General features: G+C 38.2%; 40 protein-coding genes, 1 long non-coding RNA gene, 1 other non-coding gene and 4 pseudogenes across 70 annotated transcripts in view; 23 read left to right on the top strand and 23 right to left on the bottom strand.

Annotated features, from left to right (window-relative positions):
• Positions 1–2,659, bottom strand: part of LOC109946464 — a 3,481-nt gene extending 822 nt beyond the window's left edge. The window contains exons 1-2 of the long non-coding RNA XR_002269609.1: positions 2,301–2,659; positions 1–2,189 (exon numbers count right to left, since the gene is read on the bottom strand). The exon at positions 1–2,189 is cut by the window's left edge and continues 822 nt beyond it. This is a non-coding gene — a long non-coding RNA (uncharacterized LOC109946464). The remainder of the gene's footprint in view (positions 2,190–2,300) is intronic.
• On the top strand, positions 10,330–15,747 carry LOC18791869 (nicotinate-nucleotide pyrophosphorylase [carboxylating], chloroplastic). Of its 3 annotated transcripts, none has more exons than XM_020555752.1 (12): positions 10,330–10,418; positions 10,728–10,850; positions 11,668–11,810; positions 11,998–12,131; positions 12,213–12,276; positions 12,348–12,430; positions 13,125–13,208; positions 13,302–13,454; positions 13,821–13,997; positions 14,562–14,629; positions 15,196–15,325; positions 15,450–15,747. In XM_020555752.1, exons 2-11 carry the CDS (start codon positions 10,741–10,743, stop codon positions 15,290–15,292), a joined length of 1,113 nt encoding a protein of 370 aa, XP_020411341.1. In that variant the 5' UTR covers positions 10,330–10,418; positions 10,728–10,740; the 3' UTR covers positions 15,293–15,325; positions 15,450–15,747. The 3 variants fall into 3 exon arrangements, with proteins under 3 accessions (XP_020411341.1, XP_020411342.1, XP_007223335.1); XM_020555753.1 differs by lacking the exon at positions 10,330–10,418 and adding an exon at positions 10,501–10,600; XM_007223273.2 differs by lacking the exon at positions 10,330–10,418 and having other exon boundaries at positions 10,610–10,850; positions 15,459–15,747.
• Positions 30,457–38,577, top strand: LOC18793898 (putative 1-phosphatidylinositol-3-phosphate 5-kinase FAB1C). The gene is made up of 11 exons (XM_020555626.1): positions 30,457–32,252; positions 32,452–33,246; positions 33,327–33,480; positions 33,583–33,927; positions 34,089–34,847; positions 34,935–35,266; positions 35,348–35,474; positions 35,586–35,750; positions 35,891–37,420; positions 37,550–37,816; positions 37,984–38,577. Exons 1-11 carry the CDS (start codon positions 31,696–31,698, stop codon positions 38,236–38,238), a joined length of 5,286 nt encoding a protein of 1,761 aa, XP_020411215.1. The 5' UTR covers positions 30,457–31,695; the 3' UTR covers positions 38,239–38,577.
• On the bottom strand, positions 38,999–40,989 carry LOC18788497 (uncharacterized protein At1g66480). Its single transcript, XM_007227503.2, has 2 exons — positions 40,040–40,989; positions 38,999–39,400 (listed from the first exon to the last, which is right to left on the bottom strand). The coding sequence occupies exons 1-2, from the start codon at positions 40,694–40,696 to the stop codon at positions 39,341–39,343; spliced, it is 717 nt and encodes a 238-aa protein (XP_007227565.1). The 5' UTR covers positions 40,697–40,989; the 3' UTR covers positions 38,999–39,340.
• LOC18788243 (U-box domain-containing protein 11) lies at positions 42,217–45,366 on the bottom strand. Its single transcript, XM_007221911.2, has 4 exons — positions 44,539–45,366; positions 44,325–44,441; positions 43,776–44,156; positions 42,217–43,643 (listed from the first exon to the last, which is right to left on the bottom strand). The coding sequence occupies exons 1-4, from the start codon at positions 44,881–44,883 to the stop codon at positions 42,576–42,578; spliced, it is 1,911 nt and encodes a 636-aa protein (XP_007221973.1). The 5' UTR covers positions 44,884–45,366; the 3' UTR covers positions 42,217–42,575.
• Positions 55,022–56,879, bottom strand: LOC18793817 (annotated as a pseudogene).
• On the bottom strand, positions 61,759–65,974 carry LOC18788864 (uncharacterized lipoprotein syc1174_c). 5 transcript variants are annotated; one of them, XR_002269580.1, is made up of 11 exons: positions 65,692–65,974; positions 65,445–65,573; positions 65,248–65,364; positions 65,018–65,146; positions 64,404–64,583; positions 63,957–64,097; positions 63,496–63,678; positions 63,314–63,385; positions 62,765–62,930; positions 62,397–62,545; positions 61,759–62,152 (listed from the first exon to the last, which is right to left on the bottom strand). XR_002269580.1 is itself a non-coding variant. In XM_020554198.1 (10 exons), exons 1-9 carry the CDS (start codon positions 65,809–65,811, stop codon positions 62,766–62,768), a joined length of 1,236 nt encoding a protein of 411 aa, XP_020409787.1. In that variant the 5' UTR covers positions 65,812–65,974; the 3' UTR covers positions 62,150–62,545; position 62,765. The 5 variants fall into 5 exon arrangements, 4 of the variants coding, with proteins under 4 accessions (XP_020409787.1, XP_020409789.1, XP_020409788.1 ...); XM_020554198.1 differs by having other exon boundaries at positions 62,150–62,545; XM_020554200.1 differs by lacking the exon at positions 62,765–62,930 and having other exon boundaries at positions 62,150–62,396; positions 62,477–62,545.
• On the bottom strand, positions 68,495–71,978 carry LOC18789540 (multicopper oxidase LPR1). The gene is made up of 3 exons (XM_007222302.2): positions 71,537–71,978; positions 69,624–71,078; positions 68,495–68,959 (listed from the first exon to the last, which is right to left on the bottom strand). The coding sequence occupies exons 1-3, from the start codon at positions 71,762–71,764 to the stop codon at positions 68,906–68,908; spliced, it is 1,737 nt and encodes a 578-aa protein (XP_007222364.1). The 5' UTR covers positions 71,765–71,978; the 3' UTR covers positions 68,495–68,905.
• LOC18792360 (heavy metal-associated isoprenylated plant protein 37) lies at positions 75,971–78,221 on the bottom strand. The gene is made up of 3 exons (XM_007223026.2): positions 77,933–78,221; positions 77,724–77,799; positions 75,971–77,298 (listed from the first exon to the last, which is right to left on the bottom strand). The coding sequence occupies exons 1-3, from the start codon at positions 77,969–77,971 to the stop codon at positions 76,253–76,255; spliced, it is 1,161 nt and encodes a 386-aa protein (XP_007223088.1). The 5' UTR covers positions 77,972–78,221; the 3' UTR covers positions 75,971–76,252.
• Positions 83,500–85,283, bottom strand: LOC18788735 (heavy metal-associated isoprenylated plant protein 20). Its single transcript, XM_007225942.2, has 3 exons — positions 85,083–85,283; positions 84,834–84,909; positions 83,500–84,006 (listed from the first exon to the last, which is right to left on the bottom strand). The coding sequence occupies exons 1-3, from the start codon at positions 85,152–85,154 to the stop codon at positions 83,714–83,716; spliced, it is 441 nt and encodes a 146-aa protein (XP_007226004.1). The 5' UTR covers positions 85,155–85,283; the 3' UTR covers positions 83,500–83,713.
• LOC109946416 (putative fasciclin-like arabinogalactan protein 20) lies at positions 88,688–90,578 on the top strand. Its single transcript, XM_020554018.1, has one exon. It carries the CDS (start codon positions 89,221–89,223, stop codon positions 90,286–90,288), a length of 1,068 nt encoding a protein of 355 aa, XP_020409607.1. The 5' UTR covers positions 88,688–89,220; the 3' UTR covers positions 90,289–90,578.
• LOC109946415 (pentatricopeptide repeat-containing protein At1g71060, mitochondrial) lies at positions 90,666–92,696 on the bottom strand. The gene has a single exon (XM_020554016.1). The coding sequence runs from the start codon at positions 92,505–92,507 to the stop codon at positions 90,828–90,830; it is 1,680 nt and encodes a 559-aa protein (XP_020409605.1). The 5' UTR covers positions 92,508–92,696; the 3' UTR covers positions 90,666–90,827.
• On the bottom strand, positions 92,816–96,804 carry LOC18789622 (beta-glucuronosyltransferase GlcAT14A). Its single transcript, XM_007222902.2, has 4 exons — positions 95,613–96,804; positions 94,032–94,107; positions 93,810–93,925; positions 92,816–93,711 (listed from the first exon to the last, which is right to left on the bottom strand). Exons 1-4 carry the CDS (start codon positions 96,094–96,096, stop codon positions 93,197–93,199), a joined length of 1,191 nt encoding a protein of 396 aa, XP_007222964.1. The 5' UTR covers positions 96,097–96,804; the 3' UTR covers positions 92,816–93,196.
• LOC18793334 (ELL-associated factor 2) lies at positions 97,519–100,394 on the bottom strand. The gene is made up of 4 exons (XM_020554639.1): positions 100,069–100,394; positions 99,633–99,988; positions 99,409–99,451; positions 97,519–98,347 (listed from the first exon to the last, which is right to left on the bottom strand). The coding sequence occupies exons 1-4, from the start codon at positions 100,184–100,186 to the stop codon at positions 97,905–97,907; spliced, it is 960 nt and encodes a 319-aa protein (XP_020410228.1). The 5' UTR covers positions 100,187–100,394; the 3' UTR covers positions 97,519–97,904.
• On the top strand, positions 100,625–105,567 carry LOC18792493 (ABC transporter G family member 7). Of its 2 annotated transcripts, XM_007226928.2 has the most exons (12): positions 100,625–100,982; positions 101,093–101,283; positions 101,388–101,538; positions 101,711–101,843; positions 101,953–102,154; positions 102,254–102,530; positions 102,908–103,039; positions 103,355–103,575; positions 104,126–104,338; positions 104,448–104,532; positions 104,933–105,239; positions 105,311–105,567. In XM_007226928.2, the coding sequence occupies exons 1-12, from the start codon at positions 100,710–100,712 to the stop codon at positions 105,319–105,321; spliced, it is 2,196 nt and encodes a 731-aa protein (XP_007226990.1). In that variant the 5' UTR covers positions 100,625–100,709; the 3' UTR covers positions 105,322–105,567. The 2 variants fall into 2 exon arrangements, with proteins under 2 accessions (XP_007226990.1, XP_007226991.1); XM_007226929.2 differs by lacking the exons at positions 104,448–104,532; positions 104,933–105,239; positions 105,311–105,567 and having other exon boundaries at positions 103,355–103,605; positions 104,126–104,213.
• LOC18791590 lies at positions 108,195–108,960 on the top strand. The gene has a single exon (XM_020558341.1). The coding sequence runs from the start codon at positions 108,331–108,333 to the stop codon at positions 108,793–108,795; it is 465 nt and encodes a 154-aa protein (XP_020413930.1). The 5' UTR covers positions 108,195–108,330; the 3' UTR covers positions 108,796–108,960.
• TRNAL-UAA lies at positions 112,477–112,559 on the top strand. The gene has a single exon. It is a non-coding gene; the product is annotated as a tRNA-Leu (tRNA).
• On the top strand, positions 113,437–115,906 carry LOC18788337 (protein PIN-LIKES 2). Its single transcript, XM_020554430.1, has 2 exons — positions 113,437–113,792; positions 114,113–115,906. The coding sequence occupies exon 2, from the start codon at positions 114,146–114,148 to the stop codon at positions 115,493–115,495; it is 1,350 nt and encodes a 449-aa protein (XP_020410019.1). The 5' UTR covers positions 113,437–113,792; positions 114,113–114,145; the 3' UTR covers positions 115,496–115,906.
• Positions 117,643–120,759, top strand: LOC109949846 (probable ribose-5-phosphate isomerase 2). Of its 4 annotated transcripts, none has more exons than XM_020566595.1 (4): positions 117,643–119,622; positions 119,826–119,910; positions 120,020–120,156; positions 120,255–120,759. In XM_020566595.1, the coding sequence occupies exon 1, from the start codon at positions 118,172–118,174 to the stop codon at positions 118,949–118,951; it is 780 nt and encodes a 259-aa protein (XP_020422184.1). In that variant the 5' UTR covers positions 117,643–118,171; the 3' UTR covers positions 118,952–119,622; positions 119,826–119,910; positions 120,020–120,156; positions 120,255–120,759. The 4 variants fall into 4 exon arrangements, with proteins under 4 accessions (XP_020422184.1, XP_020422171.1, XP_020422181.1 ...); XM_020566582.1 differs by having other exon boundaries at positions 119,763–119,910; XM_020566592.1 differs by having other exon boundaries at positions 119,763–119,910; positions 120,009–120,156.
• Positions 124,987–129,285, top strand: LOC18793001. Its single transcript, XM_007221746.2, has 9 exons — positions 124,987–125,510; positions 125,901–126,088; positions 126,653–126,831; positions 127,214–127,498; positions 127,591–127,649; positions 127,754–127,790; positions 127,902–127,973; positions 128,094–128,415; positions 128,606–129,285. The coding sequence occupies exons 1-9, from the start codon at positions 125,378–125,380 to the stop codon at positions 129,035–129,037; spliced, it is 1,707 nt and encodes a 568-aa protein (XP_007221808.1). The 5' UTR covers positions 124,987–125,377; the 3' UTR covers positions 129,038–129,285.
• On the bottom strand, positions 129,624–131,387 carry LOC18789348 (putative fasciclin-like arabinogalactan protein 20). Its single transcript, XM_007226592.2, has one exon. It carries the CDS (start codon positions 131,083–131,085, stop codon positions 130,057–130,059), a length of 1,029 nt encoding a protein of 342 aa, XP_007226654.1. The 5' UTR covers positions 131,086–131,387; the 3' UTR covers positions 129,624–130,056.
• Positions 132,774–135,635, top strand: LOC18792122. 4 transcript variants are annotated; one of them, XM_020559956.1, is made up of 9 exons: positions 132,774–133,174; positions 133,640–133,673; positions 133,763–134,073; positions 134,226–134,297; positions 134,428–134,495; positions 134,604–134,754; positions 134,856–134,936; positions 135,040–135,129; positions 135,261–135,635. In XM_020559956.1, the coding sequence occupies exons 3-9, from the start codon at positions 133,813–133,815 to the stop codon at positions 135,348–135,350; spliced, it is 813 nt and encodes a 270-aa protein (XP_020415545.1). In that variant the 5' UTR covers positions 132,774–133,174; positions 133,640–133,673; positions 133,763–133,812; the 3' UTR covers positions 135,351–135,635. The 4 variants fall into 4 exon arrangements, with proteins under 4 accessions (XP_020415545.1, XP_007222878.1, XP_020415459.1 ...); XM_007222816.2 differs by lacking the exon at positions 133,640–133,673 and having other exon boundaries at positions 133,748–134,073; XM_020559870.1 differs by lacking the exon at positions 133,640–133,673 and having other exon boundaries at positions 132,775–133,174.
• On the bottom strand, positions 136,111–140,397 carry LOC18792157 (sulfhydryl oxidase 2). Of its 3 annotated transcripts, none has more exons than XR_002270749.1 (12): positions 139,830–140,397; positions 139,597–139,621; positions 139,421–139,513; positions 138,758–138,939; positions 138,491–138,560; positions 138,321–138,389; positions 138,126–138,199; positions 137,893–138,043; positions 137,648–137,688; positions 137,190–137,336; positions 136,594–137,115; positions 136,111–136,500 (listed from the first exon to the last, which is right to left on the bottom strand). XR_002270749.1 is itself a non-coding variant. In XM_020559814.1 (12 exons), exons 1-12 carry the CDS (start codon positions 140,048–140,050, stop codon positions 136,479–136,481), a joined length of 1,530 nt encoding a protein of 509 aa, XP_020415403.1. In that variant the 5' UTR covers positions 140,051–140,395; the 3' UTR covers positions 136,111–136,478. The 3 variants fall into 3 exon arrangements, 2 of the variants coding, with proteins under 2 accessions (XP_020415403.1, XP_007225749.1); XM_020559814.1 differs by having other exon boundaries at positions 136,681–137,115; positions 139,830–140,395; XM_007225687.2 differs by having other exon boundaries at positions 136,111–137,115.
• LOC18792264 (repressor of RNA polymerase III transcription MAF1 homolog) lies at positions 141,035–143,949 on the top strand. Of its 4 annotated transcripts, none has more exons than XM_007225725.2 (11): positions 141,035–141,158; positions 141,394–141,473; positions 141,564–141,634; positions 141,734–141,783; positions 142,045–142,118; positions 142,205–142,267; positions 142,636–142,723; positions 143,120–143,182; positions 143,256–143,335; positions 143,465–143,536; positions 143,650–143,949. In XM_007225725.2, the coding sequence occupies exons 2-11, from the start codon at positions 141,442–141,444 to the stop codon at positions 143,714–143,716; spliced, it is 660 nt and encodes a 219-aa protein (XP_007225787.1). In that variant the 5' UTR covers positions 141,035–141,158; positions 141,394–141,441; the 3' UTR covers positions 143,717–143,949. The 4 variants fall into 4 exon arrangements, with proteins under 4 accessions (XP_007225787.1, XP_020415708.1, XP_020415679.1 ...); XM_020560119.1 differs by having other exon boundaries at positions 141,058–141,173; positions 143,650–143,948; XM_020560090.1 differs by having other exon boundaries at positions 141,059–141,182; positions 143,650–143,948.
• On the bottom strand, positions 144,619–145,582 carry LOC18793618. The gene has a single exon (XM_007225842.2). The coding sequence runs from the start codon at positions 145,487–145,489 to the stop codon at positions 144,917–144,919; it is 573 nt and encodes a 190-aa protein (XP_007225904.1). The 5' UTR covers positions 145,490–145,582; the 3' UTR covers positions 144,619–144,916.
• LOC18792743 (GDSL esterase/lipase 6) lies at positions 146,976–148,582 on the bottom strand. The gene is made up of 4 exons (XM_020555249.1): positions 148,296–148,582; positions 148,022–148,167; positions 147,420–147,885; positions 146,976–147,326 (listed from the first exon to the last, which is right to left on the bottom strand). Exons 1-4 carry the CDS (start codon positions 148,567–148,569, stop codon positions 147,088–147,090), a joined length of 1,125 nt encoding a protein of 374 aa, XP_020410838.1. The 5' UTR covers positions 148,570–148,582; the 3' UTR covers positions 146,976–147,087.
• Positions 149,724–153,550, top strand: LOC18792569 (tetratricopeptide repeat protein 5). Its single transcript, XM_007226333.2, has 13 exons — positions 149,724–150,046; positions 150,403–150,512; positions 150,608–150,718; positions 150,817–150,874; positions 150,964–151,053; positions 151,382–151,476; positions 151,687–151,740; positions 151,827–151,964; positions 152,101–152,158; positions 152,282–152,396; positions 152,625–152,694; positions 152,862–152,933; positions 153,122–153,550. The coding sequence occupies exons 1-13, from the start codon at positions 149,878–149,880 to the stop codon at positions 153,236–153,238; spliced, it is 1,257 nt and encodes a 418-aa protein (XP_007226395.1). The 5' UTR covers positions 149,724–149,877; the 3' UTR covers positions 153,239–153,550.
• On the top strand, positions 154,121–155,705 carry LOC18792559 (annotated as a pseudogene).
• On the top strand, positions 159,224–160,799 carry LOC18793034 (probable S-adenosylmethionine-dependent methyltransferase At5g38780). The gene is made up of 3 exons (XM_007226149.2): positions 159,224–159,411; positions 159,487–160,149; positions 160,390–160,799. Exons 1-3 carry the CDS (start codon positions 159,352–159,354, stop codon positions 160,735–160,737), a joined length of 1,071 nt encoding a protein of 356 aa, XP_007226211.1. The 5' UTR covers positions 159,224–159,351; the 3' UTR covers positions 160,738–160,799.
• On the top strand, positions 160,963–162,592 carry LOC18793357 (annotated as a pseudogene).
• Positions 162,690–169,411, bottom strand: LOC18789216 (ALG-2 interacting protein X). Its single transcript, XM_007226952.2, has 8 exons — positions 168,523–169,411; positions 167,000–167,950; positions 166,749–166,838; positions 166,146–166,214; positions 165,674–165,814; positions 165,152–165,200; positions 163,801–163,904; positions 162,690–163,562 (listed from the first exon to the last, which is right to left on the bottom strand). The coding sequence occupies exons 1-8, from the start codon at positions 169,201–169,203 to the stop codon at positions 162,987–162,989; spliced, it is 2,661 nt and encodes an 886-aa protein (XP_007227014.1). The 5' UTR covers positions 169,204–169,411; the 3' UTR covers positions 162,690–162,986.
• Positions 169,636–172,032, top strand: LOC18789645 (protein FAM133A). 2 transcript variants are annotated; one of them, XM_020554145.1, is made up of 3 exons: positions 169,636–169,773; positions 170,141–170,221; positions 170,832–172,032. In XM_020554145.1, exon 3 carries the CDS (start codon positions 170,857–170,859, stop codon positions 171,859–171,861), a length of 1,005 nt encoding a protein of 334 aa, XP_020409734.1. In that variant the 5' UTR covers positions 169,636–169,773; positions 170,141–170,221; positions 170,832–170,856; the 3' UTR covers positions 171,862–172,032. The 2 variants fall into 2 exon arrangements, with proteins under 2 accessions (XP_020409734.1, XP_020409733.1); XM_020554144.1 differs by having other exon boundaries at positions 170,801–172,032.
• On the bottom strand, positions 172,283–174,947 carry LOC18789889 (fruit protein pKIWI502). The gene is made up of 5 exons (XM_007223138.2): positions 174,152–174,947; positions 173,952–174,051; positions 173,757–173,852; positions 173,578–173,658; positions 172,283–172,582 (listed from the first exon to the last, which is right to left on the bottom strand). Exons 1-5 carry the CDS (start codon positions 174,706–174,708, stop codon positions 172,520–172,522), a joined length of 897 nt encoding a protein of 298 aa, XP_007223200.1. The 5' UTR covers positions 174,709–174,947; the 3' UTR covers positions 172,283–172,519.
• Positions 175,283–179,367, bottom strand: LOC109946432 (ATP synthase subunit beta, mitochondrial). Its single transcript, XM_020554143.1, has 9 exons — positions 178,624–179,367; positions 177,986–178,061; positions 177,772–177,860; positions 177,522–177,639; positions 177,338–177,441; positions 177,070–177,228; positions 176,750–176,974; positions 176,355–176,666; positions 175,283–175,762 (listed from the first exon to the last, which is right to left on the bottom strand). Exons 1-9 carry the CDS (start codon positions 179,107–179,109, stop codon positions 175,649–175,651), a joined length of 1,683 nt encoding a protein of 560 aa, XP_020409732.1. The 5' UTR covers positions 179,110–179,367; the 3' UTR covers positions 175,283–175,648.
• On the top strand, positions 186,656–188,611 carry LOC18790593 (probable histone chaperone ASF1A). Its single transcript, XM_007223391.2, has 3 exons — positions 186,656–186,930; positions 187,676–187,791; positions 187,921–188,611. The coding sequence occupies exons 1-3, from the start codon at positions 186,822–186,824 to the stop codon at positions 188,311–188,313; spliced, it is 618 nt and encodes a 205-aa protein (XP_007223453.1). The 5' UTR covers positions 186,656–186,821; the 3' UTR covers positions 188,314–188,611.
• Positions 188,550–192,032, bottom strand: LOC18792153 (protein DETOXIFICATION 16). Of its 7 annotated transcripts, none has more exons than XR_002269576.1 (10): positions 191,948–192,007; positions 191,231–191,548; positions 190,530–191,074; positions 190,342–190,428; positions 190,115–190,171; positions 189,790–190,028; positions 189,565–189,678; positions 189,402–189,488; positions 189,224–189,283; positions 188,550–188,921 (listed from the first exon to the last, which is right to left on the bottom strand). XR_002269576.1 is itself a non-coding variant. In XM_020554139.1 (10 exons), exons 1-9 carry the CDS (start codon positions 192,005–192,007, stop codon positions 189,224–189,226), a joined length of 1,572 nt encoding a protein of 523 aa, XP_020409728.1. In that variant the 3' UTR covers positions 188,550–188,921; positions 189,207–189,223. The 7 variants fall into 7 exon arrangements, 5 of the variants coding, with proteins under 5 accessions (XP_020409728.1, XP_020409729.1, XP_020409730.1 ...); XM_020554139.1 differs by having other exon boundaries at positions 189,207–189,283; positions 189,560–189,678; XM_020554140.1 differs by having other exon boundaries at positions 189,560–189,678.
• On the top strand, positions 191,970–196,523 carry LOC18792648 (protein DETOXIFICATION 12). The gene is made up of 7 exons (XM_007225721.2): positions 191,970–192,367; positions 193,703–194,247; positions 194,371–194,457; positions 194,621–194,677; positions 195,197–195,435; positions 195,535–195,740; positions 196,056–196,523. The coding sequence occupies exons 1-7, from the start codon at positions 192,074–192,076 to the stop codon at positions 196,140–196,142; spliced, it is 1,515 nt and encodes a 504-aa protein (XP_007225783.2). The 5' UTR covers positions 191,970–192,073; the 3' UTR covers positions 196,143–196,523.
• LOC18791454 lies at positions 197,493–210,243 on the top strand (annotated as a pseudogene).
• LOC18792111 (protein DETOXIFICATION 14) lies at positions 226,653–229,459 on the top strand. The gene is made up of 7 exons (XM_020563031.1): positions 226,653–226,966; positions 227,316–227,860; positions 227,956–228,042; positions 228,127–228,183; positions 228,287–228,525; positions 228,624–228,829; positions 229,128–229,459. The coding sequence occupies exons 1-7, from the start codon at positions 226,727–226,729 to the stop codon at positions 229,176–229,178; spliced, it is 1,425 nt and encodes a 474-aa protein (XP_020418620.1). The 5' UTR covers positions 226,653–226,726; the 3' UTR covers positions 229,179–229,459.
• Positions 232,765–235,033, top strand: LOC18794040. Its single transcript, XM_020566648.1, has 4 exons — positions 232,765–232,993; positions 233,130–233,223; positions 233,663–233,872; positions 234,218–235,033. The coding sequence occupies exons 1-4, from the start codon at positions 232,919–232,921 to the stop codon at positions 234,931–234,933; spliced, it is 1,095 nt and encodes a 364-aa protein (XP_020422237.1). The 5' UTR covers positions 232,765–232,918; the 3' UTR covers positions 234,934–235,033.
• LOC109949857 (sec-independent protein translocase protein TATC, chloroplastic) lies at positions 235,046–237,488 on the bottom strand. Its single transcript, XM_020566653.1, has 4 exons — positions 237,095–237,488; positions 236,232–236,512; positions 235,644–235,934; positions 235,046–235,446 (listed from the first exon to the last, which is right to left on the bottom strand). The coding sequence occupies exons 1-4, from the start codon at positions 237,372–237,374 to the stop codon at positions 235,237–235,239; spliced, it is 1,062 nt and encodes a 353-aa protein (XP_020422242.1). The 5' UTR covers positions 237,375–237,488; the 3' UTR covers positions 235,046–235,236.
• On the top strand, positions 237,593–241,768 carry LOC18792667 (origin of replication complex subunit 4). Of its 2 annotated transcripts, none has more exons than XM_020566641.1 (16): positions 237,593–237,856; positions 237,998–238,088; positions 238,185–238,241; positions 238,351–238,398; positions 238,564–238,614; positions 238,704–238,747; positions 238,826–238,889; positions 239,578–239,622; positions 239,787–239,878; positions 239,986–240,067; positions 240,198–240,283; positions 240,388–240,497; positions 240,708–240,800; positions 240,873–240,937; positions 241,030–241,173; positions 241,533–241,768. In XM_020566641.1, exons 1-16 carry the CDS (start codon positions 237,747–237,749, stop codon positions 241,566–241,568), a joined length of 1,218 nt encoding a protein of 405 aa, XP_020422230.1. In that variant the 5' UTR covers positions 237,593–237,746; the 3' UTR covers positions 241,569–241,768. The 2 variants fall into 2 exon arrangements, with proteins under 2 accessions (XP_020422230.1, XP_020422222.1); XM_020566633.1 differs by having other exon boundaries at positions 239,536–239,622.
• LOC18788933 (palmitoyl-acyl carrier protein thioesterase, chloroplastic) lies at positions 243,977–246,281 on the top strand. Its single transcript, XM_020554516.1, has 6 exons — positions 243,977–244,615; positions 244,695–244,828; positions 244,944–245,057; positions 245,167–245,335; positions 245,445–245,513; positions 245,604–246,281. Exons 1-6 carry the CDS (start codon positions 244,247–244,249, stop codon positions 245,949–245,951), a joined length of 1,203 nt encoding a protein of 400 aa, XP_020410105.1. The 5' UTR covers positions 243,977–244,246; the 3' UTR covers positions 245,952–246,281.
• LOC18791823 (CDP-diacylglycerol--serine O-phosphatidyltransferase 1) lies at positions 246,395–254,296 on the bottom strand. Of its 2 annotated transcripts, XM_007222379.2 has the most exons (13): positions 253,445–254,296; positions 251,064–251,258; positions 250,340–250,405; positions 250,183–250,242; positions 249,688–249,778; positions 249,334–249,388; positions 249,018–249,097; positions 248,777–248,893; positions 248,607–248,691; positions 247,933–248,024; positions 247,302–247,555; positions 247,076–247,164; positions 246,395–246,914 (listed from the first exon to the last, which is right to left on the bottom strand). In XM_007222379.2, the coding sequence occupies exons 2-13, from the start codon at positions 251,225–251,227 to the stop codon at positions 246,787–246,789; spliced, it is 1,281 nt and encodes a 426-aa protein (XP_007222441.1). In that variant the 5' UTR covers positions 251,228–251,258; positions 253,445–254,296; the 3' UTR covers positions 246,395–246,786. The 2 variants fall into 2 exon arrangements, with proteins under 2 accessions (XP_007222441.1, XP_020410104.1); XM_020554515.1 differs by lacking the exon at positions 253,445–254,296 and having other exon boundaries at positions 251,064–253,140.
• Positions 257,280–265,633, bottom strand: LOC18789475 (DExH-box ATP-dependent RNA helicase DExH5, mitochondrial). 2 transcript variants are annotated; one of them, XM_020553599.1, is made up of 20 exons: positions 265,052–265,633; positions 264,441–264,601; positions 264,279–264,366; positions 263,765–264,010; positions 263,557–263,652; positions 263,052–263,240; positions 262,796–262,955; positions 262,590–262,720; positions 262,194–262,361; positions 262,083–262,111; positions 261,839–261,980; positions 261,365–261,559; positions 260,597–260,800; positions 260,327–260,396; positions 260,052–260,200; positions 259,535–259,840; positions 259,208–259,267; positions 258,966–259,118; positions 258,661–258,771; positions 257,280–258,458 (listed from the first exon to the last, which is right to left on the bottom strand). In XM_020553599.1, the coding sequence occupies exons 1-20, from the start codon at positions 265,466–265,468 to the stop codon at positions 257,991–257,993; spliced, it is 3,543 nt and encodes a 1,180-aa protein (XP_020409188.1). In that variant the 5' UTR covers positions 265,469–265,633; the 3' UTR covers positions 257,280–257,990. The 2 variants fall into 2 exon arrangements, with proteins under 2 accessions (XP_020409188.1, XP_007225431.2); XM_007225369.2 differs by having other exon boundaries at positions 261,839–262,111; positions 265,052–265,632.
• On the bottom strand, positions 267,151–270,262 carry LOC18789666 (fructose-bisphosphate aldolase 3, chloroplastic). Its single transcript, XM_007222950.2, has 6 exons — positions 269,808–270,262; positions 268,953–269,222; positions 268,737–268,846; positions 268,528–268,618; positions 268,019–268,288; positions 267,151–267,686 (listed from the first exon to the last, which is right to left on the bottom strand). Exons 1-6 carry the CDS (start codon positions 269,967–269,969, stop codon positions 267,408–267,410), a joined length of 1,182 nt encoding a protein of 393 aa, XP_007223012.1. The 5' UTR covers positions 269,970–270,262; the 3' UTR covers positions 267,151–267,407.

The raw sequence follows: 273,835 nt of genomic DNA, 5'->3' as shown, positions 1-273,835 counted from the left end.
ACACATAGGCTGGGAGAGCTCGATCAGATCAGATTGGGGTTGGGGTTGGGGTTGGGGTGTCAAATTCCATGCAAAGCCTTGTCAAGCGAGCAGTCCCTTAAGCATACACCTCACATTCATTGTCAGATCGACCTCGATCCGTCCATATATCCTTCGAATGAATTCTAAAAAAATTACGTATTATGTGGTTTTCCTACCTCCACTCATTCACTTCTCTCAGACTCTCACTCAACATGTGAGAGAGCATTGCCTACTGATACCCACGTTACAGTGTCTAAGTGCTCTTTAAAACGTACATTATTATAGGAGACAAGTATTCGTCCCAAAAAAAAAAAAAATTAAATTTAAAATCATAGGAGACACGTAGGGTCTAATTATACATATAGAAAGAGACTGAATTAACATTGTACGTAGATGAGAACAAAAACCACCTGAATTAAGCTACAAATGTTATAATAATCATATAATTTTATTTGCACTCTAATCTTATAATAATCTACCAAGCTGCCCATGTATAATGTTATATTGAGTTGAGTATATATAAATCCATGTCCTTATACAGCTACCTTGCGAGGACAAGGAAACTTTATCAAATAAACAACAGAAAGGAGATGCCTACGTAAGCACATCATGAGCAACAGCCTGCCCTTCGATCAGTCAAATATACGATCTTTTCTTTCAGAATTGTTCTCCCCAGGAATAATGCTAGGATCACCAACAAATCACACTAGGGTCACCAAATTGATGAAATCCACAACGGACCCAAATTTGAATATATAAAATATCAGTTATTCTCTCATTTGGATGTCCCACCATATTGTTATCGTGTAGATGACATTGTAAACAGGAAGAAAAACATAGAGGGGTAGTAGAAAATACATGGCGTTAACACGATAATAACATCCGGATGTCTGCATATGAGAATTTCTGTATAAAATATTATAATATGTTTATATAAACAAAATTTAGTGAATCTAGCACTACTTATTATCATGGATGGATTGCAAAAGTTTTTGTGGAATATAATTTAGGAAGAAATTGGGAAGAAAAGCTTATTATCCGTATCTAAAGTAATTAGCCTAGCAATCCTTAAATTTACAAAAGCTTCAAGGAATCGGGAAGAAAGTAGATGACACACAGCTTGTAAACCTTTATACTCTCTATAGTCTCTACTAGTACGTACCTACTAGCACCAGGCTCCAGGTCCAACCACACTTCTTGAGTAGTGTACATATATACTCCGAGAAATCTGGGAAAAGATTAGTCTAATATTATCATCTATCTAAGTCTTGATGCTATAATTAATATTTCTCCTCTAATAAGGAAATAATGGAATTCAGAAAGTAGATTAATTCCTGCTAATGTTAATTAATTAACTTAAGATGTGTGTTAGTGTTGTGTTTGGTGAGAATTTGAGATTAGGGAACCAATCTATTCCAACTCAAGCAGGAATTAATCCATATGATGGTTGATTATAGGGTAAATGTATATTACGACTAGGGTTATAAGTTTCCCACATCTTACATGAATCTAATTAATTTCTAGCCGTTTCAAGTGCACCTGAAAGTCACGTGCAAAGCTGCGAACCTACCAAACAGGCAACACATAAAATACACATTGACATGCATATTAATTCATGCATTTAATATAAAAATGATTAGCTATAGTTTGTTGTAGCACAGATTTCATGGAGTAATTGTGGAGCTAGCACATCATTCCAGGTATAATTCACAGATATTGGGAGGGAGGGTATGCATGGGAGAAAGCAAAACCAAATTAATTCTTTAATAATAAGCTGATCGATCGATACATAAAACAAATCTGGCTACTGATCGATAAAGAAAAGAAAGTGGTTGTTGGTCCCTGTTTTGTAAAGGAGGTTGAATTAATTAATTTTACAGTTAGGGTTTGTATATGATCATATGGTTGACCGTGAATCGTGATGATGATTCTGCTAGTCCTAGGTGTATGTATATGTGTGTGTGTGTGTGTGTGTGTGTAATAGGAACAAGGTCGAACAGACAACGAAACAAAGGATAACCCAAGAAAGGGCTGCTCGCATGACAAGGATAGCATGGATTCTACTCACCCGCCATATACATATATATATATATATAGCAGCAGTTAGCATATGTTGAGATTTCTATATGGCATGAAGTACTGCATGCACCTTGTATGTGTTAATCCATCTGGGAAAGGAACAAAGGATATATAACAGTCAGAGAGAGTTCAGAAGAAGTAAATTAATAAAGCAAATAAAACATAAAAGGATCTGACAAGGTTGGGAAGAAGTGGAATACCTGGATATGTATGTGTAATGATAAAAATTTAAAGAAGAAGAGCAGCAAAGTAATCCCTTTCTGGGCACAGAGAGAGAGAGAGAGAGAGAGAGAGAGAGAGAGAGAGAGAGAGAGAGAGAGAGAAAGCGCGCGTGTGAGAGTTCATTTTCATGGGGGCGCTGGTTTTGTCATAAGCTTGGAAAATGCTGAATTTATAGAGATGAAGGAGAATATATAAAAAAAGAAAATATCTGAGTTAGAGGGAGGGGTTGAAGTGAAGCATGTGAAAGTGGGAACATGTGTGCGTCAGCTACGTTTGACACGTGAGAGGAGGTTTGACTTTGACTCACGGGTAACACATTACACATGAGAAATTAGGGAGAGGAATTGTGTGCATCCCATGCCCATCCTCCTCCTCCTTAACAACTAGCTCATATTGTTTTGATTTGAGGGGTTATTTTTCCTTGTTTTCCGCATACCAATTTATCAATTTACCCTTTTGGTCAAATTGTTCAGATTGGTCAGAAGAAGTCGCTAGTCATTGCCGTCCTTGTAGGGTAAGAGAAGCAAACAGATGGGAGAGTAGAGTCAAGTAAGTAGATATGGAAAATATTGGAGGAGAGACGAGACGAGTATTGTTGAAGTTGAAGGGACAGAGAGGGAGAGAGAGAGAGAGAGAGAGGTTAATAGCAAAAATAAGAAAAATAAAAAATAAGTAAGTAGTGATGAGGAGGGAGGGAGGGAGGTTAGCTGCGCTCGTGTGATTGTGAAATGGTTGATAGAAATGAAATGAAAATGGAGGGATGTTCGTGTCCAACCTCAACCTCCCCACATGATTTCATCACATTCCTTATCTACCCATCCATTCCTTTCTTTTTCCCTTTTTTTCTTTTTTGGGTTTCCAATTTGAGCCATCTATATCTATATCTCGCCAGATTCTGTCAGTCCTCCTGATCACCAACACTTGCCAACCATCATTTTCGTAAGTACCTATACTAATTAATGTCATTTGTGCTCTGCTCAGGGACGGGTCTACCCTAAGTGTACGGTGTGGGCACGATGATTTTCTGAAGTCCTTACATAAACTTATCTTTCACAGAATTTTCCCCACAAAAATCAACAATTTATTTCTTCCCAAAAAAAAAAAAAACTGATTAATTCCTTGCTTAACCAGAGCAACTCATTTGTTCAAACGCAACTGTTCACCTCCTTTTAACAATAAAATAAACAACAACAACAAAAAGTTCAGAGATTTGTGGTCACTCACCGTTGGATGTAAATTCAACGGTTCACTCATTCTTGCACTCATTTTAAGAAACTTTTTTGAACCATTGGATTAATATCCAACGGTGGGTGACCACAATCTCTTGGACTTCTGTGGTCCAAAAGATCGGGACTGATATAATATAAAGGATTAATTACTGTTGTACCTCCTGAAGAATTTAAAATCAGTATAATCTGTTTTTTTTATTTAAATATAACTAATTTGAATTTTAAAGTTTTTAATATCTAAAATTTCTAAAATGTCCATGTCGTATTAGCACACTTAGGTCTCGTTTGGTTTACGGAAAGAATTTGAGGGCAAATTATTTCCCAAGAGATGAGAAATGGAAGATTCCTTTTTTACGTTTGGTAATGTTGGAAAAGTAACTGGGAGATATTACTTTATTTCATTTCCTATGTTTGTTTTGAGTAGGAATGGAAAACCAAGTTAGTATAAATTTTCAATTATACCCATATTAAATCAAATAAAAAAATGCATTTAATGATATATTGTAATTCTAAATTGTTAATAGGGACAAAATGGTAATGAAAAATATTTATTTAATATTGGCTCATTTTCCCAAACTTTCCCATGATGAGGGAAAACAAAACCTAAGTTGGGAGGATGACATCACTTTCCCCTCTACTTTCCCATGGACCAGGCAACGATTTCCCATGTCTGAACTTACCAAACATGAGAAAGCAATTGATTTCCCATCTCGAAGTCTCCTTTTTCAAGAACCAAACGAGGCCTTAACAGTTTTGTGGATGGAAATGGACGGAAGTGGTAAAGTGAGAAACTTCTAGCAATTTTAAGAGATTTTGGATGTTAATTGAGAAAATTTCAATTTTATGGGACAAAATAAGACCGAACGCCCGTTTCAAAGAGTAAAACAGTAAATAAGCCTAATATAAATGATTCATGAGGCATCTTCCAACAAAAATTTAATACATTACTTAAAAAATGGTGGCAATTCAAATAGATAACGAGATTGCAATAAACCGTCTAAAATCCTCTTGGAAAAGCTATACTGATTTTTTTTTCTGGCATCTTCCAACGAATGTGAATAAATTAATCATGGCAAGAAACAAATAATAGTAAATTTAACTTAATTCTTTGAAAGTCATTTTTCCTCAACTACAATCTTCTCTTTATTTTTGTTTGAATAAAATATTGTTTTTTCTAAATAAATCCTGATGATTAGGATCCAACTCAACAAGTTACCTAATCAAGCGCAAAATCGAATTTATTATACCTTTTGAGTTCCTAAAATACCCCCAACCAAGCCTTATTGCATTTTGTACATTAATGTAGGAACTAATATAGAAATAATTTTTAATTGGATTGTAACTAATGACACACTTGAATTTGGAAAGATTTCCAAATAGATGTTGGAATTAATTTGGAAATTTTTTTAAAATTTAACAATAAATTCATATTTAACATACCTATTCGGATTATTTAACCCCAAAAAAAAAGATTTATTTATTTATTTTGTATGCAGTAAGTGTATTATGATCTTATTTCTGTAGGTGTATTGCTATTGCTTGTATATGTAATTACTGCTTACGTCTATTACAACTTTCATGGTTGGCATTAGTATTGATTATAAGTCCATTACAAATTTATTTTTTTTGACATTGCTAATAATTTACATTCATTACTAATTAAGATGGTAAAAATTTACGTTTTAATGCCATATAGTTGGATGGCATTAATTGTAAAATAGTTAAAAATGATAGGATAAATAGTAGCTTATTTTAAATTTGGATTTTAATTGAAGATTATAAAATAGATGAGTTATTGTTTAGAATATATGAGTTACACGAGCCTTTCACCTAACATCTCAAAAAATAATAACGAGAATACTTTGCTGCTGGGTGGGTGAGGTCTCCTAAAACAAGAGGGTAAGCAGAGTTAAATAATGTGGGGGATCCATCTGGATCTCCTAAAGGGGAAAGGAAACGGCAGAGTTAAATAAACTTCCACCAACATAATTAACCAATTACCCAATCCACTAAGCACAGTTCCTAACTTCCTATATGGAGCCTACACTTAACTATTATTCTATCTTTTCGCTGACAATGGGGTCTATATTACTTACTTAATATAGCATTAAGGGTTTAGGGTTGGACCCACCGCTTATTATATTATATATATGATCCCAGCACTTATTTGCATCCAGAGGGACGCACATTTTTTATGCTTCAGGTAATATATATATCAGTCCCGATCTTTTGGATTACAGTTATTCAAGAGATTTGTGGCCACTCACCGTTAGATGTAAATTCAACGGTTCACTCACTCTTACACTCCTTTTAAGAAACTTTTTTGAACCATTGAATTAATATCCAACGATGAATGACCACAATCTCTTAAATTCCTGTGGTCCAAGAGATCGGGACTGATATATATATATAAATACGCTTCAGGTATTTTCACCCAAACCTTGCCTATACTACAAGTATAGGACCCCACACCTTAAATTAACTACACCAAATATACTTTGACCCAAACTTCACCTATACTATTATAGGTAGGTATACGGTATACGGTATACGGTATACGCCTCGCAACCTTACCTATAGGCTATAATTGACGAATACTCCAAATTTATAGTATTCAACATTAAATTGAAACCCAAAAACCTCTGCACTAAAGAAGCATGAATCAACATAATTTGGTATTAAAGAAGCATGTTTGATGTATTTACCTTTTCACTTTAATGGCATATCTTAACTCTTGCGGACATAAAATATGCTTACTTTGACACATAACTGGATTTGTAGAATGCAATCAACAATAGACAATTGGTGTCCTCCATTCATTATATTTGAATGAAAATAGACCTATTTCTAAGAAATTCTAACAAATTTCCACGGTTCAAGTGTAAATCCTCCCATACATCCACTATTTGCTTGAAATGTTGAAGCATCAATCAAGTTGGAGGAAGAGAGAATTTGGACTCACTCCCAATTATAGACTAGTGTTGCATATGATATGCATTTCTAACTCAAGTTATCTACGATTTATTTGTGACAGTTGAGATATGTATAGCAATTTGAACAGCACCCCCTCCCAAAAGAAGAAAAAAGTTTGAAAATCATCGAAGGATGGAAACTGAAACACCCCACCACCTGAACTCTGTTGATGGCTAGCTAGGCACTTTTTTGTTTTTGCGGGGAGGGGGAGTGGCAAAAAGTTGATAGCTAGGCTCACGCACGCATATATCGACAATTCAATGAACTGAACTTATTATATATATATATATATATATATAGAAGTGGGTGGGGATGTTAACATCAAGGTTAATAGGTTCGAATAAAAACTGCATATCATGCGCCTTCCACTGCAGAGAGCTTTAGTTTGTGCATCAGATTATAATTTTCATATTATTTTGATTTTTATGTTGGGTTTCATTTCATATGTAAGACACAGTCACACAGTGTCCTTGTTTTGTTTGGTGTAGAGAAACTTGCAAATGAAACAGTACCAACCCCACATGGAACACAACCCCCACCAACTACCATATATATATATATATATATATTGGCTTCGTGTTTGTTGGGTCTACATGTCTAACAGATTTTTCCTTACGTCTCTTTCTCATCACTCGTTTTAGTATTTCAAATCACAACCCTCAGTATGAACCTTTTCATCATCGCTATATGAAAACTATAACGATTAGTACCCAAAAATAAAAAAAAACGTAAAATCCAACGGATTCATGAATCGTTAGCTTGTTTTTTTGATTTTATATATTTATTTATTTATTTTTAAATTGATGACAACCAAATTCTCTTTAAAAAATCGTTAGCTAATAATAATATTTGTTAAAAGAAGGTTGAATGAGACAATGGTGGTAGACTACCGTCAACCTAGCTTTAAGTAAACGGGTCCATTGATTTTGGACCGTTCATTCATGGAATTCCCATAATGGAACCCGAGAAGGTGGGCTTAGTACTAGTTTAATGTTCACCAAAATCATTACACTCTGACTTTTAGCCCAATAATATTATTTGTCGCATTTGTCTTTTTTTCATAGATATCTTTATACTTGTACTCTAAATTGGGAGAAAATTATTAATTTATTCTGATAGTTTTATACGTGCAATTTCTTTGCTGATAGTTTCCTTTAAATTCAAGGCTTAGACTTAAAGAGTTGGTTGGTTGGTGAGCAAATGTTAACAAAGAAGAGGACAAATATAAATTATTATAATTATTGGGAGAAGAATATTGATATTTTAATGAGCGAGAGTGAGCAAATGTTAACAAATAAGTGAGAGTGAGCAAATGTTAACAAATTTCTTGATATTCCGTTCTGAAACATTCTCATTTTATCTCCTCATCTCAGATATTCAATACGGCCCATTTAACTTTCCAATATAATGGGCCCGACATAAATACTTCACAACTTTGGGCCCTATCCAGACAGAGATACAGTGATAACAATTTCTTTACGTTCTCTTTGCACTCTAGCCTGGCAACTTGCTTCTTCCTCTGTTTTCTTCATTTCGCTTAAAGTCAGAAAACACTTGGCAGCAATGATACTGTATCATATCATCATGCACACAGACAGAAGCTGAAACATTAAAAAGGTATATATGTCTATACATTTTGAGCAGGTGTACATGTGCTTCCAACAAATACAATTCTAAAACAGGTGGTATGTTTTCTACATTAAGATGAAATCAAACAGAAGGTGCTCGAAACTTGCCCTCCACTTTGAATCTGAATTCCAATAACCTCTCGGAAGTGGAAACTATACCTATGTTATACTTCCAACTCTGCACAGATAAAAATCACTAATTTCCCAGAAAGAAATTGAAAAGAATAAGGAAGAAAAGAAAAGTACTGCTTTTGGTTTTGCTGTGGACTTGTAGGGTTAATTATGGACATATGACATAATCTTCTTGATAAGATTGCTCCGTGTGCCGGTAGGGGCTGAGCTTGTTATGACATGGAGAAGGTCCCGAAGGAGGCACTGGCCCTCTTGGAAGCATGCCTTGAATCGATCTTTTAAATTCCACTTCCTTCAAAACTCTGCTGCAACTTCCCATTGATGCCATTCCCACCAAAAGCAGAACCAGAAGAATAACATAACCCCCTAACAATCTCGTTGGAGATGACATTATGGAAATGTGGTGATTTCTAATATCTGATATCTTCCTCTCAACTTTATAAGATGTCACAACTCTTTTTTAGTTATTCAAGATTAGAGATGCTATTTAGTTTATATAGGACTACAGGGATGAGATGAGAGGCTGGGGGAGAAGTTGAGTGCCGTACGTATTGGACTAAGACTGTTAGAATTTCTGACCCAAGAGATTAAAAAAACCAGAAGAGGACTGTTTGGATGTTTTTATTTTTGAGATTCAACGTACGCCAATGAACAAAGGGTGCTCTCGAGTGTAGAATTAGTATTGTGTTGTTTTTGAACGCCGTGAATGATTGTCAATAAGTTGAACGATGCAATAGCAGCCATTTTGGAAAACACAGTAGATAATAGATTAGATATATTCAAGTTCAAATTAATTGTGCATGCACCACTAACACCAAATATCATTTTATTCAAAGCAAAACTCATGCGCGACAGACGACCCTTTGCCACGCACAAACAAATGGGAAATGAAAGAGCCACAATAAAGATTAAAAAGATGCTCCCCAACTTATAATAGCATGATGAGAAGTCTTCGAAACATGTTTTGACTACCTATGCCTTGTACTTTGTGGATAGTAACCTATGCAAAACCAACTCTACATGGGCTTATATCATAACAGCTCCAACTAATATTTGTTTATGTGCCTAAAACCAGGGGCGGTTCTGTGTACAGAACAGGTGGGTGCCCGCCCATTCCAAATTTTTTTAAAACAAAAAATACCTACATATGTTAATAAGTCCAACCCAACTCTGTCTCTTTTCTTGGGTGGGCAATAACATCTTCGCATTCTCATTGTCAACAAAAAGTATTCTACTCATTATCTCATCTTCTATATATAATTATAGTTTTAATTTAAAATTGAGTATTTTAAGAATTAATTAGGGATAAATTATAATTTGGGAATTTTGTTAAAAATTAATTAAGGCTTTGATTTTAGGAATTTTGTTGAGATGTTTGATTTGTTGTTGATATTGTTAAGATGCTCTATGACAATTTGTTTGATTTTTTGTTGGTATTTTTGATTAAAATTCTTTCTACATAAAAAAATTGCTGGTATGTATAGAGATGCATTTTAGGGTAAGGCTCATTAAGTCCATGTGAATCTTTCTATGTTTATTAATGAAATTCACTCATACCATTGAGTTTAATATGTAAGTTTTCGCCATCCGGCCTTCAAATCATTGACCCGCCGCTGCCTAAAACTAAAGAGTCGAAAGGAAACAGTCATAAGTAGCATCTTGGTCTTCGTTGGGCTAGCATGTTGTTTTACCTCCTAAGTTGTTGGCTCATAAGAGAGATTCAAGGCAGAGTCCTATAGATTTAGTATAACTAGCAGTTTGGCGTGGTCTGGGCTGTATATGGTATGTAAAACGTGACAATTGTATGATGAAAACTACCAACAGCCTGCCTGGTGGCAGGGTTCCAAGAAAGTGCCTACAAACTATGTCATGATTTGGATGTTGTTTGATAAAAAAATTAGGTTATTTTATGCTAAACAATCTTCAAAATCCATCACGTGTTAAAAAAATATATATGAAAAATCGCCATCAGCCCATAAGCCATTGAAGTAGACCAGTATTAGAGAGATTTGAAGTAGACCAATATATATATATATATATATATATATATATGCCCTACAAGCTACAACTCTGACATTTTATCATTCTCAAACTGCTAGTGTTAAAAACTTCCTCGGGTCATATTTATTACTTGGTGAATAAGATCATCTTTGTTCTCCAGATTTGATTTATTTAAGCATAAAGTTTTTACCTTTTGTCTGAAATTCAATATAAAAGTTTGCACAACTGAAAAGCCTGCAATTTGACAATCCAAGGATGCCAAGTTGCTGACTTTTATACTTTATCTTATGACTATTTTCTGTTTTGTAAAACGAGGTTTTTTTTTTTGTCGTATTTTGTTTTTGAGTGGCTACTGAGAGTGTGTGTTTTGAGTTTTGGGCTTTGTGTTCTGTTCTGATAAGTTTTGCTTTAGTTTGAGTGATGTGTTCGTTTTAATTGATAGGAACTTTAAGGAGATGGGCTCTGCCTCTCTTTGTTTCTCTCTGCAAAACTCGTGCAACGCTTCCTCTGCAACCGGTATTCTCTACGACCCTCCCCTCGGCTTCCGCTTTCGATCGCGGATCAGGTAATACCCTACTCCATCCCCGCCGTACTTTCAATACTTTTTTTCTTTCCGTGTTATCATTTATCATGCGCAAAGTAAAGGTGTGTCTCATTCAATTTGTTGTATTCTTCGGATTTGTGACCTCTCTTTTTTTTTTTTTTTTGAACTGTTCGCTATAATTCATGGTGTACTATGGAATTATGCTGTACGCTGTTTAAACTTTTGCCTGGCACCATCCAATTTCAGGAAACTATCTGGGAATGGACCCAAGCAACTCATTTGCATCTTCATTTTTAGTTTTTCACACTATCTCAAATACCAAACAATACTTGTTTTTTAGTTTATTGGTTATAGAAAGAGTACTTAAGGTTGGCAGGTTTCGTTATTGCTCTGCCCATTGCAGTTCCTGGGAATTATATAGGTTGTGTGGTTTGTTCTTGTTAGCCTACTGCTTTTGGCAAGTTTTGCTGTAGTGATATCGACTACACAGTTACTTTATCTAATGGTTATTAGCATCATGACGAGACAAGTTAACTGTGATGATGTTGAGTAATGCACTCCCTCAAACTATTGTCAAGCTCAGGGACGAGGGAAAGGGTAACTTTGCTCATCACATTTTGTGATTTGATGAAGAAACTTTGTTAGTTGAATTTAAGGGGTCACCAATACTTAAGAGATTCAGACGTCTTAAATATGTTATAAACTTATATTTTCTTCCAACTCTTTTTATCCTTTTATTGTTCTTCTTTATTGCAGATTCAAGTTTTGTTTATGTTCATAGTTGATGGCATATTAGACAGCTGATGTGCAATCATTTGACTTGTCTGAACCCTTGCAGGAAGATTGTTAGAATGTCTGCAACTCAAACTGAAAATCCCAGAATATCATTTGAATCCTTGCCAATAAAGCCTCCTTCACATCCCACCTATGATTTGTGGGGTGTTATCAAGTCGGCACTTTCTGAAGATGCTGGGGATCGAGGTTTGCAGTATTTCTTGTTTCAAATGGTTCTTCTGTTTTTCCCAAAGCACCAATTTCAAGTGGTTTTAATATTGAGATCTGATTCCTCTATATTGTTTTTCATATGAAATGCTACTAAATCCAGGATATATGAATGGGCAGCTTCATGTTCAAAAAAATATTATTAATATTGTTGCTTCAATTGTAGGTGACGTGACATGTCTGGCGACCATTCCATCTGATATGGAAGTGGAAGCCCATTTTTTGGCAAAGGAGAATGGTATAATTGCTGGAATTGCACTTGCAGAGATGGTATTTCATGAAGTGGATCCTTCTCTGAAGGTATAAAGGACTGGACTTTGTGTGCTTGGAATGTTTTTGTTCTTCATGTCCAATCATTAGTGGTTTACAATTTCGATACAGGTTGAGTGGTCACAAAAGGATGGAGACTCTGTACATAAAGGCCTAGATTTTGGAAAAGTTTATGGTAAATCAGAATGTGTAGAAATTTTAGGAGTTTTTGAAAATTCCTTGAGAATTTAACAAATTGATATGCAGGACGAGCACACAGCATTGTTGTAGCTGAGAGGGTAGCACTGAATTTTATGCAGAGGATGAGTGGAGTAGCAACTTTAACTAAGGTATTCTTGTTTCCCTCTATGCCTTCTGTAAATAAAATCAATGAATAGGCTATCCTAAACTATAATCAAGAACATTAGAGAACATAATTGGGGGCATGCCGTTGCAATGCTGATCATGACGGTTTAAAAATCTGAAGAGATTGTTTATTGCATTTATATGTTTTGATTAAAATATTTAGCACAAACCAGTAGTTGTTTTAGTTCCTCTTCTTCTATGAAAGAAGAGATCTGGAATTTACTATGTAAGAGGGAAGGAATTCAGAGCGGACTTGGGCTTCCCTGTTATGAAGTTCTGAGTACCATTTGATCAGAAGGATTTAGGATAATTTGTCTTTATAAACCAAATACTTAGTCTTGTCTATGTTCTTAAAAGAGATTAACCTTGTTTTCCTTTTTGTCAGTTGTTGCTGATATATGTCTCAAACTTAAGACTATATTTTGATAATAACAGAACGCTCACAACTTTTACTAATAACACCATGACATATATTTAATGCTGTGTGCAGAGCCACACTGAGCATGATGCTTTGAGAGACTTTAAAATAATGAAATTAATGATAAAACTCAAAAGAGGGTGGTAGATGAGAGAAAAATAACTTGACTCGTGTTATGCCTATTGAATGTGTATAAATATTCCATATTTTTTGGCTGTGTAAAGAAGATATTTCCAATGTTTGTGTGTGTGTGTGTGCAGGCAATGGCAGATCTTGCAAGCCCTGCACGTATTTTAGAGACAAGAAAAACTGCTCCAGGTTTACGTTTGGTGGACAAGTGGGCGGTGTAGATCCTTGCTTCTACTACACTCCAACATGTTTTGGTTAGTGATATATATTAGTTTTTTCTCAATCTTAATGAAAACCTCTTGTCGTAGGTACTCATTGGTGGAGGTCGAAATCACAGAATGGGTTTATTTGATATGGTAATGATAAAAGATAATCATATATCAATAGCTGGAGGCATCACAAATGCCCTCAAATCTGTAGACCTGTATTTAGAGCAAAGGAATCTCCAGATGGAGGTTGAGGTAATTTTGCAACTTCTAAGATCTATATCACCTTGAAATCCTGTCAAACCTTTTTTTTTTCGCAATTCATCACATGATTCATGATAAAAACATCCTTAGTTAACTCTTAAGTTTTTACAAACATTCTATGTGATATAAGTTGATATGTCCTGCATTTAATTTGCAATCTGTTTCTGTTACAGAATGCTTAGCTTTCTCTCTCTCTCTCTCTCTCTCTCTCTCTCTCTCTCTCTCTCTCTCTCTCTCTCTCTCATGTTTGTGTGTGTTTATGTGGACATGTGCTTTGCTCACCAATAAAACAGATGGACGGGATAAGATTTTCTGGTGACTGAGATCATTAAACGGGTTTTTGGATTCAATTCCCAGGTTGAGACCCGGACAATTGAGGAGGTAGACAAGGTATTGGATTATGCATCTCAAACAGAGACTTCCTTGACCCGAATAATGTTGGATAATATGGTTGTACCACTACCTAATGGGGATGTTGATGTAACCATGCTTGAACAAGCTGTGAATTTGATTGGTCGAAGATTTGAAACTGAGGTACTTCAAGTTACTTATTCAGTTTTCTTATGGTTTCCGATTTGTTTTATCTGTAGACCTAAAAGGCGCTGTCACTAATGTTTGTTCACCTTTTAGACCTAAAAAATTGAAGTAGGTTAAAGTTCATTCAAATAATAATATGCTACAAAGCACCTGATTTGCTTTATACATTTGCCATGCCATAATTTCAGTGTGGTGACCCTCATTTTTGACACCATGTTTCCCAAAAATAAGGATTTAGATTTAGATGGTGATTGTTTGGATGTTTGCGTTTTGCCATAAATATCTTAAATTGTATCTTCACTCTTTTATGTTGAAGCCTCTTTCTTCAAATCTAGGTTAACCACTTTCTTGCCACCCTTCTTGTTTTTGGGAGATTCAAGTGCAGTCTTTCATGTTAGCAGATTTTTTTATTTATTTTTTATGAGCAAACGGGGACAAGCCCCACAAACAAGTTAGCAGATATTTTCAATGCTGCGTTAATATGGAAATAACTACTGACTGTATGGATTGGATTTTTTCGCTTTTATTTTTAATTTCTGACTAATCTGCTTACTGTGACAGGCATCCGGCAATGTTACTCTTGAAACAGTACACAAAATTGGACAAACGGGGGTCGACTATATTTCTAGGTAAATTTGCAGCTTCTAATCTCAATCAGTAAATCTACAAATTTTATGTGGGGAGGAGTTCTTTGGTGGCTTTGCATAACAGATGCCGTTTAATCTGCGATCTGGAGTTATTTTAAGTGGACAGATATCATATGCTGCCGTTGTCTTTTAGGCCATAATATGTTGTCGAGGTATTCCGAGATAGATAAACTTTTAACCTGTCATATTACCAGACAGTAAGAGTAGCAAACATACGTAGACTGTGGAGATGTACTACTTTTGAGTGGGGATGGACGACTCAAAGTTAGGATCTAGCAATTGTATAATTCCACTTTATGGATCCCCGCATCTCTTCTGTGTGACAAGATCCTCACATCGCTTTGGTGTGACATAAAAGGACAGCAGTTCACAATCTCATCAGTCGAGGTTGTGAGAAGTACATCTCAGTGCAATAGGTTGCGGGGGATAACGTAGTGAAAGATAGTTTACCGATAGTTAAGTCCTGTAACTGATTGGCTTGCATTCGCGAGCAATAGATAGTTGGAGTATTCCTGGAATGTTTACAAAGTGCTTTGTTATGTTTGCAGTGGTGCACTGACTCATTCAGTAAAGGCTCTAGACATCTCCCTCAAGATTGATACGGAGTTGGCTCTTCAAGTTGGAAGGCGCACTCAACGAGCATGACAGTCTTTCGTACCGTAATATTTGTTTCCGAAGGTAATATTGATGTTAAAGTTTCATGTTTATAATAAAATCTGATAGGGTTCTCGTCCTTGATAAAGATTGACCATGTCTCAATATTGCTATTTGAACCTAAACGTTTACGAGTTATTGTTATAAGCTTTTCTAGGTGGTGACTTTGAACTTTCAACAATTGGTGCAAAACCGGCAAAATGGATCTAAAGACAGCAAATGGAGGCATGCCTCTCTGCGGTTGACCTTGTGGTGCTGCACGGGCAACATTCTCTTTGAACAAATCTTCAAGATTTATTTATAGTATTCCGATTTGATATATTTTATATATCATTAAGGGTCTAATTTTATGTTATAAGTCAATGGTCATATAAGATGAACTTCTGACTTCCGTACTGAATAAAATCATTAAAATAAAAAATAAATAAAAATTCAGATTCTGCAAAGATTTCTGAAGCTCTTTTATTTTATTTTTTCATTTAAAAAAAGATGAGAAGAAGACACATCACACATGCATCCTTGAATTGGCATGCCACGTTTATAAACCTCTATGTGTACAACCTCTCTAATAAAAGTAGGCCCCATTATATTAGTGTGGGAATGTGGTATATAAATATAGTGTGCCTAGGATTACCCGTAATCCAATACCTAATTGCTATGTTGTAATGTAATGCATGATATTGTAAAAGCTTTTAGTATATTATACAACACCATACGAGTTTGAAAAACAACAAAATATAGCAACACCAAACTTACATTCAGATTAAGTAGTATATTGAGCTGCTGAAATGGTCTAAAATGAAATCTATATATGCTTTCCGGATCCCAATATTCACTAGGCTTGCTTGTTGCTTTCGACCACAAATGTGAGATTATTGTTGAAGATGGCTGACAATCTCAACTAGCGTACTTCAGAATTCACATGCAAGTAAAAGCTATTTTGCTTGAATTTATATATATATATATATATATTAAAAAAATTAAGTGGGGTGTTCAAAAGTTGAAAATCAAAGGCATGGGTACCCCTACTTTGGTGCATCTCCCATGTAGTCAATCACCACTACACTACCCCACATGATCATGGGATTATTATATTATGTTGGATTTTATGAGGTTTTGCTCCTTGAATTATTTGCATACTCTCAATTTAACTTTTTAATAATTTTTTCAGTAAATTAAGGACTCCAATTTTTTTAAAATCGTCAATTGAGGGCCTTATGTCAATTTTTTTTTAATTCCATCCAAACTTTGGTCCAAATTAAGGGTAAATTCGTAGTTTATAAATAAAATTAAAAATTAAAACCTCACTTACCTAAAATTAAACATTTAAAATTAAAAAAAGAAAGAGAAAATGGGATCATGGGATTATTATATTATGTTCCTTGCTTTCTTTTGTTTTGTATCATATTAATTCCTTCGCATGCGTTTTCGTGCTTCCGAAAAACTTTTTTTTTAAAAAATTTAAATTTATTTTAGAATTAAAAAAAAATAATGGGTAGTTGTGTTCCATAAAAATAGGATCCATTATCTTATTTTGATTAATGCTACACTTACCACTTTTTTATTCCACATTTCTATACCACATGATGTGGCATGTCCATATTATATGACACATCAATTAAATCAATGAAGTGCATTTTAATTAAGACAATTAGAAAAATAAATATTGGAATAAATCATAAAAGAAAAGAAAATATTAAATAATTATAATTGATGTGGCTGTCCACCTCAGCTGCCACATACGATGGTATAAGAATGTGATATACAAATGTGGTAAGAATAGCATTATTCTCTTATTTTTCTTCTTTTAATATGCTACTCTTACCACATTTGTATACCACATCCTTATACCATCTTATGTGGTAGCTGAGGTGGACAACTACATCAATTAAAATTATGTAATATTTTCTTTTCCTTTATGATTTATTCTAATATTTATTTTTCTAATGGTCTTAATTAAAATACACTTTATTGATTTAATTGATGTGGCATATAATATGGACATGCTACATCATGTGGTATTGAAATGTGGAATAAAAATGTGGTAAGTGTAACATTATTCTTAATTTTTTAATATGAAAAAGTGTGAATTTACCATCTTTTAATTAATAATTTCAATTCTTAATGTTTGCATTATCCGATGTCATTTTCTGGTATTTTAAATATTTTACTCTTTTCTGCTTTTTACACCGACTAAAATTGAAGAAGAAAAAAATTCGGATTAATTTAAAGTCAAAAACTGAGGTCCTTCCACCCAATTGCACTCAAATGGTTGCTACCCTTTCATGCCCTCTAAGCTACATCATAAACTTTCATGTTCTGCCTCTTATTTTACTTAGGGGCAACAAAAAATCAAATTATATGTTGTTTAAAAATAAAATAAAAAATAGATCCATAAGTTGAAAGTTATTGAAACACTGTAGTGCAGTCAACTACCGTCCCTAAAAAGCTGGGGTACTTCCGTCTTTCCTCCTATTGAGATTGTAATTAATGACTAAGCAATGTGATTAAGCTAATTGATGCAATTATTAGAAGCAAGCATATGTTATCATAAAGTTGAAATGGGGCATATGATAGGGCAACCAAGTCAGAAGTTTTTCTGCAATATTAAGCCTAATATAAAAGGACCACCACAGCCACAACCAAGGTCTAAAATATCGATGGTATGGAAATATCAGTAGTTTAAAAATATGGAAATTTCGATGGAAATATCGAGATATTATTGATAACGATAAAAATTAAATAAAAACCTGGAAATTTTAATTGAAACTTTGGAGAATTTTTATTCAGTTAATTATTTATTAGTTTATCACAAAAAATTGAAAAGAAATGCGTTGCATCAGGAGCGGAGGCAAGTAGGGACCAGTGCAGTCACTGGCCCCCACTCAACTTTTTTTCTTTCCTTTAAAATGTAATATGTATTGCTGTTATTGAATAATCTATATTAATTAGTGGGCCAGCAGCCAAATCCTGTTTTCCTTTCCACCAAGCTCCACTTTCCTTTCCTTTTTTCCAAAGGTTTATGGCTCTTATTATTATATATTTACCCTTTTTCAAAAATGTATAAAATCCTAACTGTTATAAATCTAGAGAGAAATTGTAGAGAGAATTGGGATAGAGAGAAAATATAGAAACTGAATTTTCATTCTCATTTATGTATCTAATACAATTAGAGGGAGATGCCATATTTATAGGCAAGTAGAGGTGGGCTCCACCATATATATTTACAACACTCCCCCTTGGAGACCACAAATGATATGGAATATGCCTCGTTAAAAACCTTGCCAGTAAAAACCCAGTGGGACAAAAACTGGTCAAAGGGAAAAAGAGTACATAATCATGTGTAACATAAAATTCTATGTATATTGACGCGCGTGCGACACTGCCTCGTTAAAACCTTGCCAGGAAAAACCCAGTGGGATAAAAACCTGGAAGAAAAAGAGTACAATGTTTGAAGATCTTTATTGATAGCACGCTCCCCCTGATGCTTGGCAAAATATCTTTAAGTCATACTGTTGATCACCTTTCTGAATATCGTAGTTGACACTGCTTCTGTGAGTCAATCTTGAGCGACACTGCCTCGTTAAAACCTTACCAGGAAAAACCCAGTGGGATAAAAACCTGGATGAAGGAAAAAGAGTACAGTGTATGGAGGTCTTTATTAAAACCACGCTCCCCCTGATGAATATCTCCCCCTGAAAACTTCATGACTAGCTTTTCCAGTATGCGACCATAGAAATTTTCAGAGTCCGCATATCTAATAACACTTGGGCTATTTGTAAGTTTACTAAAAAAAAAATATGCCCGTATATGGTGTTATGCTGAGATAGCATCAAATATGCCTCACATCATCCCAAAATGATGGTGATGGAGTTGAGCTCTATCTGGAAAATACGATGTACGGTCCAATATACTTCCGGAAAATCCTTAAAGTGTCCAACGGATAATCCTCATAAAAATGCTTCAATACTTTCTTAGTATAAGCAAGAATCTCGTTGGCATAATGCTCGATTTTTAAATCGAGACAAATATTTCGTGAATTCCGCAGAAGCTTTAATGTGTTGCAATCACATTATAATCAATGTACTCACTGAGGTAATTTATGCATATTAATATTGAGTACAAATTTTGTGCTTCAAGCACATGTCCTTTAGGGACTTGCTTTATGTAATGTCAATCCTCTCAACGGATTTTGTCTAAAAGGGATTAAACTTTATGACACATTATATAGCTTTTACCCAGCTATTTATACATCTTTAGGAAATCGCTTATGGCGATATGCTCCGTGCATTTAATAACCCTTAAAGATAATATGTTGGTCTCCATAATTGTGTAATAAGGGGGCACAATTGAATCTGTAAATATGGAGAAAACCCAACATTCCTTGTTTCTGCCAGAAACATTGTGTCATACAAAGTAGGTATATTCCCTTCTATTCCGAACACCCAAGTATAAATTTCAGTATTAACATCTTTTGGGGTTCGTACTGTGGGTTTGTTCTTTCACGTTCATTCTCATCTATAATGGAATTACCTCATTCCATTTTGGCCAATAATATTGTCGACATTTTAATAATTGAACGTGGTTCCAATCAACACAACTCCTTGATGATTTGAGTAGCTACTCCAAAACAAAAAATTGTCATTCATCAATTCATGATCAAAAATTGTCATTCATCAATTCATGATCCCATCATTCTCATTTGCATGCGCATGCATCAATTATAAGCATTTCTTTGCTTTTGGGTACCCAAGCCACTTCAGGGGGCTTTATTATGTGAGAATGTGGATTATAACCTCCAATGGAGCATTATTTTACATAGGGCGTGGAAAATCTCCATGTAGGGAGTTGGAACATTTAGAACCCATATATCTGTCATGCTGCAGGCATGCCACAGATTAATACATACATGTCAATTAATTTCTGGGACCTTAACCCATATTATGGGACTTTAACCCATATAATTTGCTACGCATTAGGCGTGTATAATATCAATATTGACATGTCAAAGGATTGTCCTTTCGGGACTTCAATCCACATCATTTGCTACGCAACAGACGTGCATCATATTGATCACTGCTATACCCATATTCTGTTCTTATGGGACATTAATCTGTGCAGTGTATTATCAATGTATCCAACTTGCAATCTGTAAAATTTGCATTAATAATTCGTGGATACATACAAGCCATTCTTTTGGAACAGACTTATCTCCCCATTTGGTTACCTTTCAAGATAAAATATCAAATAAGTATATAAGCATAAAATAACATAAATATTGCTTACATCCTTAGGTGGGATAAACTTTTCTCAAGTATCATTCAAGCTTGTATCGACCCAGTAAATATAATGTAGCGCTTGATGATCTAGTTATATCCTGCAAGAGCAAAGTCACAACTCTTTTCTCTATCAAAAAGACAGAAAGTTACAAAAAGAGAAAAAATGCAAAAAAAATGTGATATTGATTGCAAGAGAAGGTAAGCAATCAAGGAAGGAAGCTGGTGGGAGCAGACAACAAGCTCAGCAATCAAGGAAGGAAGCTGGTGGGAGCAAACAACCAGCTCTCATTTCTCCTAGTCTAGAAGAACTTCCGGAGATTAGAGCATAAGGTCACCTTCACAGTCCCCTGATGTGGCGGAAACGTGATCAGGGATAGTCTCGCTTCCTAAATGGATGATCAGAGATAGTCTTGCTTCTCGGGCATATTGAGTGCTCACTGATAAGAAAAATAAGTAGATATCGCATCACTAGATATGGAGAAAACTGGATGTCTTCTGCAAAGAAAATTTCGTTAGTAACACATTTATACACAAATAATAGGAAAAGGTAGAACCGGTGAATTTCAAATTAACCATAGGAAAATTGCGAGATTCTCGGGGTGCTTTTGAAAAAATAGCTCCGTGAAATCCGCAAAGCAAGATCGGCTTTTGACGAAAATAATACTTTGAAAACGCCGAAAGTGCCGACAAACATTAATGGAGGCCACGTGAAGTTTTGGAATCTGGAAAGAAAAAGAGAATATGGGGATCCGAAAAGATATTGGGATCCTGAAAAACTGTAGCCATATTTCCTCCTATAGATATTGCCTTTGCAAAACTTGATTGGAGCAACTGCGTTTCAACTTAACTTCCTTCATTTTCTGAAACTTTAGTTTTCTTAAGGCTTTCTTCGAAACCTTCTTAAAAATGGCTTCCTCTTCTTCCTGCCCAAATTATTTCAATTTAAATGATACTCCCACAACAACCAGTGACGTCAAAGTTTGGCGTCCATCCTTTGTATCCCAAAATCGTCATCTCACAGTTAATGATTCTGTGATGATGAATGATGCTACTGCTGTCATAGTAGCTAGGAATTTCATTACTCCAATGGATAAAATGATGTTAACAGGGAGGTCTGAGGAAGAGGCTATTGATGACTCAATGGCTTTTAGCATTCAGAGTGCTGTTTCTGTTTCTAACATGGCTGATCGCTTGCGTGCCAGAGCAAACGAGGTTGAGAAGTTAACAACCGAAAATTCGTCTCTCCAAAGAATGCTTCATGAGTCTCAACAGGAGGTTGAGAAACTTAAAGGAGAGAATAATGCCTTGTTGAAACTGGTGAGTTCGTACTCTGTTGATACACTGAGAAGGCTAGACATGCTGCAGGTCTCCAATGAAAGAATTTTGGGAGACCACGAGAGGCTCATGGCTAAGCTTAAGAGGCGTCGTCCTCTTCCTGCAGAGGCTTCCAGAACATAATGTAATTTTATAGATTTTACAGGGCCTGCACCTTCATTGCAGGTGGAAAAAATCTATCTGTTGTATGTTTCTGTTATAATAATTGTGCACATTCTTAAACTTGCACCTGTAGTTATTACGTCTTTTCAAAATGACGGTTTGGAACCTTGTGCCTTATAGGTTCAAATAACCACATCGACTCTCCCAAATTTCATATTTCAACGTATGGAACTTTTTGCCTGGGCTAAACACAAACTCAGAATTTATTCGCCCTTTTCAAGTGGACATGAAATATGAATTGAGTAAAGGCCACGCTAATATCTCATATATTTGGGTTCATGAGCTTCCGGCCCAGATATAACAAAATATGTGGGGAGCCTCAATTCATCATTCTCTTATGCCAAAGAAATATGTGGCGTACCACAATTTGCAATAATACCTCAAGGGTTGTCCATTTAATTGTTGGAACTTCAGGTTCTCAACACTTAGATTTTGAACCTCAAGCCAAAATCACATGTTCTCATGGTATGGACATTTTTACAATTTTCTGTACATATTTCTGGACTTCAAGCCCTTACGTAATTATCCATATCTTGAGGAACTTCTGGCATCTCATTTAATTGCTCATCCATGAGTTTAAGGAATTGCAGGTTCCTTTTTGAATAGTGATGGCTTACCCAAAATGGTTAATATTTATGTATACATCACTATTCATATATCCGGTACTATTCATCAAGTCATGAATACGTATCTATTCATGTGTACAGTACATTTGCCAGTACAGTTATCATCCATGTGTACGGCATTATGAACCAATACGGTACTGTTACATCATTAAGGAACCCCAGGTCCTTATTTACATGTCAGGGATCAAGGACCCTCAAGTCCAATCACATGTTTAAAAAATATAGTACCGGAGAGACTGTCAGCTCTCATATTAACATCATCATCAAAGATCTTCAAGTCCTGATGTAATTGTATGATGAGGATCAAGGAACTTCTGGTCCTGATCTGCATACTGTAAAAACTCATCATACAGCACAATTAATCCATAAAATAAATTACTGGTAAATAAATTACTGGTATGGACGATAAACCCGCACCATACTTTAAATAAATGTAAATGTGCGGTAAAGTAAATTCATAAATTAAATTGCTTGCTGTATGGACGTTAATCCCGCACCATACCTTAAATAAAATTAAATGTACGGTAAAGTAAATGTGCTTATATGGGCACTAATTCTGCTCCATACATTTAAATAAAAGTAAAGGCGTGGACGATAAACTCGCACCACCCTTTTAAATAAATACTGTCGTATGGGTAATAAACCTACACCATACAGTAAATAAAATAAATATGGGGTTAAAACCACCACCGAATAAAATAAGAAAAATGTTAGTATTAGTAACGGTCTCCCACTGATAATATGTTTAGTATTACCAAGGGTCCATTTTGTTAAAGGTTAGTAATAGAATGGCAGATAAATATAGTATATTATATATATATATATATATATACTTAGAGGAAATAGGAAATAATATAATAGGAAATAATGGGAAAGATACGGGAGCAGAGATCTTATCGCTTATTCTTTCGGTGGGTCGGTGGGTTTTGCTGTTTTTATTAAAAGATGCTTCAGCACTTTAGGGTCAGTGCCCTTGCTGAATGATCTTTTATTTTATTTTATTTTTTCTTTTGCTTTCATCATTGCTGCCTCCTTATTGCACGCCTTCAAAAGCAACTCAATGATCTCCAGCTGTGTATCAGGATCTTTCAACTTAACCAATACTTCTGAAACAGCACGGTGACATAATCCACAGCTATCCTCTCGGAGTTGTGAAGAAAATAAAGCAACTTGAAGACAAAGTGGAAGCACTTCTCACCACACCCTTAAACCCATCTCTCTCTGATTCCTTATCTTCCTTCTTCATCGTCAAACTTTCATCACTAATCACAGTTTCTCTCCCAATTTTCTCAACTGGGTCCTCTAAATTAACATGTTTCTGAACCTGAGTATCACCAGAAACCAACCCAGAAGCTGTCTGGATAAGATCATCAAAGGTCTGAAACAAACCCTCCATCTCAACCACATGAACAGCCTCTTTCCTCTGGTCCTGGCTCTGAAACAAAACCATAGTTTTCTTCACCTTCTGCAACACAGAGAAGAGCTCTTCAGGGACATTTTCGGGCTTCTCTTGCCTTGATATCTCCTCAAGCTTCTTTTCCTCCTCACTGTTGACTGTTTTGAGCACAGTTTGGGCTGCTTCAACCTCTTCAATGGAGGGTCTTGGCGGCAGGGACTTGTAGAGTTTCATTATTTCTTCTACTGTTTCTACACTGGCAGAGGATGGTGGAGGGTCTTCTTGCTTGGGCTTCACACCCATGGCTTTGGCGCTGTGGAGAGAGTTTGGAGAGTGCCAAGCAAGAAAAGGCTAGTTGGGAATTTTTGAATTTCTGTTTGATTTTGGTCTCTGGGTTTTATCAGAGAACTCAGCTGGTTAGAGCTTCGTGCTGATAACGTGTTATAAATCTAAAGAGAAATTGTAGAGAGAATTGGGATAGAGAGAAAATATAGAAACTGAATTTTCATTCTCATTTATGTATCTAATACAATTAGAGGGAGATGCCATATTTATAGGCAAGTAGAGGTGGGCTCCACCATATATATTTACAACACTAACCCATTTTTCTCCTTTCTTGGAGATACACAAACAGCAAAGCAGACTTTCTCAATGCACTGCTTGTGAGTTTTTCTCTCAAACTCCATATTAAACTATCAAGTTTTAATTAGGTTAATTTATTCAATTAAAGTTTTTTTAGTAGTTCTCTTTTTTATTTATTTATTTATTTTTAGTTCATAAAATTTTGATTTTCTTTTTCTTTTTATTGATTTTAATTGATCTTTCAATTTATGTATAAATGATTGCTTCGTTGCATATATTGAGAGAGACATTTCCAATAGTATAGATGACGAGGTTGTTATGCAACGATTTCAAAATATGAACACTCGTCAAGAACAATGATGATTGTAATGAATACACAATATAATTTTTGATGTTTTGGTATGTCTTGTGAGTTCAAATTTTTTATTGTTTATATTTTGTGAGAAGCCCCCACACACATGAAATTCTGGCTTCGCCACTGCGTTGCATGATGGGTTAACTTATTTAAGTTGATTATATAGAGAGCTGACGAACACTGTGAGTTTAGAAAATATATAATAATTAATGAAAGAAGATTAAACACACGATAATTATTTATATATAATAATTTACTACACTATTTTACTCTTTATACATTGTACTGTAAAATACATAAATGACTTAGTACCACACAAAGTTCTTATGATGTTCAATTTTATTTATTTTTTAATTTTTGGTGAGATGGGACCAAGAATGCCCGAACCAAAATTTTCACTATCTTCATCATCTCTATATGTAGAGTAAGTGTATTGTAAAGACTAGTCATCAAATGATAAACCCGTAAAATAGTTTTACATGTAATTGTTCAAAACAAAACAATATAAATTACATATTTTAGCATATTATCACAAAAACATAAGCAACATTGAGGTTAAGGCGTTGGAGGAGTGAAATGACAAGGGTTTGAATCCCCTTTGTAGGGCTCGTCAATGGGCCGGGCTAGCCTGGCCCAAATTTAATGGGCTTGGGTCAGGTAGAGTCGGGTTTTAAAGAGGAGAGAGAAAATATCGGGCCGGGCTGGACCAGATTTTTTTAGAAAATTCAAAACCCAAGCCCGACCCATGAGCTACTCTTGAGAAAGCCCATTGGGCGGGGCCGGGCCTAAACGGGCCCTACTTCATTCAAAAAAATCATAAACTTAATCATAAAGGCATTTTAGTCCAAATTTGAGATTAAACTACTTAATTCTAATATTTTCACTTCAAACCAAATTCATAAAACATCAAATAAAGTCACACAACTTATAAGATTTTCCACAAAAATAATAAAACCAAGTATTATTTTTGAGGTTATTACATAATTAGATCGTAATACGTTTTTAGAAATAATTTTTAAAAAATAATAAGTATCAAAAATTTTTTTTTTTAAAGGATGGCATGAATAAATATGCAAATATTTGGTGATGTGTTTAAGAAAAGCATGATTATATTTGGTGGTTTGATTATGTTTCGTGATATGATTATATTTGGTGATGTGATATGTTGTTCATCTTATTTATATATAGTCTTGATCTCTTGGACTACAGGGGGTCCAAGAAATTTGTGGTTACTCACCGTTTGATGTAAATTCAACGGTTCACTCACTCTTGCACTGTTTTTAAGAAACTTTTTTGAACCATTGGATTAATATCCAACGGTGGGTGACCACAATCTCTTGGACTCATGTGGTCCAAGAGATCGGGACGGTATTTATATATATATATAATTGTTGAATTAATAATTGACACAAATTAATGTGTTAATCATCCAATTATAAATTAGGAATGAATAAAGAAAAGTAAATGAAATGAAACAAATTATATATGTGATTTAAGTGATATAATCCTAAACCTAAACTCTTATTTATACATAATTATATATGTATGCGGGTCTAACGGGCCGGATTTTTGTGGGCGGGCTAGGTTGGGCCGGGCTTTCTTGGGCTTAATCGGGCCGGGCTTCAGACATCCAAGCCCAAGCCTAGCCCAGCTCAAGGCAGGCCGGGCCATCTCAAAGCCCATAACGGGCCGGGCCGGGCTTTTTTTGATGGGCCGGGTGAGCCCCTATTTACCCATGAGCCCGTGTGCCAAATGATGAGGCCTACCCCTTTGTGTGTGTGCTCTATATTTTTTTTTTATTACATCGATATTTTCGATATTACAGTGATATTTTGACAAAATATTGCTGAAGTATGAGCGAAATTATCGATATCGATATTTATACGATATGTGTATAGATACGTTCCGAAATATTCGTGATCCAAAAAAATAATAATATCCTTGATATTTCGTCGATATTATTAATATTTTAGACTATGGCCACATCACAGAGATTACATAAAAATAAATAAATTTTGCTGATTTTTGGTAAGCATTAATTATATGCTTAACATGCACGTCCATTCAAGTTGTGTATCCAGATCTGACCTACCAGCTCAGCTGCATGAATTAATACCGCTGCTGCGTCCATTCAATTCAAGTTAATAAGGGCATCAAACTCAGGTTAATACTGGCACGCAATTTCTATTCCATTGTGCCGATCAATTTGAGAGTCAAAATCAGTTCAACAATTAGAACACTTTTATCGTGCAAGGGACTTATAGTTAAAATGATTAAGCAGTTATTCATGCATATGAGGTCTCGTGTTCGAATTTTCTTTTTTCAATATTACTTGTATTAACAAACACAAAAATAGCACTTCTACAACAAAAATTTAAGTTTAAATTAATTTCATGCTAACCCAAAAGGATTAAATGAAGTTAGTAAATTTGACTGGTGGTTGTATTCTGTGTTTCTTTTTCAAAAAGCCACTAATCCAATCCAACCTTAACATCACCTTTATATCCACACACAACACAATTAGCAGTCAAAATTTCATAGAGATTGGAATTTTGTTCTTTGTCATTAGCTAGCAAAGTTCAAACGATGAATATACACATGCGAGCCCAAGATTCCAAAAGCATGATATTAGCACTTTTTAAGTCACTGTGTGATTGAGATATTTACCGACCGATTAGAGAGAAAATTGGGAGATGCGATCCCATAGGCTAGGCTATTAGTGGACTTTCATGTCCAGTCAATGTCTGGCCGATTATTTTAGAGTTAAGAGTAAATACCATATGTATAATTAATTCACACCCCTCTAATTTCATTGAAGTAATCATTTCTAAATAAGAAGCACACCAACTTTTCAAGGATAATAGTTCTGAAATACGCCACCATGCTTTAGATATTAAAAGATGTATCCTAGTGCTCTAATTACTTTTTGCTTAGGGGCTAATTTTGTTGTTAATTAAGGTGGGCGTGATGACATGTTAACATCACGCCTAAAAATAATGTTAACATCATGCCTAAATGCTGCTCTATTGGATCTCCCTATCCCTACACCCCAATATTCATGCCTCAAAATCAATGAATTGTAAATTAAACCAAGTTTATTGCACGCCCCAAATATTCATTTTTCTAATGCATTTATTTTAATAGGCTTATATTGACTTTGGAGGAGAGTACTAAAACACCAGAATAATTTGTATGAAACGGGGATAACACTGTTTTGCTATTTCCAATCAATCATAGAAGGCCATGTGAAAAAATTATCGTAAGTAATATACTGTGATTGATTGGAAATAAAAAAAATAATACTATTCCTGTTTCATATAAGTGTTTCTCCTAAAACACAACATGGAAAGAGAAGGGTTTTTGATCAAGTACAATGAAATGGGGGGTAGTGTGTGGGATTCTCTTTTTCGCTAGGCTTGTCTGTTAGGCAGAGGAGATGTATGTTGTGGGCCTTCGTTGCCGTAATTTGACATTTAGAAAAAGACTAAAGCAGGTTGGTTAACTTAATTGTATGGATATGGAATATGGAATATGGATTCTCCAAATACAAAAACAAAAAGTAATTATAATTAATCAATAAAAACATGTCCATCACATGGAGATGAGTCACGGATGATGATGATGATGATGATGATGAAGGAAAAGGGTGAAAATTTGGCTAGGGGCGGCTCTCCCCTGTACTCTTATCCGATCATCTCTGACTGTTTATGTGTAGGAATGATGTAACTTTAATGGCTGTGAGTATATAAGAAAATAAATTCCCCAAAAAGGGTGGGGAAGAAGAAGAACTATAATCTACTCAAAGAAAACGCCAAGAAGAAAATAGAAATAAAGCTCCATCTTTCGGTAGACCTTGGCAGCACAAACACCTTTGCAGATGTTGGCTTCCCACCAAACCAATGTTTACCAAATCCCCTCACCTGCTTGTCCATTGTAATTTGTAGAGGACATGCCAATTGGCATCTCACTTTTTATGTGCACAACATGGGTCGGGCCTTAGGTCTGTCTATAGATGGGTATAAACTTATTTGTAATTATATTAGCGGAGTATTTCACATTAGAAGGGGTTCTTCATAAAATTTGTTTTTTTTTTTTTTATAATTATCATACATGATATATTTTAAATTGGTTGAATACTAATTTCATAATCTACACTATTAAAGATTTAAAAATTAATAATTTATATTCAAACAGAAAAAATAAATAGAAAAAAAGAGAGTTCATAAAGCGCAATATTAAGGTGCCCAACTCATATGTGAACAAAATTGAAGAAAATAAAAAATTCACAAAGTTTTAAATGAAAGAGAAAGAGAAAGAGAAAGAAGAGGAAGAGAAGGTTAAAACTTTAGGAGTTTTTAGTGAAAATATCATAAACTAGCCTAGAAGATTTAAGGGAGATGAGTAGAAGAGAAATCAAGAAATTTTATGGTTAATTTGTAGACAAAAGAAACCTAATATATATATTTTAGGGTTAATATCTTAAAACTAATATAATATATTATAATATTATATATAATTTATAATATACAAATAGAAGAGATAAAAATGAAGTGGGGGTCTGGGACCACACTGGTCCCATACTGGCTCCGTTCATGAATCACGTAACCTTAATGAGTGCTGAATACACAAGTCCTGTTTGATGACTCGATTTATAATGAATTGTTTGAGAACTCGGTTAAATTGAATTATATCACGTCATGTCATTGTATATAAGTATTTTTTTAAAAATCACATTCACTTGTGGGTATCTAATCATTACCCTAGTATACGAATCACCCTAGTTTAATTTAGATCAAGTTTGTTTAAGTGACACTTGTTCAAGGCAAATTATGATCTCCAACACTAATAAGTCTTCTTCTTGTATGTATCTTTGTGTGAGTTCGTGTAATTGTTTTGTGCATTTGTTTACCATCATCATTACACTACACATTATTCATTTCGTATTCCCATCCTATTACACTTTGGTCTGGCATCCAAGATGCCGGGTCAACCAAAGAAAATGGACTTGGACAAAGTAAATAGCATTCGGGTCACAGCAAACCCGTGAAGCTTGACCCACCAACCCACCAAACCACCCAAAGGACCCATGGGTCACGGTGACTGGTAGTTCTTTCTAGATGCTGTCACGGAGCGTGTGATACACTCTTCATGAATAGGCGTTTTAAAAAGAAATAAAAGAAGTCGCCAAATGAAAGATATGCCCCTAATAATCCAACAAAATCCATTGAATTAATGCATGACCGAGTTTTGTAAGAAAAAAAAAAAGGTTTTGCCCAAAAAACGTTTATAAATCTGTATACACTGATGCTGACCAATCAACAGCGAGTGCTTTTTTGTAGTTGTTGTGTACAAAATCATATAAGAAAACTCAAATTGGAAAAAAATAAAAATAAAAATAAAAATAAAAATAAAAGAACTGAATTAAATAAGACCTTTAAGCCCTAATTAAGCATCACGCTGACCAATGACCGCCTTAAATGCCAGATTGAAAAATTAAAAAAACCCTTAATAAAAAAAATCTGTACTATTACGACGAATGAAGGATAATTAAAAAAATAAATATAATAAAGAAATAGATAGATAGAGATGAGATCACGAGAGCGAGAAAGTGCTTTTTGGAAAGCAATATTTTAGTAGTAGAGGCAGTTTGGGTTGGGGTGCGCAGGAAGGAGGAAAAGAAAAGAAAAGAAAAGAAAAGAGAGAAGAAGAAGAAGAAGAGAAACTAAAATAAAAGAAATGAAAATAAAGCGGCAAATATGGTAAAGAAGAGAACAAGTGTTGTTGATGCAGTTGTTGTTGCTGGTAGTGAAGAAAGGAGAGGAAGAAGAAGAAGAAGTGAGAGAGAGGCAAGTGCGTGTCTCGAGATGCGAGCAGACTCCGGCAGAAAGGGAACCTTCTCCGTACTTCTCCTTTTCCTCCTTTTGATTCTCATTCTTCCCAGCATTTAATTCCAATATCTCATCTCTCTCCTCTCCCGCTTCCTGTTTTTCTCCTCTACCATACTCGTTCTTCTTATTTTGCTTTGTTCTTCAGTCGTCATATCATATCATATAATATTATTCGCTTTCTCTTGTTCTATGCTGCCGTTTGCTTCCTCCTCTCTCGGATTTCTCATGGAATTAGGGTTTTTTATTCTGCTTGGGCTTGTACTTGAAGTTGCTCCGATTCAATCGCCCTGATATGCTCCAATCGATCACCGGATGCATTCTTGAAGACTCTGGGATTGGTTAGGGTTTCTTTGTTGTCAAGAGGGATTTTGCTTTTTATTTAAGTTTCTTTGGGCTGCTGCAGCTGCTTAACTTTTAAGCTCTTATTGGTGATATCTTTTTTGGTTGTAAATAGTGTTAGATTTCGTGTATCCTAAGCTGTCTGATTTCCTCCTGTGATATTATTTTGTGATTCTTGGAGGAGGATTTGCTTTCTGTTTTTGTTCCAATTTTTGAAGAAAAAAAAAAGGAAACAAGAAACAAGGGAAACGAAATCATAATCAAAGTCCATATAAAAAAACACATCTTTTTTCCAATTCGCCCACCGTTTTTATTGTGGGTCGTTTTTTTTTATTTTTTCATTATACGAAAATTTAGAACAGAAGAAAAAGAATTTAGATTTCTGGAGGAGGAAGGGCTGGTTCATTATTCTTGTTGAGTTCTGACCATTATATGGGAATACCTGATAGATCACTACTAGATCTAATAGAGAAAGTTAAGTCTTGGGTTTCTAGGAGAGCAAGGGAATCACGGTGTTTGTCCGGCGAGTTTGATATGCCTAGTAACGGTTGCAAGATGTGTTGTGATTGCAATACAAATACCACTGATATTGGTCATAGATACCACTGCCAAAGCTGTGGCCGATGGATTTGTGGAAAGTGTATTCAGGGCTCTGAATGGGGTGGCATCAAGAGCAATGATGAGGTTGGAGAGAGTATTACTAAGTTCTGCAAGTTTTGTTCTCAGGTTAGATTAAGGAGGGAAAGTGGAAGAAAGTATAGTGAGAAAGTGCATCCTTCTGCCTCTCCCCGAGAAAGCCCTGAACCACCATCCCCCTGTTTTAGTGGTGAAACAGTCAAGTGTTCTGTGGATAATGAATCCATTCACAGTGATCAGTTCTCAAAGTTTCTTGAAGCCCGGGATTGTGGGTATTCTCCTCATGCTGTGAGGAGTATGACTATGTTTAGTTCTCACCCATCTCCAATATCCGTTCGTCGCTCTTTTAGCAGGTATGCTTTCCTTCAGATTACATGTAGTGCATCAAGATGCTGCACTAAATGTTTTATGTAATTATGCTTTAATCTCTTTAACTGCTATAGTATTCAAAATTTGGACATAGCCTTTTCATTTTGGCTCTCTTTATGTCTCTCTCCAGCTCCCTCCCCAAGTGAATATGGTGCTTATCTAATTCTCTGCTTTCTAATGTAGGAGTGACGAAGAGGAGGCAGAGGAATCTGGAAAGAACTTTTTCAGCCCTTCAAGTGAATATTGTGATGACAATTTGGATATAGATTTAAGTAGTGTTAGTGCTAGAAATGAGTTTTACCGTTCAAGGTCACCGGGATCAAATCAGTTTGATTGCCCATCTAGAATTTATTATACTTCTAGTAGAGTTGGGCATTCTGTACAGCAGGGGCAGGAGGGAATCCCGTTGTCTCAGAATGACGGTCCCTTTGGTCAACAGACTACGGCTGTTTTAAAAAGGCCTGAGAAAGGGACTGAGGATCCAGATATTACTGATGATTGCTCTGATGACTTGTCAGTTTTCCGCAGCCAATATGAGAAATCACAGAGGCCACTGGATTTTGAAAACAATGGTCTCATCTGGTATCCCCCTCCGCCTGATGATGAGAATGATGAGGCAGAGAGTAATTTTTTTTCTTATGATGATGAAGATGATGATATTGGAGATTCAGGTGCAGTATTTTCATCAAGTAGTAGCCTTTCGAACATGTTTCCTGCAAAGGAGAAACTGAATGAGGGTAACAAGGAACCGCTTAGAGCTGTGGTACAGGGACATTTTAGAGCTCTTGTATCACAACTATTACAAGGTGAGGGTTTCGTGGGCAAAGAGGATGGAGATGAGGACTGGCTTGACATAGTTACAACAATAGCATGGCAAGCTGCAAGTTTTGTTAAACCGGACACTAGCAGAGGAGGCAGTATGGATCCTGGTGATTATGTGAAAGTTAAATGTGTTGCATCAGGAAGTCCAAGTGACAGGTATGATTTCCTTACATTTTGCAGATCTTTGTTTTAGTGGCTTAATTGTATCTTTAAGCTAAACATTTTGGATTTTGCAGTACCCTTGTAAAAGGAGTAGTTTGTACAAAGAATATAAAGCACAAGCGCATGACCTCGCAGTACAAAAATCCTAGATTACTTATTCTAGGAGGATCGCTTGAGTATCAGAAAGTTCCGAACCAGTTGGCGTCTTTTAATACATTACTACATCAGGTTTTGTTTTGTCTCTCTCTCTCTCTCCCTCTCCCTTTCTTTAAAGACAATTTCTTTTATCTTTAAAGTTCTGTAAATGAATTTTTGTCCTTTTTTTAACAGGAAAACGATCATCTTAGGATGATTATCTCAAAGATAGAGGCTCTCCGCCCCAATGTTCTACTGGTAGAAAAAAGTGTATCGTCGTATGCTCAAGACTATCTGCTAGAAAAGGAAATATCATTAGTCTTGAACGTTAAAAGGCCAGTACTAGAGCGTATAGCCCGGTGTACTGGCGCACTTATTACTCCATCAATTGACGATATCCCTAAAACTCGTTTGGGACATTGTGAATTGTTCCGGTTAGAAAAGATTTCTGAACAGCGTGAGCCAGCCAATCAGTTTAACAAGAAACCACAGAAAACCCTGATGTTTTTTGAAGGGTGTCCAAGGCGTCTTTGTTGCACAGTAATCTTCTCCATATACAACATTTGGTTTATTTCTTTTACAAATTGAGTATCTGCTGTTTTTTTTAATAATATTTTTATTTAATATACTCATAATCTGCATTCTGATATAGCATAAGGATTTAGTCTGGCTGTCCCTAATTTTGTCATTATCTGTTGTAGGTCCTGCTGAAGGGTGCATGTGTTGAAGAACTAAAGAAGATCAAAGATGTTGTCCAGTATGCAGTGTTTGCAGCTTATCATTTATCCCTTGAAACTTCTTTCCTTGCTGATGAGGGTGCTACTCTGCCCAAGACGACACTGAGACACTCAATTACTATACCAGATAGGACAACAGCTGATACAATTTCGGTAGTCCCTAATTCTTTTAGTTCAAGCAATTCCAAAGCTGTAGCTGTTGCTTCTGCTCAAGATGATGACATTTTGGGTCTGAAACCAGAAGTTGAAGGATTAGAATCTTTGTCTGAGCATCTTGATCCCGAGCACAATTTTCCTTTGTCTAATGGTTCTGTGGACTGTGTGGTTGGAAATACATTTTCTGATGCATATACTGATGATTTAGCATCTAATGTATTTTTGGACTCTTCTCCATCTCAATACAAGGATATAAAGGGGCTAACTGCCCATTCTTCTGTCACAAAAAATCTTTCCCAACCAGAGTTGCAAGAAACCTTGCCTCATAACTGGAGTCAACATGAGGATATTCATGAGTTGACAACCTCTGAAAGAATTGACCACAATGAAGTTTCAAGCGAGTATTTCTCTTCTGCTGACACTCATCAGAGCATATTGGTATCGTTTTCAAGCCATTGTGTACTGAAAGGAACTGTTTGTGAACGCTCCCGGCTTCTGCGGATAAAATTCTATGGCTGCTTTGATAAGCCACTTGGCAGATATCTTCGTGATGACTTATTTGATCAGGTAATTCATTGTTAGTTTACTTAATCCCTCCCTCCTTATTTTAGTTCTTATTATGGAATTATAGTTAATAAGTTTTATAATTGGCAGACATCTTTTTGTCGATCTTGTAAAGAGCCTGCTGAAGCCCATGTTCTATGTTATACCCATCAGCAAGGAAACCTTACCATTAATGTAAGACGCCTTCCTTCACTAAAGCTCCCTGGGGAGAGAGATGATAAAATATGGATGTGGCACCGTTGTCTAAGGTGTGCCCATATAGATGGGGTTCCACCAGCAACACGTAGAGTAGTCATGTCAGATGCTGCCTGGGGACTTTCTTTTGGAAAGTTCTTGGAATTGAGTTTTTCAAATCACGCAACTGCTAATCGTGTTGCTACTTGTGGCCATTCATTACAACGGGACTGTCTCCGTTATTATGGGTAAGTACTAATAGATTTGGATTGGTTAATTTTTCAAGTATTAAGTGATCTTATTTCAAATTGGCAACTCTTGTATAACAGGTTTGGGAGTATGGTTGCATTCTTCCGATATTCGCCCATTGATATTCTTTCTGTCCACTTGCCCCCTTCAGTGCTTGAATTCAATGGCCAAGTTCAGCCAGAGTGGATAAGAAAAGAGGCAACCGAGGTGCTTTTAAAAAATTTAATCTGATTTTTGAATAATTTCTCGACTGGTGCTGAATGCTGAACTAGTTTTGTAACTTTTGCAATTTTACGAGATCTCAATTCTTTTTTGCAGCTTATGGGAAAAATGGAAACCTTATATGCGGAGATATCTGATGTACTGGACTGCATGGAAGAGAAAAATAGATCTTTTGGACGTGAAATGTCAGGTGCAAGTGAATTACAGAACCACATCATGGAGCTGAAAGATCTGCTTAAAAAGGAAAGAAATGACTACATTGTAAGTACAAAATATAGTATCATTATGATGTTTTTGTGACTGATTGTTATCGCATGTTTCCTGGTATATAGTTCATATTTATGCATTGTGGACAATGAATCTGGCTTTTGCTAATCTAGTTTCCTTGGTTCTTTTAATAGGGTTTTCTGCAACCTGCATTTGTGGGGACTTCAGAACCAGGCCAAATGGCTGTAGTAGACATTCTGGAGCTAAATCGCTTGAGACGCTCTCTTTTAATTGGTTCTCATGTTTGGGATCGCCAGCTTTATTCACTGGACTCACTCCTCAGAAAAAATCCTGCTTCTATGGCCACAGAAGGGGGTGTATCTTTTGTCCGCCTGCAAGAGTTGATAAGTGACTCATCTAGTAAGGATGGCAGGTTTGATTATGGCCATGAAGATAATGTGTCTGAATCTTCAAAATTGCAAGTGCATCCTGGAAATAATTTATCGCCAGATAAAGAACCAAATATACCAACGCATGAACCTTCTGAAGACCCCATGTTAGTATCATGCCATTATAGCCGAGAGGATGAAATACATTCTGATAGGGAAATTGTTAATAAGACATCCTGTGAAAGCTCCCCCTCCCATAAATCTACTCTTTCTGAGAGAATAGATTCTGCATGGACTGGAACTGATCAACTTCTGGTGAAAGCTCTGCCTCTTTGTACATCTGCAGTTGGACTCCCAGCTGGTGCTGTCAAGCAGACAAGTCAAAATGACGATCCTCCTTTCAGGAGGTTAATGTCGTCAATGAGAGTTCATTCTTTTGATTCTGCAGTAAGAGTCGAAGAAAGGATCAGGAAGGGATTGCCCCCTTCTTCGTTGCATTTGTCGACACTTAGATCATTCCATGCTTCTGGAGATTATAAGAGTATGGTGAGAGATCCTGTGTCTAGTGTAAGAAGGTCTCATTCCCAGGCATTTCCACGAGAGGCACAGAAGTTGGATTCAATACTCAGTTTCACACCCTCATTTGTCTCCTCTGCATCTCAAATAGCTGATGGGGTCCGGTTGCTGCTTTCCCGGACAAGCAACAATGACATAGTTGTTGGTGTTTATGATAGTGAGCCCACTAGCATAATATCATATGCCCTTAGTTCCAAGGATTATGAGGATTGGGTTGCTGATAATTTGAATGATCATCAAGGAGGCTGGAGTAATCATGATAGCTATAAAGAAGATTCTGCACCTTCCATATTTTCACCCTGGCAGTCTTTTGGCTCTATGGACTTGGATTATATCCACTACGGAAGTTATGGATCTGAAGATGCTGCATCATCCATGGGTAACCTGTTTGCAGATGCCAAAAGATCTCCACATTTAAGGATTTCCTTTGGGGACGAGTCCTCAAATACTGTAGGCAAAGTGAAATTTTCTGTGACTTGTTATTTTGCAAAGCAGTTTGACTCTCTTAGGAAAAAGTGCTGTCCCAGTGAAGTAGATTTTGTACGATCTTTGAGCCGCTGCCAGAGGTGGAGTGCACAAGGGGGGAAGAGCAATGTATATTTTGCGAAATCTCTGGACGATAGATTCATCGTAAAACAAGTCACAAAGACAGAATTGGAATCCTTTCAGGAGTTCGCACCTGAGTATTTTAAATATTTGACAGACTCCCTTGGCTCTGGAAGTCCAACTTGTCTTGCCAAGGTTCTTGGTATATATCAGGTTAGGCCGCCTTTGATTATTTATTTATTCGTTTACTTTCTCTTTATTGGTATGTGCACCACACGGATTAGTACTAGTGGGTAATGGCTTAAATATTCTTGTGATCTTGTTACACTGGTTTGTTGGCAGGTCACTGTTAAACACCTGAAAGGTGGGAAGGAAACTAAAATGGATTTGATGGTGATGGAGAACCTGTTCTTTAAAAGAAATATTTCAAGGGTATATGATCTCAAGGGGTCTGCTCGATCCCGTTACAATTCTGATACAACAGGGGGAAACAAAGTACTGTTGGATATGAATTTGTTGGAATCATTACGTACAAAACCCATATTTCTTGGAAGCAAAGCAAAGAGAAGCCTGGAAAGAGCTATTTGGAATGATACATCATTTTTAGCGGTATGCCTTCGCCCTCTTCCTTTTTTTTTTGCATCTTCCATAGCTTCTCCTGTGCTTGTATGTGCACTTCCCCCATTTCATGGGATTGAACCATTTTGTTGACAGTATTGCCTCCAAACTATAAATGCTAACTAGTGTAGCTATTAACTTATGTCATGTTTCTCCAGTCTGTTGATGTAATGGACTACTCACTGCTGGTTGGGGTGGACGATGAGCGGAAGGAGCTGGTTTTGGGGATCATTGATTTTATGAGACAATATACGTGGGACAAACATTTGGAGACATGGGTGAAGGCATCTGGAATCCTGGGCGGTCCAAAGAATGCTGCTCCGACGATCATTTCTCCCAAGCAATACAAGAAAAGATTCCGGAAGGCAATGACCACCTATTTTCTTACTGTACCTGATCAATGGTCGTCATGAACAGCAGGCATCATTGCATATTCTTTCTTTTGTTCACAAAAGATGTGTTCACTAATAAGGAACAGGGGAATTGTTATTGCTGATAAACAGAGAGGAGGGAAATCCCTCCATTTTTTTCTTCCCCTTTCTTTTGTATACGGGGCAGAATTAACCCAAATGAGATTTGTTACCGCTGTAATTGGGAAGAGTTGGCAACTGTTATTTTGCATGTCAAGTTTACCACCAATGTAAAGGATAGCCATGTGACGTAGAAGTAGACAAATGTAAATCAAATTTTCATACATTGGATTTGTTGTCCACGTGCTTCATCAGTAAAATATCAAATTTTTATTAGTTTCATTACTATTCTCTCGCTGAATTCTCTGAGCACATCTATCTGGGAATATGCATCTTTACTTGGAGTACATGTATCTTTTTAAGTCACATGTGTCGAGTACTTTATCATTCGTCTTAGCTATGTATTATTGGGCTAATGCTGAATATAAACCCCTCTGGATAAGAAACTTTGAAATGTACTTTTGGTATAAAGAATTCTGAAAATCCCTGTCAAGTAACTTTCGTTTATATAAAATAAAATAAAAAAACTTTATACTTTTGGCTTCATATGTTTACTCGTTTCCCAATGTAAGTTTATTCACACCCAAATGATGGAAATATGAGTTAAATTCTTCTATGTTTTAAGTTTCCCCCTCCTTTTTCAAAGAAAATTTTCTATCTTAAAACTTTCTCAAAACTGTAGGTATGGTCCAGAGGCATCACATGATGAAGAAGAAGAAACAATTAAGAAGGTGAAAAAGTTTGACTACAAGTCATAATTATGCCGTATAATGTAATTACATCAGTTGCTGTAAGATAAATAATCCTCGATCACCACAAGTGTGTGGTTGATGGGATACTGCGCAGACTGAAGTAGAGAGTTTAGAGGAAAATTATGTTACTCGTCCAACCACACTCACAAAACAACGCTGCCTCTATCGCTTTGACTCTTTGAGTGTGTTGCCGTACACCGCAACAGCAGGTGGACACAAACAAGAACAACTCCAGTTCGAGTTTAGGGCCATTTACTACACTACACTGCCTACTGGCTACTGGCCGCTACTTGTTAAGAAGCCACAGCTACTTGTATCTCTCCTTCATTGTCTGGTCGGAAACTCACTCGTTTCTGCGAAGTCAATAAATAATATTTCTTTGATCATAATGAAAATAAACAAATAAACAAATAAATTGGTCTTCGAAATGCTACCAAAACATGTTAGAAGGAAACAGAGTGGTGGTAAGTGGTAACTACTAAGTGGTTGTTGTATGCAACTAATTAAGGCTGGTAGAGCAGGTGAAAATGTTGACTAGTTAAGTCTTTTTTTTTTTCCTTTTCAAAAGGCCCAAACTCTTAGAAGTTAGATCCTTTATTTGAACGTGTTTTTCTCGGTGCTAGGCATGTTTGGCTACCATTGTGACTTAATTGTAAGGAGGTAGACACGCTTCCTTGACTAATTCGTCTAACTCACGTTTGTAATTCATGTGTTCAGCTGCAATTTGTATATTAAGGTGAGTGCTAAGTAAAGGTATGATTTGGTTATACTTAAGTTCAGGGGAAGGCTGAGCTTGGCTTGAGCTCATATCAAAGTCAAGGAAGTCGAGCCCTGAAATCAGGACCCAAAATTGACGGTTTTAAATTACTTGTTAGTTTTGTTGGTCCAACAACAACATTTCTAAACGTCTCAAGCAAACAAAACAAACCAAAATGTCAAAACACCACTAAACATGGCAGAAAAACAGGATCCATGTCTCTGAGAAACCATACCTCACGCGATCTGATGCCTTGTGATCCAAGTAGTCTTCCATGAGCGCCATCCTTCCAATGCGTTTGCTGGTTCAAACCAAAACCTCCATTGCCATTGGTCTTCTCACTTGCCTTTTGCCCACCGCTGTTGTTGTTGACCAAGCAAAGATCCACAATCCTCTGAGCTGCCTCTGCCTCGTCTCTGCTCTGCTTCATCAATTTCTCAACTTGTACCTTTGGAAGCCTCATCCTCACACGCACCGCCCCATCAATCTCTCTTGCCTCCTCCTCGGGCACAATGCTGTTAGCTGATGCTGCAGACGATGATTTCATGACAGAAAGGTCTGAAACCGACCTCCGAGACAGCATGAGGCTCTCGAGCCTGTCTTTAGCGCTCATGTTTATCCCTGACCTCACCCTTCTTGGAACTCTCTCCTTTGGAAGCTCAACCTTTGGCAGCTCAACAAGGAAGTAAATCCCTCTTGGCTCAAGGTTTTGGTATGGCTCTAGAGGCTTTGCTCGAACCCCAAAATGCTTGACCTCCTCTGATTTTAGCAGAACATGACCTGGGTAGTTTTTTACTACCTCGCCAGCTTGCACTGGTGTCTTTAACTTGAACGTCTCCCCACTAATTTGCATCACCTTTGCACTCTTTTTACCTCCCAAACTGTTCCCCATTGGAGTAGGAGCTTCGCTAGCTCAGTGACCAGGAAAATAATAATCTTATTTGGTTTTGAAATTTTGAAGTGGCCCTTTTATTATACCTAAAGGGAGGCTAAGATCTCACATGGAATTTGGAAATGGTGCCATGGTGGGTATAAGAAAGAGACGTGGTTCTATGGGTAGTTGGATTTTGTTATAGTGGTCGTTGGTCAACAAAGAAGGCAAATTTTTTTGAAAAAACGACTTAGCTCATGAGCTTTGACATTATCATAAAGTACGTAGGCGTTCGCTTTCGATATTAATTTCTAATATAATATATACTTTGTGAATCCTTTACTTTTGAGTTTTGTGCTTTTTATATGCAATTTCAACGATCCTATCGCAAAAACCCGTGATGTGTGGAACAATGATCATATTTTGTGTGTAACAGTTCACGATAATCACGGGTCGGACTTGTTCAGATTTTCCTCTTTGGATTCTATTGATCATGTGAGAAATTTGACTATCAATTATTGTGTTAGGAAAAGATAATTTCAAGGGTAACCATGAAGACGTGGTTGATGAGATGTGACTCTATCTAACCGATCTAAGATTTCAAAATGTAGTAGGCTAGATTTATCGTAATTGTGGACTGCTAGATTTTTGAATTGGTTAAACTTTAAAAGACATATACTAACAATAAGAAAAGAAAAAAACTTCAAGCTGTAAGTCCATCTCTAACTCATGTTTCCGATGCCTAAACAAATAAAAATTAAATTATAGTAGCGATACCCTTTTAAGACTAGCTTTTAGTTTATTGTTTTGGAAATGATTAATTAGTGATTAAGCTCTAATGTACGGTAGTTAATTTGGCAGCATTGATGATGTGGACTAGTGGCTTAGTACTGAGTGACACAAACTAGTTAGTCCAAGTACTGGGTCCAAAATGATGGTCCGCTCATCAACTTGGAAGCGATTATTTCTCAACAACATTATCTTAGCACAACAATGAATGAAATTCCATTCACTCAGGAAGCTAACTTTCCTGCAGCTCTTATAAAAATATCTGACTCTGTTTCACGTGCAATATCCATCCGAATTGGAATTTAGAAATGTATACCCAAAAGTAACACGAAATTACTTGCATGAATGCATGGGAAACATGGGAAATTAAACTGCAGTTGACAAGTTGAAGCTAAGCATATGCATCAGCATTCACAAGGGTCCTATTCAAGTTATATTCATTGCTGAAGCTTGTGTGAAAACTTAAGCAATTTGAGGTGATGTCGATTGAGGTGATGTCGATGATCAATGACCTGGTCATAGTCCCACCTTAAAAGGATAATGGATAAGGATCACATTTGCTGTTCCATCTCCTCTTTGAAAATTACAGTTAAACCCTTTATCATTCGTTCTTGCTAATTCGACCTGTAAGTTTCCTGGGTTTTGGTTTGCGTTGGCGTCCCTATGCATTTTGAATCTTGAATGTCAGAAAATATTTAGGACGAAACTAAAAAAAAAAAATTCAAATCAAATTTTGGTTGACAATTTGGAAATTCAACAATCAATAAACAAGCTTGCCTCGTATTTAGAACTTAATAATATACAGTCCGTGACACAAATCCCTGGATTATTAGGAGGAAATAATTTTATGGCCACACAACAGACGCTTGAACATGAAAGCAAATCTTTCAGTAAGTAAAGAATGTTGCAACAAACAATGCATCAAATGAACATTTCGAACTCTTCAAGAAGGAAAACGAATATACAGAGCATTGAGATCGGCTTATTCGCCTCAAGCTCGTATTCTCAGTTTCACACCACAAAAGGAAAAGTGGAAGAACATTCATTGAGAGAGAAAAAATTGGAGGAATGAAACAAATAGGATAATATTCGCGCTGCTACAACTACAGTGTCATAGCTGCTGTAATTTTCGAAGATGCACCAACAATGAAGTAGCCTTCCGTTTGGCCCTCTCTGTGCCGCTCTTCGTGAGCTCTGTCAAGGGTACGATTGCACCAAGCCTACTTATACAGGCAAGGCTCTCGGTATCTCTCTTGCACAAGGCAAGTAAAATGGCAGTTGCATTCTCTTTGTTACGAGGCAGACCTCTTCGCAAAAGGTCTATCAGAACAGGTATGGTGCCAGCCTTCACTATAGTGACTTTGGCCTCTTGGTGGTTAGCAAGGACAGACATAATAGTCAGAGCTTCATCAACCATACAATTGCTTGAATCAGTAAGCATCTTCAGTAAGGGTTTGACAATCCCTGCCCGAACAGCCCTGCCTTTGTTACCTTGATAAATGCACAAATTGAACAGTGCTGTTGCAGCATCCTTCTTCCCTCTGGTGCTCCCATTCTGAAGCAACTCCACCAAAGCAGGAATTGCCCCGGACGCACCAATTATTATCTTGTTCTCATCGGCAAGTGACAAACTAAAAAGGGTTGCCGCTGCATTCTCTTTCACTTCCATGCTTCCGGCTCTGAGGACTTGGACAATTGAAGGAACAGCACCAGCAAGCATTATAAGCCCCTTGTTGTTCTCATATATTGAGAGGTTGAGAATGGAGGTTACCGCATTCTCTTGTGTTAATCCATCTTCTGTTGTGATGAGGTTGACCAGAACTGGTATGGCACCTGCTTCTGCTAATAATATTCTGTTATCCGTACTTCTTTTGGACAGCGATCTAATTTCTGTTGCAGCAGCTCTACGCTCCTCAGTTGATCCACTGGAGAGCTTGCGAACCAAGGCTTGAATGGTTGCTATGTCTCCACTAATGTCTCGGAAGGATCCATCACTCTTCTTGATCTTCCCGTTTCTAAACCCGGTGGGGTGCTCAATGTTGTTAGTACACCACCGAGCAATCAGGCTTCTCAAAACATAATTCGGAGTTAGTGTCAAATATAGGAGCTTTTGCTGAGTTTTGGGGCATGTTGTGTTCCCACAGTCAATCCATCTCTGTATGTAAGATCTCTCGTACGTCTACAGAATCAAAAATTGCAAAAACCGTTCGAGTTCTGGGCATTAAACTAATCGAAGGGCAAAGCTAGAATTTGGATGGAAGAAAAATATGAAGCCAAATAAAAATAGAAAAAGATGGCATTTCTAGCATACCTGACCCGTGGCCACAATAACAGGATCCCTCATTAATTCCAGAGATATTGGGCATATAAAATCATCAGGAATTGCAGTGGCATCAGGCTTCTTAATATCATCCTCCTGACCATCAACCTGGATTTCATTGGCCAAGCAGAGTGAAGGAGGCTCACAGGAGTTGCTCAAGCTTCGGGTTTTATGAATCGTCATCTCATCAGCAGATTCAGCACTAAAGCTTCTGGGAATATTGGCAATCGTCTTTGCACTGTTCTCTACGTAAACCCATTTGCCTGACTCTACCAGAGACTGGGAGAGGCCATGAAATGACATCTTTCTTGAATTCATACCAGACCCATATCTTTCTATGGCTCTTCTCAATTGGGCTCTAACCAACTCAACCTAACATTTGCCAAAAACACGATTTTTCACTTTTTTTTGTTTTAATTTAAAAAAAATAAAATGGAAGGAATGGCTAATGGCTTTTATTGAAGTTTAAACTGAAGTTCAATTATAGTAGTGACAGAGAAAACAGAGCCCAACAAACAATCCACACGGTTTAGTCGTTACCTGTTCTTCAACTTCCTCCGAGATATCGAACTGATCGTACGGTATGTCGGCCAACGCCTTCTCCAATTTCCACGTCACACATTGGAATTGGAAGCTTATCTTCTTGCTCGCCTCGTCCTTTAAAAAAGATGAAAATTTTCAATTCAAACAAAACAAAATTAAATCAACAAAATTGCGAAGAGAATTATCAAGGGGAAGTGAAAGAGAAATGTACATTGTGATTGACGGGGACGGAAGGGGTAGAATTGGAAGTAAAGTTGGTGGCGAGGAAAACGAGGCGCTTGGCGCCCTGGAGAGCCACCACCAGATCAGACGCCCAAGATTCTCTCGAACTGGAATTCGTGGAAGAAGTGGACGCATCCAACGGTCCAAATTCGCGGCCTTTAAACAGCCTTATCTCTTCAAACAAATGGGTGAGGAGGGCGATCCGGCGGACCAGATCGGTGCAGTCCTTCTTAAAGGAGCCGGCGCGGCAGCCTTTGCTGGCCACTACGACGTCGTTAAGTAATTGAAGCAGGTCCGATGTACGGTCCTCCCCGCCGGCTACCGCGCCGGCCATTGGGTCCTTTATTCAATCTGTCTGTGAATGGGAGGAGATTGTTGCTTGGTGTTACGTGTGAGCGTCTAAAAGCGGAAGAAGACGCAGAATGTAGGTGGGAGGGGAATGGCTGGCGGTCATGGGATTAAGGATTTAATGAAAGAATTTAGAGAGAGAGATTATGGGAGGGAAATGAGAGTGAGTGAAGAAAGCGAGAATCTCGGTGAGGAAAGATGTTAAATGGGAGGGCGAAGAAAAGAAAACAAGAGGATGGATGGAGGATACAGACAGACAGTTGGATTGGAATTTGGATGAAGGAAGCTCTGAAATTATTAGAATAATAATGATATTATTATTTAAAATGTTTTTATTTTTTATGTTTGGTATTTGGTTGCAAGGCTGTAATGTAATGTAATAGAGTCAGTAGAGGTTGGCCTTTTCTTTTTGTCCTAAGTTTTCTTTTTATTATTTCTCTACTGTAAATGGCAATAATAATAAAAAAAAAATGGTATTTTCCATGGGAATTGGACAACACTACAAATTGAAAGGAAATCATTTCTCTAAATTGTTCATTTACTAATTGGGATTTTTTAATTTAATTTTTCCATGTGTTTGTAATATTGTTTAATGTTTTTAGGGTTGGAAAAAAGTCAAATGCTAGTTGGCTTGACCTTGACAACATTGAATTGAGGTGTTGCCGGCTGATTTATAATTTATAATATTGATATTTAAAACAGATCATTGGTTCGGAAACGAATCTGAATTATATAAATAAACAAAAAGAAATATGTCACCAAAGGGAGTTTTTCTTTTTCTTTTTGGGTTTTTGAATCCCGTGTTTTAATGAGCGAATGACGTGCAGCCACATGAGAACAAGTTTCCTTCTTTCTAAAGGTTAATTTAAGCATAATTAAGGCCAATATTACAGTTTACCGCGACGAAAACAAAGCATATAAATAAATAAAACCAAAGAGAATAAATTTCTTCCACCAGTGTGAATGTGGGATCCACTTGTGCAAGAGGCACGTACGTACTCTAGGCTCTAGGTCTAGCTAGCTAGGGATGTGTATTTGTATGAATTTGGTGTTTCTTCACCCTAAAAATTACAAATCTCCGAATTAGCAGTTCTGGTTTGGTCATATGTATTTATTTTTTAGTTTTATTCATTTAATTTTATGATAATTCCAAGACTGGTTCAAACCATAAATTTGTTCAAATGTTGACATCTTGAGGTGGTTTCAACATCGGTTTGTTTGGTAGTGTGGACGGCCATTGGTGATATCATCATCATCATCATCTATCTCCCAGATAGATAAGGATTTGTTCTTGGTGTGGTAATCCACAACCACATTCCATTCAGCCGTAACAAAGGATCATTCAACCACGTCACAAATACAGACCAACAATGTTGAGATCAGATACTCTCTTCTGTCCATTTAACACTATACATTATACATAATATATATATATATACAGAGAGCTTCCATTGAGGGATCCCTCAAATAAGCTTATTTGAGGGACACCCCTTGTAGGCCCCACTCCGGATTGTATTTCACTAATCCAAACCGTCTATTTTGTAGATACTCATTCAAAGATCATCTCTACAAAAAATCACTTGAATCCGATATCATGTGACCACTCAATTGAGTTATTGAAATTTTAGTACTTTTCTTAAAGCACCGTGTTCATTGATTTTGTAAGACACAATTGGATGTCGAAACGGTTTCCGATTTGTCTAATTTTTTGTAAGGATGATCTATGAATGAATACCTAAAAAATAGATGGTTTCGATTATTGGGAAAAGAATTGTAGGGTACCCTAAAGGGCGTCCCTCAAATAAAATTATTTGAGGGATCCCTCAATAGAAGGGGACTGTATATATATATATATATATATATATACACACACATGCCAAGTGCTGCAGATATCGAAAAAGCAAAAAAACAAGTGAACATGGTAAAAAGATTTAACTGGCCACCTTTTTTCTGTTGGAGGAATGATCACAAAACTGAAGTGTATGATGGAAATATAAAGTGAGGCAGAGAGTGTTTCTAAAATAGAGAATTAGACAAACTGATTTTTATTAACTTCTTTGAGATATCACATCAACCTATATCATTGGCTATATATAATAACACTCAGACCCTTTCATATACAGACATAACTCTTAACTTCTAAAGAGATACAACTCTTCCTAAACATAACTTTTCATCAAGAGACACAACTCTACTTTAACAACTGATACAAATGTATTACGTTTAACACTCCCTCTTAATGCATTTGTCCTGCGACATTTAGCCTTTCTCTGAAATAGTAGAACTTCTCTCTGGGAAGTGCTTTTGTAAAAACATCTACAATCTGCTCATCAGTACCACAAAATTTCAGTTCAATCTCTCCGTCTTCAACCAATTTTCTGATAAAATGATGACGAAGTTCTATGTGCTTTGACCTGCTATGAAAGACTGGGTTTTTTGTCATGGCAATTGTGGACATGTTATCACAGTACAATTTTGTTGGAGTGTATTGTTCTTGACGAAGATCTGCTAATATTCTTCTAATCCAAACTGCTTCACATGCTGCACTTGTAGCTGAAATATACTCTGCTTCGGCTGTTGATAATGCCACTGTACTTTGCTTCTTCGACGACCATGATATAACTTTACTTCCCAAGAAAAACACATATCCAGAGGTGCTCTTTCTATCATCAATTGCACCTGCCCAATCACTATCTGTGTAGCCAACTAACTGTGCTTTCTTCTCTTGTGTGTATCTAATACCATATCCCTTGGTTCCTTGTATGTATCTGAGTATTCTTTTTACTGCAGCAAAATGGTGATTACTTGGATCACTCATGAATCTAGATACCACACTTACAGCATGAACAATATCAGGCCTTGTATTTGTAAGATAAATTAATGAACCAACCACACTTTTATATATGGATGCATCAAACTTAGGTGCTCCATTGTTACTTGTAAGCTTCAAATTAATTGCCATTGGAGTATCCATTGGCTTGCTCTTCAACATATTGAATTTTTTCAACAGATTTTCAGCATACTTCTCTTGAGAAATAAATATTCCCTCATCTGATTGTTGAACCTGTATACCAAGAAAATATCTCATAGTGCCTAAATCTGCCATCTCATATTCCTTCATCATGTTCTTCTTGAAAACTTCTGCCATCCTTGGATTTGTGCTTGTATAAATCAAATCATCAACATAAAGGCACAAAATCAGAAAATCATGTGTACCTTCTTTCTTGAGATAAAGTGATGGCTCACTTAAGCTTCTTGTAAATCCATTTTGCTGAAAATAGTGATCAAGTTTGTTGTTCCAGGCTCTTGGCGCTTGCTTTAAACCATATAAGGCTTTACGGAGGCGATAAACTTTATCTTCCCTCCCTTTCTCAACATAACCTTGAGGTTGCTCCACATAAACCTCTGCTTCAAGTTCTCCATTTAAAAATGCAGATTTGACATCCAATTGATAAACCTTTGTCTTGAGTTGTGTAGCCAAAGCCAAAACAGTTCTTATAGTCTCCATTCGAACTACCGGAGCAAACGTCTCATTAAAATCAATTCCTGGTTGTTGAGAATATCCTTTTGCAACCAAACGAGCCTTATGCTTTTGGATTGAGCCATCTTCATTAAACTTTGTCTTGTAGACCCATTTAAGTCCAATGATATCTTTTGATTTGGGTCGATCAACAAGTTCCCTTGTTCTATTTTTCTTGATAACTCTTATTTCCGCATCCATTGCATCTTGCCAAATATTTTCTTTTACAGCTTCCTCGAATTTTTGAGGCTCCAAAGCACTCAAAGCAAGATCACATGACTCATATATATCTGCCAATGAACGCGTTCTTGCGTTTAGTCTAGGAGTTGAATCTGGTGAACTAGGATCAGCTGTTCTTGCACTTGGAATTGGACTTTGAAGGAACTGAGTTTCTTCTGAATGTGATGAATCTGGTTCCTCAAAAAATCTTGGCACTTCAATATCATAATTCTCCCATTTCCAAGCTTTGAGTTCATCAAAAATAACATCTCTAGAAATTACCAAATTTTTAGTTCTTGGATCAATTAATCTGTAAGCTTTGGACTGATCACTATATCCCACAAAAATATATTTCTCACCTTTCTCATCAAATTTTTCTCTCTTTTGAGAAGGGATATGTGCATATGCAGTGCACCCAAAAATCTTGAAAAAATCTACCTTTGGTTTAAAACGATGTCATGCTTCAAAAGGAGTCTTATCTTTGACTGCTTTGGTTGGAGACCGATTAAGAATAAAAATTGCTGTATGAATTGCTTCAGCCCAAAATGTATTTGGCAGACTCTTTGCTTTCAACATGCTTCTTGCCATCTCGACAATGGTTCGATTTCTTCGTTCGGCAACATTTTGCTGTGGGGTGTACCTTGCTGTCAACTCTCTTTTAATACCATTGCTTTTGCAATATTCAGAAAATTCATTTGATGTAAACTCTCCACCACGATCTGTTCTTAACACCTTCAAATTGTGACCACTTTGATTTTCTCCAAAAGCTTTGAATTGCTTGAAAACAGAAAATGCTTCTGACTTTTGTTCTAAGAAATATACCCACATCATCCTTGAGAAATCATCTACGAATAGAATGAAGTACCTTTTGTTATTGAAGGATGGTGTACGAGTTGGTCCGTAAATATCTGCATGTACCAATTCAAGAGGGGCTTTTGCTCTTCAAGATGATTGTGAGAATGGTAATCGCTGGAATTTTCCAAAGATACAGCCCTCACATATTTCCTTTTCAAAGTGAATAGAGGGAAGTCCAACCACCATACTTTTCTGGTGTAACAGCTGCAAGCTTCTTTGATTCAAATGCCCATATCTTAAATGCCATAATAATGACCCATCAACTTTTTCTGCTTCTAAAGCCAAATTTTCCTTTGATGTCATCAGCAGCGGAAAAACTTTGTTTGCTGTCATTTTTATCTTTGCCACCAGAGTGTTATTCTTTTTATCAGAAATAACACAATAATCATCTTCAAATTTCACCAAGAATCCTCTTTGCAAAAGTTGTCCAACACTTAGTAAATTTTGAGCCAAATTAGGAACATACAGCACATCATAGACAAGTTTTGGAATACCTCCTTTTGTTTGCACAGAAATGATACCCTTGCCTTCCACGTTGTGTAGTTTTCCATCACCAAGCTTGACTTGTGAGTTCACTTTTTCTTCTAACTTGACAAAGCATTGCTTATTTCCTGTCATATGATTACTACATCCGTTATCCACGTACCAAACATCTTGGGAATCTTTATGAGAACTGAAACATGTATAAAATAATTGCTCTTGAGAGTCATTGTTCTCCGTAAAATTTGCTTTATTGTTTTTCTGATATCTGCAGTCTCTTTGTGAATGATTGGGTATCCTGCATCGGGTACATTTGTATCGGCAATCTGCACGTTTATGCCCATATTTGTTGCAAATATAGGGATGATCTTCCATTTTGATTTTTTGAATTGCTGCTTCCTTGTTGATTATTGGAACTGTTGCTTCCTTCTTGATGATTGGGACTGCTGCCTTGTTGTTGATTATTGAAACTATTGCCTCCTTTGTTGGAGTTTCTACGCCCAAAATTTTTGTTTCTCCCATTTTGAGATTTCTGGAATTGTCCTCCTTTTTGTTTGTCTTCTTTCTCTTTCGAATTCACCTTGGACTGGAAAGCTTGCTCCACAGATTGTTTTGTGGATCTGTTGATTCTTTTTTCATGTGCTTCCAATGAACCAATTAATTCATGTAAAGAAAGTGTAGATAAATCTTTTGATTCTTCTATTGCAGCAGCGACATGATCATATTTTGGCGGTAGACTTCGTAAAGTTTTCTCTACGATTTTCTTGTCTGGAATAGTGTCCCCATAACATTTGATTTGGTTCACAATCCCAGAAACCTTTGTGAAGAATACTTGAGTGGATTCACTGTCTTTCATAAGTAAGTTATCAAATTCCCGCCATAAGGATTGCAGTTTGATTGAGATAACTTTTTCTTAACCTTTGAACTCAATTTTGAGAATTTCCCAAGCCTGCTTTGATGTTGTTGCTGGAAGTAATCTTGGAAAAAGATTTTTGCTTACTCCTTGTTGAATTAGAAACAACGCCTTGGCATCTTTTTTCTTATTTTCCTTGTAAGTCTGCTGCTTTTCTTGTGTTTCCTTTCCTGCTTTTGATGTTTCTTGCTCCTCATACCCATCTTCAACAATATCCCAAAGATCCTGGGAGATGAACAGAGTCTTCATTTGAACACTCCAATACTCATAATTCTCACCATAAAAAATAGGCATTAGATTCTGGATATTCCCAATGGTAGAGGAATTTGAACTTGATGCCATTGCTAATCACAGCGGTAGCGATAAGATCAAATACTGCTCTGATACCAAATTTGTTGGAGGAATGATCACAAAACTGAAGTGTATGATGGAAATATAAAGTGTGGCAGAGAGTGTTTCTAAAATAGAGAATTAGACAAACTGATTTTTATTAACTTCTTTGAGATATCACAGCAGCCTATATCATTGGCTATATATAATAACACTTAGACCCTTTCATATACAGACATAACTCTTAACTTCTAAAGAGATACAACTCTTCCTAAACATAACTTTTCATCAAGAAACACAACTCTACTTTAACAACTGATACAAATGTATTACGTTTAACATTTTCTTGGTTAGTAAGTATATCACGATTCACGACTCACACTGCACTGCACACTGCACTGCATCTTCCCTTCTTTCTTTCTTTCTTGTATTGTAAGTTGTAAGTTGTAAGAAGAATTTTAAACACTTGGGCTCAACCTCTTCTAATGGTATAAGTCTGGGCCACCAAAGATAATATGATAGTAGACGACCCAGGCCAGGGTGAGCAATTGCAGGAGCCCATATTCATAATATTATATCTATTCACCAGCTCTGGCAGCAGCAAAATTATTTGGAAAACAAATGTTATCTTTTACATCATCAAAGATTCAAGTAAAGCAAGCAATCTCTGAAGAGATTGAGCCAAAAGAAAATGCACTATCTTCTTCTTTACTTACAAGTTACAAACACAAGCGAGAATCATCCGCAAGTTCGCGTCAACTCTGTGTTTTTAAGGAACAGCATCATCACCATTTCCATTTTGAGTTTGGAAATTGATAAGACCTATACAAATGATCGATCGAGTAAATTAACAGACATCCTTAAAAGGGAATCTTTGCTCACCCAACATTAACCTGAGATCGATTTGGAGGCTTAATTAACATGCACTCAACTCAGCCTATATATATGTATCAAAACTCAATGCACCAACTTCGAGTTTACAACGCACAATTGGTTTGCTTAACCCTAAACATAATTACTTTTTTTTAATTTAATTTGGTAGTTAACATTTCAATCACACAGCTGTTACTTTTTTTATACATTAATGTATTGATCATATACATAACTAATAATATAGAATCCAGGTGAACTCAACATGAATATATCAGAATATGGTTTTGTTGTGCTCAAGACTTCAATCAAGCAACCAAATGTCTCCAAGAATTTATTTTAAGTATGTATGAAATATGAAATATGAAATGTGTATTGAATCGATCGGCAATGCATGGAAGTTGGGTTCCTTTTCCAATTCCCACCATTACAGGTAAAACTTTTAATTAATTAATTAATTAATTAATGAAAATTCCATTTGACTTAAGAAGAACAGGTGAAGTAAAGAAGAAGGGCATGACAAGATTGTGCCTCAACAACATACAAGACTCCATAAATACAAGTATGGACTCTTTTACTATAATATTGATCTACTCTACACATAGGTAATTATGCTTAATGAGAGAGAGAGAGAGAGAGAGAGAGAGAGAGAGAGAGAGAGAGAGAGAGAGAGAGAGAATGCTCTATGAACGATTAATCATATAGATTTATGTATATATATTCATTTTTTAAACAATAAGCTGAATTTGTTATGTAATAATTCCAAGTATGAATGATGAGAGGATATCTTTGTATGTGTGTGTATATATATATATATATGATCCCATCAGAATATAGTATAATTTGTTAAATAATGTTTTAATTTTGTCCATATATGTATGTTTTTTAATTGAATAAATGTAGATCATTACATAGTATGGAAACTTCCACGAACATGAAGGGTCCTAAATCAGTGGATATATCATATATATGGAAAGGTAGCTATATATATGTATCTACACATGATGATCACATCACCCAACCCCACACATAGACCAGACTCTGCGCAGGTCCCCAACGCATATATATATATATATATATTCTGATCATCATCCATGACAACGTTGGGTTGGGGCACAATATCCATTTTGAAGATACCATGCAGTTTATATAAGAGTATTTTCATCTATTTATTGATGTGAATAGTATCAGTTTTTGCAAAAGGCAAATTGTGTTTTCATTCATTGCAATAGTAAAGGGCAATTACTATTTACTTTAAATTATTTTTATTTTTTATATTTGAACAATTATTTTTAATAAAATTTTCGATTGCGACGTATCAATATTTATTATAAAATTCACATATTATATTTCGAATAAAATTTTCGGCCACATGTATACATTTATTATAAAATTCACATTTCATATTTTATACAATATTTTCGGTTACCATGTATCAATATTTATTATAAATTCACATCTCAGATTTCGAATAGATTTTAAGTTGCTACAATTGCACAATGTGTTATCTTTATCTTCTAAATCCCTCTATAAAACCACAGCTCACGAAAATTTGAATTTTTTTTACAATTGGCCAACGTTTAAAAAAAAAATTCAAAATCGTGCGAACATGCCAGCCTGGCGTCAACGTTGATGTCACCAACCCTCAAGCATGAGAACGAGCTGAATTTGCCTTAGGCCTTGCCCGGGTTGGTGGTCCCTATGTCTTGCCCGGACTGATGGAGCGAGCTGAAAAAATTCTCGCGAACCTAGGTCCCCTCTTACCCGGGCTGGCCTTGCACGGTGAAAATGCTCTAATATTAATATTTTATCCCAAAATTTTACTTTTAATTTGAACATTTTAAAATTTGAGACGAATCCTATGAAATAATCAATGAAGCAGCAGGAGATTGGTTAGAATATTCTTCCAACAAATGGCTACCGATCATCGACCTCTCAGTGGCTAAAAGTTTCACCTCTGCATTATTTTGGAAAGACTTAATTCCAGACTCATTTATACATATCTCTAACCTAGTCGGAGACTTGGGCATAAATTACATATGGTACAATGTTATGTTAGTATACACCACAAAAATAAAACCAAAATGGAAAGACGATGAAGAAAATCGGAAGGACTGTTAGTTCTTCTTCCTCCCATCATGCATCATGCATCATTCATCATGCGTATTGAAATTGAATGGTAGATATGCATCAGGATCAGGCATGTCAAATGTGTTGTACTATATATGTACATTTCCCTCTCTAATCTAATTATTTAACATGTGATGATGATCGTGAAATATATTGCTAAAATATGAAACCTAATATGAGAATATTTGTTTGTGGGAATTTTCTGTGTATTTTTCTCCTTGTAGGAGGTCATATTTATAATACAACGGAGCTTTAATAGGCCGGTAAATAATAAATTTCTATTTCTATTTACAGTAGGAAATTATGAATTAAAGTAAATCAATTACAATTATAATAGGAATTCTTGTGTGAAAGGAAAGTAAGTCAATGATCTACAAGTCACGCCAACATCTATTACATGGCTAGATGGTTCGTACGATGGTCGGTACATAGCGTAATGAGCATGCAATGCAACCACCTACTAAACTTAAAGGACCACAACACAACAAGTTACAAGTATGTTCCTCTCAGCCAGCGCAGTACGAATCCAATAATCTCCCTCCCCTCTCGATTTGTCTCCTTTGAATGTTTGGTATTTTTTTTCCATTTGTTTTCCACCAGTTGAACTTGAAGATACATGCTTATCACATTTTAAATATTTTACCCTCAGCCAACGCCGTACGTATCCAATAATCTCTCTCCCCTCTCGATATGTCCTCCTTTGTTTGAATGTTTGGCATCAAATTACATCAATCTCTTTCTATGTGTTTTCCCTTCACATTCCATCTTAATTGGATCCTGGCAGAAAGTTGTACATCGATTTATGAATTACCAAAATACAATACAATATTATCAAGCTAGCTAGCTATACAACCTTACATAGCTAAATTGCACGAAACTGGGTACGTGTTTGGAAGCCTATCGGTTTGGAGGATAAACTAATCCAACGGCTTAAGTATCAATAAAGGGCTTTCCAACGAAAGAAACTGAAACCCAATTACAATCAAGAATAAATGAAATTAAAATCAGAAAATTATTCTCCATCCAGAATCCAGATGTTCACGTTCACAAACTTACATAGCTAATCAAATGCGTTTGTTAATTACAAACATGAGTCATGTCGATCGCTCTTTTCAGCTACTGCATTGTAACTTTTTCATCATCTCATCTCATGCTGACTTTCCATAAATGGGATCGATGCCTCTTGCATAGTTTTACCCTAAACAATTAGGTCCTACAAAATTGTAGGCCCTATCTATCTCCATCCAATTATAACTAATTTCATATGCCTTTCCATCTAAAATTAATGTTGGTGGAAATCTTCCACCTGGACGATGAATGTTCAATTATCTCAAGAGAGGAAAGATATTGGTGGACGGGGTAAATTCCGATGACATTTTAGACTCATAAGATTTTGCTCCTCCTTGAGATTTTCAGGTTCTGAATTAGACAAAGGAGCCGTCATTGTGAGGTCAAGGTTTAAATCAGGCAGCTGATGGCCACAAGATTCATCCTCCAAGCAACTTGTACCGTCCGATACTTGGTCACAATTATTGCCACCGGATCTTGCTGGCTGATCATTCGTTGGGGTTTTCAAACCTGCAGACAATTTTGCAGTGCTGCTAATGGCTTGTGAGTTTTTATGATGAGGGCGAGGGAGATTAAATGTGTTCGGTCGGTGGTTATTTGGATCTATTCCCATGCTTATAAGCTTTCTTCTCAAATGAGAGTTCCAATAGTTCTTCACTTCATTGTCTGTACGTCCCGGCAATCTCCCAGCAATCAACGACCACCTAGAAAACATAACTAACCAATTTAGGACCAATCAAAACTGTAATTACACCAAGTGCATTTCTTTTTTCTGCTTTATTTGAAATCAGTAAAGACAATCAATTTCTTACTTATTTGTGCATGCTGCAATTGCATAATTTATCATAATATAGAATTAGCTTAGCTAGGCATAATGTGAAGAAGCGAATGTATAGTAATTAAGTACCGGTTGCCTAGGAGTGCATGAAGTTTAACGATGAGATCTTCTTCATCTTCAGCAAAGTTGCCTCTTTTAAGGTCTGGCCGTAGATAGTTTATCCATCTCAGCCTACAGCTTTTACCGCAACGAAGTAGGCCTGATCCAAAATCGAAAAGAGAAAAAGGGAGACAATACCCCTGAATCAATTGTGGTTCTATTCTATATATAGCCTCTTATATTTGTTTGATTTCAGAAGAAGAAGAGGACCAAATTAGCAATGTTTGTTGGTTCAGGTAAATTATAGGAACAAGACCAACAACAGTTTTGTATCTTTCTTTTACTCCATTCTATCCATTGTGATAAATATATTGTCATTCATGAGAGTATAAGTTTTGGCTTATTAATCCATGCATATGTATAAATCAATAAGTATTTATGTACCTGCAGCCTGAGGAAGGGTACGCCAACAACCCTCGCCATGTTTGCGAATGTAATCGATGAGCTTGAGGTCTTCTTGCTTGGACCAAGCTCCTCTGTTTGTGTCTTGCTTATCGCAGCAGGGTTTCCTCATTGTATTGTAATTTCAGCTTTTGAAGAAATTAAGCTAGGAATGGTGAAACTAGTAGTGTTATATAATATTTCAGAGAGAGACAGAGAGCATAGGGCCAATTCCAACTGCAAGAAGGGTCGGATTGGATTGAGAGTGGAGGAGGAAATGGAAGGTATATAATATTTAGGTAGGTAGCTAGAGCTGCATGCAAAGGATGGCCGGAAAAGAAAGGTTGACTTGGACCGGTGGTTCGCCAATGTGTCACTGCGTGATCATACATACATTACAAATCTAAATATATATATATATATACACATATATACACACACTTGTCTCAACACGTTGTGTGGGGAGTGGACAACTTTAACTTTTTGGCAAATATTAAGTTTGTCTTGTAAATAATGTAGTGTTCTTTTTGGTAATTAGATAATACTTAATAATAATGTTCTTATGTGCCAAGAAAAGCCATAAGAAATATTAATTAATATTGAGCTGCAAAAACGATATTAATTATGAAACTCAAAACTGATATTGTAATGCAGATCATCAATTGTGTAGATGTGAAAGTGATTGAAGATAAAAGTAGATAAATAGGGAAGAAGATGGGCGAAGGAGGGAGGTTAGGCTACCATAAGAGCATTGTGACCACATGCTCACGTTGACTGATAGCTAGGGTTTCCGATTTGTGTCATCCTCGTCAATGTCAATGTCATCATCAAAAAGTGTAACAATATAAATCTGACAAATAACTACTCCACTCCTTGATCATTATCCATATGTGGTACCTATTTTACCTACTTGGCAAAGGGGCCTTGGCTACGTGCATCATTAGTTTGTCTTGTTTCATCCCTGCCCTTTAGGCATCTAGGTGTACCACTACTTACCAAACATAAAATCTAGGTCATCGACCAGTAAACTTTTTCTGTGCTTACATATGTACATAGCTCTTCTTCGATCGCTTAAGGTTGCCACATAACATGCACGCACCTGCCAGTCCGTCAGTCAGTCTATACGGATAAGGATTAAGAACCAATTAACCTGCTAATAAAGTACAGAGTAATTTATTTGCTGTCTCAAGTCTCTCAACTCATCTCAACTCATCGCAAGTCATCATATGTCTGTATTGATCTGATGTGATATATGTTTCGCCAGTGCAATCATGGATATTGGCTTCCTTCCCGATTATTGGTTGAGCCTCAACACCTCACCTCAACATATTCCATATTATTTAACGAAAGAAGATATGGCTGCTTCCTTGTCATCTTCAATCTCTCTTCATCAACTTCCCACCTCACCTACATATATTTATTCCAGTACTACTGCCCACCATTGTTGAGTAAGACGGGCTTCTTCGCTGTTTGTATATATTACTATTATTTTTATTTTTATTGAAAGCGATATCCAATAGAAGACACAGCTGAGGTTCCAGTTACCTTTTTGGTTTTTTATTGGTAACAATAGTATGAAAGAAAACTTAGAATTAAATTAATATATACTTAGTTATATACCCAATCTTAGACATAGTCTTATAAAAAAACCATATATCATTTAAAAATTATAAACACACTCAAAAATCGACAGCTATTGATTTTTTCAATTTAATAGCTATTTTTTAGTTTATTTGTGTGTGTAAAATACCTATATTGCCCTTATACTATGGATTTGAGAGAGAAAATTTGGATCTGTCAAAAAACCAAATCATATTCATTTTCTCCTTTCTAGCTGGTGCTTTCTCGGTGTTGGAGCAAGAAGAGCTTCCATTGAAGCTCAGTCTCAAGTCCAACTATATTCTTAATCTTTGATTTATAATTTTCAATATTTCACCTTCGATTTCTTGTTCTAAAATCGTGCTTCTATTCATATTATTTTTTTCCGGATTGTTTGGAACCTCGAACGAACCTCGATAAGATTCTCTTAGCTCTACTCCTCATCTTCGAGCTCAACTCATCTTTCGCCACGTTGTCGTCGTCATCATCATCATCATCATCGTTGTCGTTGTCGTTTAGTTTGGACTTGAGATTTTTTATCTTTTGCTTCAATTATGTGTTTCTCTTCGGATTTTAGTTGATTTTCCAAATGTATTTTAAGCTTTGATGATCAATTTATCTTTTGTTACTATTTCAATTATGGATCTATTTTTTGTTTAACAATGTACTTCTATGACAGAGTATTAACAATGTACTTCTATGACATAATGGTATTAACAATCTAGGCTCGGCTTGTTTTGAGTTGGTATGGTTTGTTCTTACTTCATCTTTTCTTTGGTAGACATGTATTAGAAATAACAACATAACAAGCATTAATCAACATGACAGTAAACTAGCAATATTATTACCCTAGACTGGAACATTACAAGGGTAAACATGATGTCATAGGAAACTAACAGTGTTATTACCCTATACTGGAACATTACGGTGGTAGATATGCATTGGAAATAGGATGTCATAAGAAACTAGCAGTGTTATTACCCTGGACTGAAACATTATAGGGGTAGACATGCATTAGAAATAGGATGTCATAGGAAACTAGCTGTGTTATTACCTTAAACTGGAACATTACAGGGGTAGATAATGCATCATAGGAAACTAGCAGTGTTATTACCCTAAACTGGAACATTACAGAGGTATACATGCATTAGAAATAGGATGTCATAAGAAACTAGCATTGTTAATACCCTAGACGAGAACATTACATGAGTAGACATGCATTAGAAATAGGATGTCATAGGAAACTAGTAGTGTTATTACCCTAAACTGAAACATTACAGGGGTAGATATGCATTAGAAATAGGATGTCATAGGAAATTAGTAGTTTTATTACCCTAGACTGGAACATTACAGTTATTAATCAACATGATAGTAAACTAGTAATGTTATTACCCTAGACTGGAACATTATAGCCATTAATCAACATGACAGTAAAGGTGTGGAACATTACAGTCATTAATCAACATGATGCGTTAATGAATTATTTGGGTTTTTTTTATAAAATTGGGTTAGGCTTGTTTTGGGTGCTTTTTAAGTTTTTTGTGTAGGGCTTCTTTTAAATTGATCAATGGCAGTCACGTAATTTATAGGAACTTCAACACCAATTTCTTATATAGTAAATGAGTTTTAAATGTGTTTCTAAAATACATTCCATGTGAAGTTTTTTTAATATAAAAATTTCAGCATTTATTTTGAGTATATTAGTGAACCTCCATGAATTAAGGATGAAAATTAAAAGCAACGTGAGGACTTTTGGGTTGGGGAAAGGTTGGTGGCGTCCTGCTTACTCGTCTTTTGGTATCCATCTCACTTGCATGTTTTCCTCAATAATTTCGCTAATCGAAGTTGAAACAAACCTGCATGTTCTTCTCTCTCGGTTTTTTTTTCCGTATTACATACGTACCTAACGCTTTGCAGTGAACCCAATTTTCTTTAATTTTACTTTTCAAACAAGTAATGTGGTTTCAAATTTGATTTATGCTTTGCTTCCTTTGCAGTTTAAATTTAATAGATTATTTTATATTGAAAAAAAACAGTAGATCTCAAAAAAAAGTTCCTACACGGAACGGAAATGAATAGATTAATTTTGTATTAGCTGTGATCCAAATAATAATTATTTACCGAATGGTTTGACAAATCTTTTTTGCAGATTTGATTCTGTCTGTGTAACATATTTGGTATTCTATCTATATATCATATATATATGGAGATTAATATTAGATCTTAATCTCGTTAGTAGTGTTTAGATCAATATTCCTTCACAAATACGTAATTGAGGAAAGTAATTACAACCACAGGTGTGTGGTGTGGAATATACGTCTTGTGTGTTAATATATATAAGGGAAGATTGGCACGTGCGATGGTGTTGTTCTTGTATATGTATAGTTGCGTACGTTATCAACAAGAACAGAACCAGTAGTTCCTCCCACATGCAGCAATGTGACTGCTTATCTATCTTACAAACAAACCATGTATTCAACAAGATGCATGCATATGCGTCTACATAGAAGAGAGAAGCACCTACTACTTTCTTTGCTCAAGGAGGGAGGGAGGGAGTGCCCACCTTTGTACGTTTCTCGCAATTAATATATATATATATATATATATATATATACGAGAAATATACGTACTAATTCTATATGCACAAATAATATTTGTAAAAAGGTTTTATATATATATATATATATTGGACGTTGGACTTCTGGATGAGCATGTGTCTCTCGTGCATGCAATGGTTCACGGAAGACAGATGGGTGAGGCCCCGGTCAACACAGAGAGAGAGAGAGAGAGAGAGAGAGAGAGGATTATGTCACATTGTCAACTAATATATTATAGCTTGGTTATTAGGACCGCCTGTAGCCTTATCTAGAATGGCACTAATTAAGTTTGTAATTACCCATCGTAAAAGTTAATGCATAGCTAGTGTTCTTTATCGAGCTTCAAGTTAAGAGTTAAAACTTTTTATTCTTCGCTTCTCCGGTAGAATTTAGCAAAGTAATTAATTATATGGTATCATAATATTTTTTTAATTAAATAAATACCAACAGAAAATAGTATGAACATGTGTCTCTCGTGCAAGAAATCGCCCCTAAAAGTCCAAAAGAAATATGGTTGGTATGACAATACAAATTACAATTACAGGCGAATTCTTAGATGAGATGATTTAGAAAGATTCAATCTGACTGGATTACTTTGATTGAACTGCTCGTACAATGATGGACCTGGAGGGGGAAAGGCTGCATATTCAAAATTGGAGATGAGATGAGTCTTTAGACAACTATTTGTTGACCTTAATTATTATTGTTATAGTATTAGTATCCTCATCCTCTTCTTCTCCATTTCCGTGTGTATCAACACAAAAGTAAAAGGGTGTATTTGTATCAACACAAAATTAAAAAATCTTTAATTTTTAAAATAAATTCAAGTGCTTTTCTAAGAAACGATTCTGAATAATTTTTCTGCCAAACACTGTCAGAAGAACTTTAGTTGTCAAAAAGAGCTTTTTAACCATTCCAGAAATACTCACAAACAAGCCATAATTCTCAAATTAGCACCTTTTTCTTCAACATCTGATTCTGTCTTTCAACTTTAGATTATTATATGTTCTTCATTTAATTAATTAATAATTACGGCCTTCCTCTAAATTGGATGACAAAACTCACACTTCAACATACCCTCAAAATAAATGTTTGCTGTCTGCCCTTTTGCACACAGAGGAAACTCAACACTGTCATAACACAACTCTTTTCCTCGACTCAGCAGATATTGACTCGGTCTGGGCGGCTTCTAGATTTGTAGCCACGTCCTTTGCTTTTCTGACACTCAAATTAAATTACCTTATATAATAATGGCACAACGAAAAAAGAACAGTATTCAACCTTTCTGTATTTATTCACTTCTGTTGTAGCAATTCTTTCTGTGTTCTCATGGGTAACCAAAGCTTAAATCCCTCACTACAAACATGAAGTATCAGATAAGAACAACAACAGTACAATACAAGGAATCTAACCGATGGCCATAATTCAAAATTCAAATATATTATAATATATCAGCATCACCATCATGTATGTATGTACTTTATTAATATAAAATGTACTGAAACCAAACTGAGACAAGCATTGACTTGTAGTTTTACGTTCCATCAAGATTTATCTTAGACCAGAATGCAAAGACGACAAAGCATTTAACCGACCTCACCTGTGAAGATTTCAAATAGTCAGCTGCTTAAAAGTCAATAGTAGATTAAACAAGTCACCAAGTTTCATCCACTACTTCACCTACTGAGATATCATCAACATCTTTTCAAGAACATTTGACTGGGTTGGATTACAGCATTGTCGAACCTCCTAAACCCAAAGCAATATAATTATCAAGTATAGATAAGCCATATTTTTCTATAAAACATGAAATATGTGCTGAACTTATTTCCACCAATACCACCAAAAGAATAATAATAAAAAAGAATAAAGATCTTGTAACTTGTGTGTCATGAATGAAAGAATGATGATATTTTGAATATTTAAAGCATTAAAAACTAGTTGAGAAAAAAGAAAATTCCACACTACTTTAATCAGCCAATTGCTGTGGTACTCTAATGGCATAACCATTAGAGGGCAACAGAGAAGTGTATCGAAGATTCTTAATTCTATTTCTTCGTAAAGAATGCGGATTTACTCCGGCCTTGTGAGCTGCAATAACACCAATTGCTTCCCAATAGTTTGAGACCTTGACCTGCATGAAAGGGTCCATTTAATTCAGAAGCCAAATGCATATGAGTCGAAGCAATGGCTTTTCCTAGTGGGTATGTTGAGAACCAATGAAAGAATTTATTCCTAGTGTTATTTTGATACTAATGATTATGGAGATGGGGAGCAGCTTCCACACTCATTGGCATACTGGAAGGTGAACTAGAGTGGGTTTTGGAAGTACTTGACTGATACTCTTTACCTAGGGTAAATTAGTTCAGGGACCCAATAATTACTAACAATACTAACAAGCTTCTAACAGTTCTAAAACAGAATAAATTCACTTAAAATTACGACAACAGCCATGAAAATGATTCCATTTCTGACGGGGACAAATCAGAAGGTATGTGTAAACATTTGGATACATACTGCTTCAACCCCAACTTTATCTGGTGTATCATCAAGGACTGTTTCATTTTCCTCCACAGCAATTATAAGTGGCTGTATCAAAATCGAAATTAGTATCAGGAACAAGTTATATGCCATCAGTCAAACCTGCTCTTTCCAAATTCAACCAAAAGGAAAAATTAGGATAGTTTCCAAGTTGGTACCTTGTTTCTTTTGCTTCGTGCAAAAGCAAGAACGCCGTCTCCTCCAAAAGCATCTACAGGAAGGATGACGCTATCAACATCACTTGCCAGTATGCAACCATTCTCAGACTCAGAGTTCTTGACCAAATACTGTGGTGCATTACTAAGCCCAGCAAGCACACATGGCAAGAATGTGTATCCCAACTGTTGCACATAGAAAGAGACAGAGCAATAAAAACATCAAGTAGCAGATATTTGGACATTGTAGTCTATTTGAAGAGGAAACGCCACGGATATTGATATTTTATCAGTTAGCTGCACCTTTTTTCCTAAAAACCCTTGTGCCACAGACGCCACACGTCATTTTCTAAAGAGCACTGACATTGTATTTTATCTTTTCTACTTTTTCCAATGATCCATCAGAATATTGTGTCCTAACTCTCAAAGGCAATAAGTTCTGTGTTATGTAAAAATTTACCAACCTCCTCAGCAGCTGATTTTGGGCATAAAGATGGGCTCAGGGGCAAAGGTGACAAGGCAGGAGCATGTGCACAAGGAATTTGGAATTCCTTCACCACTAGATGGCTTATAACTGCCTCAACCCCTGCCAATAGATCAATTCCCTGGAAGGTACAAGGTAGAATTAGATGTAAATGTCATAGAACTGATAAGAACCAAGAACTAAGAATAAACTTTAGTCTTTCTGCTGATGGTACTGTCTGAATCCAAGAGTATAATATCAAAGAAACCAAAACTTTCATATGTAGTCTTTTATATCACATTAAGAAGTACATACTAAATATCCATTTTAAAGCCAAGTGTTACACTAGCAATTGAAACTACATAGATGCATAGTAAAGTTGCAATTAAAATTGAACAATTCATGAAAGTTATCATTAAAAAAATCATATGTTAAAAGTTTAACGTACCATCCCTTTTCGATAATCATCTGTGTCTTGAACATCATCATCATCTGTGAAGCGGCCAACAACTGCAATAGCATTTACTTGAGAGCGTTTAAGTAAAGCCTGCACAGCCCTCAATAGTGAATCAGGGTGCTTAATCCTCCCAGTTGATTGCCCACTTTTTGGATCAATCCACTTCTCTACCTGTAAAATTTGTTCAATCCAATCTCATAAAATCACATTAGCAGGAAAGTTTCGAATCCACTTTTACATGGCCAAGGGGATTCAGAAGCATAAGATTGAGATGAAAAGGACAGGCTTAGCAGCAAAGAAAAGTGAAACAAAGTAGCAACTAAAGCTCTTTTCAATATTAAATGTCAAAAACACTTTGAATACAGAAATTTTGTTTCAACTACAAATTTTCAACGAGTTTTTGAATTGAAGGCTTTTCAAACCCCCGCTTCAAATTAGATTGAAAGGCAATGTGCCTGCCTGGTGATCAGTTTAGAATTGCTTGACCCATTGTCACATTGCGATAGAAAGTGTAAAATCATGCAATTAACCATCACACACACTTAACAACACGATAAATGCAATACAAACAATCAACTCCTACTTTGAACAGCTAAAAGTGAGACCTGTAAAGGGGTGTCAGTGACAACATATTCAACCACAGGCAAGCCAAGGGAAGCCCTTGCAGCATCGGCCACTTGTAAATGGCGAACTCGAAGCTCTTCTTCTATTCCAGAATCAAGAACCAAACCCACCTGCTTCATAATATCAATGTGAGCAACAATAAATAAATAAATAAACAAACCAACCCCCACCCCCCACCAACACCCCCGGAAAAAAAAAAAATTGAACGCACCCTGTTTTGGTGAACAGGCATGAGGCCCCATGAGCCTTCTGCAAAGCGGTCAAGAGCATAACCTTCAACGTATAAAGCATTAGGCATAGGCCAGTAGAGCATTGCTGCATTCAGCACCTGCTCAACAGTCAAAGTGTGAGTCAAGCTCGCAGGACTCCAAAAAGAAAGCAAAAGCAAAAACATTGAATTAGGCATACGTTGGGGTGTGTGATAAGGCAATCGACGACGGAGGAGAGAGTGCGAGCCACAGGCAAAGCGTCGCCGGCGTAGCCACCAATGGCGGCTCCTATCCCGGTTGGGACTATCATTACGCTCGTGTAGTCTCTCTTTAACACCGTATCCAAACAAAAAGAGCAACACTTAATTAATCCTATGATGTGCTTTGCTTTCTCACAACATAATCCGACGAAAACGAAGAGTGTTTAGTGATGGTTACTAACTGACCTTGAAGGAATGTTTGGGATTGAAGCATGAGATGCTTGGTGGAGTGGACGGTCTGGATTTGGTGATGCGTCGGTTTGGGGCGGCCAAAGAGGGGAATGGACGGTTCAGAATGACTGTCATCTCATCTCCTGCCGTCGACGGAACTCGGATGACCGTCTTATTATCCCATTACCGCTGTGCGGCTGTGCCTCACTGGCTGTGCGCCCCAATTTTATCCGCGGGCTCTAGAATTTTTTGACCCTGGTGCTTGGTCTTTTTTGTTTTCTTGGATTTTGCTAGTCGTTTAGAATTTACTGAGAACACTTTACTTTTTTATATCGAACAAATATATATGTCATATTATTTTTAAAATTATTTTAAAGCAAAAAACAATATAGTGCTCTAAGACTTTCAAATTTTACAAAATGTGTTATATTGTAAACATTTTTAGGTTTTTTTTAGGACTTTTTTTTATTGAGAGGGACGATAATATACTAAGGCTCTATTCGGATTGGATGAAATTTTTTCAATTAAAATGGACATTGATCCTATCCATTGTTTGGTGGGCTTATAATGTATCATGGACAAGATGTGGTTATTAGACACCAGTCCATAATAGCAAGGGCTCCAGAACCCATTGGTAGACATGGGTTTTGAAGCCAGTCGAGTCGTCTTGCGTAGGTATGTCAAAAATCCTCACGGGGGCGGGTACCCATCGGGCCCCAACCCTAACGAGAAGAGATTTAGAGGCCAAATGGGTATCGAATACGGAGATCTCCAAACTTGAAAAATCCTTTGGGTATGGGAAGGAGATGGTATTGGCGTCCCAATTCCCGAACCCGACCCGAAAATATATATGTTTATATTTAAATAAATAAATATAATATTTATGTTTAACCCTAAGTTATAACTTCCCTTCCCTAATTCTTCCTAATCTTCTCTGGAATTTCATATTGATGTGATTTTGAATAGTTGAGTTGAAGGGTTAATTTGGATGTGTTGAATGATAATTTAATATGAAACTTAATATTAAAATGTTTGATACCTATTTTCTATCCCAAAAAAAAAAATCGGGGATTCGAGCCGGGTATGGGGGATAGTCCCCCAATGGGAACGAGAACGGGGAATCCCCAAAACCTATTAAACGGGAATGAGTTAGGGGACGGGGGCGAAGATGGAGAGTGAGAACGGGGATGGTATTGTTATACCCGGCCCCTACCCAACCCGTTGCCATCTCTAGTCTTGCGAGCACGTCTTCTTCTTTTATTCGCTACTTACTCTGGTTTGGTTTGCTGCCCTCTCTCTCTCCCTCTCTCTCTCTCTCTCTCTCTCTCTCTCTCTCTCTCTCTCTCTCTCTCTCTCTCTGTGGTTTGGTTTGGTTTGCACGCAGATCATTGCATCTTCCAGTCGATCCGACCAAACTTGAGATCTGATTTGAAGGATGAGCCTTGAGATTCTTGCTGATCTGATCTGTTCTTGAGATCTTATGGGCCCTTGCGATTCTTGCTCATCTGATATGTTGCTCCTCGTCTTCGTCTTCCTCTTTCACATCCTTGTCCAGGTCTAGAAGGTCATTCTCCAGCTCGTTATTGAAATCACGCTTTGAGTTTGAGTTGTAGGGTTGGGGTTCGAGTTCAAGTTCGGGTTCGGGGCTATCCTTGTCTCTGTTCCATTCCCTCTTCTGGATTTCTTGGTCTATTAGGGACCGTAGGGAGCTCAGAGACGAAGATGGACAGCTCGATGGTGTACCGGCAAGAGAGCCGAAGATTTTGCTTACTTGACTCTGAAAGTGTTTTCCATGATTGGATTTTGAATTGTATGGGGGACTTGCAATTCTGCTGGTAGATTAGTCAAATTGCATTTTTGAGAATTGTATTCATTATTTTAATTATTTTGTATTTTTTTTTCCAGTCATATAATCTCAACTTGGTGTTTATTGCACCAAACAACTGCTTCAAATCTAGTTATATCCTAACCAGTCCAATGTAATATATCCAATCCAGTCCAGTCTAGCCTACCAAACGGGGCCTAAATTCATACACACTATACGGATGTTAGAACTTGAACTCAAAACCTTAACTAAATGAGTAATTGCTCCAAATCACTACACTAGTAGATCATTTGCAAAGATTTTCTTTTATTTTTCACCAACAAAGATTTTCGTTTACAGAGCATGTTGTCCAAAGTAAGAGAAAACTAGATGATACAAATAGCCCAACGTTCACGGAAAAAGCATGATAGTAGTGAGTCGCCAACACATGATTTATGATTGCGAGAAAAGAGCCTTACAAAAAGGGGGAAGAACAGAAAGTGTGAAGTTGCTAGATGTGGTGAAAATAATAACAATAATTATTATAATTGTTGACGCGAGAAAGTGGTTCGGCCTCTTTCCCGCTCAACTTAGTGATGTTGGGCCTTCGGTATGGTTTGGGGCCTTGGTAAAGCACGTGATCTGCAAGACAACAAACGCTCGGTAAGACCCTTGGGCATCGGTGTGGTACTGGCGGAAGGCTCTCTGATTCTTGAGTAAGTACTGATATAGTAAGCTTAAACTGACATATTAATAGGTAGTATGCCGTAAGTTCTGATTACCTCAGTTTGGAGATAGTGGTCATCTTTTATAGGCCTTGGGAGGTGTGCACATTGTTTATAATTTCGATGTGGGACTATAGACGTCGATTATGGGTCTACCACGTGTCCTGAAGAAGGGGGGTTGCCTTAATCGCTGAATCAGTAGGCAGGGTACCGAAGGCTACCATAGTCGAGCCCAATTTTGCCCATGTGTCTGGTCCTCATGGGCTGTTCATTTTGGTATAAACAATAATTATTCCCTTCGAACCAAAGTAACAAACTTCTGATCAATTTGCAAACTGTGATTACATCTTTGTTGACCAGACCTTATCTCAGGCACTAGGTAGACTACAATTTATAATTTTCTTTTTCTTTTTTGTGTGTGACAAAGGACAAAGACACCACCTTGCCTTGCAGCGGAAGTTGCTAATTATTCAAAAGCCTTCTATGATAAAGAACTACCTGTAATCACTGATTCTTCTACCCTACCAACATGATAAAAGACCCAATGTAATGGATTTTGGCCGGCCTTCTCAATGAGAAATACTTTCATATTCCCATTTCAATATCTCTCTCTATATCTCCCCACGTCTAAAAGATAACAGAAGGAGCAAGATAAAGAAAATGGAACAACAAAACGGGAATAGGAAAGTTTTTCTCCTTATCAACGGACGACTTTTAAGGGTCTCATCATCGCATTGTCCTCATGATCCAAGATCTGCACAACATAAAACATCAACGTTTTAAATCCATCATCTCAAACTATACCAAGATTGATAATTTCAGCATATACAATTACGACGACTAATAACATTGCTACAACAAATTAAATAGAAGCAAGCACTTTGGACTGGACCACTTCTCATGCCATACATCATAATACATGATTTGTGAGTCTAGAATCTCTTGGACTGGACTGCTCGGACTCAGACATTAGGCACGCTACCCAACAACGTAGACAAACAAAACTGTTAGCCTATTTGTTAATCTAGCGAAATTCTATAGTAAGTGTGTTATATATGGATCTTTCATATGAATCTTCATATTAGTCACATAATTATTTCATTAAACTTAAGTAAAGTTACTATTTCGATAAATCTTATAGTTAATATAAAAATGCACATATGTAGTCGATATAATATACCCCTAATATAGAACGACTTGTTAACCTATTTCTAGTATTTGGTATCCCCTGACCCTCCATCCAAGCCCAAAAACCTTATTCCAATTTGTCATATTAATTGTTATATGGCTCATATCGTGCAATTTTCTTTCTTATTTTTTCCTAAAAATGTAAAATATTTTATACAAATATAAACACTTAAACAAATAATTGTAACCAAATTATGTTGGCAAGTTATGCAGTGGGATGGTATACTTACGTGGCAGTGGTACACGTAACCAGGCTCCACTGTTGGATCAAATTCGTAGGATGCATTTGTATGTAGGTAAGCAAATCTCAAAAGAATCTTGGTCACTGACCCGGGTCTCATCTTGAATACGTTCTTCCACCCCTTCTCGTACGCTGGCACGTCTATCTTTTTGCCACGTGCATACTTGCTTATATTGCAGTTGACGGCGTCGTTTGTTTTGTTCATACAGTCTTTGAACTTCTCCACATCCACCAACTCCCTCTGTTCCAATACAACAAACAGTCCCAAGTGGATGTGTAAGGGATGATTGTCCTCCGTTAAATTGATCACGTTCCACACCTCGCTGGTCCCTGCTTTTGCGATCTCAGTCACCGGCGCCTCATATGGTTTCCCGTTCAAATAAAGATGTGTCGGCTCATCAATGTCGCTCGTGTACTCGTACATAGCGATATATCGGGTGCGCGACACACTGGATAAATCAGGGACAGGGTAGGAAATTAACCTCTTTGGAATCCGCGACGTGTCAACAGCTGAACGGCCAACGACGAGAAACTTCATGACCTTACTGTTCGCGTCGTTGACAGGGTCACCAGACGGGTAAGGATACGGTGCATCATTGGCTAGGATAGCATTATCGTTCTTTGACTTTGAAAAGTCAACCACCACGTCTGTGATCTCAGATGGCCCCAGTAAAATGTCATTGGTCTCAACCGGTTCCCCAATGTAAGCAGAATCAGACCCCACGTGGGTAAATCTCAAACCGTTGGTGAAGAAGAACCTGAAGAATCTCGCATTGCTAGCGTTGATAATTCGAAACCTGTATTTACGGCGTCGTACCGTAAGCCGGGGCCATGCCTTTCCATTCACAATAATTGCGTCACCAAAATATTCGGGCTGCCATTGTGGGTGTATGGAGGGATTGTTTCCCGTGGAATTCATGTATATGGAACCATCGGTGCGAAAGCTACGATCGAACACGATCAACGTACGATCGAATTCATCACGGGGCAGACCAAGTGGGCCCTCAACTTGAGGATGGCGAATAATGTAGGCCCCAATCAAGCCAGCGAGGAGGTTGACTCGAGTCAAGCCCATGGCATGATCATGGTACCATAGATTGCCAGGATGCTGCTGATTGCGGTAGTGATATTTACGGTTGGACCAAAGTGGGCCACGGGCTTCAAATCGAGCGGTAAACCATGCGTTTGCGTTTCCATCACTCGCCGGTTCATCGATGGCACCGTGAACGTGCACCACAGTAGGAACGCCCTTGTTAGTGGCAGCTCGGGCCGTTGGAATGGTCGGATCCCAAGGCAGAATGTGCTTTGAAGGGAGGCGATTCATCCACGTCACGTAGGTATCAATTCCGTGGAGGGCCTCAATTGTTGGACCAGGCACTGTTGCTGTTCTCCAACGTGCGCCGTAGGCGAACACTGGCGTTGGGGGAAGGTCTCTGTGGAATTTCTGCGAAGGGAGAGAGAGAGAGAAAATGACAACCTCTGATTACAAAGCAAAAATAAAAAAAAAACATGGGCAACGAATGGTTAAAAAATTAGATAAAATAAGGTAAAGAAGACCAAATTGTGACATTGGAATAAATGTTGCGGTCTGATTACTTAATAAAATAATTAATTCAGGGTTGCTTTACAACTGTGGATACGGAATTATGTCAGAGAAGTAGACTTTAAGATGCATGAAGCAACATAAGTGACTGAGTCTAATTGAATTAACCTCTGGGGGAAAAAAAACCTCATTCTAATTTTATTTTTTTGATAGGAAGATGAAGTCTAATGAAGCAGACATTAGCATCCGAGAAGTAAACACTAGGAAAAGCCAAATTAATAAGGAATTAAAATAGAATAATAGATAGTTAGAACAGGAGATAAAGGCGAATTGATGAGAATAATAGATGTTTTAATTACCCATTTAATCTTGTACATGCCAATCTGGAGTGACTTGGGTTTGGGGACACCATTGACAAGATGGAAGGCCTTGATTTTGGGCATATCAGGAAGCTCATCCACGAACATCTTCAACCTCGTCAGATTCACAAGCTTATCTTCTGCCCATGAACCATTTGGGAACCCCAGAACAACAGCTAATGATATTAGCAAGTAATTGCACACCAAAATTCTCTGCACACTCACCATCTCTCTCTCTCTCTCAAGTCTCTAGCTTGACTGCATGCAAAAACAAGCACTTGAAGCGAAGAGAGAGAAAGAGATTACTGTTTTGACAGGGAGGTCTTTTGAGTGGGTGTTTTGTGGAAGGGAAGAGGTTGAGAGAGTTTTTTCTTTCTTGTTTGGATGGGTGGGAATCGACGGAATATAATGGAGAAAAAAATTTGCATTGTTTGGATATATTTACAAGGAAAAAAAAAAGTGAAGCACCGAATAAAGCCTACACAGCATTTATTTTCCTTGTAGGTAGGTCCTCCCCTTGTCTGGATTTTGTGTTGTGTCCAAATCATGAAAATGAAATCAATGCAGGAGAGAAGACATGTAAACGTCTACTTTTATTTGACTTCAAAATTCTCTCACTGTCTATTCTTTAGAGAAGAAAATAATATTTACTTGAACGTTTGTATAATTTATCTTAAAATAGAATCATCCAAATAATATCTTCAACATCAGAACAATAATAATAACGATAATAATAATTGAACGTAATTAGAAAGATGGAAATGAGATTTTTAAGAGAATCTCGATTGAACGAAGAAAACTTTATTAAAAAAGTGATTAAAATGAAATGAAAATAGCATTGGGTGTCCATTTCCTTACAGTCCACTCCACACACACACTATATACGCACAAAGCGTAAGAGAAACATTGGTGTGAATAAACTGATCCTTCCTTTTCGGTATTTCAGGCCAAAATTGAAAAGGAGCACTACTGACATACACATGTTCACATTCAACTACAACGCGCTAGCACGAGGCAGGCGTAAGCATGACTATTTATGACCGTTTCTGATTTTTTCTTTTTTAATGTTGTGCGTTAATTTTGTTATTACATTGAATTGATGACGTTATTTTAGGAAGAAAATTCATGTTCAAAATCTTGTGTTACGATATGATGTGAGGGCTGGTTTTCTACAATATAAAGATTAATTTGCTAACAAACATATGGCAAATCAATACAAGAAAACAAAGTCTGTGTAGTCTAGTCCAGTAAAAAAAAGTATTAATTTACAAGCCAGTTATCACAAGTTGAATTCTTATAACACATTAACAATGTGTGTAAAAATATCCATCATCTTTCCTAGAACAATAAAGGAAAACAAACATATTGCAACTTCCCTGTGAAGCAGGAACCCTCTAATTAAGAATAATTTATCTTCGCAGACTTAGTAAAAAAACAACTACAAAGAAGAATTTATTTATGCTCAGGCGGGTGCCTCTTTGCAACCGCTGATTAAAAAGTCATTTGGCATCTTTTTGCTTTCTTTTGCTCTTTAGCTAAACTAGCCACTCCTTTGACCTGATTAAGAAATGATAGGAAATGTAAAAAGCAAAGAAACAACACAGATGGCCTGATATAACTAATCGATTACTGTTAAGTAATGTGTTTAGAGCATCTCCAATGAGGGTGTAAAGCCAAATGTATGCTAAATATACATATTTTGTCACTAAAATTATTCTGTAATGGGAATGTGTAAATAGTTGTAAAAATGCATAATAATCGTGGAGATGCAAAATTAAATGCACATGTGCATCTTTTTTTACATCATTTGTAGACGAGACCCATTAGAGAAAAAAGGACAAAAAAGGTTGGAATCCCTCTTCAACCATACAAAATTATGTTGATGGCCCCGCTTGACGTCAGCACACCAAGTGGTGCGCTGCAATCCCCAACAGCTCTATGATGAAAGGCTCAGATGGATTGGAATTCAAAATAGAAGGCCATATTTCATGCAATTTGCATTGCACTTTCAACGGTATGAAATATTAGAAAAAATACCTTAAAATGTTTAAAATAAATTATAAATTTATACATAGATATTTTTATGTTAGTTTGTAGGTAAAATCATATCTTCTCCAAATTTAAATTTTTTAGATCCATTTATTTGAAAAAATAAAATAAATCTAACACACACAAAATTAATTTTAAAAAGTTAAAACACAAAAATGAATTATCACGAACAAATCGAATATACATATTTGAATTTACATCGCTTCTCATTGGAGCAAAAAACACAAAACACATTTATACCCCCTCCCAGAAGATGTAAATAAGATGTAAAAGTGACTTTACACTCTAAAAAATATACCCTCATGCTCTTATAGACCCAAATCAATGCATTTGATTGGGCTGACCTTTTTTTTCTCCTTTTCTTTTTTCTGAAAGGATTAGGATGACCTGTTTTGCACACCTTATGTTATTAAGGATATTAATTAGGATTTTCCATATCCAACTGAAAGTTTGACATCGATCACATCAGAAGATTAAAAACTCAGAGATTTTTCTTGATTCTTTCTAGTACTAGTGGTGTTTGATTTTTCTGGCCTGATATTTGGCTTGTTGAGGGAGAGACCAATATGAGGCCACATAGTTCAGTTTCGTCTGCTTCACTTTCGGGGTAATAATATATGTACTTAACGAGCTTTATGTTATGTCCACAGAACAAAAACTCAAACTTTCGATCCTTCCAGTTCCAGCAAAAAGCTAGACGGTAGAAAACCATCACATCACCACATAAAGCTTTCCCACTTCTTCTTAATTTAGACAGTTGGACTTTCCACTTTCTCCAAGTGTTAGTGCAGAAGAAACTATCAAGGCAGGCTATAGGCTGCTTATGCATGCGGCAAGGCAACTCATAAAGCCCAATAAAGTACATGGTTTAGGAAATTAATTAGCGTGGGAATTAATACCGCTGACTGTGATGCAAATGTGCAGAAAAGGTAGACATGAAGGCTTTTAGTAAGACTGACTTTGTTGTGGTCCAGTCCAGAGACAAGTTGATCCCATGAGCTGCGGTTGTTTTTTCTGTATCTTCTGCTGTTTTCGTTCATTTTTTTACTTGCAAACAGAGCATTCTTCAGAATCATATACGCGGCTCATCATTACCTTCTATTTATATCACAAATTAATATCTGTTTTTGTGGGGAAGGAAGGATATGAGTGCTTGAATTGAATACAAGATTAATAAGCGATGACCCTAATGGATCTCCAGAGTGTAAAGCACTTCTGTCATGGGCCATGATGGGGCGAAGCATTATCAAATATCAACCAAGATGTAAGCTAATTAATAAATGATTAGCAGCTTTATGATTAACAGGGGAAGACAATGAAAACAAACACTACATTACATAATATATCAATCTGTCTTCAATTTCTCGGAAGAAAATAAAAAAAAAGAACTACCACTGCACTGGACCTTTGGTCTGGGCTTTATGTAGAAAAAAAGAGGCCAATCGGCTAACTAGGGTTTCAGGCCTAAGTTGAACAAGGACCTTTTGGCTATTTGCTCTGTGGCTGGTTTGGGGTGGGGGAGGGGTGTACCTTTGATTGCATCCCTGCTTCTAACCGACCCTCCAAATTCATGGGTTTGTCGTTAATTCATCTTAATGTATTTGCTTTCCGTTCTTTTTTCGTTCTTGGAACCGATAGCTATGATAGATAGTTGCAGAGCCTGTTGATATAGGCAATTGAATCTGCAGGAGATACTTTTTAAGCAAATGGTCCGAAAGTAGTGTCAATTTTAATCCTTGGGTTGTGGAAATGAGGCCTTTGTGGGCAGACAGAGTGCCTAAGTCAGTCCGCACATGCATCCACTTTAGCATCACTTACCCTATTCAGTGTCATAGGTCTTCCCATTTTGCAGCCTCGTTCTCACTTTTCCTCATTGACTTCTGTTGACCACTTCTCCAAAATTTTGCTTAAAAATACCTATAAACTTTCCCTTCACTTCCATGTTGCCAAAAAGTTGTATTATTTTGCATACATCCCAACCACAGCACAACAGCACCACACAATACGTATGATTAAACAAATTCACAAGCTGCAAGTTGGCACCACCAGCTACAAGGCTACAAGGCTTAAGCCTGAGTGTGTGGTCCTGTCGGTTGTCAACTTTGTACGCACACAAAAAGTAAAGACGCACGCGACATAAACGTGCAAATCTGCCTCATGTGCAAATACTATATTTACATTTGCAGAACTAGAAATAAATTGTCAACCTAGCTGTTCTGTTCCTAACTCTGCACAAATATCATCCTATCATGTCCCCAGAGCATGATGCGGTATCCAAAACAACGCTGTCTGCCATGGTGGTATAAATTAATGCAATTCCAAAATTGACATAGCACCAAAAGAACCAGACTACCATGATATAAAAAAGAAAAAGAAAATCAACCATTCTAAAGATTAATTATTTACTAGCATAGCATAGTTAGTCCTGAAACAAAGAAATAACTAAAATAAGAAAGGGAATATTATCTTCAACACTACTACACAGATACACAGATAAGTGATGAGATTCACTCGAACAAACACTTAAATCCTAATCCATATTTCCCTCCTCCTGACCACACTGCAGAACAGTCAACAAAAGCCACTAACTAACCCCACTAACAGAGAATTTCATCTGAAACAACATTCTCTTCTACATCTCTACAAACATAATAATTGAGAACAGCATTACATAATTGAGCAGCTGCTTGTGTTCTCATCATTGAACATATGGGCTGCAGTGTTGTTACCACTGTAATTAGGTTCAGCACTGTAAGGGTATGGGGCAGGGCTAGGGCTGTAATTATAGTAATAGCCAGTACTAGGAGGAACAAATGGGGACCTGTGATACATCATCTGGGGCTGCTGTTGCTGCATAGCTTGCCTCGCCTGCATGTTCATGTTCATGTTCATCATCTGGGATGGATGGCTGAAACCATTTGAGTTCATCAGCATAGATGCCGGATATTGCCCTGTAGAATAACCAGCACCATTTGGAAACTCTGCATTTGATGCCTGATGATGGCTGTACCCACTGTTTGCTGGAGCTTGAAACCCTCCCAGGCCATTGGAGTTGGGCCCCAAGGCAGCAGTAGCATTAGCACCATTTCCATGGAAACCAGCCAAATTCATCATGGTACTCAGGTCATTCATGTTCCCCCTTTTGCCTTCCCCTGCATTGATGTTTCCACCACCTAAATGTGCATTGCTCATCTTCAGAGCAGCCATTGTTTTTGGATCAATCCCACCTGGACTTGGCTTCATACCCATGTTCTGATTTGCGTGCCCCTGCTTTCCAGCATTTACATTGCCAACATTGTTGGCAGCTGCAGCATTAATGACTCCAGCACCTTTCTTTCCATTGTTTGCATCAATTGCTTGTTGCCTGAGCATACCCAACTGATTAACTTTCTCCCTGATTAGCCGAAACTCGTCCTCTTCGTCTTCTTCGTCATCATCAAAGTATTCATCATCTTCTTCAGAACTGAAGGAAGGAAACTTTTGCTGGTTTTTGAAAGCTTCAAGGTTCTTGATAATGCCCTGTCTTTGACCCTTGTTGTTCTTGTCATCTTTGATGCAGTTGTTCTTTTGCTTCTGGCTTTGATTGGATTTCTGGGACCAAAGCTCAGCATGTTTGCCAGCTCTGGTCAGTTTCTTGATCAAAGTGGCAGAATCGACATTTCCAGAAACCGTGACTTTCTGCTGATCAGCATCGATATTTACTTGGTAAACACCTGCAGAAAATGGGTGAACGTACTAAAAGGGTTAACTTTTAAGCGCCATGGGTGAGAAATTTCTGCAAAACTTGCAGTTACATGCCTCAAGGGTGAAAATACTGTCCTCACATGGAACTCTTAACTTGTGTAAAATTATTGTGCAAGGAATATGACTAATTTTCCCATATTGTATCTAAATTGTGATAGATAACAAGATAAAAAGTCTGATGTTCAAAAGGATGCTAAAAAAATGACGGAAATTTGAGAAACTCGGTGTTAATGCTAAAAAAAATGGTATGTTTTTACATGTAGCCTATTTTATCAAATTCTTACAATAATGGTTATACAGAGAAAAAGGGAGGAGAAGCAGAGTGGTAGTAAGTTATTCACCAATTAGAAGACAAGAACATAAACAAGTAGAAAGATGAGAAGAAAGTGAGCACCTTCAATTCTCTGAAGGAGTTTCTTCACTTTCTGCTTACACCCATCACAATGTATGTTCACTTTGAGAACACAAGTCTGTAGATGAAAATGGAAGGAAACAACAACAACAAAAACAAAAACAACAAATATTCTTCAGGAAAAGACCAACATCCAACTTTGCTGTCTGCATAAAAATAATGTAAACAAATAAAATAGAAGAGAAAAAGACCTGGATCTTGAGGAGCTTAAAGTCTTCTTCTTTAGTCATCTCTTCAAAGCAGTTTGGAGTGAAAGTTCTCTTTTTCTCTGCTATAAAAGAAGTGAAAGGATAATGCCCAGTTTAGCTGTTGGGAGGAGGGGGAAGAGTTGAGTTGTATACTTAACTATTTTTTGGGGTGTACAGTGTACTGAGTATGTGAGTTTTTCTACTTCTCGGATACTACTTGTAGAAGTAGATAGATGATGCTTCTCAATTTCTTTGTTTATAATTTTCTCTCTTTCTCTCTCCCTCTTCAGTTTCTCCTCAAAAGCAAACAAAGGAAAAGCACATGGGTCTTGTCACTTGAGGCTTGTGCTTCAATATGTATATTCTATTTGATTTAAGTAAAAAAGACAATGAGAGTACAAACCAAAGGGAAAAAGCAGAAGATACAAATTACAGTGACAGAGAGAAGAGGAGAAATGAAAGTCAGAGGAGTTAATTTATGAGAGAGAGAGAGATGGGTCCTCTGAGGGCATTCTGAATTCTGATATGATGTGATTTAACGTTAAATACTGGAGAGTAAAAACAATAAAGAAGAACAGGAACATGACCGTTGTGAATTATCTACATACTACAACAACACTACAGCTGTATTCTATTTTAATTGTTGGTTAAAGACGTAGCCCGACGGGCTTCTTTAAGAAAAAAACACACATTCACGTTTCAAAATTTGAAACCAAAAAAAAAAAAAAAAAAAAAACTTAATTTGGGCCTGCCGGCCCATTTTTCAGTATCTGACTGAAGAAACTGCAAAAAAAAAAAAACGTGAAAAATAATTAAAAAATAATATGGGACCAATAATTAAAATGAACGTTGGTCACATATCCCCGTGAGTGGTGGGGTCAGAGTTGCTGAACCGTGGGGTGCAAGACAAATAGGGTTTCAGTTACGAGGACAGTGGGTTTTCACTTTACCCCTCCTACATTTACCATTATTTCCAAAAGTTTCCCTCTCATTTTCTAATTTTGTGCTTTAACCCCATACATACAGGCCATGTAATTTTATACGGGGATTGCCTATACATATTAAAATATGAATGAAGTAAATTAATATTGGTTTGACTGGTAGTGTTGTGCCACAACAACCAAAGCACAATTTGATTCCGTGAAACAAGCAAACAAAACGAAGTGAAATAATGCAAGTCTGAAGGAAAAAACAAATGAAATAAACGAATGAGCTTTTGCGGTTTACACACAGAAAACGATACAACACAATTCGCTGGCTTCTCTAATTTATTATCTTGTTTTCTCAGCATGCTTAATATTCAAATCGTATGCGTTTAATATTTGTGTTCAAGTTTTTAATCATTATACTTTATGTTTTTAGGTTGAGATAAAATGCTGAGAGGTAGTGTACTTTGGATGGAAGGCATAGTCAAATCATAGTCCAATGGTGAACAGCGTGAGATAAAATATGCAGGTGGCAAAAAGAAAACCACTTTTCCAACAACAGAAGACCAACTTGACATTTTTTCTTAAAGGTGTACCAGTTTTCTGCGGCAGCCTAAAGTGTCACATGGACCTGCCTCCAATTGACATTCCAATCTGACTAATTTATTGCTACAATGACCAAAATAGCTTTCCAAGAAACAGAAAAATAAATTGCAACAAACGCATGTAAAAGACTGGTTAATAGTTACCAATGCAAATGCAATAAAACGCAATATATTATTAGCTGTGGTTATCTCGAAAAGATTACGAGTTTAAGTCATAGCATTTGTGCAGGATGTTTGAGTTTAATGAGAAAGATACGAAAAAAACACAAAAAGTAGCTGTGGGTGTGGGTGTGGCTACCATCCTAGGGTTCGTTGGATACTTTACTGTCCATTGAAGTGGTTGCTGGTTTGGTTACTCTCGTGATCAAGTAATCAAGTAATGGTTTAATATGAAGAAAACAACTGTTTTCCAAGTGGTTCAAAATTTAATTCACCAAAAGACTTTGTATAGCAGAAAAATTAAGATAAGAAATAAAAAGCAGATCGTTGGTTTATTATCTTCTGAAGTACTTTACCATAGTTGAGCTTGTATCTGGGGATTGAATTGAAATGGGAAAAACTAAGAAGACAGAGAAAGTTCATTTTTTCAAAACCCTTTTATGGTTCACAATTTCCAAACACGCTTGCTCTTATTTCAACCATTTGTAGCAATTTTCTATTCTGCCAAAGGGCTTATGAGGCCAAGAGGCAGCACGCAATCACACAAAGGTAAAAGTGAGAGCGCTAATCAGGTCAGGCCTAGCCTAGGAGATAAGGAGAGGGCCATCATTACTCGTTCCATAGCACCTGCATGCTATATATTCTTGTCCTTCCCAAAGCTCAAAATACCGCTCTTTCTTTTATTGCTTTACTTCTTGTTCACGATTCTGTATGATTCTCCAGTGCAATAATTCAGCCTTAACTGTATCTGGCTTGTTTGTTTGGCTAAGAGCCTGGAGTTTTAAACTTTCTTGTTGAGGTGGGGTTGGTATTCTCTGAGATCAGCACATCTCAGTAAATTGAAGGGTGATGAGTGGGCGGTTTGGGATCATGAGGATCTGGGATGGTTTAAGGTACAGGTCAGCAGAAAAAAAAGGCCCACAAATTTGGGATCCCATGCAATAAGAGTTATGATCCATCTAATCAAAATGTCATTGGAACCCGCAGTTAATCTGCTTTAGATTCTGCCTCTGTAGAAAGAGAGATTTCTGAACTGGACCAGGATTTTGACCCTATTGGTTCTTTCAAACCAGGCCTCCAAGTGAACCAGTTGATTGGTTGAGTAAGAGGTGGTCTTCTTCGTCTTAGATTTCAATGACTAGTTGACAACTATTTGTATAACCAACCCTACTTTGTTTTCCCATTTACTTCTTCTTTATACACTTTTAGGAGTTGTTGGAGACTGTGGCAAGCAATTTGTATTGGATGTTGATCAAGCTTTTGTCAAAACCACATATCCATATCCTCATGTGGAATGGAAGCAAAAAACAAAACAAATGGTGAGTGCCAGTGGTGAGCAAATTGAAAGCACGTGTGTGTAGGTGGGGGTGAACGTTAGGTGACTGCTTGTTGCTATCCATTTTTTCATGCATTTAAAAAACACACGTCCTCCAAATTAGCATATTTGTCCATCAAAATCCTGTTTTGGGCCTTTTGGGATGAGTGACAGTGAGCGTGTGTGGTTGATTGCTGTAGAAAAATAGCAAAAAGTCCAATTTAAAATTATGGGTTAAGAAAGAAGATGACACTGCCTGATAAGCAATTCAGATTTTGGGACCAAACTGGATTGGGCCTTTTCCACGAGCAGTAACTTTTCATTCTGGGCCTGCATTATTTTCAGAATATAATAACGTCTACTTTTTTCCAACAACCCAAATGAAATGAGCATCTTGCTTGCCCCATATTCTAATTCAGACTTCCAAAATCCAAAGACGAAACCGACCAACGCAAAATATATTCTGTTACATCCTTTTTCCACCGAAAATAGCATGCCAAAGAACACGCATCTTCATCACGTGCCCACCATAAACATAGTTTAAAGAAATTATTTTCATTTTTGGTTGGAAAACATAGTTTAAACTTTTAAAAGGGACTCATTGATGATCAATCAGTATGTATATGTCCCCCTCCTTTCTTCGCAAGACTTTGCTCATAAACCGACCAATGTGTTTCTAAGAAGCATTATTCCTTAACTCGTTGCTCCACTTCTATTAGAAAGTTTGATACCTACACATGATAATGGTACACTTTTTTGTACGATCACAAAAGCCGGGTGAGGAAAGTAAAGTCAATAAACAATATATGAAAGATGAAGACTTTTGTCAGTTTTTCGTTTCTTAAAAAATGATAAGATCATTTGCGCCAGAAGAAGTTGATCTTTATCATGTTGGACTTGGCTATGATGTTTGTTTATACCGGAAAGAAACGGCCTATAACCATCGAACACGTGGACAGGATCGATATTGATCACAGATCCTCTTCGGCATGCTTCCTACCGAGCCATCTATCTTGGCCCCTTTTACCATCGGACACGTGTCATGCTCACAATCCATGTCCACAGTCCCACATCGGAATTATGAGCACAGTGCACACCTCCCAAGGCCTATTTAAGAAGACCCCAATCCCCAAAAGGAGAGGATCAGAACCAACGGTACGCTATCGATTAATCTGTCAGTTAACATTACTAAAACCGTACTTACTAAAGCATCGGAGAGCCTTCGGCCGGTACCACACCGGTACCCCAAGGACTTACCGAACGTAACCTTTTGTAGGTATTCACCCTTCTGCAGTAGAACATCTACCAAAGACAGTCACCTACCGAAGGCCTAAAATCACTAAGTTGACGAAATACGTGCAGAACCACTTTTTCGCATCAACAATGTTTTCGTATTATTTTGGAAAACTCGTCATCTTCCAATAGTTTGAATTTGGGTTTGATAAACTGGAGATAGAATCTAAGTGGTGTCAATTCATTGGCTAAAACTGTCTTGTAATTAATTATATATAGTGTTGATTGATATGTCCTAAATCTGGTAATAAAATAATGTTCCAAATATATGGATATATGATCCAAAAATGGGCTACTGTTCCTCATCGTTAATTATGTATTTGAGATTCAGCTAAAGTTAACGATCGGGGGGTTGAATGAAAGTTACATGAGGCCTATCTATCTCTGTGAGACTGTGACTGTGAGTTATATGGTCATAGTAGCAGGTGGGGTGGTGAAAGTTACACGGAGCTTATCTTTTTAATTAATGTTAATATATTAGCAAGTGGCAACTCTTCAGACCAAAAGTTTAACCAAAAAAGACTTCAATAATTGTGCAAATTGAGGGGGCTTTGAATTTTCATGTCCACTTTCGGCCTTGTTACACATGGCAACTACCCAGATGATCCATGCAACACGCACTGCCAAGCCACTGAATAATTCAGCATTAATATATATATATATATATTTTTTTGTCTAATTATAACCAAATTGAAACAGAAGTTTGTTTTTGCATATGGACGGACGTGTTGGCAGTCTCTCAATTCGTACCTTCTCTCTCAAGTTCCCAACGAAGAGGACGATGGCCCTTTCCGTTCCTCTCATTTTGGACATATCTTTCCATTCATGGCATCATGCTAATGGAAGCAATGGAAGTGCATGGTTGATTGGTGCTGTGCTGGTGGGGTACAAATACAAAATCAATGTATCAAATAGTCAAATAAATAATAAACGAGTATCAAAGTCCCCTTATAAAATAATTCAAAAAAGGCTTGAGCTTTTGGAAGAAACTTCTCTTCAGAAACCCAACAAATTATTCGCCCACATAGCTAAGATCACACCGCCCATATCTAAGCGACAATGATTTGATTGTTTAATTGTTTTTTATCACAAAAATACATGGTAGTGCTCGATTGATTTGATTAAAATTTATATATAGTTGTGTATTATTTTAATTTGATGTCAGTACTGTGCTTCCTTGCCCTTTTAATCTTCCCAAAACATATCTAATCTAAAATCCAATAAAGGAAAGACAAAAAGAGATCCTAAAGTTCTAGCAAGCAGACAAGCTAATTACAACAACAGAAGATCATTTCATTAATAACAACCCTAATTAACATTAAGGAGGAAAGAAAGAGAACAACCTAAACACAAACTCAAAGTACAAAGTGGCAGGAGATCTATATCTTAATCCGCGGACAATCTAGTTAGCTAGTCAACTCCATCCCTTTTAATTAAGTACATAATTTCATTACTAACAAATACAAGCTTAATTAATTACATCATATCACATGATGGAACAAGCATTTGGGTTTTCATCGCTAAACATAGTGGTGTACTTGTCGTCTGGTGCACCTGGGCTAGGAAGTGCCTGAGCCACGTTCCTCACATAACCAGAGGGAGCCTTCTTGTCATAAGCTCCGGTCACATAAGGATAAGCCACCAAGTTGTAAGGGACATAGGGCCAAAGTTCCGCTTTCTTTCCTGTGCTCTTCACTTTCTTTAACACCTTGTTCGGTTCCACATACCCCGTCACCGTCACCCGGCTCTGCTTTCTGTTAACCTCAACTTGTTTAGCACCTGAATTAATTAAGTTGACAAGAATTAGTCTCGCTAATAGTTTAATTAACAGGGGTCCGTTGTCCCCTATGTAATAGTTACGAACTTATATTATACCATGATAAAAAAGGACATTACATTTGTTTCTGGTATTAGAAAATGTTGTGTGATTACATAAAATTCTGAAATTACGCTACCCTTTGTGAATAATTAAGTAAACAGAAAGTAATGTTGGTAACTGTGACCTTCAACAATAATTATATATTGGTAAGGGTCTATTTGGATTTTCAGATTTTTGCATTGCATTTATTATTGAGTCACAGCATATACTGTATGAGGCTCTAAAGATGTATGGTTTCAAACAGAAAAAGCTAACGATGCCAGATGTTTACTTGTACCACTACTTTTGCGTACTGGGCAGAAAGAGAAGAGAGTCAAAGTAATATCTCTGTTCCAGAGACTTTGTAGTTTCCCTTTACGAGGAAGCTCAGAAACTTTGTATCAAGTGTTGTTTTGTTTGCTCTCTGTCTCTCTAGATTTTCCCTGCTTTTCTAGTGGAGGAGGAGGAGGAGGAGACCAAAAGTAAAAAGTGTCGGTAAAACTTATTAATGAGTTGTCCTGTCCAGGCTGATGGGCTCTGATAACCATAACATGCATTTCTGCTTCAATTTTCTTTTTTTTCGACAAAAATGATGGATAATCGGCTTCCTAATATCATTTTAGCAGACTGACTTGGGGACCTAATCTTAGAGAAGTTATGTTGGATTATGAGCAAATGATATATATATATATATATATATAGAGAGAGAGAGAGAGAGAGAGAGAGAGAGAGAGCTTAAGCTTTGAACCTTTCATGTTAGAGACAGCATTTTTAACTTTCCTTTCACAGCCATCACAGTCCATTTTCACCTTGATTTCAACTGTCTGAACAAATTGAACAAGAACAGAAAGAGAAGTGAGTTACGTATTTATAGCCACTGAAGACAGACAGAACTAACTAAAGCCTTTAGTCTGAAGGAAGACAAAGCAACTAAAGCAGAAGAGCAAGAACCAAACATATAGACTTGGTTTTGGTTTTGAATCTTTCGATGATATACCTGCATTGGCTTTCGTTTCCTTCTTGGTTTGGAGATTGTGAAATAGTCTGAAAGAGCGTCCAGAGCACCCATAGTTGATCAGCGAAGGCAAAGCAGCAGTGAAGTTTCTTTGTGTTTTAGAATGAGAGAGAGAGAGAGAGAGAGAGAGAGAGAGAGAGAGAGAAGGAAAGAGAGTGTTTGCTGCAAGACAAAGACAGTATTTTGGGGTGACAACAGAGATATATATAAGTGTGGTGTGGCCTGGTCCTATGCCTACTGTTTATGAGATGTTAATTGTATATGGTGGGCATTACTTAAGAGAAATTAACTCTGGGTGCAAAGTCGTGTTTAAAATTTAATCTTGTATGCACCAGATAATGACGTGTGTCCCCAATTCATGCTAATCTCCAAGATATCATGCCCAGCAACTTGGCATTATTTTGTTGGCTTCTGCTTAGGGCCCAAAAATTAAACCAGTGATAAGAATTTTTTCCTGTTAAAAGGAAAAAAAAAAAATATATATATAAATCAGAAGGGAGTTTCCAGAAGCTGCTCTGGCCTCATTGGTTACGTGCGTTTGACAGCTTAGTGGGAAGCTGTCATCTTGCTGCTTTCTTGAGCCCAAAGAAAAGGGAACTGTTCTGTTCAATGGCCTACTATCAGTTTTTGCCACCTAAAAGAAAGTAAAGAAACAAATCATGCACAAATGTTGCCACACAAAAAAAGAATAAAAATAACTGTAGCAATCTTTTTTTAGTTATGTGTATGCCCAACATGCACCTTGGTTTACGCGCATCCAAATCATTAATTAAAATCAAGTAATATTAGTTTACTTAATTTTCTTGAAATCAAGGTCACATATATATATATATATATGATGCTTTCTTTATTTTATTTTTATTTTTCCCTCTGGTGATGAATATATTTAAATTTTTTTTCAGCAGCTTCCGGTGATGAACTTGTTTCAAATATTTGCTGTATGACGGTGATGGTTCTCACTTACACAGGTTTTGAAGGAATAAACAATTGAATGATACTGAGTCCATCTGTCTTGCATCATTTGCCAGGATGAAATGAAATGAAAGTGTTGCTCAGCCCACGTTTTTCCCAATTATACGCGGTACCACATTGTCTGAACTCAATCATGAGTTGAAATGTGAAAATGTCATAATTTCATTTAATACATCAACTAAACACACAAATATTTTCATTTCATGCGTGAATCACGAAAAATTATAGAATACTATAGTAATACAGTTACGCGATATATTTTATATACATATTCTAATATACGGGTGGACAATTGAGTTTTTTTTTTTCATTTTTAAGGAATAATATCAATAATATCCATTTATATTATTATAATACATATATAAAATATACTACGTGACTATATTATTGTAGTATTCTATAATGATTCGTGAATCACAAACCCATTGCAAGTCAATAAAGGAGGAGAAAACAGGGCACAATAAATATGTCATGCAAAAATCTGAAGTTTGTATGGTTCTTGAGGTTGAGAAGAAAACAATGGAATTTATGTTATGGGTCCAATTATTCAAGAGATTAGGTGAAACATCGCTAGAAGAAAGCTACTTTTTCGGTCTGAGCCCATATCAAGTTCTGGTCTACCTCTCCTTTAGCTAGCTATATAGCATCTACTCGGGGAATTTTTCTTGGTTTGCATGCCTTGACACATAGCTTGCTCTTGCTCCATAATTCATCTGTGATTTGCATGTCATTTTCTACAATTATGTTATGTAGTTCATGAGTGGCATGAGTCAACATGCATTGATAATTATTGGCACCCCACCAAGAATGGGCTTCTTCAAATTTCCAAAAGGAAATGTACTATTCCGGAAATATTTCATTCATCAGTTTGTCCTTTACTCCTCTTTTGAATTAGAACAACAAAGAATATAAATTTAATAGATACAAGCATGAGAACAAGTAAATTTGGAACGGCAGGAAAAAAGGTGTTCAATTATTATGTAGGAGGCTAGATGCTAGTTAGACTTAGCCTAAAGATCGTGATATTTTTCATATGATCATAGAGTCTTAAGTGAGGCGGTTCAACCACATCATTTGTGTGGATTATTGTAACAAGAGCTTTCTCGGCGTTGCACTGGTCCCACCCCAAATGTACAGGTCCTTCATCATTGTGAGAGTGATCAATGATGTGGTCGGACCTCCCCACCCGAGACTTCTTAGGATCATAACTTTGCATGTAGGGCTCCTCAAACCCTTAAATGAAGGACAACTAAAAGTCACCATATGTGTAAACGACGAGAAAGTCTAACCACAAGCTGCACCAACTTTACAGATTGTCTACACCCTGAAAAAAGATATTAATTTGAGCAAATTACCCCGCTGTTTGATTTGAAGCACCGGTCATCATCATCATGACAGCAACAAAACCAAGTACGTACTACTAATGAGTTGGCTTTCATGAATCTTTCAACAACTTGGCATCTTCCTAAATTTTTTTTTTTAAAAAAAAAAACCATCCAATCATTTCATTCCAGCATCTGTTTTCAGATTCTTGATTGATCAGCCTATGATTATATACATACGTATATGTATATATATATATATATATATATATATTTGCGTGCTGGTTTGTGTGCTTAATTGTATTGATGAAATATATATATATATATATATATATATATATATATATATATAGTTGAGTGCTGGTTTTAACAATCAACAGTTTGACTGGTCAAGAGCAAAATCGAAGTGAAGTATAGAAGGCCACATAATTTTGGAAATTTACTGGAAGGTCATGCAAATCGGAAGTGATGATATATGTGTAGGCGAGTTTGTTGGGGCTTTGGTAAACGTCGTTGTAGGCGCATCCATGTTAGTGTCACTAAAAATATATTCTTACAAGTAATGTGTTTAAAAAAAAATTGGGTTTTCAATAACTTTGATCTTTAATTCGTGTAAGAAACTTTACCTTGATCACCACTCGTTTTCATCTGATTCGATGTGATCATCACAAGTTCCACCTGATCTTAGCATGATACTAGGCTCACTAAAAAAGTCATACGCATATTTACATATACAATTAATGTAGTTTCAAAAGCCCCATTTAAAACGTTGAAAATTAAAATGATGTAATTTAAGATTGCGTTGAATTAGTCACCAAATAAGTACATGCATGTAACACATTTTTTTCTGGCCAGACATGCATGTAAGTTGTAACATATACACTACATTTCAATCCATTAAAAAAAAGAAAAAGGATACAGTACATGCATGACGTGGATTACTAACCGTGAGATGCACTGCAATTCTCATAATCAATTGAGAAAGAAAATTGCATGAATTAATTTATATAATTTAGTGGAAAATATCGCTACAAGAAACCCTACGTGGGGAAGTCAAAGCAAAGCATAGCGACTGCAATACTATAATTTGTTGCTTGTGCGACCTTCTAAAACAGCTCATTAACTACAATATGTAAACACTAATAACGTTGGCCAATTTACCATTCTCTTTTGAGTGGCCTCAAAGCAATTTGCATAATTCCATAAAGACAAAATTTTCCTTCAATTGCTCTTATTTGACTAGGTTTTTTTTTTTTTTTTTTTTTTTCTGAGGACAAGTGATAGTCTAAATTAGAGAGGAGGGGGTTTCACACATACACACAAAACTAAGATGACATAGAAATTCGAACTTGAGACCCCTAATCTGCAAGTCAATGCCATTTTTTACTGGGCTAACTAGTTGAATTGACTAAGCTTCTTTGTCACATATTCATTTGTGTTCAAGGCTTATGAGCCCAGCTCATCTTTGTTTGGATAGGCCGGAAAGGCTATTTAAGGTCGATCTGAATTAAAATCATCATGGGCCTTTGCCCTTTTTTTATTATGAGCCCAGCTCATCTTTTTGTTCTTCTTCTTATTACTTGGTGCCATCATGGGCCTTGGCGATCTGAATTAAACTAACTAACTCCTTAACTCCCTTAACTAACTTTTCAATTCCCTCCTACCAGAGCAAATCCCACACGTCCACGTGTCAAATCTTAACCCGCCAAAAACAACCTTCCCCTTACAAGTTCAGATACTCTCTGAATCTGCAACTACACCCAGACTCATTTGCAAAACCAAACCCCCCTCTCCGAACTCCAAGAAACGAAGAACAACCTCCAACAATGGCGGCAGCCAAACTCCTTCTCTCTCTCATTGTCCTCTCAGTTCTCTCTCTCTCCTCCGCCCTCCCCACGCAAACCCTCGTCCACGCCGCCGAAATCCTCTCAGATTTCGGCTACACCTCCATGGCTCTGACCCTCGACCTCGCCTCTCAAACCCTCCTCCTCTCCCAGTCTCCTTCTCTCACCATCTTCGCCCCCACAGACGCCGCCTTCTCTCACTCCGGTCAGCCACCGCTGAACCTCCTGCAATTCCACATCATCCCCCTTTATTTCTCTCTCCGATCCCTCAAGTCCCTGCCTTTCGGCGCCAAGATCTCAACTTTACTCTCTGACCACTCTCTCTCCGTCACCACTTTGGCCAACGACCCCAGAGTCTCACTCAACAACGTCCCCATCACTGTTTCCCCAATTTTCGATGATGGGTCGTTGATAATTTTCGGAATTGACAGGTTCTTGGACCCGCATTTCCGGATTTTGGGTCCTCTTCGGAGCTACACCCCCAAGAATCTTGGATGCTTGGCCCCGAAGAACCCGAACGAGGCGATGGGGGTAAGGGATCCGTTTAGTGAAGCTTCTAATGCGCTGAGGTCGAAAGGGTGCTCTGTTATGGCTTCGTTTCTCGAAATGCAATTTCATGGGTTTTTCTTCAAGTACCAGACCATGATGACTGTATTTGCTCCATTTGACCAAGTCTTGATGAACCGAGTTGGGAACTTGAGTGAGCAATCCTCCATCTTTCATCGCCATGTGGTGCCCTGCAGGCTTTTGTGGAGCGATTTGGTGAGTTTCAATGATGGGACGGTGTTGAGGACAAATCTGATGGGGTTTACAATCAATATCACTCGATCCCAAGACGTGTTGATGCTCAATGGTGTATCAGTCATTTTTCCGGAAGTGTATCACAATGGCTGGCTTGCGGTTCACGGAATCAGTGAGGTTCTTGAGGTGCCACATAGAACAGAGCAAACAGAGCAAGTGACTGTGGCTCCGTCTGAATTTGGTAACAGCTACCCTGAGGAAGGGAGTACCCTTAGTCACAACCACTTTTTTGTTGTAAGGCCTACATAACATAGCAATCTTGGTAGCCTTTTGCTCTCTGGTTATATCAATATCAGTAGCATGCAAGAATTGTCAATTTTGTTACGCATCTCTCTGAAGAACAAGTTCTGCATCTATGAGGAGTTATTGTAGAAAACTTGTTGCCATGATCCTTAAATTTGGTACATTAAACTAGTCAGAATTACAGGAGATATAAGAGGGCTGTATTCAGATTGCTTGGAATTCATGTATATTTGTGAATTCAATGAACTTCATTTTAGTTCATGTTTTAGACTCTTTGATTTTTGCACTTTTCTTTTCTGTTTTCTTTTTCATTTTATTCTTCAAGTAATGCGCAAGGGCCTTATCACCAGCAGAGGCTTTTCCCTACATTTTGTGCAACTGTATAAACAATTTGAACATTGACTTTAGTAAAAATAAGCTCTAAAATCCTCGGGTGGCAATAGTTATAACAAGTTGTAATTATAGTAATACATCAGCATAGCCGAGCCCTCAAGGCCTGCTGAGCTGTGCATAGAAGGCTTCCAAAAATCCTTGGACGTATCTCTTTAGCGCAAACCAACTAATGGAGTTTTTCTCAGTCTGTCAATCTTCAGACCAAAACTTATTACATCATCCTTTCTCCCCTCATCGAGAAGGGCTTGTTTCAAATTACTAAACATCTGCGCTGGAGGTCGAATGCCCACGTCCAACATCTCTTGAAAGTACTTGCAAGCGTCATCTAACTTATTCTCATGGCACAAGCTGTTGATCAATGTGGAGAACATGTGCATTCCCGGCAGGACGCCTTTAGTCTTCATCCGATCCCAAACCCGTAATGCCATATCCACTTGATCCTCGTTACAAAACATCCTCACTAGGATTTCATACGTACTTACTGTAGGCTCACAGCTAGGCTCCCTACTGATTTGCTGGAAAACGGAGTAAGCTTGTTCTGTTCTTCGAGCCTTTACCAAGTGATGTAAGATTATATCATAAGTTCGAGGATTGGGACCAATCCCACATTTCCTCATCTCCTCCACCACCCTAAACGCATCATGCATCCGCATTGACCAGCAGTAAGCCCCAACAAGAGCATTATATGTGGGTGCCTCCGGCTCGAAACCACTTGCTTTGTTTAGTTCAAAAAACTCAAGGGCTTCACTCAACCTCCTTTCAGAACCCAACCCATTAATCAAAATACAGAAAATATGAGGTGTAGCCTTGACATTCTTTGCTTCCATCTCACGAAACAAATCAATGGCTTCATCATACTTCCTAGCTTTACAATGCGCATTGATCAGAATACCACAAGTCACAACATCCGGGTCGAACCCCTCGTCCTTCATTTCTCTATAAACTTCATTCAACCTCAAAAAGTTCTGTTCTTGACCCCATCCTTCTAACAAAATAGTGTACGACTTAATATCGGGTTTAAACCTTGTGTGCTTCATTTTATCAAACACCTCCTGTGCTTTCTCAACCTGCCTCGACTTGCTTAAAGTATCAATCAGTCTATTGAAATCCGACCCTTCTACTTTCATTCCAAACTTCTCCATCTTTTCGAACGTCTCTATCGCTTCCTTAACCTTTTTGGCCCTCGAATATCTTCGCGAAATCAAAGCAAAAGTCTCCTTACTCAACAGCCCTTTACTCTTCATGTCATTCACCAATTCCCATATCATCTTGAACTGTTTGATCTTACCCAGAGCTTCAATCAAAGCATTGTAGCTCTCCATAGTATGCTTAAACCCTTTTTGCTTCTCTGCCCACCGGAAAAACGAGAGCGCAAGAACGCCGGCATTGCTGAGCTTTTTCAAGACCTCGACTACAAGTGCCGGCGACACCTCAACTGAAGCACCATCGAGAAAGCTATCGATGGGGGATTTAGAGTTGCTGGTGGATAGTATTCTACAGATTCTTTCAGCATCTTCGGTGATTTCGCGGTTATTTGCACCTGGGATTTTGTCACTGGCCTCATCAGGCACTTGGGTTTTTCCTAGGCCATCGTGAATTGCTCTATAAAAACCACCAGTGCGATTGCTGAGGAATCCAGATGGATTTTCAGTATGTAGTGTTCGATTACGAGTGAAGTTTGTGTATTTGATGCTTTGTAGTGAAGTCGTAAATGATCTGTGAGAACCAGTTTGACTGGTTGGCGTTGAACGAAGATTGGGGAACGGAAGGAAGGAATTGATGGGCTTTTTGGATGGTTTTGATACAAGATTGAAAAATCGAGAGAGACCCATTTGAGAGGCAAGGAGATTGGGTTCAACCGAAGGTGCGAATTCTGAAAACCGAGAAAGCTTTGGTTAAGGGTATTCGCATTTGGGGGTCTAACTTTGGCGGGATGTTGGATAGTTTATTTTTATTTTTATTTTCTTTGGACTGAAAAACTAGGTGAGTATGTTGGCGATTTCAAATGGTTAAGAACATTTACCCACCAATATCGCTTACATCTAAAAAGGAAAAAAAGGGTGAGTTAAATTGTTTTCCATGGCTTCTCTTTATTGGTAAAATTGGCAACGAAATTAGATCTAAAAAAACAAGAGAGACCTTCACTGTGAAAAAGATACAAGACGTTAGAATTTAAAGAATGAATTTTGGATCCAACATTCAAACAGTTCCTAATTTAATCGGAAGAAGAACATACAACAGCATGCAGTGGCAGCACAAAAGAGGGAGACCCTCTTACTATGCCATAGTACAGCCCAATATACCTCAAGCGAACTCACTATGTTTCTCCCTTCTACTCTGCCCCCGTTATAAACAATAGTCAAGCATGAGACTGGAGGAACCCCAAAAAAAGTGCGCTTCAGGGGGCCAAAAGAATGTATCTCTGCTGTTGGCAGTCTTCCAAACTAATCATCAAGTTTAGATCACAGGAAACCGCACCAAGTATCTGAACTGAAGATCCTTTTTTTCAATTCACACATCTTCATTGGCATTGATTTGATTGCGCAGTCCAGTCATCAAGAAGGTTAGTAATCGACTCTTCAAATTTCTTCGCTTGGGGCCCCGGCTTCAAGATATTGGCATCACCCCATTGAGAGCATGGATCCATCCACCAGCTTTTCCAGCCTGAGCACCATGCCCCTGGGGCAGCTCGACTTCGCCCACGCTTGAGGATCTTTTCATCAACCACGTCCAGCACAGGGTCATCTTTCTGGAATTGTCGGGCAAAAGCAGCTCCACCTTGAACCATTTGATCATAATCCGAGATATTGAGGAAGTGGGGTTCCATTTTGGGCGGAGTGTCCCAGATCATGTATCTTAAATCACTGTTCACAGTAGTGTTCTTAAACTCTGGTGAATTGCATATAACAGAATGAAAATATCCTTCCTGGGACAACATCACATTCGTAAAGTACATGAGCATGGTCCGGGGAAGGTTATCCCAACCAAGAATGCAAAATTCCAGAAAGGATCTGCTCAGGATGACCCATGGGGAACCTGCAAATGAAGAGAGAATTGTTTCTAATTAGCAGTTCCACATGTGGGAAGCATACCCAGAAGGGTAATCCTTATATAAGAAGTGTGTAAAAATTTGCCTGTGAATATTTTAAAAGCATCAGGAGTTTTCCGCTTCTCTGTAGCATGGAAAATTTGGCTCCTCCGGGCTAGGTATAACCCTGGATCAACTACAATTGGCTGGACCCTATGCAACCTACATAAAATAAAAATAAAAATAAAAATAAATATACGGGTTCAAGTTCAATTAGACATATGTGCCAGAGCACCACAGCTAAAATTAGCAAAAAGGGTTTGCCTACTCTTTCCATCCAAGGTCACTGGTGTGATCAATGAAATTGAGATCTCTTCTAACAGAGGAGAACACATGAGACAGGTCTGAAAGTACAAAACAGAAGCACAAATAAATAAGTTGGCACAAATTATCAAGGAAAACAGCAGAATGTAATTAGACTACATAGATGATGTTAGAAGAATCACAAAAAGAATTGAAACAAACGCCTGAGACATTTTAGGGCATTTCACCTTTACCTTAAAGAGAAATAAATAAAGCTATAACAGTAACGACAAATAGAATCAAGGAAAAAAGTGTGGCGGGTTACCAAAGTCAATGACTACATAACAAAAAAAGGGGCCATGAGATCCTCAATAAGCCTTGGGATAGAAGAACTTGCTCCAAACAAGGCAAATTGATTGATCACAAAGAAGAAGAAAAGAAAAGAAAAAAGGCAAATAGATCATCACATCCAAGGATGAAATACGTGAATTATTGTCTCCCTTGGACAGATAAGCTTCAAAGAATTGCCATAGGCCCATCACTTGCATTTGGATCAACAAAAAACTTCTGTACGTTGGGATATTCCAGTACTCAAAATTTATATATACACCAAGAAGGCATAAAAGCGGGAACCAAATTGGTCGCCTGAATCAGAGTTAAAATTCAGGTAAGTACAAAAGCTGCTTTTGAACGGGTAACAGACAAATAAAACATCCCAAGTGAAATTGACTAGATTTTAATGAAAATACTAATCCCAGCAGCTAAATATCTTCCTCTATCCTGATAAGTTTCTGCCAATTTTTTCTTAGGGATTTGGTTCCTGGGTAATTGCATATACGGACAAGCACTTAGAATCCCTTGGCCTATACAATCCAAAGCCTATATTGAACGCTAGGACTGTCAGAACCAAATCCAGCAACAAGAGTTATGTGTTATCCCATGCTAGAGGGTTGTGCCCCTTGCCACATGTAACAAGGGAGGATTCAGGGGAACCATCCAACTCTTAAAAGAATTTGATTCAAAAGTCAACTCCAGACCAAAATTACTAAAGCAATTAAGTTCAGCATAAGGAGCTGACATGACAACATTAAGTTCACTAGAACTGGAGTTACCAGGTCAGAGAAACAGCAGCCTAGGCCAATCTCATTTCACAAAACTTAACTACCCACACATCAAGTTCTTCTACAAATGTCACAACACATTCCCCATTGCACACAAAGATTAATTTCATTTGCTCCTATACATGAATCGGTGAGGACATTTAGAGAAGGGTAGTTAGAGGTAGGACTTCTCTTTATGGGAGATCTGTGGCTCCAAACTGGTCTATGGCAGCCTCGCTCTTGTATATAAATGGTTCTTGTATATAAATACTTTAAACTAATAATGAAGGAATGAAACGCACATAAATGCTTCCTTAGATACACACTTCCACTAACTCAAAGAGCCAGAATCTTTCAGTCAATTCAGACAAAATTCAATAAAATAAACGAAATCAAAACTCTTTTAGACCATATTTAATTTCCCAAACAGGTAAATAAATTAGCTTTGGCAAGGAGGGAAAACGAAATCAAAATAAAATAAAAAGAAATTGAAAAAATTGGCATACCGTCCTGAGTGATAAGTGGGTAATCCATAGCACTCAAAGTGACGAACCAATCCCATCCACTGTCAACCTTCAATAAAATCGCCGCAGCGCGCAACGTGGTGGCAATATTCGAAGAGCCCATGTAGGTGATTCGATCAGGCTTGCCCACCACATCCACATTCCCAAATGCTCGAATTGCTGGCACCGCCTTGATGGCCGAGGCAAGGCGGCGCCGCTCATCTTCAGATTCATCAGCCGAGAGATGCAACAAGTAGCGATTTCTCGGATGATAGACGGCGAGCAATAGCCGGAGGATCCGACCCCTATCGCCCCGGCCGCCCCATATGTAGTAAGCGAAAGCGGGCGGGTAGTGAGAGCCGTGCTGGACAATTGAAGGGAAGGGTTTGGGTGAGCTGAAGGCAGAGATGGAAGAGAGCAAGAGGAGGAGGAGAGAGAGGAATGTAGCCGAGAAGAGCGTTAGGAGCCATTTCTTCTCAGCTCCCATAATGGGTCGGTTTTGTTGGTTCTTCAGCTGCTTCTTGTTGGTGGAGTTGGGGCATATGCGTTGCTGAGTCAAATCAATGAAATTGGGGATGTCGGTATAGTGAAGTTTAGGTTTTCAGACAGGTTTAGGTAATGGGTCAGTGAGGATCTTGGTCTTTGTAGGTTTGAAGCTAAAGGGTGGTTGTTGTTTGAATGGCAAAGCAAATGAGCATGTGGGTGTTTAAAGATTGAGCCACAGAAGTAACTGTTTTCGTTATATGTTAGATCAAAAACTGTCAAATTTTGGCTCTCTCTCTCTCTCTAATAATTGCTTTCTCTGGCTCTGTAACAGTGCTAGGGTTAGGGTTTTCAGGTTAAGAATTGTTGTGATGAAGAAGAAAATGGAGTTCATCGATTTTCACTGTGGGAGTTTGATTTCTTTGATCTCATAATGATAAAAGTGTAAGTTACACACACACACTTTTAATTTAATTTAATTTTCTGGTGTGTTTAAAAACTTTCAAATAAATAAGAAAACCTCAACGCTCGTAAATACGCGTGAAAACACGTTCCATCTTCTCTGTTTCTTCTTCCTGGGGATTTGATTTGGCCCGTGTTTTGGGCGATTGGATTACGGCGCTAACGTTCTTTTGCTCTCGGGCTAGGAGAATAATATACGACAAGCAATTGCGTCCACCACTATCTGGGACTTGCTTGGGTTTGCCTTTTCGTTCATGGCATTTGCTAATTCCACTAACGAAAGCTGCTGCAAATAGCAAATTTTGTGGGTGGAAATGGAGATCTGCATCCCATTAATACAGGTGTCAATTGTGACGTCTGTGATGATGTAATGGCATTGGGTTTTTCAAGCCTTGGTAGATTCAAGATTGGTAGGCTTACGATGACCAAAGGGATAACTGTATTTATAAGCAATAATTAGGTGCACGTAATTATTGTTTATATATTAAATGACTGCTTGCTAGTCTCTTAATATGATATATAATTAAGGAATGTCACGAGCCATGCCCCATATTCCATACCATAAGTATTATTATTAGTATATTATATGAATCTCAAGTTTAAGATGCCGACGGCCCAGACCATGTGCCTACCCCAGCAAACCATTTGGCTATTGATTTGTTTAGCATCGCAGAGGTAGCAACTAGCAAAACTTGGTTCTTTTTAGGCTAAAAGCCACTTTTGATCCTTGTAGTTTGACACTTCAATCACTTTTAATCATATAGTTTCAATTCCGTCAATTTTGACCATGTAGTTTCGTATTTGTAGCAATTCAAGAATAAATTAGTATTCTTTTCAATTTCTTTGACAGTGCAAGGTGTAATTTCGTCAACTCAAAAATTGGGATTAGTGGTTGAATTTTGGGCCCTAATATGAAATGGGGAGAATTTCAAATAAGCTTTTACACTCAAGAGTTTTGGATTGACGAAATTGGACTTTGCATCGTTAAAGAAATTAACAAGAATACTAACATGTCCTTGAGTTGCTACAAATACAAAACTACAATGACAAAATTGACAGAATTAAACTACAAGGTCAAAAATGGTCGAAGTGCCAAACTACAAAGACCAAAAGTGACTTTTGGCCTTCTTTTTATTGTCAAAATTTTCAAGTGAAACGTTGTGACGCAAAAAGGGCAAGCTTATAACAAATTTAAGTGGCATCAAGCACGATCGTACAAAATAATAGGATGTATAAATAACAGGGTGTATATATTATCTTCTTTTCTTCTTCATGCCTCGGTTTACCACCGTAAACATCCGCTGGACTGTCTTGGACAACCTACGTGGAAGATCAAGGTTGCTCGATTTCTCAGATGGAGTTGACTGAATCATCATCACTGCCTTCATTATCGCTGCTGCTGCTGCTGCTACCACTGCCACTTCCACTGCTGCTGCTCCCACTTCCACTGCTACTACCGGAAGTAGAAGTCTGCTTTTCCCTCCCCTCTGCGTTCACCTGGGCTCGAAGGGCTTCTGCGGCATTTGGCCCCTTATCAACTTCATCACCACTATCATCCACATCAGCAATCTCATTATCACTTTCATTTTGATTTCGCATACTGATATCAAACCCAGCATTAGCTCCATCTTCCGCAGCATTCCCGTTTTCAGGCGATACACTGCCGAAAAGTTCTTCAATATCTATATCTTGATGTTCCTCGACCTCCTCATTCTTAGGGTCCGGTGAGGCAGCAGAGACATTCAGTTGATCAGATGAGTAATCAACCACACCTTTATTGGCACTCTTTGCACCTGTTTGTATAACAAATAAAGCATTAGGATATATGATAACCGGTCAAGCATAGAGGAATAAAGCATTAGTATTTGGACAAGACAGTGCATAGAGGAATAAAGCCATCTGCAAGATGGAAATCTTATCCTTAATTGTTTCCAATAGACTTCAAAAAGTCGAGAGGAAGGTCAAGTTAGCACAACAAAGTAGCAAGGTAGACAAGTGGCCACTGGTCCTTACATGAACATGAATCCCGCTACTCAACTGCTTCCTAGAGTCCACAACAAACTACCTACTTAATACTTCTGAAGTCATTCATGATTTTGATAAATAACTAGGCCCATGAACAGCTCTTGCAAGTTCTTAACATTTAGATGGGGGTTGCCATAGTACAAATTTAGTAATCACATACTAAGTAACAGATAAGATAGACCATTGGGGTCCCATTGAATTTGAATTGGGTTCAATTGTCACAAACATGTAGCATACGGTATTGCAACTGGGTGATGAAGCAGGCACCATGGTCTATAAGATGCAAACGACAGATCATTTCCACACAAAAAATTTGACAGGAAGGTACGCCCAGAATCAGGCAAAATGGACTCCTTATCCGCTAGGAAAGAATTAATTCAGTCGCGAAAAAAGACAGTTCAACAATAACTTCAAAATGTGGTTTCAATTTGACTAAGGATCACACACTTGCACCTTAAACCACTTCACAGTTAAACTGACACTTTCAAATGGTTTCAGAGCTTATGCATTCAAAATCTTCCAAGTCAGTTTCATTATACAAAAATGATAGAATTCGGTTTTGTTGGAGCAAATTCAGTACAATAGCAAATCTTGATCAATATATCATCAGAGAATGTAATTACCCCAAGATACACCATACTGTTCTCACTAGCACATAGAGCTTCATGCAGTGCATTGCAACTAAAAAACAAGCAATGTCTACTAATGAATCCAATTCGACTCCGATCCTCTTAAGAGATAAAGAAAACAGAAACTTTGAGAAGCAAAAGATTCAATGGATATGCTTACTTCAAAAACAACAACAAAACAAAGAAGCATATAAACAAACCTGGATTCCCAGGTATTCCAACATCTATTCGTTCCACCTCAACCTGTATTCACACAAGGCAAAAGCTTTAAACATCATGAGGAAAGAGAAAAGAAACCAGAGTTTTAAATTTCAGTTGCTTTAAATAGATTTAAGTTGTTTAATAGCTTTACATTGCAGAACTGCATTAAAACTCCCCAAGGACCAATGTTGAATCATCATAATTTCCATTAACAGAAACTCACCTGCACAGCAGGGAATGCAGTTCTACCAGGATGATGTATTGGCTTGGGGGCCTTGCTGACCGGAGACAGCTGCGGCTCCACGGCGGACCCCGATTGAGCGGCACCAGCCGCCGATTCACCGGGCTGACGATCATGCCGGAGCTGCTTCACGGCCCGGTGAAGCCTCTCCAACCGAAACGTCTGGCCGTCGAAGAACAATACGGCGTCGTTGTCCTTGTAGTCCTCGCTGCTTCCCTTGAAGGTCACATTCGGTTTCCCCAATTGGTTGTTCTGAAATTCCACCGTAACCCTATTTTCCTTCGTTTTCTTGAGCGTCCCCGGCTTCGTCTTGTCAATCGACGCCGGTTTAAATTCGTCTGCAATCAATTTCAAAATCGAAAAGAAAATTAGGGAGATTTTCTATGCAACCAAACAGGACGTTAGGGATGAAACTTACATCGCAGAGTGCAGTACTTGTTGGATGAGTCGTCTTTGAAGGAAGGGCCAAGGGTTAGGTTGTACCAGAGATCGGGCTGAGGACCGGTCTTGGGCTCTTCCTTGGAGTTATTCGCCATGGTTTCGAGAATGTTCAGGAGGCTCAAGCGAAGACGGAACGATGCAGGTGGGGTCCACGCCTTGCTAGCATGGCAAGATGATCTGAGCGTATAAAGCTTTTAGCTCAGAGGAACCAAAGCGGTCAGGCGAAGGAGAAGACGGATGACGACATGGTCTCAACGACAGCGGGATGTCTTTACTGAGAGGACTGATAAATCTGTTTCGATTCGCACCAACCCGATTCGGATGGGTTTGGATCGGATTTAAGAGAGCGAACCCGGGCCTTTTATAGGCCAGTAGTCAAAAAAAGCCCATTTTACCGGTTGGGCTATGTTGGGCCGCCTATACGAGAGCTAAATCCCCCTTATCCTCAAAAGGGACACGTGTCGCTCATGCGGAACTTTCTCTCTTAAAACGGCGTCGCTACATTCTTACTCCGAATTATCTCTTTACTGTAAGCTACTAGCTAGCTCAGAGCTCAGCAGTCAGGCCTCAAGCTCTCCGCCTGTGGCAAAAGAAAAGAAGTTAGTGGTTATCGCTGAAATGGTTCAATTAGGCGGGAAAAAAGTTGTCCAGATGGTGTTGGGCTTCGGAGGCAGCGGCGTGGGCCAGGCTCTAGCTGCCGTGGCTGCAGCGCTTCTGCTCCGTCTCTTATCCGGCCCAGGCCCAGCGCTCTCTCCGGAAACCGAGGCCGGCGACGATGATAATGACGCGACAGACGACAAAGGCGAAACTCCGATTTCCTGGAAATTGGTTCCGGTTACAATCCAGTGGCGCAACATCAACTGCTCTCTCTCTGACAAGTCCTCAACATCAGTAAGTTTTCATTTGTTCAATTTTCAAACGAAATTTCTCGTAACGTACGTTTGGTTGCAGAGAAAATTTTCAGGATCAAATGTTTAATTAAATTAATTTTGAATGCTTAGATACGGTTTCTGCTTAAGAACGTTAGCGGGGAAGCGAAACCAGGGAGACTGTTGGCAATTATGGGGCCGTCAGGGTCAGGAAAGACGACGCTGCTAAATGTACTTGCGGGTCAGCTAACTGCGTCACCTCGGTTACATTTATCAGGTCTATTGGAGGTCAATGGAAATTCTAGCCCTAACAAAGCCTATAAGTAAGCTTTTCGTTTATGTTTCAGAGCTTATTCTATGGTTCATCTAGAATTTCTTCTTATTCTATGGTTCTCATTTGTTTAATTTTTTCTTTTGGGGGGTTAAGGTTTGCTTATGTGAGACAGGAGGACCTGTTTTTCTCGCAGCTGACGGTGCGAGAGACGTTGTCTCTTGCTGCCGAGCTGCAGCTTCCGGAGATATCTTCCGCAGAAGCGAGACTCGAGTATGTGAACAGTCTGTTGTTCAAATTGGGATTGGTAAGATTGGCTAATGGCATTGATGAAGTTCAGTGTTGTTTCATCTACTGAGTTGGTAATTGATAATTTGTGAAGATGTCATACTTTTGGAAAATGATAGGATTGTGATTATGAGCTTATTTAGTTCGTTTTTAATTTTGGGGTTGCTGCTTTGTTTTCTTTGCTACAAAAGGTCAGTTGTGCTGATACGAATGTTGGTGATGCGAAAGTCCGAGGAGTTAGTGGGGGTGAAAAGAAACGCTTGTCTCTGGCATGCGAGCTGATTGCAAGCCCCTCTGTTATATTTGCTGACGAACCCACTACTGGTAAGCAATCCCCTGCATCTAATATGTACTGGTGGATGACTATTGTAGCAGGCATTTGTTTTTTTCTAACACCTTCTGTTTATCTAATATATACTTGTGATTCTTCTAGGGCTTGATGCTTTCCAGGCAGAGAAAGTAATGGAAACCCTTCGACAGCTTGCACAGGATGGACATACTGTAATTTGCTCCATACATCAGCCTAGAGGATCTGTGTATAGTAAATTTGATGACATCGTGTTGCTAACAGAGGGTGCACTTGTCTATGCTGGTCCTGCACATGATGAACCACTTGCATACTTTTCTAAATTCGGGTCCGTGACCATAACTTGTACCAAATGATGTCTCTACTTGTGCGAAGCTGCAGCTGTCAAGTTGTGAAATTATTGACTAATCAATGATTTATTCAACAGGTACCATTGCCCAGCTCATGAGAACCCTGCTGAGTTTTTAGCTGATCTTATTTCTATCGACTACAGTTCTGCTGAAAGTGTTTACTCTTCTCAGAAAAGAGTAGATGCTCTTGTTGAGTCATTTTCACAACAATCATCACTAGTTCTGTATGCAACTCCGATTACAAGAAGGGAAGTCTTTAACAACAGAACAAAGTTCAGCAAGAAAAGTAGAGTTCAGAAGAAGGGAGGTTGGTGGATGCAATTCCGGTTGCTCCTAAGGCGTGCATGGATGCAGGTAAGTTCTTTTACTTGCGAACTTAGTCTCATTAAAATGGAATGAAGGATAACTTATGCCTTATGTTCATGTGCATATTGATCTGACGAAAACAAGATTAGCTCAGTTTGAAAAATTGTGCAAGACATGAATTTCAATGGTGAAAATATATTAATTCATTTTGATTGAAAGATTGCTTTAGCTGCTTCCTTTTCCCATGTCATACAAAGCTTTATAACAATATAACTATCAACATAACTTCTTAAGTAACATCTGAGTAGTCAACAGTGAGGGTGATATGCGTGTATTTAGGTGGGTTTGGATGATGAATTGGATTGTTTTATGAATATTAACTCCAGTTAATTCTATCTGATCAACATCTCTGAACAAATGACTAGGCTTCCCGTGACGGATCAACAAATAAAGTTCGGGCAAGAATGTCAATTGCATCAGCTATAATATTTGGATCGGTTTTTTGGAGAATGGGAAGATCTCAGACATCGATACAAGACAGAATGGGATTGCTTCAGGTGTGAAAATACTTCTTTTTAAAGGACTTTGATTTTAGAGGTCTTTGCTTATTATATTTTTCTATCAATTTTGTGATTTGGAAAACCAAGCTATAAGCATTCTGGTATGGTTATTAAGTTCCTGATCAACTCCCATAGAGATACTCCTCATTTCATGCAATGATGATGCTTTCTACAAATTTGATTATATGACCTTTATGTGTGAAAGAAAGACAGTTTTTCAATAAGTTGAATATCAAAACATAATTATTGAATACTAGTCTCTAATATAAGTTTTTAAGTTTCTTGGTCCTATTTATGGATATTTCCTCTCAGGTTGCTGCGATAAACACAGCAATGGCTGCTCTCACAAAGACAGTGGGTGTGTTCCCGAAGGAGCGTGCAATAGTAAATAGAGAGCATGCAAAAGGGTCTTATACATTAGGACCCTATCTTCTTTCTAAGTTGTTGGCTGAGATTCCTGTTGGAGCAGCGTTTCCATTAATGTTTGGCGCCATTTTGTACCCCATGGCTCGTCTTCATCCTGCTTTATCCAGGTTTTGAAGTCATTGTTAAGAATGTTTAACGTGAGTTGATATTCTGAAACCTCCTAATTTTGTTGAAGCAATTGGAGAAAGTGAATTGTGTAAATAGCTGTATGAGATGCACTAACAGATCTGGTAACCACATAATCACACTTGTCAGCTCAATATATATGGGAGCTGCATAACTCCCTATAAAAGAGGCAATAATTTCCTCAATAGACCTGTGCAAACTAATATATGTCTATATATCGGATTTTAGACTGGACACTATGAATAAGCAGAGTGGTTTTTCTTTGCAAAAATCCAGACATATACGAGGGATGCAGGGAAAATACAAAAACCTTTAAAAAGAATCATCTGTCTCTAGCACTCTTCCTTTTAGTAAAGATCAGTATATGGGGAGTGGGAAAGGTGAAGATGGAATTGACTATTGTCTGTTCATACTTGTATAGCTGGTTCATTTCTTCGTTATATCATTTTGCAAACCTTATCATTTTTAACTCTTCACAAAGTGGGCTGGTTCAGATCACAAGGTTTACTTGCAATTTTTTTGGTCTTTCAGATTCGGGAAGTTTTGTGGTATTGTGACAGTGGAATCTTTTGCTGCATCTGCTATGGGTCTTACTGTTGGTGCTATGGTTCCAACCACTGAAGCAGCTATGGCAGTCGGACCCTCACTTATGACAGTTTTTATTGTATTTGGAGGCTATTATGTCAATGCAGAGAATACACCAATTATCTTTCGTTGGATTCCTCATATTTCTCTAATTAGATGGTAAGATCAAAGGTTACTTGCCAGTAAGAAACAAACATTTTGTTGATACTATACAATTAAGTATTGTTTTCGTTACCTTACGAATGTATATTGCCTTGTACACTTCCAGGGCTTTTCAGGGTCTTTGCATCAATGAGTTTAGGGGTCTTCAATTTGATCATCAGCATTCTTACGATATTCAAAATGGAGAACAGGTGGGTACAAGGAAACTTTCAAGAAACGGAATCAAAATAAATACTTCCTCTAACCATATCTAGCTCTAGGTGTCGGTATTTGGTGGTCAGTGTCATATCTCGTATGAATGTTGTTATACTACTCATTGCATGTTTCTAAAATAGAGGTAGAAACGATCCAATCAATTTTGTATATGATTTTCAATTTACCATTCCTTTTGTCCCTCCTAAGAGATTGTTTCTTAATTTATTCATTTCTAAACCTTCTACTTAAAAGAAACTAATTACAAGAACCAATTCTGGAAGAACCTATGAAATGGCCAAACAAGATACATGCATTTGACTCATAAGGTGGACAATTTTGTCCTCGAGGAAGTTTTATATCTAATACCTTCTACTCTGTTTCTTTCTTTTTCTGCAGGCACTTGAACGCATCTCCTTTGGGGGAAGCCACATTAGGGACACAATGATTGCTCAAAGTAGAATACTGTTGTTTTTGTATTGCACCACTTACCTTCTCCTTCAGAAAAACAAACCGAAATACCAGCAGCTGGAGGCCGCACCTCTTGACGAAATCCAACCAGCGGTGCAGCTCGAGCCTTTAAATACTGAACAAGATGAACAAAACCAGCCAAAGGAACTACCTGTAACACTCAATCAAGTTGAATTAAACCAGCCACTTGAATCATCTTCCCCAAGTGACCAAGCCCCCGAATTTGTCCTAGAAGGTTTGTAATTAATTGGGCATTAGTAGTGTTGTTATCACATGTGCCACTATTTATTGATTTGTTTCATACAGGTGCTAAGTAAAGGAGATATGTTAAGCAATAAAGAAGCCTCGTGCTGACCAAATGAGCCATTTCTATGCGACATGACTTAAAATCTCATGTAGAATGTACGTTTAATGGATGTTATGCTCTACCAGAGCGAAGATGATTTTCTTATATGGTTGGTCATAGTAAACAGGTCGATCCAGTTTGCAAAGACTGCGCGAAGTTTATTCTCATATAAACACTTTGAATACTAATATAGTAGTATGTTCATATTTACAGTTCTACTTTGAGCATCCATTGCTAATATAATTTGAAATCATAAATTCTTTTTACAAAAATTTATTGTAAACTATTCTAATATACGGGAAGGATCGAACTCGGGCACAAAGAGGTGAGCATATTGTTACAAGTCGGCATTTAAATTCAGAATTGACTTCGATGTAAATACATCATATAGTATGTGATATATGAAGGAATGGGGCCCAAAAAATGGTTACCCGTTTTTATAATTTGTTATATTATTGTTGTGTTCTTTTTTCCGATTGTAGAAGAAGAGCACATCAATGCAACCTAAAACGCGTAGGACAATTTTGTAATACTGTCACGTTTGCATCCATCTATCTCAGTTTATGTAGCTGATAAGATTTGCTGAGAAGATGTCTTTTTAGAGGTACCAAAATACCCTCATAAGATATAATAATAACTGATAAATATGGAAATGAGTTGGGCTGCTTCAAATTCAAACTATGCCTGAACTGAATGCGTCCAAAGAAAAGAGGAGAAACAATACCTGAATGATCAAACGGCTGTTGCTCACGCGGAAAAACAACTGTTTCCCCAGATTTACGAAATCTAATTAACAATAAGATTTGCCACCTCATCAGAGATGACTTCAAAAGGATGAAACTTCTTTTGGGGGTTCACTGTCCTGGCAGCTAGGTGCCAAACTCTTTTTTGTTCTAGGAATCCAACTCAAAAAAGTCACGCGCCAAAATGCCACATGTCATTCCTACGCGGTCTCTCTTCCAATTGGACACACAACCCCACCCCTATATATATGTACCATGTACGTACCTTGTTCGCAAACAAAAACAACACCACATCCTTAATCCGACATTTGAAGGCTTGCAAGCTTATAATTAATGTCTAGCACAGTGCTAATCTCTTCTCTTCACTCAGCTCTGCCACCACCAACACCGCCATGTTCCAATTCCGGCATTCATCGACCGCACCTGAAGACGGGGTTATTTGAGATGCAGAGGAGGAGGAGGAGGCATCCTTTGAAGATTTTCGCATCGTGCGGTCGTGATAACTACGATGGTAAACTTGTTGACGAAGACATGATTGTTCTTCGAATGCGAATTCACGACATGAAGATGGCAGCGGAGATGCAAGATGATGATCATAAACCCCCAGCAAATTGGATGCAATGGGAAAAGCGATATTATGATAATTACAATTCGGACATCTTTGAAGCCGTGGGGTTATTGCAAACCCATTTGATGAACACAAGGCCTTGCGTGGCTCTGGGAATGCTTGCTCTCATTACACTCAGCGTCCCAATTTCTACGGCTGCTTTGTTGGACATTTTCAAGGGGATCTTATTAGCTCATTAGCTTGTGTAATTATAGTGACAACTCTTGTATGTGTGACAAATTTTATCAATTCACATGCAATATAAACAAAATTTAATTTAATTATTATTTTTTTGGTCGAAAATTTAATTATTATTTGTTACATTTTGATATTTGGTCATTTACTTTGTCTTCAACGTGTTTTTCCAACTTAAGATTATGGAGGAGCTCCTCCTTAAAATTAATGGAGTTTTGACACTTGTCAAATTCTAGCAATATTGACAAAGTTTCAATAAAGAGCAAAAATGATATTAAAATAATTTGACACGTGTAAAAATCACATTGAATGCAAAAATGAGCTTCTTCTCAATTTTAAGGAGCCAAGCTTTTTCTTTCTAGATGAGCAAGGTTGGCTCCTTAAGATTAAGTAATGAAATTGAAAGCTTTCTCTCAATTATATATTATATATAATGGTTTTCTCTAATTAATCATTTAATTTATTTCACAATATTGACTTCTTTCTCTGTCACCGGTGAAGAGAGGAGGAGGAGGAGGAGGTTGGGAGATATGGATAGTTAACTCTCAAGGTCAACCGGAAGACCTTCGTTTTTATTCTTTTATAATTTGAAACTTAGTTAACTTATATAGCCTACATTATATACGATTTATAATTAGCATGAGTGTAATTATAGAGAAACTCGCATAATTTTCTAGAACATAGTTTGATTTTTGTAGTTGTTTCATACCAAAAAAATAATTAGCAGGAGTGTAATTATTGCTCCGGCCTTTGCGTCTTTCTTTTTCTAATCCCGTTCATGAGCAAGCAATCATCCTGTTAAAGATTAAAAAAATTAATATTATTATTTGGAATGCCAAATATAAAACTATATAAACGCCGTCCAAGTCAATCCAATGACCCACACGCAGCTAGCTGCTCCTCCCAAGGTCCCAAGAACCTCCCCCAATACTTTACATTTACTCCCCCTTCCATGTTTTTTTATTGAGGAAGGAAGGGTTCTGTGAAACTGGCTGCATGTTACGCAAACGTAACGACTCGTTCCCTTCCAATCCAAACATTTGAATTCATGATAAACTATGATGGCTGGCTTGATTGAATCAGAGCCCTCCGAATCTCCCAAGTGTTGTGTTTTGTGACACTGACAGGGCCTAACCTTCTCCGAATCTCCCACATAATTTACGCGTTAAAAAGTGCGAGTGCCTCTTAAAATAATATAAAAAACACGGTTTTAGCAGCCACAGTTTCTTTCTTTCTTTGCTATTAAGGCAAAGAGTGCCTCGTACGTACAATGCCTCTCCAGCACGTCGCATGTCACATGCCCCCACCACCCTTCATTTTTCCTAATCTACAAACTTTCTCAATTATTATTGTTAAGCCTATAAATACAAATGCCTAGCACCACCAAATACCACATTAAACTCAATATTTCCAAATCCAATATAGCTAATTAGCAATGGCATCAACTTCACTCCTTTCTTCTTCTTCTTCTTCCATTGTCTCGTTTAACCCATTTTCAGGCATAGATCGACATCAAAAGCGAGCTGCACGGTCTGCTACAAGGGTATTTGCGTCAAGCAGAAAAGAAGCGGATCATGAGCGGTACCGGCAAAACTTCTATAGGAGCAGGCTGGTGGATGAGAACATGATTGTTCTGAGGAAAAGGGTTCATGAGATGAAGATGGTGGAGAGGAACTACGAGCCTCCCTCTGACTGGCTCGACTGGGAGAAGCGCTATTACACCACCTACGATTCTTCTATATGCCAACTCATGGGTCTCTTGCAGTCTCAGTTGATGAACACCAGACCAAGCTTCGCTTTGGCAACCATGGCTTTGATCATCTTGAGCCTGCCCACCTCAACACTTTTGCTTTTCTTCCATTTACTTGATCTCACAAAGGGGGTCCTAACTCTTAACTAGCTTCCATAATTATATCCATGCGTAGAATTAATTATGTATTGCCTTTTTTCGAGTTGTTTTCTTCTTAAGCGCTCCTCCTGTATATACATATACATTCTTGAACAGTTGACCGAAACAGTGTGTCCATCCTTTTGCATCCAAGTTGGAATCAATCACCTTACAAGATGTTTACCTCTATAAAACAAACTAATCTATGACACGTTAAAATGTGAATTCGCTAGGATATCAAAGAATCACTCTCATCTCAACGCGTTGAGTTTTTTGCTCCAACACAACCCACTTCAGTTTTAGAGTTGCCCATTATAAAGTCATTAACAGTTGGAAAGTGCCCGTTACAGTTGAGCTATATTGGACCCTCTAAGTTGGGCTTAGCTGGAATTAGCTTTGTTATCATTATCAACCAGACTTGGTCCATTATTCCTGTGCCCCACTCGTTTTTTATTTATTATTTATAAAAAGGGCACATTTTGCAAATGATTGGGGAATTAACAAATGTGGATGCTTACAAGATCGACGGCCACTGCAACTCCACAACCTTAACTTATTTGTATCTTTTATTTATATTCAAATATTTAAGAAATTCCCAAAGGGTGTACCTGTGTTTCGCAAAACTGCACCAGTCTTTATAATATTATTAATTGACATAATTAAAAAGAAAAATACTTCTTTTATTTAGAGAGAGAGAGAGAGAGAGAGAGAGAGAGAGAATCGTATAAAAGAAAACTGAATTAACTAAATGCTTCCTAGACAAACCTAACAATTGTATGATTGCCGGAGTATTCCTTTGCTTAATTAGCATGTGTGCCAATGTTCAGTTAAATTAAGGAATCAATTTAGAGAGCAGATGATGCAGTTCCAATAATTATAACTAACCAAATTATCAATTGAAGGCACATGAGAAATAATATAATTTGGGGTTGACTTAATAAGAAGTAATTAACTGGTAACAAATTATTATCATTTTCTTTCAATGAATGCTCCAGCTGGGAATTAGTGAGTCTGTTATCTGTAAGCCGCAGGCAGTTGCAGCTCCTGATGATCTCTCAAAAACATGGCCTTTTCTGCATGAAGATCGAGCTACTGGAAAGAGTACAGATAAATAATAATGAGTCAGCAAACCATTACCATGAATATGAAGAGAAGATAACTACATATTACATGCAAGCTAAAGCTACATAGGTATATAATTAATCAAATATTTGACAGAAAGAACATGAAATAAGGGTTTAAGGAGCTCCCTTCAGTCCAAGACGTGACAGCAATAACCAACCTATCGGCTCCTGCTTCGTTGGATCAGAAACACACCACACCACTGTTTTCAGCGCACTTAAACTGTATGGCTTAGTTGATGAGTTCTTGAACCAACGAGTCAGCAGCTGAGTGTCGGCCTTCAAACTGCCTCGGACTGGACTGAAGAAGAGCTCCTTAATTCCATAATCGTTAACTAGCTCTCCATTTTTTGCTTTGCTGTTTTTTTTTTTCTTCTCCCTTTTCCAATAGTCTATATATATATATATATATATATATATATATATATATATATATAAGAGAAACATAAATAGATATCTTGAGCTTGAGCTAGCTAGCTGGCCCTTCACTGAAATGCAAAAGTAGTTTTGCATGCATGCTAGCTAGTTTAATAATGAATGAGCAGCACCATGGATGGAAAAGAAAGAAAGAGAGAAATAGAGGGCATAGCCAAGAAAAGGGGAAGTACGAGGAAGGAAGAGAAGGTTGAGGGGTATATATAGAAATATTTAGGTGAAAACGCCAACATGCAGATCTAAATGCAGGCTGGTATGGAGATTTAGGGCAGGCATCACATTCATATCCTGTTTGAAAATTTTCAAGGCCCTTTCAACTCAAACAGACATGTCTCCTAATTTCGTACCATCTATGCTGCCCTAATATATATCTTATCAGACAGCTGGATCACTCACCACAACATATTGTCTGACCAACTCTCACATATCTAGTGGCTCTAAAGCTGCCACCCCCATATACACACATGTAAAACTCAGATTCATATCCTACACAACACCACCGCCTATGTGTTGACGACATTTGAAATTTGACAAAATAAAATATATAAACTATAATGAATGGTTTCACGCATTAATACAGTGTGTACATATAACTCTTTACAACTGTTGGACTATATGTAATTAGTGATTAATAAGTTTCGAATAATATCATGTTAGTAGTAAAACGCATGTCGTCGTACTTTTGAAATCTTAACAGGATATTGTATCATTAATTCAAAAGCTTCTTACAATGAATTCTTAATTGTGTATGTTTAATTTTGAAAAGGGTTAATTGTTTTATTAGTCTCTAAATTTAGACTCGATTTGTATTTGAGTCCCTCAATTTCCAAAATCGTTTCTATGGTCCTTCAACTTTAGTTTCGTTAGGACAAATGAGCATACGGTCAATTTTGTTAACTTTTTTGTTAAATGCAGGGGTAAAATGGTATTTTTGTATTAAATTGATTAAAATATGAATAAAAAATTAAAATTAAACTCTCTCTCTCTCTCTCTCTCTATTCCGATTTGTACTCTCCTCAAACTTGAAATTTTTTTTTTTGGTTGGTTTTTTATTTGATTTTCTTTTATTGTCATTTTAAATATATGATTTTTCATTCTTCTTTTTTTTTTCAATATAAAAATACAATTTTGCTCATGCATTTAACAAAAAAAGTTAACAAAATTAATGATATGACCATTTGTTTTGACGAAAGTGAAGTTAAAAGGATCACGGAAAGAATTTTAAAAACTGAAGAACTCAAATACAAATCGAATCTAAATTTATGGACAAATAAAACGATTAATCCTATAAAAAAAGACTCAAAGCTGATGATGAATATGCCAACGTGGTAATAGTATATATGCCTTTTCGTACGTGCGTGTACTGTAGATGAAAATGATTGATTTCCTTGTGGTCTGAATGTCAATTCCCTGTGGCATAATGACAACCGTTAAAAGAGAGGGTCTGCTAAAAAAGGCTGGTTCTCTTGTAACTAAAAATGAAAAGGAATAGCTGGTTCTCTCTCCAATCCCAACCAATCTAGTTCCCTTCCAACCATCTCATTCCCTAGGGTTCCTCCCCTACATGAACAAAGTTTGGTTACAGAAAGGGGTTTGGTTTTGGGTCGTAAACAGAGAATATTGGGAAACAGCAACTGTTACGCAAGATATGGAAGCTTTCCCAAAAATGACGGTGTACTCTTTGGCAGATTGGGGAAGCTTGTTCTGTGGAGTTGTTGATGTTTTGATGACTTGTAGTGTCTGCCAGTACTAGTACCATTCTCTCAGTCTCACTCACGCCCTCTTACTGTGCTCTTCTTTATCAAATTATTATACAACAAAACTAAGAATCAGGGAATCTCATTTCATATATATGAGATAATAACACTACGTCTTGTCTTTTCACCTCTTCCTTTTCTTACTTTTATTCAGCCCTATTCTTTTCCATCCACCCTCACTTCTTTATCATAGACTTGACCCCAAAAATTAGGACTTCTTGTTACCAAAAAAAATTAGGACTTGTTCATCATAGTGCTATTATAATACTATTTCTCAGAGTGGAGCTAGAATTGTAAGATTTGGTTTGGGAGCGGAAATATAAAATACAAGTTGGTTTCGTACGTACTTATTGATACTCGAGTTGAAAAAGACAACAACGGCTGGTTTGCCCGAGAGGTTAAGGGGGAAGACTTAAGATCTTCTGCACATAAGTGCGCATGGGTTCGAACCCCATAGCCAGCAATAAACCTGTTTCTTTTTTGCTCTTTTATTCTGAATTTTTTTGTATATTGTTTTTTTCATCAGACCAAACGAACGATACAGCCCACAACAATAAGCCCAGAGGCTATGCCCAATTTGTGTAAACCCACGCACAAGAAAAATTCTCAATTCCCAACCCACTCTTCCGTTGATGAGGAGAAATTATAGAATAGGACTGTACCACCATGTCAGCTTGTGATACTCCTATTTAAAATTTGCCATATGTAATTTTTTAAAATAAGTAAAGCTTTTTTTTCCAACTAGACAAAAAACCCATTATTATCTTTTGAAATAAAATTAAGAAGATAAAAAATCAGGAAAGAGACATAACCACCCACCTCGACCAATTCTCTTACCGTGCGCAACCTCCCTTTGGCCACCGCCCCTCCCTCTCTTTCTCTTCCACTCTATCTCTTTCTCTCTCTCTCTCTTTGTGGCCTTCTCACGCAATTCAATAAATTAACCATAGCACAATCCTTGTTTCTCACTCTTTTGGTGGCTACCAAAGACCCATCTATATTTCTTCTTTTTGAAGGTCTGCTCATTTGTTGACAGATGCTATCAGATTTGAAAAAGGTTGAGGTGAGAGATGGGTGTTAATGGTAATTGAATAAAATTAGACCCATTTTCAAGGCTTATATTATCTTGCAGGTGGTATTCCATGGGTTCAAGACACCCTACAGTTTTAGAGAGACAGGTAGGAGAGGGAGGGGCGGCCGTGCTGGGTAAGGGGTTGGGTTGGGTGTGAGGTGGTTTCCGGTGTCTTCTTTGTCCTTTTCTGTCTTTTTTAATTTATTTTTTCTTTAGTTTTATTATGAATATAAAAAAGAAGTTTTAAATCCAGCTGTAAAAATTTATATTTTTTAATATAAAAAATGACACATGGCAAATTTTGAATAAAAGTATCACAAACTGACATGGCAAATTTTGATGAGAACCAAAAGACTCAGAACCACATATGCCACCTGGCTAAAAAGAAACAAATAAAAAAACCAACTTCTCTTCCTCTTTGACTTCACAAGATAAAACACGACCCGTTCCCATTGTTTCTTTTATTGTTCTGAAAAGGACCCTACTCTTTGTCGAGTATTTGGCTTAAAATTGTTTGCTAAGGCATTGTACTGGCGAGTCTTTATCCGGTAGCTTCAGCAGTAAATTCCAATTCCTGGCCCGTGAAGCTTTTCTTTGTCTTTCTTCAATCCTCTATCTGTAATTGTAAGTCTCACTCTCTCCGAGCACTGAAATTTTGTTGATATTTTTGTTTAATTTCAGTACTGAATCGCCCACTTTTCTTCTTGGGTGAGTTAAGGTTTGTGAAAATCCTGCAAACCCATGTTAAATCCTCATAGAATTTTTGTTGGGTTTGTGATATTATGTTAAACCCTCGTTGTATCTCATTGTTTTCTTTGAAGTTGTGCTGAATCCATCTTGTGCGCTCGCAAATTTATCTAGTCCGGTTTTAGATATTTGTCTTCTGGTACTATTTATGTTGAATGGTTGATTATTCATTTGAATTCTTGTTTGACTAATTGCAGAAAGAACTTCATCTTTGAGTAATTAAAGAAAAGATGTCTCGGTATCTTATGGAATTGTACCGAGATAATTTGGAGTATAGTGGGGATGTGATGAGTGCAATAGTACCTTTGATGAAACTTTTGTCACTCACGGTCATTGGACTGGTTCTTTCACACCCAAAATCTCAAATGATTCCAAGAGCTACTTTTAAGCTACTCAGCAAGCTTGTTTTTGCCTTGTTCTTGCCATGTCTAATCTTTACTGAACTAGGCGAATCCATTACACTCAAAAACTTTGTTCAGTGGTGGTTTATCCCAGTTAATGTGCTAGTGAGTACACTTATTGGTTGTTTGCTTGGGTACTTAGTGGTGATCATATGTCGTCCGCCCGCAGAGTTAAACAGATTTACCATTATCATGACTGCATTTGGGAATACTGGAAATCTCCCACTTGCCGTTGTTGGATCTGTCTGTCATACTCCGAAGAACCCATTTGGACCCCATTGTCACTCTAGAGGGGTGGCTTATGTTTCTTTCGCCCAATGGGTTGCTGTAATTCTTGTTTATACCCTTGTTTACCACATGATGGAACCCCCATTGGAGTATTATGAGATTGTTGAAGAAGGGGTTGAGATTGACGAAACACAAACTAACGATATGAGTAGGCCTCTACTTGTAGAAGCTGAATGGCCTGGTATTGAAGAAAAAGAAACTGAGCATTCCAAGACACCCTTTATTGCTAGAGTTTTCAAAAGCATCTCAAGTGTTTCGCAGAGCACTTTGCAAGATGCTGATCTCTCAGGAGAAGGTGGTGGAAACAGTCCCAGGTCGATTAGGTGTTTGGCTGAACCTAGGGTGGTCAGGAGGATGAGAATTGTTGCTGAACAAACTCCAATACGGCACATACTGCAACCCCCAACAATTGCTTCTCTATTTGCCATCATTATTGGGACAGTGCCTCTGTTAAAGGCTTTTTTCTTCGGAGATGATGCTCCACTATCCTTCCTCACAGACAGCTTAGAGATTTTAGCTGGTGCAATGGTGCCTTCTGTAATGCTTATTCTTGGGGGTATGCTTGCAGAGGGGCCAAATGATTCTACTCTAGGGCTCCGAACTACTATTGGTATAACTGTGGCAAGGCTTTTATTGCTTCCTATGTTGGGCATTGGTATTGTGGCGTTGGCTGATAAGCTCAATTTTCTGGTTGATGGCGATGCAATGTACAGGTTTGTGCTTTTGATGCAGTACACGACACCAAGCGCAATTTTATTGGGAGCAATTGCGAGCTTGAGGGGTTATGCAGTAAGCGAGGCCTCAGCACTTCTCTTCTGGCAGCATGTGTTTGCCCTCTTCTCCCTTTCTTTGTATATTGTTATCTACTTTAAATTAGTAACATATGTCTGAGATTTGGCTTAAATCTGGGATTTGTTTTTTTAAACGAACTACTCTGGAACTGGCGATGGAAGTGGATTGTGCTTTGTTCTTTCGCTTTCTCAAAAGTCAGTTATGCTTAATCGTCAAAAGTTTCTTCTAGATTACATGAGTGGAGCTTCTTTAAACAAAAATCAGAGCTGTGAACAAGAAGATTTGCACCATAAGTTGCAGAACTCTGTGTTATCGGTGTAAGATCATCACAAAAAGCAGATGCATCCTTAATTGTCTATATGCTACAGCATAATAGTGTTTGGGTGGTGCTACCAGAATATATTCTACTTGACATAACTTTCTTTGAACGTCTTTCGTAGCAAGTTTAGTTTCTAAACATAGTTGTTTGAACTTTTCATTTATTATTGAAACCCATTACTATTTCATTCAGATATTTTACATGGTAGGTATATTGGTAAGAAGCATCTCCACGGCGCCCTCAAAAAGATTGACCCATATTTGTGAAGATTATGTAGGATTTAGATGGCTTCACTTGCGAAGAACTTTCATGCCAAAAACAAATCTAACTCCTATCTTGGTGCACTTTGACTAGACCCAACTTTCTAACTGAGAATGGAACATTGAAGCAAAAGCCTTCATTTAAAGTCTAGGTTGAACCTTGACCATTGCTGAATTGCACATGAAGAACATGTTTTTGCATGGTCAATTCGAAATTTGTTACCAACTGTTACCTGAATAAAGGTGGAATATATCTTGTTTTGGAATGCATTCATAAGAAATGAAACATGGCCATTCAATTACAGACACAGATCGAGGAAAAACCTGATACTCCTGTCGGTTTCTTCTTTTTCCACATAAATAACCAAAAAGAGAGGGAGAAAAAAAACCTAATGGCCCAGAGACTGATGAACAAGGTCAGAGGTCGAAGCCAATACCAAGTAATTGAGTTCCCAAGAAGATACCCGGCCAATGCCTAGTGTCTTTTTCATGGACATCACACGTTATAATGTCATCATCAAAAACTGCAAGAAACATGCTTTCTTCTGCACTCTCCGTAGTTTCTTTCTAAGCTCCGAAAAAAGAAAACCAAACAAAATAAACTAAAATAAAATAACATATCACCGCTGCTTAATAATAAATAATAAAATGGTTTGAATAAACAAAACTCGGTTGAAAATATTTCAAAATTTGTATATTAGTTAAGTATAGAATTATTTATTAAATCCGGTGATTGGGTGCCAAAAGAAAGGAATCTGAGTGATGAGAATATTATGCGGAGAATTGTAATAAGATAAGAGCATGCGTTGTTTCCCACCATGCTTCTTTAAAATGAAAAAGAACACGTTAAAAAGTGTTAAACTGATTCCATTCATATATGATATATTTCTATTATTCTATATCAAAACGCTACACTCAAGTGAAGACCATTGATAATGGATGTCCTATTCCTAAAAAGTTCTCAACAAATAGACAATAGCATTCTAGATGGATGATATTAACCGTCTTTCTTATTCTTATAAAGGCTTGACACGTTTTTATTCAAACTCTGATTTCAACATCCAAAGAGTAGGGTTTGGTTTACGCAAAGGACCCATTAGTGTACTAATTTGGAACAATTGTTCTTTTAAGAAAGGCCTTGAGTTCGAGTATTAACATCCGTGTAGTGTGTGAGTTTTATTCGAACTTTGAAATCTCGTGTTGCATTGACGACAGACTAAATACTCTTGTTTCTACCAAAAAAAACAAAAAACAAAAAAAAACTCAATATATATATTTTTTCAATGAAACTAAATACTCAAAACTGTTATAAAAAAAAAATATATAGAAACCTCGAACATTATAAATATAAAAATTAGTGGGTAGTTACCATGATATTCTACTTGAGAGCAGTTCCACTCTAGCTGTAAAAAGCTTAGAAAAAGTCGTGAAATTGTTACTTCTGATTTTTCAAAATAAATCCAACAAAACACGGAAGAGCCTATTCGGACTTGGAACTGAAGTTAATGAATATATAATAGTTGATGAATTTGCAAAAATAAATAAAATTCCCTTTTATGTGTTTTAATTATGTTTTCACCAAAAAAGAAAAGAAAAGAAAAGACTAACATTTCAAATAAAGTAAAAAAATCAATTTTCAATATATAATAGTTTTTAAAAAAAAAAATGTATATTAGAGCTCCACAGGATAGGGTTGTATAATTCTATGCTGCCATATAGTGACATAGGTGATATTGAATATTTTCCCCACCACGAAATATGCCCAAATCTTCCCCAATTTCAATTTTCAATGCAACCTCAGAAATTCCCTTCTTTTTTAAACCAACCCTCCTATTTCCCAGTTCCCACCACCTTCATGAGTCGTGACCCTTCTCCCCTATAAATACATCTCCTTCCCCCAACTCGCCTCCTCACAAACCCTATCTCCTCTCTTTCTTTTCCCCCAATGCTGACCGCCACACATTTCTAGATAGATAGATAGATAGATAATCACTATACTCTTTCTTTTGTTTGGGCCTTCTTCTTCCTTCAAAACCCTGCTGTTTATTTTTGTCTGCCATGCTTGAATAACTCGAAAGGACACTATTTCAATTCATTCATTTTTTCTGGGTTTTGATTCTTTTTCATTTTTAGGCTAACCCAATTCTGGGTTTTGAATAGCATCCTTCTTGTTGCCCCCATTTTGTTATTGGGTCCATGGAAGCTGGGATTTTGGTGTCTTCCCCAACCTCTTCCTCGCCTCTATCTACTCCCATTCCCTCTGTGATTCTAACCCAGGACGAGTTGAAGAAAATCGCAGCCTACAAAGCCGTGGAGTATGTCGAGTCTGGCATGGTCCTCGGCCTTGGCACCGGCTCCACCGCTAAGCACGCCGTGGACCGAATCGGTGAGCTTTTGCACCAGGGAAAGCTCCAGAACATCGTCGGAATACCCACTTCTAAGAAGACCCATGAACAAGCTCTGTCCGTGGGAATTCCATTGTCGGACCTCGATTCGCACCCTGTTCTTGATCTCGCGATCGATGGCGCCGATGAGGTCGATCCCCAGCTCAATTTGGTCAAAGGCCGAGGTGGGTCGCTATTGAGGGAAAAGATGGTTGAAGGTGCTTGTAGGAAATTTGTGGTTATCGTTGATGAGTCCAAGCTTGTTAAGCATTTGGGGGGCAGTGGGCTCGCTATGCCGGTTGAGATTGTGCCTTTTTGCTGGAAATTCACGGCCAAAAGGCTGCAAGACTTGTTTGAGGACGCGGGTTGTGTTGGAAAGCTCAGGACTTTTGGTGAAAATGGTGAGCCTTTTGTGACAGACAATGGGAATTACATTGTGGACTTGTATTTCAAGAAAGATATTGGGGATTTGAAGGCAGCCAGTGACACAATTTTGCAGCTTGCTGGAGTTGTTGAGCATGGAATGTTCCTGGACATGGCGACCACTGTGATTGTCGCAAGCGAGCTTGGTATCACGGTGAAGAATAAGTAGTAGGTCATGAAATTTCGGAGCTAGTTCGAGATGGGCATCTAACTTATTACATGTAGGAGCAATTTATATGGACTTGGTTTCCAATCGAACTGTCGAAAACTGGGTCTTTATTGTAACGAGGGAAGTTTTTTCTTCTAGAATTAATTTATACTATTTTTTGGGAGGGTCTCCTAACATTTTGATATTTGCTTTGATCCATTGAGCAAGAAGTATTACGAAGTTTGGATTTTTGGGTAGCTGAATGACTGGCAGTTTATGTTTGATGATGGCTGTCATGTTGCTTTGATATAAACTCGACCGCATTAGTAATGGAATGTTCTCACTTTTTACAAATAGACATCCATGAATTTGAATGGAATGGTTCAGATTTTCAATTGCAGTTACACACTGTGTAGTTACTATCATTGAATTGCATAATCTTTGTATTCTCATCAGGACTATTTTTCACCTTGTAAATGAACTCAAGATCAGAAAAGGGTACCTAGAGTTATAATTTTTTCCATTGAAATTGTGCAGTAATTCTTAGCCCCCAGATAAGTGATTTGGTCGTTACAAAGGTGTTCTTTTCAGTGCGGAGAACCCATGGACGGGGAGATGTTCTCATTGATATGCAGCTTTGTGAAATGGATGCAAATACTATTTAGGAGATGACTATCAACGTGGGAGTTGAGGTAATTGTTGTGTTCACTTGTTCCAAATATTTTTGTTACAACTTTAGCATTTGTTTGGTTTCTCGCCAAATGATTTTGGATTTTCTTATGTGCTCATTAGTATCAAACACACCTCTGACCGATACTCTGATATAGCATAGACCAGAACAATACGACGAATGAAAATCTTGATCAAGGAATATGCATTGAACCTCAAATGGCAGGGGACACGGTGAAAGAGGAAAGAAACATTTCTTTCTAGATTATGGTTGGCAAATCTGAAGAGATTGTTTGTTGCGCAGAAGCAGGGTAGGATTTTTTTAATTCACTCTTCAGTTTCCTTGTTCTTTCTTGGGTTTGTAGTGAAACAGTTTCGCAGTGACTCTATGAAAGTATTCATTGATCAGTTGCACAACAGTGTCCAGGGTGTTGATGGGCAATACTTGCAAGTGAAAATATAACAAGGAAATTCTACAGAGTCCCGAGCTTTATCCTGGTTTTTACTATGAGAATTGACAGCGGCAACCCCATGATGCTATGGAAGTTATTGGCCAGGTACTATCTGACTTGTTTTCACTTGTCCTAACCACTGCCATATTGACATTTTATGGCGCATTTTGTACTTCGCTTGATGTCTGCATTCTGGTATGCAGACAAATTCACCCAAGATATGCTCATAATGTTCCTCTCCCTTGGAATGGTGGGGAGGGAGCATTTGATTCTTCCCATGGTAGTTAATGTCAAGATGTCATCTTCATTGCTTTCTAACTTTTAACACGACTCGACTTTGGGATTCTTTCGAGGAGCCTGTCTGCAAAGTAAACAAGATCTCTGGTATATGCTCATTCTTAGTTTGTAGACAGCTTTGCTCACGTTCATTCTTGTCTCATAGGCCGTACTTTTTAGAGGTTTGGTTATCGTCAGATTAATCTGTTAAGCAATGCTTTCCCCACAAAACAAAATGAACACAACTGGAAATGGTTTTGAGATTAGGAAATGGACAATTGTCAATTCATTTGTGTTGTGTCATTCTTGACCTATGCCTGATTGCAGATACCCTCAGTTTGCTGGTTGAGGGTGCCTGCAAGAAGGTTGTAGTCGATTTGTTGTGTTTGGCTGAGACCATACTTTCAAGTAATCAATATATTTTGCAGCTCCCATTGCAAGTTTGTAAAATGCACAGAGAGAGAGAGAGAGAGAGAGAGAGAGAGAGAGAGAGAGAGAGAGAGAGAGAGAGAGACGTAATGTGATGTTATTCTCATTTAATGTCTCTGTCTGAACATATTTGACAAGGGGAGTTGAACATGATCCCTATTTTGGATGAAGTTGACCTTAGTCAGCTGCCTAGGTTCATGCCTCCTGAATGATTGCCCCATTTTCTGCATAAACAAAATACGTGTATGGCTGTTTTACCGGTTCAAGTTGACGTTGTGAATGCATGGAGATCATTGCCATTCTCTTCTGCACTTGTTTGTTTGATGTAAAAATTTGTATATTATTATTGTGTGACGGATGTTTGCTTGCTCCCAACTTCCCATGATCTCAATAGTTTTTGGGCTGCCTTAATTATGCAGCATCGTCTTCTATGCATGGCCTTGTATTTGGGCTTTGATGACAATGAAGATTCTGAGCCAAACCCATATTCTGAACTCAAATGAGAATCTAGAATCGGAATTGGGTCCAAATTCTAATCCACAGATGGCATAGACGGCAAGGGAGCAGGCCCATTTTTGCAACGTCCATAAGGCACGATGGGAAAATGTTCTGATTGGGCCAGAAGTTGTTTTTTCTCATTCTTTTTAACGGTGAAAAGCAGATATGGATTGATAGATTAGTTGAATAAAATCGACAAAGAAGGATGGATAGATAGGTAATTCGTAATTGGTAGGCAGGATGCACCAATTATTGTCATTTCCTTCGCATCAAAAAAGTGAAAGCTGATGATTTCAAGCACGAAAGAGAGAGAGAGAGGAAAGTATCTTTCTATGTTTGTTTCTCATGTAATCCACCAGCCTGGCGTTTTCCACTACTAACTAAATTTCTAGCTCAGGCCTATCACGACACACAAGACAAAATGATAAAAGTCCGCATTTTGGGCATGTCCTTTTCATAGTTGCGCATTAAGATATCGAGATCGAATTGATTGTTATTATGTTATTTATGTGAGGAGGAGGAGGAGGAGGAGGATCCAACTGTTTTTTCCGGATTATTATTACCCCTACCAATAATACCATTTTTTAAAGTTTAAAAAAAAAGTACCCAAAATTATGACGGCAAATACGATAAAAAAGAGACACTTATTGCATATCTATAATTTGTTTTTTGGTCACAAAATGTGTAGCGTAAGAAATGTTAGGTGTCACTCTAGTTAGACTTAGATCTAAAAACCAACACATCCACCTTCACCGTGAGTTATATGTACGGACAAAATCAATTCGCTTCCTTTATGTAACATTCAAGAAATGCATTATTTTCTTCTTCTTTTTTTACTTCTAGGTTTGGTGGGGATGGAGGGAGAAGCTTAGTGAGGTTAGACTGTAGTGTAGTAGATAGATCCCACCATTGATTGATCACATGCATGCACACCTTTTCAGCCACCACTGATGACTGATCTGATCTGATCTGGTCCCCCATCATCCCTCCCAATCCAATCACCTTTTAATTCCCAGAATGCGTTCACAAATGCAAATGCATGCAGCTGTGAAGATTATTCTGCAAAATATAACAAACAAGTTATTTTCCAGAAGTGAAGATACAATATGACATTGGCGTTGCGTACCAGTTAACTTACATTATATTTGAGACATACATACATTATACATACGTGCTTTGTCTTGTGATTTGGTCATAATCCGATTGGCCTTCACAAATATATTAAGATGGTGTATGAATTTGGATGTTTTATTTAGACAAGCTACTTTTGATGTAGACTTCAAAACCACTCCATTTAAAACGGTTAAGCCAATTAAGCTATTTTTTTACACAACCAACCACAGCCATTAACATAAGGTTTGGATTCGCTTCGTTTAGTTGGAGGTTGGACTTGGATTCAGACATTGTCTGTATGTCTCTCTCCCTTGTCCTAATTTAACTTTCCATCTAATGCTTACTCAATTAAGTACAGGATTTGGATCCGTGAATAACCAGTTTTGTCTTTTGATACAAGCTAATTGAGGAGGATGAATTCGAACATAAGCTATTAGGTGCATAAACATATACTCTCAACTACTTGAGCTATAATCTCTTGTTTTTATTTTTTTGTTATACAAGCGATATTGAAGGGAGAAATCAAATCTAGAACGTCAATTATATAGATAAATACTCTTAATCACTTGAAGTACAACCATAATCTCCTTATTGTTCAGATATAATGCTCACCCAAACTTAATTTTTTAACACGTTAATATAATATTGAACATTTCTTATTATTTATAAAACTAAATAATCATGTCAAGGACTTCTGTATTGGATCATGTGCCTCAATTTCATTAATACCGTTAAGAAGCGGTACCAAATTTAAAAATATTTATTTATATGCGCGTGAATTTTTTAATTAAATTATATTTCTGTGATTTATTTTTTCAATTTGACAAAAGAATTGTACTGTTATCCTGGACAACCTTTGGCAAGTGATTCGCAAGACTCTAACAAAAACTTGAATTTTCCTAACATAGGAAAAGGACTAAAGAGAAGTCTGTCATTTGAATAGCCGTCTAGTTAGTCTTAATTATTGTCGTTTTTGTATGGAAATTACGAACATCTATTATCCGGAATTGAAATGACATTATTGGAGATTATTTATTTTTGTCAAAATTATAGGAATGACATTAATTAATTTACATATAGGTAAAGAAAGTTGGCATGTCATTCATTTGACGCCACATTATTGGCATCAATCAATCAAGAAAGCAAACAGATCTTCATTTCTTTTGGTAAGAAATGCATGATGATTTTTAGTTGTCAAAATCTGCTTTTAACCTTTTTGTTTTTGTTTTAAACTTTTCTTATAAAAAAGGTGATAGTATATTAAATTTACATATACATTATATGAATGCTATAACTCAAATTCATGATTTTTACTGAAAGAACAATTACTCCAAACCACTAAACTAATAAATCATCTGCGCTATAAGCCATTTTAAAAGCAGTAAATATATTCATTTTACCCAAAAAAAGAAGAGCAAATATATTGTAGAGAGATGACGTCAGGTGTTTCACACGGCAATAAGCGCCCTGCTTTTGACGTTGTGGGTCGCTGCCAAATTCCGTGTTAGTGTCGGCTGGGTCCCACGTGTCCTTCTCTAATCGCGGTCTACGCCCCTAAATTACCTCGAACAGCCCACCCAATTAGCATGTTGCCCCCCCTAAATTACCTGTTGAGCACCGCGATTTCGTGAATCAATTGGGTTTTATTTTTGGAAAATGCTAGGGAGACCAACTTTAGATACCAACTTGTGTACCAACTCTCTAATAGAGTGTGAGACCCATTGTATTGGTGGGCTCCACCTCTATTAGAGAGTTGGTACACAAGTTGGTATCTAAAGTTGGTCTCCCTAGCATCACCCTTTATTTTTTCTTAATCTTTTTACTTAATTTCTTCATTGGATCAATTTTGGTATACTTTTGGTGCCTGCCCTTCTTTTTCTGAATATTATATGAATGTAAACATTTTTATATTTATGGAAATTTTTTGCATGAGGAAGCGGATGCGTTTTATATGCCATGGATCTCGTAGATTAGATGGAAAAACAGATTGAAAAGCTTTTGTTGAGTCGCAATCTTTGACTGATCTTAATTCAGAAATAATATTAATACAAAAATATGACGTTTGTGGTGCACCTAAACCAAACGCACTAGCTCAAATCAAAATAACGAAATCCCGTTAACAGAAGGATAATATAATAATTCAAGATTTAAAATATATATTTAATTTTTAACATTAAATACTTATTGAAGAATTTTTTCATATAATTCAGATAAGTATAAAAATGCAATGTCAACATGCCGTTCCGTTCCAATCCATTCCGTCCCTCCAAAGATACTTCCGTTTTGTTCTCATTCACTATAAATCCGAAACAGATTCCATTCAGTGCCTTCATATTAAAAGTACTTTCCAATTAAGTTTATAATTGAAGTTTATATGGATTACCCACAAAGAAGGCAGAGAATGTAAAGCATTTATATCATTGACAATGGCAACTTGGTGAGGACCAGAGGTCCAATGGGACACAATATGAAAATGGAAAATGTGAGCAGCCCCCACAAAATAAAAAACAAAAAGCGTTAAAGGTAAACCGAATAAAATAAAGAAAAAGAAGAAGAAAAGCAGAAAGGACAAATAAAGAAAAGTGGTATAAATTATTAAGTAAGGGGAGCAAACAAACAGTCGTGGGTTTTATGGAACTGTGTTGGTTTGCTTAATGCACTCATATTTCAACAAGGAGAGAGAAGCAGAGTGAGGGAGCTGAGGCTTTGGCTTTAGCTTTGAGGCGCTAAGCAATCCTTTATTCATTTCACACCCGCCTTTTTCTTACCCCACCTCCCCACCCCCATGTGACTTCGGAGACTCCATTTTTGCCTTCTTATAAATCCCTTGCCACCAAGAATGTGACCAGATTAGAACACTGACACACAACTCACTCATTTCACCATTTTAATTATACTTCTTTTTCAAGATTTGGGTTTTGTACCTAAACCAAATCTTGGAAATGGGCTTGATTCGTATCTGGCTTCTGTCCTGAGATTTCTGTGAACAGAGAGTGGAAAGACTCTGCAAATGACGCGCTTGCTGGTTGCCACCTCTCTTTGCTTCTTCTTCTTCTTTCTGGTTTTGGGTTCTGGGAGCTGTGTTTCAGCTCTAACTCGAAATGGACTCCGACCCACCAGAGATACTCTCAAATTTAGTCTAGGTGCGTTTCTTAATTCGATTGTTTAAATGGGTTTTATCTTGTATGCTTCTTTGGTTGCTGAGGAGGAGGCTTTAGGAGGAGAAGAAATGGAAAATGAGATTTTTGGAGTCATTGTTGTTTTTGGGCTTCAAGACAACGTAGCAATACATAACCTTTATCCCAATTCATTGCCAGTTTTTCATTTCATCTTTATTCTTATTTTGATGAAAGATCGAATCTTTTTTCCACTATTACTCAGCAAACAAACAAGCCAAATGCTTTTCTGTTCCAAACCAATAACATTTCTTTTACTTTCAAAATTACTTTGAGAGTTTTCAAGTCTGAATGGCTCAGCAGCTGAAATTTTGCCGCTTTCTAACCTTATAACATTGCTTCTTGTTGTTTTTTCAGTGGATGAAAATCTAGGGTCGTGGAGAAATGGAATCTCAGAAGAGACTGCACAATCCCCAGGGCCTGCAAGCGATGCACCTCAAGGCACGCTTGTTTTGGCGGCTAAAAGGACCAACAGGCCAGATATTCTTAGCCGGTTTAAGCGTTATCGCGGAGGCTGGGACATTGCTAATCGGCACTACTGGGCAGTAAGTCTTGGTTCCTTCTTGTCATTTAATTCGTTGATTGTGATTTATGAAATGTGTGCATACTTGCAGTCAATCTAGCTTGAGTATTGGTTTAGGCTGTAGAATTTGATTGTTATAGCATAATTCGTGGCCCTTTTGTTAACTTATTGGATATGATATCATATAAAAATATGATGCTTGTTTGTTTGTGGTGAAAAGTGTGAAGATTTTAAATGATCAAGAAATAGTGAGATCTATCTTTCATTGGCTGAAATTATTATTATTATTATTTTCTGTGGTGAGAAACGGCATAACTTGGCGCAAGGAATTTGCTCGTTCCGAGCGAGGTTCGACGTATCTAACAGGAGGCAGACCACTATAAGTCAATTTTGTTATGTGATGATACATCAAAATTTCCCATAAAGCTTAATTTTTTCTCTGTACCTACTCGTTCTGTTCGGCCTCCTTGAACTGCTGTCAGAGAAATATTTAGTAATAATAATAATAGGAATTCTGATGCTCATATTATTACTTGTACATTAAGTTTCTCATGTATTCCTTAGTAATATGATCTCTTTTCTGCAGTCGGTTGGATTTACAGGTGCCGCTGGTTTCATTATTTCTGTCCTATGGTTTGTTGCTTTTGGCATGGTTCTTGTGGTTCATCATTGCTGTGGATGGAGAATAAACATTAAAGAGGAAGAATCACACCGCTCACAGAGGATATGCCTGATTCTGCTTCTAGTCTTCACATGTGCTGCTGCGTAATGCTCTGAACTTCATATGAATATATATGGATATTGTTCTAAACTAACTAATATTATTAGCTTTGGTGTTGAATTTATGTTTCTTTTGCCCATTTTCCTGCCCTTCTTCTCCGCATACAATTATTTTCGGTTCATATTTAGAGTTGCACACCCAAAAAAAAAAATCGTTCGGGAAATTCATCTTTTCGGCCTAAGATTGTATATAGTAACATTTTTTTTATTTCTTTTTGGTGTGGGGAAGTTTTCAACATATACTTAGTAAGGTCCACATGTGATGGTATTGGCCATCTGTTGTGCTAGGAAGGCAGTTTTGTTACCTTATGCATCTCTCAAGTGTCCCTTTTCTAACATGATATGCTATATCTTCTCAATCACACAGGATTGGATGTGTTCTTCTTTCTGTTGGGCAAGATGAATTTCATGACGAAGCGATGCGCACTCTAAATTATGTTGTAAACCAGTCCGACTACACTGTACAGACTCTGAGAAATGTCACAGAGTATCTGTCCCTTGCAAAGGCTATTAGTGTGGCCCAGATTTTCTTACCTTCTGATGTCATGGATGGTATTGACAAGCTGAATTTAGATCTGAACACTGCAGCAAATACACTGACAGAGAAGACAAGTGAAAATTCTGTTAAAGTAAAAAGAGTCTTCAGTGCTGTGTATGTCTTCTTAAACTTCCGTAGTACTATCTAATCAAGGGGTTATACTGAAACCCCGTGTTTTTAATGTACTAACAAGTTTAATGTTGCAGGCGTTCAGCTTTAATCACCGTGGCAGCAGTGATGCTTCTCCTAGCTGTGATTGGTCTTTGTATGTATCACCATAAACAATTTGATGAATGAAATCTATTATTTGGTCTTCTTGTATTTTGCACTTTTTGTCTCTTTGTAACTCATTAATGTATCTTGTTGCAGTTCTGTCCATCCTTGGGAACCAACATGCGATCCACATGTAGGTTGTCCTTGTATTTGTCAATTTTTTTACATTTGTATTAATTCTTCTACTCTTCACATTATGGAGGGGTTTCATATCTCCGTCTGACAAAGCCGTCATATTTTTCAGATTTATTGTTAGTGGATGGTTACTCGTAGCAATTACATTCATTCTTTCTGGAGTCTTTGTGATCCTTAACAAGTAAGAATATGTTATCTTCGATAGAAATGTTTATATTTATGTTCTTTTTACTTGATCCAGCAGGGATTATGCTAATGCCCTCACCTGAAATATTTTTCGTTTTTATCTTTTGTGTTTCAGTACTGTGTCTGACACCTGCATGGCCATGGAAGAGTGGGTAGAACATCCTCATGCTGAAACAGCACTTAGCAACATCCTTCCATGTGTTGACCAGAGAACCACAAATAAGACACTTAGCCAGAGTAAACAAGTTATCAACGACATTGTAAATGTTGTCAACCAGTTCATCTATACATATGCCAATACGTATCCATCCCATGCCGATCCTTATTATTACAATCAGTCCGGGCCTCTGATGCCACCTCTCTGTTACCCATATGATTCTCAGTTGAGAGATAGTCAGTGTGGGGATCAAGAGGTGTCTATTTCAAATGCGTCTTTGGTAAGAATCATTGACTTTGACTATTTTAGTCATTTGGATAATTTGGTTTCTTTATATATGTTGCTGGAAGCTGCTTGATTTGCGTAACATGCATTGAGGGGATGAAAATACAACATCCTGAAATTACGAGATAAGGCAGTATGTATGATGGCTTGCTTAAACAAATATTTGGTTCGTTGGAATTCTTCAGGTTTGGCAGAACTATACATGTGAAGTCTCGGTATCTGGGATGTGCACCACAGTTGGAAGGATAAGCCCAGACATCTACACTCAGCTGGTTGCAGCAGTTAATGAGAGCTATGCACTTCAGCACTATACTCCACCCTTATTGAGCCTCCAGGATTGTAATTTTGTTCGAGACACATTTCGAACAATCACGTCAAGTTATTGCCCTCCATTGGACCATTATCTGAAAATTGTGAATGCAGGGTTGGCCCTGATATCAGTTGGAGTCTTGCTCTGTCTTGTTCTCTGGGTACTCTATGCAAACCGCCCCGGAAGAAGGGAGCTAGTGTTTGTGAAACTATCCTTACCGATAAAAGGCAGGAGAAAAAAGAGCAGTTCCAACAATAATACCAATAATAGCAGCAGCATTGATGTATCGTCATCAAATGAAGTCTAGGTCTTAAGAGTAGAAAACAGTTATACAACTAGGATTTACTATTGTCATTATCTTTTAGAGTGAATATTAAAAAGAAAAATCGAGTGGGGCGAAGCTCCATTCCGAGTTGGGGGCTAATACCCCGTTCTTGTACTGTATCGGGTTTCTTATGTATAGTTAAAGGAATCTAAATATTGTTGATGTTTGTAATGCCTTTGGTTCTGAGAAGTATTTTGAGGAAGTATTTTGATCCAGTTTAGTGCTTGAAACCAATGCTGCTCACATCCCTTGATTATTATGCAGTGATCAAAGAAGACGATCATTATGCTTTAATTATGGCTAAAATTGATCCCACTTATGCTGAAATGGTGCCTGCTTGGACAAGACAATGTCTGGATTAGAAGTTTATGGTTGCGGTGTTTGGTTAGTGCCTGAGACTTATCTGTCAAGATGTTTTGCAAAATTAAAGAAGCTCTGAGAAAGAAATGCTGTCTGAAGTAGTTTTGGGTCCATAAACAGTTGAAATCATGAGACATATTGCATCACAAGGATGACTTTTTGGCCCAAAAGAAATGACGCAAAATGATGCTTTAGCACTTCACTTGGCTTCCAGATTACAGAAAGTCATTCCATTTAGTAAAAGATACAACAAAGACCCGTCTGATCCAAGCAACTTAGGGCTTATCCAGTGGCGTGAGCAGAGCAGACAACTAATGCGTCCAAGATTCAAAATACACAAAGCTTTAATTTTTAAATCCAGAACAAGCACACTACAGAACAAGTACTCTTCTTCTTTGTAAAATTCTGAAGGCTTTAATTCTTCACTGAATGCCTATCTCTAAATTTCTGAATCACAATCAGATACACAGGAAAAGAGACGGCCTATCCACAAAATCAAACTTCAAAAAGAACCAACTTTCCATCTTATTACAAGAAAAGCTATTGACAAAAGAAAATTCTTCAGAAAACAGACACTTGTTTGTAAGAAACAACACTTTCTGAAGATCTTCATCTTCACCAGAGCAAATTGTCAAAGTCTCTTAAAACTCAGTATTATCAAAAGGCACCTCATCGTTGGTTCCACTCTCAGGTGAAGACTCATCTGCAACTTCTGGCATCTCTAGCATTACAAGACTCTCGCGGAGACCATGAACAACCAAGGAGTCGCTGTAGTACATGTTCGCAAAGAAAACCGGAACTCCATTAAGCAACAACACGTCACCAGACCTGGAGATGGTGATAGTAAACCCCTCCATATACGTCGGCAAAACAGTCCCTTCGTTGAAACGCACCAAATCGCTCCACAAAAGCCGGCAGGGAACGACATGTCGGAGAAAGATGGAAGGGTATTGCAGAGGGTTCTCAATTGCTTGGTCAAGAGGAGCAAAGACAGTCATCGAATTCGGGTTCTTGAACCCCACAAGCTGTAAATCAAGAAACGAGGCCATGACATTGTACCCATTTGACCTCAGAACCGCACTCGCTCCTTCAAACCAAGAAGCACCCGGAAACCCAATTGTGGTTGTAACGTTCGCTGACGATGACGATGTCGAAGACTCACATACAGGATCTGGAACGGGGCTCCGAATTGGGATGGGAAGCTGAAAATTGGCGTCGAAAAATTTATCAACTCCGAAAATGATCAAAAACCCATCATCGTAAAGGGGCGCTGCGGATGTAATCTTGACGTTGTTGAGTGAAATTGGGGCGCCGGAGGACGGTGTGGTGACGATGAGAGAGTGCCCAGATAGCAAAGTTGGGATCTTGGTGCCGGCGGGGAGGGCTTTGAGGGTCTGGAGGGGCAGAGGGAGAGGGCAGAAGTGGATTTGGAGCAGAGAGAGGGAGGGCTGACCCGATCGGGTGAAGGCGGTGTCTGGTGGAGCGAAGATGGTGAGAGAAGGGGACTGTGGGACGAGGGACTGAGAGACGAGCTCGAGAGTCAGAGCCATAGAGACGAAGCCTGAATCCGAGAGGATTTCGGCGGCGTCGAGGACGGCTTGGTTGGGGAGGGAAGAGGAGAGAGAGAGGAGTGAAAGGAGGATGAGGGAGACGAGCAGCAGTGCGGCCATTGATAGATGGTATGGAGAGCTTCAAGAATAAAAGGAGGTCTTTTTCTTTGAGTGAGTGATTCTGTTGGTTGCAGAGTGCGAGTGAGAGAGTGAAAGAGGCACTGGATGTAAATTTAGAGAGGGCTGGGTTTCGTTTTAGCGGGAAATAGTAGACAGGTGGCGGTACGTGGTTTGTTGATGTTCAGGTGTTCGTTACAACGAGTCGGTTAGGCGGTTGGATTTGAAACGACGAGAAGGACCGTCGTTTGTAGAAATAGAATTACAGTTTTACACACTCGTTTTCATCTAGTTGATTCTGGAAGATAAATTAACATCCATCCCAAGATAAAATCCAAGTAATTAAATTGAAAAGCTTACATGGCTTCCATGAATCATGATCACCAATTAAAATATAAGAAAGTGAAAAATCAGCTCACCTACTCAACTCCATTATAGAAGAACATGCACCAATTGTATATTAGACGTACGTCAATTTTCTACAAAAATAAATTAAGAACTAATTACTTCCACTAGTCAAAATCAATCCACATAATCATTGCTAATTTTATAAGCATGCTCTTGTAGTCGTACGTCCTGCAAATCCTAAACATGTTTGTTGATCAACCACACCTTACCTGCTTAAACTATACCTAGAAAAAGATAAAAGTATGAGGTAATATTAGAGTATTCGTCTTAAGTTCGTATTAATTTTGGTTTAGGTCACGAAAAAGAGAAAAAAGATTTGATTTGGTGATGCAACAGTTCAGGACTTACATGTGGGTGGCCCACATCCAACTTATGGACAAAACCCATATGTTAAATTAGCAATCAATAATCAACATAAAGTTGGGATAAACCATCTGGCTAGTATGCATGAAGATGTGTCGTTTGGAAGTGATTTTTGATAGACTATAATCGTTTATGGAGAGAAGTATCTTCTATGTAGTTATTTATATAATCACTTTTAGTGATTTTAAGTGATTTTAGAGTGAAGCATAAATCACTTAAAAGTAATTATTTAAAGAAATAATTCTTCACAAAAGTAATTATTGACCTCTCTAAAATCACTCCCAAACTTTTATATATGTATATATTTAACTAATCACTTTTGAGGTTGCATGTTTAGAGTTTCTCCTACCTCCTACCTCCATGCATCATGCATGGAAAAGGGAAAGATAATGAGAACCATATTAGTTATTTTAAAAAATGGGATCATTTCATACTTAATTTGATCAATCAAAGAGATTATGAAATTAATTTGATCATTGTCAACCAAACACGACAACTATGGGAACTTACTAGAGCTCCTCCCAAGAGGGTCAACCAAACACGTGGCAAACAAATAAAGCTTCTCAAAGAGCCAACGTTTGCTCAATAAGTCAAATGTCTTCAAATTCGGAGATCAACGTCAAAAGCCAGGAAGGTAGCTAGAAATAATCTTTGACTTTCTTTGCCTACATGATCTCTTCCCCACTCATTTTATTGTGAAAATAATCGGTCACACAAAATTAATATGACTTCATATTTGTTCCAAGTTTTCGCATGATTTAGGTTTAATGCAATCTTAATCACGGTTAAGACTTACTTAATTAAGGGTTGAGATGGGTTAATTTCATTAAACTCGTATTGTGGGTTTGTGACCTCATGTCATGAGCAGCAAAAAATAATGATGGTGTGCTGCCAGAGAGACGGGAAAATGAAATTCCCGTGGAAGTTAAGTTGAGGCATCTAAACGAAAATAACGGTAAAGTAAAAGGAATCGTGGAAGTCGCAGAGGCTTGAGCTTCCCGTTAGAATCTCTCTCTCTCTCTAAGCTAACAATTAATCCATATAAATAGAAGAGACGAACATAAACATATTGCAGAGAGAGAGACCAACATAAACATATTGCAGAGAGAGAGAGAGAGAGAGAGAGAGAGATGTGTTTATTTTATGCCACAAACTTAGAACATACATGTAATTAACTGTATTTAGATGAAATTGTGGCTTGTGAATTGAGTTCCCACAAACAAGTCACTCAATCCCTTTGCTTAATTCCAAAACAGAGAGATTTCTCAGAGAGACAAACAGAGCTTTCTTCTCAGCTTCAAGAATATAATAACCTCTTCTTGTAAGTCTCTTCTCCATTTCCTTTTCTCATATTCTTCCTTCTTTTCTTGATGCATGCTTTGCTTTCAACCCTTTTAGGCCTTGGTTTGAAAAAAGGTATCTTTTTTTTGGCTTCAGAGAGAGCAGTCTCTTTTCATCTTTCCCTCTCTGTTTCCTTTTCTGGGTACTTTCTTCTTCTTGCTTTTCTATGTCATGGCATGTTTCCTTGTGAGTTTTTTTTCCTGTTGCTGTGTGATGATTGAGATTTCTGTAGTTATGTGTTGGAAGTTCCTTTAAAGCCTCTTTAATTTGTCGTTTCATAAAGGAACCTCCACTTTCCTAAATGATCCATTTTGACTGAGTTTTTAATATTTCCATGCAACCTTGTGTGCTTGTGTTGATTTCCATTCCATGCCTTTTCTTCTCAGTTTTCCCTTCCTCTATCAAAGGGTAATCCACTTTCCTAAATCACCCATTTATTTTTCAGGTCTCTAGTTTTTCATGTTTTCAACAATTGAGTGGTGAGAGTTGTTGAATTATATTTCCTATATTCAAATATGTAGCTCAACAATTTGTTGTGTATTAACTACAACAGGTTATTGTTTTCCAGGGGGTTTCTATCAAACACTGTGAACTCCTTTGGTTGTAGAGATTTTGAGGATGGGGGAACACTTTGTATTGTTGGTGGATCGATTAATCACCGAATCCACGTTAGAAGCTGCAATTGAGAGCAGGAACCGGTCGATGCAAGCCACATCCTCAGCAATCGACAAAGCGAAAATTGATGGCTGTTGCCAGAAAATAATAGATGTTAAGGATATATCACCCTTAACTGGGAAGCTAGTAGAATGCAGAATATGCCAAGACGAGGATCAAGATTCAAACATGGAGACACCCTGCTCTTGCTGTGGCAGCTTAAAGGTTAGTTTTCAAATGTTTATGGCTGTTTGTACATCTAATTTTGGTTCTAAGCTTGATGACTTTTAGAAATTAGAAAAACAATTTTTAAAAAAATTAATGACTTTGCTGTGTTTCATGGCCTAAAAATGAAAATTTGGTTCTTGATGTTGCAGTATGCGCACCGCAGATGTGTACAGAGGTGGTGCAATGAGAAAGGTGACACAGTGTGTGAGATATGCCACCAGGTGGGTTCATTAATCTGGTTTTCTAATTCCATTTTCCTTCCAAATTAGTAATTTTATTTGACCATCTGGAAAAATAACCTTGCATCAGACTTATTAGCCTTCACTGACATTACGTTCTTTTAACTTTCAGCAATTCAAACCTGGTTATACAGCTCCTCCTCCACTGTTTCAATTCGGGCGTATACCTATGAACTTCAGGTAAATAAATTATATAATAATCTCTGTGCAGTAGGGCTCATAAGCAGCTTTCTTTGTGATTAAATTTCTGGTTTTACCAAACCTTGTTTCAAAAATCTATAATGACAGGGGAAACTGGGAGATTTCGCAAAGGGACAGCCCGCGCATTATAGCAATGGTTTCGACTGACCGTGCTTTCCTGAATACTAATCCTGACTACGATGAGTATTCAGCTTCTACTGCAAGAAATGTGTTATGCTGTCGTTCACTCGCTTTCATCGTAATCTCTCTCTCTCACTCCCCCTCAGAAATTCTAAATGTTCTTGTCTTGGAGATCATATCTGAACAAATTTATTAAGGTTGTTCGTTTCTTGTGTGCAGTTCATGGTCCTGCTGATTCTACGGCATACGCTTCCTCTCATAATCAATGGAAACAAAGAATACTCTTTCCCACTCGTTATGGTAAACCTTTTCATGGCTTAGTTTCTACTCTGTAATTCTTCTCATCAAGACCTTATCAGTAAGGTGAAGCTGCAACATCTGAATCTTGTGTGTTTGTGTGTAGTTGTTGCTTTTACGAACTCTTGGGATTGTGCTGCCAATATATGTAATTGTGAGGGCAGTAACTGCTATTCAGCGCCGCCGAGGCCATCAAGTAAGTATGCATGTTTCCTTAATCCCTTCCTAAATAAGTATGTGTTTAATGATCATATTGATTCTCATCTGATCTTTTAAGTCTGATGCTGAGCTAATTCATCTCTCTCACTCTCTGCATATGTTAAATAGGAACTTTCCACTTCCTCTGATGAAGAAACAGAACCTTCAATCCTTCAGCCTGAGCTTGAGCCCCAACCCCATGTCATTCGCGTTCACTAAATTCAACAATGGAAGTTTGGTCTCATCAGCTCTTTGTTGGTATAGTGGAAACTCTTGTAAAATTGTGAGTTTCCATATTGTGGGCGTGTCTCGTCATCGTATGTACAGTTAGGGAAGTATCCTACAGTATATATACATACATAGAGAAATTATACTGAGAAAAATACCCAGTCAAGCAACCAGAGCTGACACAAATGTATGCCAAAATGTAGATAATACTACTCAATCCTCAATTAAGTCCCAAACTACGAGCATTCAGTATATAAAAGGTTGATAATTGCATCATTTAATGAGTCGATATGCCTAAACCGGCTACGATGTGAGTTGCTTACTTCAATTGTAATTTTAAACTACTCTAATTGCTTACTTCAATTGTAATTTTAAACTACTCTAATGGGGGCACAGGTTTGAATTCGCGAGTAAAGGGCGGGCACATTGCCTTGACCAACTGTCTAACCCACGTAAACTTACTTTACGTCCATTATTTTCAAATGAATCCATTTCTCACATCTAGAAAAGAGAAAATTAAACTTCAGTATACGTTTCTATTATTTCAGCATAAATTGACTGATGAAAAGAGAGATCCATCTTATGTGTTATGCATTCATGGAATTTCTGCTCATAATTTCGCATACTTTTAATCTTGTTCGTAACACTTCCGTTTGAATGGAGAGAGTCTCACTACGATACAGTTTAGTATACGTTTGGTGCACACATTCAAAAAGAGCTTTTGCAACAAATCATTGGCACGAAGTAACACTCATATGCGTACATTTCATCTTCATCATTTAGAAATTCGAGTATGTTGGATATAAAAGGAATTGAAGAGCAATAATGTATAGTCTATCAAGACAATGGTTTCCCCAATCTTTTGACTAGATCCATGCAGAAAACAGATAAAAACAAAGCCGCATAGGATCTAGAACGATCTCTTCCAAAATTTTAAGATTGTATAAATCTGTACAGTCCTCATTATATGTAGAAAGAAGAAAAGCTATCAAATAGAGTACAGATGAGGACCTCGGCAGGCCATCTTGTACAAGTCGGTATCTGCTTTCCTACTAGGAGCCTGACTTCCGTCTGCTGCGCACCTTATTGTCTGTGCGCAGGTTTGCCCTTGCAACAAAACTAGCTCCAGCTTCTCCTTGGCCTGAAATTTGGTGGAAGAAAAACAAATAAGAAAATCGAAAAACCTCCAGACAATCTCTCACTCTCCCTTTTTCTTTGATTTTTCTTTTTTTACCCTTTCTCCCACTGAGTTCTGGTTCTTTTATCCCTTTTTGAAAGAGTTTATCAAATGTTCTTTAAAGAGCGAAGGTGGTGGAAATACTTCCGACTCTTTTGCTGCGAACGCCAGTAGCAAGCAAGCGCTCCGAATGCACAACTAGCAACAGCAACAGCCAATGCAGCCCCCAGAGGCACCACAATCGCATTTGTTGAGGGCACCAAATCTTCAAGAACCCTGTTTGTCCCGTCATTCCCATTAATACCCTTGTCTTTGTAAAGAGAAACAAGCGTTTTCCCATAATATTCTTTCAGAAATTTGAACACCTCATCCTGGTCCCATTCAATTCCGTCATTTTTCTGGCTACGAGAGAGGTAACAAGATGGGCAGAACTGCCTAAGAGGCCAAATCATTTTTGGGAATTTGGGATCAGCAGTTCCTAAAGAGGCTTCCTCTTTAATCAATCTCTCATTGACTTTATTGTGAGCACTCCACAGCCAAAGGGCAAAGTCGCGGGACTTGTTGAAAGGAGTAGAAACACTGAAATTTAAGTTATTGAGTTAGATAAAAGAAATTTTAAACTTTAAAAATGCATTATTTCCAGTTGACGTTACCTTGAACACATATCGTAAAAATGTCGGCGACATTCTTCACAGATGAAGAAGTTATGCACAAAATCACATATTGTGGTGAACGCAAAATTGCTCTCTCCATCCTCAATTCTAACTGAAAGTGAATGTAGAAGAACCCATAATCCGCAGCTGCACCCAAAAAATAAAGGAGGGAAAAAGAAAAACAACTCAAATGCATGTCACCAACCGAATTCTGAAATGATGCTTTTGTAATATACATGTTATTGGAACGACATTAGTTTAACAAATATTTAATGAATTAACTTTAAAAGGTCAAGTATGTTTCCTGGATCATATTCACGGTCTCACAACCTAATAGTCAGATGCACAAACTGACCATAAAAAATTAAAAAATTCTAATATATTTAGGGGCATACAAAAGAACAACCTAGATATAACCACTTAACAGCTTTTTGGTAATATTGGTAATGAACCATTACCTAAAGCCCCTGGTATCATTTTTGCTGCCACGGCAAAACATCTGTGAAGAATACCCAAAGAAAGCAAAGAAAATAAGTAATCTATTCCATATCCATAAAAATAAGAACAGAATTATGAAAAAAAGAAAAAGAAAAAGAGAAAAGGAAACTATGGATAAGAAGTTACAAGAAACAAAGATTGAGAAGACAGGGTATTATTATTAACTGATCTTTTCCTGTCAAATACAGCATTTTTATGTACCTACCCAATATCCTCGAGGAACATCTCTACCACAAATCTGAAAATTCCCCAGAGCAGCCTGTGCATCTTGGTCTTCCTGTCTGTCAGCTGACCACATATCTAGTGGGCACAAGTCATCAAAATTCACTAGTACCTCTGCACTTCCCTTTCGGCACCTAATACAATTATCTAGAGTGAAATAATGAAACAAAAAATATTACAAAGGTAAAGAGGAATGAAATAATTGGACTTTTTTACCTCCTAGAAGGATGATGAGCCACCAAAAGTTGAAGAAATTTCACTAATGAAGCCCGTGTATTTGATTTGATCATCTGGAAGAACATGCATACACAAGAATAGTGAAATCTGTAAATAATAAAGTGGACAAATGACCAAAAAAATAAACAACAAATCCTCACCAGATGGGTGGAAAGAGGGGGAAAAAAGGTATACCTTGTGTCCTAAGATTATTTCAAAAGCAGTTGATGTTGCTTCCTCAACGTCATAGACAGCCCGAGCAATCTTTCACAAGTCATGCATTGCAAAAGTTAATATTTTGAATTAAAGAAATCTACTGTAATTGTTAGAACTTAGAAGTAAGACAACTTTATAGCAATGCTAACCTGCCCAGGGTCCGACACATTTGACGAAAGATGCTCATTTTCAAATTTCTGATCATCCAAGGCGAATGAGCTGAAACCTTAAGGAGTGTTAGAAACGTGAAGCTCAAATGGACACTACAACTAATGAATTGAAATGCATGGCAAATTCAATGAAGTCGCACTGATTCTAATGAAGTGCTAAATATCGAGGACGATTTCTTTGGATAAAATATGCATTACTAAACAAGAATTTCGGTCAAATTGATAATGGATGTAAATACATCATACCTGCCTGTTTGCTTGTTGATCCAACTAAGCAATCGATCAGCTGTGCGGCCATCATCAATGACACGTATATCACTTTTGGTTTGTGTAGGTTCCCAACCGGCAGATGCAAATTTAGATGGAGGTCCCCAAAAGAGCATAGGATAATGACCCACAGAAAAGTTATCACAGAGTTTGGTATTTATCTGTACTGCCAAACAAGTTAAAAAGGTAGGGTCTAAGGACCAAGCAATGTATCTTGATAATTTAATAACCAAACAGAAAAGAAGTAATATGCGAATTCAAAAGAGATGGCAAAATACCAGTCTCAAACATCAGAATAATTACACAAATGCAGACTAGAAAGTTAAATATGAATGAAGCTTTAGGTCATGCTATGGAAGATGAGCTATCTCTTTTAATGGTGTATTCACATTACTAGATGCTCTCTAAAGAACCTATTTATTTCTTTACTTCAACCTGGAACTCTTACAGATCATTCTATGAGCAAATAATTGCAATCCTATCCTCCCCAACCGCCCTACAGAAAGGCAACCCCAGCCTTCACTAAACACTGCTCAGAAAATAGGCCATCTTTTACAGCAAAAGAAATCAAGTAACCACACCACATGGGGAGAAGAACGTTGGAAAAGAAAACTTAAGAGACACAACACATGAGATATAAACCTTTGAGGCACAGTCCACCCTTGTCATTAATATGATCCCTGGATGCACAGCATCAGGCCCATTGAAAAGCCTCGCAACCTTTTCATATTGGGGCTGCAAATTGAAGTATAAACAATAAGACAAACAACATCCATCAGAAATTGTTAAACACAAAGGTGGGGTATTTTATAGCATACCTTATAGTTTCTGCAAGCCGGACACCTGTGAGGTCAAATAACAACAAAAGGATTAAACTTCTCATAACAACAGCTATAATAAGCGAGTAAAAAATAAAAATTTAGTGAAAAGAATAAGTGTCTAGTCTCTAATAGATCTAATCTCCAGTAACAGTGAAAAAATGAACACTTCAAACCAAAGAGAAAATCGAGCGTGGAAACGAATGGTTTATTGAAAATTCAGAATAGCTGACCAGTGAGCGAAGAATTCGACTACGGCAAAGGAGGCAGGGGTGTCTCTGAGGACTTCATCGAAATTCGTGGCATTCAATTCGACGGCGTAGTCGTGAACATCAGCGTTGTCTGTATTGACGGCACGGAGGATCGAGCGCGATCCCCACGAGGAAGAAGAAGCGGAGAGTGTGAAGGTCAACGAAAAGAGGCTCAGAATCAGAAGCCAAAGTGCACGAGACATGAGAAATTGGATCGACTATTAGCAGCCAAAAATGAAGAAATCAAAATAAAAACCGTTTAGAAAAAAAGAGCAAGGCTTTTGCGAGAGTTATGAGTTTTCTAGAAGAGATCTGCGGAGTGAGAAAGCGAGATTGTGTCTGTGTTAAAAAATTAGCTGAGGAGGAGGAGGAGGAGGTTCAAGGTTTAGTCATGTGCTGTGGTGGGCACTGGAAATGGGTGCGCTTTACGTATTCTTTGCTATTGCTACCACAGCTACGGGGCTCAGCGAATGCAAGTGCTCACGAGGGTTTTACTCAATTTTCAAGTTTTTGGATCATCCTGTTTCTTCCATTCCATGTTAGGTTGATTTTTAAGATTTTATTATTATTAAAAGAATTTTTTATTATTTATTTGGTAAAGATTATAAAAGAAATTTAAGGTGGCATAAATTAATATACGTTTTTTTTTTTATATTTCTTTATCAGCGAAGAGGTTAACCATATTTTGTCTTTTTATTCAGTCATTACGACCATTTCATTTCCTTTATTTGATACAAATGAGAATGAGAGTCGAACTTTGGTATTGGCCGAAATATTAAATACTAGATCAATCTTAATGAAAATTTATTTTCTAATTATATTTCAATATTATATTATCATATTTTACTTGTTACATTTTCTAACAAAGTTGGTGATGGTGTTAGTTCGTCGGAAGCCAACCTATTTGGAAGTTCCTATAAAAAATTTAAAAAAAACCTATTTGGAAGCTTTTGCTCCAATCAAAACAATAAGAACCAAAAAAAATGAAGTCCTTGGAGCTTGGAAAGGTTTAATTTGTAACATATAGGCCTTTTGGGTCCCAATAAAATTTGTAACATGGACGGTCAAGGCCATTGCCCTAGTTGACGAGATGGCCAAATGGGCCGGGCCTTCTTTTGTGGTCAATATCCGAACGATAAACACGTGGCCCTTGTCCAATAATTGACCCACACGTTGATATTGTGGTAGGCTTGACTTTGAGAGCTCTCTTTCACATTTGGGAATATTCGAATTTTGGGGCTGTCTGAAACCTCTGGATCCCGTTCTGACCCAACCCTAAATCGGCCAATTTGGATCCTTCCCCTAATTCTGGTAATTTCCTCTAAGGTGCTTCCGGTTCGTCATTTTGCTCCTCTTAATCTACTTTTTTTTTTGCTTATTTGTGGTATTTATAGCTTTATCCAATTCTCAGTAAATGCTTGCTTGTAGTTTCTGTGCTTAAGTATGCTTTTTTTTTTCCTTGTTGTTTTCATTTTCGTATTTGGATGTCTGCTTGTATGTGCTGTGAGTTCTTCGTATGTGATTGATGTATTTGTTTATTTTACAGGATCTCCAATTTTCTGTAATCATAGGGTGCCTTCGACATTCACTGAGTATGAAGTTCTTGGAATACACCCCGTTGGAACGGTAGATTTACTGTAACCCCCGCTTAATTTAGACCCATTTATTCTCTGCGTTTTTGTGAATATAATAACGTTTTGGGCTTTACGTTTGCAGATTAAATGATTTCTTTAGTCATTTGAATCTCGGAGGGCGAACCATTAATGGTTGTCTTGAAGCTTACTCTTGTAAGTACAAAATTATTCGGTTTCTTTTTTTCTTTTTCTGAAAATGTGTTTGTGGATTGTTGCAGAAGGATTTAGTTTCTGTTATGTTTTAATTACTAGGTAAACACACGGGATCGGATAAGAAATTGTCTCTCAGTTTGGAGAATGAGGTAAGATCAGGTTACATATAACAATTAATATGTTTTATTTTTCCTTTATTATCATTCTGTATACATTTGTTATTTTGTGTTTCCTTTCCTCTCAGTTTTTGCTCCAAATACAGAGACATGGATAATATGTATATGTATCATCTGTATGTTTGTGTATATCATTACGTGATCCTTGTTTTCTGCACATCTGTTTCTAAACAACAACCGAAGGTTTTCTTGTAAGACATCTTGATCTTGATTATTTTTATGTTTAAATATCAGATTCTTGATTATCTTGGGAAATCTTCGGACACTGACTCTTCCTCACCTGCTGAATTCCTGCTGACCAGATCCAGGTGACCAATGTTAACTAGATAGATCTGGAAAGTTGCAGGTTGTTTCTCATGGGTGTTTAATTTTTAATACTTTATGTTCATTCCAGCCGGAAGACATTGATTTACCTGGTTTTGACACTCTATCACTTGTATCCGGACTATGACTTCAGGTATCCCTGTATCTTGTACTGTATTAAACATCTTGTGTTTCATGGAGGCCTGAACAAGAGGATTATGGGTAATGCCACTGTCAGCTTATTGGGCGACGTGGCAACCCACTTTATAATCCTCTTCTGTTTGCATTGGGAGTGTTGTCAAGAGGTTTGACAGACAGTTTGAACTGTCGCTCTACATGGAGCTGAGAGTTCAAGTCTCTCCATTTCCCAAGTCTCAAATGTTGAACATTTATGTGGTGGATTTTGTTTTTGATTCTGCACCTTATCACTATGGATCGTATTGAACTCTGATGCATTTATGTGGATTTAAAAAAATAGTATCTTTGTATTGTGGTATTGCCTACATCTTTGCGGTTTTCCAGTGCAGTAAATGCTCACCAGTTCTTCACAGAGGAAAGCTGGGACAGTTTTAAGCAAATGTTCGATACCTATATGTTTGAAGCATCAAAGGTATTGCTGTGCTAACAATTGTGCTTACTTTGTTGTGTTAGTAATGAATGATAGAATACCATGTCACCTACTTGCATTTTCTCTTTTTGCACAAATGTAACTTTGTCTGACAGATGTGTCGATTGGTTCCTACTTGATAATAATTTGTGTTGATACTCTTTGATACCTTGACTTGTTTCGGACATTTCATGAATGCACAGTATTTCATTGTTTGTTGCATTAACTGAAGAGTTGGTTTCTAATTTCTCTCACTTTCGGTTCTATTGGTGACTAGATGCCGAGTCTTGTGCATTGTCATTTGTCATGACATTTAGTTTTTATAGAATACTGAAGGCTTTGTTATGCCGAAGACTTTGTTGATCATTTTCTCTGGTTTCTTGGGACCATTGAATTCAGGAATGGACAGAGACCAATGAGGGCAGTTCCTTGCTGGAAGCTTTGTACAAGGCTTTGGATGAGGTAAGCATATTTTCAAAAGAAGTTGGAATGCAAACTGTTCCAGGAGGCAATTGTCTGATGCATTGTACTGCAGGTCGTTAGATTAGCAGAATGTGAAGTTTACAGTTACATTCCCGACTCTGACGCTGATCCGTTTCTTGAGAGAGGAGCTGTGTGAGTTATCCTTTTGGTTGCTTGAGAAATTTACACATGCTGCACAGATCATGATGTTGATGTATCATCATCACTCTAACCTCTTACTCGTGTATGTTTCGTTGACATCGTTTCGTTTGTTTCCTTCAGATGGTCATTCAACTTCTTTTTCTATAATAGAAAACTTAAACGTGTTGTGAGTTTCCGTCTCAGTTGTGAAAGGTGGGTCAGTCATATTAAAATTTAACGGTCACAGTCATATTAAAATTTAACAATGTTCCTAAAAATTACCAATTGGCTAACGGATTTTATGTTTTATTCTTCGTTTTTGGCAGTAACTTGGTGGCTGATGGGCTGTGCTATGAGGAAGATGGAGAAATTTTTGATGGCATGGACATTTGAGCGCAATCTGCTGCTGGTCCGTTGGTTAATATGTCAAAGATACTTGACAACCTTTATGTAGTTATGTAAAAGCTCTAGGGCCCATACTCGGAGGCGTGAGAATTAGGTTTAGCTGTTTCTCGCCAACATGGATGTTGTAACTTGTATCGTATGTGCGTTAGACTAACGCTATATGTAAATCTGTGTCAAATTCAATAAATTGAATGTCAGGCTTGCGTGTACAATGCATATCAGACAACTCGTGCACACGATATTCCTTCTGTAAACCGGTTTATCTGTAATATAACTATGTTCGCTTAAATGCTCTAGTCAGAAACCAACTGCTATTTTTAAGTTGAGCAGCTCTCTAAAAGGAACAGCTTAACTTTTTTTTTTTATTTGGGATAAAAATGCGATAGAATTTTATTAGATCAATGAGAATAAAGAGCACAAAGGACACATACTATAAATGGATTCATCTCAATAACAATATGATATATATGGGTAAAACTTTTCCAACTCTGAAAAACTAAAAGAATTTGTAGATTATTATTCTCGAAAGTAACTTTTTTGTAACTTCCTTTAGTCGAAAAGAAATAGGTAACCTAAGTTGCCAGCAAAAACACTTCAGTTTTTGCAACGGGGCTGCTACTATGATGATCTCGTGGAACAACACACCATTTTGGATGAAACATAACGACAAAACATATGTTAACAAAACTCATAATCACAACATTGACAAGCTTAAGTTGCAACTAAATTTTTTTTAAAAGGGATAAGGTGGTGGATGAGAGACGAGTGGAATAGCACCAGTCTTCTTCACCTCATTTTTTATAATAAACTGGCATAGTTATCTTGTTAATCTGCTACTTTAATCACGATCTGGATTTGATATTTTGTTGACTAAAGTAAAAACTATAATGTGAAATGAAAGCAATCCATCTACGATCTGACTTTTATTTTCTCCACCAAACACGTGTAAATCTTTACAATAGTAATTATAGTAAATCGGTGATTAATTATCCACCAACCAAAGTCACATACTTAACTATATTCCATTTCCCCCAAATTACACCAAATCTATCTCTCCCGTTCACCCTTCTCTTTGGAAAAAATAACCTCAGAGCTACCACCACCATTACAGTTACAAGCCAAATTAATAAGATATTAATTCCCTGATCTAATTTTAAAAAAAGGAAAAAAGAAGAAGAAAAATCATAATTATCTTGAAGAAATCGGCTCTTCTTTGATGGTTTCCAATACAGGCTTCCTTGACCTACAGGCAGCTAACCTATACTGAAACTCTGCCACCTGCAACCCCTCAACTCCATCCAAACTCAACCTCAGTGGACCTCGATCACCTTTACCATCTTGATCTTGATCATCATGACTTTCTTCCCCGCTCTCCACTCCTACCATTTCTCCTCCTTCGCGGCCGTTTTCGGGCAAGATCCTGACCTTGCCGCCAGATATGCGCTTGGCCGCTGAGTTGGCCGCCATGAAGAACACTGCCATGTCTGCGGCCGTGACTATAGAGCTGAGCCTCCTCATCGGGAACATGAGGTAAACATTGCCAAACTCCAACTCCTCGTCGGCACCGAGAGCGGAGAATCTGCGGCCTATGTGGAGAGACTGTGAGTTTGCTAAGAAGGTGCCTGGACACTCGAGCATGAGCTCCGCCGCTTTGATCGGTTCCCGGAACTGTCGAACGGCGCTGTTTGGGAAGATCACTCTTGCTGATTTGGAGCTCTTGATCAGAGGCGTGGCCAAAGTGCATGAGATGTAGTTTCCCATTCTAGACTTGTGACGAATTAAAATTGGTTAGAAGGTTGGTTTGGTTGGTTTGGGAGGAAAAACGTTGGGAGGGGGGCTATATATAGGGAAAGAGGGAGTCAATCAAAGTCGGAATATTTCATATTATAAAATTAATAAAAATAAAAATAAAATCATGTGCTTTTAAAAATAGGAGTTGTGGAAGTTTGTGTGTGGGTGTAACTTGTTTGGTATTTTACCAAAAAAGTTCAAAATATAAAAAAGAGGAAAGAAAAATGCGCGTCTGGGAAAAGGAGGCGAAGGAGCATGTGTTTCAAACTTTGATGCCTCGTGCCTCTTCCTCCTTGTCATGCGAATTTTCGCTGTGAATGCGTGTGGGGCCCAAAAATTACCTTCCACACTTTGAGAGTTTCCAGCTGTTGGTGGTGACTCACTGCCCTCAATTGTTTACTAGAAGCTTGGAAATTTTCTAGCAATTCATTTAATTAATTATTTAATAATGTCTTTTCATGGGTTTACTTTGGGCCAGATCCAACTGGAGGTGTCAACACGCACCAAAAGTACACCTTAATCATAGGAAACATGAGGGTTTAATGGTTTGCCTACCCTTGTCCTTTGCAGTTTATTTTTTCTGATTGAAGAACTTGCGCTTTAATTTCTTCATCCCACTGTTCAAGTTTACTTCTTGCTGATGATTTTCAACCATGGATGAAATTTTTTATTCTTTTATTTTTAAATTGGTGTCTTTTGGTTCTAATTAGTTATTATTATTCTATAATCTTCAGAATTTTGTGGTGTTGACCGTTTTAAATTCGACAGTTTCACAGTTTAGATAGTTCAAGAATTTGGAGTTTGGTAGACTAGTTTTCACTCCACCATAATCTCTTGGGTTTGATTATAAAAACTGAAACGTAAACTTAAAACTTGAAATACATAGTAGTTTATACACGAACAAATTAGGTTGGAATGTCTGCCATTTCATATTGTTTGTCGGTGGGCTTTCACACAAGCCATGCCTAACAGTTGAGAATGTGTCTTTGTGATGAATGATATATCTATGTTGGATGGGATCGCACAGTATATAGGACTGCAGATGAAGACCACATATACGTTAACGAAACAAAGAATGCAAGGTGTCATTGTTTCTTTATCGACATCGGACAGCCTATCTAATCCTATCCCAAACAATAATTAAGCCGCGCCCACTCAGAGAGAGTTTTTTTTCCCCAATTTACTCATTTATGTTGGAGTTTCATTGGAATATATTTATATTCAATGAGTTAACGATATTTAACCAACAAAACATGTGGTGCCCTAGCTAGCCAGTACATACTTTAAATTGGTCGCATGTCCACATCAAATTTATCTTTAAATTTGATTGTTGTAATGTTGCTATGGGCTAGGCCAAAAGAATTTGACAATATATTTACAAAAACAAAAGTAATAAATACAATAAAAAATGGATATTGTTCTTGTTATTTTCTTTGATAAGACGTGGGATTATTCTCTTATTTCGTATACAATCTTAATATTGGATGTATTTAGAGGTGTTAAATGAGTCCGACTAAAAAAAAAAACTCCCAACAATAACATGTCATTTTACTCATCAAATGTTTTGGTCAAACATGAGGGAGGCTAATGTTGACTAGAGTCTTCAAATTAAGAGGTCTAATTCGAGATTTCTTGCCAGCCCACAAGGCCTTGGATAAGAGCTTGTAAGCACGCTCCGACGGATGGAAATAATCCCAGAACAGAAACTCATTGGGATTTGGACAAAGCCCGTAGCCCTCCTTGCCGCACTGTATCATTCCCCCTAGAGTACCTTCCCCGCAACATGCACTCGATACGTCCGAAAACCCTACACATATAATCATAATTAGGATGTTAATTAATCAATGTCGTCTTAGTTTAGTATACAGAGTGATTAATTGATTTAAAGAACATTCCATACGGTAACGTGTAGGAGTGGCTCGAAAGTGTTGAACAATGTCATAGACTGCACCATAAACACTGAGCACACCGCGGTGCTTAGAAGGCATATCGTTGACCAAGCTTTCTAGACCCTTGTTGAATTTGTTGACCATAGCATTCATCTTCCCGTAACATCGATCAATGGGTGTGCCTGGCAAGAGGGCCCTGGCTGGGACACACCCAACAGGTCCCAGTGAAAATACGGAGACTCGGCGAGCGCCGAGTTTGTAAATTTGGTCCAAGAATTTTGAGACTTGCGTTAGCATGGCTTGCACATAGGCGTCGGGGTCAAGTTTTGGAGGGTCAATTGGGATGAAGTAGCTGAAGATGTCGTTGGAACCAGACTCGAACAAGAAGATGGAGTTTTGGACTAGGGTTTTGTTAACCTGGTTTTGCTCCACCAGTGTTTGGAATTGTCGTAATTGTTCCTGGAGTGAGGTCACGCCCTAGCATCCACATATATATAGGCGTGATTACATAAGATGTTTATGTTGTCAAAATTGTGAATTAAAACAGTACTTTATTAGATATTGATGGATATTATTACTCCAAATTCCATGGAAAGAGTATGATTTTTATTACCAAATCGCGATTTGTTGCCTGCAAAACACCACTGCCAGCACTGGCAAAGTTAATGCCATTGGAGGGATAATCTTTGAGGCTTCCATTGAGAACTTCAATCCGTGCCTCAAGATATGGTTTTTGAAGATCAATGCCCATGAATTGTGCTGCACATATATACATACAAAATAATATAAAACCATTTTCAAATAATTTAAGAAAATAACTTGATTAATATATTTGATGATAAAAATTAGTAATAATATAACTTAATTATAGGTAAGGTAGGCCTCACAAATGAAGTCAGCAACAGTTCTGCCATTAGTGAACCTGCCAGTTGGGTAGTGGAAGAAGGTTGAGCCGTAGGGGGGAAAATCTGCTTGAGCGGTGCTGTTCTTGTTGAAGTGGTTGTTTCCGGCGTCGAAGATTGAGTCTCCGAAGATGAAGATCCCAGAAACAACGTTAACACTGGACGGAGAATGTTTTGCCGAGGAAACAGATAAGAATATAGATGCAAGAAAGAAAACTAGTCTAACCATCATGATCAAGACCACTTGCACTTTCTCCATGTGCTATATATATATATATACATATACAAAGAACATATGAATTAGAGAAGGGAAAGGGAAAGCTATGCAGGCCATGAAAGAGGCGAAAAAGAAAGAAAGGAAGGTGAAGAAGTGGAGACAAATTATGAAACAGAATGCACGAGCATGGTGCGGTGTGCATCAAGAGCCTCATTTTTCATCAGTATTATTCAGTACCTTTATCAGTAGGTAGGTAGCTAGCCGCCACAAAACAAAGCTGTTTTTGTTAGACATTCGTTTCTCATTGATTTATAATTAATTAATTATCAATTTATTTTGTTCATCATACAACATTAGTTGCTCCATTCATATAATTCTATTTTGGATGGAAGAAGATCAGCTTGATCCATCCCTTCAATATAATCTAAACAAATTATCCAATTACTGTGTGCCTCTCTCTCTCTCTCTCTCTCTCTCTGTCTCTCTGTGGATTGAGTTTTGTAGATGGGACTTCTTTCGTCCTTCCGCTTTCAAAGCAATATTGTTTTAGCAAAACAAATAAAATGTTGCATTTACTTCTGTTTAAATGGTTGAGATTTTGCAAAGGACCCATTAGTGTAGTGGTTCTGGGTTCGAGTCTTAACATCTGTGTTGTGTGTGTGAGTTTAATATGCTATTGCCCATTTCAATAGGAAAGGTCCTCCAAAAAAAAAAAAGTTGAGATTTTAGAAACAAACAACAAAGGAAAGAGAGAATCCGCTGTGGAATGCGAGTTGGCTAAGGCAATGAGTCCATCCCATTGTACTCAAGTTTTAGTTCCTTCCATATAAATTAGATTAATTTAGAGTAATTTACATTATCATTTTTATTAATAAAAAAATCTAAATTCTTGATGTAACTTCTATTTGTTGTCTCATTTTCTTATTTTATCAGTCATCTTTATTTTCTTAAACTTCAATTAAATTAGAGGGTAGCCCACTTAAGCTAATAGTGCAGCCCAACTCCACAGACAGGCCTATGGCCTTTGCCGGCCATTTCATTCGCGACACATTCTCTCGCGATACGCACGTTTGACAAAGGAGGCCCAAAGGAAACGACAAGCGTTTAACCGGTAAATATTGCACGTCGTTTGTAATATCCAGCAGGCAACAGATACAAACAGACAGTCATCATCGACCTGGGCTTTCTGTCCCACATCCACGAGAACAGTAGTCAACAATAGGCTCCACACTCCCTCCCTTGGGTCACCATTTTATCTTAAGCTACAATCTTTCGGGCAGGCCAAAACGACGCGTTCCGAACCCGTCTTCTTGCGTTCTCACAGTTGGCTCTGTTGTGCGTGCCTGAGCGATGAGCAGTCAAGCAGTGGAAGACGACGCTCTGGTCAAAGCCACCAGAGCTACCGAAGCGCTTTACCTAGTTCGAGACACTTACTTTCCGCCCAACCCAGATGACAAAATCGCCAAATTGAATGCCGAATCCGATCTCGCTCTCAGCCTCCTCGATTCCATTCCTCCTGGTAATATTTCCATGTGCCCATTTCATTTTACCTATTGTGAAAACCATTTGAAAAGCTGTCCTTTTTGTGTTTTCAAGCTTATTTGTGCCTTTATCTTTGATGGGTTTTTCCTTGATATGCTTGTCTGAACTTTGGAGGACCAAATTTGGGCTACATTGGTTGAAATAGAAGTGTTTTTCGTTTCAATGATAATGCCTATAAATCTGGGATACTGACAAAACTAGTTTATGGTTGGTCTTATTTGGTTCTTTGGTTGTTTAAATTGTTGCACCGCAAATTTCTTTGTTATTTGGTTATATTTGTAATGTTTGCGCATGTCATTCAGTTTAATTGTCAAACATTATGTCCTTTACCAGAGCAAAGGAAACTTCCAGCACAGCGTGCAAAATACGAATATCTGAGAGGAAAGATATTGGATGTCTTACCGGACTATAGAAAAGAAGCAGAGGATCATCTCTCAAAAGCTGTAAGCAACAATGCGTTGTATTTTCCAGTATTTCAGCATGTTTGTAATGCTCAAGCCGAAGTTCACTTCCTGAAATAGATTAATCAACGCTGCAGGTCAAGTTGAATCCATCTCTTGCAGATGCTTGGCTATGTTTAGCTAACTGCATTTGGAAGAAGGGAGATCTATATTCAGCCAAGAACTGCTTTACTCTTGCACTAAGCAAGGTTGTCATTGATTTGATTTCTGTGTTTTCATCACAGTGACCTCTCAATTCATTTTACTGTAAGTTTTATGATAGCCACTTATTTTCGGTCTTGTACAGGGTCCAAACAAACAGATACTTTGTCAACTGTCCATGCTCGAAAGGAAAATGGCTCAAGGCAACCTTTTGTTTCTCAACTCATTTTTCCTGTTGTCTTTCATGGCGTGTGCGTCATTGTGCTTATCTAAATCTCATCCCTGTCTCTAGGTACTGATAATCAGGCAGAACTTGTTGATGAAAGCATTCAACATGCCAAGGAAGCCATAACTTTGGATGTGAAGGATGGGAATTCTTGGTGTAAGATCTCATATTCGACCATCTCAAAAAGTTCTATATTCTTCAACTTTGAGTAAGATTTATACTGGATATATCGTATGGCACATTACGCTTAGTTTGCTTTGCCATTTACCTTGGATGCTTGCTAGTCTCCTTTTGGTTCGCTTAGTTTGACTGGTAGATGATATCATTTCTCTTTGGGTTGCATATTGATGTACATCAACATCTTGTACATGCATAATAAAAATATTTTGAAGTGATTAAATTAAGCCCTTGTTTGGCTTCTACGCTTATTGTTTGAGATTAGTGTTTATTCTTTCTACCTAACATTGTCTAACCCTATTGACAGATAATCTTGGAAATGCATGTCTTACAAGTTTCTTTGTAACTGGAGCTTGGGACCACGCCAAACTTCTGAAGTCTTTGAAGGCATACCAAAATGCTGTAAGTGTGTAAAGTAAGAACTTCCTTAGAGGTCTGTTTCCTGTTAATGAGTCATCTGCGCTAATGGGTCATCTGCATGGGAGTCAAATGTACCAACCTCAGTGAGTGTGGCCAAGAATCTTTCTTGGGTCATCAAATTGGGGTTGGAGAGAAGGCACCAGTCAGACCGGTAGTATGGAAGATGTTCTGATTTTTAATATTACATATCAGGAAAAGGATGAAAGAATGAAGTCCAATCCAGATCTATATTTTAACTCTGCCACTGTAAGTTTATTTTTCCTTTTGATTTATGTAATCACTCACAAGTTCCTCTATTCAAAACAAATATAACATTGAGTTTCTGATTTTAGGTAAACAAATATCTAGAAAACTATGAAAGGGCCCTTACTGGATTTGAAGCTGCCGCTTTAAAGGATCCTGGTCTCAGTGCTATGGAGGAGGTTCAAAAGATTGTTAACCTTCTTGACAAGTTAGATAATTTGTTAAGGGTAATGCATTTCTCGTTGCAAGTTTTGTATTTTGGGGTCTTCAATGCGTTTTCCTCCCTTTTTAAGTAGTTTACTGGTTGAAAGACACCATTCTACAACATGTACTTGTTCTTATGGATTCTGTTCTGTTTCACAGGGACATGCTAGATCTAAACGACTTGCATCTTTAGCATCATCTCTGACTGCTGTGAACTGTATGCTTCCTTAATCTTTCATGTTTGTAGTTTATGGTGATTTGTGAATTTCACTGAATCTGCCCCATTGTCCTTTTTTATCGTGGGGATATACTGATTTTCCTTGTTTGCATCTTCTATAAGTGAACTCCTCGTACAGAAGAGCTACTGTAGATCTTCTGTCAGAGGGTCTGAACAAAGCAGTAGCACTAATAGGAAAAGTGTTATTCTTCATTAAGCATGAGAATGTTGCTCCACTGTAAGTCCTCTGGAAGCACCTTGCATATCTGCTTAAATACCTAAATTTATCTCTTTCATTCTGTTGCTAATATGTAGAACTGTGATGCAGTGTAATTAAAGTGCTTGATAATATGAACTTGCTCTGTGTGTGTGAGAGATTGCCGGGTGCTGAGTGCATCTGTATTTTTAGGTTTTTAGCTTTGTTCTTGACCATTTTATCCTCTCTCTCTCTCTCTCTCATTTTTAGGTATTATTTGGCATGTGATGCAAATCAAATATGCTTCGTTGTGTCCGTTTATGGCATTCAGTATGATTTGGTAAGAGTTAGCAGCTTAAGAATTAAATGAGAAATAGAAAGTACATGGTACTTTCTTTACATTCCAAATATGGATTTGTGTCTGACCTTTTTATGTATCGAGCAAACATGCTTTGTCTTTCATCATTTTAAGTGATTTAAGAGTCAAATTGAACCTTGTTCTCACAGATCAAAGAAGGAGATCAGCTGACAATATTGGACCCTTTTCATCGGCATGTGAATTTTTCTTGGAAAGAAAAGGTTCTTAATTTAACTAATTTGGACATTCTTTCGTTTTTGTTTGATTAAAAGATTGAGTAATAAAATAGATGCTAATTTGAATGCAGTCTTATTTGTGGATTTTAAGATTGTTGATTTTCATTAACAACGGTATTAATTATTTACCCACGTACATAACCATTCTGTTCTTGTTCCGATGCTATTGTCAGTTGTACCAGTTCAAATCATTTCGTGTGGATTTCATAGAACAAATGCTTGTAAATGGAAAGGCTCTGACTCCTCACCAAGCAGTCCGTACCTCAATTTATGCACAACACAAACCATGATAATGGTCTCGAGTGAAGTTTTTGTGAGTTGAGTACTTCTGTTGAGGTTTTGTTTGCCTGCTCTTGATTTTTTTTGCTGTAATGTTTGTGAATAGATTAGGGGATGAAGAAGGTAAAGGTACATGGGTAAAAGTTGTTGCCCAAGTTGAGAGAATAGAAAAATAGTATATTTTGATGGGTTTTTCGGTCGGCCTTGCATTTGGATGGAGCTTGCTCATGTTTGGATTGCACGTGGAAGAGAATCTACATTCAAAATGCGTTTCTCAATTATTTATTTTTGTCAATTTGAGCATATCAAACAGTTGAACCGTCGATTTATCTCCCTACACGCTGTGACGTGTGAAACTAATCCCAATTCAGATCCAACTTAATGCCATTCCAGCCACGGTTCCGTAAATATTTTTTAAAAAATTTATCTCATCGCACAGAAAATTAAAAATAGAAAATTAAAGAAAATAATGATATCCATTTCATCTACTTTCTAATTTTGGAGGGTAGGGGTATTTTGCAATTCTATTTGGGGACATTTTAATCCTAACATATTTTTGGATGAGATTATCAATTTTGTGGGCTGATATTTGAAGGTGTAGAACAATTATATGCGCGCTCCAAAGAGTCCAAAAGTGCCAATGTCATTTGACTTTTACATTTTACTGTTCTCTTGCATGTGGTTTGTTTAGCAAGAAAATGATTGGAATTAAGAAAATGAGATCAATGGATGGGGTTACATGGGTTTGAACTTTGATGGAGGACTTCTCTCAAGTTGTGCTCAAGTAATTTTATTTTGCATGGTGATAATGACTAAGGTTATTCTTGTAAAGCCATTAGGTTTAGCTTAAACTATTTGACTTTTTTCTTGATCAAAACCAAATCAAACCAGCCATTACGGTCCAAATCAACTAACTGGTTTAATCAGTTTGGCATGATTGATGCCCAACCATTTTGATATTTGAGAATCTACATAAAAATGAAACAACCTGACTTTGTAACATACAAAATGCAGAGTCAACCTTAAGTATCAGGACATGGCGGACTCCGTTGCAATGAATGGTGGCGATGGCCTGAACAGCTACAAGCAGAATTCCAAGTTCCAGGTTTATATATGTCTCTCCCACTAAAACCAGGCTAGCTAACTGTTTATATTCCAAGAGACTCATATATTGTTTTTTATCCCTTGAAAAGTCGAGATGAAGTATGAATTTGTGATGATGAAAATATATAACTGACTTTGATGGTAGGGAGAGTGGTTTGATGAAGCAAAGGTCTTGTTGAGAAATAGCATCCGAGAAAAGCTCACAATTCATAAAAATTCCAATGCCACCACTATCACACCAGTATTTAAAATTGCAGACCTTGGATGTTCAGTTGGACCCAACACCTTTGCTTGTGTCCGTCCGGACCCTCATAGAAGCTGTGAAGCTTGAGTTCAAAGCTCAGGGCTTTGAAACCCAATTGCCAGAATTCCCAGTCTTCTTCAACGATCATGTTGCCAACGACTTCAACACTCTGTTTAAAGCCTTCCCAATTGACAGGACTTACATGGCAGCCGGAGTTCCGGGTTCTTTCCATGGCCGGCTATTTCCTAAGGCCTCAATGAACTTAATGCACTCCTCTTTTGCAGTTCAATGGCTCACTAGGGTTCCCCAAGAAGTCACTAAAGAAGTGTCTCCGGCTTGGAACAAGGGAAGAATTACGTACGCGAGGAATGAATCCAGTAAAGTTGAAGAGGCTTATGCTGCTCAGTTTGCGAGGGACATGAAGGCTTTCTTCACTGCAAGGTCAGCAGAACTGGCGGATGATGGGTTGCTGGCCATTCTCATGCCCTGCAGGCCAGAGCCAAGCCTCCCTTCAGAGTCAACGCTCATGAATATCTTGGAGTGTTTGGGAGATGCACTTGCAGATATGGTCAAAGAGGTAAAGGCCAGGCTCAAATTAAGTACTAATATCAATTTGCTACATAATTTGTTATTTTCCCGTTTCTGTACTTTTCTTTTTGATACAAGCAATCCGAACTTGGTGCAAGGAGATGGGCTCACTACCCTGACCAACTGGCTCAACCCACATCTACGACCATTTCTGTCTTTTACTTGTGCTTTTAGTTAATGGCCGTATATTTGGTAATTGATTGCAGAGCTTGTTAAGTGAGGCTGCTGTGGACTCGTTCAATCTACCCATTTACGTTCCAAGTGCTAGTGAAGTTGAAGGAGTGATACTGTTGGGTACGAAAAACAAAAACTTGGTTGTAGTATTGAGAGGCCGGAGGAAATGCGCTTCCCAGCAAAGCTTTCTAGTGCTGAGTAGGTTCGAGTTTCCTGCTTTCATGCAAGAGCTGCAATGGAAGACATCCTGTGCAAGCATTTCGGATCCGACCTCAATGTTGATGAACTTTTCAAGAGATATTCGGACAAGCTTGAAGAATTCTCCAAGTCACCTCGGTTTGCTCGCATTAAGAACTTGGCAAATTTGAATGTCCTTGTTAAGCGCAATTAGTCTGCTGTAAAAGTAATTTATTTTGTTTGTGATGATATTGTTTGTTGAATCTGAATATAAGCATAAGCTAAGATGCTTTGTCCTGTTTAAGGGGCTTACAAGTTGAGTAGTTAAAAGAAATTATTCTTCCATTCAAGGTTCTATATTCGATTTCTCTTTTAATATTACTTGTATCAAAATAAAATAAAAGTCCTGTCCTGTCCACCAAGTGAACTGATCAGCAGCTGTTAACACTGTGATATGTTACAGAGGAGGTAGGTGACATAGAACAAGACCCGTAAAATGTTGCATGCTTGTCTAAACAAACATTATTTACAACCCATAAAACAATTGAGGTTTAAGGACCAATAGGGCTGAGGTGGGTGGCATCTATTTTTTATTATTAATTATTGGGGCATCTAATCCCAAAATGTGATTGTTTAAGAGTGCTGTTGTAAAGGATCCACTTGTACACTAATTTTGAGTAATTAGGTAAAGTTTTGGGTTCGAGTCTTAGTATTTGTGTAGTGTGTGTGAGTTTAGTATATTATCGTACCTCTCAATAAAAAAGAGTGTTGCTATTTCTACTCTCTCGTCCTATTTTTTCACTCACCATGTAAATTTGAGAAAACACAATCCTTCCTTTCCACCCACCATTATTCCTAAAATAATCATTTCTTTTCACCCACCATTATTCCTAAAATACCCTTTAATTATTAATTCACTTAAACTCACTTTGCTAGTCTCTCCTAATTCCCACCTCTAAGAACTCAATTCTCTTTCCTCATCGACATTGCGCTAGTGTGGTTCTTTGCCTAGTATACCTCACTCACTGTCTAGACCTATCACAAGGCAAATGATAGATTCCTATTTTTCATATATAATCTACTCTATTTGCATTATTTTCATGTGAAATTGGTAAGTTTAATGTGTTTAGTGAAGATTTTATAGGCAACCATTCCTAGCAAGGATTTGGAGCTAAAACTATGATTTTGGAAGCTTAAGGGATCAAAATAGGTAGAATTATTAACTCAACGAAATCTCAAGAACTCACTTTGTCATTTCATAAAACACGTAGAGTGCATCTGTACATGTGTCAATTTATACCAACAATTGGTCTCAATGACCAACGCCAGAGAGTTTGAGTTAGAAAAGTTACCATTATTTTTTGGAGCTGAATTCGTATGTAGTTGTTGCCTGTGCAGCCGTCGAGATCAGATGTCAAAATCTATCGGTTTTTGCTGATGAGCAAGCAAAATGCATACATACATGGAGGTGGTGGTATTGACTTCTTTTATTCAATTTATTGGGTTGATTCAATGATAAAGGAAAATGGTCAGTATCTTTGTATTACAATGGGTTATGAAGAAGAATTCTTTGATGAATTTGTTGAAGCACACAAACCTTGCCTAAACTAAACGATCTCATGTATTTGCCTACTTTTGGTGCTTATGGTCTATCAAGCGTCGCTGACATACGGAGAAACTTGTAGATTATAATGGGCTGGAATTGAATTAATGTCACCTGGGCCTATCTAGTCTTGCCAAGATCCGCTTAAACCGTAGTCCTATTCTCCTATTTTTTTTTTCTACCCAAGCTCAATTTCCTAATTCCTTTTTTGAGTTGGAGTTAATTTTTTCCAAATAACAGCTGCACCTTTTCTCTTTTATCAAAGTGGGTTTTGACTTTCTCAATATTCCTATTATTCCTCTACTTCATAATTAGATAGTGTCTTTTCTTATTTTTGGAGGATTTCCTTGGCTTATAAATATAAAGCTTTAACCTAAGAGTCGGGACCATCTTTTCTACCATATACTTTTCACCATATTTCACTACACCCACAAATATATCAGAGAGCGAGCCAATTGTTTGCTGTTGCAGTGCTTTTGGAGCTTACGAAGGTGTTGCTATGGAGAATCTGAAGATCAAGCCCATCGGCCAAATTGGTTTCACGACAACAATTATTTTGTTTTTGTTTTCTTTTGTTATGAACTAATTTTCCTTATTAGGGCTACGATGTAGCCTAATCCTGAATACTTAATTTTTATGGTTATATTAATTTCTGATTATTATTCCATGTTGATTATTTGTTACTGTTCTTAATGCTTTAAATATTTAGCTAATATTTAATTGATGATCCAAACGGAGACTGAGAGGAGATGTTTGGTGTTTGCTTCTCATAAAAAATATAATGTCTTGAATGAGTGCTCGAGAGGGACTAACATGACTCATACAGTTTTCTTGCAGGTTCTTATAGAATTTAATGAGTTTTTGATTTTCTAAATCCGTTGCTCAAGAGAGAATGGATTGTTAATTAATAATACTTTTAGTTGAGCCCAAGAGAGGATATCAAATGAATTATGAGAAACCAATTGTCAACATGGATAGTAATGAGGGTTAATTGGCTATAAGAATTAAGTGGAATTGATTATGGTGAAATCAGATGCTCTAGTATCTAATCAACTTGATTTTCCACCGTTAATTAAATTACTATTTTTCATATTTGTTTTAGTTTAGTTTAATAAATCAATCATTTTCATTAATCAATTGTTCAAATAAATTTATAAATAAATCATAATTGGTACTTAAAAGGAAATTACACTTTTTGTGGGAACTACACTTCACTTGTCTCTATATTACTTGTGCGGATTGTGCCCTTGCAATAATTTCACAACAGCAAACCTCAATGTCGTTCCACCATCCCAATCAAAGGCTCCAATTCTCCAATTTAAAACTTGTTTGGAATTCTCAAATCCCATCATGATATGATCCATATGTGTAGGCTGCAATTGGAGACAATATATTGGTATTGTTTCCAATTAATTGCAACACTTGCACATAGAAAAGGAAAAGGACCAAATTCAGAGTTTAATAACAAGATGAAAATGAAAACCCAATTCTTGTGAGCATTGACAAGAAGAACTCATCGCACCTGCAACGGAAAATTAAAACTTAACATCGAAACCCCACCCTCGACACTCCCCATTCTTATGTTCCTTGAAATTCTTGAAATTTTCATTTGTTTTCATGATCTGGGAGGTGTGTTAAAGGAAAGATAGACAGAGGAACAAGCAACCCAGAAACCCAGAAAGTTTAAAGGAAGAAAGAACCATGTCTTTGGTGTTTGTTTGTGATGAGAAGATGAGAGCGAGGAAAGGGAGGAGAAGAGAGAGACAAGAAGAAAACGACACTGCTAAACCCAGTTTAGAAATATAAATATAAAAAATAATTAAAAGCTGACATGTCCGAGAAATGCAGGAAAATTTGAGGTTTTTTTTTCTAAGTCATTAGAACTCATTTTATAAAGAAGTAAATTTGTATTTAAAATTTTAAAGTGAGAAAATACAACCTTTCCTCAATTATATTAATCTTTCTTCACTGATTGGCTAGCACTTGGATGGACCACATGGCATGGTCGACCTCACATGCGTTCCAGGTGTCCTCTATGATGATAAGTGCGTTAGTTTCAAGTTCTAAATAAACACATAGTTTTGGATGTTTTCAAAAGCACTCAGTATGTGTAAGGAAGTTGTCTGAAAGTATAAACCAAAAAAGTTATAAGAAAGAGATTCAACGTCTACTGCTACCACATAACAGATCCCCATCACCATAACCATAGTCATACTGTAGAGAGCTAGAGAGAGATGGATGCAGTGAATGAAGGAACTGGACCACAAAGCTACACCCAGAACTCCTCCTATCAGGTTTTTTTCCTTTTCTTTTTTTATATTTTATTTTATTTTTCAAGATGTTAATCGATGTCCTGGTTTTTACAACAGAGGGGAGCTTTGGAAGCTGCTCAAGAAATTATCAAAGAGGAAATAGCTGAGAAGCTTGACATCAAACAACTAATTGCTTCCGATTCTTTAAACACATTTCGTATTGCAGACTTAGGCTGTGCTACTGGACCCAATACATTTCTTGCAGTGCAGACCATACTAGAAGCTGTTCAACCCAAATTAGGGTCACAAAATTCCCAAACATTCCCAGAATTTCAGGTGTTCTTCAGTGATCTAGTCTCCAATGATTTCAACACTCTGTTTAAATCACTCCCACCCCAAAGCCAAAGACCCTACTTTGCAGCTGGGGTGCCTGGTTCTTTTCACGGTCCCTTGTTTCCCAAGGCTTCCCTTCATTTTGTACACTCATCTTGTGCACTCAATTGGCTTTCACAAGTGCCGAAACCGGTCGCCGAAAGAACCTCCTCTGCATGGAATGCAGGGAAGATTCTCTACAGCAGCAGAGAAGTTACAGAGGCTTATTCTTGTCAATTTGCTAATGATATGGGGTTGTTTTTGCAAGCAAGAGCAAATGAACTTGTGGGTGGAGGGCTGATGGCACTAGTTATACCAGGTCTGCCTGTTGGAATTTTGTTCTCTGAAACCAGAAGTGCTTTGGAGTTTGAACTTTTGGGATCAACCCTGATGGGCATGGCCAACATGGTAATTAATCAGTTCATTGTTATTTTCTTTATTTAATACAAGTGATAATTTAATTACTCTAAATTAATTTAATTTAGAGAGAAGAAATTCGAACTTAGGTCTAAGAGGGCGTGGACTCATTGCCAAGATGAACTGACCTAACCAACATTTGCGTTCATGGTCATTTTCATAAAGACACAAAAGATGTATTTGTATTTTGAAATATTTGATTTCTAATTGGTGGCCGTGTACTGCATGCAGGGATTGGTGAGCAAGGAGAAAGTGGACTGTTTCAACTTGCCTGTATATTTTCCATCACTTGAAGAGTTGAAGGCAATCATAGAGAGAAACAGAGAGTATAAGATAGAGAAAATGGAGGCAATAAGCCACCCAAAGATGAAGACTGAGCCTAAACAGTGTATTTCAGGCATAAAGGCTGTGTTTGAGGGAATCATTGGGAAACATTTTGGAAGTAATGTCACTGAGGAACTGTTTGAGCAGTGCTCCATCAAAGCCGCAAAGCCTTCAGTTCTTCTTCTGGACACAGATATGCCGACACTTCATGTGCTTCTTGTAATTCTCAAGCGCAATGGGAATGGCAATGCCTAAGATTTGATGTTATTGGGTGTTTTCAGAAACAAATGAGTTCACCTTGTGTGGCTTAAGATTTTTGCTCTCTGGCACGGCCCACGGGCATTATACCAACAATAATCGAACCAGAACAATGTTTTTTTTGTTTGTTTAGGCCCCTAAAGACAGAAGAAACAAGATAGGCCCAAAGGACAAACGGGCACTTAAGTTTAGGCCCAACAACCTGAAGCCCAAATATAGAAACAAACACCGCAATCCAAATCAAAACTAAAAGTGCTCATGTAGAATTCTATAGTGAGGGACTCATCAGGTTTGCGATTATATATCGAAAGTAGCTTGACAAGCCTTGCAATGCATCTCTCTCATCTCTGCATGATTAATATATTTGTTTAGGTTTAATTTGCTACTGGTTAAACTTGATCTCGAGTTATAATCACATCAACCATGGAGAATATCCTCCTTCCTTTATCTATAATCGTTCCCACGTCATTCATCGTGGCTCTCATTTTTCATGCTTTCAAGTTCAAATTATCCAATGCTTCTTCCAAAGCCAATCTTCCTCCAGGAAGTTTTGGATGGCCAATTATCGGTGAAACCTTTGCCTTCCTTAACCAGACACAGGAAAAGTTTGCAGGGTACAGAATGTAAAAGCACCCTCCGAAACTCTTCAAAACCAACATATTGGGGGAGCCAACTGTGGTGTCTTGTGGCAATGCCGGTCACAAATTCATTTCTTCCAAAGAGGAAAAGCTGTTTCTGTCATGGAAACCACAGTCCATGCAGAAGCTCTTCCGCTCTTCCGCTCTTCCTATAAAAAAGTTGCTTCGGCGCCCACATCACGAGCAGAGGTTTTCTCAAAACTGAAGCTGTGGTTCGAAACGCAGTGAGTATGGATTGTATGGTTCAGGAACATTTGAAGCTTCACTGGGACGGCAAAAGCAGAGTTGAGGTGTATCACCTGGCTCAGCTACTTGTGATGACTCTATCATCTAGCTTCTTTACTGGACTCCAAGACAATCAAGAGCGCAGTGCAAAGCTTACCAGATTGACCAATGTCATCACTTCAGGGCCGCATACTACTCCTCTGAATGTATGCTGCTGAATAAGGAGAAGAAAGCAGCTATGTCCAGTGGTGCCAATGAGATCAAAATAAATGACATCATGTCTCATTTGCTGTTTAATCCGGATCCCACTGGGCGGTTCATGCCAGAGAATGAAGTTGCTGATAAAGTTATGGGCTTGATGATGGGTGGATTTCACTCGCCTTCCATGGCTACAAGTTTCCTTGTCAAATATCTTGGTGAAGGACCTGACATTTGTGACAAAGTCCAAACAGGTATTTATATTAGTTAATATTGATAACTTAAATTAATTCATTAATTACTAAAGATTTGGAATTAACCCTGCATATTGCAAGGTCAAAAGAATCTGGGTGAGCGTGGCACTTGAAGTGATGAGGCTAGTACCACCTCTCAAGGAACATTCAGAGAGGGTCATTACTGACTTCACCTATGAAGACTATACAATTCCACAAGGGTAGAAGGTGTATTGGTCCGCAAGCAGCACAAACAAAAACACCGAGAATTTCGGTGCACCGGAAGTGTTTGACACGAGCAGGTTTGAGAATGGAAAAGCTCCACAGGCTCACTCTAACTTCCCATTTGGCAGCGGTCCTCGAATTTGTCCTGGAAAAGAATACGCGAGACTCCAGCTTCTCTGTTTCTTGCATCGCCTCGTTACTAGGTACAAATTTCAAGTGTTGAATCCATGCGCCAAGATTGCAGGCGGCATGAACCCTGTACCAGAAGAAGGGTTTCACATTCGCCTCCAACCTTATATATGGCGTGGGGGTAATTGAGTCGTTTTCACAATAATCCCCTGCCTCCAACCTTGCATATTTTTAATACTAGAATATGATTTCATGTCATGCTTTCAGAAGTCCACAAAACTGAATGTATTTCTAGATAAAATGATAAAATCTGGCCATAATAGTTCAAATACCTGAATTCATTATTTCTATACGTCTACAACATGTATTTAAAAATGCTCAAGCTATACACTGAAAAATGTCTGAACGAGAGACATGCACTTCACATGAAGGCATCAAGCAAACCACCAGTCAGTCACCCCGAAATATTCCAGACTTATATAGACTATACAATCTCGGATGACTACATCTTCATTCTACCGGGAAATCATCCAAACGGCAAAATTAACAACACTTCATAAACAATCAGATTATATGGCGCATGGTACGGGCGCCTACACTATTGTTGCTTATAGTAGCCACCCTGTTGAGGAGGGCGGTATTGACCTGGAATGGTGTAAGGAGGTCGAGGATGAGATCCGGCTTGTTGTGCATGGGAATTGTAGTATGGACCTCGCCACCCTGGATAAGCAGGTTGACCATAGTCATGGTTTGCAGGTGGCTGTTGCTGGGCCTGTGGAGGTGGGTATGGACTACCGGCTTGAGGAGGTGGGTACGGACTACCAGCTTGAGAAGGTGCATATGGACTACCAGTTTGAGGTGGCAGAACATAAGGAGATGGCATCTGCTGCGTCGAGCTATAGGGGGGAGGGTGAGCATACCCAGCCATTGCTGGCTGCTCAGGAGGATGGTAGTATGGTGTTTGAGGACGAGGATCTGTTTGCTGTTGTGAAACAGGTCTCTGAGCTTGATGTCCGACAGAAGGATAGCTGTTGTTGTATGTGCCTGTGCTTTTAGCATCTTGGAAATTGAGGCCTGCCATTTGTTTGTGCACATCTTCAATCATTTCCTGGCACTGGATGTTTCTAGTCATCACAAAATCACTGCACTGCTGCTTTACATTCGTTATTGCATCCTGTTGAAAACAGAAAAATCAAATTAACCACCCACCAAAGCTTATGGTGCCTCAGATAATGAGACTCTTTTTGCACAACATCGGAACATGAAGTCAGAGAGACAATTCTCAAATACAATCATGTGAAGATGATAGCATGCTCTCACATAAGACACCAGAAGAGATCAAACCATAACTACAAAAATAGCGTGCTCGAATAGCTATAAAGTAAAGTGCACAGCACACTGTTGAAAATTACCTGGAGAGTAACATAAAACTTTAACCCCTCGTTTATGTTGTCCTTAATTTCACGGAACTTTGCTATGGCAGCTTGAATCTGCTTGTAACATTTCTCACGAGATGCTGTGACAAATTGAGAAGGAATCAAAAACAAAACAAGCATGAATAAGAACGCAATCCATTAAAATTAAATAAGTAAAACTTTAGGCCGTAACAAAGCTGGAGGACCTTCTTACAAACACATCCAAACATAGAGTAAAGAAAAAGACCCAACATAGAAGAACGCTTTTATAATGATAGATTTTGAGATATCAACATGGACAGCAGAACAGGTAAGAAGAACAGATGCAAATTTGAGAAACATCTTATAAGCATGTAAAACACCCATGTTGGACGTGACAAAGACATGAGTTCGTTTGAATACGCAACATTCCAGATTGTGAATAAATGATGCAACCTTCCAACAAAGTGAAGAGTAGGAAGCATTCCTGAGTTGCCATATATTCCTGTACTAGTTAATATGATAATCAGCTTAGGAAAATTAGAGACATTTAGTCATATACCCATTCTTAGCACTAAAGATATAGATAAACCCTACACCATTTAATTTATATAAACAAACCCAAAAAATGACAGCTGGCCCTATTGAATTTAATTTTAATTATTAAATTACTTTGATGCCCTATTGAGCGTTTTGGGTTTTTTATGAGATTTTCGGGTTGGGCTTGTTTTAAGAAATCAATGGCAGTTTTTTAATTTATAAGAAGTTAAAAGCCTCTTTGTTATGTTGTAAATGGGCTTTGGGTGAGTTTCTAAAGTCCATTTCATATGGGGTTTTTTTTAAAATAATTTGGGCCCCTATATTGGGTATAATAGTGAATCTCCCTAAGAATTATAAGAAAAATGATTGAGATCTCAATGCGGAGACTTTTGGATAGTCACTGTCTCCTCCCCTAAAGGAAAAGAAAGTTTCCAGGTTGAGAAATCAGTGAGAACCTTAACAGCTAGACAAGCACCCTCACCCAGCCCAAGCACATCATGGTCAATATGGGGTAGGCTAAATCTAGCATGTAAACAAACAAGAAGGCAGATAACCATAGTTCATCTAACATAGTCAAGAAACAGGACATCTGGTACTTGTGCTTGTCTCAAGCCTCAGGTGAAATGAACTAACTTTGTTGACCAGCAAACCTCATTGGAATTCATGTTATGATCATTCTTGTAAAATAAAAGTATCCAGACTTCCAGTTCAAAACTAGCTTTGATTGTACTAACATACTTGAATGACTCTCATTCAATAATGCATCAATGAACCTTAAAGCATATAAACCATAACAAACAAGTTTTTTTTAATTATTATTTAAGCCCACCTTTGTAATCTTCAAGGTTGAAGATGGCAGCAAACTCATCATTTTGGGCCTGCAGATGGCAACAATCATTTTGATCATGAGATGGGTATAGAGAACTAGATCCAGTTCCACTTATTTAGGAATATTATATAAGAAGATGAAGTTTGTCCCCTAATATTTAGAGACCCTACATATATCTGTAAAAGTCACACTCAAAGGAATACTATACATGTTTTTTCGAACTATAGAATGACTGACAGGTCACGGGTAATCAGAAGTTTCCATAGCACGTAGCTTAATCTGACACATCCATCTCAACTATCCAAAAAGATAGTGTGTGTGTGGGTGTGTGTGTCTTCTCTCATAAGACCTCCTCCAAGATGTTAAAAGGAATTGAACCTTGGACCAGCATATCATTTAAACCTTATCCCTCTCAACCACAATATAAAAAATTGCTCTTTTGAAAATTCAAAATAAGTAGAAAAAATGATATTGAAGAAACATGTAAATGAAAGTCCAACTAAGATTAAATAAGAAATAGACCTGGATTTGCAGCAATAATTGTTCTTGAGCCTCAATATTTTGGGCAATGTCTTCGCATATATGATCATATTTTGATATCTCCTTCCTGAACAGATCCTCATAGGAGCCAGTTGAGGTCATCAACTTAGGAAGTATATCATCCTGAGGACATATATAAATATAAGCCCAACAAAGCACTAAACTTAAGAACCAAGGCATCATAACGATTGAAAAAGCTCATCCATGAAGTGCTACAGTAGCAAAGAAACTTTTCCCAAAAAGTTGCATCCAAAATCAAAGTAAGAATAAATCTACCAATCAAGGAATTATTTATGATTTCAGGAAATCAATCCAGCTAGTTAATAACAGAATAAGGTAAGAAAAAGGGCATCTCAAGAAAAGAAAATTAAAACACAAAAAGAGGGGAGGAAAGAACAATAAAGGCATTAACAAGCAAAACGAATATAATCAACTAATCAACTAATCAATGCACCTTTCTTTTCATCTCTTTAAGCATGTCTTCAAGACCTGCTCGTTGAGCACCAAGAGTTTCCAATTGCCTCTGCATTGAGCACAAAAATTTAAAATGTAAAAGTATTCATTACATAACTAACAATGACCAAACCAACTAAGGTTGCACAAAATTAACCTATTTTCCAATACAATACAACAGGGTCAACTTCATATAAGGTTATATATACAAATAGATATATGGGACACCCATGAGCGCATACACAAACACATACACAGTTTAACAGATATTTAAACTAATAGTACATTATAACTATACTCTCGTTAGTATGAGATCAACCACTAAACTGTCATGAGGTTATAATCATTTTCTTTTAAACATTACAATGATTTGAAAGCAAGTATGAGGATGGAAAACAGTACCTTACAAAAATACTAGCACTTGCATCCACTAAATTATTACAAAAATTACCACAACTAGGCAAGTATCTAAAGAAAATAGGAATGGACCACCAGCAAGAAAAGAATGAGCATAACAGAAATATGTTAAAACATACAGGAATAACCATATAAGTCAACTCATGTAACCCTTATAGAGATGAACTACAAAAGGGGGAAGACTTACCAGGCTCTGCTTCAGGGCCCCCAAAATAGCATCTTCATTGGCATCCAAAGACATTATTGGCCTTGCCAGAGTTGGGAGGGCAGATTCAATCTGAGAGTAAAAACAACATAAAATAATTTACAAATACATGGCACTAACAGTAGATAAAAAAGTTCAATTCCACTGGAGAGAGAGAGAGAGAGAGAGAGAGAGAGAGAGAGAGAGAGGAAGAAGAAGAAGAAGTGATATATAAGAAAAAGAACGAGAATTACCGGACGACGATCAAGGATTGACATGAGAGCTGAATGCTCTCTGACTGAGCGCTCAATCCGAGCATCACTATCCGCAGCTTGCTTCAAGTTAGCTGCGAACCTGTTTAGCCTATCCTGTAAGTTCTTTGTAAGAGTGCTTGACTGAGGCCTCGTCCATCGGGCTCCAAATTGGCTTTTAAACTGAGCATCTTCTCTTGCCTCTTTCTGCAAGAGCTCCTCAATGTGTATCAGAATCTCCTGGTTCACCCTTCTCAAATCCCTAAGCTGCTGTAACTCAGCTTCCAAACCAGCAGGGCCCCCACTTATCTGCACTGCCTCCACATCTTCTTTAAGATCCGTAGGAAGAGTAAAATTCCCTTCCAATGCAAGAATAGACTCTGGAAGGTCCATTTCCTTGAGCCTCACTCTGGTCAGTTCACTCGCTTGTTGCAACTTTTCTGCTTGTGTTCTGATAATGTCATCAACCATTTCAGTGTATCTGGAAAGATTTTTAGCACTACTATCTGGAACAAGACTGGCAAACATCTTCTCCTTGCTCGCATCTAAGACCTCATTCATCGCCAAAGGCTTCACCATGGAAAATGCTGGAAGGGGTGGTAAGGAACTAGGGGAAGGAACCCTCATGAGGTAAACTCTATCATTCTCCTTCACAGCCCTCTCCAGATTACGGTTAAGATTGGCCTCTAACTTGCTAATTGCATCCAGAATCTGTGCAGCAGCCCCTTTTGTGGATTTCTTAGCCTCAGATAAAGCACTGATCCCACTCTTTAACCGTGCAATTTCTTCTGCAATCTCTTCTTTCTCATGCAGCTCTAGACCATACCTATAGCAAGCTTCTGCATAAAAGAGAGCTGCCTTTAACTGCATGTGTGAGATCCAGGCCCTGTCAAAATGCTGGTTTAAAGGCGGAACATTGCATGCCGCTAAAGCTTCCTCGTAATACAGCCCAACCTATAACCACATCCATGTCAAATCAATTAAGAGCAAACCAAGCGGATCATTAAAAATGATAGAAATATGAAACTTAATTTCTCTACCATCGTATGATTTAATCACGTTGGAGAGACCCAAAACATAGTAGTTCAGAAGAAACTAAAAGTTACAATTCCGAGAATATCAATGAAGTATATAGTCTTCAGTGCAACGTTGTCAATATGATATTTGCTAAAAATCAGCTAAAATCCACTACCTGCAAACAGAATACAGGAAGCAATCGGTTTTGCCATAGCCATAAGACCCATTTCATACCTGCTATTGTTTTAGTTAAAGTACACTTTTTTCTACAATAAATAACGTCTGTAATCCCCACTGCACACAACTTGTGAAATAAAAGAAAATTAACATTTCATAGCAGAATCGCCTACTCAAACAAACCCATATGCTGCAATTCAACCAATCACACAATACTTACCAACACACTTCTAAGTTCTTCCTAGTCTATCAAAACCCAATTCAATCGTTTTCACCAATCACTCGAAAACCCCACTTTGAAATCAATCAAATAGATACAATAGGACCCTCACCTGCCTCGAGATCTTCGCGCAAACACCCGGCGTGCTCCCTTTGGCTATGGTATTCTCAAAGACGCACTCCTGCGCCTGTGCCAGCATCAACCTCTCCAACATCCCAGCACACTCCACCGACAAATCGACCGTCGTCGAGCTCCCAATCGATGCCTTGGTCGCCGCATTGTCTCGCAAAAACGCGAACGCCCCGGCCGAGGCAATAAACGCGTGAGAAGCCAGCCGCCGACCGTCAACGGTGGCGCGATCGTAGGAAAGCCCAATCTGACTATACACAGCGCCCAAATTGAACAAAACGGCAGCCTTTTCCAAGTGGATGTTCTGCTGGGAAGCCTTTTGCTTGTTTTTGAAGGCGTCTTGCCAAACGAAAGTGATGGTATTGATATGATCCTTATCGGGTGAGATGGGGAAGCGGGTCTCGACGAGGCAGAGGGCTTTGTAGTAATTTTGGAGGAGGTCGCGGCGGGTCGTGAGTGATGGGTCGGGTTGGCGCTCGAGGTCGGAGCGGAGCTGTTTCACCGTTTGGAGATCGTCTTCGAGGTTCTGGGCTTCGCGTTCGGAGTAGTTGAAGGCGATGTAGTTGCGGAGTGGGCGGTAGAGATCGATTTGGGTCGTCTTCTTCTCGAAGATGGCGAGCATGACGTTTGTGGCGGTGCCTGATGTGGAGGCTGAAGACGCCATTATTGGGACTTCGGAGTTTGCTGAGATTTGATGAATTCAAGGAAAAAATAAATGAAAAAGATGAAGAAGAAGATGGTGAAGAATATAGACTTGGGAGTTTTAACGAGTGAAATTGACCAAGTCAGTCTGCCACTCTGCCTTGTGCGGGTTGTTTTTCTTTTCCTTCTCCACAAAGGAAACTTAAAAATGGAAATTTCTGTGATTTTGTTTGATTTCTACATTCGTTCTATAACGCCATTTTACTTTGGTAAAAAAAAAATTTTTATTTAAACAAACTTTTCTTTTTCTTTTTTCTGTAAAAAACATAAAGGGAAATTTGATTTACTAGCGGGGCATTATAGTCCTTTCATTTTACAAAATCAAAATTATATATTTGCAAAAAATTAAGAGTCGGTGTGCCGTGCGCGTCCCTGTATTTATACACCCCTCAAAGGCCCCAACGGCCAACGCGTAGACGTTTCTGGAAAGCCAAAAGTCAAGCCCTAGCTCTCTTCCAAGGCCACGAATTACGTCCTTCGATCTCTCTCTCTCTCTCTCTCTCTCTCTCTCTCTCTCTCTCTCATCTTGCAGGTAAGTTTCTTCTGCTAATCCTATGACCTCGTTCCAGTCACCAATTCATTGACAGTTTAGGGGTTTATAATTCTGTATTTTAGTGATAAGATCTGTTGTAAAATTTGGGGTTTTGATATCGTTAATCTGATCGTCTAATTAATTAAAATTACGGGATTATATGTATGTTCATTCTGGGGTTTGACTCGGTTACTGAGAAAAGAACTATAGTTGCCGAAAGTAAATTTCAATTCATTGTGATGCAAAGAAAGAAAATATATTTAGTGAAAAATGGATCTTCAGCTATATTCTGTCACTGTTTGATAATTTAAAGATTAAAGAATGGGTTTTTGATATCTGACAAAAAAATTACGTCATTACCTTGCAGGCAGTTTGGAAGTAGACCTGCAGCTGTGGGCTGTTGAGGCTGGACTTTGGTCTTTTGAGCTGTGGGTTTTCTCCGGATAAGGTAAGAAAGCCGAATTGAATTTCTGAACTACTGTTCCATTTATTTTCTAATGTGAGAAGTATCATTCTTTACGTGTGTATTATTCTTGGTGGAATGGATTTGCATTCTTTCGTTTTGATTGTAAACTTGTGTCAGTGCCATAACCTTTCAGTTGGTAACAATTGTTATTGTTAGGTATTTTGGTGGATACTGATTTGTAGATTAACCTAGGATAGGAATGATTCATAGTGGGTAATATACCAGGTTTTCTGGAGTAATTAGTCACTGTTCATATGTTGGTTGGATATTTGTTATTCTGAATTTTCTGTATGGCTTAAAAATGATGAATGTTAAGATGTGAGGAAGAAGGAGGGCATTTATGACTGAAGTGTGATGCCTGGTATTTTATAGGGAAAGAGAACATTATTTTTAAGGTTCTTTTCTGTTAGCTCATTTTGAATGACATTGAGTATCAAGCAATCACTCATTGATTTGGCATTAGTATTCATCTTCGTATATGGGATTCTAAAACAAGGTTGTGATTGTTATTGAACATACTCTATGGTTAAGGAACTAACATTTTTTTTTCTCTTCTGTGAGATGTACTTCCGGTCATCATACAAACATGCAGATATTGTGCTGGTTTTTATATCTAAATGGATACCAGGAGGTTCATGCAACTGGTTGAGGAGAAGAAGAAAAGAGCTTTGGAGAAGAAAGAAGCCCCTTTGAAATGGGAGCAGAAACTAGAAGCTGCTGCCAAGGCAAAAGCTGATGCTGAAGCCAAAGAGAGGAAGCTGAAATCTTCAAAGCATAAGAGAAGATCTGTGTCAGTTTCTGATAATGATAGTGACACTGACAGCAGTGATGGTAGAAGAAAGTCAAGTAAAAGAACTCACAAAAAGCACAAGAAGCACGCTCACTCAGATACAAGTGACAGTGAGAAGAGGAAGGAGAAGAAATCCAAGAGAAAGCCAAAGAGACATTCTTCAAGCTCAAGTGATGAAGGCAGTGATGAATATGAGAGTGATTACGAAGGAAATAGGAAGAGGAAGAAGCGAAACCACAAAAGGCACAGACATCATGATTCTAGATCAGACTCTGGTGCTTCCAATTCTTCCAGTGATGATGATATTGAGACAGTCAAGAGAAGTCATTCGAAGCACCACAGGCGCCATCAGAGGTCAGATTCAGATTCTTCTGGTTCTTACAGTGATGAGGATGAGAGAAGAATCCGAAGGGGTCATTCTAAGCACCACAAACGCCACCGACAGTTGAGATCCCTTTCTCCTGATTCTTCAAGTTATGAGGATGGTGATGTTAGAAGGAAAAGGCACGCAAAACACCGTAAACGTCATAGGCGATCAAGATCACCTAGTGTTGATTCTAGGTCAGCAGACTCTGATTCCCACTTACACGACAGAAGGAGCAGATCTTTAGGAAAGTCATCAGATGATAACCATGACGAAGCAGGTAAACAGTTGAGGCACAAGAGAAGTGGCCACCATTGCCATCATCACCACAAACATCGTTACCATCACTTAGATGAGGACAGAGATCCTGAGCCCAATGGAAAGCACATAGAAGATGCTAAAGGAAATGCAACTGATAACAACTACAATGATGCCCACGAGGATAAAATTAGTAGGCTTATCTTTTAAAATGCGGGTTAGCACTTCAGTGTATTGGTCTTGTTTACTTTGTTTCAATTCTTGATTGCAGAAAACTAAATTGTGTAACGTTGCCTGAATTTGTACCCTAACTTGTCACTTGAATTGAGATGCCTGTTCTTTCTTAACATATTCCAATAACGAGTTGGATTTTATTTGAAATTGTCACAGTGGAATTCTTTTTCCTCCGAAAGGAAATTTAGATCTTATTAAGTGTTTTAGAAATGTGACTACACCAAAGAAAACTTGTAGATTGACGTCTAGACATGTATCTAAATCGTCTATGTGACGTTACAGCCTTTAAAATCAGTTTACCGGACTTTCTGATATCAATACAAAAATTGGCTAATATCATTTAAAAGTTCAGAACAAGTTGACTTGCAAGTTCCTTCCATGTCGAAGCTAAAATTTTATAATTCTATCCTCTGGGAGCGATCATTAACAATTTTGACATACATAATTCTATCCTCTGGGAGCGATCATTAACAATTTTGACATACAAACTACAAAGATGCTTGCAAGTCAGAATCTCAAAATTGTATTTATTTTCTTTTTCCAAGCTTAGGATAATCTATCCTCAGCAGTGGGGAACAAATCAATACACTGTCCCTCAGTACTAATGATACAACAATCGATTTTGATGGTTTAGTCAGAAATTCTTCAGTATTTTTTCACTGGAGACTCCATCTGCTATAAGAATTGAGGTAACCTCCTGCAATGAGAAAACATTTCAAATTGTACGTCTGCTTTGAAACTTGATCGCGATAGAGATCAAAGTGACAATGCTGAAGCTAACACCAGAATTAAGTCTATAGCAGCATATGGAGAGTGGCTTAGCTTGCACTACTTGCTACATTGACAGACATGAGAACTAAATGAGGCATCAACTATTTTAAACAAAAGACACCTCACTCACTGGAGTTGGTCATCGCCCAAATTCCTTTTATCTACATTTCTCTTTACATGTATCACATAGTTCTATTTTTCTGACTAACAATGATTGTGTAATCCACTAAAGTAAGCAAATTCAGTTGGTTGACTGCTAAGGGTGGAACTGGTTTATATGAACAATCATGACCATATCAACCAATGCCAAAAGACAAACATCATATCTGTAACGAAAGCAAAAGACAGATACATTGGCGCAAGCTACTATGCAGATGCCAACGAAATGTGATAAAGTTTAAATGATAGCAGCAAGCCGTGTGAAATAAAGATATCATGGGAAACCACAAAAACTTGGACCATGATCATAAAACTTTAATTTCAAAATCAACAGATTCGTCTATTTACTGGTCCTTCTAAACATATAAGATAAGGAACAAGATAAAGCTTTAGGACAAACTGATCTTTGTACTTTTGTTTAACCAAATAAATGGTAATGCAATAAATTATTTACACCTAAGTTGTGGGACAAACTAGTAAACAAGACAATGGTAGCACATTGTCTGGCGCAGATCAGGACTGAGACTAGCTCCTTGTAAGATTTCAAAATTATATAGGTCACAGAACAATATCTATCTTTAAGTCCATGTATGAGTGTGAACATGACAAACACAAGACATTCAGTCGATTATAACTTTTTTTTATTACCAATGTAGCGGCCACAAGATAAAATGTGAACCCAGAGGATGATCAGAAAGATTCAAACAAACATGGAGACGCAAACCAAAAAATTTACAAATGCGAAATAGAACATTAAGGTACCTCAGTCATCTGCTTCTGCCCACATAAAACAGCACCTGTAGAAAGAGGGTTATAAATTTGCTTGGCTCTGGAAAAAGCAGCCTGAAAATGTAACCATAGAAAGCATTATTTGGGCAGTTCAAAGTGAGACGACTCAAAATAAGCTTACAACCCACTGAAGCGCATGAGCACAGGTCTACCTGCACATAACCACTTTGTCCCGTCCAACCATCATGCGGCTGTGATAATACTGGCACAATCTCAACACCTGAAGATTCCCAGTCCTTAAATCTATCCTATAAGATTTGGGAGGAACAAAAACCACAATCACGCAAAAGTCATAAATTGAAATTGAGCATATGAAAACAAATAAATAGAATTTCATGTCTAGAAACCTGATAAGCCATTCTGTCGAGGTTTCTAGCCCCATAGAAGAGCTTGACGTCAGATCTTGTATCGGCGCTAAACCCCGATTCAATCAGAGAACGGATTGGACTGCACATATTCAAGGGCTGTGGCATGTCAAATCGCTTGTAAATAAGCAAATAAATCCACCCTAATGCTCTAAAATCAAATAATGTTTTTTTCTTCTGACCTTATTCCAGATCCCGTGGCGAATATTAGAACCGTCGGGTATTTCTCGGGCGGGTCGATCCGATCGATCTCGAAGCCTTTCCCCATAGCCTGGCTTAGCTCCACGACGTCCCCTCTCTTGAGCCTGCACAGAAGCTCCGCTGTGGACCCCGCCACGCTCTTCACCAAGAACTCGAACACGCCCTTTGTCGCCGCCAACGAAGGCGGCGACGCGATGGCCAGAAACGAGGGTTTGGACTCGTCCGGGACGCGAAGCTGGAGATACTGGCCAGCGCGCGTGTGGGACGAAGCGAGGTCGGGCGCGTCGGACAGGTCGATGCGGACGTGGAAGAGCGACTCGGCCGCTGGTTCAATCTCGGAGAGTGGGGCTTGGGTCCAGAGCGCGGTGTCCTGGCGTACTGCGGCGGCGACACTGGCGAAGCGGTGGCGGCGTAGTTTTAGTTTTAGGTGGTTGGGGTTGAGGCGGCGTAAGATAGACATGGGAGGGAGGGGTGAGCTAAGGTGCGCATGGGAGTGGAGGAGGGGCACCGAAGCGGGTTGGAAGATTGTAAATGACATGGCTGTTGGGTTTGGGTTGGGAGGATTTTATGTTTGTGTCGGGGGGCTACGGTGGGAAAAGGCCGGCGCCAAAGCAGGTGATGACACAACAGACAGTCGAGAATCTCAAAGGTCAAGTGATGAACCCGTGGTTGGATCGGGTTGAGGTTAGACTTGGATAGTCGCGTGTCCACGTGGCACTGGTTTTGGGAGATCCTGGGCTTATGGAGGATAACTGATAAAGCAATTCGTTGTGACGTAGACACTGGACTAGACTATTTGATTTCAATTAAAACGGGCAAGAGTCATGAGCAGAGGATGCAGGGGATCCGGATCCATGATCTAGACCACCAAACGATCCAAGCCAAACCATCAAACGAACGAGGGCATCAATTGTTGGGCGTGTGGATGAAGACATTCAAGTTAAAAGACCGTTTAGCTGGGTTTGAGTCCACACAACCAAGAAATTGAACAAGGACAGGTCTGCAATGAATAACATAATCGAAGTCGAAATTATTTGCATATCGCAGCTAACCTAACCAGCCACTCTACAACTCCACGTAGTAAAACAAAACAAGGGATTATGCATATGAAGTACACAAGAAGCAAATTGGATAACAGCTAGGCTAGGCATAGCCCGCAACTCTCAAGTAATTCACATGAACAAGGGTTTAACTTAACATCAATCGCATCCAATTTTTCAAAATAGAAAAGGAAAAAAAAAATTTACAAGTCCTCTTTCTTTTTCCCCTTATTGAACAAGAAGAAAAAAGGGGTTAGGCCCATTGGCTCCATTTCTCTCACACTCTGCAATATGCTTAAATCTGAAATGGAAAATGCTCATACACTTTGTTTCTCAAAAATGAAAATCCTGTCCGCTAGCAATGCCAGCTGCATCTAAATTATTTGGGTTTTTCGCAATTATCAAGATAAAAGGAACAGGTGAGATGGGGGAAGAAGATTAGGCAGCAGACTCCTTGGCAATCTTCTCTGCCTTAGCAATGACCTCCTCGATACCTCCAACCATGTAGAACGATTGTTCTGAAAGGTCATCGTACTTTCCATCCAACACTCCCTGTCAAAATAAAATAACAAAAACATAGCATGAATCACGCTCACTAGTCCTTATATCATCAAGTCAAAAACAGCCAAATTTAAACATTGGTACTATTCATGCATGCAGAAAATAGATGGGTGTAACTTAAGGGGGTGACTCGGTGGTAAGTAACATTGTTAACTCATGGCCTTTATTCTTGTGGAGAACGAGAGAAATAAACTGAGATAGCATCAAGCATAGATTTAAATGATTAACAGATACCGAAAGGTCAACCAAAAACAAAAGTTGTCCTTATCCTGAATAAAATGATTATCAAAAGATAACAAAGATTAGAACAGACTTTGATGGACATAAAAAAAACCCCATCCTCTATCATCCTGAATTTGGCAAACCTTAATTCTCCTGTTAATACTTTAATGACTCCATCATTTCAAAACATACATAATTAATTGTTATAGTAAAATATCATGGAAAACAAGAACTATATAATTAATAGTTTCTCCAAGAGAGGAATTCCACCAGTAATTGGGAAAATAATAAACAAAACTTCAATATCAGAAATGAGGAAACATGCAGACAGAACAGAGAGGGTGAGAGGAGGCAGGGATACCTGGAAGCTGGTAATGCTTTCTTTCAACTCCACGTATTTTCCAGGGGCACCAGTGAAAACCTCTGCAACATGGAACGGCTGGCTCAAGAAACGTTGAATTTTACGGGCACGGGCGACTGTCAACTTATCGTCTTCACTAAGCTCATCCATCCCCAAAATAGCAATAATATCTTGCAAATTCTTGTAATCTTGAAGAACCTTCTGGACACCACGAGCAGTGTTGTAGTGTTCCTCACCCAAAATATGAGGGGAGAGCATACGAGATGTGGAATCAAGAGGATCGACGGCGGGATAGATACCAAGCTCAGAGATCTGTTCAATTCAAAATGTCAACAAGGTTACTGAAAATATAGCTTGGCAAGATAAACTGCAATTAATCCATGTAGATGTCAGACCTGTCGTGACAGCACAGTGGTGGCATCCAAATGAGCGAAGGTGGTGGCAGGAGCTGGATCTGTCAAGTCATCAGCAGGCACATAAATAGCTTGGACAGAAGTGATGGAACCCTTCTTAGTGGTAGTAATACGCTCTTGAAGACCTCCAAGATCAGTAGCTAAAGTAGGTTGGTATCCAACAGCAGATGGGATACGACCAAGCAAAGCAGACACCTCAGAGTTTGCCTGCAGGATGGGCCAGAAAGAAACATAGCGTCACTAACAATATTCAATGTCTGAGGACAAACAATCTTTAATAGTTCCTCAGCAACCACGCTTACTTGGGTAAAGCGGAAAATGTTGTCAATAAAGAGAAGCACATCTTGCCCTTCAGCATCACGGAAGTGTTCTGCCACAGTCAGCCCAGTCAAACCAACACGAGCACGAGCACCAGGGGGCTCATTCATTTGACCATACACTAGAGCACATTTGCTGTCAGCCTGATGAAAAAGAAAAGGAAGAAGAGCAAGTAAGCAATAACTTTCCAGAAAACGCAGACAGTGATGAATGTGTAGAGAGAGGGTGGCAAGTGAAATGCAGTGTCTTTACCTGCTTTTCACCTAGCTTAATGACACCACTCTCAATCATTTCCCTGTACAAGTCATTACCCTCACGAGTACGTTCTCCAACACCGGCAAACACGGAGAAACCACCTGATCAATGAAAAGAGATGTAAACAAACAATAACACGGACAAACCAGTGTACTAACATGTATATATTCAAAAAACTGACCATGAGCCTTTGCAACATTGTTGATAAGTTCCATAATAAGCACAGTTTTTCCTACACCAGCACCACCAAACAACCCAATCTTTCCTCCTCTTTGGTAGGGAGCAAGAAGGTCTACAACCTGTATATGAAGCCAGTAATTTAGTAAACTGAATCTAGAGCACATAACATCTACTTTAAAGGAAGGGAATACAGCAATTAGAGGATCAAATGCTATTACAAGTAAAGATAGTAGAGGTTAAAACCAAAATACCTTGATTCCAGTAACAAGGATCTGCTGTTCAGTTGCTTGCTCAACAAAGGCAGGAGCTTCTCTATGGATGGGCAGAAAGTGATCGGTTTCTGTTGGAGTATTCACAAAGAAATTGTCAGAAACTTGCGTGGCATGTATTTGACATGTTGCAGTAAACTATTCACACAACTACTTAACCAAGTGATTTGTTTTTAAAGGTTTCTAAATTTCTTACTCATATCGCCTCTCTCATCAATGGGCTCTCCGATGACATTCATGATTCGACCAAGGGTAGCCCTACCAACAGGCACCTAAAAAGGCAAATAAATACCAAAATATAAGTCAGAATTCAAGGAAAAACAAATTTGAAAACTGAAACTAAATTCAAAAAAATAAACACATCAATTACAACAAAAAAGAGTGCTGAATGATCTAGATTATAGACAAAAAAGGGAAATGCCAAAGAAAAGATCACAATTTGACCACATAAAATCCGAAGAAAATCTAGCCAATGAAGACATGTTTAAATTTAATAGCTAACGGTCAATGTATTACTTGAACCCTAAAAAGGGCCTAAAATATTAAAGCTTTGAACAGCAGAAGCCAGAAATGTAAATCACTCAGCAACGATTCTACTAAGAGAAAATGTACCAGAGAGAAAAACAATAATAACTTCCAGATCTGAAAACCCCAGCAACAATTCATAAATCAATCAAAACCCAACACATTCCCATTCATAAAAGCATCAAAGTCAACAGTTTCCCATCAAACATAACGAAACCCTAACATTTCTCATCAAATCTAGTGACAACCATGGCCTAGGAGGTAAAATCAGTAAGCGCGGACCGGGAAACAATCGTATATATAGCTTACAGTGATAGGAGAACCGGTGTTGAGCACGCGCTGTCCTCTGACAAGCCCTTCAGTACCATCCATAGCAATGGTCCTGACCATGTTCTCACCCAAGTGCTGAGCCACCTCAAGCACCAACCGGATCGAGTTGTCCAGCACTTCAAGTGCAGTCAAGATCGGGGGCAAGCCCTCCTCGAACCTCACATCGACAACGGCTCCGATCACCTGGCACACCTGCCCGATCGCGCCCTTCCCGGTGAATTCGTCGGTAATTTTTCCCTTCCCGGCGTCCTTACTTTTAGGGGATGATGACGCCGTCGTTGTCTCGGCAGCCGCGGCGGTGGCGTAATGGGCCACGCGGTTGAGGATGTAGCCGTAAGGAGAAGCGCATCGAGACGATGGCGATGGGGATGCGATTCTAGGGTTAGGGCTTGAGATCGGAGATTTAGAAGGTGCTCGGCGTACGGAGGACCGGGCGAGAGAAGATAAGAGCCTTCGCGAAGCCATTTTGCTAGGGCTTCAGGTAGACAATGGGAGAGTAAAGAAGAGACTAGGGTTTGTGAAGCCAGGTGCAAATGCTATATGTACAGCTACTGAGCCCCAAAATGGGAATATTCTATTTTCATTTTTTCCCTTTTTTTCATTTTTTCTATTTTCCTATGATTTCATTTTTCATTTTGACCTTTTCGGCATCTCCGTGAGGATGGGTGGTGGAGGTTATAAGGTCGTTGCCAAACACTCCCTATGTTTCACTTTATTCTCTTTGTTTTTATTTTATTTTATTTATTTCCTGATAACGCTCTTTAATTTGATTTGATGTCGTGAAATGTATGGTGTATGCCAGTAAAACGCTCCGTCTCCCGCATCGGCGCTATCATGTTCAGGTCGTTTTGCGTTTGGTCTAATAATCACACATTTTACTATTTGCAGCTTACTCGCATGACCCCCTCTCCTCGTGTGCTCATTCCACACTTCCACTAAACTAGGTAACAAACAACAAGAAAGTCAAAATGTTTTTAGACACCATTGTTGATTCAAGTTTGATAGTATTATTGATTAAAATGCGAAAATAAAAAATTTATATTGTTACCAAACTAAGGGGGTGTATTCAATTGGGATTTTAAAAGATTTTAACGAAGTTTAAAAGTGTATTTAATCACGATTTTATAGAAGTCTATACCATTTTTGGTGTATTCAATTTATACTTTTTAAACTCCATTCAAATTTAGATGTATTCAATCACGATTTTAAAAAACTTTATAAAAGTTTGAGTGTATTCAAAACCTTATTAATTTTTTAAAGGAAATACAAAAAATTGGTGAATTTCGTTTGATTATATACTATTTTAGGCCATAATAATGCTACTCTTATCATATTCTCATATCACCTTATGTAGCAGTTGAGATGAACATCCGTATCAATTAAAATTATTTGTGATTTTGTTCACCCATTTTGTGTTTGTTCCTGTGATGGAAGGGTAAAATTTATCATTGCCTTGAAAACCATTGACTGGTCAACAAGTCAACTTTCTTTAGTGTGCGAGCGTGCCACTGTTAGCAATAAAAATCCTAGCAGACTTCTTGAAAATAGATAACTTGCGCTCCAAGTTACTGATTTCTAAACAAACGATTGTGATTTTGGGTGAGGAATATCTCCCAAGTAAGTTCTTTTCCTGCTTCAGACTAGTGAGGATTTCATAATTTTTCACAGTACAAAGTTGGTAATTCTGGTCAGAATAGATAGTGAGAAAATGAACTGTTTTCAGGCGGAACTGACTTTTACAAAACTCTACAGTAAAAAAAAATCAACTCTAGAAAGACAAAAAGAAGGCTAGACTTCCATTTCTGTCTTGACAGAAGCTTCTGATTCCGGCTGGACTGGGTATGCCTGTGCTGGACTGGACTGTCAGCAACTTCAACTGTCGAGTTTCAGCTATAAATCGTACCAACGTTTGAGTTTGGCAGAGCTTCAATCTATTTCAAGCCCTGGAAGGCTCTTCGAATGGGCAAAATTGGAATCCTCTTCAGTCTGGAAAGGGCAAAAATGGCTGGACTTGATGATTACTGAGCTAGAACTGCACTGTAGTACCTGTTCTACTTGATCAAGGCTTTCCATAAATTTGTTGAGGTTTTCATATTTATAAAAACCCGAACTCTGCTTGATTTGGCTTGTGTTGAACCAAATTTGAAACGAGAGAAATCTCGCTTTGAATGACTATTTCTCTGAAACTGAACTGAAGTTAGAGATTCTGGATTATAGCTGACTTCTTTCTTGTGGCTCGATGAGCTTTAGGTTGCTTTAGTGTGTTTGAAGGTTCTCAAAGATCAGGTGATCATTTTGAGTTTTTGTTTTTTGACTGATTTTTGGTTGTTTGATTGATTGTGTGTGTGCTCTGTTCACCTTCTCTTACATTTATAAGAAATGTTTTGGAGTGGGGCTTATTACTTTTAATAATGGGCGGCAAAATTTTTTAAAAGATCTTTCATTTTAAAATGCAAAGAAAAAAAAAAGTTTTTATCAATTCTGGCAGATAAGCCCTCAATGGTCAGTTTTTAAGACAATCACTTCCCTGTTTTTTTTGAAAGAGAAACTAACCCCTCTTTAATTCCAACTGCCCTTTGTGAGAGCTCAAACTGTGATGGTTAGTTTGATTTTCCAGTTTTGAACAACTCCCTGTTTCCTGTTTATCTTTTTCTAGAAAAGATAACATGCGTATCCCTTGAAAGATGGTGCCTTCTTTGGAGTAGAAACAATATCTTTGAATATATATATATATATATATATACATATATATAAAGGGATTTGATCTTCTAGTGGCAGAGATTCAGAGATGTCCTATCTTTTCGCCTGCCTTTGTCAACTCTTTATCAACCCGGTTGAAATTGCTGACTTTTCAGAGTTCAGGCAGTCACATGGGTTTGCCTCCAATTTTGGGCCTTTTCTTCTCTTTTAATCATGCTAAGCCCAGTTTGAGTTTTGAAACTGTGGGATGATTTTCCTTTTTTCGAAGCTCAAATGACAGATTCTAGGCTGGTCCTTCTTGGATATGGGCTTTTGAATTCAATTTCAAATGCAAAGCCCAAATATGCTTGGGTCCTGAGATTGCTTCATTATTCTGGGTTTCCAATGTTGGGCTAAGTGTATAACTTTGGCCCATTTATCTAGGGATTGCTAGTAGTTGTCCAATTTTGCCATGGGCTTTTGATATTTAGACTGGGTGTGCCAAATTTAGGCCCAAACAGGTTTTATTTCCTTATTTATTTATTAATTAATGTGGTTGTCCACCTAAGCTGTTGTAGGGGCTTTTTTTTTCGCCAGCTACAAATGGGTCTGGGCTGCTATAAAGAGCTAAATGTGTGAAATTGTCCATTGAGTCTGAGTTCAATGATCAAACCCCAAGAGCGTTTCGAAAGGGTAGCTGAGCCTTAAGAAACACTTTGGTCTTCTTCACCAATGAAACCAGTAGTCGCTTACAAATAAATTCTTGGCTTTGCATGAGAAGCTTGTGGCATGAGAGCTGAGCATTCATGAGTTTAGCATGAGAGAGAGAAAGAGCTGTGATTTCCTATGAGAAACAGAGGTTTAAAGCAAGGAGGAATGGATTCTAAAGGGGTTCATTAAAAAAAAGAGAGAGAGAGAGGGAGAGAGAGAGAGAGAGAGAAAGAGAAAGAGAGAGAGAGAGGAGAAGTGGGTGGTTTGAGCAATTTTCCGACAGCTTGAAAAAAGCTTGGTCAGACTCTGTAATGGCTAGACATAGGAGAAAAAGAGAAGCAATAGAAGAACATGGCTTGAAATCGAAGGGTTCCAAGGATGATAGGTGAAGCTTGCTATCTCTGGATGTGTTTATCGGAAAGAGAGGAAGAAGATAAAATCATGGGTGACTTTAGTATATTTCCAGCAGCTTGACGAAAGCTTCGTCAGGCTCCTAGGTTGCTTGACATAAGAGAAAATGGGAAGAGATAGAGGAATATGGCTCGAAATTTAAGAGTGTTCCAGGGATGAGATGTGATGCTTACTCTCTCTGGATGTAGGTTTTAGGAGAGAGAGGAAGAAGATGGAAGAACAAAGCATGAAATTGAAGGGTTCCAGAGAGGATGCTTGCCTTTGATCAGTTGTTTTTGCTGGGTAGAAACTGGCTCCTTTCGTGGCTTTGTTTTCCAGCCAAGTATTGGGGCTTTTGCTGCTTCTTTTTCTAATTGTATGGGCCTTCTAAGATAAAATGTTGATTTATCAAATAAATAGGTTAACCTTATCAAGTGTTGGGCTATTTTGGTTGAAGTAATGGGCTATTTTCTCTTTTATACTCATCCACATGTTTGGGCATAAGAAATGAGCTTGAGTTCCAAGGCTCTCAAGCAACCCGGGACTTTCATTTCTCGGCCCATCAATGAGCCTCATGACAATTCATTACTGTTCATACAACAACTCACTCAAGCAAGCCCCGGGCATTTGAGTGGTTTGGGCCCACTTAAGCTTGTAGCGTGGTTGGATGTGAAATAATGATTTCCTGCTTGGCATGGCATGTCGCTTGGCGTGCTTTAATTTTATAGTCCTTGAAGAGGGACACGATGATTAGTTGGCATAGGCTTGTAAAGCCAGTGTATTTTATAATCTTTATCTCAATTCCTAGCATGACGGATTATTTATTTGGCATGGCACGTGGACTGTGACTTGTGTATGGCGAACTTTCGTGTGCTCCAAATTGGTATTTTCTTAATAAGGTGTCGTATTGGGCCGGGAATTTATTCGGGCCCAACCGTGGATTTTTTGGACCTCAACAGTTATCACACAATATGATATAAAAATGTGGTAAGAGTAGCATTACTCTTTAGGCCATGACAAATCTTTGCTTCTCCCCATAGATTTTGTATTCTCAATATATGATTTCACCACTTTTACTACCACCATCTTATCATGGCTATCATCACTGTTGTAGCCACCATCATTGCCGCCCCTGCCCCCACCAACATTGTCACCGCCCCCAGCACCACCCCTACTACAACCTCATCGTCACCACTACCGCCGCTACCACCACTACCACCCCCATTATCAGCCCCACCATCACCCTCACCATCACCACCACTGCCTCAACCACCAACATCATCAATATCACCGCCACCGCCACCGCCACCACCTATTCCACCACATGACTCCCATCGCCCCCACCACTACCACCCCCACCACCACCCATAAACCACCAACGCCACCACCACCACCATCATCACCCCCTAAACCCTTTGTTTTTTTGGGCTATAAATTCCATAAAACCCAATAAAACTCTAACAAACTCAATTAAAATATATACACGAAATAGTCAAAATCTATGTGGAGTTTGTAGAATTCGGTCAAACTCAATTAAACTCCATCAACGTTATAACTCTTTTAAATCAACATTGAATACATCCCCGTAAATGTAAGAGAATCTCGTAATTCTTATGTTATAATCACATTTTTTATTATCGACAAAAAAAATATTCCCTTGTTTATTAAAATAATCAAATAGATAAATCATTTGAATTGAATAAACAACGTAAATATTTGACGTTTGAACAAAATAAAAGCAAAAGATTTCGATATTGAATGTAATGATAGCCATGTAAAACATGAGATAATAACAAATTGTGTGCAAGGTTGTGTAGTCAGGCAGATTTTTTTTTCCATTGTTCAATACATTTTTTTGTCACTATGTTTTTCATGAACTTTCAATTTGGTTATTTATAATTTTTTTTTGCTAAATTGGTCATTATATTACTCAAAGTTTATAATTTATAGATTTGTTGTTATTTTTGTTAAGTTGGTAGGCTAAATACCTTTTTTGTCAGTGAGTTTTATATGAACTTTCAATTTGGTCATTGAAAAAAGAAGTTTAGTCAAACGTCATGCAAATGCTATGCTCTTACAACTTTGTTATGAACTTCTGTTCTTTATTTTTTGGTCAAATCCATGTAAAATAATTCATGGTGACAATTGATCTGTCGCTTTTCTTTTAAAATAGTTCTCCATAACAATTTTAAAAGTAAATTTCATAAATCAGATGATAAAGAAATCATATAAATATTATTCTTCTTGATTAGAGATAAAAAGAAATCACTAATTAACAACCCACAAAATATAATAAACTATATAAAAAATTACATTGTTAGAAGACTTACGAGGTTGATCGTCACAATTCAGTGAAACAAAGTTGAATTCATGTAGAGAATTAACTTTAGAGTTGGAGAGAAAAAAAAAATTTAAATGATTGATGCAAACGAAAACTTGAAATAGAATAGGTTTAATTTAGGCGGTGCCAAAGGTTGCCTACTTCAGCTTTTAGGTTAGTAATTATTTAAGTTATTAAAAAAAAAGAAAAAAGGAAAATTGAGAAGGATCGTATTTTAATAATACATTATATACAAAGGGTAATTAGTAATGAATGTAGAGTTATTTATGGAACTTCAAAAGGGTCAGCTGACCTTTGTGGGCCTTCATTGGCTCCGTTTAAGATACTAGATTAAATGTGACTGAAATAACTAGATGTAGTAAACATAATTTTTTGGTAAGTACCATGAGGTGTCCGGGTCAGCTTACACGCACCTCGACTAATCCCCACTTGCGGAACTAAGCATGCCGCTGGAACTGACGGACCCATGAATTTTTAACAGAGGTGCAATTTTGAAAGGCTAAAAACTCTTTGTGGATTGAACATCTAAGGTTTTTTTTACCTAGAATGATCTTAGGTCCCTTCATGCATTCATATCATACATGAAAAATTGTTTAATGTAAAAATATTGACTAAGTATGAAAAATGATTTTTCGGAATAATCATTTTCTCAATATAATTTTTGGTAGCTTTATTCCTTACACGTCAAATAAGAAAACTTGATTTTATAGGATTTTATTTTGAAATATATATTGACTTAATGAACAATCATTTTAAGCCTAAATCGTATTTTGCACTAAAACCGATTTTTCATATTTTGATTTTGTGGGAATTTGATTTTCTAGTATTTTTATTTGAATACAAATGGGAGGTACTTCCTTATTTACATTTTAAACTTAAGTAAATGGAGTAATATAAAAATAAATGAAAGTAAAAAGACAAAGACATTTACTTAAATGTTGAAAATGAAAATAAGATAATCTGTACACCACCACTAGCTGAGCAAAGAGGCAATTTAAAGCATTTACAATGATTTTTGCACCTTAATAGATCCGCCACTAGTTTCTGGCCATAATGTGTTGCAACTGCTGGGACTCAAACTGGGGAGCAAACCCAACTGAACCCTAGAGCCTTACCCAAATGGCTGACAAACCACTGGCCACTCTTGGTGGTTCACTTGAAACACATTTGAAATAATTGTATGTATTGAATCATTTGAAATCCATTTGTTTTATTCATTTCATTTCTAATCATATCTTAGCATACATGGATTTCAGTTGTCTCAAAACTGTCAAAAAAACACAATTTAGCCTTATAATAAGCTTAATCCTTAAATTTGAAGTCACTCTATCCTAATAGACCCTAATATTTCTCAGTGAGTCGAAATTCATTGAGCTACAATTCGTATGCAAGTTCATAGAGTTCATTTTTAATTGTTGTCCCTTAAATTAAAGTATAGTTTGGCGATCCTTTGATGTAAGTAGAATTGCTAGGTGTTTTGGGTTGCATGGACAATCATCAAAGACATATTGAGTTAAAAGTATAAACCTAGTTGGTTTGATAGTTAAATTGAAGCTAAACATCATTAACCCTGAAAATGTCTTGATGAGTAGTGTGCTACCGGTCAACAAACCATTTTGAGGTTGTGACTTGTTAGGCGGTCCACGTATCGACTGTAGGCCGAATAATTAGGTGCGAGCCCACTGGTAGGATTGGGCTTCATCATCAGATACCGGTCGGGTCTAAATTAACGGGTTGAAAGACTGCGGGCCGAACAACGAGGCCACATCCGAATTTCTATGGACGAAATATCAACAAAAGTTTAAAACTCCCGCCAAACTGCGTATTTTCCCTCCACACCAGCTATACATATTTACTCGAAAATGGGAATTGCAATTTCCACCCATTTCTTCTTACTTATATTCTCCTGCTTTCACCTCCAGCTTTACGTTCTGGGTCACCGGTCACGCCCAAAATCCGTTCTAGGGTTTTCTTGTTCGTGGAGGAAGGATATCCAATCCAGGGCTAGGATTGGTCTATTCGAGGAAGCACTAGAGTCTTATTTCGATCTGAGAATATGAGCGCCGTCAACCTTACAAACGTTGCCGTTCTGGACAACCCGGCCGCTTTCCTCAGCCCTTTTCAGTTCGAAATCTCATACGAGTGCTTGACTCCCCTCAAAGACGGTAATCTTATCAAACCCATGCTTCTTCAATTTAATTTTGTTTAGTCTGAATCAGATGGATTTTGGTTTGCTTGAGGTTAAGCTAGGGTACTTAAAATAAGTTGCTTCAACCGTTCAATTTGATTTATATCGGGATTTCTAAACTTCGGCTTTTTTATTTAACAAAAATAGGATTTAAAATTAGGGCTTTTCACATATAAGTCCTTGATAACTTACATTGTAGAGAAAAATGAAAACTTGGACCTGATTTTTTGAGGAGTTAAAAGTTAGGATGTTACATAAGGTGAACAAGATGCTACATAAATGGAAGACCCTCGTGGTTCCTATTGATTTCTTGATGGGGGTGCTTCAAAGCATAATAAAATAGAGGAAAACCCCCATTTCTAATCTTTAGGATAGTTTTATTGATGGCTTAACTAGTTTTTAGGCAAATTTTATACTTACAGAGCACGGTGTTGCATCCTATATTGGTAGGAATGTGTGGTTCTAAAGTGACGATTGAAAGAGGATAAATGTATGTTATTTGTTGTAACCCCACTGGCTGAGAACTTTATTGTGAGGTGGTTTTGTTTTTTCAAGTTAATGGCCAACTGCCACAGTTTGCTGGTTTATGAATTATATCCGCCTTATCTTAAATAACAGGGCCAGCATGTGTGCATAGGATGGTAGGAAACTTCCTGTGAAATTGGAGTAAATGAAACTGTGATCTCTTTGTTTGACATGTTATACTATTCAATTTATTACAGACTTGGAATGGAAGCTCATATATGTGGGATCTGCTGAAGATGAGACTTATGACCAACTATTGGAGAGTGTGCTTGTTGGTCCTGTCAATGTTGGAAACTACCGTTTTGTCTTTCAGGTAATTATACTGATTTCTTGTTCCGAGTTAAAGTTTGTTTTTTGGCTCCAATATTACATGGATGTGAAGCTAAATCCTTTCCTGTTTGTGTGTGTGTGTGTGTGTGTGTGTGTTTTGGTCTCCTGGCAGGCAGACCCTCCAGATCCGTCAAAAATACGCGAGGAAGATATCATTGGTGTCACTGTACTGCTATTGACATGTTCTTATCTGGGGCAGGAGTTTGTTAGAGTGGGGTACTATGTGAACAATGATTATGATGATGAACAGCTAAGGGAGGAACCTCCCTCTAAGGTGTTGGTTGATAGGGTTCAGAGAAACATTTTGGCTGACAAGCCTAGAGTCACAAAGTTCCCTATTAATTTTCATCCCGAGAACAATGAACATGAGGAGCAGGCCCCTCATTCCCCTGATCATGGAACTGAAACAAAGCAGCCCCCTCCTTCGCCTGATCGTGCAACTGAAGCAAACATTAAGGGAGAAGAACGACCCCTATCACCTGTATCATCTGTCCGTGTGCAGTAGTAAAATTTGAAGTAGCTGTATAACAACAAATTGTCATATATGTACTTTAAATTTTGGCATGGTGATAATTTCAGGTGACATAACTATATTAAATTTCAAAGACCCCCATTTTTGAATAGTTTTTGTAACATAGTCAGTCACTAGAGTGTTGATTGGAATGTTTTGTGTCATCCTTTTATTTTTGGGATGATAAGATGTGGTACATGGGGTTAACAATGTTTGTATACATTGTCTCATATTTGAAACTCTGGAACTTCATTATTCATAATCCTAGTGCACATCTGTCTTATGGAAATGATATAAACATGTATTGGGTGGCATGGAATGAGATGGAATAGAAAATGGAATGCAAATATTGGCAGTCCTGGAAACGTGTGCAGTGATATGTTTTGCTCTCTAACACTAGCCACCTAACCCACACAAGCTATACTCTGGTGGTAGACGTGCTTGCTGATAACTTCACGATCCTTTGAGAGAATCCTTGCAACCCTGAATAAGGGAATCCGGGTAGAAGTCACTTTGGTTGGAGCTCATCAATTGTAGGCCAATGGCAGAGTTCCACTCTATGCAGAACCGTTTTCCCAATGAACCGTGATTTACTGATCTTACTGAAGAAAGACAAGCACAAGCGGACTGAGCTGAGTAAACGCTAACAACCAACTATCAAAGTACCCAGATTCATGAAATAAAATGGCACTAGAGATTTCTATATTGCAAATCAATCTTGTTCATCTAGATGTCAAGTTATCAAAACACCAATATTTTCATTCTCTCTCACATATGTAAAACTTTGCTCTCATTCAAATGTAAGTTCTTTCTATTTTAACTGGTTTGTCATGACAATACCTTTCTATCATAAACAGAAAAGCAAAGAAAAAAGAAGTTGTTTTGACCTGTTTCATAAACAAACCTATGTTGCCTTGTCAATGACTAGGACTGTATTTTGAACTCTATTTGCAGCTTTCGTTGCCTGAAATGTGAAATGAAAAGAAATTAGATAAAAAGCTTGTATTAAACATAGACAAACTGTTTTAGCAAGGGAGAATAAAGACCGCCTTTAGGCAGGCAAAATGTTTTATCAAACTTACCTCCTCATACCAATCAGTGCACACATTTACCGCAACAAGGGCTGTAACTTGAACAAGAAGTCCACAAATGATTCCCATCCAAAGCCCCTATTCACACAAATCTAACCTTCAATGGCACACACAGAGAGAGAGAGAGAGAGAGAGAGAGAGAGACTCACCATACCTCCAATATGGAGGATGAAAGCAAACAGCACAGCAGTAGGAATTCCCACAACATAGTAAGCGCCAAGGTTTATAAGAACACAAAGATTTTGCCATCCACAGCCTCTGGCAGCTCCTAGATAGTCAATTATATTCTTTTTAGCAGCTAGAACTCAGAACTTAGAAAAGATAATAAAGTACTTAAAATGTGCAAGTTTCAACACTGGATTCAATAATATATTAGGACCTGAAAGCACACATTGAAATCCATCCAAGAAGTCAGATAGTGCAAGCAGTGGCATCATTTTAGCAACATATATGATCACTTCATTCTCGTTGCTGTAGAGCTTTCCCCAAACATAGCGTACCAAAACTGTAGCTGTTGCTATGGCAGCACCCTCTGATAAAGCCATTATGGTCATGACTCTTAGGGCTAATTGGGCACCTTGTGGTCGTCCGGCACCCAATTCATTTGACACTCTTGTGCTATTACGGTAACAGAGGATTGTTTTTAGGAGAAAAGAAAAGCAGCATTATCTTCAAGGAGATTGTTAACATATGACATTACTGACCTTATTGCACTGCCAAGGCCAACTGATATCATATAGACCATCCAACATGTGTTAAGGCTGCGAGCAGAATAAAAAATCATAAATAATTTGAACTTTCATACTAAAGGAACATATAAGGAATTCAACATATTTGCCACCAATATATATAAATTGATAAAATACTATTACGAAAATGTAAACTCAAGTTTCTTTCTCTATTATTCTTCTGTCAAGTTTGATAATGATACCTTATTGATAACACAGATGTTTCTAGTTTTGGGTTTGGTAGAAGACCAGATAAGAGAACAACCATTTCAAAGGACCAATATTCGAAGCTGCAATTCAGAAGTGTATGTAAGTTAGTAATTAAGGATAAAAAGAAACATATATAGTAACTAAGGATCGTTAAAGTTATGGAAAGAAGAAGAAAAATTGCCATATCATTATAGCTGATGGAATGGCAAGTTTGATAAAGCTGAAAATGTCATGCAATGCCTCTTCTGAAAATCCTGTCCAAGTGTTCTTGCAGGCCAACGAGAACTTCACATAACTTGCCAATAACAACACATTAACCCAATTCGAAATACTAATCGCCAACGCTGCACCTTTGTTTCCTAGTCCAAATTTAAAACAAAGTGCCCAACAAACCATAATGTGAAGAAAAGCTGTGATGCCAGAGCTTATCATCATTGGAAACACATTGTTCTGTGTCTGTAAAAATCTATTGAGGCATTGAAGGAGGCTAAAGGCAAAGAGGCTTGGAATCATCCACTGGTTGAAAGTTCCTGCTTCAGTCGATATCTCGTGGTCTTGGCCTAGAGCCATGAGAATGGTGCTTGTGTAAAACCAAATGAGCGCTAGGGGAATGCTTACTACCAATAATGTTAGCATTGCTCTTTGCATGTGAACTCCAAGCATGTTGTACTGTTTGGCTCCATAGGCTTGTCCACATAGTGTCTCTAATGCACTTCCCATTCCCAACTGTGATACATGTTTGATATTTTTAAGAGAAAGGAAACTCATCAATATAGAAAATACAAGGAAGTTTACTTAGGCTGATCACTTAAACAAGTGACCAACAAAGACAAAAAACAGGACAAAATTGAAACGAGTGATGTTGAAGAGAAACCCAGTTACCAAGACACTGAATCCTGTGACTGAAGCAAAGGAAGAGGCCATGGAAGCACTGGAAAGTGCCAACTCTCCAAGATGACCAACATACATGACTGATGTGACTTGTAAACTGTACTGCAACAAGCTAACTGCAATAAGAGGCCCGGCTAGCCACAGTTGCAATTTTGCTTCTTCAACAAAATCCCCTCTTCTAAATCCTTGTTGGGATATGGTTGCACCCTCTAATTCATGGCTTCTTTCTTGGTTTGGAATTAGAGGAGTCTTAACACTTGCGCTCACTTCTGCCATTCTGAGAAAAAATAGCATCTTTGCCACTTGAAACTGAATGATTGTTTATTGGTAATCACAGGACATTCCATCCAAAACAAAAAAAAAAAACCAAAGACAGAGACAGAGAGAAAGACAGGTCAAATAATAAAATGTATAGAATATAATAATAACGCTAGAACGTCCAAATGTGTCATTTTTTACTTGTTAACCAATCCATCATATTTAATAATTTTGTATGGCGAGCGATTAGTCCAAAATTCCTTTTAAAGCCCAACAAGTTATATGGTGGACTATGCCCAAAGCCCTTTCACCAATAGAAAATAAAATCTTCCTTTAAAAAAAAAATGAACCGATTTTTGAATTGAAAAAGAAAAAGATAAGATTTTTACATATTGCCTGTATATCATTACTCTACGCAAGCACAGCCATAAAAAATGCAAATTTTTTTACCTCTGCGTATATGCTATATAATGCTCGTGAAATGTCATTACTTTTGCTTTCTCTCTTCATATATTTTCCAAAGCTCCAAGTCAATAGGCTGTTCAGCTAGTGGGGAGGCGGCGACGATTGATTTCCATGGCTGACTCAAACATGGAAGAGAGCTTGTTATTGCCAAAATATAGAGAAGATGAACAACAAAGGAATAAAAGCAGTAGCGATTCAAGTGCTTCTACTCTAATGACATGGGGTTCTTTCTTTGAAGAAGTGAAGAGGCTGGGTTGCATAGCAGGGCCTATGGTTGCTGTGATTCTATCTCAGTACTTGTTGCAGGTCATTTCAATGATGATGGTTGGTCACCTGAGCGAGCTTGCTCTCTCTAGCACCGCCATAGCCATCTCCCTTTCTGGGGTCACCGGCTTTAGCCTTTTTGTAAGTTTTCCATCTTCTTGATTTTCTTTTTCTGCATTTAATTATATATATATATATATTTTGGAATTATGGTTTTTAAGGTCCAGTCCACCACAGCTCTTCTTGTTTGGTCTCTGTTTGTAGAAATGCTAATTAGACGGCATAAAAGTACTACCCTTTTTTTAGCTCTCATGACTGAAAATGGTTGCACTTGAATTTGTTCTAATCTTCAGCCAGTTGCATCTGGGTCGTTTTTTTATCATTTTTATTTAATCACTTCCTCTGGTCTTTTCCAATACATACGACACCCAAGACTGCTTCTTAGATTCTATAGGGAAGCGATTTTACTGAACTATAATATTAAAGACGTGCTAAAATGAATGACTCAATTCCACTGGACTGGAGATGGGGACCTGTGTGTCGTTTTTGGTTCTTTTCAGTATTTTAGCGTTTGGGGACACGGCTTTTGGCCCCTTGACCTGTGTGTCGTTTTAAGTTCTTTTCAGTGTTGTTTGTTTGCCCAAAGGTTTTATTTGATTAATTATATTATAAGAGGTTGATTAGGACTTTGCCACTATAATGGCACCCAATCACGGATTATAAAAGTAATGTGAGTTTCAGAGGGATAGATTCTTGACCCACCACCAGCAATATCGATATTGTATATAACTTAAACTCATGTTTAGCAGGTGTGAAGTTTTATACAAAAGGTCTCGATGTTATTAGGAGTGGAACCATTTATTATATGGGACTTTCTATTTTGTTAAGTTTCTGATGTGGGACTCGTGTATTCTTCAACACTCCTCCTCATGTGGGACCACTTTTTAGTGGGCCACGCGTGCAACCAATTCCACATCGGTTACTTTTTGTTTGTTTTTGTTTTTGTTTTTTATATATAAATAATTTGGGGTTTGTTTGATTTTGATTCAATTTGGGATTTTTGTTTGATTTGAGTTTGTTTGATTTGGTTTAATCGGGCCCAGTCAACCTACCCGCTCTGATATCATATTAAGATTTCAAAGGGACGGACCCTTGGCCCACCACTAGCAACCATCGATATTGGGGGAGGGGGATTTTCTCACACACACAATCATGTTGCTATGGGATTTGAAACTTAGACCCCTGTCTGCAAGTCAAGACTCTTTTCATTGTAGATGTAGTATTAATAGCGAAAGAATGACGAGTTTTAGTGTAGTAAAGCAAGATTGAAGCCAGTAGCCATGCATGGATACTGCTAAAAGAAAATAGAGCATGATTGTGAACAGACTATGGGGTTTACCAAATAGAATTTGTACTGGCTATATATAATCTATCTCCAATAACTAAGTACATTGTCTAACGTTGCTATTTGAACAGTTAGGAATGGCTAGTGCCCTGGAAACTTTATGTGGGCAAGCATATGGAGCAAAGCAATATCAGAAACTTGGACTTCAAACTTACACTGCTATATTTTCTCTCAACTTAGTTTGCCTACCTTTATCTTTGATATGGATATATATGGAGAAGATACTGATTTTCATAGGTCAAGACCCTGTAATTTCTCATGAAGCTGGCAAATTCACAACCTGGCTTCTTCCTGCTCTGTTTGCTTATGCCACTCTTCAACCACTCATTAGGTACTTTCAGACACAAAGCTTGATAATTCCCATGCTTATAAGCTCTTTCGCCATCCTATTGTTCCACATTCCTCTCTGTTGGATTCTAGTATTCAAGTCCGGATTGGATAACCTTGGAGGAGCATTAGCAATCAGTATTTCCTATTGGTTAAATGTGATTTTGCTGGGGTTATACATGAAGTTTTCCTCTGCCTGTTCAAAAACCCGAGCTCCAATTTCTAAGGAGATATTCCAAGGAATTGGAGAGTTCTTTCGCTTTGCTGTCCCTTCTGCAATAATGATATGGTAACCAGTTTATCTCCCAGTATTATTTCAAGAAGAGATTTCAATCTGCTCAGTTTCTTACAATATTTTATCTTAGAGTTCAAACGTCCTTTCTTGCTTACTTATTCTTGTTGATGGTTGTAGCCTTGAGTGGTGGTCATTTGAGCTGCTCATCTTACTGTCTGGCCTTTTACCAAATCCGGCTCTTGAAACTTCAGTTCTGTCTGTATGGTAAATATTCTGTTTGTGTTCCAGTTCAGAAACAGAGCAGATATTTTAACAATTATGTAGGAATGATAAAATCAATTTGTCAATTTGATCACCATGTAATACTAGCAAGGGATACACCAATTCCGTAAAAAATCTGATCATTCTAATTGATTGTTGTGGACAGTCTTCAGACGATTTCAACACTATATGCAATACCATATGGGTTTGGTGCTGCAGCAAGGTATGTTCAAACACTTATAGCATCAGATTGCATATTTGTATACTACTGATGTAGGACGCGTAGGAACTAAATTTATTAGTTTCCTAATGTATTTGTTTGTTTCCTAGATTCTCTAGTTTTCCAATTACTAGTAGGATTTCTACTTTTCCAGATTTCCATATTTCTAGTTTTAAGTTTCCAATTTTATTTGGGTTAGGATTTCTGTTTAAGCAAGAGATTTTTATCCTATTATTTCTAGGTTTTAGTTTGCTACAAATAACCCCATGTAGTTCTTTAAAATTCAGATTTGAATGTTGAGTAAACCTTTTCCTAGAACTCTCTGATTTTCTTCTCCTCAATCTCCAATATTCTTCTTTGTTCTACTGTTTCTGCCCCTTAATCTAATACCTACAAGCTGTACTAAATCAATTACTAATGTCAATGCAATCAACTACTAATATCAATGCAGTTAAATTTGCATAAACAGACATCTAACAAGTAATAAAGTATCTTCTTCTGTTTTTGTTGGGTGTTATACAGTACTAGAGTGTCAAATGAACTAGGAGCTGGTAATCCACAAGGTGCCCGTGTAGCTACTTGTGCTGCGATGTTTCTTGCAGTTACTGAGACGAGTATAATAACCACAACTCTCTTTGCCTGTCGGAATGTATTTGGTTACACCTTTAGCAATGAGAAAGAAGTCATCGATTACGTCACAACCATGGCTCCTCTAGTTTGCTTGTCTGTTATACTAGACAGCTTGCAAGGGGTCCTTTCAGGTTGGTTGCTCTATAGCAATAAGCAATTAACCATCTACCTAGAAACAATTTCTTTCATGTTTCAATCTAGTGTTATATTTTCTGTAAATTTTTAATCAGGTATTGCTAGAGGAACTGGGTGGCAGCATATAGGGGCTTACATAAACCTTGGAGCATTTTATCTTTGTGGAATTCCAGTTGCTGCCACAATGGCTTTCTGGGTACAGTTAAGAGGAAGGGGCCTTTGGATTGGAATACAAGTTGGTTCTTTTGTGCAAACCATACTGCTATCTTTTGTAACAAGTTGTACAAATTGGGAAAAGCAGGTCTGTTCCTCAACCTCTAGTCTCTTGATAACGTCGATCTTCTCCACCTTAATTTCCAAAATTCTCTGTTTGGTTGCCAAGAAGTTGGGAGTGAAGTTAAAGAATATTTTGTATCTTATGATTGCTATTCTAATCCATTTACATGAACTATATCCCAAAATGAGTTCTTTTTCTTCAGACTCCCCCCAACTGCATTGGTATTTCCTTGTTTCTTCTTGGCAATTAAAAAGAGAACCTATCCAAAAGACACATCATTTTTTTAAACATGGCCTCATTTTGCCTTGTTAAGTTGATCCTGGACTTTTGATGTTTCAGGCAAGTAAGGCAAGGGAGAGGATATTTGAGGGAAGGCCTCCAGAACTTAATGGATTGTGCGACAAGGCAGAAAGTAATGAGTTTTGATTAGCATAGTTCTTTCTGTCGTGGTATTAACAAGAAACTTACTTAAAGTAATGAGAGTATTAGCTTAAGCCATTTAGTCATGACTACGTGCAAGAGAGAGAGAGACAAGACGTCCTTGACTGCAACACAGTGCCCAGATAGCTTGCAGTCGCTGCACAATATGTGAAGTAGAATGTAGGTGGCAAGTCTAGGCTACTGAAATATTTGGCAAGAAAGAGCCATCTCCTTTGAAGCACAGAAAGTTCTCAATCATCAAATTTTATCATGATAAAATGTGGAAAGTTGACAGAAACTCTGTTGAGTTAGATTTTTCTGCAATTTATCCTTAATAAATGATATAATTCACATAAGCAATGCAAGCCAAAATTCACATTTGGTTTATTTTCCTTGGCAAGCAACAGCTAGAACAAATTGGGAAAATGAGGTATTTTCTAATTTTTAATCTCTCAATATAATTTTGATGTTCTGTACCTTAATTTCCAATCTCCTTTGGTTGCCAAGAAGCTGGTGTGTACATTTACTAAGACTATCCCAAGATGTGATAATTTTCTTCAAACTTCCCCTTTGGATTTGGTACTTCTTGCATCTTCTTATCAACTAGGCGGCACCCTAAAAAAGACAAAGGGTATAATATGATTCCGTCATTGGAACATTCGGCTGGACTGTGAAATTCAAGGCTGTAACTTGCAGTCAATCATAGACAGACACCACATTTCATCAAGGTTGTAACTTGCCTCTATGCTGGGTTTTCTACAGTTCAGGCAAGTAAAGCAAGGAAGAGGAAATTTGAGGGGACGACATCTGGTGGATAATGGATTGTGCAACAACAGTATCAGTTGTATCCATTCTTTTTTAGCTAAAAAATATGTTCAGTTGGATTTATTCTACAATTTATCCTTTAAATAAAATTCACATATCCAATGCAAGCCAGACATTTGGTTTATTTTCATTGTTTACACAAGACGGTGCTGGGGATTAAATCAATAATCTCACTTTGTAGTCTTGTTCTTAAAGGAACGCAAACACAAATATCAATGCATATGAACTAGTATGCATATAATTGGTTATGTTAATCTTGATCATTCAGCACCATTAGAATGAGTTTCTGATCGAGTTAAGCAATCATTTTCGATAAGAGATTGCTCTCCTATCTTTCTTGTACCCTGTAAAACAGAGCAATAGATTGCATGAACATTTGGCAAGTGTGTTTAATTTAATAATACATCAAACATAATGGAATTTTGGAGAATCTATGCTGCTACTACAACGTCCTAGACAGAGGGCATGGCCGAAGTGGACGCGAAGGTTCTAACATGGGGTTCTTTCTTCCAAGAAGTGAAGAGGTTGTGTAACATAGCAGGACCCATGATTGCTGTGATTCTATCTCAGAACTTGTTGCGGGTCAGTTCAATGATGATGGTTCGTCACCTGGGTGAGCTTGCTCTCTCTATCTCCTCCCTAGCCCTCCCCCTCTCTGGGGTCACCGGCTTTAGTCTTTTTGTAAGTCTTCACCCGCGTCCTCATCTTTTCCTTACATTCATTCTTTCTTCTTATATTATCTGTATTTTGGATTGGTTTTTTGATGTCCAACTGTTTGTTTATTCGTAGAAAGTTAGAAACTTAAGTACATTTTGTAACGTGCTAACAGCTAGGAATGGCTAGTACACCGGAAACTTTATGTGGGCAAGCATATGGAGCTGAGCGATATCAGAAACTTGGACTCCGTACCTACACTGCGATATTTTCTCTCACCTTAGTTTGTCTTCCTTTATCTTTGGTATGGATATATATGGAGAAGTTACTGATTCTCATTGGTCAAGACCCTGTGATTTCTCGTGAAGCTGGCAAATTCACAATCTGGCTTCTTCCAGCTCTGTTCAACTTCGCCGTCCTTCAACCACTCATTAGATACTTTCAGGCACAAAGTTTGATAATACCTATGCTCATAAGCTCTGTCACGACCCTTTTGTTCCATATTCCAATCTCTTGGGTTCTAGTCTTCAAGTCTGGGCTGGATCACCTTGGAGGGTCATTAGCAATCAGTATTTCCTATTAGCTGAATGTGATTTTACTTGGATTATACATGAAGTTTTCTTCTGCCTGTTCAAAAACCCGAGCTCCAATTTCTAAGGAGCTATTTCATGGAATGGGAGAGTTCTTTCACTTTGCAATCCCTTCTGCACTAATGCTTTGGTAGCTATTTTAGAAAAGTCTCCTTAATGCTTTCATAAAATATTCCATCTCCAATGTCCTTTCTTATTGATTCTTGTTGATGATTGTAGCCTTGAGTGGTGGTCATTTGAGCTGCTTATCTTGCTGTCTGGGCTTTTACCAAATCCAGCTCTTGAAACTTCAGTTCTGTCTGTATAGTAAGTTCTCTGTTTTTGTTCACCTTCAGATACCGAGGAAGATCTTCTAAAAACTAGTACACATTTTTGTTTATACCGGAAATAAACGGCCTATGATCACCGAACACGTGGACAGAATCGACGTTGATCACAGAGCCCCTTCGGCATGCTTCCTACCGAAGCCATCTATCTTGGCCCTTTTTACCATTGGACACGTGGCATGCTCCCAATCCATGCCCACAGTCCCACATCAGAAATATGAGCACAACGCACACCTCCCAAGGCCTATATAAGGAGACCCCTATCCCCAAAATGAGGGAATCAGAACTAACAGTACGCTATTGATTGATCTGTCAGTTATCTTTACTAAAATCGTACTTACTAAAGCATCGGAGAGCCTTTGGTCGGTACCACACCGGTACCCCAAGGACTTACCGAACGTGACCTTGTGTAGGTATTCTCCCTTCTGCAGTAGAACATCTACCGAGGACAATCACCTACCGAAGGACTAAAATCACTAAGTTGACGAAATACGTGCAAAACTATTTTTTCGTCCAAAACACATGGGGACCACTTCAGTACCCACGTTCTTATCGGAAGAAGGGGTACCGTTCGAAAGGCAAAGCGGAGCTAGCCCAGCACAACCTCCATGCACTCCCTTCGGGAACACCCCCGCAACCCAAACAACCGCTGAAGCCGAGCTGGCAGTCCAAATCGCGTCCCTACGGAAGGACATGGCGAGGCTTCAGGAGCACAACAACTTTCTTTCGTCCAAAGTGGACGAAACCCAGCAGCTGCTCCACCAGCAGCACACGCAGAACATCCAGACAACTCGCTCTTCTGAGAGCTTACAGACCCCCCATAGGAAGAAGAAACGCGAGAAGGTAGCGAAGGCAACGCCCGCACCTACCAAACAGTTGGTAGTTCCGGCACCCAGGGATCAGCCGCACATCCCCAAGAAGGTCTACTCCGATTGCCGACATCGGATTAACGACCGGGAACATCGGACTAACGATCGGGAGGAAGAGAGACAGAGGTCTCCGATCAGGATGAGCGCTCGACTAAGGGACTCACGGATGAAAGTCCTAGGGGACAAGTCGCCTATTCGGAAAGTCAGAGGGCTGGGCCCCGCAGAGGAGTCGGAATCCGAGTATATCCCGTCCGGGACGCAAACTTCCACCTGCCGTTCGGCAACACATTCGCGGAACTCGGAGTTTAATCCACTAGACCTACAAAGGCGATCGGAAGACTACGGTTCCGAGGAAATCCCTAGCCGAGACCCCGTTGTCCGACTTCTTTTTCAAAAAATCCAAAAAATGGAAAATGACAACGCCCGCTCCCAAGGACCGGAGTGGGGAAAGCTTCGGCCAGGACCGTTTACCAGGCGCATCCGAGACTCTCGGCAGGATCGGGAAGGGCAGCAACTGCGTATACCGTTCTATACAGGAACAGAAGACCCCTTAACACACCTCCACTCATTTCAGTCCGCCATTGGATGCAAGGGCCTGAGCGATGAAGGGCAGTGCCTGCTATTCCCGTCCTCCCTTACCGGGGCAGCCCTGAGCTGGTTCTACCGGTTAGAGCCAAAAACGGTAGACTCCTTCGACGAGTTGAAGCAGATTTTCCTCAACCACTTCATGATCCAAACGGACCGTCTTTACTCTGCCGATGATCTGTACACGATTCGGCAAAGAGAGGACGAACCATTGAGAGAATACGCGGCGCGCTTCGGTCACGAGTACTCAAGGTGTCCGGAAACAGACGATAGGGCAGCTTACGGCACCTTTAAGAGTGGCCTTCGGTCCTCGCATTTCCGATACCTAGTACACAGCAGCAACTGGCGCACGTACGACGAACTGATGAAGCAGGCGGCAATCCACGCCAAGGTCGAATATTTCAACTCGAAACCCGCGGCTTCGGCACCGCGAGGAGACGCCGAACCAAGTGCTTATCCGGCAAAAGCGACACCCTACGAGAGAATCGACACATACTCGGCAGGTCATAAGAGAAAAGACGACCCCGCCGATCGGAGAGAACACTCGAAGAAAGGGAAGGGGCGGTATGGTCGCAACGACAACCGAGCGCCACTGCCGAATCGTGACCACGGCAATGAAGTCTTCACCCTGTTGAACACTACCTACGAGGCCGTCCTGATGAACAAACAAGAAATAATACCGAAGCCGAATGCCCGAAGACCCAATCGGCAAGACAACCGGGATACCGGTAAATTCTGCCGATACCATCAGCACAACAGCCATAATACGGAAGACTGTATAAGCCTGAGAAAAATTGTCGAACGGTTGATCAGAGAGGGAAAGCTAGATCAGTACATCGCCCGGCAGCCAACGGCGCCGGTGCCGAATTCAATTCGGCAGATAAACATGATAAGCACTATTAGCGGTGGCCCCAGCATCGCAGGAATGAGCAACCGGTCAATGAAGCAATATGTGCGTGCCGCACAATTTCCTCAGGTATTCGGCATAGAGGTGAATCGGCACCAGGAAATCCCGAAAGTTCGTTGGGAACCAATCACATTCTGCGAAGAGGAGGAAGAGGGCATCCTTTATCCCCATGACGACCCAATGATCATCCGAGCAGAAATTGCCAACTATGATGTAGGAAGAGTGCTGATCGATACCGGGAGCTCGGTGAATGTGATTTTTTCCGAAGCTTTCCGAGAGATGGGAATAAAGGACTGCCAGGTGAACCGGCAGTTGACACCTTTGTTAAGTTTCTCCGGAGATCTGGTCCAACCGATCGGTAGTGTAAAACTACCCATTACCTTCGGCACCGCGCCAAGGAAAACGACGGTATACGATCAATTCCTCATCATTGACTGCCCGACGGCGTACAACGTCATAGTTGGACGGACGGCACTCACCAAGGTCAAGGCGCATCTTTCCCCCCCACATGCTACTGATGAAGTTCCCAACCCCCTACGGCACAGGGGCTGTCCGAGGAAATCAGTTAAGCGCGCGGACTTGCTACGCCACGGCACTCAAGTCAACCTCTGTCCAAATTCCCGACGAGACTATGTCTGTACAGGGGATACCGAACGATACGGGACCCGTTGACGACCCTAGGGATGAGTCCCCGACTCCTCACACATAACCTGCCGAAGAACTGGAAACGATAACCCTGAGCGACGAGCAGCCCGATCGTCGGGTTAAAATCGGCACCAGACTCACCCCTAACCTCCGAGCGCAGTTCATAGACTTCTTACGGCACCATTCGGAGGTGTTCGCGTGGTCTTACGAAGATATGCCCGGCATAGATCCTGAGATCATCAGCCATAAACTCAGCATTTCCCCCGCTTACAAACCTGTAAGACAGAAGCGTCGTTCGTATGATGCCGAACGATACGAAGCGATGCGCACAGAGGTTGACAAACTTCAAACCATCGGCTTCATCAGGGAGACTACGTATCCGGTATGGCTGGCAAACTCGGTGATGGTCCGGAAGGGTACAGGCGGGTGGCGAATGTGCCAAGACTATACCGATCTGAACAAGGCCTGCCCGAAGGACAGCTTCCCGTTGCCACGGATAGACCAGCTCGTGGACGCCACCGCCGGACACGAACTGCTCAGCTTCATGGACGCCTATTCGGGATACAATCAGATATTCATGCACCCCCGACAGCGAACACACCGCCTTCATAACGGACATGGGTTTGTACTGTTACAATGTCATGCCGTTCGGCCTAAAGAACGCGGGGGCAACATATCAAAGGCTCGTCAACAGAATTTTCGCCAAACACATCGGCAGCATCATGGAAGTTTACGTTGACGACATGCTAGTAAAAAGCAGAACTGCCGAAGAACACCTGCACAATTTATCAATCATGTTCGGCATACTGAAAGAGTACCGGATGAGGCTGAACTCGATGAAATGCGCCTTCGGTGTATCTTCCGGGAAATTCCTCAGGTTCATGATTAGTCACAGGGGTATCAAAGCGAATCCCGAAAAAATAAAGGCAATCACCGACATGGAAAGACCGCAGACGACGAAGGACATTCAAAGCCTTACCGGACGCGTCGCGGCCTTGACTCGCTTCATCTCAAAGGCTACCGACAAATGTGTGCCGTTCTTTAAAGCCTTGAAAGGGGGCAAACGGAATATCATATGGACTGTCGAGTGTGATAAAGCGTTTCAAGACTTAAAGGACTACATGGGCAGAGCACCCCTCCTGTCAAAACCACTACCTGGGGAGATTCTCTATCTATACCTTTCGGTATCTAGCACTGCTGTCAGTTCGGTATTGATCCGAAAGCCAGAGAGGGCAGAGCTACCGATTTTTTATATCAGCAAGGCACTCCAGAGCGCTGAACTTCGATATCCCCCATTAGAGCAACTTGCACTAGCCCTGATAGTCTCGGCACGAAGACTTCGGCCATACTTCTAAGCACACGGGATCAAAGTTCTGACTAACCAACCGCTTCGGCAGGTGCTCCAAAAACCAGAGACTTCTGGCCGATTGATCAAGTGGGCGATCGAACTCGGAGAGTTCGATATACAATTCATACCAAGACCCGCCGAGAAGGGTCAAGCCATTGCCGATTTCATCTCCGAGCTCACCCCATCAACAGCACAGCTGACACCCGAGCCGGTTACCGAAACCGGAACGCCAATGTAAGTAGACGCCGAACGGTTCGACACCTCAAATCCCGTATGGGTTCTGCACGTCGACGGCTCGGCAAACCAACAAGGGTGCGGAGCAGGCTTGGTACTGACAACACCAGAGGGACTCAAGATCGAGTACGCCCTCCGATTCAACTTTCGAACCTCCAACAATGAAGCAGAATATGAGGCTCTCTTGGCCGGCCTTCGGTTAGCCAAGAGCATGAATGCAAAACAAATAAGGATTCACAACGACTCCCAGCTCATTGTGAACCAGGTAACGGCAGACTTCGTGGCCAGAGACGCCTCCATGAACGCCTACCTTTCGTCCACCACCAGCTGCTCCAAAGCTTCCGAGCCTACGAGATCAAGCAGATCCCCAAAAGCGAAAATAGCCACGCCGATGTATTGGCACGGCTGGCTTCGGCAATCAATGATAAAGTCGGAAGAACGGTGCCGGTGGAGATTCTTGCTCGACCGAGCACGGTAACCTCTGAAACATGTACCGTACGGTACGAAGATACATGGATGTCTCCTATCTACTCGTACCTGACTAACGGCACCCTTCCAGAAGACAAAGCCCAGGCCCGAAAGCTTAGGTACCGATCGACAAGGTACACCGTCATCAACGACGTCCTTTACAAACGTGGCTACACAACTCCATATCTCAAATGCCTTACGGCAGAACAGGGGGACTACGTCCTTCGGGAGATCCATAATGGTGTGTGCGGCGACCATTCCGGGTCCCGGTCACTCGCCCACAAAACCTTTCGGCAGGGGTACTTTTGGCCGACCATGCACCAGGACGCTATCTCGCTAGTGAAAAAGTGTGATAAATGCCAGCGTTTCGGCAGCATACCGCACATCCCTGCCGAACCTCTGACACCGATTGTGAGTCCTTGGCCTTTCGCACAATGGGGACTGGACCTGATCGGTCCAATGCCGCAGGGCAAAGGCCAGGTGAAATACGCGGTGGTTGCCTTTGACTACTTCACCAAATGGGTAGAGGCCGAGCCTCTGGCAACCATAACGGCAGCAAGAGTGGAAGACTTCGTCTGGACTCACATTTGTTGCCGGTTCGGTATCCCGTATGCAATCATTACCGACAACGGCAGGCAGTTCGATTCGAAACTCTTCAGGCAATTTTGCACCCGCCTGAAAATCAACTTGTTTTTCGCGTCACCGGCTCATCCCCAGTCGAACGGTCAGGTGGAAGCAATAAACAAAATCATCAAGAAACTACTGAAACGGCAGCTGGACAAAGCCAAAGGAGCCTGGCCAGAAAAGCTTCCCGAAGCACTCTGGGCCATTTGGACATCCTACCGAACGTCCACAGGAGAGACCCCTTTCTCTTTGGCTTTCGGTTCGGAGGTCGTGGTGCCCGTGGAAATCGGAGAACCTTCCTACCGAACGAAAACCTTCGCGCCAAAGCCGAACGAAGAAGCACTTTCTCTGAGCCTCGATCTTCTTGAAGAACACCGGGCACATGCCAACCTTCGGAATGAAGCCTACAAGCAACGTGTCTCTCGGTATTACGACTCCAGGGTCAGACACCGCCCATTCCGAATCGGAGACTGGGTCATGCGGGAGGTATCCCTAGCAACTAAGGATGCCACGGAAGGAACCCTCGGACCTTCCTGGGAAGGACCCTATGAGATCATCGGTATCCTTCGATCGGGAACTTACCGCCTAAGAGACTCCAACGGCAAGACCCTCGGTCATCCTTGGAACGTGGAACATCTCAAATACTATTTCAAGTAATCTAGCCTACGGTATGACAAAGTTATAACCTAGCCTACGGCAGGACAAAGTTGTAACCGATTGAAATGTATATGCCCTTCGGCAGAAATTAATAGAAAGCCTTCGGCACTATTACTTCAGAACATCTTTTTAAATCTCAACTAGCCCACGGCAGCCAATAATGGCGACTTAACGTTCTACGGCATCTTATTAGCCTACGGCAATAAATGTTTTTCGAAATTCTTACCCTACAGATTCCATCGGAACTTGTCAATTTCGAAATCCCTTTAACGTTATACATCCTATACGGGGCCTTTCGGCAATAGAACGATCGGCAATTGAAAGAAAATCAGATTGTTCAAACAACAGTGGAGAAAAACATGCATTTAAATTAGAGATGCCCTCGGCATCAATGTGTTCGGTACATACAAATAAAAAAAAACTAATACAATTATTACAAATAACAAGGCAAGGCCCTCAGGCTTCATCCGCGGCAGCGGCCTCGGCAGATCCGGAGCCTTCGGCGACGTCCTCCCCCTCGTACTCTTCAATCATCTCCTCAGTTATCCCTTCCGGTAGAGGAGGAGGATCGGCAATGAAGTTCAGGTTCAGCTTCTGCCTATGGTTGTACCGTTTGAATCGGTACAACAGGTCCACCATCTCCTAGCCCACCTCCTTATCCAAAAGGACAGTGAACTCTTCAGATGCACGGTACCCCTGGATCGCCGATCGAACGGCAGCCTCGATCTCCGCAGCTTTGGCCCGTTCCGATTCCACCAAGGCCACCTGCACCGCAGCCTTCGTCCGTTCCGACTCCTCCAAAGCCGCCTGCACCGCGTCTTTGGAAGCCTCGGCATCCTTCGTTGCCTCCAGCGCCGCCTCCAGGAGACCCTTCATCTCCTCCACCTGCCGTACGGCAGATTCTTTCTCCTTTACCAGGAAGGCGTGCTCCTAGAGCGCTTTGCCGGCCTCGTACGCCTTCTTGGCGCGCTCAGCAGCAGTGATGGCCCGCTTGACGCAGAGCCACATGTCCATGGACGCCTGCAAAAAAAAAAGGGGTTCAGAAGCATACTCCACTTACAAAAATAAAACGACGAGGGAAGAGAAAAAAAATCTTACCGAGGCCTGAAGCCGGAAGGCGCGTCCGGCCTCCTCTCGAAGAAACTTCTTCGGCAGCTCGTCGATCTCCAGCAGCTCCATCTGAGAGCCGAGGATCATATGGTTGACGAAACTGCACCGTCTTCGCGGGGCAGGCGATCGTGACGGCTTCGGATGGACCGTCCTCGTCCTCCACCGCAAGGACGGCCCTGGGTGCCTCCGATTGCCGGGGGCGTTTGGGGATCGGCTCAGCCTCCAGGTCGACCGTCTCCGGCCGCTTACCGGCCGCCTTGGAGGTGGCGGCTTCGGCGTCCCGATGCCTCGGAGCGCCGACTTCATCAGCAGGGCACCTCGGAAGAGGCTCGGCATCAAGCTGCCGAAGACGCTTAGCGAGGGTCTGATCCTTCGGATCCGCCACTGCCTGCCGAACGGAAGCTGCCTCAGGCTGTTTCTTATTTTTCTTGCCCTCCAGGCCCATGATCAGGCGCCTCCTGGAGGACTCATTCATTTTCTTCGCCTCGACAGCCTTCCTTGCGTCCGTCACTGATCAAAAGAGTTTGGTCAGTCGGCAAGCCAAAGGCCATACAAAAAAAGAAGAGAAGGAACGATATACTTACTCTCGGCAGGGTTAACAAGGCTGGCTCTAATGAGGTTGCCGGTGAAGAGGAAGCGTGGATAAACTCGCTCGGCAGCGGGTACTCCCAACCTCACTCTGTCGAGCTGCCGGATCTCACTCGGCTTGGGGCTCGGCTGCTTGAGTTTGCCTGTCAAACGAAGAAAAATTAATAAAATACAACAAGGGAGAAAAGAAGCCAGCCTACCGATCGGTAGTTCGAAAACCTACCGGCAATCTGGAATGTCGTGGGGACCGGGAAGCTAGGGGGTGTTCCCGATGGCGATTCCCAATCACCGGAGAGCAGCACTCGCCGATTCCTCCACGACTTTCGAGAAGTCGGCACCGAGCTGATGAAATGCCCCCGCTCGGAAGCCTTCAGGCAGTTCGCCTGAACCCAGCCGCCGTGATCGGCGCTCTTGGACTTAGTGACGCTATACAAATACGAGAACTGCTCGTAGGAAGGCTCTCCCTCCTCGGCAATCCCGAACGCAGCGATCACCCCCATCAAGGCCACCCAGAAGTTGGGGTTGTACTGGCCTGGAGCGTACCCGATCTGGGCAAGGATCTTCTGCACTGCATGTTGCAACGGCAACCGAACCCCTTGCAGAAGAACGTCGGTGAAGAAGGTCACTTCACCGTTCGCTGGGTTATTGAGGGATTCGACGGGGCTCGGTATCCTCATCCTCACCGAGTCCGGAATGAGGTACTCGGCCCTAATCTTTTCCAACTCCCGTTCGGTGATCTTATTGGGCTCCAGGTAGTCGACCCCGAACAGAGTCTTCTGGGGCACACCCACCGTTACCCTAGGCGGCCCTCGGTGGACGATGGTTACCCTCGGCCGGAGGGACCGGCAGTGCCCCCACTACGACCGGAGGTGGAGGCCTCAGGCTGGTGCTCGAACGGCCCGACACGGGTACCGTCCTTGTACACCGCGGCCAAGGGTAGCGGTTGCCCCGTCATGAGCCCTTTGCCGATGCCATGGGTGGGAACAGAGTTCACCTCCTCACCGAATAACTCAGTATCGGTGTCTTCTCCACCCTCGGCGCCGAGGCTCACGGCCCCGCTGGACGTATCCCAGCCCGAGGACAATTCCCCATCGAAAGCGTTGGGCTCACTGCCGAACGGCGACTCGCTATCGGACATCTACAAAACAGAGAAAGGGATACTAAGGCCCGTGCCACACTATCCTACCGATACCTACATCGCTACCTATGGCCACTAGACTACCGAAGGAAAATCCTATTTTACGATCGGCTAGCCTACGCCATAAGGAGACATACAACCAAATAAAAAGAGAGTTGATGGTATCGAACTGTATCTTACCTTAAGTAGTATGGGACTATTGGATTGCCGTTCACTCTCTTCAGAAATCGCCTCGTGTGCCGAGAACCGCGCTAAAAATCGCCTGGATTGCCGTTCACCCACTTCGAAAATCGCCTACTCCGAGCTCTCGCGCTAACTCACAATTGCAAAGTGAGTCTTACGCCCGGAGCCATCTCTATTTATAGGGAGAGAGTGTAACGGTACGCCTCGAAAGACTAAACGGCTCATCAATGCGCCGTCAGAAGTGATTTCGCTGGCCACGCGTCACCTGATGAATGGCGCCGCAGACTGCACGCCAGGCACGGAAGACGAAGCGCCTCTCTGCCCCTAAAACCTCTCAGCATCAACGACCCTTCGAGTCCAAGGCCAATCTCCTTAGAACGAACCTACCGAACGGCAGGTTATCCTCCGAACCGCCATGGAGAACTAAATTCCCTTCCGAAGGACCTTCGGAAGAGAACTTGGGGGACTACTGTTTATACCAGAAATAAACGGCCTATGATCACCGAACATGTGGACAGGATCGACGTTGATCACAGAGCCCCTTTGGCATGCTTCCTACCGAAGCCATCTATCTTGGCCCTTTTTACCATTGGACACGTGGTATGCTCCCAATCCATGCCCACAGTCCCACATCGGAAATATGAGCACAGCGCACACCACCCAAGGCCTATATAAGGAGACTCCTATCACCAAAAGGAGGGAATCAGAACTAACGGTACGCTATCGATTGATCTGTCAGTTATCTTTACTAAAACCGTACTTACTAAAGCATCGGAGAGCCTTCGGCCGGTACCACACCGGTACCCCAAGGACTTACCGAACGTGACCTTGTGTAGGTATTCTCCCTTCTGCAGTAGAACATCTACCGAGGACAATCACCTACCGAAGGACTAAAATCACTAAGTTGACGAAATACGTGCAAAACTATTTTTTCGCATCAACAGCTAACAGCTAGGAATGGCTAGTACATTTTGTAGAAAGTTAGAAACTTAAGTACATTTTGTAACGTGCTAACAGCTAGGAATGGCTAGTACACCGGAGCTTTTACTTGGATTATACATGAAGTTTTCTTCTGCCTGTTCAAAAACCCGAGCTCCAATTTCTAAGGAGCTATTTCATGGAATGGGAGAGTTCTTTCACTTTGCAATCCCTTCTGCACTAATGCTTTGGTAGCTATTTTAGAAAAGTCTCCTTAATGCTTTCATAAAATATTCCATCTCCAATGTCCTTTCTTATTGATTCTTGTTGATGATTGTAGCCTTGAGTGGTGGTCATTTGAGCTGCTTATCTTGCTGTCTGGGCTTTTACCAAATCCAGCTCTTGAAACTTCAGTTCTGTCTGTATGGTAAGTTCTCTGTTTTTGTTCACCTTCAGATACCGAGGAAGATCTTCTAAAAAATAGTACACATTTTAAAACCAGTTTCTCAATTTGCAATTGGCCTCTTTGTAATACTAGTTACTGTTGGTGGACAGTCTCCAAACCATTTCAACACTATGCAATACCATACGGGTTTGGTGCTGCAGCAAGGTTTGTTCAAACACATATACCATCAGATTTCAGATTTGTATACTATAATACTAATAATGTCAAAGCAGTTAAATTTGCATAAATAATAAGTAGTAACTTGATCTTCTTTCTTTATTCTTGGGAAATGTATAGTACTAGAGTTGCAAATGAACTAGGAGTTGGTAACCCAGAAGGTGCTCGTTTAGCTACTCGCGCTGCAATGTTTCTAGCAGTCACAGAGACAAGTACAGAAACCACAACCCTCTATGCATGCCGGCATGTATTTGGTTACATTTTTAGCAATGAGAAAGACGTCATCGATTATGTCGTAACCATGGCTCCTCTAGTTTGCTACTAGACAACTTTCAAGGGGTCCTCACAGGTAAGTTAAATGCTCAATCTTTTCAATCTTGTGTTATATACTTTTGTCAACGGTAAAATCAGGTGTTGCTAGAGGAATTGGGTGGCAGCATATAGGGGCTTACATAAACCTTGGAGCATTTTATCTTTGTGGAATTCCAGTTGCTGCAATATTGGCTTTCTGGGTGCATTTTAGAGGAATGGGACTCTGGATTGGAATACAAGTTGGTTCTTTGGTGCAAACCATTTTGCTCTCTTTTGTAACAACTAGTACAAATTGGGAAAAGCAGGTCTACTTTCTAACTCTTAATCTCTTGATTTTCCTGATCTCTCTTATGATTACCATTCTAATCCTTTTTACTTAAACATGGCCTCATTCTACCTTGTTAAAAGGATGTTTATGTTGGGTTTTTGTTGTTCCAGGCAAGCAAGGCAAGGGAGAGGATATTTGAGGGGAAGGATTGTGCCATTAAAGCAGAGGCTGATTAGCTCAATATTTCCTTACCAGAAGTAGTTTGATCCACTGCTTTTAGCGCCGAAACATTTCGTGCCAAAAACTCTGCTCAGCTGGAATTACACATTCTCTCTGGTGGGGATTAAATCAATAATCTCATTTTGTACTCTTGTTCTTAAAAGGGGAAGAATTTGATTTTGGCACTGTTTCCCCTTTTTTGGCCAAGTAGGCCAAAAGAAGGATTTTTGGTCCTTCTTCTATTGAGATGCGTAGGTGTGCAGAGTGTGTGAGTGTGTTTGCACTCACTACTACAAAAAGTGAAAAAGACGACTAGAAAACAACGACGGTCTAAGTGAAAACCGTCGTGGTTTATAAAAAGACGACGGTTCTAAAAACACCGTCGTGTAATACAACTTTAGACAACTAAAAAATGGAGTTTCAAATGGCTGTTCAAAAACAACGACGTACATAATTAAACAACCGACGTCTATTTGAAACAGATTTCCGCAGTGTAAAATCAATGCCAACAAAGAACGGCAGAAGTTATGAATCGACCGACGTAGAAAGTAAAGACGACGATTTCAATAAAAACTGCCGTTTTTACTCATAAAATAACACAACGAGGTTTTCGTATAAGACGCCGTATAATTACAAACAAATCCACGGCTTTAAAATACAAAATATCGCCGTATTAAATTAATTTACAACGACGGAAAATATAAATATATCGACGTCATTCTCGTATAGTTCTACGACGTTATCTTTAAATCGTACAATAAAATTTATCGTCGTATTTATTCATTTTATACGTCGTACCTTTAATTTTAACGGTCGTCTTAATAAGAATTTTTGTTAACAATTTTTTTCTTTGATTTTCTTATCCTACGTCGGTAGATCTACTTAATGACAAGAATTGAAATAACCACGACGGTTTATATAGAACACCGCCGACATAATCAGATTTGTCTGAGATCCCAAGGATTACGAAATCTTACCAGATGGAACTCTGTTCCACATCATAATCTTAACAGATGACACAGATTTGCAAATATTGCGTCGTGTTAGTTTACAAATTCTAGAACATTAATTTCCCTCATTTTAAATTTCCTCGGGAAAGAAAAATCTATTTATCACGCTTTGAAATTGAAAACTAAAACTGAAAGAATACGGGAAAAAAAACTCTATTTATAATTTAAAATTAAAATCCACGTCGGTTGTAGTACACTTAACGACGTTTAACAAAATAATCTACGTCGGTAATTATAAATCTACCGCCATCTTAACTTAATATAGACGACGAGAAAAGACGACGGTAGAACAGAAAACCGCCGTTGTTTCAGTTTCTTTAACATATCTTTCTGCAGGACTTGTGTAGTTCAAAGCATTGACAATGTCTTCATCATATCTCCCAGAAACTACTGATTCAATTGCTCATGCTTTAGAGGCCATCTGAAGCCATTTCTATTCTTTATCGCATTCTTGAAACCCATCTTCTTCTTCTGAAGCTCTACGGATAAAGGAAGAGGCTATCACAAATCCGACGGATCTTCTTAGGCAAGAAAATCAAGCAGAGGATCAGGCACATCTGATCTTCAGATTTCCCTGAGAAGCGAACTTTCCTTCGACAGCGAGTGGAGGCCAGGCTTGCATCTCTTTTGATGGAAAGCAAGGAGTATTCAGAAGCACTAAGTGTCCTATCAGGCTTGATCAAGGAAGTGAGAAGGCTAGTTGACAAGCTTCTTCTTGTGGACATATATTTGATGCGAGTAAGCTCAATTTCTCTTTGAGAAAACATCCAAATTATTATCTTTGAGACATGAGAGACTGAGAGAGGAAGAACTTGGAACCTTAAATGTAAACCGAAAATGAATGAAAGCGACAAATTTATAGAATAAATTTTTAAAACCAACGGCGGTCCTTACAAACAAACCGCCGTTTAAATTGTAAAATCAACGTCGGTATGATCGACGTATATTACAGAAATCCACGTCGGTAAATTAATAAAAACGACGTGTTAAATAATATACCATGACGCGAGTTATTACTTATGTACTTTAATTTTTGAGTTTACTACGACGGTACCTACAAACTACTGTCGTATTTATTTACCACGTCCGAAGTTAAATGTACCGTCGTATTTTGTAATTTATACGTCGTAGTTATATGTAACCGCCATATTATTTTTTTGAAATGGTTTTATATGTAAGCAACTTTTCGTCTACTTGACTTACACATTTGTTGTTTTTATATTCTTATTTTATTTAAATCTGTCATCCAAAAAAGAAACTTTACATATTGCAGAATATTAATTTCCTTCGTTTTAAATTTCCTCCGGAAAAAAAACTCTATTTATAACGCACTGTAATTGAAAAATAAACTGAAAGGTCACGGGAAAAAAAATTCTATTCATAATTTAAAAATTAAAATCCACGTCGGTTATATTAAACCTAACGACGTTAAATGAAATGATTCCACGTCGAATGAAAAATATTGCGTCGTTTTAGTTAAAAACGACGTAGTTAAATGTAACCGCCGTATTATTTTTTTGAAATGGTTTTATATGTAAGCAACTTTTCGACTTACACATGCACTGTTTCCAAACCCGATTAAAAATTTCAATCTCCCAGAGAAACCTTTTCGTCTTTTTTCCTTGTCAGAGCATTGTCAGAGTTTCTCATCGTCTTCCTCTCGTCTTCTTCGTCGTCTCTGAACTTAAACATCGATCATCTTCCTCTTGCTTTCATTGCACGCAAAAGGTAAGCTTTCATTTTCACTATTTTGGTTACTGTTTTGCATGCTCATACGTTTTTTGTTTGAAAAATCTTTTTACCTTTTTTCTGGCCAAAATCATTTTACTTCTTTCCAAGTTTGATAAAATATACAGACAAAGAGGGAAAGTTTCCAACTTTGAAGACAACTACATCAACTAAATAAGACGACGGTAGACCACGACGGTTCGTCAGTTGTTCTAGCGTCGTCTGAAAATTGACAAAGTTGTTTTTAAAATAATAGTCTTTTTTTATATGCTTGTTTAATTGCAGGTTTGATTTCTCTGAACAATGGTTTTTGTTTTTCCCTTATTTGATAAAATATAAAGAAAAAGAAACTAGGGTTGGTATCTAATATAGACGACAAAATATCTTATTGTTTTACGTCGTGTGAATGTTAATACCACGACGGTGTATTACTATTGACGTCGTATGAACATAAATACCACGACGTTATATAAATAATAGTTTACCACGACGGTGTATTACTATTGACGTCGTGTGAACATATATACCACGACGTTATATAAATAATGGTTTTCAACATTTATTACGTCTGAGATTATTTCATTGCGTCGTCTAAAATCATATCATACGTCGTATTTTTTTAATACCGTCGTTTGTGTTCTTAATGTTTTCCTGAAATATTTTCACTTGCAGTTTTGTCTGTTAAAATGGTTTCTCAACAACAAACTAAGGATTCTGGCTCCAAGAAGCTTGGAATGGTAGCTCCTCAAGACAAGTCTTCGAAGGAGATGAAGTCTTCGAAGAAGATGAAGTTTGCTTCATCATCTGCTGAGACAGAACAAACCAGCCAGACAACAATCTCTGATGATTCAAAGACTGGTCGAGGTATGAGCACAATGCCTCGTGTTGTGAAGAGAAAGCTTCAGAAACTGAGGCCAATTGTTGAGTACAATAAAAGGGGGAAAGGTGTTGGCCAAGCACATATTGAGATGCAGTCGTATATTGGTGTGTTGGCACGCTCCAGGACCCCACTTGTGGACAAGAAATGGTCCCAAATCCCCAAGGATATAAAGGAGCAGATTTGGGAAGCAGTTGACATGGCTTTTGTCGTAGGCCAAGGGGGCAAGACCTCTGTTTTAGCTTCTGCTTCCAAGAAATGGAAGGATTTCAAGTCTACACTAACGAGGCATTATATCCTTCCATACACCAATGACAGGGAGAAATTAAGCCAACCCCCTGAAACATATAAATTCATAGAGAAAGCACAATGGGATGCCTTTGTAGCTTCAAGGCTATCCAAAGATTTTGAGTCTGTGCATTCTCAACATGCACAGATTAGGGAGAAACTCGAGTACAATCATCGATTGTCTCGAAAAGGATATGCTGGATTGGAGGATCAATTGGAGGAAACCATGCCTGGGGTAGAAATTGATCGATCTACCTTATGGAAGAGAGCTAGACAGGACAAACATGGTAACATCCCTGATCCAAAGGTGGCAGAGAAGGCAAAATTAATTGTAAGCCTACTCACTCTGTTTTAAATTTTTATTAAACTGTGAATTATTCTTATTACGTCGTATGTTATATTTTTCGTCGTGTGAATGATATTACCACGTCGAAAAGTTTTTAAAAACGTCGTTAAAGGTCTAAATAGGAATCACTACTATGTTTTCTGTAATTACAGCATAAGACGTCGGTGGTTCATTTTCGCGTCGTGTGAATGATATTACCACGTCGAAACTTTTTTAAAAATGTCGTTAACGGTCTAAATAGGAATCACTACTCTGTTATCTTTAATTATAGCATAAGACGTCGGTTGTTTATTCATTTCGTCGTTTTAAATAAATAACCACGTCGGTATAACTACCGTCGTGATAAGTTATAATAACGTCGGTTTATACGTTATTGCGTCGTGTGAAATTATATAATACGTCGTTTGTACATAAATAACCGTCGTGTGTTTTTTTGTTTATCTTTTTTTAGGATGAATTGCAGAAACAAGTCTCGGAAGGCAAAGTCAGAGTAGATGGCAGCAATGATGTGCTGACCATGGCTTTGGGCCCCGAGCATCCAGGCAGACTGAGGGGAGTTGGTGCTGGTGTTTCCCCAAGGCAATATTTCAATTTGCCCAAACCACAGAGGGTGAGCTTTGACGACCGTTTGAAGGACAGTTTAAGAGTTCTCCTTCAAGAAGAGACTAAAAAGATGGAGGCTAAGGCAAGGGAAGAGGCCTTAAGGATGGAGGCTAGGATAAAACAATTGGTAGAGGCTGAGAGGGAGCATTTCCTGAGTCAGCTTTCCCAATTAATTCCCAATTTTGATCCAAGCATGCTTAAACCAAGAATTAGCCAAAGCCCCAAAAATCCAATGTCTGACAAAGCTAGCTGCTCTGGAGGTGATGTGAGATCCCTATATTTGGAGGATGATACTGCCAAAATGGGGAAACATCAGCCAGATGAAGAGAAGGAAGAAGAAAAAAGAGATGAAGAGAAGGAAGAAGAAAAGGAGAAAGAAGATGAAGAAAAGCATGACGACAAGGTATGTTCACATAACTTTGCCTTTTTTATTTGTTTTTCAAAATTTCAGACGTCGATATTTTTATTTAATCCGTCGTTTGTTTAAAACTTAGACGGCGGACTTTTTTTAAGACGTAATAAAATATTTAAACGACGGTTTTTGCACCGTCGTTTAAATGGTTTCAGACGACGCTTTTTTAATAAAACCGTCGTCTTTATTGAATTACCACGACAGTTTTTTCACCGTCGTTTAAATACTTTTAAGACGACGTTTTATTACTTAAACCGTCGTCTTTATTGAATTACCACGTCATTTTTTTTATTTCTTTAAACAGGTTATTGAAGTTGGTGCTTATTCAAATATGGAGGCGCCATCTTCTTTAAAAACCCTTTGTCGTTTTGTGGAAACGACACTCCTGCCTGAGGATAAGACACTCCAATTTACAATTGATAAGGAGGTGTTTGGTGGTGAGCGCGATACCTTCCTCCTGCCTGAAGATATTACACAATTTGCAGGCATGGAAGAAATTGGAGCTACTGTATTGGCTGTATATATGAGGTTTGTACTTCTAAGATAATAACTCGTTGGTTTATATATTGCGTCGTCTTAACTAACTAACCACGTCGTCTTAACTAACTACCGTCGTGATAAATATATTATAACGTCCTTATCTATTTCAGTACGTCGTGTGAAATATTATAATACGTCGTTTTTTTATACATAACCGTCGTGTTTGTTTTTGCTGACTTGTTTATATTATTTTATGTATTTAGGTACTTACACGATGTTTTGAAACAAGCCAATATGTGCAGCATGGTTGGCTTTATTGACCCTGCTACAGTTAGTGCCAACTCTGGCACAATAACTGAAAGATCACGACTGGTAGCAGCTCGACTTCAGAAGACAGACGATGAACAGCTTTTCATGATGCCTTACAATCCAGGGTTAGTCTCCTTAGGATTTTGTTTTTATGATTTTCAATAAATGACAGCTTATAAACTAACCACGTCGGTGTTTTATTTTATTTAGTCGTTTGAAACTACTAACCACGTCGGTATTTATTTGTCGTCGTGATAAATATATAATGTCGTCGTTATCTACTTTATTTCGTCGTGTGAAATACTATAATACGTCGTTTTTGTAAATAACCGTCGTTTTTATATTAATTTTGTGCAGCCGTCATTGGATCTTGCTGATTGTAAGAGCAAAGAAGGAGACCGTCTATTTTCTGGATCCTCTGCCAGGTCATCGTGTGGTTGACGAAGAGGCGAAAAACATCGTGAACAGTGCTTTAAAAATATATAATACCCACATAGGCCGAGCAGGACGTAAAAATGTAATTTGGAAAACTCTCTCAGGCACACCAAAGCAACCCAGCAATGTCGAATGCGGGTATTATGTGATGCGCTTCATGAGGGACATCATCATGGATCCTTCCTTGGGGTTTGAGTATAAGGTAAGAAGAAATTACCTTCATACATTTCACGTCGTTTTTTGTATTATCAACGACGGTCATGTAAAATTAACGTCGTTGAATGGATATACTACGTCGGTTATGAAAAATATCGTCGTCTGTGATTGAATTTCTTTTTATTTATAAACCCTAATAGTCATTGTTTATGCAGTATGCCAAGGGAAACCAGGAAGCTTCATACCCCCAAGAAGCCATTGATGAAGTCCGGAATGAATGGGCAGAGTTTGTTTTCCAAATTATTAAACAGGGCAATTATTGAACACTTGATATTTATGTATAATGTACAAATTTTCTCTATAATATGTAATGTAAAAATTTGTTGAGGTTTTCTTAAATTAAAAAAAAAAAACAAACATACAAATTGCTTAACCGACGTGTAATACTTTTCCAACGACCTAATAAAGTCAAAAACCGTCGTATTTTGTTGTTTCGTGTTTTAAACAAATACGACGTAAAAAAATAGTTAGACGACGTTCTTTGAACAATTGAGTCGTTAATGGTTTACAATATCTTCAATTTCTTAAGGGTTCAGGGTATAATCGACGACGTTTATGTAACGACTGCGGTTAAGTCGTAAAATATATATTTTACGTCGTATAGTTAAATAGCCGCCATGGTTTCTCATTTTAACGACGTCATTTTAACGACTTAGTAGTCTATTACAATTTACAACGTCTACAATTTATTTAACACCGACGTGGTTTGTTGTATGGTAAGAATATTTTATTATTTTTATATCAAAATATTCAAAATAAATATAAAATAAATCAGAAAATTGAAAAGTCAACTCCTATGAAGTCATTGATATATTTTCTTCCACATAAACCTTGAAAAAATTCATTTTGAATAACAAAAATTTAAAATGACCATCCAAAACAAAATTGTTTTGATGAGTCATAAAATCACTTCTAGTTTTATGGTTTAGGGTTTATAGTCTAGGGTTTAGAGATTAGGGTTGTTATTTATTGGGGTTTATTTTTAAAGTATAATTTTTGGGTAGTCTAGGGTATATGTTAGGCTTTAAAACCATAAAACCTTTTATAAACTTAATTTTTTAAATTGTATAATTTAGTTTTATGGGTTTAGGGTATTAATTTTTAACGACGGTGGTTGCGTCGTGGAATACATATTTTACGTCGTACAGAAAAACATACGACATGGTTTACGCTTTAAACGACGTTATTTTAATATGTAAGTCGGTTTATATAATTTACAACGTCTTTAATTTCTTAACACCGACGTGGTTTTTCAGTCGTCGTTATATAAAAAATTCAAAATAAATTTAAAATTAATCCGAAAAATGAACGGCCTTACGTTCTTAATCCGAAAAATGAAGAATGAAGTTTCCGTCGTGGAATATTAAATTTACGTCGGTACGTGTAGAACTTTCACCTTGGTTTTTCTTTCGACGTTTTAAAACGCGCGAACTCTAAAAATTTTCGCGCGACCTAAATTTTTTTAGATTTGGCTCTTAGTCTTATACTTTGATCCCTGAAACCTAAAATTTCAGATTTCACGCGACATAACATTTCGCTCTCTCACTTCTGCTCTAATTAAAAGTTGCACTCTCCAGGCTCGTCGAATCTGTGAGCTCGTCCAACCTGTAAGTACAAACCCTATCTTCCCCTTGTAAATTCATTGAATGATATTAGGTTGTTTTGTTAAAGGGTTTTAGGTATATGCTTTGCGATCTGTTAATAATGTGCTTATAGGTATGGGTTCATGGATTTTCTGTTTAATGGGTTCATGACAAGATCAAATAAAGGTGTACTTTTGCTGGAAATCAACAATGAAGATGGGGATTCGAGTGATGATTCTAGTAACGATTCGAGTTATATTAGGTTGTTTTGTTAAAGGGTTTTATGTGTAGAAGGTGCAAAGTGCACCAATGCTTATAGGTATGGGTTCATGGATTTTCTGTTTAATGGGTTCATGGATTACATTATCTGTTATGTTGAATTGGGAATGGATTTAATTTTGTCGTATCTTTTAATCACCCTATGTTATGTTGAATTGGGAATGGATTTATTGTTTTCATGCTTGGTTTCATGTATATGTTGGTTTCTTGCTTGGTTTCATATATATGTTGTGTTCTTAATGGGTTTTGTGTTCTTGAAAATAAACTGAGACACGACGAATTTTAAGGCATACGACGACGATTACACGACGGTGTTTTTAAACTACCGTCGTTGTATTACTTATACACGACGGTTTTTTCATAAACCGTCGTTTGTATTACTTATAATAGACGACGTCTGTTGAAAATCCGTCGTCTATATATGCCAAATACGTCTGTTTTTGTTTAAAACCCGTCGTCTCTGTTGTGTATTACTTGCGATTAGATCATTGTATAATCTGCTATAGTGATGGTCATTGCCTGTATTTTCACTTTATTATAGATAATAGGTTATAGTGTCGGAGATGGATAAGTCATGGATGCACTCGGATAGAAGATCGAAGGCATATGAATTTGGGGTGGAAGCATTTTTGAACTTTGCTGTAGAAAATCTTCTAACTACAACACATATCCGTTGTCCATGTGTTAAATGTGTTAATTTGAAGTTGTTTGGGGTTGGAATTATAAGGGATCACTTATACTTTAATGGAATTGACCAAAGCTATAAGAATTGGACATTTCACGGAGAACCTTGGGAAGCAACTACTAATGCTAGTAGAAATGTTGAAGAAGATGATGGCCATAGTAGGTACAGTTTTGTGTCTGAAGAAATTGATATGGATGATAATGATTTTGGTGATTTTGGTTCGGATCCGTATGAGTTTGCCAATGTGATTGGGGATGGAGATCAACCAGTGTACCCTGGTTGTAGAAAGTACACGAAGTTATCGGCATTAGTGAAGTTGTATAATTTGAAGGCAAAACATGGGATGAGTGATGTCTGTTTTACAGAATTATTGATACTTCAAGGCGATTTGCTTCCAGAAGGAAATACAATACCAACCTCCATGTATGAGGCTAAAAAGACTTTGTGTGCATTGGGGCTGAGTTATGAGAAAATGCACGCATGCCCCAATGATTGCATCTTGTATAGGAAGGAGTATGAGGATTCAACTAATTGTCCTACTTGTGGTATCTCAAGGTGGAAGGAAGGCAAAGATTCAATCTTGAAAGAGGGTGTGCCAGCGAAGGTGGTGTGGTATTTTCCCCCAATTCCAAGGTTTAAAAGGATGTTTCAATCACATGAGACAGCTAAGAGTTTGACTTGGTGGCATGCTGCTAGAAAATCAATTGACGGTCAGATGTCTCATCCGGCGGATTCCCCGTCTTGAAAACTTCTTGATGATAAATAGCCTGAGTTTGGTAATGAGCCGAGAAACTTGAGATTGGCTCTTTCATCTGATGGATTCAATCCCCACAGTTCTCTAAGTAGCAGATATAGTTGTTGGCCGGTTATCTTAGTTACATATAATCTCCCTCCATGGCTGTGCATGAAACGAAAGTTCATGATGTTAACCTTATTGATTTCCGGTCCTAAACAACCCGGAAATGATATAGACGTCTACTTGGAGCCTTTGATTGATGATTTAAAATCCTTGTGGGTTGGGATTAGAGGAGTGTATGATGCACATAATGGAGAATACTTTACACTCAGAGCTGCATTAATGTGGACAATTAATGATTTCCCCGCCTATGGAAACTTATCTGGTTGTGTTGTTAAAGGATATAAAGCTTGTCCAATATGCGGCGATGATACACCTAGTCATAGGTTGAAAAATGGCCACAAAATTTGTTACATTGGGCATAGAAAATGGTTACCAATCAATCATCCATATAGGAGGCAACGTGCAGCTTTTAATGGGAAACCTGAATATGGCATACCTCCAGAGCCATTAACCGGAGAAGAAGTGCTGCATATGGTTGAAAATTGTGACAGAGTTTGTTGGAAGAAGAAATCAATATTCTTTGATCTCGAGTATTGGAAATACCTTCCTGTGAGGCATGCCCTAGATGTTATGCACATTGAGAAGAATGTTTGCGATAGTATCATTGGTACATTGCTGGAGATCCCTGGAAAAAATAAAGATGGGATTGCTGCTCGATTAGATTTATTGAACATGGGGGTCAAAACTGATTTGCAACCCGAGTATGGAGAAAGACGTACTCGTTTGCCTCCTGGGCCTTGGAATTTGTCAAGAGCAGAGAAGAGAGAGGTTTGCAATTCTTTCTATGGTATGAAGGTCCCTGAAGGTTATTCTTCAAATATTAAAAATCTTGTATCTGTACAAGATTCAAGACTTCTTGGCCTTAAATCACATGATTGTCATACCTTAATGCAACAATTGCTCCCTGTGGCAATTCGTTCTGTTTTGGAGAAGCCTGCAAGGTATGCAATAACTCGTTTGTGCTTCTTCTTCAATGCTATATGTGCAAAGACTGTTGATGTTTCCAAGCTAGATAAGTTGGAAGAAGATGTAGTAGTTACTCTGTGTTTGCTTGAGAAGTACTTTCCCCCTTCATTCTTTGATATCATGGTTCATCTAGTAGTACATCTTGTCAGAGAAGTTCGTCTATGTGGGCCAGTATATTTTAGGTGGATGTATCCGTTTGAAAGATATATGAAAGTGCTGAAGGGGTATGTTCAGAATCGTACTCGTCCCGAAGGTTGCATTGCTGAGCGGTATATAGCTAAAGAAGCGGTAAAGTGTTGTACTCAGCATTTATATGATGTTAGTACAGTTGGAGTGCCTTCAAGCCAAAAGATGGGACTTTCAAAGCCATTATCAGGTTGCACAGTGAGCGTAGTTGATCAGGACCTGTTGAATCAAGCACATCTATATGTCTTGGAGAATACGGAGGAAGTCCTACCTTATATCGAGTACGTATGAGCTTTATTCTTTAAGTTTCCATTTTAAATTATTTCTTATGTTTATCTTCTATATTTAGGACCGTAATGCTTGAATTTTTTGTGTCATGTAGGCAACATATGATTCACATCAAGACTGCTTATCCAAAATTTAGAAAGAGAACAAAGTGGCTGCAGGATAAGCACAATAGCACTTTCATTCAATGGCTACGCTTCAAGGTATATATTGTTGAATAACATATTTCTCTTTTAATTTTCTTCTTATTTATATGTTAGATTGAATTAAGATATGATTAATTTGCAGGTTCAAAGTGAACTTGAGGAAGACAATCATGGCGTATCAGAAAATTTAAGGTGGCTAGCAGCTGGTCCAAACATGTCAGTGCCATTATATAGGAGCTATCTTATTAAAGGTATTAAATTCAATATCAAGGCACAAGATGATGTGCGGACAACTCAAAATAGTGGAGTTTATTTACTTGCACATACCATGCAAGTTGCTAGTGCCAAGGATAAAAACCCAATTCTCTCAAATATGGGTTTCTATGGTGTCATTCAAGAAATTTGGGACCTTGACTACCAAAAGTTTACAATCCCAGTCTTTAGGTGTGATTGGATAGATAGTTCTGGTCTTGTAGTCGACGAACTTGGATTTACCCTTGTAGATTTGAGTAAAATTGGACATAGGAATGACCAATTTGTTTTGGCTTCTCAAGTCAAACAAATATTTTTTGTTGACGACCCGATGCATCGTGGTTGGTCGGTAGTGTTATCAATGCCTAATAGAGAATATAATGATGTTATTGGTGATGAAGTCTTAGGTGATGTGATAATTGAGTGTGAGCCATTGACTAGAGGGATGCCAAATGTTGACACATTTGATGAACTGGTAGGTGAGTTAGGCGGTCAAAATATTCGAGATGGGTGTGAAGATATATGGATTGAATGATGCTTATGTAATTGGCAGTGTATGACATTAATTTTGTAATATATTGTAATGTGATTTCTTCACTTTCTACGTTCAAATAAAACACGACGTTATTGTGAATCAGTTATTCAGCATATTTACCGACGTCTTAAAGCAACGTAACAATGAAGAACCACGACGCAATTGTGAAGCAATTATTCAGGATATCACGTCGGGGAAGGATTAAGAACCGCCATGTAATTCAAAATAACACGACTCCAATCCCATAATACCGACGTCTAAAAAACGAGATATATAATCTGAACGTTAAAAAATACGACGTCATCATACATTTTCCACGTCGCAAGTTCTTTTATAAACGAAGAGGAACGAAATGAATTCCGACGGAAATTCATTATAACCGCCGTCTAATAACAATTAAACGACGTTATTTGTAATACGGCTCTCATCATAATCAACGCCGTCTATATGTTCTGTAATACGGCTCTCATTTATTTGGAACCGACGTTGTTTAGAAGTTCAACGTCGTCTATATTATTAAGTGCGTCGTGAGTAATGATGATAGATATAAATACAACGTCGACTATATAAATGCCACCGACGTTGTTTCGCATTTCAACGTCAACTGTATAAATACATACGTCGTAAATAATGACACTGACAACTATTTCCACGTAATCTTTTTTAGAAAAATCGAAGTGGAAAATTTATTTCACGACGGTTGTTTGTAAATAAGAGACGTAGTATATTTCAATAACGTCGACGTAGTATATTTCAATAACGTCGTCTTCTCATGTATTTAAAGACGTCATATTTTTTCTTGTCGTGTAAATTATATTTAACGGCGTAAAATTTTAGTTGTCGTCGTTGTATGTATATCTTGCGGCCTTGTTCTTTTAACATGTGTCATATTTTTCCTTTTTAACGACGGTGATTTGTTTGAGTTGGTCGTCTATTCTCATCCTCGACTATTTTCTAGAACTTTAGCAGACTAAACACGTCTGTTTTTATTGTTTTCCGACGTTGTTTTATTTAACAACGTCTAATATTTATCGTCGTTGTTTGTTTCTGAAAATATGACGTATAAATTTTGTAATACGACTCTCATATATTTGTAACCGACGTTGTTTCGTTTTTCAACGTCTACTCAATAAATACATACGTCGTAAATAATGACACTGACAACTATTTCCACGTCATCTTTTATCGAAAAATCGAAGTGGAAAATTAATTTTACGACGGCTGTTTTTATATATGCGACGTAGTAGGTATCAATAACGTCGTCTTCTAATGTATTTAAAGACGTCAAATTTTTTATTGTCGTGAAAATGATATTTAACGGCGTCGTTTTTTTATTTCCGTCGTTGTATGTCTATCTTGCGGCCTTGTTCTCTTAATATGTGTCATATTTTTCCTTTTTAACGACGGTTTTTTTAGAGAGTTGGTCGTCTATTCTCATCCTCGACTGCTTTTTTAGATCTTTTTGCAGTACAAAGACGTCGTTTTGTATTTGTTGATGACGTTGTATATTTTAACAACGACGGTGATTTAGCGTCGTGGTATATGAGGGAAAAGATGACGGTGGATTCCACGACCATTGAAAAATCGAATACACGACGGTGATTTACCGTCGTCTTTTTGCTTTTTTGTAGTAGTGACTTTTGACTTCTAATCAAACGATTGATCGGCCAAGCAAAGAACCTCCTTTTGGCCTAGGTTCTTTCACTTCCTTGGGATCAAGGATGATTAAGTTTTGTCTGACTAGTTTTAGAATTTTGGTGATAAGGGCAATGAACGTAAATGCAAGAAAATAAATATGATAAAATATATTAAAGCAATGAATGATTGAATTAAACTTGAATTTAAAGATTAAATTCTAAGAAAGTAAGCTTACACTAGGAAAATAAAGAACTTGGATAATCTAAAGTGCTTGAAAGATAAAATCCTAGACTAAGGATTGAAAGGTGTAGGATAAAAAGATATGTTTTGTGTATTGAGTCGGAGCTCCTTTCCACTTCTTTTAAGGAGCTATTTATAGAGCTTTCTTCAGCTCATGGATTTAACCATTAAATGGCCTCAACTGGCTTTCATTGAAAATGCTTCCAAAATTAATGTCTTCCGGAGCTCTAGGCATTTAATGAGAATTCCCAACTACCACCAACCCATATGGTTGGTCAATAAAATGGAATTGGGATTGTGAAACTCTTCTCTTGACCTGGGATGCAATAAGTCCTGGTAAGTTGGCTACGAGCCTTCCCATCTTTGAATTCCACCGCTTGCAAAGAGACTTAAGCTGGAACTTCTGAACTTAGCTTCTTGAATTGGGTACGAGTCTTCCCATCTTTGAATTCCACCACTTGCAAGGAGACTTATGCTGGAACTTTTGAACTTAGCTTCTTGAATTGGGTTTAGACTTCTGATTGTATGATCCGATCTTTGGTGAGACATCGTGCACTTGGAGTTTCTAATTTGGTTGAGAATCCCATCAATGTTGGGGCGACATGAGAACCCGATGCTCTAGTCAAGAAATTACCATATCCTTTATAATAACCAAGCATCATAGCATTTTCATATATATATATATATATATATATATATATGTAGGCCATTTGTTGGAAATTTCATCCTTGACTTGGGGAGATATTCCCATCTTAAATAAATAATAATTTTTCTAATTAAATATGATTTAATTAGGGTAATCAGTTAACCTAGAGAATATTTATTTTTCATGTGTGGCTCATCTATTAGTTGTCGAAATATGTGTTCCCACATATATGTAGGCTATTTCTTGGCCTTTACTAATGTCCGAGCCATTATATATAAATGTAAATAATCATTTATCAACTTTGATTATTTGACAAAAGCTAAAACATAGCTGACCAAACAAAGTAGCTTTGTTGCTAATAGTTTAGCCATTTTTGGCTGTTAGTAATCTTTCATGATCACATACATCTATATATAGTAAAACATTCAAAATATCAGAAAATGTCTTTGGTTAATGTAAACATTAAGAATTGAAATTATTATTAAATGAGGATAATATGGTAAATTCACACTTTTTCATATTTAAAAAATTAAAATTAAAAGAAAAATCAGATAATGAGTTCTATTTTTATGGAACACAACTACTCATTATCTTTTTTAATTCTAAAATAAATTTTAAATTTTTTTTTATTTAAAAAAAGCCTCTGAGAAGCGCAATGGAAGTGCGTATGGAGAGACTAATATATATTATAATAATATCATAATTTGACGACATGTATGTTTACATGTTTAACCCTATGAGACCATTCAACAACAAAAAAAAAAAAAAAAAAAAACCCCATGAGACCGTGAGGCCTCATCCTTGCTACTACACTAGCCCACCTTTGAGTTTCACTTTGGACTCCACCCTTGAGCTTCATACTTGGGCTTATCAACCGGGCTTTTGGACTTCACCCACCTTGCACCACTTACAAGCCCACCATGAGCTCTTGCTCCGTTGGGTGGATTTATTTAGGCTCAAACAGGCACAAACCCAAACGTCATACATTTTACATACGAACTGATACATGCCAATGCCATGAGAAGAATGAGATTCTGATGGAATTAACAAATCATTCTCAAAACAAGTTTGTTCTCTCTCTCTCTCACATGTCCCTGCCCTGTCCCTGTGCAAAACAGAGCAAGATAATCAACCTTTTGCAAGCGTATTTACTAAAATACCACAAATAACGTAGAATCTGTTGCATACTATGTATGTACAAGTTCAACGTCCTAGAGAGAGGTCATGGCCGAAGAGGGCGTTGGGTTCTGACCATGTTGCCAAAATTTCCACGTGCCTCTTGAAAACTTCCAAATCTATAAAGGAAATTCATTAATGTAATAATAATAACAACAACAAAATATGCAATCATAGGAAAAGCCAAAACTTTTACGTCTCTTTCTTAATCCACACATACCATTGTCACAAAGGAGATGTATATATATGAGTGAGACGAGGTTGATAACAGTCTGAGATGGTAGATGGTAGATGGTAGATAGTAGATAGATAGAGAGAGAATGGACAAGAGTTTGTTAATAGAAGAGGGAGAGGACAGAGGACGTGTTGACAGATGCGGTTTGTTTGTTGCAGAAGTGAAAAGGTTGGGATACATAGCAGGGCCTATGGTGGCTGTGAATTTGTCTCAGTACTTCTTGCAAATCATTTCGATCATGATGGTGGGCCATCTGGGTCAGCTCTCTCTTTCCAGCACTGCGATTGCCATCTCTTTTTGTGCTGTCTCCGGCTTCAGTCTTCTTGTAAGTGCTTTCCCTGTTTCTGTTTCTGTTTGTTTTATTTTTTTAATAAATTTTGGGCAACCGAGGTTTATGATAAATAATATATAGATAAATCTCGTTTAAAATCCCAACCCCTCGTGTTAATGTATGCTTTTTTCATTTTCCTTTTTGTTTGTGTTAGTTGTTACTTGTTGTTCTTACCATAAGAGAGAACAGGCAATGTAGGATTAAGATGAGTGAACCAAATGTTGTAACTATTGAAAAGGATAAATTTCATCATTTGGAGTTTTGCCTTCAAGAAGAAAAGGATCAAATTGGGTACCAGTCCTTAAGAACTTAATGGGTTTTCTAATTTGTACATGTCAAACAGTTTGGAATGGCTTGTGCACTGGAAACTCTGTCAGGGCAAGCTTATGGAGCTCAGCAATATAAACAACTAGGACTTCAAATCAACACTGCTATTTTTTCTCTACTCCTAGTTTGTCTCCCTCTGTCTCTCGTGTGGATCTACATGGGAGAAATACTAATTTTCATGGGCCAAGACCCTCTAATTTCACTTGAAGCTGGTAAGTTTGCAAGGATGCTCTTACCTGCACTCTTTGCTTATGCAACTCTTCAGCCACTTTGTAAATATCTTCAGACACAAAGCTTGATCATTCCCTTGCTCGTATGCGGTTGTGCTTCTCTGTGCTTCCACATACCTTTTTGTTGGGCTATGGTATTTAAGTCTGGACTAGGACACCTTGGAGCAGCATTAGCCATTGGTATGTCGTATTGGTTAAATGTGATTCTACTCATACTATATGTGACGTACTCCACTGCCTGTGCACGTACCCGGGTTCCAATTTCTTTGGAGCTGTTTCAAGGAATTAGAGAATTCTTGCGTTTTGCAATTCCTTCTGCCGTAATGATTTGGTAACCTTCTTGTTGCTAGCTTTTAAAATCTTCTAGTTTTCTTTTCTAGCATTAGTACTAATAATGTGATTTCCCATCTGATGTGATGCTTATAGCCTTGAATGGTGGTCATTTGAGCTCCTTATCTTGCTGGCTGGTTTTCTACCAAATCCGGAGCTTGAAACTTCAGTTTTATCTATATGGTATGCTGCAATTTTAAGTGACCTCCATGACAACTAGCGAGTTATATTCTTCAAATCAATAAAATGTTTTACTTTTCTGAACAGCTTGTCAACCATCTCATCACTGTATACAATACCAGAAGGCCTTGGTGCAGCAGGAAGGTTCGTATCAAGGCACATATGAATATAACATAAAACTGATTTCTTATATGACGAATCTTCTTAGGTTTGTGTACTAATGATTTGTTTTCTAATTGGGTTTTAGCACTAGGGTTTCAAATGAATTAGGTGCTGGAAATCCCCAAGCAGCTCGATTAGCTGTTGCTGCTGTTATGTTTCTTACAGTCTCAGGGGTAGTTATTATAAGCTCAACCGTTTTCGCCAGCCGATCTGTTTTTGGTTACATTTTCAGCAAGGACAAGGAAGTTGTGGATTATGTCACTTCCATGGCTCCTCTGATTTGTCTATCAGTTATATCCGACAACTTACACGGGGTTCTTTCTGGTTATGATTCTATTCCCTCCACATTTATGTTCATGCATCTTCAATGCAGTAATTCTGTGAAACTCAAAGCCTTTTGTTTTATATATAATTCAAAACAGGTATTGCTAGGGGATGTGGATGGCAGGACTTGGGAGTGTATGTCAACCTCGGAGCATATTATCTAGTTGGGATTCCGGTTGCTGCCACATTGTGTTTCTGGTTAGACTTGAGAGGAAGGGGGCTTTGGATTGGGATACAAGTCGGTTCTTTTCTGCAAGCATTTCTTTACTCTGTGATAACAAGTTGTACAAATTGGGAAGAAAAGGTAAACTCTCCATCTTTTAGTATTTCAGGATGAAAATTTGAATCTGCGCTGCTCAGTTGTGGAGAAGCTAAAAGAGAAAGGAACTTAAAAAGACAGTATTGATATCGAATATTTCAGTTCAGAATTCACAAGCCTGTTAGTCAATCATTTCTTTAGCAGCTAACCAGAAATGCTATCTTTAGAAGGAGTCATTCCTTTAACAGCATGAACTGTGAAACCTTTTTGAGATTAGGCAGCAATTTATGTTATACTTTTTCTAATGAGACTTCTCTTTCTCTTGGGTGTCTTGATGTTGCAGGCAAGAAAGACAAGGGAGAGGATATTTGTGGAAAAATCTCCAGTAAGATAGCAGCCGTTCCATTCTTTTTGAAGCAATGTTCTCTGGTGCAATGCAATCATACAGATGGATCATTTGAAATGATGCTTTGGGTGATTTTTATAGGCTTATTATACCTCTAGGGTTTGTGCCTATCAAAATCAGAGAAGCATGCAAAATGTTACCAGTTTACGTGTAGGTATGATTGAAGCATGAAATATATTTTCCTGGCACCTCTATAGACATTTACCAACTCTGGAACTTTTACTTTTGATGATTTGATGACACTATGAAGAATGCTTCAAACATGGGAAGATGAGTAAAAACCTCTCAAGGACTTCGGAATAAATTTCAACATCAATCAAATGACCAAGTTTTGCAGAGTAAAAACCTCTCGAGGGGTAACTTGCATTGGCATGTCAATGACTTTTGATACCTTACAAATCCTCTGAGTTTGAATCACAAAATTACCTGTCTGGCAAACAACTTCCATTTGCTACTGTGAAGTGTCAATCACATGTTGATATCTTACATGTTAAAAATTGATTATGATATGTAAATATGGATTAGGCTAGTTGACTAGAGTAGTGTATTTGCTTCCTTACCCCAAAATTCAATCTCATTATTGACGGATAAGGAAGGCATATTTACTAAACCGCAATCGGATTAAGAGGAATTGAATTGAGGAGGAGTTGGATTGAGGAGAATTAGATTCTGGATTCCTATTGAAGTTGTTTACTAAACCATAAGGAATTGGGGTAAGAGTGGTACTAATTACTAAAGTGTTCTCGTTGTTGGGTGTAGGGGCCTTTTTCTTCTGGCAGCTACAAATGGGCTGGGCTTAGGAGGAATTGAATTGAGGAGGAGTTGGATTGAGGAGAATTAGATTCTGGATTCCTATTGAAGTTGTTTACTAAACCATAAGGAATTGAGGTAAGAGTGGTACTAATTACTAAAGTGTCCTCGTTGTTGGGTGTAGGGGCCTTTTTCTTCTGGCAGCTACAAATGGGCTGGGCTGCTGTAAGGAGTAAACTGAAGAAAATATCCCCTGTGTCTGAGTTCAAAGATCAGACCCCAAAATGTTTCGAAAGGATAGTAAAGCCTTAAGAAACACCTTGGTTACCTTCACCAACAAAAAATAATGGCTGCTTACAGATAAATTCTTAGTGCTTACATGTAAAATCTTAGCTTGGCATGAGAGGCTTGTGGTATGGGAGCAAAGTTGTCATGAGTTTAGCACTAAAGAGAAAGTTAAGTGTTCCTAGGGGAAAGATGAGGTATTAAGGTAAAAGAGAAAGGGTTTTGCAGAGAGGTTTGGTTGAGAATGAGGAAAATAGAGAAAAGGGTGGCTTGAGTGTTTTTTTCCGGCAGCTTGACAGAGACTCTGTCAAGTGTTATAACAGCTTGCCAAGAGGAAAAACTAAGGGAAAAGGATGGGCTGAGCACGAAATTACTGGGTTTTGGAAATAAAAGAGGAAGCTTGCTCTCTGATTGTGGTTGATGTTTGTTGGGCAGAAGAGGCCCTATTTATAGCCGCTGGAAGCCATTCTTTTTCCAAGAAACCCTAATGGCTTCTATCCCATTTTGCCAAGTCTTTCCCTTCCTTTCTCCCCTCATCCCTTCAATCATCCTATTTTGGTGAAATCTACTTTGCTCATTTGCACAAAATCAGGGATTTTGGGAGCTCAAAGCCCATTTCCCGCAGTTGCCCTAGTGAAAATTTCCTATTTTCAGCCATCCCATTTCCTCTCTTTTCTCCTGTCTTTCATGATCAGATCTGATAAAGGAAAGAAATAGGTATACTCGTATACATGTTGGTTCGAAGGGTGGCTCCCTACGCTCCAATATCTTTTGGTCCCTTGGATGTTTTGCTTGAAAACCTATTCTTTCCCTCCCAGTAGCTCTGCACACATGGCCTTTCAATCTTCACCCATGGCTTTGTTTTCTATCCAGCTGTTGGGGTTTTGCTGCCTCTTTGTCCTAATTGTATGGGCCTTCTAAGACAAAATACTGATCTATCAAATAAATGGGCTAACTTTATCAAGTGTTGGGCAATTTTTGTTTGGAGTGATAGGCTATTTTTTTCTCTCTTGTGCTCACCCACATGTTTGGGCCTATGAAATGGGCTTGAGTCTCGAGGCTCCCAAGCAACCCGGGACTTCCATTTCTCGGCCCATCAATGAGCCTCATGACAATTTATTACCATCCATACCACAACCCACTCAAGCAAGCCTCGAGTATTTGAGTGGCTTGAGGCCCACTTAAGCTTGTGGCGTGATTGAGTGCGGAATAATAATTCTTTGCTTGACATGGCATGTCGCGTGGCTTGCTTCAATTTTATCGCCCTTGAAGAGGGACACAGTGCTTAGTTTAGCATGAGCTTGTATTTTATAATATTATTTCAGTCATTGGCATGATAAATTATTTATTTAGCATAGCACGTGGACTATGACTTGTATATGACGAGCCTTCCTGTACTCCGATATGTGACTTTTCTTAATACAGTATCGTATTGAACCGAAAACTTATTCGGGCCCAACCATGGACTTTTTTGGGCCTCAACATTGGGTTAAAGTACATAACAAATTAGGAGTTTTTAAAATTATATGAGGATATAATAGGTAAAAAAGATGAATTCCTAATGGGTTAGGACTCGTTTGGGACTGCTTCTTTAGGAAGTACTTATGCTCATAAATGCTTCTAACAAAAGCACTTTTATTATAAAAATATTGAATTTTCTTAAAACATTTGGGGAAAAGCACTTGGGAGTGCTTCATGAAGAAGCACATAACAGGTGCTTATCAAGGAAGCACTTCTATGACCTAGAAGAGATTCTAAACTTTTCTGCCAAACGCTGTCAGAAGCGTTTTTAGTTATCAGAAAGCGTTTTTGGCTTTTCCAAAAGTAGTCCCAAACAGGCCCTTAGTTTTCTAGAAATTAGAATACCACCTCATACCTAAGAATTGAATTCTTCCAAAATCAGGAATTCAATTCCTAATTTTGTGTGGGCCCCACTTACTTTTTAATTCATTGATATGAAGTAAACACAAAAATCCTTCATAATTGGAATTCAATTCCTGATTCGAATTCCAATTTCTTATTAGTACACACATCATAGGGTTCATTTGGATGAGGGAAAATAACTCGGAAATTTAAGAGGAGAAATTGACAATTCTCTTGTTTGGCAATTTAAGCACGAAATTTATTAAATGACATGTGGAAAAAATTTATAGAAATTTGGGCATCAAATTCCCGAGTTTAATTCCCATCAAAATAGGCGTCATTTACAAAATTCAACATATATAAATTCAAATACTGAAATTTTCAATTGCTAGAAATTGAAATGATGAAAATCAAAATTCTGTTATTTTAGAATTCTATATAATTTTCAGTTCATTCATCTAAACGGAGGATTAGAATAATTTAGATTGTCATCTTGTTCAAAAAAGAAAAAGAAGAGAGAGAAAAACATGATGTATCAAGCGGCCCATTTACCAATAACGGCCCAGAGGTCATTTAGCCCAGATAAATGGTGACGTCATCTGCATAAGTTAAAGGAAACGGGCCGCGGGCCGTTATTCGGGTTCCGGGTTTTTTTTGATAAGTTAGCAACAACAACCAAAAAAAAAAAAACAAGTCGATGGCACTTGGCGGCGGGGAGCGACAAAGATTTTCCCCTTTACAAAACCCCAAACCCAAAAAGCCCTCAAAAACCTCTGGGAAGTGAGAACTCGCCGTTCAGCTCTGCAATTCATTCCTTCGAACACAGAGAGATGGGAAGAGCCGAGAGAGAGCAATTGAATCGAACTCTGAATCAGCACCTGAACACCATCCACGAGACCTTTCAGGTTTAAGCTCTCTCTCTTTACAACTCCCTGGAATTCTTTTTTGTTTTTTGTTTGAAAATATAGTCTTTTGCTTTTAGATTTTGGTGATGGTGATGATGGTGATGTGGGTTTTGTTTGTTTAAATCAATGAAAACAGTTGTTAGATCAAACTCCACCTTCTACACTTGAGAAGGTGAGCTGGGAGAAGGTCATGCAGATGGGTGACCAAGTCACCAAACAAGCTACCATTGGTATTTCTTTATCTTTTTTCGCCATCTTACCCTATCAATCTTCAATTTTGCTTTTTTACTGATATTAATTTTCTGTGGCCATTACGTATTATCTTAGTATGTTAATTTGGAATCTTGAGCTTGGAATGGCTAAATCTAGGAAAATTATTGAAGGAATTTTGATTTGAGCTTTTTGACTTATCTGGTTGTAGTGATAAACACAATCAGTGGCAGGTTTCTGGACTTTGGAAATACGTTTCTTCAACTGAACAATTTTTCCATATTAATAAAAGAAAATGATAAAAGTGGAGCAATGCAACTATCTAGTGCCTTGTTGGAGATCTGATTTTTATGGTTTTTGTCTATCTATGCTTCAATTTGCGATTTAGTTGCATAGTTCCTTCTCCCGTGTGGCATGGTGCCTCATGCTCAAGTGACTAACTGCGACTTCATAATGCAGCTGGAATGCTTTGGAACGGAGAAACACCAGAAGTTAGAGCCCTTGAAGAAAACATGGCTTCATACTTCAATATTCTACAAGGTTTTCTTCTGCTTTCTCATGGGAGTATAGTGGGTGCAGGGCCTACCCTGTCTTCTTGTGTCCATGCATCTGTAAAGCAAGTTGTTGACTCCAGTTTTAAGTTGTTGAAGGAATCTGTCTCGTTGTATGGTAATCTCTCTCTCTCTCTCTCTCTCTCTCTCTCTCTCTCTCTCTCGCTGGTTAAAGACAGAAGCAATTTGATTTGTATTCACCACAGACATATTTCTGCAGCATTTCTTTTTCTTTATCCCTTCATATCTCTATTTTCTTTTTAACCTGCACTCATGTACATGAACCTGAGGTCCTAGAGTTTGGTTTTGGGTATGAGACCGAAATTGGTAACTTTTAGGGTCTTAAGCTCTACCCGACCAGATGTTATAGTAGTTGGTAGTGTAGTCGTCTTCACTAAAATATTTAACAAATATGGAAACCTTGTCTTTTCGTTTTATCTTCACTTTGAATATACACCTGCAGGTGCACGGAATAAAGATGGGAAATTCTCAATGCCACAGTTGGCTGGTGCAGTATGGGAAGCGTGTTCTGCTCTAAAAAAGACACCTGCCACCAATGTCACTGCAATTGGGCGAGCAATGACACAGGTTGCAGTTTCCATGAAAGATGTTCTTCGTGAGATGAAGGAGCTTAAACCAGGTTCCTCTGACCTGACTGATGAAGCCTCTAATGAGTCTTCTATTGAAGCAGAGATTGAACCCCAGGATGATAAAATTTCAAGTGATGGTGATCTGGGCAATGATTTGTCACCTGAAGAGATGAGAGTTGCTCAGTTGGCAATTGCAGTTGTGTCTGAGACTCTTGTAGTGATAAAGGAACTAATTCGCACGATCACAAGTTTGCTTAAACGTGAAAATCCAAATGACAGCAGTAATCTTGTGGATTCCTTGGAGAAATTGTTGAGAATGTGTCAAGGAATCGGAATACAAATAGACGAGCTTGGAGCTTCTCTTTATCCCCCTCAAGAGGTTCCCACCATGAAGGCAGCATTAGGGAAAATCTCCAGCTTTGTCGATGATATGCAAGCTGAATTACAGAATCTTAAAGGAAATTTGGAAGCATTTTGTCAGGCGTGCACTTGTTTAAAGAGTTCTTTGGGACAGCTTGAATCTGCAGTAGGCTGCCCCGGTACTGTCGATTTAGAAACCAGAGTGCAGAAAATTGATTTGAACAATTAGTGGAGTGAGAGAGTGAAATTCATTTTGCAGAGCTTTGTATGTCGTAACGATTTCTTGTCAGTATAATATTATTTTATTTTATAGAATTTTAAAATTTAAATCAACCTAGTTGTGAACTGAATTAAAGGTTGTTTCTGTTATACGCTTGCAGTATAAACCTCTTGTACAGTAATATGGGGTTATTCACCCGCGTTCCATATGACAACACATTTATGTTACATCATGTTGCAAATGTACAAGATCCTTGCAAACTTGAGTACGCGTCATACTGCGAACAAATTTCATGCATCGAAGAAGCTGGGTTCATCGGCCAGTAAGCTTAACAACCCAGGCACCCCCAAAGTAAAGACCAAGGAGGGGTGCTGCTAGAAGAACCTGAGTGAGTGGATCGGTTGACGGTGTAACCACAGCAGCTGCCACAACAGCACCAACCACAACATACCTCCAAATTGACAGCATTTGATCTCCTGATACTAGACCAACTTGTCCCAGGAGAAATTGTATAACCGGAACCTGTAGAATAAGATGAAAGGTCATTTGTTAACAAAGTTTTCTGAGATATCCACGTCGACCTATGCACAGTTTTCTGAGAGAGGCATGTTTCTGGCTGAATGATAAATTGCTCACAAATATAAGTGCTGATTAGAATGAAGAAATGTCATCCCTAAAGACAGAATGAACTAAAGAGGAGAGAGTCATAGACTCAATACCTGGAAAGACAAGCCTGTGCTGAACATGAGCACAAGTACAAACTCAAAGTATTGATCAATTGACCACAACGATTCCACAACACCTTCCGCATATGTAACAAAAAAATTCAAGGCTGCTGGTGTCAAAACAAAATAGGAGAAGCTGATACCAGCGTAGAAAAGTACTGATGAGCCCAAAACAATTGGCCCCAGAAATTTTCGCTCTTCTCTTGTTAATCCTGGAAGAACAAAGGCTATAAGCTCATACAGAATGATGGGGCTCCCCAAGAGAAGGCCACAATATCCTGATACCTGCAGTGGACAATCAAAAGAATTGTCTTGTTAATTGATTTACTCCCGAAATAATAAAATGAAAACAGGGGAAACAAAAGAGGAGCAAAACAGATAATGTTATTCTCATTTCCCATTGAGATTATGATGGGAAGTATAAATCATAAAGTTCCTACAACACTCCATTGCACTTCAGCGCTAGCTAGCCAGACAAATTTGCACCCAACCAACAGTGGCTAACTTTCCAAAAACAAAACCTTACATGCGGCAATCATGTTAAATATATCATGGACAGGAGAGATATTCACTCAATCTAACCTTTAAGGTAGTAAAGAAAAACTCGCCAGGAGCTAGCTGCAGGAATTTTACACCTTGGTCTTTAACAGGAGCTTCGAGAAATATTATAAGTTCCTTTGAATATGCAAAGCATCCCAACATAGACACTCCAACTGCTAGAACTGATATAAAAATTCTCTGACGCAGCTCTTCCAGATGATCAAATATACTCATCTCTTTATCGTCCGGGAGGAGCTCTTGACTAGGATATAGAAAATTGTAAACAGCACTTCCATTCTCTTCTTTTGAGCCATCAACCACATCTATATTGTACAGCAAAAGGTGATGTCAACTTCAAACTAAAGACATTAACATCTACTTCCTGTACAAGCAAATTGTTTTAGAAAATGGGCCAAATTATACTATAAGAAGCCATGAGAAAATCAGCTTCTTCGCTGTATTTACTTTTTTTGTTCCCTTATGATTGACTTCATATTTATTCGACAACATCACCACTCAAACTTCACTATAGTATTTACAAAAGCACTTTCTTCCACTCAATTTCCAATTACTCCTTGAATCATGAAACAGCCAATTATGCTAATTAACTGGTATTACAAAGCTCCTGAGCCTGATTTTAAGGCATGTTTTGCTTCTAAATATACTCGAATTCTAAGAGTAGAAAAAGAAAAAAAAAAAAAAAAAAAAAAAAAAAAAAAAAAAAAAAAAAACCCCCTAAAAAAACCCTTAATTATTCTTAAATAGTAAGAAAAACCATGTTTATTTTTTACCTTTTTTCATATATATTGGGTTCTCAAAGTAGCAAGTTAGTGACCATGTTTTTCTGATTTATTTATATAATTTGTTGAATATAAAGCAACTAAACCATAAATTTTGGTTGTTACCAGTAGCAGGCCTATCCTCGACGGCGGAGCCAATCCCAGACCCAGCGCCAAACTCTTGCTGCTTCTCTCTCAAATCGTCATCAACAGCGAAGCAGACTACGTCGTTTCGTAAGCTCTTCCGGCTCCGCAAACCATTGAGCTCCAGTCTTGGCCTCCTCGAATGGTGGACTCGAACAGAACCCAGCTGGTTTCTCATTGGCCCAAGCCGCTGGAAGCAATTGTGGCTGCGACTCCGAATGAAGTTCAAGTTGGAAATGGAAGCACAGCTCGTGCTTCCCATCTCTCCTAGAATACCACTCCAATCCAAGTTCGCTTCTTCTTCTATGTCTTGTTTGTATTAGCTTTCGTTTTATATCAACATCTCAACAACCAATGAATATGAATGACTGGTGCTTCTTTCTTCAGCTCGGCGGACGATATTTTTAGATTTGCAGCCCATGGCGCATTGTAGCAGGATCTTAATAAGTTTTCTATTATGAGCCGATGACGTAGTGTACGAAGTAGAATGGGCTATAGAATGGGCCTATGGTTCACTTGGGCCTCCGGCCTTTGTTTGAGCCTTCGGCCTTTGGTACTACATATGTCGGCAACGCTTTTCCTTCCCGCCCTTTCTCCCATCTCATTTCTTCTCACTCTGAGTTTGCTTTGAGAAATGGCGCGAGAAAATCCTGCAGAGAAAGCCCTAGGTCTGCTCCGAAGCAGACTCTGTGACCCCAATTTTGCCTTCAAAGCTCTCTCTCACTCCGACGACTCAAACTACAGGTCTCCGATCCCTCTCTTTCTTTCGAAGCATACTCTGTCTGTGACCCTAATTTCATCTTCTTCTAGTTTTTTTTTTTTTTTTTAATTTTATAGAAGAATTAAGATTAAGGACTTTTATTTTTATTTTTATTATTGTTGCAGCAAGTTGAAATTCTTAGTTTCAAGTTCCATCACCGAAGCATGTAACAACTCCATTCTGCTTCTCGGTCCCCGTGGTTCGGGAAAAATCGCTGTATGCCCAAATTTTCAACCGCGGCTTTTCTTTTTCAATTTCTATTATAATTGTAATATTCTGTTAATCTTTTTATTTTATTTTATCGACTTCTAGGTGTTGGAGGTTGTGCTCAGTGATTTATTACAAGAATATCCTGATATGATTTCAGTGGTATGCTTATATATTTCACTTTTATACTCTCTATAATATCTTTGAATTTTTCAGTTCTTTTCTGTTTAATGTACATGTAATTTGATTTTCTATGTACATTGTTCTACAGATTAGGTTGAGTGGCCTGTTGCATGGCAGTGACAACTGCGCATTTAAGGTTGATGATCTAGCCTTCTTTTCCAAAGTAATAATGTTCTGGGTGTGGCGGTTTTGTATTAGTGATCGTACTATAAATGGTGATTTTAAACTGTGAAATCATTCAGGATATTCTAGACAATAATGTTATTTTCTTCTTTGTTTAAGATGGTTGTTGGTTATTCAGGAAATTGCTAGACAGCTATGCATGGAGCATCAGTTGGTTTTCTCAAGAATGGTAACGTGCATAATTTTTTCGGAAACTACTTTTGAAGAATTTTACTTCCAACAATTTATGGTTTCTTAATTTTGTGTTGACTTTTGTAGGCATCATTTGATGATAACTCCCAGTTTATGATAGCCATGTTAAGGTGTGTATAAAATTTTCTTGATGTGATTCTTGTCAAATGGTTTAGAAGTTCTGACAGATTTTTTTCTCTGATAATTAGGGAGTGTGGATTAGCACATAAAACAATTATTTTTGTTTTGGATGAGTTTGACTTGTTTGCTCTGGTAAGACCTCATCATCCTGTGCCCACTTGTTTTTTCATTGCTGAAGCCTTGCAGTTTGACATTCATTTTTGTATTTTTGGCCGCTTCATTTGATTAAAAGTGACAGTGGGCGATGTAAAAGCTTTCCTTTACAGGGCTAGTTTCTCAGAACTTTTATGCCTAGAAGTGCATCATCATGGTTGAAACTACTGAAGATGTGTGAAAAGCTATTAATGAACAAGTTTTGAAGATTCTGGTAGTCTTGTTGAAAACATTGTGTAGTTAACAGTTAGAAAAGCCTGGCACTGCAGAAACAGCAATACGAAAAGATGGAAATTTTAGATAACTTGTAAATCTCATTTAGGGTTGGAAAGTTACACTAGAAATTGCAGGTTAAGACGTGTCTGACTTACAAGCTAAACATATACATCTAAGGCGTAATAAGTGTATGACTTAATGAGGATCTTCTGGGACACCTACCAAAATATGTTATGATTCTAGCCTGATGTAAATTTTGACCCACGTTGCATCAATGCATACATTCATGATGTACAAATGCATTTTTAAGTCTAGACCATGCAAAAGAATTGAATTCGGGCTGTCATTATAGAATAAAAAGTAAAACACACTGACTGTGATGTTGTTCTTAATTTATGGTTCTTTATAGGGAAAACAGAAGTTACTTTATAGTTTGCTTGATGCAATGCAGTCAGTAACATCTCAAGCTGTCGTCATTGGTGTGAGCTGCCGACTGGTATGTTGCTTTTTAATTTCTGTGATCTTTAGCTATAAATGATAAAATTCTAAATGAGATGTGGAATGGTAGCCTTAGTCTGATTAATTGTTAATAAACTTGGACTCAGACCAACTAGTGATGAAAATGCTAATGTTAGTAGGAATATGGACTTTGTCATGCAGGATGCTGATATGCTTTTGGACAAAAGAGTAAGATCTCGTTTTTCACATAGAAAGCTTTTGTTTCTTCCTCCTGCTAACGAAGACATACAGCGGTAAAATTGCTAACTACTGCTCAGGTGTTTTTATTGTTTCTGCCCCAAATGTTGGCACTTCCAGTGTAGTAATTGCTTTTAATTTTCTTAATGTCCAAATGAGGAAGATTGTTGGAGCACATTTTATCATTGCCAACAGACTCAAGCTTTCCTCCAGACTATGCTGTTGCCTTCAACGCAAAACTTCAAGTATCCTTTCCTGACTATGTTTTTTGATGAGATAATATGGAAATATTGTCATTTAGAAATATGTATTTCATTTTAAAGTATTCTAGCAGATAAGATCGTTGAGATTGTAAAGTCCTTGACATTTTTGCAGAATATATTGGCAGATGAGAGATTTAAAGAGATTATTAGTACATATCTGAATTTTGATTCAACTGTCAAACATTTGTTGAGATATCTGTAAGTTGTACTTCTTGAATCTGAAAGAATTGAATGAAGGTCTTGCTTTTAATATCCATCATTCATCATATACTAAACATACTGGTCATGGACCATGACACTAGATTCCGTGCTGTTTCTTATATGGATTTGGAGTCTGGAATGCTGTCACTAGAAAACTTCAAAGCTGCACTTTCAAATATCCAGAGGCATCCAAAGTTGGAATGCATAAAAGGTCAGAGAATTTATATCTTGCTTCGTTGGACTTCATTATCTGCATTCTTTTCCTCCCATAGTTTTTGCCTGCCGAAAACTTGTGTATCTAACAATGACACGCAAAACAAAGCAATGATCTCTGGTTCCTGTCTTCTTCTTCTTCTTCTTCTCTCTTTTTCTTTTTCTTTTTCTTTTTCTTCTTCTTATGAAAATCAATGATTTCAAGCAGATTGCTCCATATTGGAACTTTACATTCTGGTATGCATGAAGAGGTTGGAAGTTAAAGAGCAGAACTCATACAATTTCAATTCTGTAATGAAAGGTGAATGTCTGATTCTTATTTTTCTAAGTGCTATCGTTAAGTTTTTGCTTACATGTTTGGCATATGTTGCAGAGTACAAAAGCATACATGATTCGGTCAAGACATCTGACTATTTTGCAAGAAATGTTTGCTTACGGGTATGCTAGCTCCTTGCTAAAATTGTTTTTATAAAAAATCTTAGTGTGTTGTTCCAGTTTTAGCACAATACTTTCATTTCTCACTTCTGCAGGCATTTGAACACCTTCTACAACGTGAACTGATTGGCTTTACAGACAATAGAGGACAAAACCACTCTATTGAGTTTTCTCCTGTGAAGCTTTTAGTCTCATTCCACGAACTGCACCAGGGCCTGAAATCATATGGTTCTTGTCCCGTAAGTTACTACTACTAGAAAATTTTGAGTTGTTGTCTGGATGTGCTTGCAACTTAGTAATTTAATAAGAAAAACTATCGTGTTAAATCCGGTTAGACTTCAACTTATCAAAGCTCCTTTTTTCGTTTGTAGCTTCAAAACTCGGACATATGCATGTTAGATGATATGTCATCATCCCTTGATCTTAATGATGAAAATAATTTTTTTCTTCTGTAAATGAACTTAAGTTTTTGAAATACTTAACAAACCTAAACTCTTTTTTTCTCTTTTCAATATGTTTGAATTAATCTTATACCAGCCACTTGGGTTTCATGAGCTCTGAAAGTGATTGGGAGGCATCATTTTGTTTGTGTTGACAGGCCATTCTTCAACAATTAATGGATCGTCAAAAATAGTGGCTGAAGAGACGGGATTGATGGCTGGTTAGCTGCTTCGTGTGTATGATAATTGGACATGTGATTTCTAGAATTTGTTTCATTAGTGATTCATTGTAGCTATCAATTTTTAATGATGAAATTTTTTTTTGTTAATGCTATAAATAAATTAATACAGTCCACACATGTTTCACAAAAATCCACCATGTTTTGGTGGTATAGATTTAAGAGCATTTACCCTCATTTTACCCTAAAACCTAGATAGAATAGAAGTGGTGGTCTTGTGACAATAACGTTCAAATTCGGATTACGAATCACAAGTCCAACGTTTTGGGTTTGAGTTTGGGCTCGGGTCTGGAATATAGAGGCAACAGCCACGGCTGCTTCCACTCTCTGCCTCTCAAAACCCAGAACCCCGAACCCATCTCTGAGCTTCCACTATTTACTAAACCCCTCTGCACTCAATGACCCTCCGCGCCAGAGCTTCAAAAGATTTACCTGCCTCTGCCTCACACCCCCTTGCTCTCAAGGTACGCCTTCTCTTTCCCCTCTCTGGTTCCTTCCACAACTGCCCTTCAACTACTTCACTAGCCAAGCCACCAAAACTCTCTCTGAGATTCATTTCCGATACCTTATTTTTGACACCATTGAAGGAAAGCCCTTAGCTTTTTGCAACACCGAGTAGGTCTCTGATCATTTTCAAGCGGTTATTTATTGAGCCTGAGTTGTTTGTACGAGTCCTTGTTGAGATTAGGACCAGACCCAGAATTGCTTTAGGTTTTTCCCATGGGTAAGGAAGGGGAAATGCAACAAGCACCATTTTCATTACCTTTCCCTTCCAGGCAGAAAATGATTACACCCAATAGCTGTCTCTGTCTGTATCTGTCTCTGCTGGTACAACATTTACTCTGGTTTGTTGGTCTGCATGCATCTCTTTGGCTGCCGCATGTGTGTGCCCGGTAATTGAAAGCAATTCTGTCAAAGATAATTTACTCGATCAGTTCGCAGTTTGAAACATCCAAAACAGTGGGAGTAATTATTGTTGCTTTTGTTCTTTTTAATGAGGCTTTATGTTTTTCATGGGTCAGAAATTAGAACTTCACCTTATTCTATTTTTTTTCTTTTTACCATTGTTAAATGAAATGATTTATTTCACAACAACTCTCTTTCAACAAATGTGCATATTTGGGTTTTGAAAGATTACCCCCAAAACCCCAAAACTTCTTCTCTCTTTTTAAGTAGAATTGATAGTCGAATTATAAGGGGGTTTCTCACATACCCTACTAAGATTCTCTTTTTTTAAGTAGAAGCGATAGTCGAATTATAAGGGGGTTTCTCACATACCCTACTAAGGTGCTATGTGGTTCGAACTTGAGATCACTAATCTGCAAATCAATACATTTTTTTACTGGTCTAAACTACGTTGGCAATTCCTTTATTATTGGAAGACGATACTTTAAAGGCAGTGTAAGTTTTGTTGTTGTTTAGTAGGAATTATGACAGAGTCGTTCTCTATTCCAAAAGTAAATGGAAAGTACAAACATTTGCAACGATGGTGATTAGTAATTAACTAACCACGTAATGTTGAAAAGTAGAGTGGAAAAAATCCTATTTGAAATCGTTCACTCCAATGCATGTATAATGAGACCAAAGGAAAATGCTTGCATTATCAACATGGAAATCACCGGTGGGGCTTAGATTTACTAATTGGTTGAGCAGAAAATCGAAGGTAGAGAAATGCTGCATGTCTCATTATGTCTCATTATATATGTTTATTCTAATACCCTTTCATTTTCATGGACACACATAATCCTCCCTAGGCTTTGCTTTCTTGTTCCCTTCTATAGAAAAGCATTCCCAACCTCATATCCCTCTCTCTCTCTCTCTCTCTCTCTCTCTCTCTCTCTCTCTCTCGGGTAACTTATAACAATGCTGTCATCGTTACAAGTCAAACTGAACCAATATATTTTGTGGGTTTTGTTTGCTTGGGCATAAAGAAACAAACCAATTTCTTGACTGCGTAAATAGACCCAAGAATCAACTTCTGGAGGCAAAGAAAACTACTGCTTGTCTTGTGGTAGTTTACTGTATTACAGCATTACAGCAACAGCATCTTACTTTTTAATATTTATCCATTTTCATTAACAAAAAAACAAAGGTAACTTTCAAAAATAAGAATCAAACCAAACCAATCTCTCTCCTGAGAAGGAAGGAAGACGCGGGTTCTCTAGCACACATGCAGTCAAAGTCCCAGCCTATTGGTCGCCTAATGTCCTTTTAGAGAAAGTTTGGAATGAAACATTTGTTTTTATTGATCATACTGCAAGCACACGCTGCTGTCATGCCATAAAACCACCACATCCAGCCTACTTTGTAATTTCATTTCACTCTACCAACATATGACAGGAAAAAAAAAACATATATAGATGTGACAAAATAATACTTACCCTTTTGTCTTCTTTGTCAATCGATCATAACTATGTTAGCACAACTCCAATTTGGAGCTCCAAAACTCACTCACTTTCAATGGACACAAGGCAATCTTTGATATATACAACTCCTATAACAAGGTTCCCTCATTTTGTCCCTTAACTTTTTTAACTTATTTTTCGACAGCTCCGTCGTTTTGAAACTATTTAAACATCTCATTCCCCATTTCTCAGTTTCAACCTTTCTGCCCAACTAAAAGGAAAATAGAAATGGCCACCTTCTCATATCTGGCCTACTTTCCTGTAAGGTGCTCTTCCAATAGGGATAGCTACGACCCGAATAAGCAAAAGCTGAATAACATCAAGATTAATGGAACTTCTACCAAGTCCACAACCAAGCAGGTTGAGGCCGGAGTGACAACCACTTTCACTTCTGTTGCTTCTGTTACTGCAAATGGCTACATGACTGAACAGAAAGTTCGACAGAACATCCCGACAACGAAGCAGTCTGTCGATCATTTTCGGCAAGGGATCGCCGTTGAAGGGGGCGTGGGGTACAGACAGAGGGTTGTTATTAGGTCCTATGAGGTCGGTCCTGATAAAACTGCAACATTGGAGAGCATCCTCAATCTTCTTCAGGTGATAAATTAAACCAACTTTCAAGTCTGGTTTCATATTTTTCAGAATTAGCTAGAATTACATAGCTTTTGGTACGCAGGAAACAGCTTTGAATCATGTGTGGATGTCTGGACTCCTCAGTGATGGATTTGGAGCAACCCATGGAATGATGAAGAATGATCTTATTTGGGTTGTCTCCAGAATGCAAGTTCAAGTTGATCAGTATGCAATCTGGTAACTCCAACTAACCATCAAATTTATGAAAAAAACTGAAGCAATACTGAAGTTGATCTCTATTAATTTGCTACCAACTTTATAGCATGGAACTAATTTGAAGTAAAATATGCAGGGGAGAGGTACTGGAAATTGACACTTGGGTAAGAGCATCAGGGAAGAATGGTATGAAGCGTGACTGGTTAATCCGAAGCCAAGCCACAGGCCAAGTTTTTGCTCGGGCAACCAGGTATCAAATAATTTCTTCAAACGTGCCATCACTTCCATGTCCTTTACCTTATGATTGATTATATCTCAGTCTCATCATTGATATTATGCTTGTCCAAAACATGGAACAGCACCTGGGTGATGATGAACCGGAAAACAAGGCGCCTCTCGAAAATGCCAGAAGAGGTGAGGGCTGAGATTGCACCTTGGTTTATAGGGAAACAGGCCATTGCAGATGATGTCCCTGAGAAAATTGTCAAGTTGGACAACAAGGCTATGTATGTGAACAGCGACTTGAAGGTAAAAATCTCATGTCCAAATCACTCCAACATACCAAGCACATCCATATGTACAGTTAAAAGAATTTAAGCATATGCTGAATATGCTATTTTCTTATTAATTTGTGTAGCCCAAGAGAAGTGATTTGGACATGAACCACCATGTCAACAATGTGAAGTATGTTAGATGGATGCTTGAGGTAAATATAACCAATATCAGCCTCATCAAGTTTTTTTTTTTTTTTTTTTTCCATTATTAATTAATTTAGGTTCATCTCTGATTTCGACAGACCGTTCCGGACCATATTTTGGAGTCCCACCAACTGTCTGACATCATACTAGAATACAGAAGGGAATGTGGGAGTTCAGATATAGTTCAATCACTTTGTGATCCAGATGAAGAAGGAATGCTTATAGAGGGACTGAAACAACAAGAGAATCATGACATGAATTTAATGAATGGGTTTTCTTTGGCAGCTGGAATTCTTGAGGGTGGTGGGTTCCTAGGGTTTGAGAAGCCACCATTGAGGTATACACATCTCCTCCAAATCAATGGAGATACTAAAAATGAAGAGATAGTTAGAGGACGAACTACATGGAAGAAAAAATCACCCCCCACTCCATTTTCTTCTATGTAGCAAATATTGTATAAAACAAAGGGGTTTAGAAGCTTGTCCAATCTTTGAACATCATTGACTCGTCCTCTGCCTAAAGGGATTTAGGGTTTGAATGGTAAAAAGGCGTGCTATGGGTACGCTCTAAACCCCAAAGGATCTTTCTTTGTTTTGGTTCTGCTAGCTTCATGGGAAGCTGACTGAAGATCCTAATAAACGAGCCAGAGGTGTAAATATAAAGTACCCAGCAAAGGGTAACAGAAGAACACAAGAAGCATCGTGGATTCTACAGAGTGAAATAAGTGTAATGAGTGGAGATGATGAATGTGAAAAATGAACATTAGCTTAGCTTCATAGGTAAAGGGACCAAACAGGGAATTATTAAAATGAGTCGTTTGATATGGATCTGTATAGCCATTGTTGTCATATTATTTGATAAAAGTGAATAGTAATTCCATCATTGAAATGGTAGAACGAAAGCTTCCATTGTCATTTGGTACATTATTACATATATGAAATCTTTTACTGACAATTTTATAAGTTATAACCCATAAAATAAAAAACCTACAACATTACAACATAAAGGAATTGGTAGTTCAAAATGGCTCATCCTCAGACTCGGAAAAAACCTGCCAGTAATAGTGGCAAACCAGTAATTTCCGAGCCTTAAAGTATCTGCAACAGCCTGGCTAGCAAGAAAGAATAAATATTTTCTACTCAAGGAACTGTGATCCGCTAATCTAAAAGAGAATCAGGATGTACAATTAATAAAGGGTGATAAATATTTACAACATGGATCGATAACCTTGAGACCAGGGGCAAGGAAGCAATCAAAGAATGATGTACCACAATAGTAAAATCATCGCCTCTTTCTCCCTAAACTTCGATGCAGTTGCCACGACCAAACAATCAAAAATAATACAAGGGCCACTCCAGCAGACATCCAAAACGTTACCATCCATAGTGGCATTGGTTTAGGATACAATCCTGAGCAAAATTAATAATAAGAAGAAAAAGATGAGGTACTTACTGTGAGCAAAATTAAACCAAAGTGGCATTGGTTTAGGAAGCAAAATTAATAAGAAGAAAAAGATGAGGTACTTATTGTGACTAAAACCAAGTATGTACCACGAAAAAAGACAACATACCATGTCCAAACTTTATGCAAATCAGAAGTTCAATAATGCAAATAGCTACGGAAAGCCAACAAAATGCCCCAACCTTCTTCACTGGTGTTCTGCAAATACAGCAATCAAACCAAAGGGTAAGCAGTCAACTACATGTCACTGCAAATAAATTTCCATTGAAATACAGGCATGTGTGTGTGTGTGTGTGTGTGCGTGAGAGAGAGAGAGAGAGAGAGAGAGAGAGTACCGATCTTGAAGGTATGAATTGTACTCGCGAATTGTTGGAATTGCAATTAGCCACCACAAGATCAACCTATACACAATCAAGGGGTTCCGCGGCGGAATCCATAGACAGAACTTAAGAAAGAATGTATTGAGCTCTACAGTCATGAATACAATGCAAAGAGTGAGGACTTGAATGAAACGCCATGGACCAAGCAAGGGATGCCACTCATCTTTGTCCCACTGAGCTGGTGTAAATTGTCCCAGTGTTCGTTTGACCTGAAACCATAAAGATCGCATCTCCCAAATCACAACTTGTGAATAAAAACGCCCAGAACACCAAGAAGGATAATATCCTTCTACAGAAAGGACAGGAATCATATAAGTTCCTGCTTACCTCATAAAGACAATTAAGTGGTTGTTACTCCACAATATTACAGTAAACAATTCCCACTATTTTATTAAAACTATTTATTGTGATTGCAGTATCTAAAAAAGAGGGAACATGTTACCAACTGCATAAATTGCAACAGAGACACTTACTATTTACTTTCAATTTATTACAAGTTAAAAAGTGAAATTTTTCCTTAAGCCAATTGGCAAAAAAGAGTGCATTCGTGGTCAACCAAAATGTGTAATTGAATTTCAAAACTTACTTTTCCAATAATATTAGGCTGTCGACTTAGACCAACCCACTTGTATGTTTTTCCATCAAAGTATCTAACTGTATGCATTCCTGCCCAGATACCTGCCAAGAACAACAAACAGAACTAATCACAGGAGGCCACAACAATTATTTGTAGATATTAACTTGCACACAAAACTGTTATAACTAATAACAGTAACTACAGACTATATTGTTACACTCATGGTGGCAAATCATGAATACAAATACAAGATCCCATCATGCAAATGTTTGCATAATAAGCAGCTTGTGCTCTTAAAGTTCTTAACAAATTCAAAAAGAAAAGGAGAATACGATAACCTCCGTCTCTAATTGGAATATGCGATCAAGTTATAGAAATAAAATCCAAAGGAGTTCCAGCCCAGCAATTCAACTTGTTGAATCCCAAGAACAGTCTGGATTGTCAGCAAAAGTTTTTGGAAGGCAATTAATGATACCAAAAAGATAAAGCAATTCAACTTGTTGAATCCCAAGGACAGTCTGAGTTGTCAGCAAAAGTTTTTGGAAGGACAATAATGATACCAAAAAGATAAATAAAAATAAATGACAAATAAAATGGGACAGACAAACGAACTCCTATGCCAAGATATTATGCTATAACTTAGCAAGAGAAGGCCAAAATTGATATTGTAAGAGAGCTCTCACCAAACCAGTTGCAGATCAAAATGTCAAGAATAATACTGTCCCACCAGCATTCATTGAAATTTGGCAACATGTGGCGGAAGGTAAGCTGAACATGCCAAACAAGCTTTATATTATACTCAAGGCAACCACTTAAGCATACATAAAATTAGGTATAAAGTCAAGCAACTAACCTCCATCAACTCAAATCCAATGGAAAGCACCCACAGAAGGGGCTGATTACGGATCAGTATAGCCTTTCCCCACCACCCAACTATATGAGCTACAACAAATTCATCAAAAAGTGTTTCCTAGGGAGAGAGGAGAAACAAATATCAGAAGACTGTAACGTGTGATACTCTACTGATGTAGATTCAGAGCATAACATTACATCAGAAACAATAAAAATAGATAGTGTGAAAGAAGAAATCATACATAAACATTCTTAAACCTGCTTTTAGGATTTTCAGGCAAATATATGCGACAATCAGCACCATAAGATCTTTCTGGAAGTTCTGTATGAAATCAAGAAATAAAAACAAAAAATGAATACCTTGATTATACTATTTGAGTATAAAAAGTTTCGCAAATCTAAGCTTAACAAATTTCATGATAAAATTTCCCTAATCAGCTAAATGCCAAATTAAACATTTGGAAAAAGGAATTGCATTACCCACACCCAGATCAGACAGGACACTTATCAGCTATATTTTAATATTAAAAAATTTCAAAAAAAAATGAATTGCATTACCAACACCAAGATCAGGATGGAGAAACTTCATAAACTGCCGAGCATCATCGCGCTTCTGTTAAGTGAGAAACTAAACATTAGCTATCACAAGAATTTAGATATTAGAACAATTCATAACATAGAGTTCAAAAGAAAAGTTTCCTAGAGAATAAAATTAGTCTTTTAGAGGAAAGAAAAAAAATAGCAGCAGTGGAGAAACTTGAATTTGTTAAAAGGAGCAAAATAACAAAACATATAGGCAGAGCAAATGAACTTCCAGCAAAAAGAACAAACATAAATACGTGTATACACAGACACGCAGAAGATTCACAAAAATAATATTAAAAGAAGAAAAAAGAAGAGAAAAAAACCGACCTGGAAAAGCAAAAATGTGAGAGCAACAAGGTAAACAACAGCCATTCCATGAACCAAGCGCCAAATTGCAGGATGTGGTCTGATAAGAACCCTGCATGAAATATAATAGAGCATAAAGCTAACAATCTCACACCAGTATTACTGTAGTGTAAATGCTAGAAGCAAAAGTAGTACTTGCATATGAGAAAAACGAGGAAGAAAAGGTAAAGATATCTAGTCACCAAGAAAAACAAGACATCTGGGTTTCCCACAATCCCCCAAAATCTTTCCCCTAAAGATGTTCCAATCTACCATGTATCAGTGGACTCCCAAGTTCAAGTGACAAAAGGAACTAAAACTAATAGTAATAGTTATATTCACTGACTAGAGAAAAATGTCAATATCCCATTCCAATTATTAAAGTGTTGAACCACTAATATAAAGATTACAGCATACTGACAAGAGTCCAAAAAAGAGATGAAAACAAAATTCACAACTAACTCAATCCTCACTTACGTAGATGGGGCTTGCAGCAAGCAATAAGCAAGAAAAACTGCAATCATTGCCCATACACCCCTGCGGGAAAGGGTAGGCATGGTGATTAACGAATTCCAAAAAACAAATAAGAGTATACTGTCATACTAATCACCAAATTTAAAAACGAAGAGCAAACCTTTTTACAGATGTAACAAGATCTCCAGATGCACTGCTTTCTGGATCTAGGGCTCCACTTACCCAACTGGAAGGAAATTCAAACAAACAACAAGACATGGCAGTAATTGGTTATCTCTTAATACTTCAAGATTTTTTTTAAACACAAACATAGATCACCACTGTGTCAACACTGCAGTAGTAGAGTATAAGCTCATCTAAGGCATGCTACCCCTTTTTCGGGTTCAAAGGAGACCTAAGGTCTGAGAGGTGAGGGTAAATGCTCTACCACTGGAGGCTACAAGCCTCCACATAGGGGTAAGGCATGTTCATTTTTAACAGTTGCTACAGTCATCTGTTGTGCATAACAGAAAATTCACCAAATAACTAGAAAAATTTATTGTTAAACCTGAAAATGAGATTACAAAAACATAAAATATCCCATTTGCATTTGAAAAATAAATCCTGTAAGCCTAATAGAAGGAACTAACAGCATAATTGCATCACATAAGTCATTGAACTGACACTCTGATATGGCTAATGCAACCACACAAACATGATATCTAACAATTCAACTGCCTTTGTAGTTTATACAACAACTGAAAGAAGTCGAGAATTGAAAGCCATGGGAATATGGTGTGACATTCACAAAAACCATCTGATGCCAATGGCTTGGCAGGGAGCCTAAAATCAATGGTAAGCCAACTATTGATAGGGAGGATCTACTTAGTGGAAGGAGCACTCACATAAGAAAACATGCGCCAATAAGTAACATTGAAATGGTCCGAGGCCTGTATGCCCATGCAGTCCATGGATCTAGCTCATCACCGGCATTTGACTGACTTGTGTCCCCATTTTCTTGAACATAATTATCCTTTCTCCTCACTCTCCTATGACCATTAGGCTCCATCGGCCTCCAGTACAAGGACGATATTTGCTCGCTACAGATAATAAAACAAAAGATCAGGTAAGGTTATTGTTTTGGCAAGATCATCCCCGATTTTCCACCTTATATTAATTACAAATTAAAGAAACAGAAAGAAAATGAGACCACTGAAATGTAATAGGGAAAATAACAGTGTGTCAAAAGCATGTCAAAGGTAGACACAAATATATCCAATAGTGCGGCATATAATTCTCGTGATTATAAATACCAAATAATGAGTCAGTTTTCTTAAGCCTGCCAGAAAAATCTAAGACCAGGATGGAGAAAACTTAGCATAAGGTTAAAGCATGGAAAAGAAGTCCATTGCATGCAGTTAACTTAACAAAACCTCATTTTCCTATCACGTCTCTAAAATATTGTTCTTATAAGAAAGAACCCAATATTGATGCTGAAAATACATAATCAAATCAGAAAAACTAAGTGATACAAATTGCAAAAGTTCAAATATATTGTTAACAGGAAATGATTTGCATCATAAAATGAAAGACAATCAGCAAACTACTAAAAGCCAACTAACATTATAAGAACACCAACAAAAGCTTTTCATAATGTTACCAAAAAGTATATCATTCATTACCAACTCATAATATGTATGCATGAACTAGTTCCATGATCATCAAGTTTACAAGTTTTCTTTAAAAAGGTAGTATCATGTGGAATCTGCATCCTCACAAATATGGTCCTCACATAAGATGACCGCCATTGATGTAACATAAGTTTACAAGATAAAAAAATTTAGCGGTGGTTAATGAAAATCTGAAAAGCAAAGACCAATACAGAAAGTTATAATATCCCATTTCATAACGGCCCCATTCCAGATAATTTTATTCCTTGCAATGCTTTCAATGTTACAAAGCACATATTCGATTCCCACAAAACGAAACCACTGAGTCCTACATGTTTGAGACATAGATTTCATAAAGAAATGGAAAATCTAGTCAGCCACAATTTGATGCATCTTGCCCTACATAAAGGTACAGTCCCTACAGGTTGTCCTATGTGTTGTCCTACAGGTTATAAACATCCAACACCATCATCCTGTATAAAGTAACTATCTCCTTCCACATAAAATTTTTACTATCTCATTGGAAATTCAGAAAGTAATGTACACAGTGGAAACCTTGAAAAATCAAAATATACAATAATCCCTAATGACCAACCATCCGTAGCCTGATTTGCTCATAGTCAAAGGGTATCTGAGTTATGTAAGCAAGCATCTGTTTTGCTCTAATAATTCAAACTAAAACAAGCCCATTAAAAATTATTTCCCACACTTAACCTGTATGTGCTTAGGGTCCAAGACTCTTAAACCTAATCCCTGTACTCAAAATTCTTAACCTAATTTTGTTCCCCAAGTAAACAAAAGAAGCTTCTACATATCATAGAACAGAAACGCATTCATAATTATGCACACTGTGAAAGGAATTAACAGTATACTATAACCAATGAAAAGACTAAACTCAATACTTAACCAAAACCCATACCACCAATACCAAACATAAAATCTAATCAGGTATATACCAGCACACATGTATACAAAATCAAATTTAGCTGCGGACAACAGTAACCAAAAGTTCCCATCAAGAAATTTCAAAGTTAAGGCTTTAACATCTATAAAAACACACGCTGATCATGAGCTCACCAAGCAGTAAACACACTCAGTAAGCCAAATGTAAAAAAACAAATAACATGAATACATTTCTATAGTAAAAGTAAATCGGATATCAGTGCTTGAAATCGAGAGCCCCCATACAAGTGCAAGAAGTCATATAATTCGAAGTTAAAATCATTGCATGTTGGAAATAATCAAAGATTGTGTCAGATTTTGAAACAAAAGCAAAAATCTGAAAATTGGCGTCTTTTTAAATTTTGTTTTCTAAAAGAAACAAAAATTCGTAATTTTGAATGAATGGAATGAAATGAAACGAATCACAAACAAAAACCAATATGCCGAGCGGGATAAGATTTATATATATACATAAATGAAAACAACACAGAAACAGTATATATACAATGATATATAAATACCCAAGTACGTATCTCAGTATACGTATATATGCGTGCTAGTGTATGTATATAGAGTATACAGATATAAATGGGTACCGTATGACTGAAAGACTGAAAAGAGAGAGAAAGGTTGGTAAAAATAAAAAGGCATGTATTTGAGGGAGAGATACTTACGTAGAAAAAAAGGAGAGATAGCCGTACGAATGGAGGACGAGAAGATCGTGGCCGTCGGATCAGAGCTTTTGGAAATTTGCACAAACAGGTGGTGCGTGCGTGAGAGAGAGTGTTTAATTATAACAAGAAGAAGAAGAAGAAGATAAATGAGACACCTAGAGAGAAAAAGGTTTTGTATTAATCAATCTACGAAATGAAATGAATAGGCTTTTGCAGTGGCAGAGAGAAAAGTGTGAGAGAAAAGGATGAGTCTATCTCAGTCTCTCTCTCTCTTTTCTCACACAGATAGTTTTTTCTCTGCAACAACGGCGAAAAGGCGAAGGATGATGATGGGAGAAAACCCAAAAAAGAAAATTAGAAAAACCAACTTAGACTCCTTATAAACATATTTTTTATTTATTTATAATATTTCCATTTTACACAGAGAGCGAGAGAGAGAGAGAGAGAGAGAGAGAGAGAGAGAGAGAGCGTGTGTGTATAGTGGTACGACGGTCAAAGAGAGATTTGAAGATGTGTCAGCAGAAAAAGGATGAGATTTGAAGATGTTTTTTTTTTTTTTTTTTTGGTTTTCTCAGATGCGGTTGGGTTGAGAGGCTGGAGAGCTTGAGAGGTACAAATAAATAGGAAAATTAAATGAAAAAGGATGGGACTTTTATACCGGAATTGACCCTGGGGATCTTCTTTAATTGCGGTATATTATCATTGATGATTCATTGATTCCCTTTCTCCCTACTTTTCTTTCATAATGCTTCTTTTTTTAATGTGACTTTATTTCATGATATTTTATGTTTTTATTTTAGAGGCTAATTTGACATTTCAGAAACTGTTGTCAACTAATATATTAAAAATAAGAAAATGCGATATATATATATATATATCAGTCAGTTTTATGTTATCTGTTATTTTGTTAGTGGTTCGTAACGGTGAGGGTTAAGACTTTAATGTTTAAATTTCTTCACTTCGTTGAACCAATTTTAATCCCAAACTCATTTTCCTCCTCTCACCACTTGAAATTAGACTAAGCTCTAACAGCATTTGATTGTCTTTTATTCCCTATTTTTGGGGTATAAGGTACGAATGCTTTTCTAATAAATAAATAGATATGAAAATCATGACTTGCAAATGAGAACATTTATTTTGACATGTGAATTCAACTAATGATTTATGAAACAGGGTGGTAGGGGGATTCGTATATTGTGAATGGAAACATTTATGACATTGGTGGTTGTGTATAATCTCAGTATTTGACTGCTTCGGATTAAAAAGAAAAAAGGAAGGAAAGAAACTTGGATTGCAAATTTGACCAAAACAAATGATAAGACGAAGAGCACTCAATTTGCACTCATTGCCATTGAACCAGAGCGCACAGCACACACGGGTTGCCTTTTGGATTTGTTTATTAATCGCTCATGTGATCAAAAGGGCAGGGCATGATGACTTTTACAAGAGGGTCATCGATGGCAAGCAGACACAACAGTTATGACTCATGAGCTAACAATGAAGAAAAAGAAGAAGAAGAAAGGGACAGACATTTGTGTTGAAATATCAAATCCAACCCAACCCAAAAGGAAAGGGGGAAAAGAAAAAGAAAAAACACAAGAGACAAGGCCATGGACAACAATTCCAAGACGTAATTTCCAAATCCATAATGTGTTATGCAGAAAGCTGCATTATTAAGACTTTAAAGTTGGTACTTCCGTTGGTACAGTACCAGCTGAGAGGAAGAGCAAGCTGACTGCTTTTTCTTTTTCTTTTTCTTTTTCTTTTTTCTGACATGCTGAAATAATTCGTCAACTCAACTAGTGTCACCTGATGCAGGTTTCAATTAATTCATTGACTAATTAATCAATCAATTAGTTAATTAAATTGAAATCAATGAGAGACAACAGAAAATTAATTAAATAAGTAGTAAAGGACATGATGATGTTAATAATAAGGTACAGCTGAGTGCGGGTTGGAACAGGGTGCAGTGAGAGTGAGGGGCAGTGGTCCGTGTCCGTTGGTTTAATGATGATGATGATCATCCGTGCGTGTAGGGTTGGGACTTTTTCCCTACCTCACAGAATAAATGAAAGGGTGGATTGGGGGGAGATGATGGGGTTGGGGGGGGGGGGAGAATAAAATAAATATTTTGAATGAGAAACAAAAATTGATCAAACGCAGGCAGGCAGGCAGGCAGGCAGGCTAGAATAATCCAGCTGGGCTACTCTACTGGGTTTGGGAATATTGCTTTGAGTTGTTCCACATCAAATATGAAAAATACTACACTCCACTCCACTCTTCACCAATCATTTTCAATAGAGGGCTCCACTTGTCACTTGACCCCAACCCAACTCAACCCAACCCTTTCCTTCTCTTTGTTGTACACGCCTGCATCATCGTACATATATTTTGATCAAAAAGAAAAAAGAGGAAGGGTTATCATTACATTCACTCAAGTGCGTCCGAACAACTGATGCTGGTATTTGCTATAATTCATAATGCACTTGAACAATTGATGTTAGCACTTATGTTAATCCATAAATAAATTACAGACAAATCTATGTGACTAGGAACCCAATATGTTTAATGAGATTGATTGAAGGATATTGTATTGTAAATGTGTGGTGAATTGGACTGACAAGCTTCACCCCACATGCCCCATGGGATAAAATAAAAAGTGTGTAAGTAGACAAGAGTTGAGAGAGAGACCCCAGTTTGTTTGTTTTGTATTTCCAGAGTTTTGGGTTTCTTTCTTTGTTAATTAATGTCACGGGATTCACAAACCTGCGATGTGCGATCAGACTAAAGTGGCCCAAAGTTGTGCTCCCCTTGCACATAATTCATTATCCACATACACTTGCACTTACTTTTTGAATTTTGATTTCTAATTTTAGAAACATTAAAAAAAAAACTGTAGAAAAACAGGGATATGAGAGGGCCAAACCAGACCAAAAGACTAAAGGCTCAAAAGGGGGTCCGCCGACCTTACTTTGGTCAATTTCAGTTCACTAGAAGCTCCAACAAGCACACAGCGTGACGACGAATGCGCATCCTCACATGGTTTGGACTCGGGGGAGCTTTCATTTGGGCAAAAAAAGAAGCAGTCATTTTCAGCTTATTTTATTACTTACTATTTGCTCTTGTTTTGTTAATGTGACCACAAACACAAAGTTTTCATTTTGCTTAGGAGGAGAAGCAGCAGCATCATGGACAATTGGACATGAAAGGGGCAAGACCTTCCCAGCCTGTCCCATACTCGTATCATATGCTTCAGATTCCATAAGTTTCCACATTATTTACCTAATCAATAAGCCTACCCCGACAGCCATATCGATGTCGCCTTTCGAGGAAGTGGTTGTTTTTCTTTTTCTTTGAAAAAAAGAAAGAAAAATAAATTGGAATTTCTTTGCAAATGATGGCTTCATTTGCTTGTGGCTTGGATTTAACCCAATTATAAAACTGAAGGAAGGAAAGGAAGGCGGTCTTGTTTTTGTTGGGTCAAAGATTGCTGTGCCTGTGAGATGCAGAGGCGTTATTTAATTGAAACTTGAAAGGGATTGTGGTCCCTTTTCCCTTGGAAAAGAAAATAAATTTTGTTTTAATAAGAGAAAATCAAAGACCCAGCAGCGGTTTTATCTCCCATATTTTTTAAGTTTGAGTCACATGCAACAAGTCTACTTGTCTCGTCATGGGCAATCGAATTGCCAGTGCTACCACATGCAATGCAAATATGTACTGCGTCTGCGTGTGTGGTTCTCTATTTTTCTTTTTACAATTACATCAGACTGTCATTTGGCGTTCGTTTTAAAGTTGTACCTTCAGTTTTGCATCTTCTCGTCAAAGTCGAAAATACTAGGACCCAGATTCCAGGAACAATTCTTCCTGGGATATGACCATTTCACTGCAGCTATAGTACCAAAATAATCGGAGCCATTCTGGAATTTACAAGCAGCTACTTATTAACAAAAAGTGAAAAGGGTAACATGTTTTCACTACACTGGCCTACGAACTATCCCAAAGAATAATATGTTACATCAAAGTGAAAATCCAAGCTCACAATGGCTTAAGAAATCACCCGTTTTGCATTTGCAAATGTGTTCGTGTATAGTTCTCCTCCACTCTTTCTAAGTGCTGATAACTAGAATTTCACCAGTCCTTAACAAACTCTCTTGGTCACCATCATTCAGTGCTGTGATCCAAATGCGACTACTGAAATGGCCAAAATATGTCAATTCCAGTCCCCTCAACTTTAGCTCAGATGTACCCTGTCTCCCGAAGCAGACGATCCAATATGCCAAAATCAACCACAACTTTGGCATCTTGAATACTATTTGCTGGTGATGTCTGATCAATTATGGGTGTAAAATTATGTAGAAATCAGGCCACATATGCTGGCTTTTTAGGCGATAATGCTGCCCGACCTTTTACTGTTTCCTGAGGCAGATGATAAAGTTGGGCATTGTGACCACATTGATTCTCAAAGGAACTCTCCCAAGCACCACCAGTTGTGTTCACTGCCCTCTCATTAAGTCCTTTTTTGGAGGGAGGATTGGCAAATAAGGATTTAATTATGGTCCTTTTTGCTTTTCTTCAACATCATTGACATGTGATTGATGTAACCGTGGCCCATTTGTGTTCCACTCACCAGCCACTGGATGGCCTCAGCTGCTGCATCTTTTTCTGCACTCTTCTTGTTATTACAAGGCTGGCCCATAATTTCCATTCCGTTAAACTCTACCGTAGCTCGGAACTGGCTGTTCTTCAGTTGCTTAGTTTTGTAGGTGGGTGCAGCATATCCAGCTCTTGTGAGCAATGTCTGGAGCTGACTCTTAGAATTATCACCCCCAGGTCCACTGTCAGTTCTTGAAACCAAGGTTGAGGCTGGCTGTGCTGCCAACACAGATGGCTTTGAGGATGTAAGGACCTGACGGCCAAATACAAATCTACCCTCTCCTTGATCCTCTGAGAGCAGCAACCGCACTGCAGAAAGGAGTTCATGAAATGCGTGTGTGTCCATCCTGGGGTTCAGTAGCTGTTCAAGGTTCACCATAATTGACATTAGCTATAGAGGTAACAAGAGGAGAACATATATCCAAAACTCACTTCAAGGGGCAACTGGGAAAGTAAAGTAGAAAGGGGCCCATAAATAAAAAAGAAACTATAAGAACAAAAACTACAGGTTTCCAACAGGTTAAGTCTTAAAATAAACTAAGTTCATTGGTAGTTTAACTTACTTTGGTTTGAATTAACTCATCAAGTTCCCCTTTTAAACATAGATACAGTTCTGCTATAGCAGGTTTCATGAAGAACTCCAGATATCCTCCCAGCATTGTCAAGTGTCCATCCTGCCAGAACAGGAATTCAATCCCATTATATCACTCGTACATAACAAATAAATAAGAAGAAGAAAAATAAGGAACAGCAGCAATAACAGAAAGCAAAAACAACACTAACAACATAAGAGAGCAGTATGCCCACTCCCGCAATCCCAAATAAAAAACATGACACAGTCAGCAAACACCAGAAATGAAAAACTTACTAAAGTCCCTTTTGAAAAGCTTCCACCAAATAGGAGGAGCATTGAGTCAGACACAGCTGTTGAATCCCGTAGGAAAACAGAGTTCACTTTTATCTTCTCATTGAAAACCAGCCATGGATATGGAATTTTAGGTTCCCGAGCATTGACAGAGTTCTAGACAAATGATAAGAACATGAGATGAGATTAAACTAAAACAGAAGCAAGGACATCTTTTCTTCAATGTGATGAACAAGAATGCTTACCGAGTATAGCAGCACCTGACCGTCCTCCATAGTTTTCAGCAGAAATGACTTCTCATTGTGCTGCATTATAAAAGAGAAATGAATCATGTTCTGCATATATATACAACAAACTCACTAACAAACACTGACACAATTTTTAGCCAATAAGCATTTTTAATTACATCCTTGTGGCTAACTTTACTTCCCAATTTGATTAAAAAGGCATGCATTCATCACAAGATAACAATCATGAATCCAACAGATGGAGGAGATTGACAGCATCAAGAATTTAGAAAAGTAATCAGAAAATATTTAGCTTAATTAACACCAGAGCAAATTAATGCTTACCACAACAGAGCAAATTCCAGGATACAGGCCATAGCAAATAACTGCACGGATGAGATGCTCGTCATAACTCCATGCATTATGGGTGGTGGTGTTGGCATCAACAAGATCAGTATCTCTGAGCAAAGAGAAGAATTCCTTCCTAAGAGAATCAATAGCTTTCATCGATTGTGCTGAAAGAAAGTTCTTCCAGCAGTAGTCATATCCAGCAAAGTCTCTTTCAGCAACCTTCCAGCCCTCATAGGCCCGCACAAGAGCAAGGTGATCACTATAATCTCGTGAAAACTGTGACTTTGCAGCCTCAGCAAGCTACAAAGATAAACAAATAAAATAATAACCATAAATTGCATTTAACGATAATGATACAAGGCCACAGTACAAATATCGTAATTCCAAAACTCGCTCCTCCCTCACAAATTCTGGGGGAATAATAACAGTCCAACTCTTTGCCCCGAGTTCTAACCAAGAAACAAAGAGCATGATAAGTCCAATATGTAATAGAATCGGAGAGCTGACTTACATCTTTCTTGTCAAATGGTGTTAGGAAAGGATCTCTGACACTAAGGCCAGAAACAATAGTTAAAACTGGATCCAGGCAGTTTAAGATGGCGCCTACCAAGAGCATCTTTCCAAGTTTTGGCTCCACAGGAAGCATAGTTAGATAGCGTCCTGTCAAGTGACTTAGATTGCATGAGGCTTATTGCTTTAAGAAGATAACATCTCAGCCATTACAAAGAGTTGCAAGCATCACAATACATAATTGAAATATTAAAAGAATAATATATCTCTTCCCACCTAAAACAGTCAGATTCTCGTTCTCATCTAAGGCCCCAATGATCTTTAAATACTCTATGGCATTTTGCACCTATGAAAGATATTAGGAAACAAAATATGAATTGCAGCCAAAAAGCAAAATTTGCAAATAAATCACAACAGTTTCAGGAGGAATAATATGGGGCGAAATCAGCCTGATGGAAATCTAAGTTCCTTTCAGCAATAAAAAATTGTCCAATTGAAGATTTAAGTTAATAACATTGGGCTGAGAAATGTGAAAATGACTGTTACCGCGAGTAACTCTGGTGACTGCAGAGCCCTAGATAAGAACTCAGAAATGCTTCCGAGGTTTAAACTTTTTATTTGCAGACAGAGAGACTGCAGAGGCGTTCTCAAAATTTCTGGCAATTGATACTCTGCAAATGCGTCATATACACATCTAGGATAGAGATGATAACATTCCCCAGGCTGGACACGTCCAGCTCTTCCTCTTCTCTACAATATAAATAAGCAAAAAGAAATGTATTCAATTAGCGTAACAGACTGAAACTTAACATGAGCTGAACATTAAGCACCAAGCAATCTCAAAACTCAAAAACATACACAAATGTTAGTAAATCCTCTCTATATTCATGTTTTTATTTCACTAATTAGAGAACACTAAGCAGGCACACCATCTTGGTATATTCTGAAAAGAAGGAATGGAATGAGCAATTGGGAGCAGTATCAGGTGCGGGCATAGTACGACCAGTGTCAAAGCCCACGTTCCTTAGTCTCTTAAAAGGGAAACAAAGGGAAAACCTCTGTTGGGTGTTTATACAGCAAACCCTAAAGTTCTGAAAAGAATTGAAAAGGCTAAATGCTAATTGGATATATTCTTATACCAGAAAAATGGGGTTGCCTTCAGAAACTTTTTTTCTGCTACTCATTCTACCACACATGCATGCACACAACAATGTAGGTCTACAACTTGAGTTGAATAAAGATAACTTATATACTGCCAGTTCATAATAGTTTTTGTCTAAGCGACCAAAATCTTCAGCCAGAACACATTCTTACTTGTTGAGCAGACACCTTGGAAATCCAGGAAGGAAGCAAACAAGGAGTATTATTCAGTGCGTCATATGAAGTCTCTTTTGCCTTTCCACAATCAAGAACAAAAACAACATCATTAATTGTGATGCTTGTCTCAGCAATATTAGTAGCCAGCACTATTTTCCTCACTCCATCCTCAGGCTCATCAAATATTAACCTCTGCATGCAGTCAACATGGAAACAATAAAAATAGGAGAAACCACGATATAAAAATTGGTTAGAAAGTAGGTTCAGTAGTAACTCCTTCATTCACCATAGATAACAAAGAACTATGGCAGCATCTATGAAGGATGGATTACTTCAGGTGAAGACAAATTATGGCAGCATCAAATAATGGATTGACCATTAACCACAATTATATGCAGAACAGCATCCTATACGCGTATGCAAACAAATTATGCTATCCATTGTACAATAATCAGGGCATTAAAAACTTACCTGCTCAGAACTTGCCATAGAACCATGGCATGCTAGCAACAAGACTCGGCTTGAATCACCTAAGAGAGGATTGGCATGTAACTTTTCCTTCAGAGAGTTGATGTCATCCCATCCAGTCATAAAAACTAGAATAGCACCAGGCCTTTCACTCTCACAGATATTGCACAAAAGATACTCTATGAGATTAAAACCGATACAATCAGGATTCCAACATGCTAGAGATTCCTGAGTCTGGGGACCATACCCATTAAAATCGGCTGCTTTAAGTGCATCCTGAATACATTCCAAGAGGGCAAAAATGATAAGATCCAGGAAATGGAAAAGGACAAAAGCGTTTACGCAATAGCTTGTATACCTCAACAACAGATGCAATTTGGCTTTTCCTCTTTCTTGGTGCCTGTTTGCTCATTTTCCACATCTTTTCTTGACCATAATCATCAATCTGATTGTATGGCGTTAATCTGCAGCCCGTAATTTCCAGAACATCCTCCAGAAAATGAGTTCGAACTGGATATGTAAAACCCTAAATTGGAGGGGAAAAACAAAAGTAGAAAACCATCTCAGACCATTATTACCTATCCTCTGCAACTTGCATTAATAAGTTAATACATAATTCGCTCAGGAAACAGAAGGAAATACACATCAATACATAACATCCCTCCAATACAAGAGAAAACACACAAATTCTTAACAGAAATACACATCTCTGGATGGAGAAATTGCTACTTACGACATTTTTTTTTTAACTTACTGGAACATGAATTATCTGAGCCCTACCAAAGTAGGATGAGAAAAGCTCAGAATCTAGGGTTGCGCTCATCAGAATCAGCCTCAGTTCTGGTCGACGAGGTAGGAGATCCTTGAGAACAATAAGCAGAAAATCTGGCATCAAATGATTACAGTGAGATATCACACTCTATCATCCAAAATTAAAGCCTCAATCTAGTGCTAAATTACCTTCATTCATTCCACGTTCATGAATTTCATCAACAATCACATGAGTTACACCTTTCAAATTTCTATCAACCAGTAATCTTCTCAACAAAATGCCAGTGGTGCAAAAGAGAAGGCGAGTGTCCCTCCCTTTCATACCCTCTAACCGAACCTTATACCCAACCTAAGAACGAAGAAATGCAAGGAAAAGGTCTTTTTTAAATAACCTTAGAAGGTAATAATTTGATCAAATATCCCAAGCAAATTGAGGAAAACTCACTGATTCACCCAATTTCTCCCCTCTCTCTGAAGCAACTCTTTCAGAAACAGACATAGCAGATATTCGTCTAGGCTGTGTACATATAATACTACAAACAGCTCCACGAACAGCTTCTATCTCAGATTCTAGAATGAATTGTGGAATTTGAGTGGTCTTGCCACAGCCAGTTTCACCTGATATGATAACAACCTACACATACAAAATTATGCTCATCAAACGCTATCATCTCATGCTTTCAACACTACGTGCCAAAATAATTATTGTCGAGTGGCATGCTAGCATATTTGAATTAAAAATAATTGCATGATTAGCATGTATCAACATCTACTACCTTAACTTTGAAAACGACAATGTGGAAAACAAAACAAAAATGATTATGCCACTCATGAGAAAATGAGCTGACCCTCAACACACACCAAACCAAATTGTAAAACCAGGACCAAAGTCAGATATAACATCTTGCATAACCTGGGGAATTGAATTTTCATGATAAATAATGACTAACCTGATTCCGTGAAATTGCAGTCAACAATGCATCCTTCTCTTTATAGGCAGGGAGACTTCTCCGAAGTTCCAGCATTTTTCTACCTTCAGGAGATTCCTGTAAAAAATTAGAAAAATATTACATATACGTAGAATAAAGAACATGATTCATCTTATAAGTGATACCTGAATGCCAATCATGCTGAGGAATCTGCCAAGGTAAGACAAACCTGCCAAGCTTGTTGCTTATCACGCAGCTGCAAGCTTCTCCGCCAAAGAATCTTTTCCATTACAACCTTACTAGACGCCAATGATTCTGGTTGCTCAAAAAGCCCTTCATCAGTAGCAATGCTGCCACTACTGTTTGATCTAGAAAAGGAAGCATCTGGAAGCCCTTCCCTCGTCCTAGACTTCTGAGAAAGAAATTCTCCAAGATAGCCCTCGACTCTCCTCAGCAACCCAAGGGGCAAGGTCACCTTTCAATTTATTAAGAAATATATATACATATCACTTAAGAACCGTCTAGTATGAATTAAAAAGAACTCGGGCATTTGAAAAAAATCATCAGGTCTAAGAAACAGCAAGTGAGATGGTGAAGCACATGGAAGCAAGAAATGAGTGTTGTCCACAAAAGCACTGTTAGCACTAGAACTCAAAGTGAAACAAACGCAGTATGTCTTGCATGAATTAAGATTATGTTACACAGAAACATCATTGCAAGGAAACAAATCAATAAGGAATTACCTCTCTCTGAGGGCGCCTGTCATCGAGGTCAAATCTGTAGTTTGGCAGTGGGACCTTACTAAAGACAGCAACTTTTGCATACAGATGGCTGTCAACAATTCTCACAATTAGACTTTTGTGAAGTTATTGAAACACTTACATGCTCACAAAAACAAAAGATACCTATAAAGCCCCATTCTGCTTGCCAAAGCAGCTATTTTCTCAAAATCACGTCTATCTTTTTTCTCCCTTGAAACCAACTCTTGCTTCTCCTTGTCACGTAACAGCATTGTTAGTTTCCGTTTCCAATCATCAATGTTATCAGACGGGGAAGCACCCTGAGTCTGCATTATTAAGAAAAACAAATACCATTAACATTTACATATGCGAGACTCTGAAAATGGATAGGAATGAATTCACAGCAACACAGAAGAAAGTAAATGAAGATTCTCTACTAAGCTAGCAAAGAGAAGTTATACACCACGTAAGTCAAACACCTAAAAAAAGGTCCCAGGTAAGGGGGTTAATTCCTCAACGATTATAAAACCCACTTCGAACAATTGCAAGCAACGCATATCAAAAATCGACATAGCATTTCACATAAGACTTAGTAAACTGAGCCCGACTCAATTAACAAACAAGTTAAGAGCCTAAAGTGAAACGCCCGACTTGCACTTCAAAATTCAGAAGCTGAGCCCTAACTGAAACCTAATCAGCATTTCAAACTGAGTAAACACACCACGAATTCCCCGATTAAAAACCTTACGCATGCACATATACATATAAAACCTCACCGGACGCGATGGCAACTCAACTTCGCGATCGGACCCTTCCTCAGAAACGCCGTCGTCGTAAGCAGAATTGTGCTGCAACTTGGGCTTCTGCAGCTGCTCCTGCTGCTGAGTCTGGTAGTAAGTCAGAGTACCATTGGTGCTCCGACGGTTCAGAGCAGCACTCTGGTTCTCACGGAGCTTGGAGCCAATTGAAGCAGCAGAGTTGTAATTAGGGCTAGTGATGACTGACCGGAGGCGATGGTGCGGAGGAACGTAAACGGCGCCGTACGAAGAAGGAGGCCGGTCCTTCATCGCGAGGAGTGAGGGAGAGGGTGAAGGTGAGGGTTTGAAGGCAATGGGTTTGGGATGTGAAGGTGCGGCGGCGAATTGGAGAGAAGGAGATGGAAGAAAGAGAAAAGCTAGAGATGGTGAGGGCATGCAAAGTGAGAGCAGAATGGCGTCGTCTGGAGATCAGAGGAATATGAGCTTTGTGTTTGTTTCCCGGAAGAAATGGTGAACTCCGGAAGAGAAGACAAAAAGAGAGCTTGTTTAGTATTTTACTTTGAGTGCGCACGTCAGCGCTTCCGTTTGGGCTACGAACTGGATCTTATGCTCTGGGCCTCTGGCATATACGAACTGAACTGATGCCATTGCTTTTCCAGCTTTCCGACATTTTTAAATAATTTTAGATTGAGCGAATTTGAATTTTATTTTGGTGAAGTGGGAGAAATTTTTATTTTAGATTTAGTTTATAAAAAGTACCTATATATCTCCACCCTCCCTAAAAAGCAAAATACTGTATATTATCTTTTCATATCTTTTCAAAGTTCAAACAAATGTAAAATAGAAAAAGTATGTCAACTTGAAGGATGGTTCCAGGCAAGGTCTAAAATATCGATGATATCGGAAATATCGGTAGTCCAAAAATATGGAAATTTCGATGGAAATATCGGGATATTATCGATATCGATAAAAATTGAATAAAAACCATGGAAATTGTAAGAAAAACTTGGAAATTTTTATTAAAACTTTGGAGAATGTCTATGTAGTCAATTATCTATGAGTTTATCACAAAAAATTAGAAGGAAATGCATTGCATGATAGATTTAACTAATTTAAGTTGATTATACAGCAAGCGGGCAAACACTATGAGTGTAAAAAATATATAATAATTAATGAAAAAAGATTAAATACACTGTAATCATTCATATATAATGATTTACTATAATATTTTACACTTTATACATTGCATGGTAAAATACATGAATGACTTAGTACCACATAGAGTTCCTACGAGATTCAAATTTTTCACTATCTTCATCATCTCTATGTGTAGAGTAAGTGTATTGTGAAGAGTAGTCATCAAATGATAAATCCCCAAAATAGTTTTGCATGTAATTGTTAACATACCACCCATATAAATATAAATATTTTAGCATATTATCACAAAAACATAAGTGATATGGTGTTTAAGGTGTTGGAGGAGTAAAATGGGAGAGGTTCATATCCCCTTTGTGCTTTTTTCTCCCCTTTTTCCCTTTTTTTTTTTTTTTATATTAAAACTTTTTTTTTTTCCTTCACATCGATATTTTCGATATTTTCGATATTTTAGCGATATTACACAGATATTTTGATAAAATATTGCTGAAATGTGAGCGAAATTATCGACATCAATATTTTCCGATATTATCGTCGATATTGTCGATATTTATACGATATGTACATGGATATGTTCCGAAATATCCGTGATTCAAAAAAATCGAAATATCCTCGATATTTCCCCGATATTATCGATATTTCAGACTATGATTCCAGGTTAACCTTCTGCACAGAGAGAGAGAGAGAGAGAGAGAGAGAGAGAGAGAGAGAGAGAGAGAGAGAGAGCGCGCCTAAGAAATGGATATGGTTGTGGAACTATCTCAAACCATACCAGAATGAGATTTGACCAAAAATGAAAAGAAAAGAAAAAAGGAGAGAATTATGAGATCCCTTCAAATAAGCTACGGCCTTGAAAACTAAAATCTAGCAATGAATTAAACATAACTTCGATAAATACAAAATAAAGGAAGTAGGAAGTATGTCTCGAAAAAAAAAAACCGACGGTAAAGCAAGAAACAATCTCAAGAATCACAAGGTGCTTTAAGAAAATTAACTTTGATAAATAGGAATACTTTTACTACTACTCCCACCTTCATAAGTTACAGTTTGAAAAACACATCCTTTCTCACCGGTCTTATTCAAGCCCTCAAGTCTTTCTAGTGGGGAAAAAGAAATGAAAAAGCTTTTACTCAGCATATATAGCTAACACCAAAAAAAAAATGCTGTAAATTACATCCTTTTCAAGTTCCCGAAGGAATGAACTGCCTCAGACTCTGGCTTAGTAAGTATAGCCCTTGACGAACATTCCTTTCTTGGCTTCCTCATCCTCACCCTCAGCAGAGTACCTTCCTAGCTGAGCCAAGGAGTTTGCCTTTGCTCGGACCAACAGTGCCCTTTGTGCAGCTTCCACGTTCTCAGGATGTCCTTGCCATGCCTTAAGCACAGAGTTCTGCAGAGCACGTGCATACGAGAAGGAAACATGCCATGGGTTGGGGCTTTGGTTCATTGCATTGAGGTTCAGGGTTGCTTCTGCTTCAGATTGTCCTCCTGACAAGAACTGAAGCAAAGAGAGCAAATATCAATCAGCCCATGGATCAAGGTGAACAAATATCATGAGTACTACATTCTTGTAATATATTTTAATGGGGAAGAGAAAGTGAATAAATAGTAGTACATTGTTGTATTGTTCGCAACTATAAATGACCACAAATATTTGTATTCTATAAAACGACCAGAGCACAGGCTTTCTGTAGAGACTGAACACATAGCTACTTAAAAGTATTTTTCCCACAAATCTCAGTAGGTTTTACAGAAGTGTCTATTAGTCTTCTATATAATAAGAGAAGAATAGTATAGTTAAAATTGCTACAAAGTGATAGGTAATCTTACCATGATTCCTGGTACTGCAGGAGGAACTCTCCTTTTAAGCACTGTGAGTGTATGTTTGGCAATGGTCTCTGGAGAAGCCTTTTCCTTGTGTTCAGCCCCTGGGGTTACCATGCTAGGCTTAAGAAGGATTCCTTCAAACACCACATTGTTTTCAGCCAAGTAACAGAAGACTTCTGCCCAGACCTTCTCTGCCACTTCAAGTGTCCTTTCTATTGGGTGGTCCCCATCAAGAAGAATCTCAGGCTCTACAATGGGCACAAGACCATTGTCCTGCACATAATGGCATAGCAATGAATCATGTATGTTTTATACCAATGACCAACGGGTAAAGAATTTAAAAATACCTACAAATTCATTGCTAAACTACTTTATAAACAAAAAGGCAAAATACTACTTTTATTTTCAGGATAGCAGTAAAATTATCACACCCGTACTCCGTAGGCATTGATTGGAAATCCAAAGAACATAGCTGTCTAATGGTGAACATAGCTGTCTAATGGTGAACATACCTGAGAAATGGCAGCATAACGTGCTAGTCCCCATGCAGCTTCCTTAACAGCCAGAGCAGAAGGACCACAAGGAATGCTAACAACTGTGCGCCTGCACATTTCAAGGATAGGACACTCAGATAAATTTATCTGTCTAATAGAATAGATCAACTGGACAAAAATACAAACTCTATACAGCAGTTGTCCACAAGAAATATTAATTGACTTACCATTTAGCAAAACGAGCACCTTGCTTGTAGTACTCAGCAGAACGGGAAGCCAATCCATCTAAGCCTTGGCACCAAGATTCATTGTTTGATCCTGGTAGAGGAACCAAACCCTGCAAGGGCAACCAAAGAAGCACGTCAATAACAGTTAGGGATCTCAACCAAAGTACTTAGAAATTTCTCAAGCTATAGAACACATATGGTCTAGCGGCACCATACCTTATCAACTTTGATTCCGGGTACAATTTTCTGCTCGCGCAACACGTCCACAAATTTCTTCCCATCTGTTGTTGACTGGTAAAGTGTTTCCTCAAAAAGAATGGCACCTGAAATGTATTCACCTAGGCCAGGAGTGGTCAATAGAAGTTGCCTGTAAGCCTGTCGGTTAACCTCGGTATTGTCCAAGCCAATAGAGTCTAACCTCTTTCCACAAGTTGCATTTGATTCATCGATGGCAAGTATACCACGGCCAGGAGATGCAATAGTTTTCTATAACATCCAAAAAGAAACAAAAATCAGTTAAAGAAAATGAAATAAGATATTAAGCTTTCCACAGACATAAATACATATTGTATGTATACATATATTGCTTACTAAAACAAAAACAAAGTACAATTTGCCACTGATGACTTGAATCTACAAACTCCTATGGAAACACACAGTTCTTTTTTTTTTTTTTCCATAGAAATATCCGTTGTTATGTTATGCAAAATTGCAGTTTTAGTATGCTGTCACATGGGCTTTGAGCTAAGAACTTTTAAAGCTGTGACGGAGAAAACAATAAAAATAAAATACAACTAGTCCGAAGATCAAACCAGCATATTAATCAATTTAATTAACCAAATCATAGCGGAGAGTTAGAAACAGTTTAATTCGATAAAGCAGTGAAATCTCAAACTTATAAACTTGAAACACATGCATATCCTCCACACACAAAATCAAATCAAAACATCAAAAAATAACAGATTAATAAAAAGTGATGATCAGATTCAAACTTTTAACCAGCGATGAAATCAACAACAAAATCTGTGTATGTATAGTGATGAACTGGAAATAAGGTAAGAGAGGACGCACAGCGGTGAGGATGAGTTCGTCGGTGTAGGCCTTAGCTCGGATCGGGACGGCGACTCGGCGAGTAGAGAGGCTGGTGGACGATCCGTGGCGCTGAGTGAAGGACTGCTGGCCGATCCACTGAGACGACGCCGCATTAAGCTTCGCGAGGCTCGAACAGGCCATGGCTTTTTCGAGAGTTTACTTGGAGGCGTCGACTGATTATTTTTCCGGAGAAAGTGTTTTGGTGGTTTGGTTAAGTCTGACTCTTGGGTTGGTGGCTGCGGGAGAGAGAGTGATATAATAAGACGACGTTATTCTTGGAGAGTCCGCAGCTGCCTTTACGAGTTGTAATGTGACGAGGATCATGCGACACTACCAAACGGTCCTTATTGTATCAATCTATGATTTACCAGATTGCCCTAAGTCGAATGACTGTATTATCGTTGGTATGATTTTGGACGCACTACAAATCCTTATTCGTTGAAAATCGGGAGTGGTACCCTTACAAGTTTGCAAACGCCAAGGGAAATGAATTTCGGATATATTTTGGGTTGGGCCATCACGGGCCTCACCTAACAATTGACAACTTGCAATGCGGCTTTGATTAGGTGGAGGGGGGAAAAAAAGCCTCCGATTGTAACACCAAAAATTGAAATAGAACAACAAAGAACAACAAAGACCATCTCCTTCGTTTCGAGGACGACGACGACAACAACAATAAATAAGAAAAACCATCTCCTTCGTGATTCACGATTGGATGCTTGCATGGCAAAATACAAAGAAGATTAAAAACAAAAACTTATGTGAATTTTTTTTATCATAACACAATATTTTTCGTAACTTGTTGGAAAATGTTGTATATTCCTTTCATGTTATTTAACCTTAACGTCGCAATCTATTTAGTTGCATAACGTGAGAATGTGAAGGTAAAGAGTCTTATATTGGAAAGTTGTGAAACCTAGCAAGGGCTTATAAGGAGTTGGGCTACTCCCCCCATTGCCAATTAGTTTTGGGGTAGAACTTCAACTTCCTTCATGGTATCAGAGCTAATAGCTAACGCCGACTAGCGATCCTCCAGTTGCCAACATTGAGAGTCGTTGGCGCTCCTCGCTCCTCACTCCTCACCCATAAGGGTGTTTGTATGTATATTGCTTTTTCCTCTCTTCTTCTCAAAGATGAATATGTTTTTTCTTTCCACCTTAGCTGTAGCCGCACCTTTATTTTACCACTACAACCCTTTCTTCTGTTAGCTCGTTATTTTTGTGTCTCCACCGCACCATCTTCATTGTGGACCTTCTCTTCCATCGAGCTATCTTGTGGCAACCCATGGCAACTCCATTTATCTCCCTTGGCCATGATGGCCAGATTTCTGTTTCCTCTGCTCGCCTTGTCACCACTCACTGAGTCTTCTCCTTGCCAACTTTTATCTCTCTCATGTCATGTTATCCTACCGTTGTTGTTCTCTTACACTGCCACTGCCTGTCCCTCTTTTGGCTTACTAGCCCCTTGTTATCCATCAATGTTGGGCCACTTCTCTCTGTTGAAACCGAGCAAAAAAAAAAACTTTTCCTTTCCCTCAAAGATCACACCTCTCTATCGTTGGTTTCTCCACTTGAAATCTCTCTCCACTTCTTCGTCTCTCGCCGAGCTGTCTCTCTTCCCTCCACGAGCCTTATCATAGTCTGCAATCGTGGGTTCTCTCTCTCATGTATTTCTGATGGTTTCTCTATCGTGGTTTCCATACTTTTCCCTTGTTTGTTGATGCTGCCTGTCATCGCTCATCGAGTCGTCTCTCTTTCCTCTGTGAGCCTCGTCAACGCTCGCCAAGCCTTCTCTGCCGTGCTACACAGCCGATGTTTCCTTTGTACAACCCTTGTTTCTTCCTCTGTGTTGTCAACTTGGTATCGGCCACTCAAGCCCTATCACTGTGTTGTTGCCTTTGTATTGGCCTCTCACGCTCTATCTATGCTCAACATGTGTTCTCCTCTCCTCTTAAGCCCAATCTCTTTCTTTGATTTTACTGTTGGTCTCTGTCTTCTTTAGTGCTCTCTTGCTCTACCTTTCTTCTTCTCTGTTACTCGGGTATTGTCTTCTTTTCTTTATAATTCTTTTATGTTACTGGGGTATTCTCTTCTCTTCTTTTTAATTGTGTTTTCTCTCTCCCTATCATGGGTTGTCTCTGGAATCTTGAGTTTCCTTTCCTTTTCATGGATTGTCTCTTGCATCTTATTCTCTCTCTCTCTCTCTCTCTTGACTACTTTCTCTGTCTCACTTGCTTTCCTCCTTTATTTCTTATTATTGTTTTTTGGGTCAATCATCCTTCTATATTTTAATCTATATGGGCCTCTATCCTCTTGTGATAATATTTTCTTTATTACTTCTCTGTTCCCCCTTAGTTTTCTTACCCATACCTTATTGTTTCTATGGTGCCTTGAAATTCAAACTTACTCATGCTCTCGTTTTCTTTTCTCTATGTCCCAGGTTGGTTTCACCTCATATCCTCTACTATTGTGATGCATCCTCTCTTAACCCCTTTATTCCCTTCAAATATTCATTCTTTTCTCTCTGCACGCATCCCTTTCTGCTTTCCATGTGATGAATTTTCTTTTGTTTCCATTCCTCATCTTTATTATTTTTATAAATAAAAAAATGCACTTGTCTGAATTATTTTTCTTTCTCATTCCTCTTTACAACATTGTCTATTTCTCTTTATCCTACCTAGAGGGTGATTCCTAGGTAGCATTATGTTTCTCAGGTGCCTAGAGTTGTTTCCTAGGTACATTTGATTTGTATGTCAGCCCATCATTTTATTCCTTCCTTCCATGAGCTCATGCTCTCCTTCACTTACTGCCTTTCAATGGGCATTATGTTTACTTTGTTTCTCTCATGCCGCTGTTGCAACTCTGGAGATTGGAGTTTTTCTTTTTTGTTTCCCTTACTAGACTACTACAGATGACTGCTACTGCCATCTCCATCACCACACAGTTTCTTCATTCAAATCTTGCTGTGCTGTGCACCCTCGATTTGCGAGGGAGTGTTATGAAGTTACAATAGTATTTCAGTTACAATAGTTAATCATACTAATGATAGGAAATGGTCATTTGTCAGTTACGTTGTTATTGGACCATAACTCCATATTTATGTTTGTGATAATGACTTGTTGTAACTATAGATTATTCTCTACAAACTTTATATATTGTATAATGATCATATGAATATTATAATGGAAAATCAGTTTCTTCACATAACATGTTGATATGCTTTTTTTCTTATTTTTTCTGCTTACATGTTTTTGTTTTTTCCTTTCATGTTCGCTATAATAATATTGGTAGGTGGTTTTCGTTTACACATTGTTATTGTTTCCTTTTATTCACGACTGTAACGTTGATAGGTGGCTTTCGTTTACATGTTGTTATTCTTTCTTTTCATGTTCGCAACTGTAACGTTGTTAGGTGGCTTTTGTTTACACATTGTTATTTTTTTCTTTAATCTATTGCAATCGTAAATTTTGTAGATGGTTTTCATTTACACCTTGTTACTATTTCCTTTCATGTTTGCAACCGTAACGTTGGTAGGTGGCTTTCGTTTACATGTTGTTATTCTTTCCTTTCATGTTCGTAACCGTAACGTTGGTAGGTGACTTCCGTTTGCACGTTGTTATTCTTTCCTTTCATGTTCGCAACCGTAACGTTGGTAGGTGACTTTTGTTTACACGTTGTTATTATTTCCTTTCATGTTCGCAATCGTAACATTGGTAGGTGGTTCTCCTTTACACCTTATTATTTTTTCCTTTAATGTATCGCAATAGTGATGTTGGTAGGTGGGTTTCATTTACACGTTATTCTTTCCTTTCATGTAATGCAACCATAATGTTGCTACCTATTTGGTTGCATCATACATTGCCATATGATTTACATGTTGTTGTATTTCCCTTTCGTGTCTTGCGACCATAATGTTGCTACCTATTTGGTTGCATCCTACATTGCCACGTAGTTTTTTGTTTACACGTTGTTGTTTTTTCTTTTTGTGTCTGATGACTGTAATGTTGC

Source organism: Prunus persica, chromosome G1 (genome assembly GCF_000346465.2).
Source record: "Prunus persica cultivar Lovell chromosome G1, Prunus_persica_NCBIv2, whole genome shotgun sequence".
NCBI classification, from domain to species: Eukaryota; Viridiplantae; Streptophyta; class Magnoliopsida; order Rosales; family Rosaceae; genus Prunus; species Prunus persica.
Note: the sequence above shows the minus strand (reverse complement) of the source record. Positions and strands in the feature narration are given on the sequence as shown.

Excerpts from the sequence above, each read along its gene's own strand:
- LOC18792153 (XM_020554139.1), bottom strand. The coding sequence starts at position 192,007 with ATGAAGAGAGAAAGCAAAAGTAATGACATTTCACGAGCATTATATAGC. Across the intron at positions 191,549-191,947 it reads TATATAGCATATACGCAGAG|TTTCAAGTGGCAAAGATGCT; the intron begins GTAAAAAAATTT and ends ACAATCATTCAG. Across the intron at positions 190,029-190,114 it reads GGCCTTGGCAGTGCAATAAG|CACAAGAGTGTCAAATGAAT; the intron begins GTCAGTAATGTC and ends TTACCGTAATAG.
- LOC18792157 (XM_007225687.2), bottom strand. The coding sequence starts at position 140,050 with ATGTCTCGTGCACTTTGGCTTCTGATTCTGAGCCTCTTTTCGTTGACC. Across the intron at positions 138,940-139,420 it reads GGGTGGACTGTGCCTCAAAG|ATAAATACCAAACTCTGTGA; the intron begins GTTTATATCTCA and ends TTGGCAGTACAG. Across the intron at positions 137,337-137,647 it reads AATGATACCAGGGGCTTTAG|CTGCGGATTATGGGTTCTTC; the intron begins GTAATGGTTCAT and ends TTTTGGGTGCAG.
- LOC18789348 (XM_007226592.2), bottom strand. The coding sequence starts at position 131,085 with ATGGCCGCACTGCTGCTCGTCTCCCTCATCCTCCTTTCACTCCTCTCT.
- LOC18788243 (XM_007221911.2), bottom strand. The coding sequence starts at position 44,883 with ATGGCCGGCGCGGTAGCCGGCGGGGAGGACCGTACATCGGACCTGCTT. Across the intron at positions 44,157-44,324 it reads CGGAGGAAGTTGAAGAACAG|GTTGAGTTGGTTAGAGCCCA; the intron begins GTAACGACTAAA and ends GGCAAATGTTAG. Across the intron at positions 43,644-43,775 it reads TTATTGTGGCCACGGGTCAG|ACGTACGAGAGATCTTACAT; the intron begins GTATGCTAGAAA and ends TTGATTCTGTAG.
- LOC109946415 (XM_020554016.1), bottom strand. The coding sequence starts at position 92,507 with ATGGGTCTCTCTCGATTTTTCAATCTTGTATCAAAACCATCCAAAAAG.
- LOC18788337 (XM_020554430.1), top strand. The coding sequence starts at position 114,146 with ATGTCTCGGTATCTTATGGAATTGTACCGAGATAATTTGGAGTATAGT.
- LOC18793334 (XM_020554639.1), bottom strand. The coding sequence starts at position 100,186 with ATGGCGAATAACTCCAAGGAAGAGCCCAAGACCGGTCCTCAGCCCGAT. Across the intron at positions 99,989-100,068 it reads CAAGTACTGCACTCTGCGAT|ACGAATTTAAACCGGCGTCG; the intron begins GTAAGTTTCATC and ends AATTGATTGCAG. Across the intron at positions 98,348-99,408 it reads TGGAATACCTGGGAATCCAG|GTGCAAAGAGTGCCAATAAA; the intron begins GTTTGTTTATAT and ends TTATACAAACAG.
- LOC18789889 (XM_007223138.2), bottom strand. The coding sequence starts at position 174,708 with ATGTCATTTACAATCTTCCAACCCGCTTCGGTGCCCCTCCTCCACTCC. Across the intron at positions 174,052-174,151 it reads GCCACGGGATCTGGAATAAG|TCCAATCCGTTCTCTGATTG; the intron begins GTCAGAAGAAAA and ends GAATATGTGCAG. Across the intron at positions 173,853-173,951 it reads TCGACAGAATGGCTTATCAG|GATAGATTTAAGGACTGGGA; the intron begins GTTTCTAGACAT and ends CAAATCTTATAG.
- LOC109949857 (XM_020566653.1), bottom strand. The coding sequence starts at position 237,374 with ATGGGAAGCACGAGCTGTGCTTCCATTTCCAACTTGAACTTCATTCGG. Across the intron at positions 235,935-236,231 it reads TTTTCTTTACTACCTTAAAG|GTATCAGGATATTGTGGCCT; the intron begins GTTAGATTGAGT and ends TGTCCACTGCAG. Across the intron at positions 235,447-235,643 it reads GCACAGGCTTGTCTTTCCAG|GTTCCGGTTATACAATTTCT; the intron begins GTATTGAGTCTA and ends CTTATTCTACAG.
- LOC18789622 (XM_007222902.2), bottom strand. The coding sequence starts at position 96,096 with ATGGGAGCTGAGAAGAAATGGCTCCTAACGCTCTTCTCGGCTACATTC. Across the intron at positions 94,108-95,612 it reads CCCACTTATCACTCAGGACG|ACCTGTCTCATGTGTTCTCC; the intron begins GTATGCCAATTT and ends TTGTACTTTCAG. Across the intron at positions 93,712-93,809 it reads TGCTTTTAAAATATTCACAG|GTTCCCCATGGGTCATCCTG; the intron begins GCAAATTTTTAC and ends CTTCATTTGCAG.
- LOC18793898 (XM_020555626.1), top strand. The coding sequence starts at position 31,696 with ATGGGAATACCTGATAGATCACTACTAGATCTAATAGAGAAAGTTAAG. Across the intron at positions 33,247-33,326 it reads TCAGGAAGTCCAAGTGACAG|TACCCTTGTAAAAGGAGTAG; the intron begins GTATGATTTCCT and ends TGGATTTTGCAG. Across the intron at positions 35,267-35,347 it reads GACTGTCTCCGTTATTATGG|GTTTGGGAGTATGGTTGCAT; the intron begins GTAAGTACTAAT and ends CTTGTATAACAG.
- LOC18792569 (XM_007226333.2), top strand. The coding sequence starts at position 149,878 with ATGAGCAGTCAAGCAGTGGAAGACGACGCTCTGGTCAAAGCCACCAGA. Across the intron at positions 151,965-152,100 it reads AGTTAGATAATTTGTTAAGG|GGACATGCTAGATCTAAACG; the intron begins GTAATGCATTTC and ends TCTGTTTCACAG. Across the intron at positions 152,934-153,121 it reads ATTTTTCTTGGAAAGAAAAG|TTGTACCAGTTCAAATCATT; the intron begins GTTCTTAATTTA and ends TGCTATTGTCAG.
- LOC18789666 (XM_007222950.2), bottom strand. The coding sequence starts at position 269,969 with ATGGCCTGTTCGAGCCTCGCGAAGCTTAATGCGGCGTCGTCTCAGTGG. Across the intron at positions 268,847-268,952 it reads CCGGAATCAAAGTTGATAAG|GGTTTGGTTCCTCTACCAGG; the intron begins GTATGGTGCCGC and ends TTGCCCTTGCAG. Across the intron at positions 268,289-268,527 it reads GTTATGCTGCCATTTCTCAG|GACAATGGTCTTGTGCCCAT; the intron begins GTATGTTCACCA and ends CATTATGTGCAG.
- LOC18793618 (XM_007225842.2), bottom strand. The coding sequence starts at position 145,489 with ATGGGAAACTACATCTCATGCACTTTGGCCACGCCTCTGATCAAGAGC.
- LOC18788864 (XM_020554198.1), bottom strand. The coding sequence starts at position 65,811 with ATGACAGTCATTCTGAACCGTCCATTCCCCTCTTTGGCCGCCCCAAAC. Across the intron at positions 65,574-65,691 it reads ATCCCAAACATTCCTTCAAG|AGAGACTACACGAGCGTAAT; the intron begins GTCAGTTAGTAA and ends ACGGTGTTAAAG. Across the intron at positions 65,147-65,247 it reads TGCCTGTTCACCAAAACAGG|GTGGGTTTGGTTCTTGATTC; the intron begins GTGCGTTCAATT and ends ATTATGAAGCAG.
- LOC18789540 (XM_007222302.2), bottom strand. The coding sequence starts at position 71,764 with ATGGTGAGTGTGCAGAGAATTTTGGTGTGCAATTACTTGCTAATATCA. Across the intron at positions 71,079-71,536 it reads GCATGTACAAGATTAAATGG|AAATTCCACAGAGACCTTCC; the intron begins GTAATTAAAACA and ends CTCCCTTCGCAG. Across the intron at positions 68,960-69,623 it reads GTTACGTGTACCACTGCCAC|ATCTTGGATCATGAGGACAA; the intron begins GTAAGTATACCA and ends TATGTTGTGCAG.
- LOC109946432 (XM_020554143.1), bottom strand. The coding sequence starts at position 179,109 with ATGGCTTCGCGAAGGCTCTTATCTTCTCTCGCCCGGTCCTCCGTACGC. Across the intron at positions 177,229-177,337 it reads TTAAGCTAGGTGAAAAGCAG|GCTGACAGCAAATGTGCTCT; the intron begins GTAAAGACACTG and ends CTTTTTCATCAG. Across the intron at positions 176,667-176,749 it reads CCACTGTGCTGTCACGACAG|ATCTCTGAGCTTGGTATCTA; the intron begins GTCTGACATCTA and ends TGAATTGAACAG.
- LOC18791590 (XM_020558341.1), top strand. The coding sequence starts at position 108,331 with ATGGCATCAACTTCACTCCTTTCTTCTTCTTCTTCTTCCATTGTCTCG.
- LOC18789475 (XM_007225369.2), bottom strand. The coding sequence starts at position 265,468 with ATGCCCTCACCATCTCTAGCTTTTCTCTTTCTTCCATCTCCTTCTCTC. Across the intron at positions 262,362-262,589 it reads CTCAGATAATTCATGTTCCA|GGTTTTACATATCCAGTTCG; the intron begins GTAAGTTAAAAA and ends CCTCCAATTTAG. Across the intron at positions 258,459-258,660 it reads ATGAGTTAATTCAAACCAAA|CTACTGAACCCCAGGATGGA; the intron begins GTAAGTTAAACT and ends AACCTTGAACAG.
- LOC18788933 (XM_020554516.1), top strand. The coding sequence starts at position 244,247 with ATGGCCACCTTCTCATATCTGGCCTACTTTCCTGTAAGGTGCTCTTCC. Across the intron at positions 245,336-245,444 it reads ATGTGAACAGCGACTTGAAG|CCCAAGAGAAGTGATTTGGA; the intron begins GTAAAAATCTCA and ends TAATTTGTGTAG. Across the intron at positions 245,514-245,603 it reads ATGTTAGATGGATGCTTGAG|ACCGTTCCGGACCATATTTT; the intron begins GTAAATATAACC and ends TGATTTCGACAG.
- LOC109946416 (XM_020554018.1), top strand. The coding sequence starts at position 89,221 with ATGGCGGCAGCCAAACTCCTTCTCTCTCTCATTGTCCTCTCAGTTCTC.
- LOC18790593 (XM_007223391.2), top strand. The coding sequence starts at position 186,822 with ATGAGCGCCGTCAACCTTACAAACGTTGCCGTTCTGGACAACCCGGCC. Across the intron at positions 186,931-187,675 it reads CTTGACTCCCCTCAAAGACG|ACTTGGAATGGAAGCTCATA; the intron begins GTAATCTTATCA and ends AATTTATTACAG. Across the intron at positions 187,792-187,920 it reads ACTACCGTTTTGTCTTTCAG|GCAGACCCTCCAGATCCGTC; the intron begins GTAATTATACTG and ends GTCTCCTGGCAG.
- LOC18793001 (XM_007221746.2), top strand. The coding sequence starts at position 125,378 with ATGACGCGCTTGCTGGTTGCCACCTCTCTTTGCTTCTTCTTCTTCTTT. Across the intron at positions 127,499-127,590 it reads AAAAGAGTCTTCAGTGCTGT|GCGTTCAGCTTTAATCACCG; the intron begins GTATGTCTTCTT and ends TTAATGTTGCAG. Across the intron at positions 127,650-127,753 it reads CCTAGCTGTGATTGGTCTTT|TTCTGTCCATCCTTGGGAAC; the intron begins GTATGTATCACC and ends ATCTTGTTGCAG.
- LOC18792493 (XM_007226928.2), top strand. The coding sequence starts at position 100,710 with ATGGTTCAATTAGGCGGGAAAAAAGTTGTCCAGATGGTGTTGGGCTTC. Across the intron at positions 103,040-103,354 it reads ACAGAATGGGATTGCTTCAG|GTTGCTGCGATAAACACAGC; the intron begins GTGTGAAAATAC and ends ATTTCCTCTCAG. Across the intron at positions 104,533-104,932 it reads ATATTCAAAATGGAGAACAG|GCACTTGAACGCATCTCCTT; the intron begins GTGGGTACAAGG and ends CTTTTTCTGCAG.
- LOC18792264 (XM_007225725.2), top strand. The coding sequence starts at position 141,442 with ATGAAGTTCTTGGAATACACCCCGTTGGAACG. Across the intron at positions 142,119-142,204 it reads TTCCTGCTGACCAGATCCAG|CCGGAAGACATTGATTTACC; the intron begins GTGACCAATGTT and ends TGTTCATTCCAG. Across the intron at positions 142,268-142,635 it reads TATCCGGACTATGACTTCAG|TGCAGTAAATGCTCACCAGT; the intron begins GTATCCCTGTAT and ends GCGGTTTTCCAG.
- LOC18792360 (XM_007223026.2), bottom strand. The coding sequence starts at position 77,971 with ATGACTAAAGAAGAAGACTTTAAGCTCCTCAAGATCCAG. Across the intron at positions 77,800-77,932 it reads TTAAGCTCCTCAAGATCCAG|ACTTGTGTTCTCAAAGTGAA; the intron begins GTCTTTTTCTCT and ends TTTCATCTACAG. Across the intron at positions 77,299-77,723 it reads ACTCCTTCAGAGAATTGAAG|GTGTTTACCAAGTAAATATC; the intron begins GTGCTCACTTTC and ends CATTTTCTGCAG.
- LOC18792667 (XM_020566633.1), top strand. The coding sequence starts at position 237,747 with ATGGCGCGAGAAAATCCTGCAGAGAAAGCCCTAGGTCTGCTCCGAAGC. Across the intron at positions 238,615-238,703 it reads AGTTGGTTTTCTCAAGAATG|GCATCATTTGATGATAACTC; the intron begins GTAACGTGCATA and ends TGACTTTTGTAG. Across the intron at positions 238,890-239,535 it reads AGTTTGACTTGTTTGCTCTG|GGAAAACAGAAGTTACTTTA; the intron begins GTAAGACCTCAT and ends GGTTCTTTATAG.
- LOC18793034 (XM_007226149.2), top strand. The coding sequence starts at position 159,352 with ATGGATGCAGTGAATGAAGGAACTGGACCACAAAGCTACACCCAGAAC. Across the intron at positions 159,412-159,486 it reads CCCAGAACTCCTCCTATCAG|AGGGGAGCTTTGGAAGCTGC; the intron begins GTTTTTTTCCTT and ends TTTTTACAACAG. Across the intron at positions 160,150-160,389 it reads TGATGGGCATGGCCAACATG|GGATTGGTGAGCAAGGAGAA; the intron begins GTAATTAATCAG and ends TACTGCATGCAG.
- LOC18792743 (XM_020555249.1), bottom strand. The coding sequence starts at position 148,569 with ATGGAGAAAGTGCAAGTGGTCTTGATCATGATGGTTAGACTAGTTTTC. Across the intron at positions 148,168-148,295 it reads AACTGTTGCTGACTTCATTT|CACAATTCATGGGCATTGAT; the intron begins GTGAGGCCTACC and ends ATATATGTGCAG. Across the intron at positions 147,327-147,419 it reads AGCCACTCCTACACGTTACC|GGTTTTCGGACGTATCGAGT; the intron begins GTATGGAATGTT and ends TTATATGTGTAG.
- LOC18792122 (XM_007222816.2), top strand. The coding sequence starts at position 133,813 with ATGGGGGAACACTTTGTATTGTTGGTGGATCGATTAATCACCGAATCC. Across the intron at positions 134,298-134,427 it reads TGTGTGAGATATGCCACCAG|CAATTCAAACCTGGTTATAC; the intron begins GTGGGTTCATTA and ends TTTAACTTTCAG. Across the intron at positions 134,755-134,855 it reads GTCGTTCACTCGCTTTCATC|TTCATGGTCCTGCTGATTCT; the intron begins GTAATCTCTCTC and ends TCTTGTGTGCAG.
- LOC18792111 (XM_020563031.1), top strand. The coding sequence starts at position 226,727 with ATGGACAAGAGTTTGTTAATAGAAGAGGGAGAGGACAGAGGACGTGTT. Across the intron at positions 228,184-228,286 it reads GGCCTTGGTGCAGCAGGAAG|CACTAGGGTTTCAAATGAAT; the intron begins GTTCGTATCAAG and ends ATTGGGTTTTAG. Across the intron at positions 228,526-228,623 it reads CTTACACGGGGTTCTTTCTG|GTATTGCTAGGGGATGTGGA; the intron begins GTTATGATTCTA and ends AATTCAAAACAG.
- LOC18792648 (XM_007225721.2), top strand. The coding sequence starts at position 192,074 with ATGGCTGACTCAAACATGGAAGAGAGCTTGTTATTGCCAAAATATAGA. Across the intron at positions 194,248-194,370 it reads CCTTCTGCAATAATGATATG|CCTTGAGTGGTGGTCATTTG; the intron begins GTAACCAGTTTA and ends TGATGGTTGTAG. Across the intron at positions 195,741-196,055 it reads GTACAAATTGGGAAAAGCAG|GCAAGTAAGGCAAGGGAGAG; the intron begins GTCTGTTCCTCA and ends TTGATGTTTCAG.
- LOC18788735 (XM_007225942.2), bottom strand. The coding sequence starts at position 85,154 with ATGGGTGCTCTGGACGCTCTTTCAGACTATTTCACAATCTCCAAACCA. Across the intron at positions 84,910-85,082 it reads GGAAACGAAAGCCAATGCAG|ACAGTTGAAATCAAGGTGAA; the intron begins GTATATCATCGA and ends CAATTTGTTCAG. Across the intron at positions 84,007-84,833 it reads TGCTGTCTCTAACATGAAAG|GTGCTAAACAAGTTGAGGTT; the intron begins GTTCAAAGCTTA and ends TAATTAATTCAG.
- LOC18791823 (XM_007222379.2), bottom strand. The coding sequence starts at position 251,227 with ATGGAGCCTAATGGTCATAGGAGAGTGAGGAGAAAGGATAATTATGTT. Across the intron at positions 250,406-251,063 it reads ATTGGCGCATGTTTTCTTAT|TTGGGTAAGTGGAGCCCTAG; the intron begins GTGAGTGCTCCT and ends ATTTCCTTCCAG. Across the intron at positions 250,243-250,339 it reads CTTGTTACATCTGTAAAAAG|GGGTGTATGGGCAATGATTG; the intron begins GTTTGCTCTTCG and ends CCTTTCCCGCAG.
- LOC18789645 (XM_020554145.1), top strand. The coding sequence starts at position 170,857 with ATGGATACCAGGAGGTTCATGCAACTGGTTGAGGAGAAGAAGAAAAGA.
- LOC18788497 (XM_007227503.2), bottom strand. The coding sequence starts at position 40,696 with ATGGGGAACAGTTTGGGAGGTAAAAAGAGTGCAAAGGTGATGCAAATT. Across the intron at positions 39,401-40,039 it reads AAGGCATCAGATCGCGTGAG|AAACGAGTGAGTTTCCGACC; the intron begins GTATGGTTTCTC and ends TTGACTTCGCAG.
- LOC18794040 (XM_020566648.1), top strand. The coding sequence starts at position 232,919 with ATGGGAAGAGCCGAGAGAGAGCAATTGAATCGAACTCTGAATCAGCAC. Across the intron at positions 232,994-233,129 it reads CCATCCACGAGACCTTTCAG|TTGTTAGATCAAACTCCACC; the intron begins GTTTAAGCTCTC and ends CAATGAAAACAG. Across the intron at positions 233,224-233,662 it reads CACCAAACAAGCTACCATTG|CTGGAATGCTTTGGAACGGA; the intron begins GTATTTCTTTAT and ends TTCATAATGCAG.
- LOC109949846 (XM_020566595.1), top strand. The coding sequence starts at position 118,172 with ATGGAAGCTGGGATTTTGGTGTCTTCCCCAACCTCTTCCTCGCCTCTA.
- LOC18791869 (XM_020555752.1), top strand. The coding sequence starts at position 10,741 with ATGGGCTCTGCCTCTCTTTGTTTCTCTCTGCAAAACTCGTGCAACGCT. Across the intron at positions 12,132-12,212 it reads AAGTGGATCCTTCTCTGAAG|GTTGAGTGGTCACAAAAGGA; the intron begins GTATAAAGGACT and ends ATTTCGATACAG. Across the intron at positions 12,431-13,124 it reads GAGTAGCAACTTTAACTAAG|GCAATGGCAGATCTTGCAAG; the intron begins GTATTCTTGTTT and ends GTGTGTGTGCAG.
- LOC18789216 (XM_007226952.2), bottom strand. The coding sequence starts at position 169,203 with ATGGCGTCTTCAGCCTCCACATCAGGCACCGCCACAAACGTCATGCTC. Across the intron at positions 166,839-166,999 it reads CAATCCTTGATCGTCGTCCG|ATTGAATCTGCCCTCCCAAC; the intron begins GTAATTCTCGTT and ends TTTTACTCTCAG. Across the intron at positions 166,215-166,748 it reads GGGCCCTGAAGCAGAGCCTG|AGGCAATTGGAAACTCTTGG; the intron begins GTAAGTCTTCCC and ends TGCTCAATGCAG.